A 288,358-nucleotide genomic window follows, 5' to 3' on the forward strand; every position below is an offset into this window, starting at 1 on the left:
TAGAGGGATCTATTTATATATATTATATAGAGTCATTACACACAGAGGGATATATTCCTATATATTATATAGAATCAATACACACAGAGGGATCTATTTCTATATATTATAGAGAGTCATTACACACAGAGAGATCTATTCCTATATATTATATAGAGGCATTACACACAGAGGGATCTATTCCCATATATTATATATAGTCATTACACACTGAGGGAGCTATTCCTATATATTATATAGAGTCCTTACACACAGAGGATCTATGTCCCATATATTATATAGAGTCATTACACACAGAGTGATCTATTCCTATATATTATATAGTCATTACACACAGAGGGATATATTCCTATATATTATATAGAATCATTACACACAGAGGGATCTATTCCTATATATTATATAGAGTCATTACACACAGAGAGATCTATTCCTATATATTATATAGAGGCATTACACACAGAGGGAGCTATTTCTATATATTATATAGAGTCCTTACACACAGAGGATCTATGTCCCATATATTATAGTCATTACACACAGAGTGATCTATTCCTATATATTATATAGAGTCATTACACACAGAGAGATCTATTCCTATATATTATATAGAGGCATTACACACAAAGGGATCTATTCCCATATATTATATAGAGTCATTACACACAGAGTGATCTATTCCTATATATTATATAGAGTCATTACACACAGAGGGATCTATTCATATATATTATATAGAGTCATTACACACAGAGGAATCTATTCCTGTATATTATATAGAGTCATTACACACAGAGTGATCTATTCCTATATATTATATAGAGTCATTGCACACAGAGTAATCTATTCCTATATATTATATAGAGTCATTACACACAGAGGGATCTATTCATATATATTATATAGAGTCCTTACACACAGAGGGATCTATTCCTATATATTATATAGAGTCATTGCACACAGAGTAATATATTCTTATATATTATATAGAGTCATTACACACAGAGGGATCTATTCATATATATTATATAGAGTCATTACACACAGAGGGATCTATTCTTATATATTATATAGAGTCATTACACACAGAGGGATCTATTTCAAGTGTTTATTTCTGTTAATGTTGATAATTATGGCTTACAGCCAATGAAAACCCAAAAGTCATTATCTCAGAAAATTAGACTATTATATAAGACCAACAGAAAAAATTATTTTAAACTCAAATGTTGGCTCCTACTGAAAAGTCTGTACAGTAAATGCACTCAATACTTGGTCAGGGCGCCTTTTGCATGAATTACTGCATCAATATGTTATGAAGGCGATCAGCCTGTGGCACTGCTGAGGTGTTATGGAAGCCCAGGTTGGTTTGATAGCAGCCTTCAGCTCGTCTGCATTGTTGGGTCTGGTGTCTCATCTTCCTCTTGACAATACCCCATAGATTCTCTATGAGGTTTAGGTCAGGCGAGTTTGCTGGCAAATCAATCATAGTGATACTGTGGTTAGTAAACCAAGTGATACTGTGGTTAGTAAACCAGGTATTGGTACTTTTGGCAGTGTGGACAGGTGCCAAGTCCTGCTGGAAAATGAAATTTCCGTCTCCAAAAAGCTTGTCGGCAGAAGGAAGCATGAAGTGCTCTAAAATTTCCTGGTAGACGGCTGCGCTGACTTTGGTCTTGATAAAACACGGTGGAGCTACACCAGCAGATGACATGACTCCCCAAACCATCACTGATTGTGGAGACTTCACACTAGACCTCAAGCAGCTTGGATTGTGGCCTCTCCTCTCTTCCTCCAGACTCTGGGACCGCGATTTCCAAATGAAATGAAACATTTACTTTCATCTGAAAACAACACCTTGGACACTGAGCAACGTCCAGTTCTTTTTCTCCTTGGCCCAGGTGAGACGCTTCTGGCGTTGTCTATTGGTCATCAGCGGCTTGACACAAGGAATGTGACACTTGTAGCCCATGTCCTGGATACATCTGTGTGTGGTGGCTCTTGAAGCACAGACTCCAGCAGCGTCCACTCCTTGTGAATCTCCCCCAAATTTTTGAATGGCCTTTTCTTAACAATCCTATCAAGGCTGCGGTTATCCCAGTTGCTTGTGCACCTATTTCTACCACACGTTTTCCAGAAATATGCTTGGACACAGTACTTTGTGAACAGCCAGCTTCTTTAGATGACCTTTTGTGGCTTACCCTCCTTGTGGAGTGTGTCAATGACTGCCTTCTGGACATCTGTCAAGTCAGCAGTCTTCCCAATGATTGTGTAGTCTACTGAACCAAACTAAGGGACCGTTTTAAATGCTTAGGAAGCCTTTGCAGGTGTTTTGGTAATTATTCTAATGTTCTGAGATAATGACTTTTGGGTTTTCATTGGCTGTAAGACATAATCATCAACATTAACAGAAATAAACACTTGAAATAGATCCCTCTGTGTGTAATGACTCTATATAATATATATAAATAGATCCTTCTGTGTGTAATGACTCTATATAATATATAGAAATAGATCCCTCTGTGTGTAATGACTCTATATAACATATAGGAATAGATCCCTCTGTGTGTAATGACTCTATATAATATATAGAAATAGATCCCTCTGTGTGTAATGACTCTATATAATATATAGGACTAGATCAGTCTGTGTGTAATGACTCTATATAATATGTGTTTCCCTTTTTGTTTTGAATTACTGAAATAAATGAACATTTTTAATTTATTGTGGTGCACTTGTATTAAAAAAAATAAAATTTGGTGTAATAATAAAAAAATCGCAGTGCCATAATTTTTTGGGGGGTGGGTTTCTTTTCTATGGTAAACATGTCCTGAACATGGTTCTGCAGCACACATATAGGTTTTTTTTTTTTTTTTTTTATTAAGTTTTGCTTTTGCTACATTTAAAAATGAAAAACTTTAAAACATTTTAGCTTGTGTCACCACTTTCTCATATTCTAACTTTTTTAGTTTTAGATCGACAGTGCTGTATAGGGCATTGTTCTTTTAGTGTGGTAGTTTGTATGGATACCATTTTGGGATACATATGACTTTTGAAGCACTTTTTGTTCCATTTCTTCAGGGGAGCTGCGGCAACAAAAAATTAAAAAATTCTCGTGTTTTTATTATTTCTTTTATGTTTTTATTCCCTATACAGGAGAAGTAATTTTTGACTACAAAATATCACACTTTTATTAATGCCGAATATGCTTTTTTCAATTTATTTTTTTAATTTTTGGAATGAAAATTTTGTGGGTGATATGAAATTTAGTGTTTTTTAAAAAAATATCTAAATTGTTGATGACGTACAGGGGGTATTCGGCCTTAGTGTACAAATCTGCAGTCAGTTTATGTATTTTCGGTACCGATGTTGGGAGAGGCCTGCACATGACTTCAAGTATTGCCTATATGCGGTCACATGTTGACTAGACGTGCACGGTCTCACTTAATGCAAGTGAATTGAGCGAGGCCGGATTTGTCTAGTCAGATTGTGGCCGAAGTATGAAAATTGCTAACTTGTTGCCACGAGACTGCGTGATTTACTAATCTACAGGGTCAAAAATGTGATTAAAATGCAAGTAAAAAAAATTTTGGGGGCTGGTATTATCAGGCTGGGAAGACACATGGTTATTAGGCCCTTCCCAGCCTACATATAGCAGCCCACAGCTGCCCAAGAAGTGCAGCATCCATAGGATGAACCAATTCTGTTGCTTTGCTTGGCTGTTCCCGATTACCCTGATGCTGTGGCAATCTGGGTAATACTTGTGGAGTTGATGTCAGCTGTGAATTTACTGCTAGCAACAATCCCAGGGGTTAGTAATGGAAAGGTATCTATCAGACAGCCTCATTACTAACCCGGCAAGTGTAGAGATTAAAAACACACACACACACACACAGACAAGGGCAAAAAAGTTTATTTTTATGAAGACTTTCCCACACTCCCTTTTTCACCAATTTATTACTTCTAAATAAATCTTGGAAGTTCTGTTGTAATTTCCCACAATGCCCATCGGTTCCTATGGAGCTTCATTCTGAGAAACTTCTCAGAACAAGCCTCCATAAGTCACTGCCGGTCATGCTTGGAAGAAATTCCAGGTCTGCGGCTGACTAGCAGTGACCTTTGGAGCCTCGTTCTCAGAAAGTTCTCAAAATGAAGCTCAATAGGAATCAAAGGGCATTGTGGGAAATTATATCAGAACAGGATTTATTTTAAAGTCATAAATTGGTGAGTGAGGGAGTATGGGAGAGTTTTCATAAAAATAAACTTTTTTTTTGTCCATGTGTGTGTGTTTTTTTAATGCTATACTTGCCAGGTTAGTAATAGGGCTGTCTGATAGACATCTCTATTACGAATCCATGGGCTTGATGGCAGCTGTCAATTCACAGCTGAGAGCAATCCTACAAGTATTACCCTGATTGCCACTGCACCAGGGCAATCGGGAAGAGCCAGGTAAAGCGTCAGTATTGGCGCTTCTAATGGATGCATCACCTCTGGGTGGCTGGGGGCTGTCATTTTCAGGCTGGGAAGGGAACAATAACCATGGGCCTTCCCTGGCTGATAATACCAGCCCCCAGCTGTCTGTTGTACCTTGGCTGATTATCAAAAAAAGGGAAGACCCCACACCATTTAAAAAAAAAAAAAAAAAAAGTTATTTAGATACATTATTTTAAAAAACTGCATGGGATCCCCTCTATTTTTGATAACTAACCAAGGTAAAGCTGACAGCAGTGGTTGTAGCCCTCAGCTGTCTGTTTTATATATGCTGGTTGTCAAAAATAAGCAGGACCCCACGCCATTTTTAAAAAAATCTATACTGTTCACAGCTCTGAGTCTGAGCCCTGGACACTCGGTGTCCGTTATGAACATTGATCTTTACTGTTCAGGTTCGCTCATACCTAGTGTTCATACATTGTGGCATTGTTGTTAATTTTTTAAAATTGCGGCAAAAATTCTGTGGTTCCAATGTGATTGTGGCAAAAAAAAAAAGCAATGTGTCTGCAATGTATGAGCGCTTACTTGACCATCTGTCTGCCACCGATGGCATTTAGTGAACTCATTCGAGTTACTTAGTTTTTTAGCTGATAATATCCCTTTAAGGATATCATCGTACTGGAAATGTTACTTAAACCCGACAAGTGCAAATCTATGGATTGTGAAAATGACCAGTTCAGAAACTTCACAAAGATCTAAGAAAAATGTCTCCGTCTCCTGAATCCTTTTCTGCTGCTGGAGGAAGATGGTAATTTAAGACGCCGGAGCAATTAGCGCGTTTTAATTAAATCTGCGGTCCGGGTTTCAGTTTAAATATATTTATGAAAGGAAAAAGAGAGCAGCGTGGACGGAATAATTCCCACATCAACGCTCACATCAGAACAGCAAAGTGCTGCAAGAAGAGCAATATTGTCTGCTGAGCTGTGCATCTAATCCTGTCAAGTGTGATACTGTGCTGCTGAGCTGTGCATCTAATCCTGTCATGTGTGATACCGTCTGTTGATCTGTGCATCTAATCCTATCATGTGTGATACTGTCTGCTGAGCTGTGTATCTAATACTATGACATGATACTATCTGCTGAGCTGTGTATCTAATCCTATTCTGTGTGATACCGTCTGCTGAATTGTGTATCTAATCCTTTCATGTGTGATATAGTCGGCTGAGCTACGCATCTAATCCTATCATGTGTAATACAGTCTGCTGAGCTTTGTATCTGTGGTGAAGGGCATGGGGCAGGTAGTGGTAGTAGTCGTGGCTGCAGGGGTCAACAGGCCGCAGCGCAGCAGTTCGTTAACCCCTCACCTCCCTTTCGCTGCTCCACATACATTTTGACATAGTCGACAAGATGGACTCTCATGCCTTGTCCCTGCCTGCCCGTGGGTGAGAAGATGTATTATCCATGTCCGTGGATGGCTGAGAGGATCTAAGTTGGCGGCGGTCATCAGAGAAGAGCGACGAGCCCAGCATGGGTGGAGCAACGGTGCAACAGTGTGAATCTGTGGCCCACCCCCTGTACAGTGACTGTCGGTCAACCCAGGAGGTTGAGTCCTGAGAGTAAATCCCACTCGCAGCTACACAGCAGAATGTGGCGGTTGGGACGGAAAAGAAGCCGGGTTCGGCCAAAGAAGCAAACCACACCTCCACAGGAGCGGCCAGGTAGAGTGGAATTTCAGTTTGTTCCCTGGAAACCCGTGTGTGAAGAAAAGTTGCCAGACAGAGAGAAGATGACGCATAGACCAGATCAAGCCTTCAATCATGATATGAAGTGGATGGCCCAGAAGAAGCAGGGCAGTGGTCAGCACGCCTGCGAGGCCGAGTATGGCTAGAAGAGCGACTCGGGTCTCGGAGACCTGAAAGATTGGCGAGTAAGCTGTCGAGAGACAAATTAATGGAGAGTCCCCCAGTAGGAGTTGTGAATAGAAGCCCTTTAAAGATGCGGCCCCAAGGGTCACCCCTGCGGCCGTGACGCACGGGATCCATTCCAGATTGGTTAACTGCATACCCAAGAAGAGGGGTTTAGTCTGACGGACGGGGGTCTGACGTCCGTATTATCTGGCATGCAATACTCAACGATTTCCTCAACTTACTGAAGGTCAGTGCGCCCTCAAGGAGTAGGGTATGGCTGAATCCTGGCCTGGGCATGGATGGGAAAGAACTATAGGTTGCGGTCCTTCGTATGTGTTAGCGTCCCCTGTTGGTGGGGTGAAGTGACCCAACAGACTTAATGAACAGGTCGTGCCAGCGTGAAGTGGAGTGGAGGAATGAGAGGCCTAGAGGTGTCAGATAGAACCCAGGGGCCTGGAATATGTACAGCTGCTAAATTGTATATGACACATAGGAGTAGAAGGAACTCCTATGGGATGTGTACCGGTACCTGCGGAATGCGGGCCAGATTAATGAAGAAGTAGAAGAACAATAAAGTTTATGCATTAAAGGGAACCTGTCACCACTTTTTTGGACTATAAGCTGCGGCCACCACCACCGGGCTCTTATATACAGCATTCTAACATGCTGTAAATAAGAGCCCAGGCCGCTGTGACATATAAAAAACACTTTATAATACTTACCTAACTGTTGCTCTGCGGTGGAATAGGGCCTAATGGGCGTCTCCGTTGCCCGGTGCCAGCGCCACCCCTTTCAGCCATCTTCGTCCTCTTTCTGAAACCTGTGTGCATGACGCGGCTACGTCATACACACTCGCCGGTCCTGCGCAGGCGCACTACAATACTTTGATTTGCCCTACTCAGGGCAGATCAAAGTGTGCCTGCTCAGGACCGGAATGCCGGCGAGTGTGGTTGACGTCGGACCTGTCATGCACCGTGGCTAGAGAAGAAGGAGAACAAAGATGGCCGAAAGAGGCGGCTCCGGCACCGGACAACGGGGACGCTCATTAGGCCCTATTCCACTGCAGCGCGACCGTTAGGTAAGTATTATAAAGTGTTTTTTATGTTGTCACAGCGGCCTAGGCTCTTATATACAGCATGTTAGAATGCTGTATATAAAAGTCCGGTGGTGGTGGCCAAAGCTTATAGCCAAAAAAAGTGGTGACAGGTTCCCTTTAAGAAGAAAAGCTGCTTGGACTTTATTTGTTGAGGGAGAGAAAATGGTATCGCCTTTAATGGTTGTGGAGTCCTCCTGTGTGTGGAGTGGCGATGGGGAGACAAGGGGTTAACGAGCGGCTGCGCTGCGGCCTGTTGACCCCTGCATGCCCCGTGCCTGCCGCTACCACATTTTGGCGTAGTCGGCAGGATTGTCACTCTCATCTGGTTTAGCATCTGGAGCTTTTTACTGGATCATTCTCCTTAACTTCAAACGCCTCAAAGTCGGCAAGCAGTATTGGTTAGGATGACCCCTTTGTGCAGACCTCCCCCTCCAGGGTGGGGCTTCCCTTGGTTCATCTGTCCTTTTCTTCACAGCTTCTGCCCATTCTCCAGCAATATTCGTAGGTGGGCGGCCATTGCCTTCCTGGCGCACCCGCCATGGGTGGACACCGTCTTTTGCGGACTTTTGGCTTCTTCCCGCCTTGCCAACTGTCAGGGCCAATTTTCGCGCCCTTTTCTTCACCTCTGATAGAACGGGCCAAGGAGCATCCCCTTTTTGGGAGCAGTTTACTCACAGTTCTTAGTTGATTTGTCCTCAAGGTCGCGAGTTGCGGCCTCTTCTTCACCCCTGAATAAACATACCCGGCATGGTTCTCGGCGAATATGTTCCTCCCGGATTTGCGAGCCTTCTGGACAATTTTTCTTACTTTCTTCCTGTAGAAGCTCTGACTCGTGTCCGCCATGTCTGTCACTATAGTAATGTTCCTGAGTCATAGAGTTGTTCTTCCAGGTGTCGTCCCCGCGATCCGTCTTGACCGTTGGTACAAGGGACAAACCTACTCGCAGCACCACTTGAAGTGGGAACGCTATCCCAGCTGAGGATCACCGGATCCCCTGCTCCTGCAATTGTGTGTTTCTGTGTCTTGCACCCGATAGGATGTGCAACACTTACAACAATGTCCACAGTGTTCTTCATCTCGGATTCCGATCCTCGTCGCTGGCGTGGAATGTGACACAATCACACACAAGTCCTTGTTATGAACAATTCAGGAACCGACTTTATTGTGGTACACCAGGTCTTTCTTACTTCGGACAGACAGGCGTTCTCGTGCTGCGCCGCTCTCTCGGGGGTATCTGACTTCCTAGCCTTGCTCTGGGTTTCTGCTTCTGGTGGTTGTTTTTAACATTGGTTTCCTTCTCGTATTCATTCCTGGTGGTTACCATGCCTCACTCAGACCCTCGGACAAAGTTCTAGCCCCTGGCCGGTTCAAGGTACTGTCAGGAGTCTCCATACCCCGACGTCCCACCGGCCAGATCTACTCTAGCCACCCGCAGGGAGAGGTCTTGGCACTAGGGAGCGCACCTCCCGTCCTCTCAGTAGGACATCTGCAGCTTCACTCACTAACATCTTCCTGACTCTTCTTGCTAAACTCCTTGCTCCACCCACCTTAGCTCCATCTCTCTGCCAACCACTGAACCGTCTGCACCTGGCCTACACTAATCTAAGCAACTTGCTAACTACTCCCATCATCCACTCCAGCACATTTGTTTCCCTAGATGCCTACAATAAACATCCTATCTAAAACCCTTATTATTATTATTATTATTTATTTATAGAGCACCATTGATTCCATGGTGCTGCACATGAGAAGGGGGTTACATATACAGAACACATATACAAGTTACAATAGACACACTAGTACAGAGGGAAGAGGGCCCTGCCCTTGCGGGCTTACATTCTAAAGGATTTTGGGGAGGAGACAGTAGGTGGGGTGGGGGGGGGTCGGGCGGTAGCTCCGCACGGTGGTCGGGCAGCAGCTCCGCACGGTGGTCGGGCGGCAGCTCCGCACGGTGGTGAAGCAGTGATGTCATTGAAGGTTATAGGCATTTCTGAACAGATGAGTCTTTGGGTTCCGTTTGAAGTTTGCAAGTGTAGTAGATAGTCTGACGTGTTGAGGCAGCGAGTTCCAGAAGACTGGGGATGTTCGGGAGAAGTCTTGGAGGCGGTTGCATGAGGAGCGAATGAGAGAGGAGGAGAGAAGGAGATCTTGGGAGGACCGGAGATTACGTTTTGGAGTGTAGGGAGAGATTAGTTCAGAGATATATGGAGGAGACAATTTGTGGATGGCTTTGTAAGTCAGTATTAGTAGTTTGAATTGGATACAATGGAAGATTGGGAGCCAGTGAAGGGACATGCAGAGAGGAGAAGCAGGGTGGTAGTGAGGCGAGAGGTAGATCAGTCGGGCAGCAGAATTAAGGATGGACTGGAGAGGGGCGAGCGTGTTAGCAGGGAGACCACAGAGGAGGATGTTGCAGTAGTCGAGGCGGGAGATTATGAGAGCATGCACTAGCATTTTTGTAGATTGAGGATTGAGGAAGGGACGGATTCTGGAAATATTTTTGAGTTGAAGACGACAGGAGGTGGTGAGGGATTGAATGTGTGGTATGAAGGACAAGGCAGAGTCAAAGGTCACTCCGAGGCACCGAACTTTGGGTGCTGGGGAGAGCGTGATGTTATTTATTGTAATAGATAGATCAGGTAGAGAGTGTAGGTGAGATGGAGGAAAGATGATCAGTTCAGTTTTGGCCACATTGAGCTTTAGGAAGCGAGAGGAGAAGAAGGAAGATATAGCAGATAGGCACTCTGGGATTCTGGACAGCAGAGATGTGACATCTGGGCCAGAGAGGTAGATCTGAGTGTCATCGGCATATAAGTGGTACTGGAAACCATGGGACTTTATGAGTTGTCCCAGGCCAAATGTATAGATAGAAAAAAGTAAGGGTCCTAGGACAGAGCCTTGAGGGACACCAACAGAGAGAGGACGGGATGAAGAGGTTGTGTGGGAGTGGGAGACACTAAAAGTGCAGTTGGAGAGGTATGAAGAGATCCAAGAGAGGGCGAGGTCTCGGACACCAAGGGAAGAGAGGATCTGTAGTAGGAGGGAGTGGTCAACAGTGTCAAAAGCTGAGGATAGGTCTAGAAGTAGGAGTATAGAGAAGTGGTTGTTAGCTTTGGCAGTAAGTAAGTTATTTGTGATTTTAGTCAGGGCAGTTTCAGTGGAATGATGTGGTCGGAAGCCGGACTGTAGGTTGTCAAAGTTAGAGTTAGAGGAGAGGTGGGAGGAAAGTTCAGCGTGGACATGCTGTTCCAGGAGTTTTGAGGCGAATGGGAGTAGCGATATGGGGCGATAGCTGGCAGCAGAGGTTGGGTCGAGGGAATGTTTCTTTAGGATGGGTGTGACTGTTGCATGTTTAAAGGCAGAAGGGAAGGTACCAGTTGTTAAAGATAGGTTGAAGAGATGGGTTAACGCTGGAATTAGGATAGTGGTGAGGTTGGGGAGGAGGTGGGTTGGGATGGGATCACGTGCACAGGTGGTGAGGTGCGCTTTTGAGAGAAGATGTGCAAGCTCTTCTTTGGTGATAGTGGAGAGGAAGTTTATGGGGGAGGAGCAGTGGTTTGTTATATGAAGGGGTTGTGGTGGTTGAGCAGAAAAGACTTGTCTGGTTTGGTCGATCTTTTCTTTGAAATATGTGGCAAATTCTTCTGCGGAGATGAGGGAGGTTGGAGGGGGCAGTGGTGGGCGGAGGAGGGAGTTGAAAGTATTGAATAACTGTTTGGGGTTGTGTGTTAAAGAGGATATGAGGTTTCTGAAGTATTCCTGTTTAGCCGAGGTAAGGGCCAAGCGAAATGTGTGAATTGCATTTTTGAATGTGGTGAAGTCTTCCTGGGAGTGCGTTTTCTTCCAGCGCCGCTCTGCAGCCCTAGACACTTGCCGTAGTTTTTTAGTGAGGCTGTTGTGCCAGGGCTGTCTATTGATTTGTCTCACTCTGCCATGCACAAGAGGAGCAACTGAATCAATAGCTGATGTGAGAGTGGCGTTGTAGAAAGTGGTGGCACTGTTTGTGTCGTGGACTGAAGATATGGAGGACAGTGGTAGGATAGAGTCAGAAAGGGTGTGTATGTTGACGTGTGCGAGGTTTCTGCGAAGGTGTGATACGTGCTGGACAGGAGGGGCAGGTGAGAAGGACAGAGCAGAGAAGGTCAATAGATGGTGGTCAGATAAGGGGAGAGGGGAGGTAGTGAGGTTAGATAGAGAGCAGAGACGGGTGAAGATAAGGTCTAATGTGTGTCCATCTTTATGGGTGGCAGAGGTGGACCACTGAGATAGACCAAAAGATGAAGCAAGGGAGAGTAGTTTGGAGGCTGCTGACTGGCGGGTGTCAGTGGGGATGTTGAAGTCACCCATGATGATAGTGGGAATGTCAGCAGAGAGAAAGTGTAGAAGCCAGGCAGAGAACTGGTCGATAAAGGAAGTGGTAGGGCCTGGGGGTCTGTATATGATGGCCACTTGGAGGTTGGAAGGAGAATAGATACGGACAGAGTGCACTTCAAAGGAAGGCAGGACAAGGGAGGGTAGAGGTGGGATTGGATTAAAGCTGCAGTTGTTAGAAAGAAGGAGGCCCACTCCTCCACCTTGTCTATTGCCAGGGCGAGGAGTGTGGGTGAAGTGAAGGCCACCGTAGCATAGTGCAGCAGGGGAGGCAGTGTTGGATGGTGTCAGCCATGTTTCAGTGATGCCCAGAAAGGATAGGTTGCTAGATGTAAAGAGGTCGTGAATGATGTGCAGTTTGTTGCAGACCGAATGGGCATTCCACAGCGCTCCAGAGAGAGTGGGCGGCGGAGTGGGTGAGAGGGGAATGGGTTTTATATTGGAGAGGTTGCGGTAGTTACTAGTAAGTGTGGAGCGATAGGGGGGTGGTAGAGAGGAGTGTCCCATCTGGGGGGGGTCCAGGATTGGGAGATATGTCACCAGCAGTGAGGAGGAGTAGAGAAAGGGAGAGCAGGTGGGAGAAGGAGAGTGGACGGCATGGTCTGCGTGTTATTAAGAGAGACCTGAGATTTAGGAGCAGGTCAGCAGATGAGGACAGGTGGGGAGGTAAAAGGGAGGGGGAGATAAGTATTTGTTTGGAGAGTGCAGGGGTATGGGGATAGCGAAGGAGAGTGAGGAGGAGTGGAGCAAAGACTGTGAGGGCATAGGTGAACATGGTGAGGATAAGGTTTACATATGGTGTAACGGGGTGCCAGGGGTGCCTCGGGGCTTGTAGTCGTGGCCCCCTTTTCTCTCAGGCCAACCCCCGGCTCCGCCGTCACTACTGGGACAGGGGATTGTTCTGTGGGGCAGAGTGTGGTGTAAAAGAGCATACTTTCAGCCGCAGGAAGACTCTTCAGGCAGGGATCAGATAAACCAGACGACATCTTTATTGCACAGAGTTTCACAGACAGCTCAATGCACGGATTTTGTAGCGCACGGTTACAATTCCTGTCCGGGGAAATCTTTCCTTGTTGTCTCCTCTAGTGGGGATGTGCCCGGCTACTCCACTTCACCTAGGCTCTCACTCCGGCTATCACAGACTGGACCCACACCAATTCTGCTTCACCCTTGAGGACACTTCTTCTCTTCTTTCTTTCTTTCTTTCTGCCCACTCAGCTCCACACTCTGCCCCTGGCTGTTCCTTCTCCCCCGCTCGGAATCAACTGACTTCAACTCACACACACTTCTCTCTCTAAGCTGCCGGCTCCTCCTCTCTCCTGCCCGGTTTCTATGGGGACAGCCGTCCCACCCGGGCTCTAGGGGAAAACCCACTGCACAGTAAAAACATGTTTATTAATAACATCAACAGTAACTACCCCAGAGTGAGGTATCTTCAGGGGGAAACTGCACCTCCTTGTAAGGGGTCTGCCCACCCCTTACATTCCTCCCCTCTTTAAGCCTAAGCCTCCCGGCAAGGCTCGAACCTGTAAAACACAATTTAGCAGCAAGGCAAACTTTGGATAAAACTTTAAAACCTTCATAAACAAAGTCAACCACTGAGCGCCCAAGTTCTGCGCCCGGAGTCCCTCCTGGGAGCTCCCGGTCTTTGTAGGCAGTGTGCCCGGAGGCCTTCAGCAGGCACTCCCGGTCTTTGCTGGTCTTCTGCCCGGAGGCTTTTACAGCACTCCCGGTCTTAGTAGATAGGAGGACAAACAATAAAGTCTTCCTTAACATCACGGAGGGAGCCCCTGGCTCAGTCCAGCATCAGGCTCCTTCCGGGCTCGGTAACTTAAACATGGTTGCAAACTGTGGAACTTTTCCGGCTCTTTAACAACACCGGTCTTCAATACAAACATGTCCATCACCTCCGGTCGTTACGGGTCACTCGGGATGGTAAGCGCGCTGCCATTCGGCCTGCTGAGCCCTCACATAATCGGAAAGGGACTGACCTGGCAAGCGGCGCAGCCTCCGGAACGGTTCATAGTTGACTGGTGGTTCTGGTGCCTCTGTCTCCGGTTTTGCCTCTTCAACCCCCGACGGGGGTGACGGGGTCGCTGAACGGGACGGACGGGGACTACCCACGACGATCACCGGGTGTGTGACCATACTCTGGTGGATCGCTAACACCGCCGGTGTCCCCTTGTCTGGGTCAGCACTCAGTCCTGTCATGACTTCTGGCGACACCGCCAGCGTGTTTCTCGGCCGGGAAATCTCAGCCAGCACCGGTCTCTGCTGTGTACGTCTCCGGTACTGACACTCTTCCCATCCGATCTCTTGCAGACCTTCCTGTAATGGCGCCGGGAACGGTGGAGATGCTGGGGAAGGTGGAGGCGGGCTTTCTTTTCCCGCTCTTGTATACGCTCCACCCCCAGTCTCACACATTAAATCGACCCAGCATAGGCGACTCTTCTTTTTCTCTGTACTGCCACCCTCTCCACATGTTTTCAGTAACATCTTAGGGCCAGCACCTCCCCTGTTTGGACGGCGTACTCTGTACTTCTTTTTCTTCGCCGGCCAACTCAGGGTCTTTCGTTTGGCGCCAATTCTTCGCGCGCGCGCTGTACTCGTGAAGACGGCGGCCATCTTACCGCCGTCTTGTGCCTGGTCCAACGCCTTAGGCACCACTTGGTCTCCATCTTCTTGGATCAGGACCCCTTGCATATAATCCGGATCCTGCCGACTACGCCACATGTAACGGGGTGCCAGGGGTGCCTCGGGGCTTGTAGTCGTGGCCCCCTTTTCTCTCAGGCCAACCCCCGGCTCCGCCGTCACTACTGGGACAGGGGATTGTTCTGTGGGGCAGAGTGTGGTGTAAAAGAGCATACTTTCAGCCGCAGGAAGACTCTTCAGGCAGGGATCAGATAAACCAGACGACATCTTTATTGCACAGAGTTTCACAGACAGCTCAATGCACGGATTTTGTAGCGCACGGTTACAATTCCTGTCCGGGGAAATATTTCCTTGTTGTCTCCTCTAGTGGGGATGTGCCCGGCTACTCCACTTCACCTAGGCTCTCACTCTGGCTATCACAGACTGGACCCACACCAATTCTGCTTCACCCTTGAGGACACTTCTTCTCTTCTTCCCTTCTTTCTTTCTTTCTTTCTGCCCACTCAGCTCCACACTCTGCCCCTGGCTGTTCCTTCTCCCCCGCCTGGAATCAACTGACTCTTCAACTCACACACACTTCTCTCTCTAAGCTGCCGGCTCCTCCTCTCTCCTGCCCGGTTTCTATGGGGACAGCCATCCCACCCGGGCTCTAGGGGAAAACCCACTGCACAGTAAAAACATGTTTATTAATAACATCAACAGTAACTACCCCAGAGTGAGGTATCTTCAGGGGGAAACTGCACCTCCTTGTAAGGGGTCTGCCCACCCCTTACATATGGGAATATGAATAAGTTTGTAGGAAACAAATGCAGGTGACAGACACACAGTAAGGCCTCTGCCACACTTACGTGACAAAACGTACCATTTTTGTCACGTACGTGTTAAAGGGGTGGTTTGATCCGTGTGTGCCGTGTTTGTGGCACGCACGTGTTCTCCGTGTGTTATACGTAATAACACACGGAGAACGGAAAGCCCCGACTTACCTACTTCTTCCGGTGCTGTCTGCGGTGCTGAATGTCAGTCTCCGCCCCAGGCCATGCCCCGCTGACGCTACTTCCGGCCCCCAGTGAAGGAGAAGCGCTGTTCAAATTCACTGGGGGACGGATGCAGGGGACAGCCGCGGCAGAGACAGCAGGACTCGTGGAGGTGAGTATGTGTTTATTTAATTTTTAACATGTCATGTGACTTTCTCCGGCGCGTGTCACACTGACCCGCATCCACACTACATCCGAGTGGTACGGGTGCGGGCCGTGTGACACCCGTGGTCCCGGAAAAAAACTGACATGCTGCCGTTTTGAAAAAATGGACACACGTAAGTACGGAACGGACACACGTTCCGTTCCGAAATACTTACGTGTGTCCTAATCATTATGATTACCTAGGTCCCCGTGTGCACGTGTCTCCGGTACGTGGAAAAAAAGGCACACACGTTCCAGAGACACGTGAGTGTGGCAGAGGCCTAATAGAGGTAATGGTCACCTTCTGGTCACTTCTGGGTCATTTCTGGTATATTTCTGACACTTATGAGGCACTTATCCAGAGGCACGCACACAGACCTTACCTAATTCTTACTAACTGCAGTTCTATCATATTAATACTCTATCTCTTACCTATTAGTCCTTATCTCTAATGCTCCTGTGGGGCATATCAGTAACATTAAGCTGGATGCACCCTGACTGTGGAGCCCGGTCTGAAGGGGTTAATTCCTCCTTCCCATGCCCGAACCGTCCGCCCCCTTGTCCGTGTCCAATCCCAGTGTTTTCTCCTCCTCCTGTTTCCCATATAAAATCCCCCTTATTTCCTGGTTCGGTGTCTCCTCATCCGTGAGACCTGGAAGCTGCTGTGCTGCTGGTTACCCAGACACAGCAGTAATTCTGGTGAGAGATGGCCGACGCGCTTGTCGCTGCGATCAGGGACAGGATCGGGAGGGAAGGGGACGCATGGCTTACCTCCATCCTAGCTGAGATGCGTCCTCTCCCTCCTGAGGCTCGGGCGGTTATCTCCGGCGGCAGGCGGTCCGCTCGGCGTACACGCCCGCCGGAGCGCCTGAATCCATCCACAATGACGTCACGGGGCATGCGCACTCGTGCGCGCGCCTCGCGACAAGCTCCGCCCACTTCCTCCCAGCTCCCGACCGCGGCTGCCGCACGCCGACTCTGTCCCTCCGGTAACGCGGACCCGCGGTCGGCAGCTGTTAACCCCTGCCACCCTGAACCACCACTATTCCACTTGCCACCAACTATGGGAGGACATCAGAGCTGCAGCTCCTCATCCATAGAGGAGGCTCCAGACGCTGTGCCCCCACTGCCTCCTCCCCCTCCCACCCAGCCTTCACAAGCAGCACAAACACATATTCAAAGCCAACCTGCTTTATGTGCTGGGGCAGTAATAAGCCCTTCAGCACACATTAACCCCCAGATGCTGGTCTTGCCACCCATGATGCAGGGATCTGCAGGTGTGCAGCCAGCTGTGTCTGCCCACCCCCCATCTGATCTGTTCCCACTAGTTCCCACTTCACAGGCCCCCATGATTGCTCTGGAACAGATGAATGCTGAAGCTCTGTCCCGCGGTCGTAGCCGCCGCGGCCGCCGTGAACGCTCAGCAACACATTCATCTGCTTCATCGCACACCCCCGAGCGATACGAGCGCCCTGCTAGGTCGCATGGAACACATAGCCATTCCCGCCGTTCCAGGTCCTCTCGGAGGAGCCGCCGCTCTCGCTCATCGAGGTGGCGCTCTCCTTCCGCCTCATCAGATTCTTCTGACGCCTCCGTCGTGCCTCATGGGCATCATCGCCGACGTCACCATCACCCGCAGAGGGAGTCGGGTCCTCCCACAGCGCGTTCGCAGCCCATGGAATTCGTTGATCCACCACTGGAGCCTTATGTCGCCCCTATTCCAGATGCTGGTGAGTACCACTACTCTGGGGCATGGGGGGATGGTGCGGGTATGTCAGCAGCCCTTAAAGCACTTTTAGCGAATTTACAGCCTGCGGCGGGGGGAAAAATACTAGTTAACCCTTCATTTAATACTCAAATTTCTAAACAACCTGGGGTCAGAAGCACCCCGAGCGCTGTTCCGAGATGTTTATTTATCTCGACACCATATACAATTCTTACAAGTCGCACGGGGGATCTGCCTGGTGGCGTTACGACGAAGATTTTCGTCGTCGTTTAGCCCTCCAACCCCAGCTAGGCTGGGGGGTCAAAGCCACGGACACATGGCTGCGCCTGATGCTGGCCCAGAAGGCTTATCAGCCCTTTCATTCAGCGGCCCCTAGCACCACCGCCGGCTCCGGCTCAGTGGCCGTTCGTAGACCCGGCACGTGCTAGTCATTCAATGAAGGCCACTGTCGTTTCTTTGGCCTCTGTAAATTCAAGCATGAGTGCTCTGCCTGCGGCGGACCTCATTCGGCAGCCAAGTGTACCCGTCCATCCGCGAAATTGCCTGCAAAAACATCCAGCATGCCGGATAAGGACGCCAGTGAGCGTCCTCGCGATGGGGCCGTGGCTCGACCAGTACCCCAATAAAGAGGCGGCGGCCCAGCTGCGTTTCGGTTTTACCTTCGGTTTTTTCATCCCTTTTAATTTTTGTAGGGACCCCTCGTTTGCTCAGAACCTAAAATCGGCTACTGAATTTCATCATGTGTTGCTACAGAAGTTGGAAAGCGAATTGTCAGAAGACAGGATTCGAGGCCCATTTTCTTCACCCCCCTTTTTCAACTTGAGGGTTTCTCCTTTGGGTGTTGTTCCCAAAAAGGAACCGGGCAAATTTCGCCTGATTCAACATTTGTCCTACCCCAAAGGATGATCAGTAAATGATGGCATATCTGAAGCGGATGCCACCGTGACTTACGTGTCTTTTGATACAGCAGTTGCGCTAGTTCGCCAGGCCGGAAGGGGCGCGTTGATGGCAAAATCTGACATTGAGTCGGCTTTTCGCCTCCTCCCCATTCACCCCGACTGTCACCATTTACTGGGCTGGTTCGTTGATGGCTCTTATTATTACGATACGTGCTTGCCCATGGGCTGTTCGATTTCCTGCTATTATTTTGAACTTTTCAGTTCATTTTTGGAGTGGGTGGTGAGATGGGAGACTGGCTCCCATTCCATCACTCATTACTTGGATGATTTTTTTTTTGTAGGACCAGGTGATTCCTCACACTGTCAATTTTTGTTGGATAATTTCTGTCGGCTCATGGCAAAATTTGGTGTCGCGGGCGGAGGAGGGGACGCCGCGCTCTCCCACTGCTGCTCGGGTCCGGCTGCCGCGGCTGCTGCGGCCTGCCGCTGCTCGGTGGCTCGAGCGATGGGCCGGATCCCGGGGACTCTAGCGGCGCTCCTCGCCCGTGAGTGAAAGGGGGTTTTGGGTGTGGGGATTGGTTATTGTCAGTGACGCCACCCACGGTTGTGGTGATTTGTTGACACCACCGCTGCTCTGTATGGGGATCCCGGGAGTGGTGGTATGGAGCAGCTAGTTGTTGTGTTGCCCCTCCGTGGGTAGGGGTTGGTGATCCCGGGGCCCAGTGATGAGGTGGGTAATGCAGGGCTTGGTGGGCGCAGGGACGCGGGGGCAGCGCTGTGGCTTGCGGCACTGTGGTACTCACTCAGCCTGAGACGTTGACACAGTTTTTCGGTAAAACACACGGCTGGAAAGACGGTTCCCACGGACGGCTGCACTTGCTTTTCCCCAGTAGGTGACGGTGATGTCCCTTTTCCTGCACCTAATGTTTCTGTGTTGGTAGCGATGGGTTCCCACCGGTAACCCGCTCCCCGGCTTGGATATGGGCCGGAGGAGCCCCACTTTGCCCGCAGGCGCTGGCCCTGAGAAACTGGTGCCCTGGCGGTGGCGGTGTCTCTCCGTTACGGTTGGACTGTTGCCTTCAATCGGGACTTGGTTGTTTGGAGACAGACGTCCCCTTCACTGACGGATTTGGCAAATTATGGCGACTCCTAGCCTTGCCGGGATCCGAGAGGCCCCTGCCCTGGTGCTGACTGTTCTTCGTAAACTGCTCCAGACCGCCGGGCCACTACCCGTCCGCGGTCCCTCCAGCAACCTCCGAGCAGTCCCCCTCCAGACAATCACCGCCATCTGCTGACCCTGCTGTCACTGTCCTGGCACACAGCCGGACCAACTTCAGGCTTTACTACTGTCACTTCAGCTCTTCTCTTTAGCTTTCCTACCACTTTCTTCCACTTCACTTCACTTAACTCTACTGTTTACTCCTTCACTTCCCTAACTCAACTCTGTTCCTCACTCAAGCTCTGCCTGAGCTAAACTTCACCTACTTCTACTTCCTCCTCCTAAACTCATCTGCCTGCTTCTTCCCGCCTCCAGGGCTGTGAACGCCTCAGTGGGCGGAGCCAACCGCCTGGCCCACCCCCTGGTGTGAACATCAGCCCCTGGAGGAAGGCAACAAGGATTTTGGTAGCCTTGATGTTCCTAACTGGGGTGTAGGGTGTGGTGGTGTGATGACCTGTGACCCCTGGCTTGCCCAGGGCGTCACATTGGCGTCCCCTTATCACAGGAAAAAACGGTTGGTCCGGTTTCAACACTATCCTTATTGGGGATTGAAATCGATTCTGATGCCATGATTTTTCGCCTCCCATCTGACAAAGTTTCTGCATTGCTCTCATTGCTCAAGGGTTTTCGTTCAGTTCGTAGCGTTACTTTACGCCAAATGCAATCTTTACTGGGCCTTCTGGTGTTTGCATGCCGTGTCATGCCTATGGGACGTATTTTTTTCTCGTCGCCTGGCCCTCGCCACCAGGGGTGTCAGGCTCCCCCACCACCGGATTCGGATCTCGGCACCGCTGCGCGCTGATTTGATTGTTTGGACTGAGTTTATCTCTCAGTACAAAGGTCATACATGCTTTCAGGAGGAGGAAATAACTAATGAGGAGCTATCCCTTTTCTCTGATGCCTCTGGGTCACTTGGTTTTGGAGTGATTTTTGATGACCAGTGGTGTGCTGAACGATTGCCAGATTCTTGGCATGCCTTAGGCTGGGTTTCCAACTTAACCTTGCTTGAGCTTTTTCCCATAGTGGCGGCTGTCGCTATTTGGGGAACTGTTCTACAGAATAAGCGCATCTTGTTTTGGACTGACAATATGAGTGTAGTTCATGCAATTAATCATTTGTCTTCCTCGTCCCCCCCGGTCATAAAATTACTCAGGTCATTAGTCCTTAGATGTTTGGAACTTAACATCTGGTTTCGTGCCCATCATGTCCCTGGTTTTCGCAATTCCGCTGCTGATGCTCTTTCTCGTTTTCATTTACAAAAATTCCGAGAGCTTTACCCTCGCGCTCAGCTGGACAGCTTGCCCTGCCCTGTCAGTATGTGGAACCTCCTTCTCAGCAACTGATTCCGTTGGTGAGAGCTTCCGTGGCTCCTGCGACGTGGCAAGCTTATGGTAAGGCATGGTCGGAATGGCTGAATTTTGCGGGGCACCCCCCGATTGACAGTTCAGAATCTGCCCGTTTGGCAGATACAGTTCGGTACTTGATCCATTTGCGTGATTCTGGTTTTTCTGGGTCCGTTGCCCGGAATCGTTCAACTGGCATCGCCTTCCATTTCAAGCTTCACGGCTGGTCGGACGTCACAAAATCTTTTCTTATCAGTCGGGCCGTTCGTGGTTGGTGTCGGTTGACCCCCCGCTGGGAGCATAGACGGCCTATTTCTTTTGCACTGTTGGCTCGCCTCATTGGGGCCGTCCGTAATTTCTGCTCATCCCCCTTTGAATCCGCCCTTTTCGCGGTTTCCTTTGGATTGGCCTTTTTTGGCGCTTTGCGAATTGGTGAGCTTTTGTCCTTCTCGAGGCACCGTCCTGGTGGCCTCCGGCACAATGATGTTACAGTTTGCAATGGGGGTTTGCGTATTCGCATCTGTAAGTCCAAAACGGACCCGTCTGGCAGGGGCTCTTGGATCCCCTTATTCTCTATCCCTGGCCCTGTCTGCCCCATTGTTTTGGTAAACAACTATTTAGCTGTGCGTCGCTCTGGTGTGTCCTTCTTATCTCACGAGGATGGTTCACCACTCACAAAGTTCCAGTTTTTGGCCCTCTTTCGTAAATGCCTGCGATCGTTTGGCTTGACTCCTACTGAATTTGGTACACACTCCTTTCGGATAGGTGCTGCTACCGAGGCCGCAAGAGCTGGTTTGTCCAATTCTGAGATTCAGCGCATTTGTAGATGGCGTTCTTCTTGCTTTGCGCGCTACGTTAGACCTGATTTATTGCTTTACTAATTCTGTTTCTCTCCGTAGGCGGTGCACGGCCGGCGGTGTGGCTGTTGGGCCACTCTTATATTTTTTGGGCTGGCCAGAGAGCGGCGTATCGTCCGGGTGGAAGGCATCTCGGCTTTCGTGGCCTCGACGTGCATTGGAGGGGTATCAGAGGCCTGATGTGGCCGCAGGTTCTCCCGGAGGTAGTCGGCATCGCTCAAATTGCTGCGTCCCCGGTGATTCTTCTCATACATGCCGGGGGCAATGATCTTTGTTCCTACCGGCTTGCAGAGCTCCTGACTACTATGAGGTCTGACGTGGATAAGTTCCACGGTTTCTTTCCCGAGCTGGTCCTCATTTGGTCAGAAGTAATCCCCCGCGTTGCATGGCAGGGGGCTCGCGACGCGGCAGCGGTTGAGCGGTCACGCCGTACTTTGAACGCAAGAATGTCCCGTTTCATCCGTTTTAAGGGTGGTGTAGTCGTCAGACATAGGCAGCTGGAAGGGGACAACTCCAGCCTTATGTTGCCGGATGGCGTCCATTTGTCGGACATTGGCATCGATATTTTTTTATCAGGCCTTCAAGATGGCATTGAGCAGGCACTTCTTTTACTGGGTGGGGGTCGGAGCGCTGTCTAGGGACTTTGCTCCTCCGTGGCGGTCAGTTCTGGAATTGTGGTGTTCAAGCGAAGGCTGATTGTGCCGGGTGACCGGCCTGGCATTACGCCTCGTCTTGACAGCAGTATAAGTTGGTTGGATATTTGCACAAATTAATGTTGAAGCTGTGACCGACCTCAACCCAGCAAAAGATGAGAGTTTTATATGTTTGCACTTGATTATCTCTCCAATAAAGTTTACTTGTTTTATTACAAACGTGTGTTTTGTTCGGGCATGGGGGGTTGGTTTGGTTGTGGGTCTCAACAGTCTGGCTGACACAGCACAAGAGGCTAATCCCTATTTCCTATTTACATTACACATTGTTTACATTATAATATACACATAACATACATGCATGCACATGGGGAATACACCTACATATTGGAGGTGTATGTTCTCTGTAATAATACCATGTAATAAAACATAAATACACAAACACTAGAGGGCGGCGGCTGATGCTGCTATCCAGCTCTGCTACATCGCTGCCACCTCCTACATATCTAATCCTATCATGTGTGATACTGTCTGCTGGTTCTTGATAAAGGGATATTATAGCCTATAACTGGATATGTTATACATTTGTGATGCCTTGACACTGTGGTAGTCACACATAGGCCCCCGCATAACACCTTCCCTCACCTAGGTTACACACAGCCAACCAGAAAACCCTAGTCACCTCCCCCAGGGAAAGACAGGCACACCAGTGGGCGGGACCAGATGGAAGGAAATGCCCACCTAGGGGTCTGGAGAGACCGGGGCAGGAAAAGTGAGTCAGTGAGGAGTGAGGAGTGAGCAGTTGAGTGGAGTGAGTCCAAGCCTCTGCTTTAGGCCTGAGGCTGAACTGACAGGTGTCAGGGTCGGAGCCCGGACACATTGACTAGGTGGCAGACGGTGGGCCCATAGCTAGCAGGAGACAGGAAGACGGCTCGGCAGATCAGAGGTGGACCGGGACAGGGTTGGAGCCCGCCGGTACCGACACCGGAGACCCGACCGGAAACCGTGCACAGAGGGGCTACTCGGACCCTGAAGCCAGGACCGGAACCAACGGCCTAGCTAATCAACCGATTGAGGGCAGGATTATAGGTCCTGTCCCAACCTAAGTCCCGAAAAGAGACAACCACCCACAGAGAGGGATAGGGCATCCGTCAGAGCCTGTAGATCCCCCCGGGTCAGCGTCAGAAGGCACGGCTCCCAACAGTATTGCCGGGAGCGGACTCCTGAGTTCCAGACCGGGAAGTCCACAACACTACAGCACAGTGCAGAGGGAAGAGATACGGACCACCAGCCCGGGTGGGGGACCAGAATACACCCGGCCGCGGCGGCCGTCCACCATCACCTTGGTTAACCAATGGACTTGTCTGACTTCTTTAATCATGAGTAAGCTGAGACTCCCTTGTCTGACCAGGCGCACCAGTCCCTGCTATCACCGTCCCCTGCACCAAGGCATCGGGTCCCGGGGCCACCATCCCTACCCACAGAGGGGTTAACAACAAGCTGCCATCCCATCGCCCCGGGTGTCCCACAACAGCAGCGGTGGTGCCACATCTCACCACACACCATAGGTGGCATCACAGACAGTTTACTACCATCCCCGTACAAATAAGTCCCCTTTTCGTCGGAGTGTCCGCGCGACCCCTGGGTCCGGCAGAACCCCTCGAGCCACATCGCAGATCCGGATCCGAGCAGAGCCGGCTGCTGGCACGGGGACGGCACACATTACTGATGGGTTCTGACCCCAATAAGTAAGGAGCCTCAGAAGGGAAGTATCTTGTCAGCCTCGTACACATGTGAGATCACCTGCAGGATAGCAGTGGAGGATAAGAAAGAGCAGCAGCACACGATATGGGCACTGCAGCTCCTATGCCCTAAATATGGTAAGGGGGCTCAGCGCCCTTTTTCCCACCCATGACACCTCTTCTCATGACTATAAAGGTGCACTTTTAACTTGTCACAACGCCTCTTCACTTTGCCAAAAAAAAACATTTATGGGCATAATATATTTCCGGCACCTATAAATAAGATGTAAGACCCCAAATGTCCAGCAGGGAGATACGTCCTAGTCTCCCTCCTCCCATACAGTGCACAGCGCTAACGCCTCCTCCCCTCACATTATGATTTGTGGTTTATGCAGATTTTATGTCCGCAGAATCTCAAAATAAATATTATTCCGACCTAAGTGATTAGTAAAGGAAGGAGCAGACGCCGGGCTGTGTATTCAAATCAGACGCCTGCTTCCTATGCAAACGAAAGCAAATGTTATTTACATAGACATGTAACCTGCCGGAGCTGTCAGAGCGGAGATCACATATCCAGAGATGGGAATATTTAATAGCACCCGACACTAAAGTATCCACCTCTGATAGTAATGTATTATAGCAGTTATATTCTTGTACATAGGAGCATTATTATAGTAGTTATATTCTTGTACATAGGGGCAGTATTATAGTAGTTATATTCTTGTACATAGGGAGCAGTATTATAGTAGTTATAATCGTATACATAGGGAGCAGTATTATAGTAGTTATATTCTTGTACATAGGGAGCATTATTATAGTAGTTATAATCTTATACATAGGGAGCAGTATTATAGTAGTTATATTCTTGTACATAGGAGCAGTATTATAGTAGTTATATTCTTGTATATAGGAGCAGTATTATAGTAATTATATTCTTGTACATAGGGGGCAGTATTATAGTAGTTATATTCTTGTAGATAGGAGCAGTATTATAGTAGTTATATTCTTGTACATGGGGCAGTATTATAGTAGTTATATTCTTGTACATAGGGGCAGTATTATAGTAGTTATATTCTTGTACATAGGGGCAGTATTATAGTAGTTATATTCTTCTACATAGGGGCAGTATTATAGTAATTACATTATTGTAAATAGGAGCAGTATTATAGTAGTTATATACTTGTACATAGGTGCAGTATTATAGTAGTTATATTCTTGTATATAGGGGCAGTATTATAGTAATTATATTCTTGTACATATGAGCAGTATTATAGTAGTTATATTCTTGTATATAGGAGCAGTATTATACTAGTTATATTCTTGTACATAGGGGCAGTATTATAGTAGTTATATTCTTGTACATAGGAGCAGTATTATAGTAATTACATTATTGTAAATAGGAGCAGTATTATAGTAGTTATATACTTGTACATAGGTGCAGTATTATAGTAGTTATATTCTTGTATATAGGGGCAGTATTATAGTAATTATATTCTTGTACATATGAGCAGTATTATAGTAGTTATATTCTTGTATATAGGGGCAGTATTATACTAGTTATATTCTTGTACATAGGGGCAGTATTATAGTAGTTATATTCTTGTACATAGGAGCAGTATTATAGTAGTTATATTCTTGTACATAGGGGCAGTATTATAGTAGTTATATTCTTGTACATAGGAGCAGTATTATAGTAGTTATAGTCTTGTATATAGGAGCAGTATTATAGTAGTTATATTCTTGTATATAGGGGCAGTATTATAGTAGTTATATTCTTGTATATAGGGGCAGTATTATAGTAATTATATTCTTGTAAATAGGAGCAGTATTATAGTAGTTATATTCTTGTATATAGAGGCAGTATTATAGTAGTTATATTCTTGTACATAGGAGTAGTATTATAGTAGTTATATTCTTGTATATAGGGGCAGTATTATAGTAGTTATATTCTTGTATATAGGGGCAGTATTATAGTAGTTATATTCTTGTATATAGGGGCAGTATTATAGTAATTATATTCTTGTACATAGGAGCAGTATTATAGTAGTTATATTCTTGCACATAGGGGCAGTATTATAGTAGTTATATTCTTGTACATAGGGGCAGTATTATACTAGTTATATTCTTGTACATAGGGGGCAGTATTATAGTAATTATATTCTTGTACATAGGAGCAGTATTATAGTAGTTATATTCTTGTATATAGAGGCAGTATTATAGTAGTTATATTCTTGTACATAGGGGCAGTATTATAGTAGTTATATTCTTGTATATAGAGGCAGTATTATAGTAGTTATATTCCTGTACATATTGTGCAGTATTATAGTAGTTATATTCCTGTACATATTGTGCAGTATTATAGTAGTTATATTCTTGTACAGTACACTTTTTGCTGTACTGTTTGACACTGATGTTTGTGCTTGTGAATCATTGCTAGTAGCAGCATGTTTATACCATTGGTTGTATAATGGTGCCTATAGAGTCTATAGTATAGAGAGTACCTGTCTTCATACTGTATGTGCAGCGCTGTGTACGGGGCGGATGACACCTCTGCCATCAGGAGAACGGACAGAGGGTGTGTCAGTTGAGTCACGCCCCTCCCTCCGCTGATTGGCCATGACGCGTTCCATTCATGTCAGTGCCGGTTTCCTATTGGTCGCTGCGCTGCTCTGTGATGTCAGTGAGAAGTTTTGTGTCCTGGTCCCCACGTGCGTGCGGCAGTGACAGATAGAGGTGTGTGCACACTGCTCTGTGCGCAGGAGCGGCTTTGGCACAGGGACAGGCAGAAATTGCTGCAGCTTCTCTGTGTAATAATGATGCTGATGAGGATGCTAATAATGCTGAGGATAATACCGGCTGTACACAGGAGGGACATCACACAAGCTAAATGGAAGCAATAATGGCAATTGGGTGGAGTTCAAAACTCATCTGCTGACTGTGAAGTGCTGGATGGCATCAGAAGGCTCGGGGGAAATCTGCATTACCATAGAGCGGAGCATGCCTGCAGTGTGTGGATGGGGGCTGCAGCGTGCTGACCCGCAGAGCTTGCACTCAGCCCTGCACGGGGGGGAGGGGGCCCTCACTGACTGCTGGGATGCCATGGCACCCTGCTCCAGCATCACCTAACATGGCACCCCCCACTGCCTGCCCTGACACATTGTTCCGGAAGTTTGTTGTGATCCTCTGCTCCCTGCTCATGTCCCTCTATGTCCTCTACTGCCTGACTGACCGGTGCCAGCGCCTGCCAGGGCCCATCATTGGGGCCACCGAGGAGGAGGAAGCTGGCTACCTGGACCCTGCCCTGGCCATCTGGCGCACAGTGAAGAGGAAACAACTGAATGGGCGCCAGGGGGCGCTGTGGAGTCGGCTCTTCCCCAAAGTTGGGGTCCAGGACTCTATGCAGCAAGCCCATGGGGGCTTTACCCTCCCTCCACTGGGGGAAGGGAGCAAGAAGCTGCCACAGTCCATCATCATCGGGGTGAAGAAAGGGGGCACCCGGGCCCTGCTGGAGTTCCTGAGGGTCCACCCTGACATCAGGGCTGTGGGGGCTGAGCCCCACTTCTTCGATAGGAACTATGAGAAGGGACTGGACTGGTACAGGTGAGTGATGCTGCAGCAGGGGGATCACTACTGGAAATGCTGATTCTCTACTGCCCCACACTGGCCAGTACTGGGAATGCAGTCTCTTCTGGATGCATTGTATACGCTGTGAGATTTAGTAGGGATTTATTTATTCTTACCCTTTTTTTATCTATTCACATCCTGCTCCTGAGAATTGTGCGTCATGTGACTCCTCAGCTGTGATGTAAAGGTGTGGATGGGGAGCTGAGGTGTTCTGGAACTTGTAGTTCCCCAGTAGCCGCAGAATCCCATTCTACAATGCTTCCCCCACTGTGGATGAGGAGCTGAGCTCTTCTGGAACTTGTAGTTCCCCAAGCAGCCGCAGAATCCCAGTCTACAATGCCTCCCCCACTCTGGATGGGGAGCTGAGGTCTTCTGGAACTTGTAGTTCCCCAGCAGCCGCAGAATCCCAGTCTACAATGCCTCCCCCACTGTGGATGGGGAGCTGAGGTCTTCTGGAACTTGTAGTTCCCCAGCAGCTGCAGAATCCCAGTCTACAATGCCTCCCCCACTGTGGAAGGGGAGCTGAGGTCTTCTGGAACTTGTAGTTCCCCAGCAGCCGCAGAATCCCAGTCTACAATGCCTCCCCCACTGTGGATGAGGAGCTGAGCTCTTCTGGAACTTGTAGTTCCCCAAGCAGCCGCAGAATCCCAGTCTACAATGCCTCCCCCACTGTGGATGGGGAGCTGAGGTCTTCTGGAACTTGTAGTTCCCCAGCAGCCGCAGAATCCCAGTCTACAATGCCTCCCCCACTGTGGATGGGGAGCTGAGGTCTTCTGGAACTTGTAGTTCCCCAGCAGCTGCAGAATCCCAGTCTACAATGCCTCTCCCACTGTGGATGGGGAGCTGAGGTCTTCTGGAACTTGTAGTTCCCCAGCAGCCGCAGAATCCCAGTCTACAATGCCTCCCCCACTGTGGATGAGGAGCTGAGCTCTTCTGGAACTTGTAGTTCCCCAAGCAGCCGCAGAATCCCAGTCTACAATGCCTCCCCCACTGTGGATGGGGAGCTGAGGTCTTCTGGAACTTGTAGTTCCCTGTGCAGCTGCAGAATCCCAGTCTACAATGCCTCCCCCACTGTGGATGAGGAGCTGAGCTCTTCTGGAACTTGTAGTTCCCCAGCAGCTGCAGAATCCCAGTTTACAATGTCTCCCCCACTGTGGATGGGTAGCTGAGGTCTTCTGGAACTTGTAGTTCCCAGAGCAGTTGCAAAATTCCCGTTAACTGTACAATGCCTCCCCTTTGACCTCTGTACTATAAAATATGGAAGCTTTGTAATTCATCTGCTGAGACCCTGGCGGTAAAAACTGACCCACCACTGATGAGATTCGAATCCAGATCACTGATGATACTCGGACCCTTTTTTGGCGTATGGCCTCATTCACACCTCAGTTTTTCTCCCTTGCGTTTTTGCCCGCTAGTGCCCCCAGTGACAATAGTCTTTTTGCGGACAGAGGGATCCGCACAGAATCGCGGAGATATGGCCGATATTGATTCTATGGTCTGTGAAAACGCCAAATTCACACGTATGTGGACTGATCCTCACGGACTGTTCGGATAAGGGCTCCGCCACACATCCGTGAAACACGTGCGTGTTTGGTCCGTTTCCGTGTATACTGGAGACACGGCCAAACGTGCACCAATGTTACTATATCTCAGCGGTTACAAATGCGTTTTTGGTTATGTCCGTTAGTCCGTCTCCGTCATGCGTTTTGTGGGCCGTGTCTCACGCCAGCATGTCCGTTTTATTCACGCAACACGCAGCACGGACCCAATGAAAGTCAATGGGTCTGTGCGCACGTCCGAGTGACACGGACGCATCTCTGTTTGTTCCCTGTATGTTTTGTGTTTTTTTCATGTGATGTCAGTCTTTTTTCTTTTTCTGTTTCGTTCTCTCCCTCAGTCCGTCGGTCGGTCTCTATGTCTGTCTGTCCCTCTAGCTGTCTGTCGGTCAGTCCCCCCCCCCTCTCTCATACTTACCGTTCCCCGATCTCCGGCGCGGCGCTGCACGGCTGTTATAAAAACTCCGGCGGCTTTTCCTCTTTTGAAAAAGCCGGCCGCCCATTAATCAATCTCGTATTCCCTGCTTTCCCCGCCCACCGGCGCCTGTGATTGGTTGCAGTTACACACGCCCACCACACTGAGTGACAGCTGTCTAACTGTACCCAATCACAGCAGCCGGTGGGCGTGTCTATACTGTGCAGTGAAATAAATAAATAAATAATTAAAAAAAAATGGCGTGCGGTCCCCCCCAATTTTAATGCCAGCCAGATAAAGCCATACGGCTGAAGGCTGGTATTCTCAGGATGGGGAGCTCCACGTTATGGGGAGCCCCCCACCCTAACAATATCAGTCAGCAGCCGCCCAGAATTGCCGCATACATTATATGCGACAGTTCTGGGACTGTACCCGGCTCTTCCCGATTTACCCTGGTGCTTTGGCAAATCGGGGTAATAAGGAGTTATTGGCAGCCCATAGCTGCCAATAAGTCCTAGATTAATCATGTCAGGCGTCTATGAGACACCTTCCATGATTAATCTGTAAATTACAGTAAATAAACACACACACACCAGAAAAAATCCTTTATTAGAAATAAAAACACACACATATACCCTGGTTCACCACTTTAATCAGCCCCGAAAAAGCCCTCCATGTCCGGCGTACTCCAGGATGGTCCAGCGTCGCATCCAGCGCTGCTGCATGGAGGTGACAGGAGCTGCAGCAGACACCGCCGCTCCGATCACCTCCACGCAGCTAATGAAGACAGCCGTGCGATCAGCTGAGCTGTCACTGAGGTTACCCGCGGCCACCGCTGGATCCAGTGACAGCGGGTAACCTCAGTGACAACTCAGCTGATCGCACGGCTGTCTTCATTAGCTGCGTGGAGGTGATCGGAGCGGCGGATGTTATTTTGTTTTTCGGCCCTTTCTTTTACTGCTGATTTTGATGTTGCTTGTGCCTGTATTGTCCTGAGGAAGGGAGCGGATGCTCCTGAAACGCGTAGACCTGAACATGGAATAAAGTCACGTTAAATTCATCTCCTGCATCAGTGGTCTTTGGCGCGGTGTTCAAACACCCATCTCCTTACTAGAATTTTACTTCATCCCAGGGGTGACTGCTGCCGCTGACCCAGTATATATGCCTGCATAGTGGTTGTGACTTTTCACAACTACACTTGGTGAGTAACCTCCGTGAATCATACCCTATTTGTTTGTAGGGTAAGACCCTATTGCGCTCTCTTTCCACAGTGTTTTCACGTTTTGTGTTTATTTACTGTAATTTACAGATTAATCATGGAGGGTGTCTCATAGACGCCTGACATGATTAATCTAGGACTTATTGGCAGCTATGGGCTGCCAATAACTCCTTATTACCCCGATTTGCCAACGCACCAGGGTAAATCGGGAAGAGCCGGGTACAGCCCCAGAACTGTCGCATATAATGTATGCGGCAATTCTGGGCGGCTGCTGACTGATATTGTTAGGGTGGGGGGCTCCCCATAACGTGGAGCTCCCCATCCTGAGAATACCAGCCTTCAGCCGTATGGCTTTATCTGGCTGGCATTAAAATTGGGGGGGACCGCACGCCATTTTTTTTTAATTATTTATTTATTTATTTTACTGCACAGTATAGACACACCCACCGGCTGCTGTGATTGGGTGCAGTGTGACACCTGTCACTCAGCGTGGGGGCGTGTCTCACTGCAACCAATCATAGGCGCCGGTGGGCGGGGAAAGCAGGGAATAGGAGATTGTTTAATGAGCGGCCGGCTTTTTCAAAATAGTAAAAGCCGCCGCAGCAGTGTGAATGCCGTGCAGGGCCGCGCCGGGGATCGAGGAACGGTGAGTATGAGAGAGGGGGGGGGAAACTTCAGTCACTCGGGGGATTAGCGGTCACCGGTGAATCCTTCACAGGTGACCGCTAATCAGTACTCGGCACAGACAGAGCCGCGGTATGAGGATGAAGTCGGGTGAAGTTCACCCGAGTTCATTCTCATCGCGCAACTCTGTCTGCTGTCAGCCGACGTTTATAAACGACATTGTGCATCACACACACGGACATTACACACGGACATTACACGTACACATACACGTTAATTCCACACGCACACACGGTCGTTCTGCACACAAACACGGCTAGCATACGCAATTCACACAGGTGCCACACGGACCATAAAAACGGACACAAAAACGGGACACGGACCCGAAAAACGGCCCGTAACACACGTGCGTGTTTTTCACGGACGTGTGAAGGGGGCCTTAGAAGAAGGTGGGGACGTTTTTAATTTTTTTTTGTTTCTCATCTGTGAAAATTTTTTGAAACTTTGAACAAACTCTGATGGTAAAACCAGACACAATGACCAAACGCTGATGGATTTTTTTCGTTTGCGAAAATCACTGATGTGTGAATGAAGCCCAACGTTAACCCCTTAGTAATCAGTATGTTGGAATTTTAGGGCTCCCTCTATCTGTGACCTGCGTAATTAACTCTCTAGCTCCCAGTGTGCTGTCTTCTCTATACTCGGGTCCTCTTTCCATTTTACGGAGCGGCAATGAGGCTCCTATAGAAGTCACCAGGGCCGCAGTGATCCTGCTGATGCCTCCGCCTGCCCGTCATTCATTTTACATGGTGTATAGTGATATTGATTTGTGGATTTGACTTTTAAGACAGCATTTGGTGAGTTTTTGATGCTGTGTTAACCCAAAAACGCAGCGTTATGGTAAAACCAAAGAGATGGGATTTATAGAAAACTGTGCTTTTTTTTTTTTTACACATAGTAAACTGATCTGCGGTACAATTTTTAAAAAATTAGCAAAATGCCAATTTTTCTCGTGGTAAATTTGCGTTTAATTTTTTGGAATTTTCCCATAGACTTGAATGAGATGAGGAAATTTTGCAGGTAAAAAAAACCCCGCATGTAATATACACATGACTGAATTAATAGGGTTTAACCAAAGCCAAATAGAAGAACAAATGCCCCCAAAAAAAAACCACAGCGGGAAAAAAATGAGATAGAAACAAGCAAAAAAATCCGCCAATGCATCGTAAAGGTGCAAATAACTGAGTCGGCGAATAGGTGCAGAAAATCTGCTTACAAAACTCACTAAATACTCATTGTGGGTACACAGCCTTAGGCCACATGCACACGTAGGGTATTTGGAGAGTTTTTTACCTCAGTTTTTGTAGCCAAAATGAGGAGAGCAAAAATCAGAGGAAAAGTATAAGGCTATGTGCGCACTGAGCGTTTTTCGCAGCATTTTTGCACGTTTTTCTGGTGCGTTTTTGGGCTCAAAACTGCGTGATTTTGCTTCCCCAGCAAAGTCTATGACTTTTCATTTTTGCTGTCCGCACACAACTTTTTTTTTGGCTGCGTTTTTGAGCTAAAAAAAAGAAAAATGGACATGTCAATTCTTTTCATCATTTTACTGCGTTTTTCACCAATGCAATGCATTGAAAAAACGCAGCGAAACGCGGTAAAAACGCATTCGTTTTTTTATTGATGTGCTTTTGCCGCAAGTGTGTTTTTTGCGTTTTATGCGTTTTTTGCGGCCAAAAACGCAGCATCAAAAAAACGCTGTGTGCGCGCATAGCCTTATAGATACAAAGGCACCACTTCTGTATTTATCACTCATTCCTGGTTTAGGCTACAAATAAAGTGGTAAAAAACACTCACCAAATACTCATCGTAGGCACACAGCCTTAGGGCGGCTTTGCACACTACGACATCGCAGGTGCGATGTCGGTGGGGTCAAATCGAAAGTGACGCACATCCGGTGTCACTTGCGATGTCGTAGTGTGTAAATCCTAGATGATACGATGAACGAGCGCAAAAGCGTCGTTATCGTATCATCGGTGCAGGCTCCGACATTTCCATAATGGCGGTGCCGCGACAGGTACGATGTTGTTCCTCGTTCCTGCGGAAGCACACATCGCTGTGTGTGAACCTATAGGAGCGAGGAACATCACCTTACCTGCCGCCGGCGGCTATACGGAAGGAAGTAGGTGGGTGGGATGTTTACATCCTGCTCATCTCCGCCCCTCCGCCGCCATTGGCCGCCTGCCGTGTGAAGTCGCTGTGACGCCGCACGACCCGCCCCCTTAGGAAGGAGGCGGGTCGCCGGCCAGAGCGACGGTTGCAGGGCAGGTGAGTGCATGTGAAGCTGGCGTAGCGATAATTATCGCTACGCCAGCTATCACAAGATATCGTACCTGCGACTGGGGCGGGGACTATCGCGTGCGACATCGCAGCATCGGCTTGCGATGTCGCAACGTGCAAAGCCCGCCTTAGGCCATGTTCACACATAGAGTATTTGGTAAGGTTTTTACCTCAGTATTTGTAGCCAAAACGAAGAGTGGAACAATCAGAGAGAAAGTATAATAGAAACACAGGCACCACATCTGTATTTATCACTCACTCCTGGTTTTGGCTGGGAAATACTGAGGTAACAAAATCTCCAAATACTCAATGTGTGTACATCGTCTAAGGGGTACTTTACACGTTGCGACATCGCTACCGATATATCGTCGGGGTCACGTCGTTAGTGACACACATCCGGCGCCGGTACCGACATCGCAATGTGTAAATCCTAGGTGCGACGATGAACGAGCACAGAAGCGTACAATATCGCTGATCTGTGTAACGTCGTTCATTTCCATAATGTCGCTTCGCCCGCAGGTACGATGTTGTTTGTCGCTCCTGCAGCTCCACACATCGCTGTGTGTAAACCCGCTGTGTGTAAACCTGCATCCCGCCGGTAATCCGGAAGGAAGAAGGTGGGCGGGATGTTATGTCCCGCTCCTGTCCGCCCCTCCGCTTCTATTGGCCGGCCGATTAGTGACGTCACTGTGACGCCGAACGCACCTCCCCCTTGAAGGAGGGATAGTTTGGCGGTCACCGCGACGTCGCCGACCAGGTATGTGCGTGTGAAGCTGCCGTAGCGATAATGTTCTCTACGGCAGCAATCACTAGATATCGCATGTGCAACGGGGGCGGGTGCTATCGCGCTGGAAATCACTTGCAATTGCTAGCGATGTCGCAATGTGTAAAGCCCGCCTAAGGCTGTGTGCCAACAATGAGTATTTGGTGAGTTTTTACCTCAGTATTTGTAGCCAAAACCAGGAGTGGGACAATTAGGAAAAGTATAATAAACACACGAGCACCACTTCTGTATTTATCACCCACTCCTGGATTTGGCTGCAAATACTGAGGTAAAAACTCACCAAATACTCATCGTGGGTACACAGCCTTAGGCCATGTTCACACAAAGTATTTAGTGAGATTTTTACCTCAGTATTTGTAAGACAAAACCAGTAAACGTATAATAGAAATATGTCACCAATTCTATGTTTTTCACCCACTCCTGGTTTTGGCTTACAATATATGAGGTAAAAAACTCACCAAATACTCAATATGTGAACATGGTCTAAAGGCCCACAATGAATATTTGGTGAGTTTTTTACCTCAGTATTTGTAGCCAAAACCAGGAGTGGGTAATAAATACAGAAATGGTGCTCGTGTTTCTATTCTACTTTTCCTCTGATTGTTCCTCTCCTGGTTTTGGCTACATATACTAAAGTAAAAAAACCCTCACCTAATACTCAAGGTGTGAACGTGGACTTGGAGGGTAAAGTAGAAAAGTTTTAGTCTCCATCTGCTCTATATGTGAAGACGGAGGAAGTGATTTATGGATTCTGTCACAGACAGGATACGTTTCGGCATTGACAAATTTAGCGCATTTTGCACACTGGTGACACAATTCTGGTGCACTCGCCCGCCAGTCAGTAACAGACAGTACAGGCTACAAGACTCAGCCAGACACTTGACTTCACCCTATTTTTTGCCACACAACTGCTGATATATAATTTTCATCTGGTTGCAGAGAAGGGGGCTCAGCATAAAAGCATATGGGCCATCCACCATACCACAGAGCGGAGTACAGACCCATAAAGTTTCCATTGAACCTGGACGACCTTCTCTGTAGGATTTCCGCAGTTCAGAGCCGTGTTTTCTGTGATCAGACCCACACTGATCGGGAAGAACTTTGTAGACTTGTATAATATTTAAATAATTTTTTCAATTGCTAATTACCCTTTTAGAGACTGGGCTGGGGTCTGAAATACATTTTGGATCTCAGACATGACCTCTGAATATAGTTAGGGGTCTGATTTGGGGTCTAAATATATATTTTGGCCTATCCAGTGGTCTGAATATATTGAGGGGCCTTACCTTGGGTCTCAATACATTTAGGGGGTTGTCCTGGATTCTGAATATATTTAAGGGCCTGCCCAGGGGTCTGAATATATTTAGGAGTCTGATCTGGGGTCTGAATATATTTAGGGGTCTGAATATATTTACTAGTCTAGTCTAGAGTCTGGATATATATAGGGGTCTAGTCTGGGGTCTGAATATATTTAAGGGCCTGCCCTGGGGTCTGAATATATTTAGTAGGCTGTTCTGGGGTCTGAATATATTTAGGAGTCTAATCTGGGGTCTGAATATATTTTGGGGTCTTAATATATTTACTAGTCTAGTCTAGGGTCTGGATATATTTATTGGTCTGGTCTGGGGTCTGAATATATTTAGGGGTCTGGTCTAGAGCCTGAATATAGTTACGGGCCAGTCCTGGGGTCTGAATATATTTAGAGGTCTGGTTTGTGGTCTCAATATATTTAGGGGTCTGGTCAGGAGCCTAAATACATTTAGGGGTCTGGTTGCGATCCTAAATATATATAGGGGTCTGGTCGGGAGCCTGATTATATTTAGGGGGCTGGTCTGCAGTCAGGATATTTTTAGGGGGCTGGTCTAGAGTCTGGATATATTTAAGGGACTGGTCTGTGGTCTGAATATCTCTAGGGGATGGTCTGGAGTCTGAATATGTTTAGGGGGCTGGTCTGGGGTCTGAATATATTTAGGGGGCTGGTTTGGAATCTGAATAAATCCAGTGGACTGGTCTGGGGTCTGAATATCTCTAGGGGATGGTCTGGAGTCTGAATATGTTTAGGGGGCTGGTCTGGGGTCTGAATATATTTAGGGGGCTGGTTTGGAGTCTGAATAAATCCAGGGGACTGGTCTGGGGTCTGAATATATTTAGGGGTCTGGTCTGGAGTCTAAATATATTTAGGAGACTAGTTCTGGGGTCTGAATATATTTAGGGGACTGGTCTGGAGCCTGAATATATTTAGGGGGCTGGTTTGGAGTCTGAATAAATCTAGGAGACTGGTCTGTGGTCTGAATATATTTAGGGGAGTAGTTCTGGGGTCTTTCTGGGGTCTGAATATATTTAGGGGACTGGTCTGGAGCCTGAATATATTTTGGGGTCTGTTCAGGGGTATTAATATATTTAGGAGGCTGGTCTGGGATCTGAATATATTTAGGGGTCTGGTCTAGGGTCTGGATATATTTAGTGGCTGGTCTGGGATCTAAATATAGTTAGGGGGCTGGTCTGGGGTCTGAATATATTTAGGGGCTGGTCTGAAGCCTAAATATCTTTAGGGGTCTGGTCTGGAGCCTGACTATATTTAGGGGTCTGTTTTGGGGTGTGACTATATTTAGCTGTCTGAATATATTTATGGGTCTAATTTGGAGTCTAAATATATTTGGGGGTCTGGTTTGGGGTCCGAATATATTTAGGTGTCTGGTCTGGAGTCACAATAAGTGTTGCTATTCAATTTTAAATTAATTTAGGGGTGTGGGTTTGGCATCTGATATTAATTTGGAGTCTGAAATTCATCTAAGGTTCTGATCTGGGGTCTGACTATAATGAATGTGCTACTCTGGGGTCTAAGATTTAGGGGATCAGAGGTGTGAATATATTTAAGTGTCTGGTGTGGTGTTTGAATATATTTATGGGTCTGAAATTAATTCTGAGGTCTAAATGTATTCAGAAGGTTTGGTTTTGGGGTCAAGTCTAATGGAAATTTGCAACAGATGTTCTGAGTTTATCCTACATAAATGTGAACTGAGCCTGAGAACAGAGAACTAAGGGCAAGAGAAATAAAACATTTACAATTCTGGAGAACCTGGGTGACAACCATTGTGGGACCAATCATGGTGGCTACACTGGTTGTCACCCAACTTTTCTAGGAACAGATGAAAGTTTTGTCTAGATCCCTAGCAATTTTTGATTATTGGGCTGCATCTTTTATAGATTTTAACCCTAACATATGCAGAGTGGTGCGGGGCGACAGTCATTGGCGAGGGATTGACTGCGGATGCCACAGCACGCTACTTGAAATACCTGGTCCTGGATTGGTGTGTGGACTTCAGCCGTATAGGCTGGGAACCACTGTAGTCCGCATTCTGCTACTGGTGTCAGCTGTCCAGGACCAGATGATGACTCAAATGCAAAAGACCAACTGCTCACTTTAAACCACAACTCTTTACTGGACAGTTCATTCTGTCACAACTTCACACTCCAGATAGCGGGTGTGACGCCCTGGGCAAGCCAGGGGTCACAGGTCACAACATCACATGCACCCCACATTCCCGGCAGGTACATCAAGCTAACCTAAAATCCTTGTTGCCTTCCTCCAGGGGCTGATGTCCACACCAGGGGGTGGTGTGGCGCCCCTGAGGCTTCCGTCGCCACAGGTCATTGCACCCCATCCAGCGGTGTGATGCCCCATTCTGGGAGAGGAAGAGAGTGAACTCCGGTCCCCTGGTAAATCCACACTACACCCATTGCTAGGAACACACTGGGACCAGGGAAAGTGGCAGACAACCCTCCCATGCTGCATGCTGGGAGGGGTCGTAAGACCCATCCCTGCTCCTATAGGGTAGAACAGGGCAACTGGGGAGGTGGGAGGAGCCACAAGAGAGCAGACACAGAGAGGAAGGTCAAGTTTAGGTAGTCTACCTCAGAGAGTGAGAGAGTGAGGAGCCAGCATGTAGTTGAAGAAAGAGAACGAGAGAGAGTGGGGAAGGAGGAGGAGGCCTGCTGGAGGCACGCAAGGAGGAGAAGAAAAAGGAAAGAAAGCTCCAAGTCAGTCAGGAGCTGAAAGGAAAGAAAGAGACGCTTCCTGGTGAAGATCCTGGGACTCAGAGGGTCCAGGTGACACCACGCAGAGAACAGAAGGGGTCCCAGGGCCACGGGCAGTCCTAGAGGTACCATGGGTAGTTGTAGAGCTGCGGTGGCCTGCTCCACAGGAACATCGGTGGAGGGATCAAGCCGCAACAGGGGACGGTCCCTAGAAACCGGAGGAGTGCAAAATCATCTCCAGACAGTAAAAACCGAGGCCCAGGGAATGTTGTAAACTCCCCGGGCCACAGCCCAGAGCAGTACCTCTAGAAAAGGGATAATCAGCCGACAGGTGACTCCCCAGCCTGGAGGCTGTTGTGGAGGCCAAGCCAGATTCAACCTACCAAGGCAAGGCTAAGGAAGACAGCTGAAGGCAGAGACACTTAAGAGAAGGGTACCGGCTTTCACTCTCAGAATCACCCAGAAAAGGCGGAGGTCCCTGACAGTGGTCCCAGCAGTCCAAGGGTCCCTGCAGGACTGTGACAAGAATTGTGAGTAAAGAACTTGAAACTGTACCCTTGAAGTTGCCTCTGTTATTCCATCTGCATAGACACTCACAAGCACCAACTGTGCCCCGGGGCATTGCTCCACCTGTGGGGAGTAGTACCACCATTGCTGCCATATCATCCCCCGGAGGCCTCATACAGCAGCGGCGGCCTATTAGCCGCCTACCACAGGTGGCGTCACGAACACAAACTTTAATTCAAGCCACATATTTTACTGACACCCACCAGGGCCACGGAGCCGGGCCCAGCCACCACTGACTACCACCGGACTAGTCCGGCCCGGCACCGGGTGTCCCATAGCCCTGGGGTGGGCGAGTCAGTGGGCCAGGCGGTTGGCTCCGCCCACCGAGGAGTTCACAGCCCTGGAGGCGGGAGAACCAGGCAGAACAGCTAGGGTAGTGAAGGAGTAAACAGTGAAGTGGTAAAGGAGGACAGTAAGAGTGGCGACAGAAAAGGAACAGTTTGTAAAGCCTGAAGTTGGTCCGGGTGTGGGCCCCGGACTGAGACAGCAAGGTCAGCAGACGGCGGTGATAGTCTGCAGGGGGACTGTTTGGAGGTTGCTGGAAGGACCGCGGACGGGTGGTGACCCGGCGGTACTGGAGCAGTATACGAATTACAGTCAGCACCAGGGCAGGGGCCTTTCGGATCCCGGCAAGGCTAGGAGTCGCCATAATTTGCCAAATCCGTCAGTGAAGGGGACCTCTGTCTCCTAACAACCAAGTCCCGATTGAAGGCAACCGCCCGACCATGAAGGGGAGACACCGCCACCGCCAGGGCACCAGTTTCCCAGGGCCAGCGCCTGTGGGCAAAGTAGGGCTCCTTCGGCCCAGATTGAAGCCGAGGAGTGGGTAACCGGTGGGGACCCATCGCTACCAAGAGACTTTACATAGGTGCAGGGAAGAGACCGTCACCGCTAACTGCAGGGAACCGCAGCACCGTAACCGTCCGAGGGACCCGTCCAACCAGCCGTTTGTTTACCGAGAACTGTGTCGTGTTTACTGGCTGAGTGAGTACCTCCGTGCCGTGCGGCACAGCGCTGCCCCTGCGCCCCTGCACCTCCACAGGCCCCATACCCGCCTGTCCACCATACCAACCCCATTACTGGGCCCCGGGAGCACCAAAACCCCTACCCACGGAGGGGCAAATCAACAACTGGCTGCTCCATACCATCACTCCCAGGCTCCCCAGACAGAGCAGCGGTGGTGTCCACTTAATCACCACAACCGTGGGTGGCGTCACGGACAATAAACTATCCCAAATCCCAATCCCCTTTCACTCACGGGCGAGGAGCGCCGCTCGAGTCCCCGGGATCCGGCCCATCGCTCGAGCCACCGAGCAGCGGCAGCAGCAGGCCGCAGCAGCCGCAGCGGCAGCCGGACCCGAGCAGTGGGAGAGCGCGGCGTCCCCTCCTCCGCCCGCGACAACGGCACATATCTTTCAGCACTTTACTGTTTTGCCCATCAGTATTAGACACAGATCAACTTTCCCTCTGGGTTGTGTCCGATCTAACTGGGCCAGTGAGTCACAGTACAACCCAGTCCAGTGTTACAGCACACATCATGACAGTCACCTTCCCTTCCTGCAGTCCCATGTCCGGTCTCCTCAGGGGTCCCATAATGACCGGAGTAAAGTTTTGCACACCTGGATGTCTAACAGAAAACTAATAGGTTGGTTGACTATGTTATACGCCAATAGAGGCCCTGGCCACCAGAGTCCTGCACCATTAGACATCACCCAGTATCTTGATGGTTAAGGGCCCTGGCCACTAGAGTCCTGCACCTGTAGACGTCACCTAGTACCTTGAAGGTTAAGGAGCCTGGCTGTTAAGGTTCCATCCTCCAGCTCCTACAGCCTGGAGCCACTCTGTTGGAAGATCGACATCTAAAAGCAACGTTGTGTCTTTGGGCTCTTTTGAGATTCACGCTATCTCTCTTTCTGTCTCCTTTGCTATGTTGCCACAAACCTCCCACTGCATGCAACCTTCTCGACTGACCAACTATCACGTTCGCTCACCAGCCCTACACTGACTCTTTTTAGAATGAGCAGTCCTTACTGTGTCAGCTGGCCCCTCGCAGGTTGGGCTAGTCCCAACACTTAGCTATTTCTGTTCTTGCAGTCTGCTGCTGGGCAGAACTTCCTTACAAAACATTTTAATATATATAATATACCTTACACATTATACATTATACTATTATACATTACATTATACAGGAACATCACAATAGCATACAATTCACATAAGACACAAAGACATTATTCACACTACACAACATTAATGAGCTTGGTGTCTTCAGGAGTAGGAACGCGACCAGAATTGTCCACCACTCTTAAGGCCACTTTACACAGCGACATCGCTAGCGATGTCGCTGCCGATTGCACCCTCCCCCATCGTTTGTGCGTCACAGGCAAATCGCTGCCCGTGGCGCACAATATCGTTAGTCCCCGTCACACGGACTTACCTGCCTAGCGACGTCGCCGTGGCCGGCGAACCGCCTCCTTTCTAAGGGGGTGGTTCATTCGGTGTCACAGCGGTGTCACTAAGCGGCCACCCAATGGAAGCAGAGCGGCGGAGATGAGCGGGCCGAACATCTCGCCCACCTTCTTCCTTCTTTCCTCATTGCAGGTGGCCGCAGGTAAGGTGATGTTCCTCGTTCCTGCGGTGCCACACGTAGTGATGTGTGCTGCCGCAGGAACGACGAACAACCTGCTTCCACAACTAGCAAAGATAATCGGGAAAGGAACGACGCATCAACGATCAACGATTAGGTAAGTAATTTTGATCGGTAACGGTCGTTCGTGCGTTTCACACGCAACAACGTTGCTATCGAGGCCGGATGTGCGTCACGAATTCCGTGAGCCCAACGACATCTCGTTAACGATGTAGTTGCGTGTAAAGCGGCCTTTACACATGACTAGGTATGTATAATTATATAATACAAAAAACCTTGATAGAGAAAACTAAAAAGTTGCTCATTTGAGACTTTTGTAATAATAATTCCCAATAGATGAGAAGTCGATAATTTCAGCAATCAGTATCCCAGCCCATAAATTGGAAGTGCGGGGACACATAAGTCCCTTCGGGAGAGCAATCATGGCGGCTTCGTGAAAGCAGATCCGTCTTTGTAATGTCACAGCAGCTTTGTATCTGCAGTAAAAAGCCAAGTGCTCGTTATTCCGAGTAACTCATCATCCTCCTGTTTAACAACCTTATTTTATTTCTCCTCTTCGAGGATTGTCACAAAATTCAATCAGGCCGGGATTTCATCTATCTGACAGCTTTCAGCCAAAATTGCCGTAATTGTCTTGGGAGAGAATATAAAAAAAAAATCAGCATTTCGAGGGGAACCTTCCTCAGTGCGGAAACTCATCTTAAATCCGTTGTTTTATAATGTAGCGTGTAATTACGGGCAAAGGGAGCTTTCTGAAATATTGCCCTAAGTTTCCTGGGCGTAATGACATTTGGTAAAAGGGCCGCCTCCTCCACCCACCTCGATCTCCTTTATTTTTCCACCTGATTAGCTGAAAACAAGAAAATCCATTCTGGGGAATCTTAGAAGCTTTTATGTTGTATTAAGCTACAATCATTATAAAAGATTATTTTAGCTACCCGGCAGTGATGTGTTTCTGACAGATACCTACTGTTAACCGTATACTGTGACTTGATGTAAGTGACGGATTAATAGTGGGCCACAGAAACCCCCCATATAGAGCGGGGGAAATAAGTATTGCACACGTCACTGATTTTCTAAGTAAATATACCGTATTTCCATAGGTGCTATTGATATGAATTTCTCACCAGATGTCAGTAACAACCCATCCAATCTACCACACAGGCTAAGAAATCAAACCATAGCTGTCTATAAATTAAGTTGTGTGTAATAAGGAGAAATGACTCGAGAAAAGTATTACACACTTACTGAAAATTAAATAATACTTCATACAAAAGCTTTTGTTGGTGCTGACAGCTTCAAGACGCCTGCTGTGTGGACAAAGTAGTGACATCCATTGCTCAGGTGTCATTTTGGCCCATTCCTCCACACAAACACTCTCCAAATCCTGAAGGCTCTGTGGGCTCTATGAACTCTGAGCTTTAGTTCCTTCTATAAATTTTCTCTGAAACCAATTGAGAGTTTCCTTGGCTGTGTGTTTGGTATCGTTGTCTTGCTGAAATGTCAACCCTTGTTTCTTCTTCATCATCCTGGTAGGTGGCAGCAGATGTTTATCAAGAATATCTTGGTAGATATGTCTATTCATTCTTCCTTTTATGACGTTTGCCAGCGCTGTATGCTGAAAAACAGGCCCACGCCATGATGTTCCGACCTCCAAACTTCACTGTCGGTATGGTGTTTTGCCTTTTAGCCTCCCAACATGGTGTGTAATATGGCATCCAAAGAGTTCAATTTTGGTCTCATCTGATCAGACTATATTCTCCCGATATGTCACAGCCTTGTCTAAATGTTTTTAACCAAGATTTAAACACGCTTGAACATGCTTTTTGTTCAGCAATAGAGTCTTGCGTGGTGAGCGTGCATACAGGCCATGGAGGTTGAGTGCATTACTTATTGTTTTCTTTGAAACAATTGTACCTGCTGACTCCAGGGCTTTCTGAAGCTCTCCAATTCTTCTGATAATTATTTTCACTATTTTGCCTCAAATCTTCAAATAATGCTGGATTATGGCCCCAACAGTGCTCACTGGTAGCTTCAATAGTTTAGACATTTTTCTGTAACCAATGCCATCAGTATGTTTTGCAACAATAAGGTTGTGAAGGTTTTGAGACAGCTTACTGGTTTTACACATCCTGAGATGTTTCTTGTGTAGCAACTTGGCATTGAGACACCTTTTTTATAGGCCATCAGTTGAACCAACTGGTATTATTTTTCACTAAGTGGCAGGATTGCTTTCTAATTACTGAGAGATTTCAGCTGGTGTCATGATTTTCCATGGCTTTTTCCACCTCTCTTTCGTCATGTGTTCAATACTTTTTCCCTGTATCATTTCTCATTATTACACATCACTAAATTTATGGACATCTATGGTGTGATTTCTTTGCCACTGTGGATTGGATGGGTTGGTACCGAGATTTGGTGAGAATTTAATGTCAATAGCACCTTTAGAAATACACAGTAACAAGCAAAAAGGTAACAATGTGTTGAACTTTTGACTTTCAGGCTTAATATCTCACCATCCACGACAGCTTTTAGCATGAGACTACCTTCATTTTATAGACAATCATCTTGGCTGTCTCATACATAAATTTTACTTGCAACTATTTAGCATATGATTAGTTTTGCAGATTCTTGTCATGTCATGGCATTGTTACTGGTTTGCTCTTAAAAAAACTTTATTATTCATTGTCACAATAGAGGGAAGGTTGGGCGACAGCAGTGAGATCTAACAATACGATGGATACACACAGCCTCGACCGTCTGTGATACAAAGTCAATGCTTTGACCAGTGAAGGCTAGGACACCCTGTTGCCGTTGCTGTTGCCAATTTGCAACGCCCCTAAAGTTTCTTTATGGAGAGGTAGTACATAGCTGAAGTTGCAGGTTACCCGAAACTTTAATATATACTTTTATAAATTGTTATTGTGTATACCAGCTCCCTTTTTGCACAGCCCATCAACCGCTTATCTCCGTGACGCAACTTTTGGAAAAAGAGCACGCCAAGTCAAGGAAAACATTCTACCTTGCAGAAGATTGTGCAGCACACAGGGATAGCTGACAGTCATTTGGCCTCCAGTTGCATATTCTGACCTCCCCCGTTATTGTGTATACCAGCTCCCTTTTTGCACAGCACATCTACCGGTTATCTCCGTGACGCGACTTTTGGAAAAAGAGCACGTCAATTCAAGGAAAACATTCTACCTTGCAGAAGATTGTGCAGCACACAGGGATAGCTGACAGTCATTTGGCCTCCAGTTGTATATTCTGACCTCCCCCATTCACATTCGCGCTCAAGTGACACATTAAATGGTCGGACCATCCTTCTGAATTCAGCATCCTAATAACAACACAATAACACCATCTGGTTGTAAAATATCAGTCTTTATTTTTCTTACATTTAAAATGTACAGGTAAGTCAGGGAGTGTGCAGAGGGCAGCCCGACTACTGCTGTTTTACGTGTGAACACACTTCTACAGGTCTATAACATTTCCCACAAATTCAGGTTAACAAGAATCCAAATTTATTTGGTCTTCATTTTGCGTGAATTTAGCCAATCACTATTTTACTAAGTTCTTTATAAGTTTAGGAAGGGGATTAAAAATAATAAAAGATAGTTCCTGCTCCGCCCTTCACTCTCTTTGGAGCGGTTTTTGGATAAAACGTCTCTTCAGTCTTAGGATCAATCTTTGGTCTTGATTTCTTGGTCCTAGCTAAGCTTTAAGTGGTCAACGAGGGCACAGCACCTGACAGTGATGTGCATTGCACCTCAAGGAACATCTTGCGGTCTAGTCAGATTAGAGAGATGTGATCCGAAGACCAATCTGAAGACTGCTCCACAGCGAGCGGTGGACTGGATGGAGAGCTTTAGAAGTTGGACAGGTAAGAGGCAGGCCTAAGCCAGATAAATATTGTATTTTATTATAGCCTAAAGCCACTGTTGCTCCTCAAATTTAGAAACCATCTCTGGCCTTCATCCTCTGGTGCTCCCTCTATATACAAGCCAACTCTGGCCCAAAGCCACTATTGCACCCCCGATATACAAGTCAACTTTGACCTCCAGCAAGTGGTGCTACCTCAATATACAAGCCAATTCTGGCCCACAGCCACTGGTGCTCCTCCAATATACAAGTCAGCTGTGGTCTCCAGTCACTATTGCACCCTCAATATACAAGTCAACTCTGACCTCCAGCAACTGGTGTTCCCTCCCTACATTACTAAATATAGCGAAAGACAATTACAAAAATATAAATATAACATAACAATATCGAGTATAACAAGACAGACAATGGCCCATTGGCTGAGATTTGGTTGCCAGAAAGCATTCCTAATTCCGTGCGAGAGACATCGCTTCTGGTACAGAATTTATCTAGGTGGGTAAGGAGAAATTTGGAGGCGATTAAGCTAACCACTATCCCTGGTCTGCTCACTCCACTTTGCAGAAACCCGGGGTTTCCAGAAGATGCATCTGGCCAATCCATATTGCACAAGAAGAAAGAAGATCATCCCATGGTCAAAGACTACATAGACAACTCAGAGGTTAGATCTCTATCATCTCTTTTCCCAGAAGCACTGGTTCCTCCGAGGGCTTGGTTTTTATACGAGCAGGTGAAAAGCTATATTAGGTCTTTAACCCCAAGCGACAATATTTTTAGACCTCCTACTGCTTTTGAACAGCTTTGCTTGGATGGGTACCCTCCTGCCCATCCGGTCTCATTGCTGTACAACCTGTTTCTGGACACGGTGACTACTAGAGGTTCACAACTTCTTTGCTTCACCAAATGGGATGAGGATCTGGGGAGACGCCTTTCTGAGGGTGACCGTGCTAAGATTCTACTGTTCACTAAGCACTTTTCTATTTGTGCTCTGACGCAGGAGAGAATCTACAAGATCTTGATACGTTGGTATAGATGCCCGACAACAACTAAAGCTACAGTATGTTACCTGGTTCATCGTACACCTGATGGAGATGTCTGAGAGAAAGAGGCTTGTACATACATATTTGGTGGCAATGCCCTTCTATTAGGACATTCTGGAGAGACGTATTCGTTCTATTTAACAAAGTTTCTGGAATGGGGATTCGGCCTACCCCTGAGCTTGCCCTTTTGTCTCTAAGTGAACTCTCCATTGCTAAATACAAGAAGAGCATCCTTAGGCATTTTCTGGCAGCCGCCAGGAGGCTGATCCCCAGATGGTGGAAACAGGTAGTGACACCTTCTAAATCTGATCTGGTTTCAGAACTCAATGAGATTTTTAGGATGGAGGAACTTATAGGACAGGCAACAGACACTTCAGAAAGGGTGCTGAAGGTGTAGACCCCCTGGATTATGTACAGAGAATCTGTGGAATTCGGACTGTGGATTGAAAGTTAGTGAACCATGTCTAGTATGGGGTGACAGAGAGAAGTGAGGCTTGAACCTCTAATGCAGGGCTCTGTTTTCTTTTTCCCTTTTTCCTCTTACTTAAGGTTTCTATTCTATTCTATTTCTTTTTCTTCTTTTCGCTATTCCTACTAGCTCTTCGATAATGCTTTAATTTAAAATAAATATAACATAACAAATCAGCAAATAACATGGACATATTTGGTGTCCCTAACATCATAACAACCCGAACAACACAGTGATCAGATTATTTACAATGATCAGTAAATGGTGTAAAAAGCAAAAGGTGTGATTGTTTTTTTTTCTCTGTAAATCCATAAAACGTGATCAAACTGTAGCACATAGTGTTACTATTGGATTTTTCCTGCTGCTTTTTAGCTAGACTTTTTTGTTTTTATTGCATTTCTTCCCTTTTAATTTTATGTATTTTTGGTGCAGATTTGAAGCAGAGTTTTTAATGGTTTTTTTTATAGCACAGAAAATCTTTGATACTTTGCTTATGGATGCAACAGTGTTGGTGTCAATATCCTGTACCCCAAGTGTCAGTGTCATTATCCTGTACCCCAAGTGTCAGCGTCATTATCCTGTACCCCAAGTGTCAGGGTCATTATTCAGTACCCCAAGTGTCAGTGTCATTATCCTATACCCTGAGTTTCAGCGTCATTATCCTTTAGCCCGAGTGTCAGTGTCATTATCCTGTACCCCAAGTGTCAGTGTCATTATCCTGTACCCCAAGTGTCAGTGTCATTATCCTGTACCCCAAGTGTCAGCGTCATTATCCTGTAGCCCGAGTGTCAGGGTCATTATTCTGTACCCTGAGTGTTGGTGTCATCATCCTGTACCCCAAATGTCAGTGTCATTATCCTGTACCCCCAGTGTCAGTGTCATTATCCTGTACCCCGAGTGTCAGCGTCATTATCCTGTACCCTGAGTGTTGCTGTCATCATCCTGTACCCTGTCAGTGTCCTGTATATCGAGTGAGTAGTCGCTGCGTTCGTAGAGGTTGTAATTTGCCTTCCATTGAGGTGACACATCTAAGTTGAATAAGAATAGTTTCATCCTGATGGATGGATATCTCTGTTTCCAACTCTATAACCTAAGCAAGTAAGCAAAGGAACCAAAGATTGGTGTTCCTTCCAGGACAAGGGCTCACAATTTGTTAGGGAATAGCACCAGTGAGATAATATTAAAATTTAACCTTTATTTTATTCCTTAAAACACACAAAAAGCAATATTAAAAACCGAAGATTTGACCATGCAGGTCACAAATCACACACTGCCCAGAGCTGTATATAAAGCTCAAAAGGGCCACAAATACGTCCCTTAGGCAAGATAGACAATGGGACAACTAAATCATGTGTTGAGAGCTGGTTAGTACTATCAGTGGATAGCACATAGTCATAACGACAATAGTTCCATTATGCTCAGGTCAGAGTCATAAAATAACACAGGCAAAAGGATATATATTTTTCCTTCACTGAAGGTACGAAAAATACATATAAACACCTATTGGCTGCCTTTGGGAGGCATGTGGGGCTGTTTTGAACAAGGACAACAATAGGTTCAGTTGTGGACCGTCCTTGTTAGGACGGGAGTCAATGGGGTTTAGGGTGAGTTACATCAACCTGGAATCCAAGCCCCATTTTGGCCCTGTCAGCAAGAGATGCTGTGATAAGCAACAGAAGATCATCTGAATGGGTGAGATCTTCCCTGTTTTTTTGCCTAATTTGTGTGTTGATTACAGCCAATAGGTGTTTATATGTATTTTTCGTACCTTCAGTGAAGGAAAAATATATATCCTTTTGCCTGTGTTATTTTATGACTCTGACCTGAGCATAATGGAACTATTGTCGTTATGACTATGTGCTATCCACTGATAGTACTAACCAGCTCTCAACACATGATTTAGTTGTCCCATTGTCTATCTTGCCTAAGGGACGTATTTGTGGCCCTTTTGAGCTTTATATACAGCTCTGGGCAGTGTGTGATTTGTGACCTGCATGGTCAAATCTTCGGTTTTTAATATTGCTTTTTGTGTGTTTTAAGGAATAAAATAAAGGTTAAATTTTAATATTATCTCACTGGTGCTATTCCCCAACTCTATAACCTATGTAACCATAGAACTTGTTGCATTCTCCCAAGATAAAATGACTTGAAGCTTCTTTGGGGAAAGTTTTCGGCATGCATGTTTGTTCATCCTGTCTGTGACAACCTTTCAGTTTGGCCTTCATATTCAAAATGTCTGCATGAACACAAAATATGGCACCGAGGACTGTGACATGGACACTGGTGAAAGGTCAGGAGGCTGTTGTCAGCTCACAAGCCTCATCTACATTCCTTGTAGCAGCTGTGTCCGGCTGTGCGTCTGACTCCCACCAGCCTTTCCCACCATCAACGTGGCTAAAACCCGCTTTATTTCACAGAAGGTATGAAAAGAAATATGAGAACTCGTGGAGATGCCAGATTTTGTCACTTGTGCATGCTCAGATGTTCTACAAAAATCCACCATGGAACCAAAGCTCCACCAACGTCATGGAAGCTTTTCAGATTCCGACCAGCCTATCGGTGCCCTATGTACTATGAAATAGTTAGCACCTTCTGTGTATTGTACCATGACAGGAATAAAATATCTAGCTGGTATCATGTTCTCCTGAAACGTGTGATTCAGCCTTGGCTGACCGAGACCATATTTTAATCCCATTTTGATTGTTTGCAGGTGGATTAGCAGAGATCCGACAGTCAGTCATCTGTGTGCAATCATTATTGTGCTTAAAATTGACATGGATATAGGGTTTAAATATGGAGCAGATAACTCCTATACTCCCAAATACACCAGGAACAAAAGGACAAGGTACATTGTCATTAAAACGTCGTCAAAGCGCCTGCACCCCAAATTTGAAGAAAACACCTCAAGATAAAATTTCCAAATATATAGCATCTCTTACATTTGTCTCTAATGTAATGGTGGTGCAATAGTTATGGTTGACTGGAGGTTTTAGATGGTTGAAAAAGCCAGCTCAGTTTAATGTCCACTATAGCTACTGTACCGCCCCGCGGGCTCGGCTGCGACCGCCGAGCCGCTCGGATCCGTGTTCGTACGGTGGGTGGTGGCTCGAGCTCCTCACGGACCCGGGGGTCACGTCGCTCTGCAAGGGGGGTTGGCGCTACACGCAGGGACTTGACGGGGACTGCGGTGGTTTGGTTTGGGATGTAAGTTCGTGACGCCACCCATGGGTTGTGGTGAATAGATGGACACCACCGCTGCCGTTAACTAGGCCTCCCGGGGACGGTGTTGCGCAGCTTGGTGTTGTAGGGGAGTGATGGGCCCAGGGGTAGGTGTTGAGGCGTGGGAGCGGGTGCGGGCGTATGCTGGTGCGGTGCGGCGCGGCACACGGCCCGAAGGCACTGGTGTACTCACTATGACACAATACACTGGAGTCTCTGGTAAACCAAATGGGATGATGAACGGGGCTCGCAGCCGGCTGCAGCTTCTCCCTGAACGGGTTGGTGGTTTCCGCCTTTCTCCTGCACCTTGTTATATGAATGTTTGACTCCTATGCCTAAGCAACGGTAGTCCGCTCCCCGGCTTGCTGATTGTCGGAAGAGCCCTGTTTGCCCACAGACGCTGGCCCTTTGGGTCTCTATGCTTTGGCGGTGGCTTTACCCTGTATGGTTGGGCTGTTGTCTTCTAACGGGTCTTGTGTGAGATAGGTCCTTAAGTCCAGTCCTCAATCAGTTGATTTGACTCGGCCCTGTCGGTTCAGGGCTTTGTACTGCGTCTGAGTACTCCCTCTGGTGCTCCGGTTTCCAATCGGTTCTCCGGTTCGGTACCGGCGGGTCACCGCCTGACCCCGGACCCTACGGTTCTACCGGCTGTAATCCCAGCTCCTGCAGGCGGCCACCACCGTCTTCCTCCTTGCCAAAGGTGACTGGGCTCCGACTCAGCCACCTGAGTAGACTGTTGGCAGGCCTGGTCACGGGTCTGCCCGTGAACTCGACCTCCCTCCTTCACTGTCAAGGCTACTCTCTACACTGCTCTAGAACTTGTGTCTTTTTCCCGCCTCCAGGCCTGTGAACTCCTCGGTGGGTGGAGCCAACCACCTAGCTCTACCCCCTGGTGTGGACATCAAACCTGGAGGGTGATGACAAGGGTTTCTTGGTTGGCTGCTGTCACCTACTCGGGAAGGGGGGGGGGTGACTACCTGGGATGACCTGACTAGTCCAGGGCGTCACACTACTTTTCATTTTAGATACTAACCAATGGTAAATACTAAAGATCAGCGGATGAGTTTCCTGAAATTTGTGGTATCACTTGAATTCAGTTTGAGATTCATTTCACTGTTCGCAAAAAAAAACCTTGTCTGACACCATTTCAAACACTGCTGAGGCATCAAATGAGCATGCAAATGTATTTTTGCATGGCACACGGGCCTCCCCATAATGCACTGTAGCCATGGCATCTAGCGGATTATCACACCTTGTACAGTGGGGGTCAGTACCTGGGACATCACAAATCGCAGCGGTTCCCAGCGGAGCACAGATTGTACATAAGAGTCATTTTCCATCTCCAGAATCACTGGGGAGGTCTCTCTCCTGTAGAGTGTAAGATCTTATCGGCAGCGGGGTCTTCTGTTGCTACTATAAAGAGTAAGCTCTTATGGTCAGTGGGGTCATCTAAATCTCTCTAGCTTCTGTAGATTGTAAGTTCAAATTATATCAGCAGTGTCCTCTATGTCCTGTAGAGTGTAAGCTCTTATGGTCAGTGGGGTCCCTCTCTACTGTAGAGTGTAAGCTCTTATATTCAGTGGGGTCCTCTCTCTCCTATAGAGTATAAGCTCTTATGGTCAACGGGGTCCTCTAGCTCTCCTGTAGAGTGTAAGTTCTTATGGTCAGCAAGGTCCTCTCTCTCCTGTAGAGTGTAAGCTCTTATGGTCAGTGAGGTCCTTTCTCTTTCCTGTAGAGTGTCAGCTCTTATAGTCAGCGAGGCCCTCTCCTTTTCCTGTACAGTGTAAGCTTTTATGGTCAGCAGGGTTTTCTCTCTCCGGTAGAGTGTAAGCTCTTATGGTCAGCAGGGTGCGCTTTCTTTCCTGTAGAATGTAAGCTCGTATGTTCAATGGGGTCCTCTCTCACTCTCTGTCTTCTTTGGAATCTAAGCTCTTTTGGTCAGCGTGGTCTTCTTCCCTCTTTCCTGTAGAGTATAAGCTGTTATGGTCAACGCGGTCCTCTACAGGAGAGAGAGAGTGTAAACTCTTATGGTCAGCAGGGTCCTCTCTCTTCTGTACAGTGTATGCGCTTATAGTCAGCGGGGTCCTCTCTCTCTTCTGTAGTGTAAGATCTTATGGTCAGAGTGATCCTCTCTCTCTCTCCTGTAGAGTGTAAGCTTTTATGGTCAGTGGGGTCCTGTCTCTCCTGTAGAGTGTAAGCTCTTATGGTCAGTTGGGCCTTCTCTCTCTCTCTCTCTCCTGTAGAGTGTAAGCTCTTATAGTCAGCGAGGTCCTCTCCCTTTCCTGTACAGTGTAAGCTCTTATGGTCAGCAGGGTAATCTTTCTTTCCTGTAGAATGTAAGCTCATATGTTCAGTGGGGTCCTCTCTCACTCTCTGTCTTCTTTGGAATGCAAGCGCTTATGGTCAGTGTGGTCTTCCCTCTTTCCTGTAGAGTATAAGCTCTTATGATCAATGGGGTCCTCTCTCTCTCCTGTAGAGTGTCATCTCTTATGGTCAGCAGGGTCCTCTCTCTCTTCTCTAGTGGAAGCTCTTATGGTCAGAGTATTCCTCTCTCTCCTGTAGAGTGTAAGCTTTTATGGTCAGTGGGGTCTTGTCTCTCCTGTAGAGTCTAAGCTCTTATGGTCAGTTGGGCCTTCTTTCTCTCTCTCTTTCTCCTGTAAAGTGTAATCTCTTATGGTGAGTGGGGCCCTCTCTCTCTTGTAGAGTGTAAGCTTTTGTAATCAGTGGGGTCCTCTATACCTCTCCTGTAAAGTGTAAGCTTTTATGCTCAGTTGGATTCTATCTCTTTTTTTCTCCCCATGTGTATTTTCCAAGCAAATATAAGCTTTCCAGTATTGATCTTCAGACAAGTTTTATTCTCTGCGAATCAGATTTTTGGGAAACATTCTACAAAGCTGTCAAATGCTAATTTCAAAAGATCTCATCTCTAGTAAATATCTATGAAAAATATGCGTGTGTATCTGTTGAATATTTTTGCCATACTGGTGGATGCTACAGTTTTAAAGTCTTTCATCATTCTTGATGACAAAGCCACAGATCACAATAAATGATCAACCCCTCCGTTTATCTGAATTATCCAAGACAAAAACCTTTACAGGCCAATCATGAACAAGTCAACCACATAGTGGCCATTTTAAAATTTTAATCTACGGCCAGCTTTTGCCTTTAAGGTTTACAACAGCTATTGGTTCCAGTCTAAAAATCTATCACCATCTTCATTGACTTCATGATGCACACTAGTGACCCTAGTATCATGTGTGAAGTAGATACATTGTCTGATGCTAGAACTATATGCTATACCTATCTCAGCTACACATTCATATATGATGGAATTATCTTGATATTGTCCATTGATTTAACTTCTACCAAACTATCTGAACATTCCATTGATACCATGTTGGGATACTAGAACAACTGGTGGATTGTTCTTTCTGTTGCTGATGGTGAAACTTTTGGTGTCTAGATGTCTCAGATTTACTGGGTGGAGAAGGATATAAATGACAAGAGAAATATTTTTTGTAAAGTGGTGAAGGATACATCGATGATGTCTCTTCCGTCAACAATGTTCAAAATTGTCAAAACGTAATTAAATGGGGCAAAAAACTTACACTTCTCACCAATTTTTTTTAATAGTTAGAACCATGTAATTGAGTTTGATTTCTTTTTTGAGTTATGATTGTTCTAGAGGTTGGCTAAAAACAATGCCACCTGCCAGTAACCTCTCCCAGGACTAGTTTTCTTAGTCTACATATGTCCGTCCTTGCTCTCTTGGTTTGGAAATTAATCAAAGTAACTGACTAGATGCCTCAGGCATTGCTACAGAATTCTTAACTCAATAAAGTGGCTGTCCTTCCAAGTCATCAGCGTGTGCAATGTCTTCTCCGCTTGGCTGGTTGATGCCGACCGCCTTTGAGAACATTCTCCATTGTCTTCGCCATGTTAATGAAGTCTGGCAGAAAACCATACATCTTAGCTAAAGACAGAAGTGTTGTGATCTATGTAAATATAACAGGGCCTGAATAAAACAAATGTGTGTCTGTTGCATCAAGATTGAAGCAGTTGATGACATCTGGACGCAACCCAAATGCAGTGCAGATGGTCCGTGTACCACCAGTAAGTAGAGCGGAGAAATATTAACTACAGCTCGGAATAAAATGAACATAACAAAGAGGTCAATCTCCCAGAGGAAATAAGAGTTGGACACTGTTTCGTCTGTCAGTCACACTGCATCATTCTGATAAGATAGGGTCGTTGAGAATTCATGATTTCGAAGACGCTTGAAGGATCTTCAGCCAGGTGTGCAGCACTCAGCTGATAATGGCTGTAATAACCACTGGTTGTCTTAGGAAATATTTTTGATTGCCAGGATTTACTATTATAATATAGATATGTTAGGTGAAGCTCCTTATATACAATTTGTACATAGATTTAGAATATTACCTCCTCACATGAGTATATTTATGTCAGTACACCCATAGAGAGGTAGATTCCTCAGCAGTGTGTCCTCAAGCATCTGCCCATCCATAAATAGGTCAATGTACCACATCTGGAAAGCATGAATAGAACTGCTATAATACTGTCTTGATGTACAATAATATAACTACTATAATACTGTCCCCTATGTACAAGAATATAACTACTATAATACTACCCCTATGAAAAAGAATATAACTACTATAATACTGCCCCTATGTACAAGAATATAACTACTATAATAGTGCTCCTATGTACAAGAATATGACTACTATTATACAACACCCTATGTACAAGAATATACTATAATACTGTCTCGATGTACAAGAGTATAACTACTATAATACTGCCTCCTATGTACAAACATACAACTAGTATAATATTGTCCCCTATGTACAAGAATATAACTACTGTAATACTGCCCCTATGTACAAAAATACAACTACTATAATATTGTCCCTATGCATAAGAATATAACTACTATAATATTGCCACTTTATAGAAGAATATAACTACTATAATACTGTACCTATGAACAAGAATATAACTACTATAATAGTGCCACTATGTACAAGAACATACAGTAACTACTATAATATTGCTCCTATGTACAAGAATATAACTACTATAATACTGCCCCCATGTACAAAAATACAACTACTATAATATTGTCCCTATGTATAAGAATATAACTACTATAATATTGCCACTTTATAGAAGAATATAACTACTATAATACTGTACTTATGAACAAGAATATAACTACTATAATAGTGCTCCTATGTACAAGAATATACAGTAACTACTATAATATTGCTCCTATGTACAAGAATATAACTACTATAATAGTGCCCCCTATGTACAAAAATACAACTACTATAATATTGTCCCCTATGTACAAGAATATAACTACTATAATACTGCCCCCTATGTACAAAAATACAACTACTATAATATTGTCCCCTATGTACAAGAATATACAGTAACTACTGTAATACTGCCCCCTATGTACAAAAATACAACTACTATAATATTGCCACATTTTAGAAGAATATAACTACTATAATACTGCCCCTATGTACAAGAATATAACTACTATAATACTGCCTCTATGTACAAGAATATAACTACTATAATAGTGTGCCTATGTACAGGAATATAACTACTATAATACTGCCCCTATGTACAGTCATGGCCAAATGTTTTGAGAATGCTACATATATTAATTTTTACAAAGTCTACTGCTTAAGTTTTTCTAATGGCAATTTGCATATACTCCAGAATGTCATAAAGAGTGATCAGCTTAACAGCAATTACTTGCAAAGTCAATATTGGCTAAGAAAATGAGCTTCAACCCCCAAAACACATTTCAACATCATTGCATACTGCCTTAAAAGGAGCAGCTAACATTGTTTTAGTGATTGTTCCATTAACACAGGTGTGGGTGTTGATGAGGACAGGGCTGGCGATCAATCAGTCATGATTAAGTAAGAATGACACCACTGGACACTTTAAAAGGAGGCTGGTGCTTGGTATCATTGTTTCTCTTCAGTTAACCATGGTTATCTCTAAAGAAACACGTGCAGCCATCATTGCTCTGCATAAAAATGGCCTAACAGGGAAGAGTATCGCAGCAACAAAGATTGCACCTCAGTCAACAATCTATCGCATCATCAAGAACTTCAAGGAGAGAGCTTCCATTGTTGCCAAAAAGGCTCCAGGGCGCCCAAGAAGAACCAGCAAACGCCAGGACCGTATCTTTAAACTGTTTCAGCTGCGGGATCGGACTACCAGCAGTGCCGAGCTAGCTCAGCAATGGCAGCAGGCTGGTGTGAGTGCTTCTGCACGCACTGTGAGGCGGAGACTGCTTGAGCAAGGCCTGGTTTCAAGGAGGGCAGCAAAGAAGCCACTTCTCTCCAGAAAAAACATCAGGGACCGACTGATATTCTGCAAAAGGTACAGGGAGTGGACTGCTGAGGACTGGGGGAAAGTCATTTTCTCAGATGAATCCCCTTTTCGATTGTTTGGGACATCTGGAAAACAACTTATTAGGAGAAGAAGAGGTGAGCGCTACCACCAGTCTGGTCTCACGCCAACTGTTAAGCATCCTGAAACGATTCATGTGTGGGGTTGCTTCTCAGCCAAGGGAATCGCACCACTCACAGTCTTGCCTAAAAACACAGCCATGAATAAAGAATGGTACCAGAATGTCCTCCAAGAGCAACTTCTCCCAACTGTCCAAGAGCAGTTTGGCGCCCAACAATGCCTTTTCCAGCATGATGGAGCACCTTGCCATAAAGCAAAGGTGATCACTAAATGACTCATGGAACAAAACATAGAGATTTTGGGTCCATGGCCTGGAAACTCCCCAGATCTTAATCCCATTGAGAACTTGTGAGCAATCATCAAGAGACGGGTGGACAAACAAAAACCAACAAATTCTGGCAAAATGCAAGCATTGCTTATGCAAGAATGGACAGCTATCAGTCAGGATTTGCTCCAGAAGTTGATTGAGAGCATGCCAGGGAGAATTGCTGAGGTCCTGAAGAAGGGTCAACACTGCAAATATTGACTTGCTGCATTAACTCATTCTAACTGTCAATATAACCTTTTGGTCTCATAATATGATTGCAATTATATTTCTGTATGTGATGTAAACATCAGACAAACACAATTAAAAACCAGAGGGCAACAGATGATGTGAAAATATAATTTTGGTGTCATGCTCAAAACTTTTGGCCATGACTGTACAAGAATATAACTACTATAATACTGCCCCTATGTGCAAGAATATAACTACTATAATACTGCCCCTATGTACAAGAATATATCTACTATAATACTGCCCCCTATGTACAAGAATATAACTACTATAATACTGACCATATTTATAAGAATATAACTAGTATAATACTGCTCCTATGTACAAGAATATAACTACTATAATACTGACCATATTTATAAGAATATAACTACTATAATACTGCCCCCTATGTACAAGAATATGACTACTATAATACTGCTCCTATGTACAAGAATATAACTACTATAATACTGCTCCTATGTACAAGAATATAACTACTATAATACTGCCCCTTTGTACAAGAATATAACTCCTCTAATACTGTCCCTATCTACAAGAATATAACTACTATAATACTGCCCCCTATGTGCAAGAATATAACTACTATAATACTGCCACCTATGTACAAGAATATAACTACTATAATACTGCCTCCTTTGTACAAGAATATAACTGCTATAATACTGCCCCCCCTATATACAAGAATATAACTACTATAATACTGCCCCTATTTATAAGAATATAACTACTATAATATTGCTCCTATGTACAAGAATATAACTACTATAATACTGCTTCTATATACATATACAAAAATATACAGTAACTACTATAATATTGCTCCTATGTACAAGAATATAACTACTATAATACTGCCCCTATGTACAAGAATATAACTACTATAATACTGCCTCTATGTACAAGAATATAACTACTATAATAGTGCCCCTATGTACAAGAATATAATTACTATAATACTGCCCCTATGTACAAGAATATAGCTATTATAATACTGCCTCCTATGTACAAGAATATAACTACTATAATACTACCCCTATTTATAAGAATATAACTACTATAATACTGCCCCTATGTACAAGAATATAACTACTATAATACTGCCCCCTATGTACAAGAATATAACTACTATAATACTGCCCCCTATGTACAAGAATATAACTACTATAATACTGCCTCCTTTGTACAAGAATATAACTACTATAATACTGCCTCTATGTACAAGAATATAACTACTATAATACTGCCCCTATTTATAAGAATATAACTACTACAATATTGCTCCTATGTACAAGAATATAACTACTATAATACTGCTTCTATATACAAAAATATACAGTAACTACTATAATATTGCTCCTATGTACAAGAATATAACTACTATAATACTGCCCCTATGTACAAGAATATAACTACTATAATACTGCCTCTATGTACAAGAATATAACTACTATAATAGTGCCCCTATGTAAAAGAATATAATTACTATAATACTGCCCTTTATGTACAAGAATATAACTACTATAATACTGCCCCTATGTACAAGAATATAACTACTATAATACTACCCCTATTTATAAGAATATAACTACTATAATACTGCCCCTATGTACAAGAATATAACTACTATAATACTGCCCCCTATGTACAAGAATATAACTACTATAATACTGCCTCCTATGTACAAGAATATAACTGCTATAATACTGCCCCCCTATATACAAGAATATAACTACTATAATACTGCCCCTATTTATAAGAATATAACTACAATAATATTGCTCCTATGTACAAGAATATAACTACTATAATACTGCCCCTATATTCAAAAATATAACTAGTATAATACTGCTCCTATGTACAAGAATATAACTACTATAATACTGACCCTATTTATAAGAGTATAACTAGTATAATACTGCTCCTATGTACAAGAATATAACTACTATAATACTGCCCCTATGTACAAGAATATAACTACTATAATACTGCTCCTATGTACAAGAATATAACTACTATAATACTGCCCCTATTTATAAGAATATAACTACTATAATATTGCTCCTATGTACAAAAATATAACTACTATAATATTGCTTCTATATACAAGAATATACAGTAACTACTATAATATTGCTCCTATGTACAAGAATATAACTACTATAATACTGCCCCTATGTACAAGAATATAACTACTATAATACTGCCTCTATGTACAAGAATATAACTACTATAATACTGTCCCTATGTACAAGAATATAACTACTATAATACTGACCCTATTTATAAGAGTATAACTAGTATAATACTGCTCCTATGTACAAGAATATAACTACTATAATACTGCCCCTATGTACAAGAATATAACTACTATAATACTGCTCCTATGTACAAGAATATAACTACTATAATACTGCCCCTATTTATAAGAATATAACTACTATAATATTGCTCCTATGTACAAAAATATAACTACTATAATATTGCTTCTATATACAAGAATATACAGTAACTACTATAATATTGCTCCTATGTACAAGAATATAACTACTATAATACTGCCCCTATGTACAAGAATATAACTACTATAATACGGCCTCTATGTACAAGAATATAACTACTATAATAGTGCCCCTATGTAGAAGAATATAATTACTATAATACTGCCCCTATGTACAAGAATATAACTACTATAATACTACCCCTATTTATAAGAATATGACTACTATAATACTGCTCCTATGTACAAGAATATAACTACTATAATACTGCTCCTATGTACAAGAATATAACTACTATAATACTGCTCCTATGTACAAGAATATAACTACTATAATACTGCTCCTATGTACAAGAATATAACTACTGTAAAACTGCCCCCTATGTACAAGAATATAACTACTATATTACTGCCTCTATGTACAAGAATATAACTACTATAATACTGCCCCTATGTACAAGAATATAACTACTATAATACTGCCCCTATGTACAAGAATAAAACTACTATAACACTGCCACTATGCACAAGAATATAACTGCTATATTACTGCCCCTATGTACAAGAATATAACTACTATAATACTGCCTCTATGTATAAGAATATAACTACTATAATACTGCCCCTATGTATAAGCATTTAACTACTATAATACTGCTCCTATGTATAAGAATATAACTACTATAATACTGCTCCTATGTACAAGAATATAACTACTATAATACTGCTCCTATGTACAAGAATATAACTACTATAATACTGCCCCTATGTATAAGAATATAACTACTATAATACTGCTCCTATGTATAAGAATATAACTACTACAATACTGCTCCTATGTACAAGAATATAACTACTATAATACTGCTCCTATGTACAAGAATATAACTACTATAATACTGCTCCTATGTACAAGAATATAACTACTATAATACTGCTTCTATGTACAAGAATATAACTACTATAATACTGCCCCTATGTACAAGAATATAACTACTATAATACTGCTTCTATGTACAGAATATAACTACTATAATACTGCCCCTATGTACAAGAATATAACTACTATAATACTGCCCCTATGTACAAGAATATAACTACTATAATACTGCCCCCTATGTACAAGAATATAACTACTATAATACTGCCTCCTATGTAAAAGAATATAACTACTATAATACTGCCCCCTATGTAAAAGAATATAACTACTATAATACTGCCCCCTATGTATAAGAATATAACCACTATAATACTTCCCCTATTTATAAGAATATAAGTAGTATAGTACTGTAGTTCTTTTAACTGTCCCTTTTGGCCCCTTCTCATTACCGTTTATAAGTCAGAGGGACCTTTATCCGCCTCTGTACTAGTTGTGCTTGGCCTAATATGGCCATTTATGATAATCAATTGCGCAAACTAATTTTTCTTGCTGGAAACCAGCGTTATCGACCATCTCATGAGTTTTTCATGGAGCTCTTCCAAAATTCATTAAAAAGTTATTTTTACAGAGGAAAGTTACAGAGATAGCCATTAAGTTAACGCAGATTAGGACATTGATGAACGAGCTGCCTGCATCATGCTGTAATAATCCTGGGTGGGAGGGATGTCCTTCTCATCATCGGCCCACATGGAACAGCGAGACGTAGAAATCCATTCCATCTCCACTGACATCCACCAGGTTTCTCTGTATTAATGTTCCCGCCCCCGGGTTTCCTGAATCATTAGATGGTATTTTTACCCTCTCTATGGGAAATCTTTTATCTGCTGTGCCAACTCTCAGAACATTAAATGAGCGTTACACACTAGAGTTGTAGTGGAGGGCGAAGGGCGATACCCGACGTGTGGCTAATGATGGAATCCTTTATAATATAATATGATATATTAACTCCTGCCTCTATAGAACAGACATTTATCCTGTGGGTAGTCGGCATGTCAGGCAGCGAGGATTTCTTCAGAGAAGAAAACAGTTTGTATTAGAAAAACTTCCTTGAGGTACTGGTAAATATCCAGAAAGAAAAAAAAACCATAAAATAATAACTGATTTATTAAAAACCACAAATGTCTCTAAATAAATCATATTCATTGCATAATAAAAAGTTTTGTAAATCTCTAATATAGTTTTTGGCCAATTATTTTTTTTTTTTTTAGTGACGAGACTAGAAAAAAATAATTTTGCCTTTTTTCCTCTTTATTTTTTGACAATTCACATTTCGAACTAAATAACTTGTTGAACTAATTTGTCAGATTATTACAATCATGTTGATGCCAAGCATGTTTTATGTAATTTTGTTAGATTTTTTCTTTTGTATTTTTTCACATTTGTGTTTGCATCTTTTATATTTTAGAGTGATTTATATTTAATAGCTAAAGCGTACGTATGTTTGTAAGTATGTGTGTGCGTGTGTATATATATGTGTGTGCGTGTGTATATATATGTGTGTGTGTGTGTGTATGTATGTGTGTAAGTGTGACGCCCCTGACCTTATCAGGGTGTCTCAGGGAACTGCACTCCTTTCTCTTATAGTGCAGAACTCATCCTCCATGGTTCTGGGATCCTAACTATTGGTATTGCTTCCATCAGCATTCAAATCCTAGTCACACCTCACACCACACCCTGTCAGGCACACCAGTGGGTGGATAGCTTGAAAAGGGCCACCCATCTAGGGGACAGGCAGACTGGTGGGAGGGACATAGTCAGTTTATTAGTAGCTCCCAAAGAGTGAGGAGCTGGAGGGAGTTGTAGCTCCCTGGGAGACTTTGGTTAGGTTGCAGACGGTGATCTTGGACCAGAGGAGTCAGAGACCTGGTCGCAGGGTATTGGAGAAGGGTGACCAGACTTAGTTTTGGAGAACGGTCGGCATTGTAAAGTCCACTAACCGGACCGGTACTGAGCACGGCAGGGTACAGGACCCTAGATCAGGGAATAGCTTCACGTCACGCAACCTGGTAATTTACCTGTGGAGGATAGTCTCTTTATGAACTTTCTCCAAAAGCTCAGAGATCGAAGGCACCAACACAAGGAGGGCGATAGGGCTTTACAGCTTATGCGGCATACAGAAATCCCAAGTGTCAGCCATTGAGAGCACAGCATCCCTATTTAAATATAGGGAGCGGGACCCTGACAGCTTCAGGCCGAAGGGTCACTTAGGAACTTCTAGAATTGTGCATGGAGGCAGGCTCCGGACCACTAACAATACCAGTGGGGACAGATTCCCAGACGGGCTCCCCAGAGTGGCAGCGGCACCCAGAGACTTGGTTTACTTCTGTAGCAGAGTCTGCTTAATAGTTGCGCCAACATCCATACAGTCTGAGTGAGTACACTGCTCTCTCTGCGTCCTGTCTGCCCACACAGTCCGCACCACGCCATCCTCCAGAGTCCCGGGGTCTCCCCTACCTGTGGAGGGAACATCATCTGGCTGCCCCGCTCCATCTCCCGCAGGTACTCCCATCGGCAGAGGCGGTACTCCCCTTACTGTGAACCAGGGGTGGCGTCATGAACTCTCCCTTGTAAGTATTCTCCCCCTGTACACTTCGAAGTGGCCGCAAGCCCCCGGGTCCGGAGACCCTGGAGCCACAGCGACCCCGGATCCGAGCAGTTCAACTGCTGCAGGAGCGGAACATAAGTATGTGTGTGTCTGTGTGTGTGTGTGTGTGTGTGTGTGTGTGTGTGTATCTTTGCCCACTAAAGGAATCTGCACCATCGCATTTACAATCACAACATTTTCCACAGCCTCCTCATTTGACTCAGGGAACGTCATATACTATGTTTTGAGGGGAAATTTTAACCCCGAAATTTACAGTTATTTGACAAAAAAAACCCACTTACTTACTGTTTTGATGTGTTAGATAATATATTGGCTGTTTTGACAGTTAGCCTGAATATTTATCAGGTGGTCTATAACAACCAATCACAGCTCTGCTTCTATTTTGCTACTGGTCATTAATAGCAGCTCTGATTGGTTGCTATAGGCAACAAAGGACATTCTTAGTATAAGGCTGGGGCCACACGGGGACTACTGCGATCCACTTGCATGACACTCGGCTCGTGCTGGCAGTACAGCAGAGCCGAGTGTCATGCGTGTGTCCTTGCAACTGAGGTCCGTTCGTGCGAGCAGACCTCAGCTGCGGGGGGCGGGCCGGCACTCAGGAGGGGAGGGAGGGATTTCTCTCCCTCTCTCCTGCGTAGCCGGCTATTGCCATTCTCGCACTGCACTAGCGGTACACCGGTGTACCGCGAGTGCAGTGCGATTTTTCTCTCGCCCCATTCACTTGAATGGGTGCAAGAGAAAGAGTCTCAGATTACAATCGCAGCATGCTGCGATTGTTTTCTCGGCCGATTAGGGCTGAGAAAATAATCGCTCATGTGTGCTGACACACAGGCTAGAATTGGTCCGAGGGGAATGCGATGTTTTATCGCACTCCACTCGCACTGTTTTTTTCGCTGTGTGGCTTAGGCCTAAGACCGGAGTCACAATTTGAGTGACTGACATCGCATCAAACTGCACGGCCTGCCGCTCTCCGGACAAGAGCGTCTCAGCTACATAGAAATACATATAGCTTATCCGCTCCTGTCCGTATAGTGGCAGGCCGTGCCGGGTAATGCTATGTGAGACTTGAGAGAGTCACTCGCAAGTGTGACTCAGGCCTAAGACAGCTTATGTGTCAGTTAATATGATTTTGGTGATGAGGGGGAGTGGGAGAGACGGAGAATGGGGGAGAGACAGAGAGAACGAAAGATACACTGAGGGAGAGAGGGAGAGAGAAAGTTGGAGAGACAGAGAGATAGAAAGGGAGAATGGGAGAGACAGAGAGAACGAGAGAGACACTGAAGGAGAGAGGGAGAGACAGAGATAGAGAGGGAGAATTGGAGAGAGGTAGAGTGGGAGAGTGACAGAGAGAGAGACTTTGTTACTATCCCGGGCAACGCCGGGTACTACAGCTAATTTGTTATTTAAATGATCATTGGAATACAATATATTTTTTTATTATCGTGTAGCTTTTCTGAGGCATCTATAGGAGCCCCAATTACAGATAAAATGGCTCCCTGCCATAGCAGATCTCATTGGCAGAGCTGATCGGGATCTACTAAAATCCTGCAGCTCCGCTGTGTCCGGCAGAGACTCAGCAATCACGTAATCACCAGGACAGATACCTGCTGACGATTCTTTTCAATACACAGAGTGTATGTAGCAAAAAGAAGACAGAAACAGTGATAAACTGCTTCTGTCTTCTCCTCACTGTACGCACTGTTTCTAACAGCCAGGGTCCTGATCTAGTCCTTTTGAGCCACGTGCACTTGTTGAGTATTTGGTGAATTTTTTACCTCAGTATTTGTAGCCAAAACAAGGAGTGGAACAATGAGAGGAAAAGTATAATAGAAACATGGGCACCACTTCTGTACTTTTTAACCACTCCTGGTTTTGGCTTACAAATACTGAGTTAAAAATAACTCACCAAATACTCAACGTGTGCACGTACGTGGCTTTAGATTATATGAGTGTTAATACAGAAATGACATAAAAGGTACCGTCACACATAACGAGATCGCTAGCGAGATCGCAGGTGAGTCACGGTTTTTGTGACGCAGTAGCAGTCCAGTTAGCGATCTCGTTATGTGTGACATCTACCAGCGATCAGGCCCCCGCTGTGAGATCTCTAGTCGTTGCAGAATGGTCCAGGCCATTTTCTTCAAAGGCGATGTCCTGCTGGGCAGGACACATCGCTGTGTTTGACACTGTGTGACAGGGTCACAGTGACTGCTGAGATCGTTATACAGGTCGCTACTGCGACCTGTATTGTTCCTGCATCGCTGGTAAGGTCTGACTGTGACATCTCACCTGCGACCTCCCAGCGACTTACCTGCGATCCCTATCATGTCGCATCGTTTTCGGGATCACTGGTAAGTCGTTGTGTGTGACTGGGCCTAAAGTTCTTGGTTGGGAAGGAAAGAGTTTCCTTCAAGTTTTTCACTTTCCTATCTTAACTCCCCAACCCTCCAATGATGAGATGAGATGACTTTGATAGTCTTGTCCCAATCTATACAGTAAAAGCGACATATAAGCTACAGAAAGCATGGAATTTCAACTTATTATCATTGCTATATTTGCCACTGTGAGAAAGGAAATATTTCAAGTGTGTAGTCAGATAAAAAATACTACTGAAAACAAAAATTATTTTATAATTATTGATGAGCAATACCCGATCAATTATTAGGGTGCTCAATTTCCGAGCCCGCATACTCTCCCTCATTTTTCCGTAAGGAGAAAGAGAGTAATCTCGTTCCTGGCCGTTCTGTTAGGGGCTTTCAGAAAAATGCCTGAGTTCTCCTCTTTGACTTTTAGGATTGCTACTTCCAATAGGTGGCGCTAGAGTTTATCTCCTTCCTCCCTGAAGAGACAATTTGAATATTACCCAGAGGAGCATTGCAGCTATAAGACTCCTCACCACTGACAGCCAGATTGGTTTGTCAGTCTCTGCAAGGAGAAAAGTTTTCCCCTTAGACTCCAGTAGAGCTTCTCGTTCAGCCAGATCAGATCTCATACTTTGCACTGACGAGGGACAATCAACCCGAAACACCATGTCTATAAATTGAGGTTCTGATCTGGCATAAATTCTAAGTCATATAAAAAGGTTTGTTAAAAGGCCACTTTTGACTACTATTGGATTGCTACATCTAATAGGTGGCACTAGAGTTTTTCTCCGTCTTCCCATAAGAGACAATTTGAGTTCTCCATTGACTTTCATTAGGCTCGCTACTCAAGTCGAGTCCATCTGAGGGTCCAATCTGTTCGATTTGTGAAGTGAGCACTGGCCCATTTTACTCCTCTCTCATCACTATTTATAATTAAAAATATGAATTGAATTTTCTGATATATTTTGTCTTCTGGTGTATTGTGGTTTAGATTTCTGCGTATTAGCCTATGTAATGACTTATTCTGTCTGTTCTTTAATTCCTCCATGAAATCTGTTCTACATCTAGAGCCCATTCAATACACTTTAGCTCCCAGCTATGTTATACAGCCAGCACCTGACTCTGACAGCAGTGATTTGAGCTTGCTCTGATCCCTGCTGGTTAGCCAATTAACCATATATTGGAGGGAATGTTAGATGGATTACTATGTAAGTAAGGAGCTTGCTGGAAGTCCTCTTTAGCTGCAATCTAAAGGCCCCGTCACACGCAACGACGTATCTAACGATATATCGCCGGGGTCACGGATTTGATGACGCACATCCGGCATCGTTAGCGACGTCATTGCTTGTGACACCAACGAGCGACTGTTGACGATGGAAAATACTCACCAAATTGTCCATCGTTGACACGTCGTTCATTTTCCAAAAATCGTTGATTGTTGAGGACGCAGGTTGTTCGTCGTTCCCGAGGCAGCATACATCGCTACGTGTAACACCTCGGGAACGACGAACTACAGCTTACCTGCGACCGCTGGCAATGAGGAAGGAAGGAGGTGGGCGGGATGTTACGGCTGCTTATCTCCACCCCTCCGCTTCTATTGGGTGGCCGCATAGTGACGCCACTGTGACGCTGCACGAACCGCCCCCTTAGAAAGGAGGTGGTTCGCCGGCCACAGCGATGTCGCTAGGCAGGTATGTCCGTGTGATAGCTCCTAACGATATTGTGTGCCACGGGCAACGATTTGCCCGTGAAGCACAAACGACGGGGGCAGGTACGCTCGCTAGCAATATCGCTACGTGTGACGGGGCCTTAAGTGCTTCATAGACTGTCCTTCATAGAGACCAGTAAATTGACAATAAATTGCTATACTGAAGTATTACAGTGCGTAATATAAGTGATTAATCAATCGCAAACCGAAGAACATTTTAAAGAAGGGGCTAAAACAATGTGAAAAATATTTCAGTACATTATATGGTATCGTTCAAAACATGTCATATGGCTATGTTGATGGGGGGGCAAAAAACTAAGGGTCACTTCATCAGGCTACATAAGGGGACCTTTGAAAGAAGGGGAGAAAACAATGAAAGGGCAAAAAGGCCTAGTCACGTTGGGGATTATATCTAACGAAGCCATCGCCATAATGTAACTGTGCCGCCCCGGTGCACAGCACAGACAGTGAGTGGGTTATTTAGGGAGACAATCCTGCAGAGGTGTTTGCTGGTTTCAGCTCCCTGCCGGGCACATCTCCTGTGACTGTGCAGGCAGCGGAGGTGATAATTCACCTTTTTTCGATCTTCTTTCCAAGTGTTATTCCTGGTGTCTGTGCTGCTAACATATGTTGAGAGGTCACATTCTTACAAACGCAACACATCCAGGTTGACTTCTTTACAAGTTTGTCTATTTCATCCAAAGTGCTTGCTGGCACAGATTAACCCTTCAATCGAGTCTATACCTGGATGCTATCACCACCTGGAACAATCATAGCCGTAGACCCGGATTCGACTCCTTCCATCTTTTTCCTGTACACCCCCTTTTCGCTACACCTGCTTATCAAGCAAGTGTCAAAACAACACATGAGAAATGTAGTGCACATCATGTATCACATAATTATTGGGCTAAAATCGAGACAGATTTCTGGTACATTTAGCTTGGTATATCCCCTTCGACTGCGCTGTAAGATTGCGCTATAAGAAGTGGCAAAACTAGAGTCCGATGGGCCCCAATGCAAATTTGGCCACCACATGTTGATCAGATGTATGGGTCCTTGTGGTGTTCTAAATCCTATACAGACATACAAGTTACAGCCATGCAGACCAATGTGATGCACTATGCGGTGTATGGTCTGAGCACTGACAGGGGGACCCCTCACCCCTGTAACCTCCGCAGCAATGCTGGCAGCTCTCATACATCTATGTTGAAAAGACAACCTCTGGATGTGACGCTAAGCATGGCACTGAACTTCTTTGGTTGATCATGGCGAGGCCTGTGAGTGGAATCTGTCTTGCTAAACCGCTGTATGGTCTTGGCCACCATGCTGCAGCTCAGTGTCAGGCTGTTGGCAATCTTCTTATAGCCTCGGCCATCTTTATGTAGCGCAACAATTCTTTTTCTCAGATTTTCAGTGACTTCTCTGCCATGAGGCGCCATATTGAACTTCCAGAGACCAGTATGAGAGAGTGTGTGAGCGATAACACCAAATGTAACACCCCTGCTCCCCATTCACACCTGAGACCTTGTAACAATAATGAGTCACATGACACCGGGGAGGGAAAAATGGCTAATTGGTCACAATTTGGCCATTTTCACTTAGGAGTGCACTCACTTTTGTTGCCAGTGGTTTAGACATTGATGTATGTTAAGTTATTTAGAGGACACCATATTTACACTGTTATACAAGCTGTACACTAACTACAGTGGAACCTTGGTTTACAAGGACAATCTGTTCTGTGAGTGTGCTTGTAAACCAAGTTACTCGTCTAGCAAAGCAAAATTTCCCATAGGAAATAATGGAAGATCAGACAATTCGTAACACAATTTGTGCAATGTCCCATCCTAGTCCCCTATTGTGCCATTCCACACACGCACAAACACACACAAACACACACACACACACACACACATATTATTCTCACCTTACCTTCCATTCCCTCACCGGTTTTCTGGTTCTTGTAGTCTGCAGGTATGTGTATTCATCCAGTAACCATCGCGACCGATGTCGGAGCTTCCCCAATCAGCGCATCAGCAGCAGACATCATAAGCAGGAGCCAATTGCCTCTTATTGGCCATCGCGCTGACATCAAAGACATGAGCCGCTTGCTTGGTCAGCGCGCTGCCTTTGAGAAGCGCTGACAGCGGAAGTTCCTCCATCGTCGCGATGGTTACCGGATACACATACTGTACCTGCGGACTACAAGAACCAGGAGACTGTCAAAGGAATGGAAGGTAAGGTGAGCATAATTTGTGTGTGTGCGTGTTTGTTTGTTTGTGTGTGTTTGTGTGTGTTTGTGCGGACTGCAAGAGCGGGTCAGAGCACGGTGAAAGTATGGAACCGGAAGTGTGTGCGGTGAGTATTTGCTCATACAGCAAAGATTGCTCGTAAACTGAGTTATAAATTTACGCAAGCTTTGCTCGTATAGCGAAATACTCGCACACCAAGTTATTCGTAAACCGAGGTTCCACTGTACTTTACATTGTATCAGTGTGAGATCTTCAGTGTTGTCCAATATTTTATCATAAATTTTAAAAAAATGTCAGGGGTGTACTCACTTTTGTGATATACTTTATGTCTCCATCTTTGTATATATGTCCTTATCCTGGGAACCCTTCCTGGTATATATAATTACCGTTCTGTCTCTTAACACATAAAAAAAAATCTTCTCACCTTCCCCTACTCTCAAGTTGCGTGGTATCCTCCTTGGTAGCTGACGCATTGGCCAGCAGCTAATATTGGCGTGCCTGCTGTGACGATGCATGACGTCACTGTCATGCATCCCCAGTCACGGTACTGCCGTCGTCAGCTGGCGGTCACTGCTTTGGCTGGCAACGTATATTGCACTGGACCTGACGGGTCTCTGTGCTGCAATACATTTCAGCTGGATGTACATCCTAGGAGGCAGATGCAGCTGAAGTAGGTGCTGGGTTCGGCAGGCCCCCTCCACCAATGGGCCCGGTGGCGGCCTCTGCGACCGTGATTGTTACGTTTGTGGCTATAAGTTGTTGATGAGATTTCTTTATTCTGATCCCATTGTATCTCAGGGTGGAGAGCAGATTTTCTATTCTGTTACTCTAGGATCCATTCTCCTGCTGAGTTGTGCAATGTGAATGAGCCACCAATGGGAGCAGGAAACTGACAACTTCCCCAACCATATTTCCAGAAGCAGAAAAGTGCTTGTCTCATAATTGGTCCCTTGGTATTTTTAGACAACTTGTTCTTCATTTGATTGATGATGTGATAAAAAAAACAAATCTGCAAATCACTTTAGATAAAAAATTGTTGCCGCACTTCCCAAAAAATTCCTATGAAGTGCTGCCAGCTAGGTGTGCCTTTTTCCTTAACTTGTTGTCTCCTATCATTAATTTGACTGCAAGTATAATCTGTCTGTAGCAGCAAAAATAGATTACAAGAAGTGAGGACAGGTCTTTATCTGTATACAGGAAGTGGGACGGGTCTTTAGTGCGCCACAGCAAGTAGGGGTGGGTCTTTAGTGCTCCACAGGATGTAGGGGTGGGTCTTTAGTGCTCCACAGCAAGTAGGGGTGGGTCTTTAGTGCTCCACAGCAAGTAGGGGCGGGTCTTTAGTGCTCCACAGGACCTAGGGGTGGGTCTTTAGTGTTCCACAGGAAGTAGGGGTCGGTCTTTAGAGCTTCAAAGAAAGTAGAGGTGGGTCTTTAGTGCGCCACAGCAAGTAGGGGTGGGTCTTTAGCGCTCCACAGGAAGTAGGGGTGGATCTTTAGTGCGCCACAAGAAGTAGAGGTGGGTCTTTAGCGCTCCACAGGAAGTAGAGGTGGGTGTCTTTAATGCTCCACAGGAAGTAGGGGTGGGTCTTTAGTGTTTAACAGGAAATAGGGGTGGGTCTTTAGCACTTCACAGGAAGTAGAGGTGGGTCTTTAATGCTCCACAGAAAGTAGAGGTGGGTCTTTAGCACTCTACAGGAAGTAGGGGTGGGGCTTTAGCACTCCACAGGAAGTAGGGGCCGGTCTTTAGCACTCCAAAAGAAGTAGGGGTGGGGCTTTAGCACTCCACAGGAAGTAGGGGCAGGTGTTATGATTCAGGGCCTGAGGAAGATCAAAAAATGCGGAATCCCAAAAAGGTAACAGAGTGGCTGGAAACTTAACGGACTGCAGACCTAATCCTGACACACAACGAGCAGTAGCCGTGGGGCGTGCCTACGATGACATGGACGCCTCGACAAAGCCAAAGAACTAAATAATCTCACAGATAGAAATATAAGAAAGCTAATCTGCCTCGGAGTAGTCCCCAAAGATAGATAGCCCCCCACATGTAAAGGCTACCGTGATATAGAAAAATACAATACAAAGCCAGAAAAAACAGGTTCAGCAAAGGTGAGGCCCAAACTATCTTTATAGCAAAGGATAGGAAAGAGCAACTGTCTGCAGACGTAAAAACCCTAATATATACCAGCACTACTGATATGGAAAAATCCTGAGCTCATACAACCTTTCCCCCACTGTACCAGCACTCAGATGTTACTGGGATCCAAAAACACTAATACAGATGAGGGACTGAATTAATACCAAGCATGACAAACACAAGCCTTGCATAATCATGGAGCTAAGTATACACTCCCAGCAGGGAATGATCTCATTCCACCACAAACTCCACACGGGCAAAATAGGAATCATACATTAGTATCAAGGCAGAAAAAGCAACAAGAAAGTGGAAAACAAACAGCAGAGGTACAAAGACCACTTATCTGAGAGTAGTTATGTAAGAGAGCAGAGCTGGTTACAGAATGTCCTTAACATACAGCAGCAATTGACCATCGGCAAGTAACAAGAGAAAGCTACTAAGTTAAATAGCCCAATCTGACCCTGATTGCCAGTCCTCTGCAGGTGTGTCGCTTTCATTCCACACATCAACTGCACCACCAGCACTGACCACAAGAGGGAGCCCCAAACTGGAAAATGTATTCACAACAGGCAGGTCTTTAGCACTACACAGGACGTAGGGGCAGGTCTTTAGCACTCCACAGGAAGTACGGGTGGGTCTTTAGAACTCCACAGGAAATATGGGCGGGTCTTTATCACTCCACAGGAAGCAGGGTCTTTCTGCTTTGGCAGTAAATGAAGACCAGTCTTCCTCTGCAGGAATTGGGAGCGGGTTTTTGCAAAGCAAAGCACTCATTAATGTATAGTATTCTCAGCCGTATCAATCCAGAGATTCAGTCAACCTGTCAGCTATTGTTAATTCTAACTCTAAGAATATATACGATTGGTACCTCTGATAAGATAAATATTCAGTTTATTAAATTTCCATTAAATAAAGTCTATGACTACAGGAAGTGGGGACAAGTCTTTGTATTGCTAAGGTAAGGAAGGTTGGGTCTTTCTTTTTGGTAAGTGGCAGCAGGTCTCCCTGTAGGAAGTGGGGAGGATCTTTGTCTCTTTACAGAAAGTTAAGGTGGATCTTTGCTTCTCTGCAGGAAGTTGGGGCAATTTTTTCTACAGAAGGTTGGTTTGGAGTTTTTACTTTCTATGGAAAGTGGGGGTAGGTCATTGTCTCTATAGGAAGTGGGGGCAGGTCTCTGTTTCTACAGGAGGTGGGGACAGGGCATTTCCTCTCTATAGGAAGTGGGGGTAGGTCTCTGTTTCTACAGGAGGTGGGGACGGGGCATTTCCTCTCTATAGGAAGTGGGGGCAGGTCTCTGTTTCTACAGAAGGTGGGGGCGGGGTATTTCCTCTCTATAGGAAGTGGGGGCAGGTCTCTGTTTCTACAGAAGGTGGGGACGGGGCATTTCCTCTTTATAGGAAGTGGAGGCAGGTCTCTGTTTCTACAGGAGGTGGGGACGGGGCATTTCCTCTCTATAGGAAGTGGGGGCAGGTCTCTGTTTCTACAGAAGGTGGGGGCGGGGCATTTCCTCTCTTTAGGAAGTGGGGGCAGGTCTCTGTTTATACAGAAGGTGGGGATGGGGCATTTCCTCTCTTTAGGAAGTGGGGGAAGGTCTTTGTCTCTATAGGAGGTGAGGCTAGACATTTCCTCTGTATAGGAAGTGGGGGCAGGTCTCTGTTTCTACAGGAGGTGGGGATGGGGCATTTCCTCTCTATAGGAAGTGGGGGCAGGTCTCTGTTTCTACAGAAGGTGGGGATGTGGCATTTCCTCTCTTTAGGAAGTTGGGGAAGGTCTTTGTCTCTATAGGAGGAGGGTCTAGACTTTTCCTCTGTATAGGAAGTGGGGGCAGGTCTCTGTTTCTACAGGAGGTGGGGATGGGGCATTTCCTCTCTACAGGAAGTGGGGGCAGGTCTCTGTTTCTACAGAAGGTGGGGATGGGGCATTTCCTCTCTTTAGGAAGTGGGGGAAGGTCTTTGTCTCTATAGGAGGTGGGGCTAGGCGTTTCCTCTGTATAGGAAGTGGGGGCAGGTCTCTGTTTCTACAGGAGGTGGGAATGGGGCATTTTCTTTCTATAGGAAGTGGGGGCAGGTCTCTGTTTCTACAGAAGGTGGGGACAGGGCATTTCCTCTCTATAGGAAGTGGGGGCAGGTCTCTGTTTCTACAGAAGGTGGGGACGGGGCATTTCCTCTCTATAGGAAGTGGGGGAAGGTCTTTGTCTCTATAGGAGGTGAGGGCTAGGCTTTTCCTCTTTATAGGAAGTGGGGGGTGGGTCTTTCTATAGGAGGTGGGGGCTGGTTTTTGTCTCTATAGGAGGTGGGTGCTAGGCTTTTTCTCTCTATACGAATTGGGGGCAGGACTTTGTCTTTACATGAGTTGGGGTGGGGCTTTTCTTCTCTATAAAAAGTGGGACAGGTCTTTGTCTCTTTACAGAAGATGAGATGAAGATTTTCCTCTCTATAGGAGGTGGGAGCAGTCTTTGTCTCTCTACTGGAAATGGAGGCGCAGCTGTTACTTTATAGGAATGGCGGCATGGCTATATTGCTCCAGGAATTTGGACAGGGCTTTGGCCCTACAGGCAGTGATGGCTAGTATTTGCTAATGGTCTCCTGTCTGCCAAACTTTATGCAGGAATAACATAGAGGTGGTCTTTCAATTAAGGGCAGGCAAGCCACTGGTAATTGAAAGAAGCCATGCTGGTAAGGGAAAGGAAGTTGCAGCACCTATAGTGCTGGTAGAATGCTGATGTAGAGGAACAACTCACACAAGAAGAGTGAATGGCAAGTTACAGAGCAAAAGGATTGAGATTTTTCCAGGACAAATTAGACTGGTCTGTGTGGCATAAGCAGCTTTTCCTTATTGTGGACGACGAGGGTAAGAGGACAATGCTTTTTTTTACAGTTTTAGGACAGGCATATCTTATTTGCTTCTGAGTTGAGCAGCAATATATTGCTAAATAATTTAATTTACTGATTTCTGTTTTCCTCAGGTACATGATTTAGTCCATTCTTCATGTGACTCTGACTTACCTGACAAGTTATAAGAACCAGGTGAAATGATAATCAAAAGCATGAGACAGATAGAGCAGCTCTAAGCCTTCATGAATAGCGGGTGAGTAACATCGGGCTGAGCTCCTTTGTGGGACACCTCGGTCATCTCCGGTAACGTGTCATTATCGGCCTCTGTTCCCTCTAATCTCATTGTCCTCATGTCAGGGACATGAACCAGATTACCGCCTGTAAAAGGATAAGGAAGCCATAGGCATCCAGGATCAGAGCGGGTTTACAGAGAGATCTCCACCTGTGACTTGTGCAACGGGAGAATTTCACATGACGACAATGGCCCCTCACCAACCGTACACAATGGACGTTCCATCATCTATCTTCTGTGTATCAGGCCATCGTGTTTGTAGCCGATATCGGGGGTATGTTGGACCCCGGCAAAAGAAAGTGACTGAGTCAAACACACATGGTTATGGAGAGATCAACTGAGATAGCTGCTGGCCCAACACTGACTAGTGATGTGACAGGTAGCCACACCCTGTAATGACATCATCTCTAACCTTTAGTGATGTCACCATTGCTTGTCTCAGCAAGCCACACCCCAAGATATTGTATTGAAGAGGACTGAACAAGAGAGTGCTGAAAGGTAGCCAAACCCTATAATGATAAGCCTCACCCTATGATGATGAGCCACACCCTATAATGATGAATCACACCCTATAATGATGAGCCACACCCCAAGATATTGTATTGGAGAGTGCTGAGAAAGCACTGAAAGTTAGCCAAACTCTATAATGATGAGCCACACCTTATGATGATGAGCCACATGCTATAATAATGAGCCACACTCTATAATGATGAGCCACACCCCAAGCAAGATATTGTTTGGGAGCGAGCTGTACAAGAGAGCACTGAAAAGTAGCCAAACCCTATAATTATGAGCCACACCATATGATGAAGAGCCACATCCTATAATGGTAAGCCACACCCTATCATGATGAGCCACAGCATATAATGATAAGCCACAACCTATAATAATGAGCCACACCCTATAATTATGAGCCACATCTTATAATGATTTGACATATCCTATAAATGATGAGCCACACTCTATAATGATGAGCCACACCCAATAATGATGAGCCACATCTGATAATGCTGAGCCACACCCTATAAATGATGAGTTACACGGTATAAATGATGAGACACAGCTTATAATGATGAGCCACACCCTATACTGATGAGCCACACCCTATAAATGATGAGCCACACCCTATAATGATGAGCCACATCCTGTAATGATGAGCCACACCCAATAATGATTAGCCACACCCAATAATGATGAGCCACACCCTATACATGATGAGCCACAGTCTATAAATGATGAGACACAGCCTATAATGATGAGCCACAACCCATAATAATGAGCCACAAGCTATAATAATGAGCCACACTCTATAATGATGAGCCACACTCTATAATGATGAGCCACACCCAATAATGATGAGCCACATCTGATAATGATGAGCCACACCCTATAAATGATGAATCAGAGCCTATAATGATGAGCCACACTCTATATTGATGAGCTACACCCTATAATGATGAGCCACACCCTATAAATGATGAGTTACACCGTATAAATGATGAGACACAGCTTATAATGATGAGCCACACCTTATATTGATGAGTCACACCCTATAAATGATGAGCCACACCCTAGAATGATTAGCCACACCCAATAATGATGAGCCACACCCTATAAATGATGAGCCACACCCTAAGTGATGAGCCACACCCTATAATGATGAGCCACAACCCATAATAATGAGCCACAACCTATAATAATGAGCCACACCCTATAATTATGAGCCACATCTTATAATGATTTGACATATCCTATAAATAAATGATGAGCCACACTCTATAATGATATGCCACACCCAATAATGATGAGCCACATCTGATAATGCTGAGCCACACCCTATAAATGATGAATCAGAGCCTATAATGATGAGCCACACTCTATATTGATGAGCTACACCCTATAATGATGAGCCACACACTATAAATGATGAGTTACACCGTATAAATGATGAGACACAGCTTATGATGAGCCACACCCTATATTGATGAGCCACACCCTATAATGATGAGCCAAACCGAATAATAATTAGCCACACCCAATAATGAGCCACACCCTATAAATGATGAGCCACACCCAATAATAATTAGCCACACCCAATAATGAGCCACACCCTATAAATGATGAGCCACACCCTATAATGATGAGCCACACCCAATAATGATTAGCCACACCCAATAATGCTGAGCCACACCCTATAAATGATGAGCCACAGTCTATAAATGATGAGACACAGCCTACAATGATGAGCCACACCCTATATTGATGAGCCACACCCTGTAAATGACGAGCCACACCCAATAATGATGAGCCACTCCCAATAATGAGTCACACCCTGTAATGATGAGCCACACCCTATAATGATGAGCCACATTCTATAATGATGTCACAACGCATCCCCAGTGATATCCCCCAGTGTTCTAAAGACTGGCTGAGAGTAAGATATATTTTCCTGCCCGTTCTCCAGCTTCTCTATTGCACTGTGGATTATGCGCATCAATCACTTCAGACTTCGGATTTCATCAGAAATTTAGCACACCTTGTCTTCCATAGTCTCTGTGTTACTGGCTGGAAAATAAATTAGCTGAGAATTCGTCACTCACCCCACTATAATAGTCTCCTTTATCTATCATTGTCTGATCTTTTCTCAGATGATTTATGACCACATCAAAGTTGAATTTGCCAGAAAAAAACAAAACGGTGCTACATTTTTAATAGAACCTAATTACAAAAATTATTTTTCCTTCCAAATACTTGCATTTAAAGGGACTTTCCAGTACTCTATATTAATGGTCTTTTCTTTTGAATAGGGGTGGGATCTACAGAACCCCACTGCGACCACTATACAGTTGATGGCGCTGTGTAGTTTCACTCTGCAACTGAGGACATCTGACCGAGAACAGCTAATCGATGGGGGTACCAGGGGTCGCACCCTCGCAATTTGATATTGATGATCTCACCTAAGGACTCGTGCACAAGACAATAAAAATTAGTTTTGTGCTATCCCATTGTTCCATGCTATTCAATGAGGCATTGTAGCTGAATGTTTTTTTTCTTTGCATACCAAATTGGCATGAGAAAATAACCGCAGCATGCTGTGATTTGTCTCTGAAATCGGATAAGACTTGCCCATTCAAGTCTATCGGTGCGAAAAGTAAATTTGAATGCCCTAGTGTACCGCCCCGGTGTTAGTCGGGCTGGTCGGATCCGGGATTGTGGTGGCTCGAGGGGCCCGGACCCGGGTTGGCGGACACTTTGATCCGTGTAAAGGGGATTATTTACAGGGGAGAAGTTCGTGACGCCACCTGTGGGTTGCAGTAATGGGAGTACCGCCGCTGCTGTTAGGAGTACCGGGGCAGATGGAGTTAAATAGCCTGATGTTAGTTCCTCCACAGGTAGGGAAAGCCCCGGGCTCAGGGTGTTTGGTGATTGTTTGGGAGAGCGGGGTGCAGGGGACCAGGGTACTCACTGCAGAAGTCGTGGTGCTGGATGAGGTTTATAAAGTAGACACTCACACTGCAGGTAAACCAAAGTCTCGGTGTATCACTGTCACTGCGGGGAGCCCATCCAGGTATCCACTCCCACCAGTGTCACTTGGTAATCCGGAGACACCTCCGTGCACAATTTAGTTCTCTGTGTGGCCCCTTGGCGTGAAGCTGTTGGGGCCTCGCTCACTATATTTGTAGTGTAGCTGTGCTCTTGATGGCTGGCACTTGGGATTTCAGTGTGTTGCTTTACTGGAAAACCCTATCCCCCGCGTTGTGCTGATGCCTTCAATCTCTGAGCTCTTAGGGACGTTCGTGAAGATTCTCTCCCTCCCAGGTTAATTATCAGGACGTTGAATCGGTTCCTGACCTAGGGTCCTGTACCCCGTCTTGCTCGGTACTGGTCAGTTCTTTTGGGCTTGCTGGTGCCAACAGTCCTCCTAGACTATGTCTGTCGCACCATTTTCCAATGTCACTGCCCCCAGTCCCCGACTCTTCTGATCCCGGACCACTGTCTGCAACCCAACCTCGGTCTAGCTCCCCGGGAGCTACCTCTCCAGCTCTTCACTCTTTGAAGACTCTCACTGCTCTCTCCACTTCCTGCCTCCCACCAGTCTGCCTCACCCCTAGGTGGGTGGCCCTATTCCAGCTTGACCAACCCACTGGTGTGCCTAACAGGCCATGATGTGAGGTGTTGATTGGGATTTTTGGTGCTGATTGAGGTGACACCGGTCTCTGGGAACCTGGAACCATGGGGAGTAAGTCCTGCACCCTGGGTGAAAGGATGCAGTTCCCTGTGGCACCCTGATATATTCAGGGGTGCCACACCAGTATGGCATCCGATTTTTATGGGTAAATTGCAATTCTGTATCATTGAAAACTGTAAAATTGTCCTGTAAATGGTTAACAGCTGCTGAGTAAAAAAACAGATTGTATATGGATGACAATTGAGAAAAAATCATATCACTTTTCTGGATGAGAATAGGATTTTATATACTGTTGTGACCCCTAAACTAAGGGTAGGCCCTATATATATATAAAGTACCACACAACCCTTTTAAGTAAAAAGAATTGTCCCCATAGATGGGCAGCATGTCACAGGTGTGTCACGTGTGACAGACAGTCATGTGGTTTCTGACCATAGAAGGTCACAGCATCTGGCTGCGCAGAATGCTCCCTGACTTTCCATTCTTCCTGCTGTCAGTATTCATTGGTATAGGTAGCTTTCCTGCTAGATTCATCTCTCTCCCTTTCGGACCCAGCAGCAGCTCGCCTTCCACCCAGCTGCTGATTATCAGTATTCCCTTGGTGTTTAAATACCCCTTCCTTCCTTTGGACCGTGCTGGTGATATTTACAATTCCTTCAAGACAAGTTTGCAAGCAGGTGGCTTGTACTCCTGTGTAGTTTTGTTGCTGAAAACTCTGCTGAAATTCTACCCCAGCCATCCAATGATAAGTAGTTCATGCTTTTCCCACTGTGAACCCCTTGTGTCATCTATAGTGTTTAGTGGGGTTAACGAAGAGCTCATCTCATCCGTTACCTACTTAGGGTTCAGCACTAGGGACACCTAGAGTCAGGTATCCAGCTCGGCGCATAGGCGCGGAACCTATATAAAGGGGTGAGGGACCCTAGAGACCAGCAGTAAGTGCGATCAGGGGTCACCATCTTCCCCCTCCCTAGCAACAGGATTTCCCGTTCCTTCCCTTTCACCGTGCGCTTGGTACTTCACCATACCTGGCGTTACACAACCCGTTTTAAGACCTTTACTTATCGCTCTATGCCCAAACAATACGATCTTTGCTCCTATGTCTGTGTTTTGGTCTTGACCCAACGTTTTGCTGACCATGTCTTTTGCCTGCCCTGAGATTTGCCTATCTACTGCTGTCCTGACTCCTGACCCATGCTGGTTATGTGACTTGGTGCTTGGGTCTTGCGTCGAACAAACAGATATTTAGCCATTTCTAATCTTCATGTAGCAACCTGGGGAAACTCTGGGAACACGTCCATACTCTTCAAGCAGGAGTGAAGAGATGACTGGTCATCAGGTCCACATTTTCCTCTTATGTTTCCGGTGTTTTTATTTAGTACTAATTTGTATGGTCTTGACCATACAGGTAAAGTAATGGACAACCAGTTTAAAGAAGGCCAAATCCGCGCCTGATGCCCCCCATCCAGCTCTTCCTATTGCCAATTTGGGGGATTGACAGGTCTTTTCCTACATATACACAAGGGAGAGACTTGTCAATCATCTCTAGCAGAACTGAGAAGAGCCAGCCGTGGGTGGAGCGGAAGTGGACTCGTCTTGTTTCCAGCTTTAGTCCCCAGACGAATCTTTAAAGTATATTTTCTCCGAATTGCTGGAGCATTTCAGGGAAAAATATACCTGGCTGCATTCTTACAGCCGAGCTCTGATTCATTTTGGCCTGATTTTATTACAGAAAATCCTGTGACTGAATATCTGTTCCGTTCACCTGAATGGAGCTGGTTGAGATGGATGAAACAGTTTCAGAACTTTCCACATCAATATCAGTACCGAATACACGACGGGTGAACCGGACCTTGGAATCCTGATGAAGAACATAACCAACACAGCTATTATAACTCCCAGGCACCGAATCTACCAGTGTCCTGCTGGTTCCTCATTCCCGTGGGCCTCGTTACAACCAAGGAGGCCTACAAAAATATGAGTAACTTAAAAACATAAATTGCAGAGTCTGCAGACCCCAAAGCCATATCTGATACCCTTGAACACAGGATTTATGGCTCGGTAAATGTAGTACCATGAAATAATGGAAATCCGAGCCAAAGATGGCGCCCACGTGAAGACTCGGCAGTCCCTGCGTGAGCTCTGAGCTCCTGGATTTATGGGTCAGATCAGTGTAGGTTTTCTTCATAAGCAATGGATGGAAATATTAACTCCTAGTATCAGGTATCGACATCTCTGAAATGAGAAAGTCCTTGGGTGGTGGCTAATATTTACCAGGGGGCTGCTCAATGTAGCAAAAAATAGGAAATAAGATGATGTGGTGGCATATAGCGCCCCCCACTGAGCAGGGAGAAGTTTTACTACTTTAAGAAGTGCAGAAATATGCATAAAAATGTCTCAAAAGTTGCATCTAATCCTGTTATGTGTGATACTGTCTCCTGAGGTATGTATCTAATCCTATAATGTGGGATATTGTCTGATGAGCTGTGTATCTAATTCTATCATGTGGGATACCGTCTGCTGAGTTGTGTATCTAAGCAGATCATAAAGGAAACTATCTTTTGAGCTGTGTAACTAATTCTATCGTGTGATACAGTCCGCTAAGCTGGGTATCTAATACTGTAGTGTAAGATAAGGTCTGCTGATTTGGTGTATCTAATCCTATCATAAGCGATGACGTCTGTACAAGACCAAACCAGCTGACCCCAATGCATATAATGGATCCAGATCCCTGGCACAGTGCACGTGATACGTGAAGTTGGTAACAAACAGTATACAAAGCAGCATCTGGGACGCATTTCGATCCAAAAATTATGTCAATGCCAAAATTAAGATTATATTTTGATCGAAATGCTTTGTGTTTTATTCCTCTAAGGATTATTACCACGGACAACAAGCTGCCGTGGCTCCATGGTTGTCTGCTGAGCTGTATATCTAACTCTATCATGTGTGATGCTGTTTGCTGAGTTGGGTATCTAAGCTTATCATATCTGTGCTGGAGGTGCAGTAGGATGCTGTGCAGTTTTTGTGGTAAGCTGACGGGCATTATGGCGGGGTGTGTTGGGCGCCATGAATTCTGTCATGTGACTGATTCAGGCGATGTCGTCAATCAACAGCTTTGAGCATCGTAACTAACCAGAGGCTGTGATTGTGCCTGGGGACAGGCGGGGACACATGTAGACGTAATGTCTGAGGTTTTCTGACTTTCCCCTATCCCCCTTTAACTCTCCTTGTCAATCGCTTCCATAAACTTTCTTCAGATCGCTCTTTTCTGAGTAATTACATTCCTCTGCGTGAAGGAATCCGGAGTTTTTCTGAATGTGATCGGAGCTGATATCGCGCCGTCCTGCTGCTCTCATTCCTCCATCTCCCGGACCTTCCAAGCTCTCGCTCTTCGTGAGCTAACTCGAAAAATACACACTGGCGGGGTCGGGGGGATTTTCGGTGTAAGCTAATCAGTGTTATATTCCTAATCCTCGGATTTAAGCTAAACTGGCATTTAATCTCTGGGGGATCGCCGGAGTTATTTTATCTAACTGGATCGGCATCTCCGTGTAATGAATCTATTATTCCCGGGAGATGAGGTTTTGGAAAGTGGAAAGTTATAATAGTCACAGGGCTTATTAGGTAAAATAAAAGCTGCTTTAATGAACTGTGGTGAGGTGGGGTGAGTGGCGACACTACTAAAGGGGAGTGCTGGTTCGCATATTCATATAGATAGTTTCGCAAACAAATTTTATTGCTCTTAATGTGTAATGATGCAACTTTGATCATAGTCTTGGATAAAAAAAACTAATACTATCTTGCATACACAGGTTCTATGCAGAGCTATGTGTCTCCAGCATTACAGACTATAAACAAACCCTGTGTGTACCTGATCCTGCAGTCATGTATTATTCTACTTTATTTGCCCCTATATAAGCAGCATAATGAAGGGGGAGAAAGTTGGCAGCAAAGGAGGGCAAAGGAAACCAAGCACTTCTTCAGGGACAACCTTTCCTACAGAAGGAGGGAGACGTTGTGATGGTGTGATATTGTGGGTTGTGTATCATTTTGTGTAGGTTTGTATTTTAGGAGCCTTGCTCCATTCATTATGTGTACTGCTTGTCTTGTCTGCAGGTTAATTAGCTCAGCTCAGTTACCATTTGCTTGCCTTGTGTGGACATTGGCCTGTTTGCAGGTTAATCACCCACTGCCGGGTTTCTGTCCCTAAGTCTGGGAGAGGGGGGCCTGGAATCCATCCAACCTCTCTGTTTACCTGGGGAATTATTCAGTCTGTCTGAGAACTTCAAGAGAGAAGCAGGAAGATTCATCCTCTGGGGGAGAAGCTGCAGCTACAGGCAGCACACCAGAGAGTGTTGAGAAGTCCCGATTTCCTTGAAAAAGTCCTGCTGGAGGATTTTGACTGATCCCCAGGACATTTATTGCATTACTGGACTACTTTACCCTCTGTGTCATGGATTATTTTATGGACCTTCTGATTTGCTTGGAATAAAGGATCTTTGGATTGCTCACTCATCTCTCGCTCTGTTGATTGTGTGATATCGGACAAGGACTCTGTGACACAGCCCCCTTTAAAAGGGGTATTCTCAAGTTGTCACTTGAGCAGCTCAAAGCTTTGCAGTCTCTTTACTTCCTGGTTTCTGGCAAGGCTGACACTCCTCCTCCTTGAGTGCCAATTCTGGTCAGCAGAAAAAATTCATCTATATATATATATATATATATATATATAATAGCTGTAGTACTCGCGTTGCCCGGGATAGTAACTGTCTATCTCTCACTCTCTCCCTCTTTGTCTGTCTCCCTCTGTCTCTCTCTGTGTCTCTCTATCCATCTCTCTATCTGTCTCTCTATCTATCCGTCCGTCTCTGTCTGTCTGTCTCTCTGTCTGTCTCTCTCTCTCTGTCTTTTTCTATCCGTCTCTCTCTCTATCCATCTCTCTGTCTCTCTATCCATCTCTCTGTGTCTCTCTATCCATCTCTCTAACTGTCTCTCTATCTATCCGTCCGTCTCTGTCTCTCTCTGTCTGTCTGTCTCTCTGTCTGTCTCTCTGTCTCTGTCTCTTTCTATCCGTCTCTCTCTATCCATCTCTCTGTCTCTCTATCCATCTCTCTGTTTCTCTCTCTGTCTCTTTGTTTAGCTCTGTCTGTCTCTCTGTCTGTCTCTCTATCCGTCTCGCCACCGAAATCATATTAATTGACACATAAGCTATTTTATACTAAGTACTAAGAATGTCCTTCATTGCCTATAGCAACCAATCAGAGCTCTTATTAATGACCTGTAGCTCCCAGCTTCGTTGACCTTAATGTAAGCAGGTTTTTTGTCGAATAACTGTAAAGCGCAGGGTTGAATTTTCCCCTCATAACATAGTCTATGACATTCCTGGAGTCAAATAAGGTGGGTACGCAAAATTTCATGACTGTAAATGGGACGGTGCGGATTCCTTTAGCATACACGCATACACCCACACACATGCATACTCACACACCCACACACACATACACTCAGCTTTATATATTATATATATTAATATATATATATATATATATATATATATATATATATATATATACAGTATATATATATATATATATATATATATATATATAGTAATAAGGCGACCGGCTACATTCTTAATAGCCAGTATGTACTTTGAACCTGGAAGTCCGTACTTGCAGTGCCACATGTTTTAATTTTAGTATTCCTAGATATTTATAGATATTCATAGACCTTCATGGATGGCTGGAGAGGTGGGTGGGACTGGCCATCCACATACCCTTCCCATGGGTGTGTCTGAGGTGTTACATGATACAGGTAAAATGGAGTCTGTGGATATTTCACATGTGGAGAGTCTGAATCCAGTATGAGAAGTTCTGGGCTACGGGACGTAACCTCTGGGAGAGGTCCTGCGTAGACACTGGCAGGAGTCAGTGTCTGGAGGCTGCCATACCTCTGGTGCGGGCATACCGTGGACCTGTTGGACCAGAAATCCGTGTGAGGAGTAGCCTCTGGGAGAGGAAAGGAGGCTGCTGGACTCGGGATAGAGCCCCCTAAGAGAGAGAGGGGTTGCTTCAGCTGACCGGGGTCATTAGGATATTCCTGGGGAAAAAAGTATCCAAATCTGAGCGAGCGTACTGCAAGAGTAACGATTTGAAAGCCGTGTGTGTGTATTCCTTTAAGCCAGAAGAGGCTCTGTTTTATGTTACCTGCAGTGCAGTTTATGGGACATAATAAACCTGCTGAACTTGTAAATGGAAGTGCGTTCCTGTATTACCTTGAAGACCAGCAAACGAGTGCATATCCCCCATTATACAGTGTGCAAACTGTGGGAAATGTCACAATGTCGCGCTGTACAAAGGGCTGGTGAAAAAAAAGTACAGCGTATTTCCTACTAGGTGGCAGCAGTGTAGTGAAGGAGAGTCAAAGTAGCACAGTAACAGAAGGAAGGCTGAAGTACAACAGAGTAACTTCAGCAGGCAGTTCACAGCCGAACCACCAGGGGGCAATAGAGTAGTCAAGCAGTCAGGGTCTAGCCGGGAAGTCAAGTCAATGCAGAGGGAGTATTAATAGCAGGTCAGAAAACAGAACTGAGGTCAGATGCCGGGAGATCAGGCATGCAGAGGAAAACACAAAGGGCACAGGGAACAGATGACAAGACTGGAGGGTGAGAAGACACAAGCATGGGAAGAGGATGAATCAGGATGGGTAAACAACTGACAGGAGGCTGAAGTCAGGGACTGGGACAGATATACCAATGGGGAAGGATACAGGTCAGGGCATGGTAACTTGGAGTCAGATCAAACAGGAAATCTCACCAGAGCCAGTCACAGGCTGCAGAGCAAAACTATAACCAGCACTGGAATGCAAGTGCAGCGACCAGATATAGTGTCTCCTGAAACCGGAAAGAGGCCGATGGGAGGTAACCCCTGACATGACCAGGGCGGGTCTGGGAAACACTGTGATCCCTGTATTTACACATAGATATAACAGGGTGTAAACTAAATTTTAGGGACTTGTAACTAACATTTTAAGTGACCTTTGACAAAATGATCAATGCTATGTGGTTTTGTATATATATTCCCATACGTTGTTACATACACGATAATTTACCTGCAATTCTACATTTCTATTGTCACCTCTGAATGTATTTTTACGTTGTGTAACGAACAAGGCTACGTTGCCGCATTGTATCCTATCTTCCACGTAATCACAGTCCTCCGGGGCCCCAACTTTTTGCAAGGGTGCAAAGATTTAATGGCAGGAGCTGTGAAAATCAGCAGGTGGCTTGACAAAAATGAGAATAAGAAAAAGACTACACTTGCAAACCTGCATTAAACAGCTGCGCAGAAGGAAGCGCCTGGAAGCCGATCGGCGGTGTCATCCTATGATCGGTGTGTTCATTAAATCCCTCCAGCCAGGCCTCATTACTTGCTGCCTATCTGGCACCATTAAGATATCATGTCCGTTTCGTAACATTCATACTGGCAGTTCAATTATTGTCTGGGTGCCACTCTTTTATTCATTGGCCTATCTCTCCGAGGCTTGTCACACATATCTCCTTATAAAACCTTATTGCTCCGTGGTGGTAAAATATGAAGGCCCCAGCCGGGCTCGGCCTGACGAATCTGTAGACCTGTTAATAACCCAGTGATCATTCCAATCCATTAACGCCTCATACATCAAAGGCGTTCAGAGGATATTATTACTTCCATATATCTTTTCATAAACAATTATCTGACGGGATCCGGGGGGCGGGGTGGTGGGAATTAATGTTGGAGACTGTGACCAACGTGTCTGGAAACATTTTAAGGGGTGATGGAAACCATAGCTGGCGTGTTAACCCTTTACATAAATGGTAAGTTGATGAAAATTTTTTATATCTATATGAAGAAGGCACAGATAGTACTGCCTCCTTGTTTCTTCCCACATTTCATCCAGGTAGAGGTAGTACTTTCTTCTTTGATTCACCTTGGAAATAAAGTAGCTGAGTGACTGCAGCCTTGAGAGCTTGCCCAGTCTCCAGACCACAGTGTAATGTACCATACCAATGATGCTTTTCTATCTACACTTTATCACACACATGTTTGTAGATAATGTATGCACAGATAGTTCTGCCTGCTCATTTCTTTGTGAACTATATGAAAACACAGATAGTATTTTCTACCTTTCTTGTCCCATTTTTCACCTTGTAAATGATGCTGACAATTCTGCTTCTTTATTTCTCCCTGTAGATGATACAGGCACAGGTAGTACTTTATACCTATCTCACCCTAACTACACTTATGTAAACTTCAGTGGATAGTATTTATACCTCTAACTCAATGCATATATCGGCAGTACATTCTACCTGTTTCGCCTTGCATATTTTATTGGTATAGACAGTATGACCTCTTTATTCTCATCCTATAAATGCCAATGACACAGATAGTACTTTTTACTTTCCCTCTTTGTATTTTTTTTCAAGCAATCAATAGAGGATGAGTGGAGCAGAAGTGCTTATGCACGGCCCCTTCTATATTCAGATGGGGTACCATAGAGCCCTGTTCCCTAGATAGCTGGGATTCTTAACAGTCAGACCCCCAATGAAAAGAAAGTTATCCACTATACTATTGATAGAGGATAAATTAAAGACTTGATACAACTTCTTAAGTAGTACTTTGTAGTCCTTTATCTTCTCACTGAATTTAATTGTACATACAGTATTGTCACTTTGTCTCATCCTATAAATGATAAAAGGCACAGATAGTACTTTCTCCTTGTCCCATCTTGTACATTTTATTGGTACAGACAGTGTTGCTTCCTTGCATCCCCCTGTTAAGGATGTAGACTTGGAAGTATGCCATAGCTGAAACTTGCTTAGAGGGCTTGTCCACAGGGTTATATGTCATTTACCATGCATGTATAAGAAAAAATTCCAGCAACAAGTCCATGGAAAAATCTTCATTAAAAATTCATATTTATTTATCAAACTTATAAAAACAGTCCATGTTAAATTGCCCCAACAGAGGACGCGTTTCGAACGACCAAGTTCTTAATCTGTCTCTGTTAGAGACGGATTAAGAACTTGGTCGTTCGAAACGCGTCCTCTGTTGGGGCAATTTAACATGGACTGTTTTTATAAGTTTGATAAATAAATATGAATTTTTAATGAAGATTTTTCCATGGACTTGTTGCTGGAATTTTTTCTTATACATGAAATGAGTTCTGCTACCTTCCATTCCGTGCACGGTCCTGGATAAGCGGTCTCCGGCAAATAGCAGGTGAGCTGGACTAAGTAAAATTGTTTGTGTTTTGGAGTCATTTACCATGCAGTATCTTTTATTACTACTGTTTATCTTACAAACCTTTGTAGGCAGTACACAATGTAGGCACAGATAGTACTGCATCACCATCTCTTCCTGTACTTGATGCAAGTGCACTGGTAGTATGTTCTCCTTGTCTTGTACTATACAGTTGAAACCAAAAGTTTTCATGCACTCATCTAAACAGATCTGACATTAAATCAGACTAAACCTTTCCCGTTTTAGGTCAATTAGGAACCAAAATTATTTATATTTGCCAAATGCCAGAATAATCAGAGAGAGGAGAACGTTTTAAGGCATTTTTATTACTTTTTGCAAAGTAAAAAGTTTACATACACTAAAAGTACTATGTCTTTAAACGATATGGGACAACCCATATGATGATGTCATGTCTTTGGAAGCTTCTGATAGGTTTATTGACATCTGAGTTAATTAGAGTTAATTAGAGACACACCTGTGGATGTACAGTTAGGTCCAGAAATATTTGGACAGTGACACAATTTTCGCGAGTTGGGCTCTGCATGCCACCACATTGGATTTGAAATGAAACCTCTACAACAGAATTCAAGTGCAGATTGTAACTTTTAATTTGAAGGTTTGAACAAAAATATCTGATAGAAATTGTAGGAATTGTACACATTTCTTTACAAACACACCACATTTTAGGAGGTCAAAAGTAATTGGACAAATAAACCAAACCCAAACAAAATATTTTTATTTTCAATATTTTGTTGCGAATCCTTTGCAGGCAATCACTGCCTTAAGTCTGGAACCCATGGACATCACCAAACGCTGGGTTTCCTCCTTCTTAATGCTTTGCCAGGCCTTTACAGCTGCAGCCTTCAGGTCTTGCTTGTTTGTGGGTCTTTCCGTCTTAAGTCTGGATTTGAGCAAGTGAAATGCATGCTCAATTGGGTTAAGATCTGGTGATTGACTTGGCCATTGCAGAATGTTCCACTTTTTTGCACTCATGAACTCCTGGGTAGCTTTGGCTGTATGCTTGGGGTCATTGTGCATCTGTACTATGAAGCGCCGTCCGATCAACTTTGCGGCATTTGGCTGAATCTGGGCTGAAAGTATATCCCAGTACACTTCAGAATTAATACGGCTACTCTTGTCTGCTGTTATGTCATCAATAAACACAAGTGACCCAGTGCCGTTGAAAGCCATGCATGCCCATGCCATCACGTTGCCTCCACCATGTTTTACAGAGGATGTGGTGTGCCTTGGATCATGTGCCGTTCCCTTTCTTCTCCAAACTTTTTTCTTCCCATCATTCTGGTACAGGTTGATCTTGGTCTCATCTGTCCATAGAATACTTTTCCAGAACTGAGCTGGCTTCATGAGGTGTTTTTCAGCAAATTTAACTCTGGCCTGTCTATTTTTGGAATTGATGAATGGTTTGCATCTAGATGTGAACCCTTTGTATTTAATTTCATGAAGTCTTCTCTTTACAGTTGACTTAGAGACAGATACACCTACTTCACTGAGACTTCAGTTGATGTTGTGAACGGGTTCTTCTTCACCAAAGAAATTATGCGGCGATCATCCACCACTGTTGTCATCCGTGGAGGCCCAGGCCTTTTTGAGTTCCCAAGCTCACCAGTCAATTCCTTTTTTCTCAGAATGTACCCGACTGTTGATTTTGCTACTCCAAGCATGTCTGCTATCTCTCTGATGAATTTTTTTTTTTTTTTTCAGCCTCAGGATGTTCTGCTTCCCCTCAATTGAGAGTTCATTAGACTGCATGTTGTCTGGTCACAGCAACAGCTTCCAAATGCAAAACCACACACCTGTAATCAACCCCAGACCTTTTAACTACTTCATTGATTACAGGTTAACGAGGGAGACGCCTTCAGAGTTAATTGCAGCCCTTAGAGTCCCTTGTCCAATTACTTTTGGTCCCTTGAAAAAGAGGAGGCTATGCATTACAGAGCTATGATTCCTAAACCCTGTCTCCGATTTGGATGTGAAAACTCTCATATTGCAGCTGGGAGTGTGCACTTTCAGCCCATATTATGTATATAATTGTATTTCTGAACATGTTTTTGTAAACAGCTAAAATAACAAAACTTGTGTCACTGTCCAAATATTTCTGGACCTAACTGTATTTTAATGCACATCGAAAACACACTACTTCTTTGTGTAGCATCATGGAAAAGTCAAAAGAAATCAGCCAAGATCTTAGGAAGAGAATTGTGGACTGGTCTGGTTCATCCTTTGGTGCAATTTCCAGATACTTGAAGGTGCCTCGTTCATCTGTACAAACAATCATACACAAGTACAAACAAGCTGGGAATGTCCAGCCATCATACCACTCAGGAAGAAAACAAGTTATATGTATCAGAGTTGAACATGTTTTGGTCAGACATGTGCATATCAACGAAAGAACAAACACAAAAGACCTTGTGAAGATGCTGGCGAAAGCTGGTAAGATTGTGTCATTATCCACAGTGAAATAAGTACTGTATCAACATGAGCTGAAAGGCCACTCTGCCAGGAAGAAGCCATTACTCCAAAAGAAACATAAAAAAGCCAGATTAATGTTTGCAAATACACACAGGAACAAAGACTTTAATTTTTGGAGACATGTCCTGTGATCTGTGGTCCTAATGATGGGCCAACAATGTAAAAGTAGTGACAACCTCTTTGATAGAAAGCATCAACATGGAGGACATTATGCAGAAGGACTGAGCAGTGTATGTGAATCCAGCTCTTGGGTGAAATAAACACTTACTAGAAAGCTGCAGCTGGTCTGAGTGTTTTCTGCCTCTCACACAGTTTGTCCCTTCTCTCTATGGAGTTCAGTAGGCAGCGGCAATCTGATCCTCTCAGTGTGACGGAAGTTCGTTTTCAGTTGATGGCTTTTACCTGGTTTTCAGAATGGCAGAGGAGAAGAATTGGCTCATAAGTGGAGAGAGAACCATATTTTTCTGATAAGTTGGATTACAAATTTTCATATATTTATAATATTAAAATTATAAAAAGTTTGTTAAAACAACATTGACCACTTAAAGGCGTTGTCTGACCTAAAAAAAAAAAGCTTAAGAAATAGTAAAGAAGGGAATTTTGTTTACTTACCGTAAATTCCTTTTCTTCTAGCTCCTATTGGGAGACCCAGACAATTGGGTGTATAGCTTATGCCTCCGGAGGTCACACAAAGCATTACACTTAAAAGTGTAAACCCCTCCCCTCTGCCTATACACCCCCCCCGTGCATCACGGGCTCCTCAGTTTTGGTGCAAAAGCAGGAAGGAGGAAACTTATAAATTGGTCTAAGGTAAATTCAATCCGAAGGATGTTCGGAGAACTTAAACCATGAACCAAAGAACAATTCAACATGAACAACATGTGTACACAAAAGAACAACAGCCCGAAGGGAACAGAGGCGGGTGCTGGGTCTCCCAATAGGAGCTAGAAGAAAAGGAATTTACGGTAAGTAAACAAAATTCCCTTCTTCTTTGTCGCTCCATTGGGAGACCCAGACAATTGGGACGTCCAAAAGCAGTCCCTGGGTGGGTAAAAGAATACCCCGGTAATAGAGCCGAAAGACGGCCCCTTCCTACAGGTGGGCAACCGCCGCCTGGAGGACTCGCCTACCTAAGCTGGCATCTGCCGAAGCGTAGGTATGCACCTGATAGTGCTTCGTGAAAGTGTGCAGACTCGACCAGGTAGCCGCCTGACACACCTGCTGACCCGTAGCCTGGTGCCGCAATGCCCAGGACGCACCCACGGCTCTGGTAGAATGGGCTTTCAGTCCTGAAGGAACCGGAAGGCCAGAAGAACGGTAGGCTTCAAGAATTGGTTCCTTGATCCACCGTGCCAAGGTTGACTTGGAAGCCTGCGACCCTTTACGCTGGCCAGCGACAAGGACAAAGAGCGCATCCGAGCGGCGCAGAGGCGCCGTACGAGAAATGTAGAGCCGGAGTGCTCTCACAAGATCTAACAAGTGCAAATCCTTTTCACATTGGTGAACTGGATGAGGACAAAAAGAAGGTAAGGAGATATCCTGATTGAGATGAAAAGGGGATACCACCTTAGGGAGAAATTCCGGAACCGGACGCAGAACCACCTTGTCCTGGTGAAACACCAGGAAGGGGGCTTTGCATGACAGTGCAGCTATCTCAGACACTCTGCGAAGTGATGTGACTGCCACTAGGAAGACCACCTTCTGCGAGAGGCGAGAAAGAGAAATATCTCTCATTGGCTCGAAAGGTGGTTTCTGAAGAACCATTAGCACCCTGTTCAGATCCCAGGGTTCTAGCGGGCGCTTGTAAGGGGGGACTATGTGGCAAACCCCCTGCAGGAACGTGCGTACTTGCGGAAGCCTTGCTAGACGCTTTTGAAAAAATACAGAGAGCGCTGAGACTTGTCCCTTAAGAGAGCCGAGAGACAGCCCCTTTTCCATTCCGGATTGAAGGAAAGACAGAAAAGTGGGCAAGGCAAATGGCCAGGGAATAAAACCCTGATCAGAGCACCAGGATAAGAAGATCCTCCACGTCCTGTGGTAGATCTTGGCTGACGTTGGTTTCCTGGCCTGTCTCATAGTGGCAATGACCTCTTGAGATAACCCTGAAGACGCTAGGATCCAGGACTCAATGGCCACACAGTCTTGTTGAGGGCCGCAGAATTCAGATGGAAAAATGGCCCTTGAGACAGCAAGTCTGGTCGGTCTGGTAGTGCCCACGGTTGACCCACCGTGAGATGCCACAGATCCGGGTACCACGACCTCCTCGGCCAGTCTGGGGCGACGAGGATGGCGCGGCGGCAGTCGGACCTGATCTTGCGTAACACTCTGGGCAGCAGTGCCAGAGGAGGAAAGACATAAGGCAGTCGAAACTGTGACCAATCCTGAACTAAGGCGTCTGCCGCCAGAGCTCTGTGATCTTGAGACCGTGCCATGAATGCCGGGACCTTGTTGTTGTGCCGGGACGCCATTAGGTCGACGTCCGGCTTCCCCCAGCGGCAACAGATCTCTTGAAACACGTCCGGGTGAAGAGACCATTCCCCTGCGTCCATGCCCTGGCGACTGAGAAAGTCCGCTTCCCAGTTTTCCACGCCCGGGATGTGTACTGCGGAGATGGTGGAGGCTGTGGCTTCCACCCACAGCAGAATCCGCCGAACTTCCTGGAAGGCTTGCCGACTGCGCGTGCCGCCTTGGTGGTTGATGTATGCCACCGCCGTGGCGTTGTCCGACTGAATTCGGATCTGCCTGCCTTCCAGCCACGGCTGGAACGCCTTCAGGGCTAGATACACTGCCCTTATCTCCAGAACATTGATCTGAAGGGAGGACTCTGGCTGAGTCCAGGTACCCTGAGCCCTGTGGTGGAGGAAGACCGCTCCCCACCCTGACAGACTCGCGTCCGTCGTGACCACAGCCCAGGATGGGGGCAGGAAGGATTTCCCCTTTGACAAAGAAGTGGGAAGAAGCCACCACTGAAGGGAGGCCTTGGCTGCCCGAGAAAGGGAGACGTTCCTGTCGAGGGACGTCAATTTCCTGTCCCATTTGCGGAGAATGTCCCATTGAAGAGGACGCAGATGAAACTGTGCAAATGGAACTGCCTCCATTGCTGCCACCATCTTCCCTAGGAAGTGCATGAGGCGTCTCAAGGGGTGCGACTGGGCTCGGAGGAGAGATTGCACCCCTGTCTGTAGTGATCGCTGTTTGTCCAGCGGAAGTTTCACTATTGCTGGGAGAGTATGAAACTCCATCCCGAGATATGTCAGCGATTGTGTCGGTGTCAGTTTTGACTTTGGGAAATTGATGATCCACCCGAACCTCTGGAGAGTCTCCAGAGCAATGTTCAGGCTGTGTTGGCATGCCACCCGAGAGGGGGCCTTGACAAGAAGATCGTCCAAGTAAGGGATCACTGAGTGTCCCTGAGAGTGTAGGACTGCAACCACTGTTGCCATGACCTTGGTGAAGACCCGTGGGGCTGTTGCCAGGCCGAAAGGCAGTGCCACGAACTGAAGGAGTTCGTCCCCGATGGCGAAACGCAGGAAGCGCTGATGCTCTGGTGCAATCGGCACGTGGAGATAAGCATCCCTGATGTCGATTGAGGCTAGGAAGTCTCCTTGGGACATCGAGGCGATGACGGAGCGGAGAGATTCCATCCGGAATCGTCTGGTTTTCACGTGTTTGTTGAGCAGTTTGAGGTCCAGGACGGGACGGAAAGATCCGTCCTTTTTTGGTACGACAAACAAGTTGGAGTAAAAACCGTGACCCCATTGCTGAAGGGGAATGGGGATAACTACTCCTTCTGCCTTCAGAGTGTTCACCGCCTGAAGGAGAGCATCGGCTCGCTCGGGGGGCGGAGATGTTCTGAAGAAACGAATCGGAGGACGAGAATTGAACTCTATCCTGTAACCGTGAGACAGAATGTCTCTCACCCATCGGTCTTGGACATGTGGGCACCAGGCGTCGCAAAAGCGGGAGAGCCTGCCACCGACCGAGGATGCGGTTTAATTGAACTCTATCCTTGCCTCCTTCCACAAAGCAATAAAACTGAGGAGCCCGTGATGCACGGGGGGGTGTATAGGCAGAGGGGAGGGGTTTACACTTTTAAGTGTAATGCTTTATGTGACCTCCGGAGGCATAAGCTATACACCCAATTGTCTGGGTCTCCCAATGGAGCGACAAAGAAATAAGAAATACATACAGGCCTGTTTACTAAGTTTCTCCAGCAAAGGCCACACTGGTGCTTAGTGAATATCATCCCTAACTATAAGGCCTGTCATTACACAGCCAAGGATTTATTTTTCCAGTCCTGATAATGGCTGGCTGCATGTAGACGGAAACCCGAACTGTCCAATATGTGTCTTCCAAATAAGTTTGGGTCAAGTCCGGGTCCAGAGCAGAACTTTATCTAACCCACAGAACCCGAACTTACCTGGCTCCATTCATCTCTAGTGCTGAAGCAATTAAGGATAGAGCTGATGACTATAGCTTTGTTTATTATTTCATAATATTGTTTTTATAATTTGGAAAACCCCTTTAAATATATTTATCTGTTTAAAATTCCCCTTTTCATTAAAGGGAATCTGTCACCACGTTTTTGCCACCTAATCTGAGAGCAGCATAATGTAGTGGCAGAGATCCTGATTCCAGAGATGTGTCACTTACTGCGCTGCTTAGTGTAGTTTTGATATAATCACTGATTAATCAGTAGTAGATTATCATTAGAGGACTACTGGGCATGTGCAGTCCAGCATATTCATGAGCTCTGTATAAACTGCTAGATCTGCAGCAGAGAAAACATGGATTTTATCAAAATGACAGCAAACAGCTCAGTAAGTGACACATCGCTGGAATCAGGGTCTCTGTCTCTACATTATGCTGTTCTCAGATGGGGGAGCAAAAATCTGGTGACAGATTCCCTTTAAAATGTTGGCTGAGCCATTGGCACCCAGTGTAATTAGGGCAGCATAAGCATAGGGTTGGTATGTTCCTCCCATAGTTTTACATCATGTCTCCAGTACATGAGTATCTCCACACTCTCCCAAAAATCCTCTTTGGCAAATATTTGCCGGAGGAAGTGATATTACACAATGAGCCGTTCCGGTGTAAATATATTCCACCTATGCCTCAGCACCATATAAAATAATGAATGATATAAAGAGATTTCTGCATTAAATCCAATCCGTGTAGAAAAGATTTTTATTCCGATCTTGCGACTGCGAAGACGAGAAGTGATGTTCTCGGTGTAGCACGCGCGTGAGCAAAAAAAACCTTTGAAAAATGACCTCGTAATCCCCAGCACATTTTGTTTGATAAATCACTCGACATAACCATGCGGGAAGCCATATATTTTACTGCTCAGCCCGGGGTGAAAAACTCCTCTTTATCACACAAGCGGAGAGGTGAGAAATATTGCCATATAAAGAGAAATCACTTTTCCTGTACAATCCGAGACACAACCTTCCCCTTGCTCTGAAAGCTTTCCATCAGAGAGATAAGAAAGACTGGTAGTAGCCGGGTCCAACACCTTATCTCTACAGAAGGGTCCGGGGCGCAACCTCTAGATTTCCCATTACTCAGAGGAGTCAATATTCAGAAGTTCACAGGTGACCGGTGTTTCTTGAAGGCCAAAGTCAAAGTTGAAGATCCAACGAACCTTGGCCAAGAACAAAGATATATTTTTCCTGTAGCAAAATGGAAGATACCATAGTGTTCTGCTTCTTCATGGAACTAAAGACACTTCTGAAATGTTAATATACATTTTTCTTGATAAAATTTGAAGACCAGCCAACAACAAACAATGTATGTTTCGATGCGAAACTCTGCAACATTATGTGGGAGATCAGAATCCATTTTGTTCTTATAGTGTCCATCTTGTCTTATAACTAATGATGTTGTGTCGCCCAGGGATAGGGGGTACTCAGATCCGGGCCAAGGGGTCACTTCTGTAGGTATCACGGTGGCGTGACCCGGTCTGTGATCCCAGGCTTCACAACAAAAAGGGGATTAGGTAAGGGAGATTGTCCGTGACGCCACCCGTGGGTTGCGGTGATGAGATGGTGGCACAGCCGCTGCCTCTGGGGACCGTGCCCGGGACTGGTGGTGTGGGGCAGCAAGGTGGAATCCCCTCCACGGGTAGTGTAGGTGTAGTCCCGGGGCCCAGTGGGGAGTTGTGGTTGTGGCAGGGATTGCAGAGAGCAGGGAACTCACAGTTCGGTTGTCTTGGTGTTGGATGAAGCTAGGCTGATGTGTGTGGTCAGAAAACACAGAGTCCTCTGTAAACCAACTTGCCGGTGACCGGGAGCCTTTGGAAGGGGTGTGCTGGTCCCACACACGGTGCAATGAGCAAGAGCCCTCTTTTGTTGCACTGCACCTTGTAGCCTGCTTAGCTCCTCTGGTTGGAACGGGGGGAAGTCCACTTCCCTTCACTATTCTGGGTTCCGGATGCCGGCGGGCCACTACCCTGCCCCGGTCCACTTTGGGTCCCCTCCTAGTGTCTGACCTGTTCCCGCAGTCCAGGGGCTCCAACCCCTGACCGCTCTGCAACTTTCCCTGCAGCCCAGGAGACACACTCCTGACTGCTCTGCTGCTCTCCTCCAACTAACTGAATTCCTCCCCTGCTGCTCTTTTCAGCTCCTAACTGGGGGGGAGGGGCGGCTGCTCATATGCACCATGTGGGGGTGTAATCCCAAGGAGGAAGCGATTCCTGTACCCTTGATGGAGGGTACAGTCATCTGTGACTACCTGGTTTTGCCAGGGCATCACATTGTCATAGAGGTCAGCTAACACTGGTGGGCGGGAAGGTTCACATTTATATACATGTGCCGCCCCTGCAGCGGTCGAACCGCTCGGGTCCGGGGTTGCTGTGGCTCGAGGGTTTCCGTACCCGGGGGCTTGCGGCCACTCAAATGTAAAGGGGACTATTTACAGGGGATAAATGTTCGTGATGCCACCCGTGGTTTGTGGTAAAGGGGAGTACCGCCGCTGCTGATGGGAGTACCCGGAGGAGATGGCGTGGGGCAGCCAGATGACGTTCCCTCCACGGGTAGGGCAGGCCCCGGGACTCTGGATAGTTGGAGGTGCAGGGATGCAGGGTGCAGGCCGTGCAGCAGTCAGGATGCAGGGGGATGCAGCGTACTCACCCAGACCGTGTGGGTGTTGGTGCGACCATCAAACAGACTCTGACACATAAGTAAACCAAGTCTCTGAGTGCCGCTGCCTCTCTGGGGGAGCTCGTCTGGGAATCCACTCCCTTTGATGTTGCTAGTGGTCCTGACCTGCCTCCTTGTACTTAATTGTAGATGGTTCTGAGTGACCCCTCGGCTTGAAGCTTTCGGGGTCCCGCTCCCTATACTCGGATAGGGGAGCTGTGCTCTCAATGGCTGACACTTGGGATTTCAGTGGGCCGCATGGGTTAGAAAGCCCTATCCCCCTCGTTGTGTTGGTGCCTTCGATCTCTGAGCTCTTGGGGACAGTTCATAAAGAGACTATCCTCCACAGGTTAGTTATCAGGTTGGGTGAAGCTACTCCCTGATCTAGGGTCGAGTACCCCGCCGTGCTCGGTACCAGTCTGGTTACTAGATATTCTGGTGCCGACCGCTCCCCAAAACTAAGTCTGGCTCCTTTCTCCAATACCCTGTGACTGAGTCTCTGACTGCTCTGATCCCAGACCACCATCTGCGACCTAGCAATGTCTACCAGGGAGCTCCAACTCCCCTAGCTCCTCACTCTCTGAGGGCTACTACTCAACCCCTCTCCCAGCTCCCCAGGAGCTTCCACTTCAGCTCCTCTCTCACTGAAAGCTGACACTGAACTGACCTAAGTCCCTCCCACCAGCCTGCCTGACCTCTAGGCGGCTGGCCCTATTCCAGCTAGACCACCCACTGGTGTGCCTGACAGGGTGTGGTATAAGGTGACTAGGATTTGAATGCTGATAGAAACAACACCAAAGGTTAGGATCCCAGAACCATGGAGGGTGGGTTCTGCACTATAAGGACAGGAGTGCAGTTCCCTGTGACACCCTGACTAGTCCAGGGCGTCACATACACACCCCTGTGGCTCTTATTGGTGCATAGTTCAGAGGGAACTTATCCTTCATCTGTGACCCTATATAAACTGGTCACATGTACTAATAATGGAGAATGTTTTGAGTACGTGTGTGCTGTATTGATTTCACAAGCACTCGTAAAACAAATCTTATTAATTTGGAGTTCAAAAGGCTTAGAAAAGTGTATTTCGCACACAATTGCAAAGAAAACATAGGTAGAAAAGCCGACTTTGCTGTTTAAAAAAAAACAAAAAAACAAATCAGTGTTTTATCAGCCGAAGATTATCACTACAGGACTAAGGGCGGCTTTGCACACTACGACATCGCAGGTGCGATGTCGGTGAGGTCAAATCGAAAGTGACGCACATCCGGCGTCACTTGCGATGTCGTAGTGTGTAAATCCTAGATGATATGATTAACGAGCGCAAAAGCGTCGTTATCATATCATCGGTGCAGGCTCCGACATTTCCATAACGCCGGTGCAGAGACAGGTACGATGTAGTTCCTCGTTCCTGCGGCAGCACACATCGCTGTGTGTAAAGCCGCAGGAGCGAGGAACTTCTCCTACCTGCCTCCCGGCTGCAATGAGAAGGAAGGAGGTGGGCGGGATGTTTATATCCTGCTCATCTCCGCCCCTCCGCTTTGATTGGCCGCCTGCCGTGTGACGTTGCTATGACGCCGAATGACCCGCCCCCTTAGGAAGGAGGCGGGTCGCCGGCCAGAGCGACGGTCGCAGGGCAGGTAAGCGCATGTGAAGCTGGCGAGCTATCACAAGATATCACATGTGCGACGGGGGCGGGGACTATCGCACTCGACATCGCAGCATCGGCTTGCGATGTCGTAATGTGCAAAGCCCGCCTAAGTGTCTAATGCCTCCTGGTCCAATTTCACCTCTTGATTAGCAGCTTTCTGTCCATATACACTGACGAGCTAAAGGGTAACAATGTTTTGGACGTTTGACTTTCGGGCTCCATATCTCACCATCCATTACAGTTTTAACCTTCATTTTATAGGCAATAATCTTTGCTATCTCATACATATATTTGAGTTGTAAAAATTTATCAACTGATTAGTTATGCAGATTCTTGTCATGTCACTGCTTTGTTACTGTTTTGCTCCTAGTGGTGTAAAAATCTTTTTCTTCCTGTATACTAGAAATTACAACCTGTTCTCACATTCCCCAATAGCTCAGAGTGTTATTAGTTTGATTCCGAAATGAAAGGTCACTGGTTTGAATCGAGGAGCAGCAATAAAGATTTTCCTAGAAAACAGAAACAGCATCATCCAGCTCATCGATAGCGGTCTCATGGCAAAGAAAACTGCATCATGTGAGTGCCATGACAGTTGAAAGAATGCGAAATGAGATCCAAGAGGTGGACGTCCAATCAGTGGTGTGGGCGGGGTTCTACAGGGCTCAGCACTCTGAGTTCTGCTAGATCTGCAGCAGAAAAAAACTGTTATTTTGTCACATCTACTGCACCTAGTAAACTAAGTAATACATCCCTGGAATCAGGGTCTCTGCCTCTACATTATGCTGCTGTCAGATTACATAGCAGAAGTCTGCTGACAGATTCCCTATAATGCAGAATAGTAATATTATAAAGAATTTAGTGAACTTGTGCCCAGTTATTCAGTTTAAAAAGACATCTTGTTAGATTAGATAATTTCCAAGCAACTTCTTCATCATCGCCACTAGGTATATTCACCCTGAAGTGCACCCCCAAGCTCTGGAATATGATAATATTGTGGACTGTGTTGACTAAAGCATGAGAATTTTGGGACATGGTGATCTCGGGTATATATAAGCGTGGTAGACTGTTCCTGTCTTGTTCCTACTGTGACGCCCTGGCCTATCAGGTCGTCACAGGGTATTGTGCAATCTGCCCTTATGCACAGTATCCACCCTCCTTGCTTATGGATCCTGGTCCTTTGGTGTTGCTAATAGCTTGGCCAATCAAAATCCTAGGAACAATTCCTACTTGAACTACAAGACACACCATTGGGGGGCCTGAAGGGAATAGGGCCGCCCACATGGGGGGTTGGTGAGGAGAAAGTGAGGACAGTGACAGTTGAGAGTTGAGAGTGAAGGAGAGAGGAGGTGAAGTGGCTCTCGTGAGGAGAGGCCACGGAGGAGAGCTCCTGTGTACTAGGTGGCAGACATTGGTTTGGCCTGGTAGGAGCTGGAACCCCGGTCGCAGGGAACAGTGTCAAGGGGCACGGACTGCCGAGGAGGGTAGCCGGCGGCCTTGAGCTATCACCGGGCAGGGACCAGGGCATGACGGTGTACATGGACCCCAGGCCGGAAAGTAGCTTCACGTGTTTCGGTAATTTACCCGACGGGGGTGAAGACTTCAAGTGTCATCCCCAACCCACTCCAAAATCGGGGTACTAGCGCACCGATGGGATAGGACTTTCCCACTACAGTCCAAAGAAATCCTACGCGTGAACCCTGAGAGCAAGCTCACTCCATTAGCAATACGGGTGAGCGGGACCCGGAGAGTTTCATACCAACGGGTCCAATAGAGACCAAGGTGCCAGGGACAGGGCCACAGATCAACAACAACACCAAGGGCACAGATCCAGGCATGCTCCCCGCAGGCTGCAGTGGTGCTCAGAATTCTGCTTTACAAGCTGTCGGTGTGGTTATTCTGGGACTAAGTGAGTGCATTGGAAACCCCTGTTCCTATCCCCCCATGGCACCCAAACACCATCCTAACCATCAATGGGCCCCCCGGGACACAAAACCCCTACCCACGGAGGGGTTAAACATCAGGCTGCTGCACCATCGTCTCCGGGCTCTACAACAGCAGCGGTGGTCCCTCACATTACCACGCACCGTGGGTGGCGTCACGAACTTTCCAAAAAAAACCCTGTACATATCTCCCCCCCCTTCTTTTAATCGAGTGGAAGCGTGACCCCCGGGTCCCGGACACCCCTCGAGCCACCGCGGATCCGGACCCAAGCGGCAGCAGCCCGGCTGCTTGCACGGGGGCGACACACTACCCCTTAAGACTCCAATCGCGTTGTCTAGTGTAATGTGAATAATGCCTTGTGTCCTTTGTACATATTGTATTATGTGGATTCTAATGTAAGGGGATGTATTGCAATGTGTTCTCATGTAATGTATAGTGAAGTCTTTGATTTGTAGTGCTGATCATGTGATAAATAATGTTTAATGTATAGCAAATTTACACATGATTGCTGGACTGTAGGGCATTAAGTAGTTGAGTATTGGGGCTGGCTCACAATGGGAGGGGTTAGTTGGTAGGGAAAGTGATGGTTCTTTCTAGAAAAGTTAGTGAAAACCCAGTGTCTGACAGATACAGACATATAGACTATAGTTAGAGATGGGCGAATAGTGAAATATTCGGGTTTTGATTATGCTATCCGAATAAAGAGTAATATTCCAGTATTCATCACAAATAACAAACCTAATGCAAGTAAATGGGGAACCTGAGCCTTTTTCATGGAGATTTCCCTGAAAAAATGCTCCAGTTTACTATTGACTTGCATTAGGTTCGTTACACATGATGAATATTGGAATAGTACTGTTTATTTGGATTATATACTCCAAACCCGAATATTTCACTATTCGCCCATCTCTAACTAAAGGTCATCAAGGCCATATGCAGTATGGGTGACTTGGGGTAAAAGGGGAACCAGACCGGAACTGAGATAGCTTAATTCCTGAGTGTTGACCAAGACCCAAAGCGAGAACAACGTTGAGGTTACAGATCGACCCTCAAATGGAGAGGCCCCAGACAATGGGAGCCGGAGGACAGGGCTCTAGTGGTCAAAGTTCTAACCGTAAAGGTAACAGGTTAATGCTAACTGGCATGTGAATGACGTTGGCTTACCCTGGTGGATTATCCCCAAGCATTAGAGAGCACACAATACTGCTCTGGCACAAGTGACTACCCCATACCACCCTCCTTTATGAGGAGTACAGACGTGAATACAGAAACGTCTTTAAGCGCAAAACTCTACTTTGGCCATGGTGACCGAACCCTTGAAACGCTTGTTTACTAGGAGATTGGGTGTGGAGCCACTAGAAGGGAAAGTGACCTTCACGAGTTGGACGGTAGCATTAGGCTTGGTTTTGTTGGAACTCACAGGACCAGTAAGCCCGGAAACAACCTTTTGGGAACTAAGAATGTGTCTTGATGTGCCTTGTACAATTGAAACATTCTGGCAGATATGTGCCAGCTATCTGGTGTATGGAGTTGTTGGTAAAAATGAACTGAAAGTAAAGTATCATAGTTTGAAACAGACTGGTGGTCTCCTTGCGGAAATGAGTAGTCATTTGGTCCTGGCCAGCCAAAGTCAGCAGCACTGGTAACCATTTTCTGGTCTCAAACTATCTCCATTGTGATGCCAGCCCTGGAGATTGTATCTCTGAAGCTATAAGAGTGAAGGATTTACTGCCGGGATCTATGTTTTCTCCGATCCTGGCAGCTGTGTATTACACATGTCCTTCATCTGGTGATACCGGTTTGGCAGAGTTTAGGTAACATGATTAAATAGGGATTCAAGGTGCCTCAAAAACCTTAGACCCTTAATGGACTTTTAGGTCAGGGGCCAGGCAAAATTGAATGCCTCGGTTGTGTCTATGAGGGAACATTATTCGAGTAGAATTATCACCATATAGTCAAGAACGGAGTTTCCAGGAGGGATTATACCCTTAAAGGATGTCAGACTTTACAAAATGGGTTAAAATACTCGAAAAGCTAGATCCAATGTCCCATCTGCACTTAAGAGATTAAACGCCCCGATTACGGAGGAAGAAAACGTCTCTTAAAGGAGATAAATTCATATTTCTCCAAGCAGACAAGAGTTAGCAAAGGGGGACACGCTAATAGGAATTTGATGTTGATGGATCCATCTTACTGAAAATTTATGAGGATAGATCTTTAGCTGACGCACGGTCGGTGTAGGAACATTGGCTTCTGGGGTTGTAGCCAAGTAATGAAATGTATGTTGTTGTTAGATGATATAAGGCTGCATTGTGTCTTGGGATTTTTGAAAAAGAAAAAAAAACGCCATTTGTGAAATAGATTCCATATGACATTGGTCAAAGAACTCTTTGTGCAGATTGCAAATAAGTGAACACACTTTCCTGTTGCGGGACTAGTCAGACGACAATAAAATCTTAGCAATACAATACTGGGATATTGATATAGATACGAGGGGCTGCTGATAAGTCTTTGGCTTTTTGATTTTTTTTGTTTCTATGGTAACGAATGTTACATCACGTGAAATGTTTGACAACTGATCAGAGAAGCAAACAAGTGAAAATTTCCCGGTCTATTTGTCAGTGTTTCCGGACTGATAAGAACTTCCTGGATCGACTGGTCACTATGGATGAGACCTAGATTTATTTGTATGATCCTGAAAACAAGGATTAGCTAAATGAGTGGAGGCACAGTGATTCTCCTCGTCCATAGAAGTTCAGGGTGCAAACATCAGGCACTATGGTGATGGTGTCTGTATTATGGGATGAGGAGGGTGTGCTGCTAGTGGACTACCTTCAAAAGAGTTCCACCATCAATGCAAGGTATTACATTGAACTTTTGGACCAATTGAAGGCAGCTCTAAAGGCCAAAAGGCGCGGCAAGCAGTCAAAAGGAATCTTGTTCCTGCAAGACAACGCCTCCGCTCACACTGCACAAGCAACCAAAACTGGCAGAGCTGGGCTTCCAGCTGGTTGACCACCCACCTTATTTGCCAGATCTAGCTCCCTCCGAATATCATCTGTTTTCAAGCCTCAAGAAACACCTTGAGTACCAAATTTCACACCATTTCTAGTGCAATGGCTGCTACGGAAGCCTGGTTTGAGGCACAACCGAAATCCTTCTTTTTGCTAGGCTTACAGAACTTGGAATACCGATGTAAGAAGTGTGAAGACATCAGTGGAGAGTATGTGGAATAAATGTAAAGTTTCATCATTTTATCTCGTTTCTTTCTGGGTAAAGCTAAAGACTAAAGCCTGCTTTACACGTTGCAATTTCGCATACGATATCGTATGCGATTTGCAACGCCCCCATCGTATGTGTGGCACGTTCAATTTTGTTGAACGTGCCGCACAAACGATTAACCCCCGTCACACATACTTAGCTTCCATACGACCTCGATGTGGGCGGCGAACGTCCACTTCCTGGAGTGGGAGGGACGTTCGGCATCACATCGACGTCACGCGGCAGCCGGCCAATAGAAGCGGAGGGGCGGAGCTGAGCAGGACGTGAACATCCCGCTTACCTTCTTCCTTCCACATTACCGGCCGGGAGCAGCAGGACGTAGGGAAGATCTGTTCATCGTTCCCGGGGTGTCACACACTACAATGTGTGCTACCCCGGGTACGATGAACTATCTGACGTACAATTCATGAGGAATGAACGACGTGCGTGCGATGAACGTTTTACCGTTCAATCGCAATCGCACGTAGCAGTTACCCACTACAATGTACCTTACGATGCCGGATGTGCGTCACTTATGACGTGACCCCACTGACACATTGTAAGATACATTGCAGCGTGTAAAGCGGTCTTTATCAGCAGCCCCTCGTATCATATTGTAAGTGGGATAGGTAGAAGGCGAGACACGTGTATGAGAACCACAGGACTACATAATCATCCATCCGACATCCATGGCCCAGCATCATTCCTGTGTGTCCTACAGTTCCTGTGGCTTGTAGTCACATGTGCAGATGTGTCCACTCTTACCACTCCTACAATCTCATTATGATACCCAATTTTGCGCAAATTTTTAAAAGACTCATAAAGAAATATTCAGCATGAACATCACCCAACAGAATATCTCAAATCATGGGGAGTTTGTTTTCATAATTGGTCATCTTGCAACACACACCTCAGGTTATGTTCAGTTAAGAGAAAAGTTAAAGGGTTTATTGGTGTCTGGTACTGGCACCACCACTTGCCTCTTATTGTATTTATTCTAATGTTTCGGGGGCCAAAAACCTTAAAGGGAACCTGTCATCAGAAATTTCGCCCAAAAGCTAAAAGATTCCCCCTCTGCAGCTCCTGGGCTGCATTCTAGGAAGGTCCCTGTTATTATTGTGCCCCATGTGAGACCAAAATAAAGCCTTTATAAAGTTCTACCTTTTTGTATGCAGCTTCTGTAAATCCGTCACGGGGGCGGGCTCTCTGCCGTCCGTTATTCTGCCCCCTGGTCCTGTATGCCGCCCCCATCGCTCCTTTCCATATCTGATGCACCGCCCACTGCTCCAGCCATCCCCGCGCATGCCCAGTGCCAGTCTCACGGGACTGAGCAGTGTGACCGCTGGTGACGTGTGCGCAGGCAAGTGATTATGGACGGGACTGTGACTGTTATCAGCAAGCACCCGGCCATAATCTCTTGAGCGCGCAAACCTCTCCAGCGGTCACACTGAGCTCAGTGTAGATGCTAGACTGTATGGGCTGCTTCCAGGAATGACGTCCCTTTGTCACGTGATAGTATTTCGAACACGCCCCTATCACATGACAAAGGGACGTCATCCCTGGAAGCAGCCCATACAGTCTAGCATCTACACTGAGCTCAGTGTGACCGCTGGAGAGGTTTGCGCGCTCAAGAGATTATGGCCGGGTACTTGCTGATAACAGTCACAGTCCCGTCCATAATCACTTGCCTGCGCAAACGTCACCAGCGGTCACACTGCTCAGTCCCGTGAGACTGGCACTGGGCATGCGCGGGGATGGCTGGAGCAGTGGGCGGTGCATCAGATATGGAAAGGAGCGATGGGGGCGGCATACAGGACCAGGGGGCAGAATAACGGACGGCAGAGAGCCCGCCCCCGTGACGGATTTACAGAAGCTGCATACAAAAAGGTAGAACTTTATAAAGGCTTTATTTTGGTCTCACATGGGGCACAATAATAACAGGGACCTTCCTAGAATGCAGCCCAGGAGCTGCAGAGGGGGAAGCTTTTAGGTTTTGGGCGAAATTTCTGATGACAGGTTCCCTTTAATTCTGGCATTTTGAGTTTCCCACTCCCAATATGTTGTTTATCGATCTGATTAATTTAGTTTATGTTTGGAAAGATCAGACGTTTCTCTATGCAGCAATACCATATACAAGTGCATCTCAATAAATTAGAATATCATCAAAAAGTTAATCTATTTCAGTAATTCAGTCATTACACACAGAGGGATCTATTCCTATAAATTATACAGAGTCATTCATTACACACAGAGGGATCTATTCCTATATATTATACAGAGTCATTCATTACACACAAAGGGATCTATTTCAAAACAACTGCAAAGGCTTCTTAAAGGGAACCAACCATCAGGATTTTCGTGTATAAGCTGCAGCCAGTGCAGTACTGGCACTATCATGCACAGTGTGTACATACCATCAGGGGGCAGCTCGGGTGTTTAGGCAGTGAAATACAACTTTATAAAGTTTGAAATTTCGTGCACTTTTTGATTGACGTGTGCACCTCTGCAGATAATGTCCGGGCGGGTTATGCAGGAGTTCCCCGCCCCCCCACCAGCCTGTTCCTCCCTCTCTCCTGATGTCCGGACGGGTTATGCAGGAGTTCCCCTCCCCCCCACCAGCCTGTTCCTCCCTCTCTCCTGATGTCCGGGCGGGTTATGCACGTGTTCCCCGCCCCCCCACGCTGCCTGTTCCTCCCTCCCTCCGGCTGTATGTAAATATCTAATCTTCAGAAACATGGCGCCGGAGTGGGCCTCTGCGCACAGCGCTTATCTCCGGCGCCATGTTTCTGAAGCCCCCGCATTACACAACTTGGTGTCTGAGAGGGCGGCACCACAGCGATGTCACACCGACTGGTGTGTTGGCCCGGTGTCCTGGGGCGGCACGATACAGGAGCAGCAGGTAATCGCGTCCTCCGATCAGCTGTTCTGCAGTCCTGTTGTGATCGCGCTCGCTCCTGCGGTCACAACGGGATCTGAAGGAGCGAGGGCGCATGCGCCGCCCTCTAACACCAAGCTGTGTGATGCGGGCTTCAGAAACATGGCGCCGGAGATAAGCGCTGTGCGCAGAGGCCCACTCCGGCGCCATGTTTCTGAAGATTAGATATTTACATACAGCCAGAGGAAGGGAGGGAGGAACAGGCGGCGCGGGGGGGGGTGGGGAACGCGTGCATAACCCGCCCGGACATCAGGAGAGAGGGAGGAACAGGCTGGTGGGTGGGCGGGGAACTCCTGCATAACCCGCCCGGACATTATCTGCAGAGGTGCACACGTCAATCAAAAAGTGCACGAAATTTCAAACTTTATAAAGATGAATTTCACTGCCTAAACACCCAAGCTGCACCCCAATGGTATGTACACACTGTGCCTGATAGTGCCAGTGCTGCACTGGCTGCAGCTTATACACGAAAATCCTGATGATTGTTTCCCTTTAAGCATTTCAAACGGTCCCTTAGTCTGGTTCAGTAGGCTACACAATCATGGGGAAGACTGCTGACTTAACAGATATCCAGAAGGCAGTCATTGACACACTCTACAAGGAGGGTAAGCCACAAAAGGTCATTGCTAAAGAAGCTGACTGTTCACAGAGGGCTGTATCCAAGCATATTAATGGAAAGTTTAGTGGAAGGTAAAAGTGTAATAGCAAAAGGTGCACAAGCAACTGGGATAACCGCAGTCTTGATAGGATTGTCAAGAAATGGCCATTCAAAAATTTGGGGGAGATTCACAAGGAGTAGCCTGCTGCTGGAGTCAGTGCTTCAAGAGCCACCACACACAGACGTATCCAGGACATGGGCTACAACTGTCGCATTCCTTGTGTCAAGCCGCTGATGACCAATAGACAACGCCAGAAGCGTCTTACCTGGGCCAAGGAGAAAAAGAACTGGACGTTGCTCAGTGTCCAAGATGTTGTTTTCAGATGAAAGTAAATTTTGCATTTCATTTGGAAATCGCGGTCCCAGAGTCTGGAGGATGAGTGGAGAGGCCACAATCCAAGCTGCTTGAGGTCTAGTGTGACGTTTCCACAATCAGTGATGGTTTGGGGAGCCACGTCATCTGCTGGTGTAGCTCCACTGTGTTTTATCAAGACCAAATTGAGCGCAGCCGTCTACCAGGAATTTTTAGAGCACTTCATGCTTCCCTCTGCCGACAAGCTTTTTGGAGATGGAGATGTAATTTTCCAGCAGGACTTGGCACCTGTCCACACTGCCAAAAGTACCAATACCTGGTGTAATAACCACAGTATCACTGTGCTTGATTGGCCAGCAAATTCACCTGACCTAAACCCCATAGAGAATCTATGAGAGAAACCAGAGCCAACAATGCAGACGAGCTGATGGCTGCTATCAAGGCAACCTGGGCTTCCATAACACCTCAGCAGTGCTACACGCTGATCGCCTCCATGCCACGCCACATTGATGCAGTAATTCATGCAAAAGGAACCCCGACCAAGTATTGAGGCATTTACTGTACAGACTTTTCAGTAGGTGCCAACATTTCTGAGTGTAAAATCATTTTTTCAGTTGGTCTTCTATAATATTCTACTTTTCTGAGATAATAACTTTAGGGTTTTCATTGGCTTAACAGAAATAAACACTTAGAATAGATCACTCTGTGTGTAATGACTCTATGTAATATATAGAAATAGATCACTCTGTGTAATGTCTCTATATATGTCAGGGCCAGGCGGTCGGGCAGACCCAGGAGGTGGATCCACTGGGCCGAACTCTAAGATGGTGGTAAGGAGTCCGGTAGCTGAAGCACTATGGGCAGTAGAACAGTCCGTGCCAGTGAGTGTAACGAAGAAGTCCCTGGGACCACGGAGTCACAGATGGTAGTCCGGGTGACGTAGCTCAGGTTCGGAAGCCGAGGTGATGTCAGGCGGGGTCCGGAACCTTTGGAGCGAGATGACGGGTCACCGCAGGGATCCGAGATGGTACGGACTGTCAGATGGCAGACGGACAGCGTGCGGGGTTCGGGATTCAGCAGGACCGGATGGTGAGGCAGGATCAGCTCTAGAAGAGAGATACGTGAGTATGGCACGAAGACACAAGGAGACCTGACTCCTAGCTTGGAAAACACGAAGATCAGGCCCCGCCCTCTTGGACAATACACCCCTTTATACCCTGTACCTGTTTAGCCTCATTTCCTGTTAATGGACGCTGGCCCTTTAAGAAAGGGTCAGTGACCGCGCGCGCGCCCTAATGCGCATGCGCGCAGCCCGGGTGCCAGAAGCCAGGGAAGGAGGCTGAGAAGAGGACGCAGGGGAGCCGGCCAGGGCCTGGGAAGCCGTCGGGCGCCGCGATCGGAGACCAGGGGGCCTGGGAAGGACGGGCACCAGAGCCAAGGACCCGGGGAGCGTGGCAGGTGAGCCGGGGAGCGGGGCTGAGGACCCGGGGAGCGGAGCAGAGGACCCGGGGAGGGGAGCCAAGGACCCGGGGAGCGTGACAGTACCCCCCCCCCCCCACGCCCCCCTCCCCGCAACCGGGACATGAAGGCACGGATCAGAGGAGTGCCCACGTTCTCCCTGGGCTCCCAGGACCTATCCTCAGGACCATACCCCTCCCAGTCCACCAGGAAGAACTGTCGGCCTCGAACAGTCTTCATGGCCACGATATCCCTTACCGCATAGATGTCGTCATCGGCAATAGGTGGAGGAGCCGGACTGGCAGCAGCGGAGAAGGGACCAAGGACAACCGGCTTGAGCAGGGAGACGTGGAATGAGTTGGGTATCCTCATCGTGGCCGGGAGCTGTAGCTTGTAGGAGACCTCATTGATCTTGCAGAGGACCTTAAACGGCCCGATGTAGCGAGGGCCCAGCTTGTAGGAAGGTATCTTCAATCGGATGTACTGGGAAGCAAGCCAGACCAGGTCACCAGGAGAGAAACACGGAGGGTCCAGACGCCTCTTGTCAGCGTGTTTCTTCATCCGCTGGGAAGCGCGTCCAAGGGACGCCTTGACAGAGTCCCAAATGGTAGCGAAGTCACGGGCTACAGTATCAGCCGCAGGGACATCCGAAGAAGGGGATATAGGCAATGGAACGGAGGGCTGAAGTCCGTAAACGACATGGAAGGGAGATTTGGAGGACGACTCACTGATGTGGTGGTTATGTGAGAATTCAGCCCAAGGCAGAAGCGTGGACCAGTCGTCGTGATGGGTGTTGACATAGTGACGTAAGAAGGATGTCAAGATTTGATTGACCCTCTCCACTTGGCCATTAGACTGAGGATGGTATGCGGAAGAAAAGTCCAGAGTTACTCCCAGATGTTTGCAGAGCGCCCTCCAGAAGCGGGAGGTGAACTGAGTTCCTCTGTCGGACACGATGTGGGACGGAAAGCCATGCAAGCGGAAGATGTGATGGATATAGGCTTCCGCGAGTTCCTGAGCAGAGGGCAGTCCAGCCATGGGGATGAAGTGAGCCATTTTGGAGAACCGGTCCACCACGACCCATATGACTGTGTGTCCAGAGGATAATGGCAAGTCCGTAATAAAATCCATCGCTATGTGTTGCCACGGAACTGAGGGTATAGGCAGAGGCAGAAGACGGCCATAGGGCAGGTGTTTGGGCGTCTTGTTTCTGGCACAAGAGGAGCAGGCAGAGACAAAAGCAGCGACGTCCGTGCGAAGGGATGGCCACCAGTAATGGCGTACAATCGCACCCCATGTTCTCTTCTGGCCTGCATGACCGGCTGTTTTTGAGGCATGACCCCAGTGTAACACTTTTTGCCTGTCAGTCTCAGAGACATAGGTCTTTCCGGGCGGTATCTGGGCCAGGGTGACAGGGGCCACCGAAATGATCTTGCTAGGAGAGATGATGGGTTGGGTAGTCTCTTCCTCCTGCTCCATGGGCATGAAAGACCTAGACAAGGCATCAGCGCGTACGTTCTTGTCCGCGGGTCGGAAATGGAGCTGGAAGTCAAACCTGGCAAAGAATAGGGACCACCTGGCTTGCCGTGGGTTCAGTCGCTGAGCGGACCGCAGGTATTCCAGGTTCTTGTGGTCCGTGTAGATAATCACGGGGTACACTGCTCCTTCCAGGAGGTAGCGCCACTCCTCCAGAGCCAGTTTGACCGCCAATAGTTCTCGGTCACCGATGGTGTAATTACGTTCAGGCGCTGAGAAGCTCTTGGAGAAGAAACCGCACGTCACCATCTTGCCGGAGGAGGACTTCTGCATGAGCACTGCTCCGGCTCCCGAGGAGGAGGCATCCACCTCCAAGGTGAACTGGCGGTTTAACTCCGGACGGTGGAGTACAGGAGCGGAGGCAAATGCTTGCTTCAGTGAGCAAAACGCGGCGTCGGCCGCAGGTGACCAGTCCTTTGGATTAGCCTCCTTCTTGGTCAAAGCGGAGAGAGGAGCAGTCAGGGCAGAGAAGTGAGGGATAAACTGGCGGTAGTAGTTGGCGAATCCCAGGAACCGTTGGATTGCCTTCAGTCCAGAAGGGGGAGGCCAGTTGAGTATGGAGGAGACCTTCTTTGGATCCATCTGCAGTCCAGTGCCCGAGATGATGTATCCCAGGAAAGGGAGAGAAGACTGCTCAAAGACACACTTCTCATATTTGGCGTAGAGACGATTCTCTCTCAGTCTTTGTAAAACCAGCTGTACGTTCTCTCTGTGGGTCTGGAGGTCCGGAGAGAAGATAAGGATGTCATCCAGATAAACTACTACACAGATGTAGAGGAGGTCCCGGAATATGTCGTTCACCAATTCTTGGAAGACTGCTGGTGCGTTACACAGGCCGAAGGGCATCACGCAGTATTCATAATGCCCATCGCGAGTATTAAACGCGGTCTTCCATTCGTCCCCAGAGCGGATACGAACTAGGTTGTAGGCACCCCGAAGATCCAGCTTGGTGAACACACGGGCTCCTCTGAGCCGGTCGAACAATTCGGGGATGAGCGGCAGAGGGTACTTGTTTTTTACGGTGATCTGATTCAGACCCCGGTAGTCGATGCATGGGCGTAGGTCACCCTCTTTCTTCTTAACGAAGAAGAAGCCTGCTCCCGCAGGAGAGGAGGATCTCCGGATGAATCCCTTTGCCAGGCTTTCTGTGATGTAGGTGGACATGGCCCTGGTTTCGGCTGGAGACAACGGATATATCCGTCCTCGAGGCGGTGTTGTTCCTGGGAGCAGGTCGATGGCACAATCGTAGGGACGGTGTGGCGGAAGTACCTCAGACTCCTTCTTGTCAAAAACGTCTGCGAAGGACCAATAGGCCGAAGGCAGTTCCGGCAGGTTCTCTGGAACCGGAGGTCGTCGGATGGGTTGTATGGACTTCAGACACTTCTCATGACAAGCAGGACCCCATCGGGTGATTTCGCCAGTACCCCAGCTGACTGATGGTTCGTGTGTCCGCAACCAGGGAAGTCCCAGCAGGATTTGATGGGACATGTGTGGAAGGACGTAGAGAGCGATGTTCTCGGTGTGCAGGGCACCGATACGCAGTTCGACCGGACTGGTGACCCAGGAGATGGTATCAGAGAGGGGTCTCCCATCCACAGAGGCAATCACTAGGGGCTTCTCGAGTGGAGTAACAGGCAGCTGGTACTTGTCCACCGTGGCCTGCTGGATGAAATTGCCTGCTGCTCCAGAGTCGAGGTATGCCTCAGCCGTGAAGCGCGTCTCTCCCGTTGACACTTGCACAGTCCACATAACCGGGTCTGAGAGAGTCCCAGCACCTAGGGTGGCCTCTCCTACCAACCCTAGGCTTTGGAGTTTCCCGGCCTTTCCGGACAGGAGCGTAGGAGGTGTGTGTCCTCTCCGCAGTAAAAGCAGAGACCCTTGGCGAGCCGCTCTGCTCGACGTTGTTCAGACTGTCGTACTCGGTCGATCTGCATGGGCTCGTGGACGGGAATCCCAGCTGTTGATGACTGAGATATGGAGGGCTTCTGTGGAGGAGAGGAATGCCGTACCGGACGTCTCTCACGAGACAGCTCTTTGGAGCGCTCCTGAAAACGAATGTCCACTCGAGTTGCTAGGGCAATCAGGGCATCTAGGGTGGAGGGCACGTCACGACCCGCCAACTCATCTTTGATGCGACTCGAGAGTCCTTCCCAGAAGGCGGCTGTTAGGGCCTCATTATTCCACCCGAGTTCTGAAGCCAAAGTGCGGAAACGGATGGCGTATTGGCCCACCGTCAGTGTTCCTTGACGTAAGCGGAGGAGGGATGAAGCAGACGCAGAGGCGCGTCCCGGCTCGTCAAAGGTGCTGCGAAAGGCCTGCAGGAACTCTTGAAGATCCTTGGTCATAGGGTCCTCCTTCTCCCACAACGGGTTCATCCACGCCAGTGCCTCGCCCTCCAGGTGAGACATGATGAAGGCGACCTTGGCTTGGTCGGAGGCAAACAGATGTGGCAGCTGCGTGAAATGGAGGGAGCATTGGTTTATAAACCCCCTGCAGGACTTGGGATCTCCGGTGTACCGGGGTGGTGAGGCCAAACGCAGTCTGGAAGCATCCGAAGAAGCAGCCACGGGAGCGGGGGACGTGGCTTGACTAGTGGCGGCTTGGGATGTCGAAGACGTGACTGCCGCTTGTAGCGTGGTCAGGCGGGTGTCCACGGAAGTCATAAAGTTCAGCATGCGGGTCTGGACTTCACGCTGGCGTTGGAGTTCCTCTTGCAAGGCTGCTAGTGCTGCAGCGGGATCCATGGCCTGATCTTACTGTCAGGGCCAGGCGGTCGGGCAGACCCAGGAGGTGGATCCACTGGGCCGAACTCTAAGATGGTGGTAAGGAGTCCGGTAGCTGAAGCACTATGGGCAGTAGAACAGTCCGTGCCAGTGAGTGTAACGAAGAAGTCCCTGGGACCACGGAGTCACAGATGGTAGTCCGGGTGACGTAGCTCAGGTTCGGAAGCCGAGGTGATGTCAGGCGGGGTCCGGAACCTTTGGAGCGAGATGACGGGTCACCGCAGGGATCCGAGATGGTACGGACTGTCAGATGGCAGACGGACAGCGTGCGGGGTTTGGGATTCAGCAGGACCGGATGGTGAGGCAGGATCAGCTCTAGAAGAGAGATACGTGAGTATGGCACGAAGACACAAGGAGACCTGACTCCTAGCTTGGAAAACACGAAGATCAGGCCCCGCCCTCTTGGACAATACACCCCTTTATACCCTGTACCTGTTTAGCCTCATTTCCTGTTAATGGACGCTGGCCCTTTAAGAAAGGGTCAGTGACCGCGCGCGCGACCTAATGCGCATGCGCGCAGCCCGGGTGCCAGAAGCCAGGGAAGGAGGCTGAGAAGAGGACGCAGGGGAGCCGGCCAGGGCCTGGGAAGCCGTCGGGCGCCGCGATCGGAGACCAGGGGGCCTGGGAAGGACGGGCACCGGAGCCAAGGACCCGGGGAGCGTGGCAGGTGAGCCGGGGAGCGGGGCTGAGGACCCGGGGAGCGGAGCAGAGGACCCGGGGAGGGGAGCCAAGGACCCGGGGTGCGTGACAATATAATATATAGAAATAGATCCCTCTGTGTGTAATGACTCTGTATAATATATAGGAATAGATCCCTCTGTGTGTAATGACTCTATATAATATATATGAATAGATCCCTCTGTTTGTAATGACTCTATATAATATATATAAATAGAATACTCTGTGTGTAATGACTCTATATAATATATAGAAATAGATCACTCTGTGTGTAATGACTCTATATAATATATAGGAATAGATAACTCTGTGTGTAATGACTCTATATAATATATAGGAATAGATTCCTCTGTGTGTAATGACTATATAATATATAGGAACAGATCACTCTGTGTGTAATGACTCTATATAATATATGGGAATAGATACCTCTATGTGTAATGACTCTATATAATATATAGAAATAGATCTCTCTGTGTGTCATAGGCTATGTTTTGAGGGGAAATTTTAACCCCGCGCTTTACAGTTATTCACCAAAAAACCTGCCTCCATTAAAGCGAATGGAGCTGGGAACCACAGTGCAGCCAGAACTTCAGAAGAATGCGCAGCCACGCCCTTATATGGAATGTTGGCGTGTCACAATGCAGCCAGGGAAAGAGACAGACGCAGCCAGGGAAAGAGGCAGACACAGACAGGGTAAGAAACAGACATAGACAGGGTAAGAGACAGACACAAAGAGACAAAGACAGACTGACAGGGAAAGAGAGGGAAAGAGAGACAGGAGGTAAAGAGACAGACAAAGAGACAGACACAGGGAAACAGACAGATAGGGAAAGAGAGGGAAAGAGACAGACAGGGTAAGAGACAGACAAAGACAGGTAAAGAGACAGACAAAGAGACAGACACAGGGAAAGAGACAGAGGGAAAGAGACAGAGAGGGAAAGAGAGGGAAAGAAACAGACAGGGAAAGAGACAGCCAGGGAAAGTGACAGAGATAGATAGACAGACAGGGAAAGAGATAGATAGACAGACAGGGAAAGAGATTGAGACAGACAGAGAAAGAGACAGAGACAGTCAGAGACAGACAGGGAAAGAGACAGACAGACAAAGAGATAGAAAGAGACAGAGAGATATATACAGAGGGGGAGACAGACAGAGAATGGGAGAGAAACAGAGAGACAGTTACTATCCCGGGCGTTAATACATTCTATTTATACATTCTATCCCGGGAATGTTAATACATTCTATTTTGTTAACAACAGTTATTAACCCGGGCGAAGCCGGGTAGTACAGCTAGTATCTATATATAGGAATAGATCTCTCTGTGTGTAATGACTCTATATAATATATAGGAATAGATCCCTCTGTGTGTAATGACGCTATATAATATTTGCGTCTCCTTTTTATGTTGAATTTCTGAAATAAATTATCTTTTTGATGATATTCTAATTTATTGAGATGCACATGTATGTGCATTTTTTTTTGTTTTATTGTCAATGACAACAAATGTGGTTGATTTGAACTTTTGTGGTTTTTTTTATTTCTTTCAAATTTTTAAAAACTTTTTTTTTCTCACTTTTTATTGTATTTTCTAGTCTCCATAGGACTTGAAGCTGTGATCGTCCGATCACTTCTGTTGCATAGAGCAGAATCAGCATCAGCATTGCTCTGTACAGGAGAAATCATCATCTCCTATGAATGGTGATCGCAGTCGGCGTTCACAACAAGAGCATTATGACAGCGACAGGTGTCGTCAGCTGTCATGACAATCCACCTCACCCGGTGCTCAATTCATAGGGCTGCTGATGGAAGTGGGGCAAGGCGCTCTCCTATCCAGCGTGGGTTAAATCACAATGTCTAAGATTGATAGCGGGATTTAACTAGTTAACAGTTAGAGGCACGTTGCTGTTAGAGACAAATGACAGCTTATTAGAACAGCCTTCATGTGTGGGGAAAGATGCGGGCTTGAAGTGAGAGCCCGCATCAAAGGCAGGGACACAACGTTAGACGAACCAATACGTCCAAGGTCGTGAAGGAGCCAAAATAATAAACATCACAAATCAGCAAATAATATGGACGTTTTTGTTGTCCCTCTAATTATAACAACTCACACAGCACAGCGATCAGATTATGGTGAATGGTACATGGTTAATAAAATGGCTGAAATAAAATTATTTTTTATACTCACCTGACTCCAGCGCTGTTGTCTTCGGCGCTGCTGTCAATTGCTTCTGGGTTCACTCATTATGCTCATGAATATGCACTGCACCACAGTCCTGAAAGCAGCAGCGCCAGAGACAGCAGTGCCGGGGACAGGTGAGTAAAAAGTTCCTGCTTTCCGTGTGCTATCACGGATAGCACACAGAGAATACACGTGTGCCAAAATCAAGGCAAACCGATGGCTATACGCACCTTCAACACGGTCCATGCAAAAGGTCAGTGTTTTGTACTGATGTGTGAACACAACCTTATGTGACGCCCTGGACTAGCCAGGTAGTCACATACATACCAACATACACCCCCCACACCCTAGACAGTTATATCAGTCAAGAAACTAAGCATAGACACAAGGCACTACCAAAATTCTTGATGCTGTGATTTTATTTAACAGTGGATGTGCATAAATAACGTTTTCGGTCACAGAAGACCTTCATCAGTTGCACATGGGGAAACTGGATGGTGCTCGTGTCACAGCGCGGTATCCACCGCTGCATGGGGGTAGTAGCCCCCATGCAGCGGTAGATACCGCGCTGTGACACGAGCACCATCCAGTTTCCCCATGTGCAACTGATGAAGGTCTTCTGTGACTGAAAACGTTATTTATGCACATCCACTGTTAAATAAAATCACAGCATCAAGAATTTTGGGAGTGCCTTGTGTCTATACTAGTTTCTTGGCTTTGGAACCTACTAAGTGCACCCCTTTCCATCTACACAATATTCTCCATTTCAAGGAAGTGCCATTTGTTATATCAGTCAGACAAAAACCCTTGTTGCCTCCCTCCAGGGCCTGATGTCCACACCAGGTGGGGCGAAGCCAGGCGGTTGGCCCCACCCACCGAGGAGTTCACAGGCCTGGAGGCGGGAAAAGGAGACAGATAAGTTTTGGAGGTGAAAGTGAGAGGAGTAAAACGTCTGCGTGTGCCTAGGTAGGAGCCCAGGCACTGACAGCAAGGTTTGCAGACGGTGGTGGCCGTCTGCAGGAGTTGGTGGAACTCTGCAAAGCCGTAAGGACCGGGGCTGGGCGGTGGCCCACCGGTACCGAGCCGGGGAGCGGAGTGAAGCTAAGCACACAGGCAGGGCGATCGGACCCCGACCAGGCTTGGAGCCGCCGTCAATAGTCAAATCCGAGTGTGACAGGAACCCCAGGGGTTCCCCAACAACCAAGTCCCGACAGAAGGCAACAGTCCACACCGTGAGGATATACAGCCACCGCCACAGGCGAGAGATCCAAAGGCCAGCGCCTGCGAGCAAAACGGGCTCCTACGGCACCTATACGCCGGGGAGCGGACTACCGGTGGGCAACCACAGGAGTCAGAACACTTCTAACAGGTGCAGGGAAAGACAGCCACCATCAGCCGTCCGGGGAGAACACAACAACACTGCAGCCGGCTGCGGGACCCGTCCATCCGGCCGTTTTGGTTTACCTACGACTCTGTCAGTGATTGTCTGAGTGAGTACACCAGTGCCGTCCGGCACCGCGCCGCGCTGTCCCTGCAACCCTGCACCCCAGCCATCCAGCCTCCCCGTTACACCACCGGGCCCCGGGATCACCAACCCCCTACCCACGGAGGGGACAACATCCTAGCTGCTCCCTACCATCTCTCCCGGGATCCCCGTTACCAGCAGCGGTGGTGCCATCATCACCACGTCCCGTGGGTGGCATCACGAACAATCTCCCCCACCCAAACCATCCCTGTTCACTCACGAGTGAGGAGCGCTGCTCGAGTCCCCGGGTCCAGCCCACCGCTCGAGCCACCAAGCAGCAGCAGCAGAGGCCCCGGACCCGAGCGTGGCGAGCGCGTCCCCTCCGCCCGCGACACCTTTCAGACTCAAAAAAAAGCAACATGTCATATAGTGAAGATACATAAAGATGAAGAAGTTCTGGGGCATCTGCCAAATGGGTGTGTCTAGGGGCATGGTCAAAATTTGCCGGTGCCACATGGTTTGTCCCTCCTTCTGATCTTCAAAAGTTGGGAGTTTTGGAATACCTTGCTGCCGAGACTGGAACTTGTACCTTATGATCCTCACCCCTTTCTTAATACAAGCATTGCAGTAAGTTGTACATATTTCTATTTTAAACAATCAAATAGATCTTTTCCCATCTGGACAGCGCCTTTAACTCTCCTTTATGCCTCGTCCCTTCCCGCAATGATAAAACGCTGCAAACATACACTCCATCAGTATCATTGGCTGATATGTTTCGCCTGTCCGCCATCGTATAACCCCATAGAAGTAATAGTGGCGCCTTCACTTAGAATTAAAGTGGGTCGCACAAAGAAAGCAGCAGCGCTCCATCCATTTTATGGACACAACGGCACATAAAAAAAGACAACAAAGTATCATTACCTTGATGGATAATTTACTAGTAAATAACATGAAAGTAGAAGATGGATCTAGTCGGGTGAGCGGTTGACAGCCAATCTTCAGATAACAGCAGGGGGGATTTAAATGGTGATGGGCTTTCTCAAGCTGAGAGTGTCTGGTCCTCTAAGACATCAGTCACACCCCGAGTCCTGAGCACCGAGTCGAATTGTCAGGACCACAAAATGCCTTTATTCACTGGCCGGAGATTTATTCTGTTGTGTGTTTTCTTGTCTATTGTGTTTGTGTCTCGGTCTCTGGGTCTGGAGGACATTGACGCATTGTCTCTCTCGGGTTCGGGAGCCATGTTTACATGACGGATGACTCCTGCTGGCTCCAAGCTCCATCTTTTTTTTTTTTTTTACTGCGTTGGATTGTTACCAAATGTTATTTTTTAGCGTCAGTTTTGAAGATAGCAAAAAAGAAAAGAAGTCGGATCAAGATGGAAATTTAAAGAAGGGTTCGAGAAATTTGGCCTGTTTGCCAAAATGTGGTGAAACAATACATGGGCTAATAATAATCGGGTAGTTATAGCTTATATATGAGCCTGGAATGAGCTGGAGCACAGTCCGCCCGCTCCCAACCCCCCACAACCGGGATTTTGCATTTTATAAGCTCCACTAGTCAGGGACACCTTCCAAATGGTGATTGGAAATGATGCAACATGGCACTTAATGGAATACCTTAGCCAAAAACGTCTAACTGGTGCTCACTTAATGGAGTATCTCAGCCTAAAACACCTCACTGGTGATCACTTAATGGAGTATCTCAACCCAAAACACCTCACTGGTGATCACTTAATGGAGTATCTCAACCCAAAACACCTCACTGGTGATCACTTAATGGAGTATATCAGCCCAAAACACCTCACTACTGATCACTTAATGGAGTATCAGCCCAAAACACCTAATTAGTGATCACTTAATGGAGTATCTCAGTCCAAAACACCTCACTGGTGATCACTTAATGGAGTATCTCAGGCCAAAACACCTAATTCGTGATATTTTAATGGAGTATCTCAGCCCAAAACACCTCACTGGTGACCACCTAATGGACTATCTTAGCCAAAAAAATGTCAATGTTGATCACTTAATGCAGTATCTCAGCCAGAAACACCTCACTGGGGATCACTTAATGGAGTATCTCAGCCCAAAATACCTCACTGGGGATCACTTAATCGAGGATCTCAGCCCAAGACACCTCACTGGTGATCACTTAATGGAGTATATCAGCCCAAAACACCTCACTACTGATCACTTAATGGAGTATCAGCCCAAAACACCTAATTAGTGATCACTTAATGGAGTATCTCAGGCCAAAACACCTAATTGGTGATCATTTAATGGAGTATGAGCCAAAAACACCTAATTAGTGATCACTTAATGGAGTATCTCAGCCCAAAACACCTCACTGGTGACCACCTAATGGACTATCTTAGCCAAAAAAATGTCAATGTTGATCACTTAATGGAGTATCTCATCCCAAAACACCTCAGTGGTGACCACTTAATGGAGTATCTCAGACCAAAACACCTCACTGGAGATCACTTAATGGAGTATCTCGACCCAAAACATCTCACTGGTGATCATGCTTCCTCCGTGCAAACCATGGGACTGATGGACCCTGATTCTGTCACTGGCACAGAGCTCCCATGGAGAGTCAGTCCCCAAACTAGGCCATCCCTCTGTCTGTTTAAACTCATCCTTAGCATGGTTATATGGTTAGAGCAAACATGGCCCCCATTCTACAAAATAATGGTCCACTTTTCACTGATCTAACATTAGGATGGATAATTGTTTTTCTCCCCCATCTGAGAGCAGCATAATGTAGAGACAGAGACCCTGATTCTAGCGATGTGTCACTTACTGAGCTGTTTGCTGTCACTTTGATAAAATCCCTGTTCTCTCTGCTACAGATCTAACAGTGCTCAGGATGTTGAGCCCTGTATAACCCCGCCCACACCACTGATTGGTAGCTTTTTGTACATAGGCATAGTGGGTTTATCCACAATACAGCATTCAGAGAACTGCCAGATCTGCAGCAGAGAAAAAAGTGATTTTATCAAAGCTACCGCAAGCAGTCCAGTAAGTGACATGTCGCTGGATATCAGGCTCTCAGCCTCTACATTATGCTACTCTAACATTACACTAAAATGCTTGAATGCTCGTTACTCCGTTCCAACTGGTTAGATGCTCGGACGAGCTTGACGCGAATGACGAGCATTATGGAAAGTCAATGATTGGCCTGTTTGGGTGTACGCCCATACACAATCAGCCATAAACAGAGCATTTCCGTTGGGAAGGAGGGCGGGTTTTGTTTTTTGGTCACACTACGCCCTAGAATGCTGTTTTACCCCCCGAGAGAGCCATTCAGAGACTGCGGATGGAACTCCTCGGGGTGCCAGCACTCATCATGCAGTAAAGCGAGCCTGTGCGTAGTGGTCGTTGTTTCACGAACTAAATATCCGAACACTTGCAATACTTGGCCGACCTTGCAAGTACCCAAGCACCCTGATGTTCGATCGACTAACGAGCAGTGCCGAGCACCCTCGCGCATCGTTACTGGTGACAGAATCCCATTAAAGAGGTCCTACAATTACAACTTGTTACCTATCCACCGAATAGGCGATACATTTTATCACAGAGGATCCCTCCTCTGGACCCCTGACCAATCACGAGAACAGGATCCTATGTTCTCCTTCTGAATGTAATGGTACGGATGATGCTGCCCCATCATTGACTATGGAACTGATGAAGATAACCAAGTACTGTACTCAACCATCTCCATAACTTCGACAGCCAATAAATAAAGTGGCAGCGCGTGTGTGCGATCATTACTCCATTCAAATTGGGGATTTGGAATCCCTCTTCATATGATTGGTGGTGGCCCAGTTTGTAGGATCTCCATCCATTGATTGTGGGACTGATGAAGGTCGTGTTCTGGAGTCAACCATCTCCACCAGTGCAATAGACAGCGAATGGAGTACCGATGCTCATGTACAACTGCGGCTCTGCTCGAATGGCGGACTTGGGAGACCTGATTTTGTATTTAGTGGGGGTCTTGTGAATAGGTGATAATTTGTAATTGAGGGACTTAGATACTTAGAACTTAGTTTATAATTTTTTTTCATTAGTCTTCCTTGTAAGATTATAGGATCGGAGGGCAGTATGAGAAAGTACAGGCATTGTCACAACAGTATAAGGCTAGGTTCACACACTGCGTTTTTTTGACGCTGCGTTTGTGTGCGTTTTTTGCGGCAAAAAACGCACCTGCATCAAAAAAACGCGACCATAAACGCACGCGTTTTTGCCGCGATTTGTTGCGTTTTTTGCTGCGCTTTGCTGCGTTTTTGCTCACTGCGTCTTTATGCTTTTTTTATCAGTGAACAAAAAGAAAAGGTCTGATGTCATTTCCTTCTTCAATATGTTCTTCATTCTCCACTAGTGTATGCAGGAGAGCAGACAGCTGCAGAACTACAAGGCTCAGCATACTCCATCCAATAGTGTATGCAAGAGAGCAGACAGCAGCTGCAGAACTACAAGGCTCAGCATGCTCCATCCAGGACTGTATGCTGTAGGGAGAGTCAGAGGGAGCAGACCTACAAGGCTCAGCATCCTCCATCCAATAGTGTATGCAGGAGAGCAGACAGCAGCTGTCGAACTACAAGGCTCAGCATCCTCCATCCAATAGTGTATGCAGGAGAGCAGACAGCAGCTGTCGAACTACAAGGCTCAGCATCCTCCTTCCAGGACTGTATGCAGGATTTCTTTGCCCCCCCAAACAAAAAAAATGACGTAGGCTTCGCCATATTTTTGTATGCTAGCCGGGTACAGCAGGCAGGTACGGGCTGCCCCCAACGCCCAGCTGCCTATTTGTACCCGGCTGGGAACCAAAAATATAGAGAAGCCCTTTTTTTTTAATTATTTCATGAATTTCATGAAATAATTAAAAAAAAAAATGACGTGAACTTCGCCTAATTTTTGTGTCCAGCCGACTAGGCAGCTGGGGATTGGAATCCACAGTGCAGGGTGCCCATGCTTTCTGGGCACCCCCGCTGCGAATTGCAGTCCGCAGCCACCCCAGAAAATGGCGCTTTCATAGAAGCGCCATCTTCTGGCGCTGTATCCAACTCTTCCAGCTGCCCTGATGCCGGGTGGCTCACTGGGTAATAATGGGGTTAGGGCTAGCTGTATATTATCAGCTGGCCCTAAGCCCGAAATTCATGGTGTTACGCCAATATTAGACATGGCCACCATGAATTTCTAGTAAAGATAAAAAAAACACAACACAGAAGAATATTTTTATTAGAAATAAAACACAACACAATTAGTGACTCCATCTTTATTGAAATAAAGCACCCCCCTCCGCAGTAATCCTGGGTCAAGGGTCCCGCGCCGTCCAATCCGGATCCAATATCATCTGATCGGTTTGCTGGAAGGCAAAGCGATCAGATGATGTGTCAGGTTCAAGGGCCTGAATCACATCACACATCAGCTGATTGTATAAAAGCCGTTTATACAATTAACAGATGCATCGGTGCAAAAAAAAAAAATAATACTCACTTATGTGCTGATTACCGGCAGCTCCTAGAGCGATTGGAGGAGTCTGATCTCGTCCGATCGCTGCAGCAGCTGCCGGTAATCAGGGATGAAGTCTCCTGACGCATCCGCTGATAGGTTAAACCGGCCGGCCACTGGCGTCAGCCCGAGACTTACGATCAGCTGACGCGTCAGGTGACTGCATCAGGTGATCCATTGCCAGGTCCTGCATCCTGCAGGCATACGTACCTGGGGAGACTACACACACCCGGAGCGGCGGTACCGGGAGCGGACATGGCACCGGGAGTCTGCAGATAGGTGAGTATGACTTTTTTTTTTTCTACTGTTCACTTTTGATTTCGCAGTTGCCTCCACCTCCCGCCCAGACATGGCGCCGCACGGGAGCTGACATGCACAGGACGGGAGGTGGAAGCGGCGGTGACGGTACCGGGAGGATTCACGCTTCTGTGTTTACTGACAGAAGGAATCCTTTTCCTGTACATGTCACTTTACTACCCACCTCCTGCGTTTATAGCTGTGCTTTTGGTCTTAGAAACGCACCAAAATGCACCTATTTGCATTTCTCATTGCGTCTTTCAACATCCCATTGCACTCAATGGAAGAAAAGCGCAGTGAAAAACGCGGGAATAATTGACATGCTGCATTTTTGTGGCACCACAAAAACGCAGCTGAAAAAAAACGCTGTGTGCAGACAGCAAAAATTAAAACTCATAGACTTTGCTGGGGAAGCAAAGTCATGCAGTTTTCTGAGCAAAAATGCACCCGAAAACTGCGCAAAAACGCCGCGAAAAACGCACTGTGGGAACTTACCCTAACTGTTAAAACCAAGTACCATGGTGTGGCCAAACATTTAAAGGGGTCTTCCCACAAACAAAGTCAATTTTAATCAGTAGATCTTGGAATAATAATAATTCCCACAATTCGATGTGATTAAAAATAATGTTCCTGTGCTGAGATAATCTTATATATGTATCCCTGCTATGTACTGTGTAATGGCCGTGTCTGACCGTACAGGGACATGGTCTGATCATACCACATCTCCTGGGCCAGGGAGGAAGCAAAAGACAGTATACAGATATTACAATAATGGTCGATTTCAAAGGGTGTGAACACTAATTCTTCCAGTTCTTTTCTATTCCTCCATTGCATCAAAAATAAAAAATAAGCAGCTTTGCAAATAGACTCGATATCCCGTTTTGTGTACACAGCTCCTCCGCATGACATTTTTGTGTATTTGCAGTAAATTGCGCCAAAAATATTGCAAATCTTTGCATTTGCCAAAGTTTTTCAAACTAATGTCATATGGTTGTGGTTACAATGAATTGGACATAGTGACCACATTTCAGACGGACTTATTAAAGGGAACCTGTCACCACTTTTTTGGCCTATAAGCTACGGCCACCACCGCCGGGCTCTTATATACAGCATTCTAACTTGCTGTATATAAGAGCCCATGCCGGGGTATAACATAAAAAACACTTTATAATACTTACCTAACCGTCGCGCGGTGAGCCTTATGGGCATCTCCGTTGTCCAGTGCCGGCGCCTCCTCTTTCGGCCATCTTTGTCCTCTTTCTGAAGCCTGGGTGCATGATGTGGCTACGTCATACACACTCGCCGATCCCACGCAGGCGCACTACAATACTTTGATCTGCCCTGCTCAGAACCTGAATGCCGGCGAGTGTGGATGACGTCGGACCCGTCATGCACCGCGGCTAGAGAAGAAGGAGGACGAAGATGGCCAAAAGAGGTGGCGCCAGCATCGGACAACGGAGACGCCCATAAGGCCCACCACGCGACCATTAGGTAAGTATTATAAAGTGGTTTTTATGTTATACCCCCGGCCTGGGCTCTTATATACAGCATGTTAGAATGCTGTATATAAGAGCCCGGTGGTGGTGGCCGCAGGTTATGGGCCAAAAAAGTGGTGACAGGTTCCCTTTAAGACTAAAGCCTGAAAATGGAGCACTTTTGGGGCCAAATTATGCGATTTCATTTTCGGGTTTTCAGGAGTGCGTTTGGATGCATTTGGTCCAATGCAATTTTTTTTTTTTTTTTTTTTTTCATGAAGCGCCAGTCATGGTAAACTTGCCCCTATATGTCTACTTTATGATGAACCCTTTATAGTCGGAGCTTGCGGTGGTCCTCCATCTGCACGAGACCCTCAGGACGCGCTCTCCTCACTGATCTATGTTATCAGCGTGAACATTCTGAAACGGTTTCCACTCAATAATACAATGTCTAAACAATTATCAACAAAGCGAGGACGCCGATGGTGTTTAGAGCTTCAGAGATTGTACAAACCAAGGAGATTTTCTTGTTAAAGTGAGAAAATCAATAGAAGCCTCCGCTAATGGTATGGAAGGTCTCCTGCTAGTCGATAGCACTTAGGGACTGACAGTATCCGTGACAAGAGAAGACACGATTCCCGTTAACATCCCGCTTTTCATTAAGCCTGTTTTCCATTTTCTTGTTCCTCTGCAGGGATTGGGAAGAATCTTGCTTAAAATGTCCATTTTCATACCCCGTGCACTACACGTCTGCAGCTTACGACAACGTTGCCTGCCTTAGTCTATGCCCTGTTTGACTAATTTTTGCCAAAGTACCGGGACTTGGGAACTTCAGCCCATCAATGCGCCATTCTTTACTATCAGAGATGATTCTTTGTGGCAAAATCCCTATGTCCCAAAATCCTATGCGGAGGTTAAAGAGAACCTGTCACCAATTTTTTTAGTCTATGAGCTAATCCCCCCACCTTCCTTAGTACCGATGCTGTATTCTAAAACATGGTATCTTATGCCCTGACCAGTGGTGAAACGTTTGAGCCTGGGCCCCCCACATGTTGATCAGATGTATGGGCGGTTGTAGCTTTATAAATCCTATAAAGACATACAAGTTGCCCCCCTCCCCCTTCATTGTGTAGTACTAATCCCCATTAGTGTACTAATGTCCCCCTTCCTGGGCCAGTCCTTGGTAAAGGGAAATACTAAAAAGAATGATGAAAAGGAATAAATAAAAAGAATGAGGGTAATAACTTATTAGGTGTATATTATGTAGATGTATAAAAGGTTTCTTAGGCAAGTTAGACATGGAATGATCATAAAATATATGTAGATAATAGGAAAATGAATGCATATGGCATATAACCAGGTGTATATTATGTTACCTGAGCATTATAGGTGTGGAATGATTATGAAATATCTGTAGATAATAGGAAAATGAACGCATATGGCATATAACCAGGTGTATATTGTCACGCTCCCCGGGTCCTTGGCTCCCCTCCCCGGGTCCTCCGCTCCGCTCCCCGGGTCCTCAGCCCCGCTCCCCGGCTCACCTGCCACGCTCCCCGGGTCCTTGGCTCCGGTGCCCGTCCTTCCCAGGCCCCCTGGTCTCCGATCGCGGCGCCCGACGGCCTCCCAGGCCCTGGCCGGCTCCCCTGCGTCCTCTTCTCAGCCTCCTTCCCTGGCTTCTGGCACCCGGGCTGCGCGCATGCGCATTAGGGCGCGCACGCGGTCACTGACCCTTTCTTAAAGGGCCAGCGTCCATTAACAGGAAATGAGGCTGAACAGGTACAGGGTATATAGGGGTGTATTGTCCAAGAGGGCGGGGCCTGATCTTCGTGTTTTCCAAGCTAGGAGTCAGGTCTCCTTGTGTCGTCTTGCCATACTCACGTATCTCTCTTCTAGAGCTGATCCTGCCTCGCCATCCGGTCCTGCTGAATCCCGAACCCCGCACGCTGTCCGTCTGCCATCTGACAGTCCGTACCATCTCGGATCCCTGCGGTGACCCGTCATCTCGCTCCAAAGGTTCCGGACCCCGCCTGACATCACCTCGGCTCCCGAACCTGAGCTACGTCACCCGGACTACCATCTGTGACTCCGTAGTCCCAGGGACTTCTCCGTTATACTCCTGTGCACGGACTGTTCCACTGCCCATAGTGCTTCAGCTACCGGACTCCTTACCACCATCTTAGAGTTCGGCCCAGTGGATCCACCTCCTGGGTCTGCCCGACCGCCTGGCCCTGACATATATTATGTTACCTGAGCATTATAGGTGTGGAATGATTATGAAATATCTGTAGATAATAGGAAAATGAACGCATATGGCATATAACCAGGTGTATATTATGTTACCAGAGCATTATAGGTGTGGAATGATTATGAAGTATATGTAGATAATAGGAAAATGAACGCATATGGCATATAACCAGGTGTATATTATGTTACCTGAGCATTATAGGTGTGGAATGATCATAAAATATATGTAGATAATAGGAGAATGAATGCATATGGCATATAACCAGGTGTATATTATGTTACCTGAGCATTATAGGTGTGGAATGATCATGAAATGTCTGTAGATAATAGGAAAATGAACGCATATGGCATATAACCAGGTGTATATTATGTTACCTGAGCATTATAGGTGTGGAATGATCATGAAATATCTGTAGATTACAGGAGAATGAATGCATATGACTTATAACCAGGTGTATATTATGTTACCTGAGCATTATAGGTGTGGAATGATTATGAAATATATGTGGATAATAGGAAAATGAACGCATATGGCATATAACCAGGTGTATATTATGTTACCTGAGCATTCTAGGTGTGGAATGATCATAAAATATATGTAGATAATAGGAGAATGAATGCATATGGCATATAACCAGGTGTATATTATGTTACCTGAGCATTATAGGTGTGGAATGATTATGAAATATCTGTAGATAATAGGAGAATGAATGCATATGACTTATAACCAGGTGTATATTATGTTACCTGAGCATTATAGGTGTGGAATGATTATGAAATATCTGTAGATAATAGGAAAATGAACGCATATGTCATATAACCAGGTGTATATTATGTTACCTGAGCATTATAGGTGTGGAATGATCATGAAATATCTGTAGATAATAGGAGAATGAATGCATATGACTTATAACCAGGTGTATATTATGTTACCTGAGCATTATAGGTGTGGAATGATTATGAAATATCTGTAGATAATAGGAAAATGAACGCATATGTCATATAACCAGGTGTATATTATGTTACCTGAGCATTATAGGTGTGGAATGATCATGAAATATCTGTAGATAATAGGAAAATGAACGCATATGCCATATAACCAGGTGTATATTATGTTACCTGAGCATTCTAGGTGTGGAATGATCATAAAATATATGTAGATAATAGGAGAATGAATGCATATGGCATATAACCAGGTGTATATTATGTTACCTGAGCATTATAGGTGTGGAATGATCATGAAATATCTGTAGATTACAGGAGAATGAATGCATATGACTTATAACCAGGTGTATATTATGTTACCTGAGCATTATAGGTGTGGAATGATTATGAAATATCTGTAGATAATAGGAAAATGAACGCATATGGCATATAACCAGGTGTATATTATGTTACCTGAGCATTATAGGTGTGGAATGATCATGAAATATCTGTAGATTACAGGAGAATGAATGCATATGACTTATAACCAGGTGTATATTATGTTACCTGAGCATTATAGGTGTGGAATGATTATGAAATATATGTGGATAATAGGAAAATGAACGCATATGGCATATAACCAGGTGTATATTATGTTACCTGAGCATTCTAGGTGTGGAATGATCATAAAATATATGTAGATAATAGGAGAATGAATGCATATGGCATATAACCAGGTGTATATTATGTTACCTGAGCATTATAGGTGTGGAATGATTATGAAATATCTGTAGATAATAGGAAAATGAACGCATATGGCATATAACCAGGTGTATATTATGTTACCTGAGCATTATAGGTGTGGAATGATCATGAAATATCTGTAGATAATAGAAGAATGAATGCATATGACTTATAACCAGGTGTATATTATGTTACCAGAGCATTATAGGTGTGGAATGATTATGAAGTATATGTAGATAATAGGAAAATGAACGCATATGGCATATAATCAGGTGTATATTATGTTACCTGAGCATTCTAGGTGTGGAATGATCATAAAATATATGTAGATAATAGGAGAATGAATGCATATGGCATATAACCAGGTGTATATTATGTTACCTGAGCATTATAGGTGTGGAATGATCATGAAATATCTGTAGATAATAGGAGAATGAACGCATATGCCATATAACCAGGTGTATATTATGTTACCTGAGCATTATAGGTGTGGAATGATCATGAAATGTCTGTAGATAATAGGAAAATGAATGCATATGGCATATAACCAGGTGTATATTATGTTACCTGAGCATGATAGGTGTGGAATGATCTCGAAATATATGTAAATAATAGGAAAATGAACGCATATGGCATATAACCAGGTGTATATTATGTTACCTGAGCATTATAGGTGTGGAATGATCATGAAATATCTGTAGATTACAGGAGAATGAATGCATATGACTTATAACCAGGTGTATATTATGTTACCTGAGCATTATAGGTGTGGAATGATTATGAAATATCTGTAGATAATAGGAAAATGAACGCATATGGCATATAACCAGGTGTATATTATGTTACCTGAGCATGATAGGTGTGGAATGATCTCGAAATATATGTAAATAATAGGAAAATGAACGCATATGGCATATAACCAGGTGTATATTATGTTACCTGAGCATTATAGGTGTGGAATGATCATGAAATATCTGTAGATTACAGGAGAATGAATGCATATGGCATATAACCAGGTGTATATTATGTTACCTGAGCATTATAGGTGTGGAATGATTATGAAATATCTGTAGATAATAGGAAAATGAACGCATATGGCATATAACCAGGTGTATATTATGTTACCTGAGCATTATAGGTGTGGAATGATTATGAAATATCTGTAGATAATAGGAAAATGAACGCATATGGCATATAACCAGGTGTATATTATGTTACCAGAGCATTATAGGTGTGGAATGATTATGAAGTATATGTAGATGTGACGGGAGTGTACAACAGAGCAAAGGATGGACGAGGCCGAGGGACGATCCAACAGGTTTATTCACAAGGACACTGGAACAGCACACGATAAGTCCACGTAAAACAGATTCGGGGGCCCTTCCCGACAATCCTCGGACCGGATAACAAAGTAATCGTCCTTACAGTAGTCCAAAGAGTTCCACGCAATCCCACGGGCCACTGATCTCCAGTCTGTAACTGTCCATACACCGGCTATAGGATGCAGCCTCTGCTATTCCCTCCCAGAGGATCAATCTTCTTTCTTCAAGTTTCACACAGACTGCCAGAATCTCCCAGGTAAGCAGAGTTTACACTAGTTGGGCTCTAGGCCCACCTCCCCTTACTCCCAGGGATGGAAGTGCCTCAAGAGGATATAACCTTGCATTTTAGGGGGTGATTACCTACAACAATAGAAATGTACACAGAAGTAGTTCAAATAAGACAATGAACCCAGCTTGAAATAGGAATCTGTACAGCAAGATACACCTCCCCCATAGCCCACCATCACAACCTGTCCCCCCTTTTTCATAAGTGAGTATGCCACGAGGTCTACACAGACCTCTGGCCATCTCACTTACGTCCATGTTGCTCAGCTGTGAATAGTCTATGGTTCTTCTGGCTGGGACAGTCCATCAGCATTCTGGTGTTGGCTTCCACACTTGTATTGGATGGAAAAGGTGTAGGTAATCCCCTGTAGAGCGATAGGGTTGGAAGGACAAGGTTCCTTTTGTGTATTCCCTCACTCAAACTCTGCTTTCTGCACCCACAAATCGGCATTGTATATCTCCCACATCATTGCCTAGGAGAACAGCTGCAGGCAGACCACCCATCACCCCAACCACACATCGCCTGACCCCAAAACCAAAGTTCAGATCCACAGTGGCTGTGGGAATAGTCCTCCATTGTCCACCAGCCAGTTCAATAACAATCCCAGGTCCTCTATGGATTGCCTCAGGCCGAACCACTCGGGGATCAGCCAGTGTGAGGAAAGCACCCGAGTCACAAAATCCAACAAGTCTCTGTCCATCTAGCACAACCTCCTGCAAGTGCTTACCTCGATGAGCAGAAGTCGTCATAACTGCGGGTCGCACCCCGTAAACTCCTGGTGGTGCAACATGGGGGGCTGAGTCACTAGGCCAGTCCTCACATAACGGTGCCACATCTTCCTCCATGGCACTGGGCTGTAAATAATTAACAATCCGATTGGGTGCAGGATCAGTCCTCATTTGAACAGCTGGGCAGGAGACTTGCCGATGCCCTGGCTGTCCACATTGATAGCATCTGAGCTGGGTCTCCCTCCATCCAAGGCGTCCTCTTGGGTAAGGGGTAGGGGAACATGGAGGCCGGCTCCCACCTGAAGGTGCTGTAGGGGTTTGAGGATGATTCCTCCATGGCCTGGCTGGGCATGAGGCCTGCAAATGCCCGGGATGCCTACAAACATAACACCTGCACTCTGTTACTTCCTCTCCCCGGCGTATTCCAGAAAGTGCAGTAGAAGCAACTGGAGGCACATTATCACGGGTATCAACATGTGGTGGCTTAGAGGAACGGGGAACAATGGGGACAGAATAACTGGGGGCATCCGGTGTTGTGGAGCTGTTAGGCGTCTCTCCATCCTCCAACAGAACCCTCCACTGAGGCTTGATGGTGAGAGCCTCATCAGCGAGAGCAGCAGCTTCCTCCACTGTCGCTGGTTTTCTCTCACGCACCCATTCCCGGATCTCAGCGGGGCACTGGGCAAAGAATTGTTCTTTTAGGATGACCTGCAGGAAGGTCTCCCAAGATAAGGCCTCCTCTGCCTCCAGCCAGCGATTACATATTTGTTTGAGTCTATGAGCATATATCTTAAAAGACACTTCCCCATCACAGGCTAAAGCACGGAACTGAGTCCTGTAAGTGTCTGGGGTCACAGCATAATGTTCTAGAATAGTCTGTTTAATATCCGCATACTCACAGTTCCACCGAGGGTCCATAGCTCTATAGGCTTCAGCAGCTCCCCCCTCTAGGAGCCCAACCAGATGCCGGACACGCTCCCTGTCCGGGACTTCCATTAATCGACACTGATGCTCAAAGTCCTGAAAGAAGCCCTCAATATCACCTGCAGCTTCATTAAATGGCTTAAAGTCCTTGCGGGACACTCTGGAGAATTCCCTCATAGTTGGTGCTGTGGTTAAAGTTTGTTTGGAGCCTCTAGCTGCTTCCACAGCAAACCTCCTCTCCAGCAATGCCCTCTCTTGAGCTCTGCGAATGGCATCCATCTTATATTCAATGGTGACCTCATCTCCAAGGAGTGCCATCTCCTCCTCATACCACACAACCCATTGACTTTTTTGGGTATTCACCTCCGGCTGCCGTCTTTCTTCCGTTTGCTGTGAGGATCCTTCCTCCACGTCATTTTGCGAACAGACTCCTTCTAGCGCCTCAATCAGCTGCTCCTTGGAGAGTCCTTTGAAACGAACTCCTACTTCACGGGCCTTTGATTGCAGGCTCCCCAAAGTCCAGGTCTTGTACTCTGCAGTGCTGGTTCCTGATGTTGAGCCATTGTCCTCCATTCCTTCTGCTCTGATCCCAGCGCTGCCAACCAGTTTGTGACGGGAGTGTACAACAGAGCAAAGGATGGACGAGGCCGAGGGACGATCCAACAGGTTTATTCACAAGGACACTGGAACAGCACACGATAAGTCCACGTAAAACAGATTCGGGGGCCCTTCCCGACAATCCTCGGACCGGATAACAAAGTAATCGTCCTTACAGTAGTCCAAAGAGTTCCACGCAATCCCACGGGCCACTGATCTCCAGTCTGTAACTGTCCATACACCGGCTATAGGATGCAGCCTCTGCTATTCCCTCCCAGAGGATCAATCTTCTTTCTTCAAGTTTCACACAGACTGCCAGAATCTCCCAGGTAAGCAGAGTTTACACTAGTTGGGCTCTAGGCCCACCTCCCCTTACTCCCAGAGATGGAAGTGCCTCAAGAGGATATAACCTTGCATTTTAGGGGGTGATTACCTACAACAATAGAAATGTACACAGAAGTAGTTCAAATAAGACAATGAACCCAGCTTGAAATAGGAATCTGTACAGCAAGATACACCTCCCCCATAGCCCACCATCACAGTAGATAATAGGAAAATGAACGCATATGGCATATAACCAGGTGTATATTATGTTACCTGAGCATTCTAGGTGTGGAATGATCATAAAATATATGTAGATAATAGGAGAATGAATGCATATGGCATATAACCAGGTGTATATTATGTTACCTGAGCATTATAGGTGTGGAATGATCATGAAATATCTGTAGATAATAGGAGAATGAACGCATATGCCATATAACCAGGTGTATATTATGTTACCTGAGCATTATAGGTGTGGAATGATCATGAAATGTCTGTAGATAATAGGAAAATGAACGCATATGGCATTAACCAGGTGTATATTATGTTACCTGAGCATTATAGGTGTGGAATGATCATGAAATATCTGTAGATTACAGGAGAATGAATGCATATGACTTATAACCAGGTGTATATTATGTTACCTGAGCATTATAGGTGTGGAATGATTATGAAATATCTGTAGATAATAGGAAAATGAACGCATATGTCATATAACCAGGTGTATATTATGTTACCTGAGCATTATAGGTGTGGAATGATCATGAAATATCTGTAGATAATAGGAAAATGAACGCATATGCCATATAACCAGGTGTATATTATGTTACCTGAGCATTATAGGTGTGGAATGATCATGAAATATCTGTAGATAATAGGAGAATGAATGGATATGGCATATAACCAGGTGTATATTACGTTACCTGAGCATTATAGGTGTGGAATGATCATGAAATATATGTACATTACAGGAGAATGAATGCATATGACTTATAACCATTTGTATATTATGTTACCTGAGCATTATAGGTGTGGAATGATTATGAAATATCTGTAGATAATAGGAAAATGAACGCATATGGCATATAACCAGGTGTATATTATGTTACCTGAGCATGATAGGTGTGGAATGATCATGAAATATCTGTAGATAATAGGAGAATGAATGCATATGGCATATAACCAGGTGTATATTATGTTACCTGAGCATTATAGGTGTGGAATGATCATGAAATATCTGTAGATTACAGGAGAATGAATGCATATGACTTATAACCAGGTGTATATTATGTTACCTGAGCATTATAGGTGTGGAATGATTATGAAATATCTGTAGATAATAGGAGAATGAATGCATATGGCATATAACCAGGTGTATATTATGTTACCAGAGCATTATAGGTGTGGAATGATCATGAAATATATGTAGATTACAGGAGAATGAATGCATATGACATATAACCAGGTGTATATTATGTTACCTGAGCATTATAGGTGTGGAATGATTATGAAATATCTGTAGATAATAGGAAAATGAACGCATATGGCATATAACCAGGTGTATATTATGTTACCTGAGCATTCTAGGTGTGGAATGATCATAAAATATATGTAGATAATAGGAGAATGAATGCATATGGCATATAACCAGGTGTATATTATGTTACCTGAGCATTATAGGTGTGGAATGATCATGAAATATCTGTAGATAATAGGAGAATGAACGCATATGCCATATAACCAGGTGTATATTATGTTACCTGAGCATTATAGGTGTGGAATGATCATGAAATGTCTGTAGATAATAGGAGAATGAATGCATATGACTTATAACCAGGTGTATATTATGTTACCTGAGCATTATAGGTGTGGAATGATCATGAAATATCTGTAGATTACAGGAGAATGAATGCATATGACTTATAACCAGGTGTATATTATGTTACCTGAGCATTATAGGTGTGGAATGATTATGAAATATCTGTAGATAATAGGAAAATGAACGCATATGTCATATAACCAGGTGTATATTATGTTACCTGAGCATTATAGGTGTGGAATGATCATGAAATATCTGTAGATAATAGGAAAATGAACGCATATGCCATATAACCAGGTGTATATTATGTTACCTGAGCATTATAGGTGTGGAATGATCATGAAATATCTGTAGATAATAGGAGAATGAATGGATATGGCATATAACCAGGTGTATATTACGTTACCTGAGCATTATAGGTGTGGAATGATCATGAAATATATGTAGATTACAGGAGAATGAATGCATATGACTTATAACCATTTGTATATTATGTTACCTGAGCATTATAGGTGTGGAATGATTATGAAATATCTGTAGATAATAGGAGAATGAACGTATATGGCATATAACCAGGTGTATATTATGTTACCTGAGCATTATAGGTGTGGAATGATCATGAAATATCTGTAGATTACAGGAGAATGAATGCATATGACTTATAACCAGGTGTATATTATGTTACCAGAGCATTATAGGTGTGGAATGATTATGAAATATCTGTAGATAATAGGAAAATGAACGCATATGGCATATAATCAGGTGTATATTATGTTACCTGAGCATTCTAGGTGTGGAATGATCATAAAATATATGTAGATAATAGGAGAATGAATGCATATGGCATATAACCAGGTGTATATTATGTTACCTGAGCATTATAGGTGTGGAATGATCATGAAATATCTGTAGATTACAGGAGAATGAATGCATATGACTTATAACCAGGTGTATATTATGTTACCTGAGCATTATAGGTGTGGAATGATCATGAAATATCTGTAGATTACAGGAGAATGAATGCATATGACTTATAACCAGGTGTATATTATGTTACCTGAGCATTATAGGTGTGGAATGATTATGAAATATCTGTAGATAATAGGAAAATGAACGCATATGGCATATAACCAGGTGTATATTATGTTACCTGAGCATTATAGGTGTGGAATGATTATGAAATATCTGTAGATAATAGGAGAATGAATGCATATGGCATATAACCAGGTGTGTATTATGTTACCTGAGCATTATAGGTGTGGAATGATTATGAAATATCTGTAGATAATAGGAGAATGAATGCATATGGCATATAACCAGGTGTATATTACGTTACCTGAGCATTATAGGTGTGGAATGATTATGAAATATCTGTAGATAATAGGAGAATGAATGCATATGGCATATAACCAGGTGTATATTATGTTACCTGAGCATTATAGGTGTGGAATGATCATGAAATATCTGTAGATTACAGGAGAATGAATGCATATGACTTATAACCAGGTGTATATTATGTTACCTGAGCATTATAGGTGTGGAATGATTATGAAATATATGTGGATAATAGGAAAATGAACGCATATGGCATATAACCAGGTGTATATTATGTTACCTGAGCATTCTAGGTGTGGAATGATCATAAAATATATGTAGATAATAGGAGAATGAACGCATATGCCATATAACCAGGTGTATATTATGTTACCTGAGCATTATAGGTGTGGAATGATCATGAAATGTCTGTAGATAATAGGAAAATGAATGCATATGGCATATAACCAGGTGTATATTATGTTACCTGAGCATGATAGGTGTGGAATGATCTCGAAATATATGTAAATAATAGGAAAATGAACGCATATGGCATATAACCAGGTGTATATTATGTTACCTGAGCATTATAGGTGTGGAATGATCATGAAATATCTGTAGATTACAGGAGAATAAACGCATATGGCATATAACCAGGTGTATATTATGTTACCTAAGCATTATAGGTGTGGAATGATCATGAAATATCTGTAGATAATAGGAGATTGAATGCATATGGCATATAACCAGGTGTATATTATGTTACCTGAGCATTATAGGTGTGGAATGATCATCAAATATCTGTAGATAATAGGAGAATGAATGGATATGGCATATAACCAGGTGTATATTATGTTACCTGAGCATTATAGGTGTGGAATGATCATGAAATATCTGTAGATAATAGGAGAATGAACCGGCTACGGAGGAGAGGGGGAGAGAAATCCCACCTTCTCCTCCTCCGTGCTGTTAGGGCCAGGTGGACGGGCAGACCCAGGAGGTGGATCCACTGGGCTGAACACCTCACCGAGGGCAAGGTGCCCGGTAGCCGGAGCACTACGGGTAGCAGGACAGTCCGTTCAGAGGAGTGGAGTGTAGAAGTCCCTGGGACCACGGAGTCTCGGAAGGTAGTCCGGGTGACGGAGCTCAGGTTCGGAGGCCGAGATGACGTCAGGCAGAGTCCGGAACCAACGGAGCGAGAAGATGGGTCACCACAGGGATCGGAGATGGTATGAACTGACGGGATGGCAGACCGTCACCGTTCGGGGTTCGGGTATCGTCAGGACCGGTTGGCGAGGCAGGAGCGGCTCTACGAGAGAGATAGGTAAGTATACCACAAGACACAAGGAGACCTGACTCCTAGCTTAGCAAAACACGAAGAACAGGCCCCGCCCACTTGGAAAGGATCCCCCTATATACCCTGTACCTGATTCTTCAATATCATGTTGGAGGACACTAGCCCTTTAAGAGAGGGTCAATGACCGCGCGCGCGCCCTAATGCGCATGCGCGAGGTTCGGGTGCCAGAAGCCAGAGCAGGGAGCGGTGAACAGGAGGCAGGAGTGCCGGGCTGGAGCAAAGTTGCCGACGGGCGCCGGGAGCGGGGACCGGGCTGCCTGGGGACCGCAGGTGATGGGGCATGGAGGCTGTGGAGCGGGGGACGCCTGGCAGAGGAGCCGGGGAGCGTGGTAGGGGAGCCGGGGAGCGTGGCAGGGGAGCCGGAGAGCGTGGCAGGGGAGCCGGGGAGCGTGACAGGGGAGCCGGGGAGCGTGACACGTGCCAGCCCGCCCCTCCTGAGAGCCTGCCCGCCCCCTGCAGCTGTGGTCTGCTGGCACAGTCGGACCTCAGATGCAGGCACACTAGCATGATACTCGGCTCCTGCTGTGCTGCCAGTGCGAGCCGAGTGTCATGCGAGCATCCCAGTAGTGCCCAGTGTGGCTCCAGCCTCTCTCTCTCACACTCACACTCACTGACTCATTCACTCACTCTCACCCACTCACCGATCACCGGCGCTGCGCTGCACGGCTGTCACATTGCTGGCGGCTTCTCCTGATTTGAAAATGCCGGCCGCCCATTATTCAATCTCGTATTCCCTGCTTTCCCCGCCCACCGGCGCCTATTATTGGTTGCAGTCAGACACGCCCCCACGCTGAGTGACAGCTGTCTCACTGCAACCAAATCACAGCCGCCGGTGGGTCTATATCTTGCAGTAAAATAAATAAATAATTAAAAAAAAACTGCATGCGGTCCCCCCCAATTTTAATACCAGCCAGATAAAGCCATACGGCTGAAGGCTGGTATTCTCAGGATGGGGAGCTCCACGTTATGGGGAGCCCCCCACCCTAACAATATCAGCCAACAGCCGCCCAGAATTGCCGCATACATTATATGCGACAGTTCTGGGACTGTACCCGGCTCTTCCCGATTTGCCCTGGTGCGTTGGCAAATCGGGGTAATAAGGAGTTATTGGCAGCCCATAGCTGCCAATAAGTCCTAGATTAATCATGTCAGGCGTCTATGAGACACCTTCCATGATTAATCTGTAAATTACAGTAAATAAACACATGCCCGAAAAAATCCTTTATTAGAAATAAAAAACACAAACACATTCCCTCATTACCAATTTATTAACCCCGACAAACCCTCCATGTCCGGCGTAATCCACGGACTCCAGCGTCGCTTCCAGCATGCAGGTGACAGGAGCTGCAGAAGACACCGCCGCTCCGGTCACCTCCAAGCAGCAACTGAGGTGAGTAGCGCGATCTGCTGAGGTGTCACTGAGGTTACCCGCTGTCACCGCTGGATCCAGTGACAGCGGGTAACCTCAGTGACAGCTCAGCAGATCGCGCTACTCACCTCAGTTGCTGCTTGGAGGTGACCGGAGCGGCGGTGTCTTCTGCAGCTCCTGTCACCTGCATGCTGGAAGCGACGCTGGAGTCCGTGGATTACGCCGGACATGGAGGGTTTGTCGGGGTTAATAAATTGGTAATGAGGGAATGTGTTTGTGTTTTTTATTTCTAATAAAGGATTTTTTCGGGCGTGTGTGTTTATTTACTGTAACTTACAGATTAATCATGGAGGGTGTCTCATAGACGCCTGACATGATTAATCTAGGACTTATTGGCAGCTATGGGCTGCCAATAACTCCTTATTACCCCGATTTGCCAACGCACCAGAGCAAATCGGGAAGAGCCGGGTACAGTCCCAGAACTGTCGCATATAATGTATGCGGCAATTCTGGGCGGCTGTTGGCTGATATTGTTAGGGTGGGGGGCTCCCCATAACGTGGAGCTCCCCATCCTGAGAATACCAGCCTTCAGCCGTATGGCTTTATCTGGCTGGTATTAAAATTGGGGGGGACCGCACGCCATTTTTTTTAATTATTTATTTATTTCACTGCACAGTATAGACCCGCCCACCGGCTGCTGTGATTGGGTGCAGTGTGACACCTGTCACTCAGAGTGGGGGCGTGTCTCACTGTAACCAATCATAGGCGCTGGTGGGCGGGGAAAGCAGGGAATACGAAATTGTTTAATGGGCGGCCGGCTTTTTCAAAACAGTAAAAGCCGCCGGAGCAGTGAGAATGCCGTGCAGCGCCGGGGATCGGGGATTGGTGAGTATATGAGAGAGGGCTGCTAACTTCAGTTACTCAGGAGATTAGCGGTCACCGGTGAGTCTTCACTGGTGACCGCTAATCAGGGCGCGACACAGACAGAGCCGCAGCATGACAATGAAGTCGGGTGAAGTTCACCCGAGTTCATTCTGACAGTGCGGCTCTGTCTGTGTCTGCTGTCATCTGCCATTCAGCTCTGCTACATGGCTGTCTGTGTCTGCTGTCAGCGGCCATGTAGCAGCGCTGAATGGCAGATGACATAGTAAAAAATACGCATTACACACGCATTACACACGCATTACACACGCTAGTAAAATCTCAGAAATAGCATCGCACTTGCGTTGCACTCGCACCTAACGTGAACTAAAATCAGCCGAGTTTTTTTCAGCCCAGTCGGACCGATTTTACTCGCATAGATGTGTTTCCACCCTAAGGCTGGTTTCACATCACAATTTTTTCCTGTCTGTGGGGATGCTATTTTTTGCAGGGCCCCATGGACAGGAAAGGACACCATCAGATGTGACCTCCAGATGCCATTTCTGTATCCGTGTTCGTGATTTTCTCGGATCGGGACACAGAAAGGCCAAGCCTACAAAGCGCAGGCAAGCGGGGCACTTTCACTCCTGCAATGTACATACATACACTATATACATACATTATATACATACATTGCAGGAGTGAAGCAAGTGATAAAAATAAAAAAAAGAAATCCTCACCTCTTCGGCGTGTGTCCCGCGATGCGCTACATCTATTCCGAGCTTAAGGACCTGGCGGGGCTACCCAATCAGCTGATCGGTCACATGAACGCATTTTGTAATCATTCCACACCTATAATAGTATCATAGTATCATAGATTTAAGGTTGAAGGGGGACTCTAAGGGCGGCTTTGCACGTTGCGATATCGCAGGTGCGATGTCAGTGGGGTCAAATCGAAAGTGACGCACATCCGGCGTCACTTTCGACATCGTAGTGTGTAAATGCTAGATGATACGATGAACGAGCGCAAAAGCGTCGTTATCGTATCATTGGTGCAGGGTCCGACATTTCCATAATGCCGGTGCCGCGACAGGTACCATGTAGTTCCTCGTTCCTGTGGCAGCACACATCGCTGTGTATGAAGCCGCAGGAGCGAGGAACATCTCCATACCTGCCGCCGGCGGCTATGCGGAAGGAAGGAGGTGGTTGGGATGTTTACATCCTGCTCATCTCCGCCCCTCTGCCGCTATTGGCCGCCTGCCGTGTGACGTCGCTATGACGCCGCACGACCCGCCCCCTTAGGAAGGAGGCGGGTCGCCGGCCAGAGCGACGGTCGCAGGGCAGGTGAGTGCATGTGAAGCTGGCGTAGCGATAATGTTCGCTACACCAGCTATCACAAGATACCGCACCTGCGATGGGGGCGGGGACTATCGCGTGCGACATCGCAGCATCGGCTTGCGATGTCGCAACGTGGAAAGCCCGCCTAAGGCGGGCTTTGCATGCGACATCGGTAACAATGTGTTATATCTAGTGATAGCTGCCGTAGTGAATATTATCGCTACGGCAGCGTCACATGCACTCACCTGCCCTGCGACTTCGCTCTGGCCGGCGACCCGCCTCCTTCCTAAGGGGGCGGGTCGTGCGGCGTCACAGCGACGTCACACGGTAGGCGACCAATAGAAGCGGAAGGGCGGAGATGAGCAGGATGTAAACATCCCGCCCACCTCCGTCCTTCTGCATTGCAGCCGGGACGCAGGTAGGAGATGTTCCTCGCTCCTGCGACGTCATACACAGCGATGTGTGCTGCTGCAGGAACGAGGAACAACATCGTACCTGTCGCTGCACCGGCATTATGGAAATGTCAGACACTGCACCGATGATACGATAACGATGCTTTTGCGCTCGTTAATCGTATCCAAAAGGATTTGCACACTGTGATATCGACTGCGATGCCGGATGTGCGTCACTTTCGATTTGACCCCATCGACATCGCACCTGCGATATCGTAACGTGTAAAGCCGCCCTAAGTCCATCTAGTTCAACCCGTAGCCTAACATATTGATCCAGAGGAAGGCAAAATAAACCCAATGTGGCAAACAAGCTCCAATGGGGAAAAAAATTCCTTCCTGACTCCACATCCGGCAATCAGACTAGTTCCCTGGATCAACACCCTGTCATAAAATCTAATATACATAACTGGTAATATTACATTACAAGAAAGGCGTCCAGGCTCTGCTCAAATGTTAGTAGTGAATCATTCATTACAACATCATGCGGCAGAGAGTTCCATAGTCTCACTGCTCGTACAGTAAAGAATCCTCGTCTGTGATTATGATTAAACCTTCTTTCCTCAAGACGTAGCGGATGCCCCCGTGTTCCAGTCGCAGGCCTAGGTGTAAAAAGATCTTTGGAAAGGTCTCTGTACTGTCCCCTCATATATTTATACATTGTGATTAGATCCCCCCCTAAGCCTTCGTTTTTCCAAACTAAATAACCCCCAGTTTAATAACCTGTCTTGGTATTGCAGCCCACCCATTCCTCTAATAATCTTGGTGGCTCTTCTCGGCACCCTCTCCAGTTGAGCTTCCTATATATTCCTATATATGTCCTTCTTATATATCAGTGACCAGAATTGTACACAGTATTCTAAGTGCGGTCGCACTAGTGACTTGTACAGGGGTAGAAGTATATTTTTTTCATGAACACATACCTATTTTAATACATCCCATTATTTTATTAGCCCTGGCAGCAGCTGCCTGACACTGTCCACTAAAGTGAAGTTTACCATCCACCCATACACCCAAGTCTTTTTCTGTCTGTTTTACCCAGTGTTCTACAATTAAGTACATAATTCTAAATTATATTTCCTCTACAAAGTGCATGACCTTACATTTATCTACATTAAACTTCAATTGCCACTTCTCAGCCCAATCCTCCAATTTACATAAATTTCCCTGTAATATCAAATTATCCTCCTCTGTATTGATTACCCTGCAGAGTTTAGTATCATCTGCAAATATTGAGATTCTACTCTGCATGCCCCCAACAAGGTCATTAATAAGTATGTTGAAAAGAAGTGGGCCCAATACTGACCCCTGTGGTACCCCACTATGAACTGAGACCCAGTCCGAGTACGTACCATTAATAACCACCCTTTATTTCCTATCACTGAGCCAGTTTTTAACCCAGTTACACATATTTTCCACTATCCCCATTATTCTCATTTTATGTACCAACCTTTTGTGTGGCACCGCATCAAAAGCTTTTGAAAAGTCCATATACACAACATCCACTGCATTTCCCTGGTCCAGGCTTGAACTTACCTCTTCATAGAAGCTGATCAAATTAGTTTGACAGAATCGATCCCTCATAAACCCATGTTGATACTCTGTCATAAGGTTATTTTTCTTCAGATACTCCAGTATAGCATCTCTCAAGAAACCCTCAAGGATTTTACCAACCGTAGAGGTTAAACTTACCAGCATATAGTTTCCCGGCTCAGTTTTTGTCCCCTTTTTGAATATTGGCACATTTGCTATGCGCCAGTCCTGCGGTACCGACCCTGTTATTAAGGAATCTGGGAAGATTAAAAATAATGGTCTATCTATCACAGAACTCAATTCCTGTAGTACTCTGGGGTGTATGCCATCCAGGCCCGGAGATTTGTCACCCTTAGTGATTTCGAGGCGGCGGCGTACTTCCTGCTGGGTTAAGCAGGTAATATTCAAGGGTGAATTTATGGCATCACTGGTCATGTCATCTGCCATGGCATTTTCTTGTATAAAAACCGTAGAAAAAAGTCATTCAGCAGGTTGGCTTTACCCTCATCCCCTTCCACCATTTCACCAATACTATTTTTAAGGGGGCCAACACTATCGCTTTTCAGTTTTTTAATGCTCAGGTAACCTAATATACACATGGTTATATGCCATATGTGTTCATTTTCCTACTATCTACAGATATTTCATGATTATTCCACACCTATAATGCTCAGGTAACATAATATACACCTGGTTATATGCCATATGTATTCATTTTCCTATTGTCTACAGATATTTCATGATCATTCCACACCTATAATGCTCAAGTAACATAATATACACCTGGTTATATGCCATATGCATTCATTCTCCTATTATCTACAGATATTTCATGATCATTCCACACCTATAATGCTCAGGTAACATAATATACACCTGGTTATATACCATATGCATTCATTCTCCTATTATCTACAGATATTTCATGATCATTCCACACCTATAATGCTCAGGTAACATAATATACACCTGGTTATATGCCATATGTGTTCATTCTCCTATTATCTACAGACATTTCATGATCATTCCACACCTATAATGCTCAGGTAACATAATATACACCTGGTTATATGCCATGTGTTCATTCTCCTATTATCTACAGATATTTCATGATCATTCCACACCTATAATGCTCAGGTAACGTAATATACACCTGGTTATATGCCATATGCGTTCATTCTCCTATTATCTACAGATATTTCATGATCATTCCACACCTATAATGCTCAGGTAACATAATATACACCTGGTTATATGCCATATGCATTCATTCTCCTATTATCTACAGATATTTCATGATCATTCCACACCTAAAATGCTCAGGTAACATAATATACACCTGGTTATATGCCATATGTGTTCATTTTCCTACTATCTACAGATATTTCATGATTATTCCACACCTATAATGCTCAGGTAACATAATATACACCTGGTTATATGCCATATGTATTCATTTTCCTATTGTCTACAGATATTTCATGATCATTCCACACCTATAATGCTCAGGTAACATAATATACACCTGGTTATATGCCATATGCATTCATTCTCCTATTATCTACAGATATTTCATGATCATTCCACACCTATAATGCTCAGGTAACATAATATACACCTGGTTATATGGCATATGTGTTCATTCTCCTATTATCTACAGATATTTCATGATCATTCCACACCTATAATGCTCAGGTAACATAATATACACCTGGTTATATGCCATATGCGTTCATTCTCCTATTATCTACAGGCATTTCATGATCATTCCATACCTATAATGCTCAGGTAACATAATATACACCTGGTTATATACCATATGCATTCATTCTCCTATTATCTACAGATATTTCATAATCATTCCACACCTATAATGCTCAGGTAACATAATATACACCTGGTTATATGGCATATGCGTTCATTCTCCTATTATCTACAGATATTTCATGATCATTCCACACCTATAATGCTCAGGTAACATAATATACACCTGGTTATATGCCATATGTGTTCATTCTCCTATTATCTACAGACATTTCATGATCATTCCACACCTATAATGCTCAGGTAACATAATATACACCTGGTTATATGCCATGTGTTCATTCTCCTATTATCTACAGATATTTCATGATCATTCCACACCTATAATGCTCAGGTAACGTAATATACACCTGGTTATATGCCATATGCGTTCATTCTCCTATTATCTACAGATATTTCATGATCATTCCACACCTATAATGCTCAGGTAACATAATATACACCTGGTTATATGCCATATGCATTCATTCTCCTATTATCTACAGATATTTCATGATCATTCCACACCTAAAATGCTCAGGTAACATAATATACACCTGGTTATATGCCATATGTGTTCATTTTCCTACTATCTACAGATATTTCATGATTATTCCACACCTATAATGCTCAGGTAACATAATATACACCTGGTTATATGCCATATGTATTCATTTTCCTATTGTCTACAGATATTTCATGATCATTCCACACCTATAATGCTCAGGTAACATAATATACACCTGGTTATATGCCATATGCATTCATTCTCCTATTATCTACAGATATTTCATGATCATTCCACACCTATAATGCTCAGGTAACATAATATACACCTGGTTATATGGCATATGTGTTCATTCTCCTATTATCTACAGATATTTCATGATCATTCCACACCTATAATGCTCAGGTAACATAATATACACCTGGTTATATGCCATATGCGTTCATTCTCCTATTATCTACAGGCATTTCATGATCATTCCATACCTATAATGCTCAGGTAACATAATATACACCTGGTTATATACCATATGCATTCATTCTCCTATTATCTACAGATATTTCATAATCATTCCACACCTATAATGCTCAGGTAACATAATATACACCTGGTTATATGCCATATGTGTTCATTTTCCTACTATCTACAGATATTTCATGATTATTCCACACCTATAATGCTCAGGTAACATAATATACACCTGGTTATATGCCATATGTATTCATTTTCCTATTGTCTACAGATATTTCATGATCATTCCACACCTATAATGCTCAGGTAACATAATATACACCTGGTTATATGCCATATGCATTCATTCTCCTATTATCTACAGATATTTCATGATCATTCCACACCTATAATGCTCAGGTAACATAATATACACCTGGTTATATGCCATATGCGTTCATTCTCCTATTATCTACAGATATTTCATGATCATTCCACACCTATAATGCTCAGGTAACATAATATACACCTGGTTATATGCCATATGCGTTCATTCTCCTATTATCTACAGGCATTTCATGATCATTCCATACCTATAATGCTCAGGTAACATAATATACACCTGGTTATATACCATATGCATTCATTCTCCTATTATCTACAGATATTTCATAATCATTCCACACCTATAATGCTCAGGTAACATAATATACACCTGGTTATATGGCATATGCGTTCATTCTCCTATTATCTACAGATATTTCATGATCATTCCACACCTATAATGCTCAGGTAACATAATATACACCTGGTTTTATGCCATATGCATTCATTCTCCTATTATCTACAGATATTTCATAATCATTCCACACCTATAATGCTCAGGTAACATAATATACACCTGGTTATATGGCATATGCGTTCATTCTCCTATTATCTACAGATATTTCATGATCATTCCACACCTATAATGCTCAGGTAACATAATATACACCTGGTTATATGCCATATGCATTCATTCTCCTATTATCTACAGATATTTCATAATCATTCCACACCTATAATGCTCAGGTAACATAATATACACCTGGTTTTATGCCATATGCATTCATTCTCCTATTATCTACAGATATTTCATAATCATTCCACACCTATAATGCTCAGGTAACATAATATACACCTGGTTATATGGCATATGCGTTCATTCTCCTATTATCTACAGATATTTCATGATCATTCCACACCTATAATGCTCAGGTAACATAATATACACCTGGTTTTATGCCATATGCATTCATTCTCCTATTATCTACAGATATTTCATAATCATTCCACACCTATAATGCTCAGGTAACATAATATACACCTGGTTATATGGCATATGCGTTCATTCTCCTATTATCTACAGATATTTCATGATCATTCCACACCTATAATGCTCAGGTAACATAATATACACCTGGTTTTATGCCATATGCATTCATTCTCCTATTATCTACAGATATTTCATGATCATTCCACACCTATAATGCTCAGGTAACATAATATACACCTGGTTATATGCCATATCCATTCATTTTCCTATTATCTACAGATATTTCATAATCATTCCACACCTATAATGCTCAGGTAACATAATATACACCTGGTTATATGCCATATGCATTCATTCTCCTATTATCTACAGATATTTCGTGATCATTGCACACCTATAATGCTCATATATAATGTTCATTCCATGTCTAACTTGCCAAAGAAACCTTTTATACATCTACATAATATACACCTAATAAGTTATTACCCTCATTCTTTTTATTTATTCCTTTTCATCATTCTTTTTAGTATGTCCCCTTGGTAAATATGTCCACTATCTTTGTGTATGAACTCATAATGTTTATATCCTGGAATATATGACCCGATCCTTTTATATATGTCCCCATCATGGCCCCATCCTGGTACAGATGTCCCCATAATGGCCCCATCCTAATATATATGTCCCCAGAATGGCTTCATCCTGGTATAGATGTTTCTACAATGGCCTCATCCTGGTATATAGGTCCCCATAATGATGGTCCCATCCTGGTCATGACCCCACAATGGCCCCAGCCTGGTTTATGTCTCCTTCCTGGCCGCATCCTGGTACATATGATACCCTAGGCGCCGCACACAGTAATAAAAATAAACAATTATACTCACCTTCCCCCCCGCTTCCCCAGTGTCCTCCTCCAAAGATATGGCATGCCATATCTGGCCAGCGTGCAAGCAGCGCAGCGCATGACGTCACTGTCATGCACAGCGCGCCCACTTTCAGCGCGATCGGCTGCCAGGTGCTGGCATATTCTCTGCTCCTCTTCCCCTGGATTATGGGCATGGATATCAGTGAATATTTATAGTCTTAAGGCCGCTTTACATGCTGCGATCTCGCTAGCGAGATCGCTAGTGACTCGCGCACCCCAGGGCTATGGGACACCCGGTGCCGGGCCGGACTAGTCCGGGGATCGTCAGTGGTGGCTGGGCCCGACTCCGTATCCTGGTGGGGTCAATTAATATGGCTGCAGTATTGGGGGTGAATAAAGTTTATGGTTGTCGTGACGCCACCTGTGGTTTGCGGCTATTAAGCCGCCGCTGCTGTATGAGGCCTCCGGGGTGATGGAATGGCAGCAATGGTGGTACTGCTCCCCACAGGTGGAGCGGTGCCCCGGGGACACTGTTGGTGCTCGTAAGTGTCTATGCAGATAAATAAGTGAGGCAACACCAGGGGTGCAGTTTTAAGGTCTTTACTCACAGTTCTTGTCAAGGCCTGCAGGAGCCTTTGGACTGCTGGGACCACCGTCAGGGACCTCCGCCGATCCCGCGTAGATCTGGGGGTAGATGCCAGTGCACCCCTCTAATTGTGTCCTTTCTCAGCTGACTTCACTAGCCTTGCCTTTTGTGGCTGAACCTGGCTCGGCCTCCACTGCAGCCTCCGGGCTGGGAGCTCGCCTGTCGGTATTTGCCCCTTTTCCAGAGATTCTTGCTGTGGGCTTTGGTCCGGGGAGCATGCAGCTTTCCCTGAACCTCGGTCTTTTAACCTTTGGAGATGACTTCTCCTCCTCCAATGACTAGGGACCGTCCCCTGCTGCAGCTTGATCCCTCCACCGATGTTCCTGTGGAACAGGCCACCAGCTCTGAAGCTATCTGTGGCCCTGGAATCCCTTCGTTCCCTGCTTGGTGTCACCTGGACCCTCTGAGTCCCAGGGTCTTCACCAGGAAGCGTCACTTTCTTCTTTCTTTAGCTCCTGCCTGACTAGAGCTCTTTTTCTACTCTCTGTTTCTCTCCTTCTCTGTTGCTTTCTTTCTCTGTTGCGGATACTCTGAACTCACAGAGCTCCTTTCTCTTTCACAGCTACATGCTCTGTCTCCTCACTCTCTCACTCTCTGAGGTAAACTGAAACTCTGACCTTCCTCTCTGCTCTACACTCGGCTGGCTCTTCCCACCCCCCCGGTTGCTAAGCTACCACCCTATGGGAGGACCCCTCCCAGCATGCAGCATGGGAAGGTTGCTGCCACTGTCCCTGGTCCCAGTGTGTGCCTAGCAAATAGCAATGGGTGTAGTGCAGTTTTACCTGTGAACTGGCATGTACCCCTTTCCTTACCCAGGATGGGACATCACACCTCCGACTGGGGTGCAATGTCCCTGTGGCGACGGAAGCCTCAGGGGCGCCACACTAGCGTGCGTACCTGCCCCCATTGTTTGTGCGTCACGGGCAAATCGCTGCCCGTGGCACACAAAATCGCTCGGACCCATCACACATACTTACCTGCCTAGTGACGTCGCTGTGACCGGCGAACCGCCTCCTTTCTAAGGGGGCAGTTCGTTCGGCGTCATAGCGACGTCACTTAGCGGCCGCCCAATAGAAGCGGAGGGGCGGAGATGAGCGGGATGTAACATCCTGCCCACCTCCTTCCTTCCTCATTGCCGGCGGCCGCAGATAAGGTGAGGTTCCTCGTTCCTGCGGTGTCACACATAGCGATGTGTGCTGCCGCAGGAACGACGACCAACATCGTACCTGCAGCAGCAACGATAATTGAGAATAGGGGAGCATGTCAACGATTAACGATTTTGAACGATTTTGCGACCTTTTTCAATCGCACGTAAGTGTCACACGCAATGACATCGCTAAAGCGGCCGGATGTGCGTCACGAATTCCGTGACCCCAACGACATTGCTTTAGCGATGTCGCTGCGTGTACAGCGGCCTTTAAGGGTGCTTTACACGCTGCGACATCGCTACCGATATATCGTCGGGGTCACGACGTTAGTGACTCACATCCGGCGCCGGTAGCGACATCGCAGCGTGTGACACCAAGGAGCGACGATCAACGATTGCAAAATCGTTCAAAAACTGTGATCGTTGACACGTCGCTCCTTTCCTTAATATCACTGCTGCCACCGGTACGATGTTGTTCGTCGTTCCTGCGGCATCACACATCGCTATGTGTGACACCGCAGGAACGACGAACATCTCCTTACCTGCGTCCACCGGCAATGCGGAAGGAAGGAGGTGGGCGGGATGTTACGTCCCGCTCTTCTACGCCCCTCCACTTCTATTGGCCGGCCGTTTAGTGACACCGCAGTGACGTCGCTATGACGCCGAATGCCCCTCTCCCTTGAAGGAGGGATTGTTCGGCGGTCATAGCGATGTCGCTGTCAAGGTATGTGCGTGTGACGCTGCTGTAGCGATAATGTTCGCTACGGCAGTGATCACCAAATGTCACACATACGACGGGGGCGGGTGCTATCGCGCTCGACATCGCTAGCAATCGCTAGCGATGTCGCAGCGTGTAAAGCACCCTTTAATCTGCGGCAGGCACATCGCAGCGCAGGGACCCGACGGGTCTCTATGCTGTGGTATATTTCAGCTGGATGCGTGCTCTCGGATGCACATCCAGCTGAAACAGGAGCTCAGGCCAGCTGGCCCCCTGTGCCCCTGGGCCCAGTCGTGGTCGCGATATATGCGACCACGATTGTTACACCCCTGGCCCGGACCCCCTACATATCCCGAAAAAACCTTTTTGAATAACTCCCCATATGCAAATGCAATCGGTCCGGTCCGATGGGTGTCACTGTCTTTGCCACGACTTCTGTCCCTCCTCCCGCTGGTAATCACAGTCCTCCCAATGTGATTGATGTGGATGACGCACTCTGTGTCATCCACATAGCTGAACAAAATCTCGTACCTGTATATCGCGGTTTGCGCAGGTACACTTTGTGCTACACTGCTGTGGGCTGCTTTCAATGCATGCGCAGGTAAGTTTCAGGTGCTGCTTACAGCAGGGCAAAGTAAAATGCGCCTGCGCAAACCGCGATCTCCCTGCACATGCGCAAGATTTTCTTTGGCTATCTAGATGAGACAGGGCGCATCATCCACATCAATCACATCGTGAGAATGTCGATTACCAGTAGGGAGGAGGGACAGGAGCCGCGGCAAAGACACCTATCGGACCGGACCGGTTGCATTTGCATACAGTGTGGGAGATATTCAAAAGGGTTTTTTGGGGATATACAGGGGGTCAGGGCATAACATAACACTTTTTAGAATGCTGGAAGGTAGTAGGATAAGCTGATCACTAAAAAACTGGTGTCAGGTTCCCTTTACAAAAAATGTCTGCTATTCTAATAAAAGTCTGCAGTCCCTCTAGATGTGCGGTGCGCATGCTGTCAGGATTCACCGTTATTGCCTGTAATAGCGGGCAGTTACGTAACTGCAAATATGCGTTTGTCTAAATATGCTCAGCTGCTCTAAATTCACTTGTATTGAGCGAGGCCGAACACATCTAGTCACAATATGGTTGGAAGAAAGCAGTCACGTGACTGCCCGCTTTCACTGATACCAGTGAATCCTGACAGTGTGCTTAACTGCCCGCTGATACAGTGCAAAAGTCTGAAGTCACTTTTATCAGAAGACTGGACAAACCCTTTAAAGTGATTGTGTCGGCTATCACAGGATAGGCAATAACTTTTTGATTGCTTGGAGTCCGACCTCTAAGGGGTACTTTGCACACTACGACATCGCAAGCCGATAGTACCCGCCCCCGTCGCAGCAGCGATATCTTGTGATAGCTGCCGTAGCGAAGATTATCGCTACGGCAGCTTCACATGCACTCACCTGCCCTGCGACGTCGCTCTGGCTGGCGACCCGCCTCCTTCCTAAGGGGGCGGGTTGTGCGGCGTCACAGCGACGTCACACGGCAGGCAGCCAATAGAAGCGGAGGGGCGGAGATGAGCGGGACGTAAACATCCCGCCCACCTCTTTCCTTCCTCATTGTCGGCATGAGCCACGGTGATGCAGGTAGGAGATGTTCATCGCTCCTGCGGCTTCTCACACAGCGATGTCTGCTGCCGCAGGGGAACGAGGAACAACATCGTACCGTCGCTGCAGCTACATTATAGAAATTTCGGACACTACACCGATGATACGATTACGACGCTTTTGCGCTCGTTAATCGTATCATTAAGGATTTACACACTACGATATCGACAGCGACGCCGGATGTGTGTCACTTTTGATTTGACCCCACCGACATCGCAGCTGCGATATCGTAGTGTGCAAAGTACCCCTTAAACTCGCACTGATCTTGAAAAAAGGGCAACACAATGACCTATTAGAATGAGGAGGATGTGGTGAAAGTGCAACAGCTCTATTCACTGTCTGTGGGAGATAGCCGGAGATCGCCAGTAATCCCATCAACAACTTGTACCGATGCTGCTCAATTTTAATAGGGCATTTCAGAGCCCGTTTCTTGACGGACAAAGACTTTTTAGCCCAACGTGAAATCTGTTAGCCACCCAGTTGATCCACATCTCCTATTTGCATTTTTTCCCTTTTTAGATCTTTCTATCAAGAAAAAAGGGTTCTAGGTGGACATACCATTTAAGAAATGACCGTGAGATTCAATAAGAAGCCATTTTGGTACTGGCTCGATGCAATGTCAGTGCCACAGTGCCATACGAGGCTACTAATCATCATGGGAAAAATATGGTAAATGTTCCCAGGTAAAACTAGACAAAAGCCAGAGGTCACAGAATCCTTATTGGCAATTATAAGTCCTGGCACCCGATTAGTGTGAATAGATGCTTCCTTCTATCGGAGCTCGAGGTACGTGACCCATTACGGGTATCCTTAGAATAATAATGCTTCATTTTATCCCGGTAGAATCCATTTCATCAGATTTATAAGCAGCGGCGTTCGGGATGTGCGGGACGGGATGAGATTTAATTATGTTAATAATGCAAAACTGCGGAGACAGAAGCTTACGATGCCTGAAAAAGGCCGAGAGAGAACAGAAAGGGCAGAGATTGGGGCTTTTAGAAACCGCAGACGGAGAGCAGGGAGCCCGGGAGTTTATAGGTCTTGTCAGCAGCAATCTCACCGAGTATTTATGACGGCCGCGGGGAGGTTGGATATTGTTCTGGAACTTTATATCAAACAGTTTTGGATATATAGAAGTCACATTGTATCCTCTGAGGTCGTCACTGGAATCTATGAGCCAGAACTTGCCGCATATGAAGGATGTATACATTACGGGCATGTTCACCTATGGCGGTTCTTTGCGACTGTATCACACTTTTAGGCTCAGCAGACAATGTCATGAATGATACGTTTAAATAAATCAGCTTAGACAGCATTTCAAATAATAGGCTTAGATACAGCAGCCTAGCAGATAATATTGTACATGAAAGGCTTAGATACACGAGCCTAGCACATATTATAAATGGAAGACTTGAGAACACAGCTCAGGAGAAAGGATCACATACTAGGATGTCTATGATTGTCCTTGAAGCATTCGGATAATACAGGAGTTTTCAATCTGTTCCAATGTCCTAGGAATTCAGAGTTTTGTCCTAATTTCAGCTGTATCTGTGTCTTAGGATACTGATGCTGATACTTTATCATCCAGATTGATCATTGTCTTATGAGTTATCTGGGGGAAAGCACTGGAGGTGTAGTGACATCACTAGAAAGTTCCTACTGTGCCAACCCACATACAGTTTAGAGCATCGCAGGTCTTCTCTGCCTATCTTTGAGCAAATACTGTGAGGGTCACTGTGGGGGAATAATACTGTGAGAAGCACTATGGGGACATCATACTGTGAGGGACACTGTGGGGGCATCATACTGTGAGGGGTCATACTGTGAGGGACACTGTGTGGGCATCATACTATGAGGGTCACTGTGGAGGCATCATACTGTGAAGTACACTGTGGAGACATCATGCTGTGAGGAGCTCTGTGGAGGCATCATACTGTGAGAGACACTATGGGGGCATCATCATATTGTGAGGGTCATTGTGGAGGCATCATACTGTGAGGGACGCTGTAGGGGCATCATACGGTGAGGTGCACTATGGAGGCATCATACTGAGAGGCACACTGTGGGGGGTATCATACTGTGAGGGACTCTGTGGGGTCATCATACTGTGAGGGACACTGTGAAGGCATCATACTGTGAGGGACACTGGGGTCATCAAACTCTGAGAGGCACAGTGGAGGCATCATACATCATACTACGAGGGACACTGTGGGGACATCATACTGTGAGAGACACTGTGGGGGCATCATACTGTGAGGGACACTGGGGCGGCATCATACTGAGAGGGACACTGTGGCGGTATCATACAACAAGAAAAAACTGTGCGGACATCATACTGTGAAGTGCTCTGTGGGGGCATCATACTGGGCACATTTAGAGGAACTATGGAAGTATTATACTGTGTGGGGTACTGTGCATCATATTGTGAGGAGCATTGTGGTGACATCATAATGTGTGAAGGGACATTGGAGGAATCCTGTATAGGGAATCTCTGTGAGGGTCACAATTTATATGTACAGACAAAGAAGGCATCATAATGTATGAAGGTCACTGTGAGGGCATCATAATGTGATGGGTAATGTGGGAGCCTCATAATGTGTGAGAAGACTCTGGAGAAATCCTAAGGTGTGAGGAAGTTCTGTGAGGTCATAATTTATATGGGGAGACACAGGAGGCATTAAAGTGTAAGAAGGGCAATGTGGAAGCATCATAAGATGTGGTGGGACCCTGAAGGCATCATAATGTGCAAAGGGCACTTTGGGGGCCATATATCGTGGGGACATCATAATATGTTGGAGAAAAAGGTGGCATCAGAATGTATGATGGGCAATGTAGGGTCATTATAAAGTTGTGTCTCTCTGGGCATAATTCTGTGTGTGGCTGACACTGTTGGGGCATCATACTGTGTGGGGAGCAATTTAGGAGCATCAAACTGGATGGACATGTCGGCATCCTGCTTGAGAAGGTATTGGAGTGGGAAAGGGGTATTGCTATGGATGGTAACACTGAGGGCGTTCAATAGAGACAGTGCCAGTACTTAAAGGTTGGTTTAGGGATGTGATCAGTGACCAAAACATTTGCACACCAAAGTAGATGTGCCTCTTTCTTAAGTTGGGTTGCTCCGTGGAGACCACTGATGAGTGGAGGTTGGCTTCGTTCCTGATGATTTAATTAAGTCCCATTTGGTGGAGACTTTCTAGGCACTTAACAAAGATCTCTGCAGAATGCTGACGGTGCGGGATCGTCGCGGTGTGACAGGCAGGGCCGTGATCCTGCGCCGCTGTTACTCTGTCATAGGACGGAGGAAGATAAAGACTGTTCCATTAATAAAAAAAAATCTCCCCCTCCAGGTAATGAAATAAGTCTAATTAAATGGACTGATGGATCCGAGGTTGTAGGACCAGGCATAAATAGTAGTGTCGCTGCCACCACTGATTGCCAGGTCTATAAAGTATGGACACATTGTCACTCGCCATTAACCCTTGTGACACCACACTAATGGAAGTTATTAAAGTCGTATCTTAATTACAATATATAGAGGAAACTGATGTAAAAATCTTCAGTTACTCTAAACCCTTGAGGAGTTGTTTTGTCCGTTACTGTCTTCCACCTTAACCCTTATATTGCTGCTCCTCGGGGGCGGCCCCAGTATTGTTCCATAACTATGCAGATAAATCGGTCTCGGACAGCAATAAAAAGAAGACATTAAAAATATATATTTGTATTAAAAAGATTATATGTGAATATAACTTATTTATATACTTTTATATATAACATTTATGTGACATTGAAAAACAAATGGTCTCATCCTACCAATCAAGCCCCGTATAGAGAATTAATTTAATCTGATCTAAATCTGAGATGGAGCCGATTCTAAGGATAATTCCAAGTGAAGTGAGAGAAGAGACCCCAGCACAGTGCACATAACCAACACCTGACACTGGGTGTACCTACCAACTGGATACATGATCATTGTTAGATGGGTGGTATGGTCCATAACATGAGTCCCCAAACCCACAATGATCTAACAGTTATCACATATGTTCTATTACAATTCCCCAATCACAAAAATATTACTACTAATATACCGATGTCTCTAAAAGAGCAAAACTACTATAATACTGCCCCTACATACAAGAATATAACTACTATAATACTGCCCTTATGTACAAGAATATAACCACAATAATACTGACCCCTCTGTACAAGAATATAACTACTGTAATACTGACCCTATGTACAAGAATATAACTACTATAATACTGCTCCTATGTACAAGAATATAACTACTGTAATACTGACCCTATGTACAAGAATATAACTACTATAATACTGCTTCCTATGTAAAAGAATATAACTACTGTAATACTACTCCTATGTACAAGAATATAACTACTATAATACTGCCCCTATGTACAAGAATATAACTACTATAATACTGCTCCTATGTACAAGAATATAACTACTATAATACTGCCCCTATGTACAAGAATATAACTACTATAATACTGCCCCTATGTACAAGAATATAACTACTATAATACTGCTCCTTTATACAAGAATATAACTACTATAATACTGCCCCTATGTACAAGAATATAACTACTATAATACTGCCCCCTATGTACAAGAATATAACTACTATAATACTGCCCACTATGTACAAGAATATAACTACTATAATACTGCCCCCTATGTACAAGAATATAACTACTATAATACTGCTCCTATGTACAAGAATATAACTACTATAATACTGCCCCTATGTACAAGAATATAACTACTATAATACTGCTCCTATGTACAAGAATATAACTACTATATTACTGCCCCTATGTACGATAATATAACTACTATAATACTGCCCCCTATGTACAAGAATATAACTACTATAATACTGCCCCCATGGACAAGAATATAACTACTATAATACTGCTCCTATGTACAAGAATATAACTACTATAATACTGCCCCTATGTACAAGAATATAACTACTATAATACTGCTCCTATATACAAGAATATAACTACTATAATACTGCCCCTATGTATGATAATATAACTACTATAATACTGACCCCTCTGTACAAGAATATAATAACTAGAATACTGCTCTTATGTATAAGAATATAACTACTATAATACTTCTCCTCTGTACAAGAATATAACTACTATAATACTGCCCCCTATGTACAAGAATATAACTACTATAATATTGCCCCTATGTACAAGAATATAACTACTATAATACTGTTCCTATGTACAAGAATATAACTACTATAATACTGCTCCTATGTACAAGAATATAACTACTATAATACTGCCCCTATGTATGATAATATAACTACTATAATACTGACCCCTATGTACAAGAATATAACTACTATAATATTGCCCCTATGTACAAGAATATAACTACTATAATACTGTTCCTATGTACAAGAATATAATTACTATAATACTGCTCCTATATATAAGAATATAACTACTATAATACTGCTCCTCTGTACAAGAATATAACTACTATAATACTGCCACCTATGTACAAGAATATAACTACTATAATACTGCCCCTATGTACAAGAATATAACTACTATAATACTGCCCCCTATGTACAAGAATATAACTACTATAATACTGCCCCCTATGTACAAGAATATAACTACTATAATACTGCTCCCTATGTACAAGAATATAACTACTATAATACTGCCCCCTGTGTACAAGAATATAACTACTATAATACTGCCCCTATATACAAGAATATAACTACTATAATACTGCCCCTATGTACAAGAATATAACTACTATAATACTGCCCCCTATGTACAAGAATATAACTACTATAATACTGCCCCTATGTACAAGAATATAACTACTATAATACTGCCCCTATGTACAAGAATATAACTACTATAATACTGCCCCTATGTACAAGAATATAACTACTATAATACTGCCCCCTATGTACAAGAATATAACTACTATAATACTGTCCCTATGTACAAGAATATAACTACTATAATACTGCTCCTATGTACAAGAATATAACTACTATAATACTGCCCCCTGTGTACAAGAATATAACTACTATAATACTGCCCCTATATACAAGAATATAAATACTATAATACTGCCCCTATGTACAAGAATATAACTACTATAATACTGCCCCCTATGTACAAGAATATAACTACTATAATACTGCCCACTATGTACAAGAATATAACTACTATAATACTGCCCCCTATGTACAAGAATATAACTACCATAATACTGCTCCTATGTACAAGAATATAACTACTATAATACTGCCCCTATGTACAAGAATATAACTACTATAATACTGCTCCTATGTACAAGAATATAACTACTATATTACTGCCCCTATGTACGATAATATAACTACTATAATACTGCCCCCTATGTACAAGAATATAACTACTATAATACTGCCCCCATGGACAAGAATATAACTACTATAATACTGCTCCTATGTACAAGAATATAACTACTGTAATACTGACCCTATGTACAAGAATATAACTACTATAATACTGCTTCCTATGTAAAAGAATATAACTACTGTAATACTACTCCTATGTACAAGAATATAACTACTATAATACTGCCCCTATGTACAAGAATATAACTACTATAATACTGCTCCTATGTACAAGAATATAACTACTATAATACTGCCCCTATGTACAAGAATATAACTACTATAATACTGCCCCTATGTACAAGAATATAACTACTATAATACTGCTCCTTTATACAAGAATATAACTACTATAATACTGCCCCTATGTACAAGAATATAACTACTATAATACTGCCCCCTATGTACAAGAATATAACTACTATAATACTGCCCACTATGTACAAGAATATAACTACTATAATACTGCCCCCTATGTACAAGAATATAACTACTATAATACTGCTCCTATGTACAAGAATATAACTACTATAATACTGCCCCTATGTACAAGAATATAACTACTATAATACTGCTCCTATGTACAAGAATATAACTACTATATTACTGCCCCTATGTACGATAATATAACTACTATAATACTGCCCCCTATGTACAAGGATATAACTACTATAATACTGCCCCCATGGACAAGAATATAACTACTATAATACTGCTCCTATGTACAAGAATATAACTACTATAATACTGCCCCTATGTACAAGAATATAACTACTATAATACTGCTCCTATATACAAGAATATAACTACTATAATACTGCCCCTATGTATGATAATATAACTACTATAATACTGACCCCTCTGTACAAGAATATAATAACTAGAATACTGCTCTTATGTATAAGAATATAACTACTATAATACTTCTCCTCTGTACAAGAATATAACTACTATAATACTGCCCCCTATGTACAAGAATATAACTACTATAATATTGCCCCTATGTACAAGAATATAACTACTATAATACTGTTCCTATGTACAAGAATATAACTACTATAATACTGCTCCTATGTACAAGAATATAACTACTATAATACTGCCCCTATGTATGATAATATAACTACTATAATACTGACCCCTATGTACAAGAATATAACTACTATAATATTGCCCCTATGTACAAGAATATAACTACTATAATACTGTTCCTATGTACAAGAATATAATTACTATAATACTGCTCCTATATATAAGAATATAACTACTATAATACTGCTCCTCTGTACAAGAATATAACTACTATAATACTGCCACCTATGTACAAGAATATAACTACTATAATACTGCCCCTATGTACAAGAATATAACTACTATAATACTGCCCCCTATGTACAAGAATATAACTACTATAATACTGCCCCCTATGTACAAGAATATAACTACTATAATACTGCTCCCTATGTACAAGAATATAACTACTATAATACTGCCCCCTGTGTACAAGAATATAACTACTATAATACTGCCCCTATATACAAGAATATAACTACTATAATACTGCCCCTATGTACAAGAATATAACTACTATAATACTGCCCCCTATGTACAAGAATATAACTACTATAATACTGCCCCTATGTACAAGAATATAACTACTATAATACTGCCCCTATGTACAAGAATATAACTACTATAATACTGCCCCTATGTACAAGAATATAACTACTATAATACTGCCCCCTATGTACAAGAATATAACTACTATAATACTGTCCCTATGTACAAGAATATAACTACTATAATACTGCTCCTATGTACAAGAATATAACTACTATAATACTGCCCCCTGTGTACAAGAATATAACTACTATAATACTGCCCCCATATACAAGAATATAAATACTATAATACTGCCCCTATGTACAAGAATATAACTACTATAATACTGCCCCCTATGTACAAGAATATAACTACTATAATACTGCCCACTATGTACAAGAATATAACTACTATAATACTGCCCCCTATGTACAAGAATATAACTACCATAATACTGCTCCTATGTACAAGAATATAACTACTATAATACTGCCCCTATGTACAAGAATATAACTACTATAATACTGCTCCTATGTACAAGAATATAACTACTATATTACTGCCCCTATGTACGATAATATAACTACTATAATACTGCCCCCTATGTACAAGAATATAACTACTATAATACTGCCCCCATGGACAAGAATATAACTACTATAATACTGCTCATATGTACAAGAATATAACTACTATAATACTGCCCCTATGTACAAGAATATAACTACTATAATACTGCTCCTATATACAAGAATATAACTACTATAATACTGCCCCTATGTATGATAATATAACTACTATAATACTGACCCCTATGTACAAGAATATAATTACTAGAATACTGCTCTTATGTATAAGAATATAACTACTATAATACTTCTCCTCTGTACAAGAATATAACTACTATAATACTGCCCCCTATGTACAAGAATATAACTACTATAATATTGCCCCTATGTACAAGAATATAACTACTATAATACTGTTCCTATGTACAAGAATATAACTACTATAATACTGCTCCTATGTACAAGAATATAACTACTATAATACTGCCCCTATGTATGATAATATAACTACTATAATACTGACCCCTATGTACAAGAATATAACTACTATAATATTGCCCCTATGTACAAGAATATAACTACTATAATACTGCCCCTATGTATGATAATATAACTACTATAATACTGACCCCTATGTACAAGAATATAACTACTATAATATTGCCCCTATGTACAAGAATATAACTACTATAATACTGCCCCCTATGTACAAGAATATAACTACTATAATATTGCCCCTATGTACAAGAATATAACTACTATAATACTGTTCCTATGTACAAGAATATAATTACTATAATACTGCTCCTATGTATAAGAATATAACTACTATAATACTGCTCCTCTGTACAAGAATATAACTACTATAATACTGCCCCTATGTACAAGAATATAACTACTATAATACTGCCCCCTATGTACAAGAATATAACTACTATAATACTGCCCCCTATGTACAAGAATATAACTACTATAATACTGCTCCCTATGTACAAGAATATAACTACTATAATACTGCCCCCTGTGTACAAGAATATAACTACTATAATACTGCCCCTATATACAAGAATATAACTACTATAATACTGCCCCTATGTACAAGAATATAACTACTATAATACTGTCCCCTATGTACAAGAATATAACTACTATAATACTGCCCCTATGTACAAGAATATAACTACTATAATACTGCCCCTATGTACAAGAATATAACTACTATAATACTGCCCCCTATGTACAAGAATATAACTACTATAATACTGTCCCTATGTACAAGAATATAACTACTATAATACTGCCCCTATGTACAAGAATATAACTACTATAATACTGCCCCTATGTACAAGAACATAACTACTATAATACTGCCCCTATGTATAAGACTATAACTACTATAATACTGCGATATATAGAAAAGAAAATGAAAATATACAGATGACTGAGTTGAATAATGTAACTGCTAGTTGCCGGGTACTTTTAGCTCTGGCTATTCGTTCCCAGTGGTTTTTGGAAGCCGCTTGCCCTTCAGCCTCCTGTTATCCCTTTGAACCTTAATATGGAGACATGAGTGCAACTAGAATTGATTTCATGTTTCAGCAGAAACTGAGTGAGTTACAAATTGATATTGGTGTGTAACCGTTCCCTTCAGTCCAGGATATCATCATCAGTTCTGCACCGAGGAGCTAATGATACGAGGGAGGCATTAGGCGATACCTTGGCTCGTTGGTGCATTGAAACAGTGTAATGCGCTGCCATCTTTATTCCATTTTGATGAGTCATTATCATTTTCAATGCAAGGGAGGCGGAAAATGCTGAAATGGCAGTAGCTCTTTCCAATAAGAGGAACGGCTCATTATCATCATCATCATCAGCGCCACACGTCCTGCTATTAGGTAAATGTCAGCATTTTTATACTTTATTTAAAGAGAATCCGGGGTACCAAGTGCCATGTTGTACTGGATTAGAAAAACATTTCTGCTTTCAAAATGCGTCATACCGTGTCTATCGGCCGTGTTTAATATTGCAGCTGGATCTCCATTGCACAATTTTCGGAATAATGACATGGACAGTTTAGCATTTTGCTGCCGCCCCACCACCGCGCGGAGCTGCCGCCCGACCACCGTGCGGAGCTGCCGCCTCACCACCGTGCGGAGCTGCCGCCTCACCACCGTGCGGAGCTGCCGCCCGACCACCGTGCGGAGCTGCCGCCGCACCACCGTGCGGAGCTGCCGCCGCACCACCGCGCGGAGCTGCCGCCCGACCACCGTGCGGAGCTGCCGCCTCACCACCGTGCGGAGCTGCCGCCCGACCACCGTGCGGAGCTGCCGCCTCACCACCGTGCGGAGCTGCCGCCGCACCACCGCGCGGAGCTGCCGCCCGACCACCGTGCGGAGCTGCCGCCTCACCACCGTGCGGAGCTGCCGCCTCACCACCGTGCGGAGCTGCCGCCCCACCACCTTGTGGAGCTGCCGCTCGACCACCGTGCGGAGCTGCCGCCCCACCACCGTGCGGAGCTGCCGCCTCACCACCGTGCGGAGCTGCCGCCTCACCACCGTGCGGAGCTGCTGCCCGTCCCCCCACCCCACCTACTGTCTTCTCCCCAAAACCCTTTAGAATGTAAGCCCGCAAGGGCAGGGCCCTCTTCCCTCTGTACTAGTCTGTCTATTGAAACTTGTATATGTATTCTGTATGTAACCCCCTTCTCATGTACAGCACCATGGAATCAATGGTGCTCTATAAATAATAATAATAATAATTTTGTTGTGAATTGCAATGTTGCACTTCACGTTGTGACCACTAGGTGGCCTATGGCTGGCAGCTGCTGCTATATCTGGCAATTGCAGCTTATGTATATATTTATAGATTTCTATAATAGGCCATATATCGTGCACCTAATATATTGTTACTGCATTATCACCAGTAATGAGGACGTGATGGCTGCATTTGTATTTCCCGTTTAACCATTGTAGGGCACCTCCAGCTGCCTAAGCCTGGCGGACTGTCAGGATGGAGCACTTCAGGAGTAAGAGGAGCTCTTGAGACGTCATCTCATGGCTCTTAATATCTAACATGTCCTAAGTAAGTGCCATTGTCAGGGAATTCGTGGCAGACTGCTTGTACTTGTGACATTCAGCAAATAGATGCGTTGTTATTAGTGCTATCGAGTGAATAATGAATATTCCCAAGTAACAAATACAGGAATATCAGCACAAGACATTGATAGACTTGTGTGTGCGGTGGTCTTGGGAGCACGCAGTGGCCTTGGGAGGTCAACCTTTGGATGATGATGATGTCACAGACTGAGCTCAGTGAGGTCATACTGGTTATGTGGTAGGGCAACCTTTGGATGATATCACAGACTGTACTCAGTGAGGTCATACTGGTTATGTGGTAGGTCAACCTTTGGATGATGATATCACAGACTGTACTCAGTGAGGTCATACTGGTTATGTGGTAGGGCAACCTTTGGATGATGATGTCACAGACTGTTACGGGGGGACCGGAAGATTAGGGCCAGGGGGTATATATCCCAATCGCCAGTCGGGGCCCACCGTGCTCCAGATGGTAATGGAGCTGCTGGCACCCTGTGGGTTAGGCGGAGACTAAAGAGCTGATGACTCAGAGATAACCCAGGAAACCTGGGAACCGGTCACGTGTGCAAGGACACGTCAGACCGGACGACAACCCAGTTAGCGTTTCGGTGGAGCGGGCGCTACTCCGACCACGTGTGAAGGGAACACGTCAGGCCGGGTGGTGACCTGGTAGCGCTGACCGAGAAGACCGCTGCGACAGTGCCCTGTCGGCCGCGTGTGTAAGACACATCATGCCGAGCGGTCCTCCGATTAGCGTTTCTGGTCTCGACTGGCCACGTAAGAGAAGGACACGTCAGACCAGGTAGTCACACCAGTAGCATTTGACTGGGAAGCCGTGGAGTGAAATAGGGTTCACACACCCAATCCAGGAACACCCTGTTAACTCCACAGGCGTCCTGGAATACGATGTCTGTGCGCGTAGAGGGCACTCTTGGACAGGTGACGCAGCAGGTATGCTGTCCGTGTGCGTAGGAGGCACAAATGGACAAGTAACGCAGCAACCGCAGTCCAGTTAACGCCACTGGACTGCTATAGCACTACTGGAACGGCAGCAAGGAAGCACGGCGCCTGACCCTGATGTGCTGAGCCACGAATCTTGGCGTGACAGGCACCGTTCGCCTAGTCCTACCTACCGCTTCCAACAAAGCTTATGCCACCATGAACTCTAAGTGAAGACTGGGCGCCTCCATGTTGTCTCCAGCCCCTTTTATAACCTGGGTCCGCTCCAAATCCAGGGTGGAACCACCAAGGTCCAATAGCAGAGTGCCATATCATCAGTGACGTCACCAGCGGCCTATCCTGAACCGCCATGTCATTGATGACCTCATGGCAGCCACACCCCAAACACTTCACCAATCATCGTCTGACGACCAATGGTGATTTGCCAGATCATAGGGGCAGGCCTCTGCGAGCCAGTCCGGAGTGGCCACTTCATCAGGACACCTGACACCCTCTGCCCTATGAGGACTTGCCACCTCACGGACATGCTCAGTGAGGTCCTTACCGGACCTAACCTCTAATGCACTAAGTGCCTGAGCATGCTCAGTAGGCACAACACAGGACTTAGACACGGCACGATGTCCAAGTACCTGTGCAAAGAGGCTTTTCGCACTAAGTGTAGGAGCATGCTCAGTAGCCTGAACCAAGGACTCAGCCTCAGGAATGGCACAGTCAGGCTGAGCATGCTCACTAGGCGAAACACTGGACTTAGACTCTGGCTGGGGTAAATCGGGGCGCGCATGCGCACTAGCCGCCTCTCCACACTTAGACGTGGAGAAAGAAGCAGCCAGCTGGACGACCCAAGGCACGGCCAAAAACGGCAGCCGGCGCCTGGGCGCAACAGGATCCGCAGCAGGCTGCTTGCGGCTATGGCGGCACCGATTCGTAACACAGACTTAGCTTAGGCTACTTTCACACATCCGGTTTTTGCTCTGTGGCACAATACGGCGTTCTGCAGAAAAACCGCAACCGTTTTTTTTTTATGCCGGTTGCGGCTTTTTTTGCATAGACTTACATTAGTGCCATATTGTGCTGCATGGGCTTGCGTTCGGTCCGGTTTTTGCCGCGTGCGGCAGATTTAGCCGATGCCGCGGCTGGATGGAACGTTCCCTGGAACGTTTTTTGCTCCGGCAAAAAAAAACCATCGCGCCGCATCCGGCCGCTGCGGCGCATTTTTCAATGCATGCCTATGGACGCCGGATGCGGCGCGATGCGGAAAAACGCATCCGGCCGCCGCATGCTGTTTCTTCCACTGCGCATGCTCAGTAGCGTGCCGCAACCGGAAGAAAACGGACGGACCGCATGTAAAAACTTATGCAAAGGATGCGGTGTTTTCGCCGCATCCGTTGCATAGGTTTCACAGCCGGATTGAGCTGCACTTCTCCAACCGGATGTGTGAAAGTAGCCTTAGTGAAGTCATACTGTTTATATGGTAGGGCACCCTTTGGATGATGATATCACAGACTGTACTCAGTGAGGTCATACTGGTTATGTGGTAGGTCAACCTTTGGATAAAGATGTCACAGACTGAGCTCAGTGTAGTCATACTGTCTGTGTGGTAGTCAACCTTTGGATGATGATGTCATAGTCTGAGCTCAGTGTGGTCATACTGTGTATGTGCTAGGTCAACCTTTGGATGATGATATCACAGACTCAGCTCAGTATATACATACTGTGTTCTAGGTCAACCTTTGACGATGTCACAGACTGAGCTCAATCTATATGAAGTGAAAGCTGCACACCAAATTAAGAGAAATATGAACAAGCATAACTGCTTTATAATACATAAAGAATAAAAAATACAATTAGCCATATGAAAAATTGAAAAAATTGAAATGTGACATTGCATAACTGATGAGGATTATTTGAAAAAAAGAGATATTTAGCTAAGGTATTGATCAATTCAATACTGCCCCATTACCACTTCACGGTAATTTCTTATTTATGGGGTCCCTAACCAAATGTTACCTCTATATGCGGTTAAAACCTGCTTGTGTGTATGGGTACCAAACCAAATGTTACCTTTATGTGTGGTTGAAACCTGCTTGTGTATGGGAAGCCAGGGAACTGGCTATATAGGAAATTGAATAAACATGGCTAAAGGGCAGGACTGGCTAGCACCCTGTACACATTTACAATGGTGTTCCAGCACTCTTTTTGATTGTTATGCAGTTTTTTCTGTCTGAGGATCCAGTCCCGCCCTTTAGCCATCTTTATTCAATTTCCTATATAGCCAGATGCCTGGCTTCCCATACACAAGCATGTTTCAGCCGCACATAGAGGTAACATTTCGTTAGGTACCCATACACACAAGCAGGTTTTAACCGCATATAGAGGTAACATTTGGTTAGGGACCCCATAAATAAGAGATTACCGTGAAGTGGTTATGGGGCAGTAATGAATTGATCAATACATTAGCTAAATATCTCTTTTTTCAAATAATCCTCATCAGATATGCAATGTCACATTTCAATTTTTTCAGTTTTTCATATGGCTAATTGTGTTTTTCATTCCTTATGTATTATAAAGCAGTTATGCTTGTTCATATTTCTCTGAATATGGTGTGCAGATTTCACTTCATATAGATTGTGTATATTTTAGCTAGCACCCTGTTAACATTTACAGACTGAGCTCAGTGAGGTCATATTGTTTATATAGTAGGTCAACCTTTGGATAAAGATGACACAGACTGAGCTCAGTGTAGTCATACTGGCTGTGTGGTAGGTCAACCTTTGGATGATGATGTGATAGTCTGAGCTCAGTGCGGTCATACTGTGTATGTGCTAGGTCAACCTTTTCGATGATGATATCACAGACTGAACTCAGTGAGGTCACACTGGTTATGTGGTAGGTCAACCTTTGCCTGATGATATCACAGGCCAAGCTCAAAAAGGTCATAATATTTATGTGGTAGGTTGGCTTTTGGATGATGATGTCAAAGACCGGTCTCATTAAGGTCATACTGTCTATGTGGTAGGTCAACCTTTGTATGACTAAGCTGAGTGAGGTCATACTGATTATGTGGTAGGTCAGCCTTTAGATGATGATGTCACAGAGTGAGCTCAGTGAGGTCATACTGCTCATGTGCCAGGTCAACCTTTAGATGATTGAGCTCAGTGAGGTCATACTGATTATGTGGTAGGTCAGCCTTTAGATGATGATGTCACAGAGTGAGCTCAGTGAGGTCATACTGCTCATGTGCTAGGTCAACCTTTAGATGATTGAGCTGAGTGAGGTCTTACTGATTATGTGGTAGGTCAGCCTTTAGATGATGATGTCACAGAGTGAGCTCAGTGAGGTCATACTACTCATGTGCTAGGTCAACCTTTGTATGGCTAAGCTGAGTGAGGTCTTACTGATTATGTGGTAGGTCAGCCTTTGGATGATGATGTCACAGAGTGAGCTCAGTGAGGTCATACTGCTCATGTGCTAGGTCAACCTTTAGATGATTGAGCTTAGTGATGTCTTACTGATTATGTGGTAGGTCGGCCTTTAGATGATGATGTCACAGAGTGAGCTCAGTGAGGTCATACTGCTCATGTGCTAGGTCAACCTTTGTATGACTAAGCTGAGTGAGGTCTTACTGATTATGTGGTAGGTCAGCCTTTGGATGATGATGTCACAGAGTGAGCTCAGTGAGGTCATACTGCTCATGTGCTAGGTCAACCTTTAGATGATTGAGCTCAGTGAGGTCATACTGATTATGTGGTAGGTCAGCCTTTAGATGATGATGTCACAGAGTGAGCTCAGTGAGGTCATACTGCTCATGTGCTAGGTCAACCTTTAGATGATTGAGCTGAGTGAGGTCTTACTGATTATGTGGTAGGTCAGCCTTTAGATGATGATGTCACAGAGTGAGCTCAGTGAGGTCATACTGCTCATGTGCTAGGTCAACCTTTAGATGATTGAGCTCAGTGAGGTCATACTGATTATGTGGTAGGTCAGCCTTTAGATGATGATGTCACAGAGTGAGCTCAGTGAGGTCATACTGCTCATGTGCTAGGTCAACCTTTGTATGACTAAGCTGAGTGAGGTCTTACTGATTATGTGGTAGGTCAGCCTTTGGATGATGATGTCACAGAGTGAGCTCAGTGAGGTCATACTGCTCATGTGCTAGGTCAGCCTTTAGATGATTGAGCTCAGTGAGGTCATACTGATTATGTGGTAGGTCAGCCTTTAGATGATGATGTCACAGAGTGAGCTCAGTGAGGTCATACTGCTCATGTGCTAGGTCAACCTTTGTATGGCTAAGCTGAGTGAGGTCTTACTGATTATATCGTAGGTCAGCCTTTAGATGATGATGTCACAGAGTGAGCTCAGTGAGGTCATACTGCTCATGTGCTAGGTCAACCTTTGTATGACTAAGCTGATGAGGTCTTACTGATTATGTGGTAGGTCAGCCTTTGGATGATGATGTCACAGAGTGAGCTCAGTGAGGTCATACTGCTCATGTGCTAGGTCAACCTTTAGATGATTGAGCTCAGTGAGGTCATACTGATTATGTGGTAGGTCAGCCTTTAGATGATTGAGCTGAGTGAGGTCTTACTGATTATGTGGTAGGTCAGCCTTTAGATTATGATGTCACAGAGTGAGCTCAGTGAGGTCATACTGCTCATGTGCTAGGTCAACTTTTGTATGACTAAGCTGAGTGAGGTCTTACTGATTATGTGGTAGGTCAGCCTTTGGATGATGATGTCACAGAGTGAGCTCAGTGAGGTCATACTGCTCATGTGCTAGGTCAACGTTTAGATGATTGAGCTGAGTGAGGTCTTACTGATTATATGGTAGGTCAGCCTTTAGATGATGATGTCACAGAGTGAGCTCAGTGAGGTCATACTGCTCATGTGCTAGGTCAACCTTTAGATGATTGAGCTGAGTGAGGTCTTACTGATTATGTGGTAGGTCAGCCTTTAGATGATGATGTCACAGAGTGAGCTCAGTGAGGTCATACTGCTCATGTGCTAGGTCAACCTTTAGATGATTGAGCTCAGTGAGGTCATACTGATTATGTGGTAGGTCAGCCTTTAGATGATGATGTCACAGAGTGAGCTCAGTGAGGTCATACTGCTCATGTGCTAGGTCAACCTTTGTATGACTAAGCTGAGTGAGGTCTTACTGATTATGTGGTAGGTCAGCCTTTGGATGATGATGTCACAGAGTGAGCTCAGTGAGGTCATACTGCTCATGTGCTAGGTCAACCTTTAGATGATTGAGCTCAATGAGGTCATACTGATTATGTGGTAGGTCAGCCTTTAGATGATTGAGCTGAGTGAGGTCTTACTGATTATGTGGTAGGTCAGCCTTTAGATTATGATGTCACAGAGTGAGCTCAGTGAGGTCATACTGCTCATGTGCTAGGTCAACCTTTGTATGACTAAGCTGAGTGAGGTCTTACTGATTATGTGGTAGGTCAGCCTTTGGATGATGATGTCACAGAGTGAGCTCAGTGAGGTCATACTGCTCATGTGCTAGGTCAACGTTTAGATGATTGAGCTGAGTGAGGTCTTACTGATTATATGGTAGGTCAGCCTTTAGATGATGATGTCACAGAGTGAGCTCAGTGAGGTCATACTGCTCATGTGCTAGGTCAACCTTTAGATGATTGAGCTGAGTGAGGTCTTACTGATTATGTGGTAGGTCAGCCTTTAGATGATGATGTCACAGAGTGAGCTCAGTGAGGTCATACTGCTCATGTGCTAGGTCAACCTTTAGATGATTGAGCTGAGTGAGGTCATACTGATTATGTGGTAGGTCAGCCTTTGGATGATGATGTCACAGAGTGAGCTCAGTGAGGTCATACTGCTCATGTGCTAGGTCAACGTTTAGATGATTGAGCTGAGTGAGGTCTTACTGATTATATGGTAGGTCAGCCTTTAGATGATGATGTCACAGAGTGAGCTCAGTGAGGTCATACTGCTCATGTGCTAGGTCAACCTTTAGATGATTGAGCTGAGTGAGGTCTTACTGATTATGTGGTAGGTCAGCCTTTGGATGATGATGTCACTGACTGAATACAGTGAATTCACAAAGCAATAAAAAATTCTTTCAAGCATAATCCATTATAATACATTGAAATATTTCTCTAATTAGGATACGTCACTATTGGCATAGAATGACCTTCCGGGGCCACACAACACAACCCTTCGATCTCATTATCAATTAATACTTTCTAAATGAAAACACATTAAAACAATACAATTGTTACAATATGTGAAAACACCAAAGTGATAAAAGCAAATAAAGAAAAAATAAAAAAGCACAGAAGTAAGAAAATCTAATTAAACATATGTCTAGGATTTAAGCAGCGAAGCAGCATTGAAAGAAATCGTTTCAGTAATTTAAGGTCAGGGAAAACTCCGGCTTAAGACTTTACAACATCTCAATTACTGACACTAAATATCCCATTCTGCGCTGTTAGAGCAGTTTAGTAACATTCAGAGGCGTCCCAGGATGGCAATAAAATAGCGGAAGTATAATCTCTTTATATTGGTTATATTAAGTATGGAACTGGATTCTGTTCACGATTTAGCAAAGCACGATGCCGTCATTATACAGCGGCGGTGCCGCCTGGTTATCTCACCGCAGGAAGCAGCGGGTGATTTACATCCGGGAGGATAGACATCAGGTAATAGACGGCACTAGACGCTCCCCTGGCACTGGGTTGTTCAAGGCAAATAAACTGGATATTAAACCAACATGATTTCATTTTAATTTGGGCAATAATTCTATATCGAAGCCCTAAAAAAGAATTTATCTACTCCCCCTAATTGTTTCTTGTACATTATGGCTGACTTCTATGGTCAGATTGGGACACAGGAAATAAGCTGTGCTACAAAATCATTTCTAGTGTGGTGCCAAGCCGGCGTATCTAATCAAATGTGATACTGTGCCGCCCCTGCAGCGGATCAAACTGCTCGGACCTGGGGGTGGTGATAGTTCGTGGCTCAAGGGTCTCCGGACCCGGGTGCTTAGGGGCCACACTCAAATGGAAAGGGGGTATTTACAGGGGATTTGGTATAGTTCGTGACGCCACCTGTGGTGTACGGTAATTGGGAGTACATCCGCTGCCGTTGGGAGTACCCGGGGCGATGGAGTGGGGCAGCTAGGTGACGTTGCCCTCCATGGGTCGGAGTAGGCCCCGGGACTCTGGTGATGCGGGAACGCAGTGCAGGGGTCAGTCGGGTACTCACTCAGCAACGAAGCAGACACTGACAACAGGGTAAACCAAGTCTCTGAACATCGCTGCCTCTCGAGGAGTGCTCGTCCGGGTCCCGTCCCCTACAGTACTGCCGGTGGTCCGTAACCTGCTTCCTGGCACTAAGTTTTAGATTGTCCGTTGTGGCCCAGTAGCTTGGAGCTGTCCAGGCCCCAATCCCCACTGTGGCTAAGTGGAGGAGCCTGCTCTCAGGGGCTCACGCTTGGGATTTCAGTGGGCTGCTTGCTAGGAAGGCCCTATCCTCCTTGTTGCGCTAGTGCCCCCGATCTCTGAGTTGGTAGGAACAGTCCATAAAGGCCCCGTTCTCCCCAGGTTAATTGCCAGGTCGCCTGAAGCTTCTCCCTGACCTAGGGTCCATGTACCCCGTCGTGCCTTCGGTCCCGGACCGGTGATAGAACCAGGCTGCTGACTGTCCTCCTTGACGGGTCCCAGGCACCTAGCCTCAATCCCCTGCGACCGGGGGTCCGACTCCTCTAGGTCCAGACCACTGTCTGCGACCTAGTTTACTTCTCTCCTGTGAGCTCCAACTCCCAGCTTCCTCAGAGCTCCTCACAGCTTGAGGGCTACCACTCAACTGACTTGACACCTCCCACCTCCCTGTCTGACCCCTAGGTGAGCGGCCCTATTCCTGCTTAAGCAGCCCACTGGTTTGCCTGACAGGTGTGGTGCAAAGTGTATCTAGGATTTGCGAATGCTGGTGGAGGCAACACTATAGGATAGAGACCCAGAACCATGGGGGGTTGAATACTGCACGAGGAGGGCCGTTTGTGCAGTACCCTGTGACGACCTGAATAGTCCAGGGGCGTCACAATACTGTGGTGTGATCATCCAATGTTTGTCATGTGATACTGTCTGTTTTGTAATTTATATCTAATTCGATCTACATCTTATGGGATCGCCATCCTCCTGCCCAGCCCCATGTGCGTAACGCGTCCTGCATCATGCACAGAGAGGCCTCCTTTGCGCTCCTGCGCAGGCGCACTCTGATCTGCCCGGCTAAGGATAGAGCAAAATAATGTAATGCGCAGGCGCGAGAAAAGGTCAAAGACCGCCCGCGCATGCGTACTACAGTATTTTGATTGGCCCTCAGCCGGGCATAGAAAAGTGCAGCTGCGCAGGAGCGCAATTCACCTCTCTGTGAATGGTGCAGGATGCGCCTAATACACAGGACTAGGCAGGAGGACGGCAATTGCACAAGATGGAGGAAGCGCCAGACGGAGACCAATGACACCCATCGGACCGCACCCTGCCCTAGGTGAGTCTTATAAAGTTGTTTTTTATGTTATACAGAGGGGCCTGGGCTCTTATATACTGTATTCTAGAATGCTATATATAATAGCTCACTGGTGTTGGCCACAGCTCATAAAGGAAAATCCTGGTGACAGGTTCCCATGAAGGTGTGACAGAATCTGTAGTGTAGGCTCCAATGCAGGTGTGAACTGAACCTAAACTTGACCATGCACTTAAAGGGGTTTTCTTTCTGTGAGGTAGAACATTTTCTAAAAAAAAAAACAACCAGGAAGGGAAATATTTTACCTCACAAAAAGAATCAGCTATGATCCCATGCTGTAATGTTTTTATACTATTTTGTGTCCTCCCCTGCCCAGGAGATGTGGTATGATCAGACCATCTTCCTGTACGGTCACACACACCGCCATTACACAGTATATAGCAGGGCCACATATACTGTATAAGATTATCTCAGCACAGTAACATTTTTTTTAAACACATCCAATTGTTGAACTTATTATTATTCCAAGATTTATTGACTAAAATGAGCTTTAAAATTAATTAATTTAAAATTAAGTTTGTTCGTGGGAAAACCCTTTAAGTCTGTTAATTTTAAGCACCATTTTCAATATATTCGAATTTAAAAGTTGTAAAGAAACGCTTTTAACAGATCATTGAGATAAAATCTATATTATGGGGATATAATAGTCCCATTTTTTCCCTTGGCGAAAATATTGTTTTTACCTTCCTCGTATATTTTATGTGACTATCTTCGATCTCCATCGTTTTCTTTCCCTTGGATTTTTCCACTAATGTCCCTAAGAAACTGCCGCTCGGATCCCAGGGAGCGAGCGCGACTTGTGGGTGTGAGAACTGATGTTATCGTATATTTAAAGAGCGTGATTATGCCAAATATTTTGAAAGGGAGATATGTTACATCGACGATACGGGGCCCCCTCTCTCGGGTAATGAGGACCTTAATGAATTTGTCTTTGAGTCAGTTAATGGATTATCGGAAGGTAACATTACTCCTGCGCTGCGCCAAAAACATAGGTCAAATGTGTAACAGGAGAAAAAAAAGGAGTCAGATAAAATCCTTTCCTGTTAAGGTTTGGAGGTTTATCGCCACGGACTGAGAAATAAAGTATCTTTTGTGTTTTGTTGTTGAGTCGGTTCACGGAGATGTCTGCCAATTCTTACATTCAACTCCATCTCCTCGCACACGGTCACTGCGCGCTACTTGGAAGAGAAATTGAGAAGCTTTTGAAGTTCCTTAAGGGTACAGTAAAGGCAGCTATTCAGCGCGCTTCCCACCCACCAAGATTCTTGGAAGCCGATCTTACCCGGCCGTAGCTACACTGCTTTACACATCTAACAGATCAACAGCAGAACCGCCAACGTGTCGATGCCTTGAAAGGGACTTTAGCCGAACATTTTCCCCTCCAAAGTGCTGATCTTACACTTACTGAAATCTTCAAAGATCTCTTTAAAGGGAACCGGTCACGAGATTTTGGCCTTCTAAACAAAAACTAGCACCATAAGCAGCGTCTGTGCTGCATACTAGAAAGGTGCATGTTACCCCCTGACCCCCCTTGTAGACCACACAAATACCTTTATAAAATCTTCCGCCCTGTATGTAACTTGTCCGGTGCATTAGGCGTCCTAATCTACACCTCCTGTCCCTCCTTTCCCTGTCCTCTTGTGCTGATTGATATGGATGACGTCTCGGGCGCTATAAAATGTAGGCAGGCAAAATGTCACGCCTGCGCAGATGTGACGCCCTGGACTAGCCAGGTAGTCACAGATAGCGTCCCGCACAACACCAGTCCCACACAAGGTAACACCAGCCAAACCACATAAACCCTAGTCACCTCCCTCAGAGCTTAATGGACACACCAGGGGGGCAGAGCCAGGCGGTTGGCCACGCCCACCGAGGAGTTCAGAGGGCCTGAGGCAGGAAGCGCAAGTCAGTCAAGTTCAGTAGTCAAGACAGATTAGTGACAGGAGTGAAGGAGAGTTGAAGCAGGCCTGTGTAGCAGGTCTGCAGCAGTCTGACACGTGCCGGGGTCGGAGCCCTGGTACCTTGGCTAGGAGGCAGACGGTGGCCTAGCCTGCAGGAGCCGGGAAGACGGCTCGGTGGAACCATGGTGGACCAGGACAGGGTAGTGGCCCGCCGGTACCGTCCCGGGGAACCGACTGGAAACCGGAGCACACAGGGGGGGTACTCAGACCCTGAGACGAGGTCCAGAATCCACTGGACTGAGTAAATTTACTGATTGCGGTCTGGACTATAGGTCCTTTCCCACCCAAGTCCTGACTGAAGACAACAGCCCACCAAGGGGGATAGAAAGCCACCGCACAGGCAGAGAGATCCCACGGGCCAGCGTCTGCAGGCAAACGGGCTTTTCCCGACACACATACCGCCGGGGAGCGGACTCCCGTCGCTGAAGCACAGGCAGTCTACACATACACTACACAGTGCAGGAGAAAGGCAAAGACCACCGAACCGGGTGGGGGACCAGACGCAGCCGGCTGCGGGCACCAACCACCATCAACTTTGTTTACCAGAGACTTGTGTGTGTCAATAACAGTGAGTACAACAGTGGCATCCGGCCGCGCACCGCCCTGCACCGCCCAGCTCTCCCCAACGGGTCCCGGGGCCATCATCCCCTCCGTGGGTTAACATCTTGTTGCAAAACCATCTCCCCCAGGTGCCCCGTAACTGCAGCGGTGGTGTCTACACCTTCACCACATCCCGTGGGTGGCGTTACGAACTCAAAAACGGCTCCGGCCATACACCTACCCACCAACCCCCCTACGTAGCGCCAGCATCCTTTCAGAGCGAAGTGACCCCGTGTCCGGAGAAGCTCGAGCCACTCACCAATGAGCCCGGATCCGAGCGGCTCGGCTGCAGCCGAGCACGGGGCGGTACACAGACATATTCCAAACTTGAGCTTATTCCCTGTTGCGGACAGAGCCGAAAACATAGGTGCACCTGCGCGAACCGATGAGTTTTCTGCATAGGCGCGAAATTTTGCCCGGCAATGTCGGTGACGTTACCCACTTCATCGACATCGCCGGGCAAAATCTTGCGCCTGCACAGAAAATCTGCCGGTTCGTGTAGACACATCTACTGTATGCTTTCGACTCTGCCCGTAATACAGCAGAGTCAAGTGTGCCTACGTGAGCCAGGAATAGTTCTGCGCAGGCGCGAAATTTTGCCCACCTATGTGGATGGCGCCTGACGCATCATCCACGCCCATCAGCACAGGAGGACGGCGAAAGGAGAGACAGGAGCTGCAAATTATGAAGCCGTTTGGACCCGACCGCACAATTTACATACACAGCAGGAGATTTTATAAGGGTATTTGTGGGGGTCTACAGAAAGGGGTCAGGGGGTAACATGCACCTTTATAGAATGCAGCACATGCACTGCTTAAGGTGCTAGTTTTAGTATAGAAGGACAAAATCTGGTGACAGGTTCCCTTTAATAGCCCCCAGATAATACAAAAATGTTTAATGTAATGTATGCTTATTACTTCCGTCAAGGAGGTAGCAACCTGCCCGCACCATGGTTGATATCAGGAGTTTCTAATAACAAGTGTAGCACCCCTGCGGTACCAGGTGCCACAAATGTAACCCGTGGAAACCCAAACCCCAGAATATCTGTGCCAGTAAGTACACCAGCACCTTCAGGCCACATACACAACCCCGACACTAACCTGGGAGACTGCCAAGTAACAGGTAAAAGGGAGGGCACTAATGGGGAGGGGCCAGTGGTCAGTTGGGAAGCTGGCAGGAGGTGTGTGTTTAGTCAATCAGTCAGGAGAAGTGTGTGAGGAGAGTAGAGAGTCTGTCAGAGGAAGTGAAGGAAAGAGTAAAGTACAGAAAAGGGACTGTAGAGACAAATGGAGATATGTAACAAGGAGTGAGAACTGTGGAGTACGGAACGGGACTCCAGGCACCGTGGGTTACTTGTGGAAGCAGCAGGCTCCAGGAACCACGGAGGGCCTGTGGAAGTTCGGAACCAAGGGTCACGGGACTCAGCACAAGGCGGGGTGCAGACCCTAGGACAGTAGGACACTTTATGGTCAGCTGTTAACTCTGCCGGGCGAGAAGACCTCCAGGGTCCATCGCCAACCTAAGAAAGCCTGAAGTACAAGCAGCAAAGAGGGGACCGGGGACTGAACCCCTTAAATAGTCCAGGCTGCCTGCATGAGGGCCCAGACTGAAGAGAAGGAACTTCCAAGTAGCTCCAGGCCACGGGAGTCCAATCACAACAAGTGTGCACGAAGGAGAGCCATCCCAGGTCCAGCTGGCACGGAGAACAAGGGGAGCGGGTACACCTGGAACCAGCACCCGTGGTTCCAGTACCAAAAGTAAACAAGGCAAGTTAAACTGCAACTCTGGTGTAGACTGTTTCCTTGACGACGTGCACTCACATAGACTGTTCCCTACTACCACCACCATCATTCACTGCTGGGGCCTGTCCCTGCTTGCGGAGGGCTCTAACCATCCATGCTGCATCACTCCATCAGCCCCAGCAGAAACCTGCAGCAGCGGCACTAAATAACCTGGCCGTACACCGCAAGTGGCGTAGTCGACAAACACTTTTATTATTTTCTTTTATTTTTACCAAAAACCCCTTTTTCTTTCCTGAGGGGCGGAACCCCAAGGGCCATGGTACCGGGCTACGACCACGACCACGACTAACCCCACCGAGCACTACAGAGCCCGGGACCGAGTACTCCACATCCCTGGGGCGTCACACAAGGTTTTTTTGTTCTATGGGACATGAATCGAGCCATGCAGTTAAGATATCAGATGTGGACAGCTCGACTTGACTCGGTAGCATTTTTACTTCCAAGACTTATTAGAGCTAATTATTAACATATGGGTATTAAACTTAATTTTTAGGAAAATAACTCCAACTGAGATTATTAAGGACACCGTTAGGGACTACAGGAGGAGAAGTATCAGATAGTGGTGGAAATAACCTTCTCACATGTTCCCGTTAATACTGCACATGTTGTAGGGTATGTTAACATCTAAAAGAATATAATTTAAGGGGATTTCTGGGCAAAATAATGTAGTATAAATATGAGGTTGAGCCATACTAAACTGTTGCTTCCCTGATGGATCCAGCGCAGGATGCTTTGTGGTCTGTGACGGCACCGGAAGTGATCGCCGTCCTTCTGTTATTGGTTGCAATACTGAGGTGAATACAATGACCAGGCCAGGTCAAGAGAGCTCCAGCCGACACCGGGTCTACGAGGGTGACAGCAGGTGAGTATGGCTCAGCTTCATCTTACAAGTTTTTATTTAGCCCAGTAAACCCATTAAAGGATGTTCCCAATCTCCATCCCCAACACTGTTCTCTCACAATTCTGGGGGAGGGCTTGAGTTTGGCAAAGTCTTTTACCTATTCATTAAATTATGATGCAGTCTACATTGAACTGTCTTTATGGGTTATTTCATAAAAATGTTTGCTCAATTTCTTCTTATAAGATCACAGCCATATCCAAACATTTGAGACTACCTAGGTCTCTTCATCAGGCATGGTAGGTACCATGCCTGATGAAGAGACGTGAGTAGTCTCGAAAGCTTGCTATTTATTATCATCTTTTCAGTTAGCCATTAAAAGGTATCAACCACTAATGACTCTCAGTTCTTTTAAACAATGTATTTTCTACCTACTGTCTAACATGGTAGATAGATATATTTTACTAGCCATACCCAATCATAGGACACAACAGCTAAAAAAAAAAAAGTATAGCACAAAAAAGGGTGCCACGTCAATACCAAAAATGAACATACTTGAAATCATACTCTCAAGTTGGAAACAAAGTCAATGATTGTGTCCCATAAAAGAAGCCAAATGTTCTAGAAAAAGGATGCTGGTTTTCCTCATCATAAATGGTTCCTCATAAACACTACTGACAAGGTCATAAAGTCACAATCCATCCGGGTGGAAGAGGTTAAATAATGGTAGTTGTAAGCAACCAAAAGTTGACCTTAAGGCCTCATTCAGATATCCGTGACTTTTCTTCTTGTATAAAAACATAGACCAATGTTTATCAGAGTTTCTCCAGTATTTAGTCAGTATTTCAGCTTCTAAAATCAGAGTTTTATCAAAGCTTCACCTATCCATAACATTGTTAATCATGGGCAACACATAGACTGCATACTAATACCATCCGTGTGCTGTCCTTGATTTTCACTGACCCATGGGTAATTTTGATCTGTGACTCAAATCGAACAAGTTTCTGTAATTTTTTTGTTGTTCGATACACGGTCCACAAAAAGAACCACATGAATAACACTATGGAATATAAAGAGTCCATGATCTATTTGTGAAAAAACATAGATAGAAGATGTATGTGAAAAAGGGATTTCTAAATGAGGTCTTATCCTGTTATACAAATAACCTCATGTGACATTATTGTATAACTGTGTGCAATAGGTAGCTCCAGGATCGCTAAGGTTGCTGAAGAGGACAAGGGGAAAAGTGATGGCGATGGCCTTTGGCGCCGAGGCATGGGGCGGCGGCTCCGGTAATAAGAGTCTGAGTCAGATGCTGCAGTTACAGGTGTCTTTACTCACTTTGTGCCGCTTGCCCAGGTAGTACCGGTCATTCACTGTGATGGGCCCCGTCGAACCCAGATTCCTTTTGATGTCAGTCCGGTGTGATGCTCGGTGGGCCCCTTCCTTCTAGCGCCCTGTGTGTTGGATCCCCGTGGCTTAAAGCTACTTGGGGACCCCGTCCGTCTCGAGTAGTACTCTTGTCCCTACTTGCAGGTACTGCGGCTCCGCAATGGGGCCTGGTGCTGTTTAAGGCCCCGGATCCTATCTGGCACTGTGCTTTCGGGCTCTTTCTTGCCAGGGAAGCTTGAAATCTCCCCGTCCCAGCAGATTCTGGAACAACAACTTGAAGTGTGATCTTCTCTAGCGTCCTGCACCCTGCGTGGCTCCGGTTCCCAGGGAACGACTAAGCTCACACCTCGGCAACCGCAAGGACAACTCCTGTGTCCCACCGGAGCACCGGTAAGACACATCTGCTCCTTTCCTCTATTGCTGGAGAACTCCTAACTGTTGTGTTGGTTCCTGACACCCCCTGATGGCTGCTCCTCCCCCAGGTCCCTGTCACTAGTGGGTGGTGCCCCCCATGTTTGAAGGCAACCTTAAGACCCTACCCTAGCCCGGTCCCCATTGGTGTATTTGAGTGTGTAAGTGGTAAAACTGGTACCGACCTCCTCTGGATCCGGATTAAGCACTACACCTTAAATCAGGTACAGTACTCTGTGGCTGACGACTGATGCCTCAGGGGAACCACAGAAGGCCACAATGTTTGGCTGCACAAACTGCTCCCTGACATTCTATTATTCCTGCTGTGGTGTAAATGGTATCCTATGTATCTTTTCTGCTTGGGGTTAATACCTTGCCTTTTAGGGCCCTGCGGATATCCTTACTTTTCTGATGTTAATCATCATCACTTCCACTTGTGTCCTTAAATACCCACATTTCCCTTTGATGTTTGCTGGTGATAGAGTTAAATTCCTAAGCAGCTTAGAAACATTGTTGCATGTTTCTGCTCCTCTCCCTGACTCTTCTTGGAGATAAGTTCTTCATTCACTTCCCCTTGTTTGTGCTCCCTGTGTCTTCTTTAGAGCTTAGTGGGATTGACTTAGGGGTGCTTCACACACAGCGAGCTCGCTGCCGAGATCGCTGCTGAGTCACGCTTTTTGTGACACAGCAGTGACCTCATTAGCGATCTCGCTGTGTGTGACACTGAGCAGCGATCTGGCCCCTGCTGCGAGATCGCTGCTCGTTACACACAGCCCTGGTTTGTTTTCTTCAAAGGCGCTCTCCCACTGTGACACACAGATCGCTGTGTGTGACAGCGAGAGAGCGACAAATGAAGCGAGCAGGGAGCAGGAGCCGGCATCTGGCAGCTGCGGTAAGCTGTAACCAAGATAAACATCGGGTAACCAAGGTGGTTACCCGATATTTACCTTAGTTACCAGCCTCCGCCGCTCTCACGCTGCCTGTCCTGCCGGCTCCGGCTCTCTGCACATGTAGCTGCTGTACACATCGGATTAATTAACCCGATGTGTACTGTAGCTAGGAGAGCAAGGAGCCAGCGCTAAGCAGTGTGCGCGGCTCCCTGCTCTCTGCACATGTAGCTGCATTACACATCGGGTTAATTAACCCGATGTGTACTGTAGCTAGGAGAGCAAGGAGCCAGCGCTCAGTGTGCGCGGCTCCCTGCTCCCTGCACACACAGCTAAGCGGTGTGCGCTGGTAACTAATGTAAACATCGGGTAACCATACCCGATGTTTACCTTAGTTACCAGCGTCCGCAGCTTCCAAACGCCGGCTCCGTGCAAGCGCAGCGTCGCTTGCACGTCACTGCTGGCTGGGGGCTGGTCACTGGTCGCTGGTGAGATCTGCCTGTTTGACAGCTCACCAGCGACCATGTAGCGATGCAGCAGTGATCCTGACCAGGTCAGATCGCTGGTCGGATCGCTGCTGCATCGCTAAAGTGTGAAGGTACCCTAAGTGTTCATCCTATCCATTCCTTACCTAAGGACCAGTTCAGAGTCAGTCAAGGTCAGGTATCCTGCTTGGTTCAAAGATGCAGAACCTACCTATCTAGGGTGGTCGGGTGGTCAGGGAAGCCAGGGGCCTGTGGAAGCTTGAATCAGGGCACCATCTCTTCCTTTCCTAGACACAGGGTTTCCTTCTTCCCTTCCCTCCCTTTTTGATGTTCACTTGCTACTTCCTCATACCTAACATGACACTTATGGCTGCTTAACACGTATTAATTTATCGTGCGTTCGCATGTGCGATCGTACCCGCCCCCGTCGTTTGTGCGATACGGGCAATTTGTTGCCCGTGTCGCACAAACTCGGTAACCCCCATCGCATGTACTTACCTCCCGAACAACCTCCCTGTGGGCGGCAAACATCCTCTTCCTGAAGGGGGCGGTTCGTTCGGCGTCACAGCGACGTCACACAGCGGCCACCCAATAGAAGCGGAGGGGCGGAGATGAGCGGGACGTAAACATCCCGCCCACCTCCTTCCTTCCGCATTGCCGCAGGTAAGCTTTAGTTCATCGTTCTCGGGGTGTCACATGGTGCGATGTGTGCTGCCTTGAAAACGATGAAAAACCGGAGCACAGAAGGACGTTCGATTTTTTGAAAATGAGCAACGTGTCAACGAGCAACGATAAGGTGAGTATTTTTGCTCGTTCACAGTCGCTCATTTGTGTTACACGCTACGATATGTCAAACGAGGCCAGATGTGCGTCACTAACGACGTGACCTTGACGACATATCGTTAGATATATCGTAGCGTGTAAAGCGGCCTTAACTCCTCCTACTGTGGGCTAGTCCCAACACTTAACTATTTGTTACCCTACAGTCTGTCAACCACTTATAATACTGGTATGCAATGTACATAAAAACATTATAACACATATCACAGTTCACAGAGCACCTTATTTACAATGAAGCAAGACATAATACACACTACATAATGCGACTGGTGTCTTTAGGGAAAGGAACGCGACAGGAACCAGTCCACTTCCTTACAGGCCAGTAAGAGCCAAACTGCCAGTCAGCTTTCGGGAGTCTTAGCTAAGTGGAAACATGAAATGGTACCATATCAACCGGGTGCCGAATGCAGCACTGGACCCTCGAATACAGAAGCATCAATAAAATGTATTATCACAGCCTGGTCTCCGCTCCAATCCTTGCAACATCCACGTTGCTGTTAGAGTCCAGAATTTTATCTTATGAGCACAAAATAGTTGGTGTCACAAGAATTACCAGGTAATGTTTTCTCTCGAGTCATTTTGATTGGAAATCCTCGGTTTATAAGTGGATGAGATTTGAATAGTTGGAAATTTAAAAGTGATTTATCATTCACACATCTCATCAAAGTCCTTCCTCATTGTAGAAATTGAGTTCAAAGTTCCTTTTCATATCATACTGCAATAAATGGTGAGGAAGCGGGAGGGAAAAAGGATGAATAAAAGTACCTTGCTTAAATTGGTAACAGTGAGGATTGTCCCACCCCCCATGTCGAAACTGGAACGCTTCACTGTTTCTTTCTGGTTAAAAAAGAGAGACCCCAAAACAGTGACCCGACAGATTAAAATTACCAGATGTAACGCTGGCATCCCTGTACTCCACCATGTCCCTTCTGTAGGGACGCGCTCTCACTCTCTCTCTCGAAGCGGCCAGCTCTCTCCCCACCGCCCAGCTTCTCCCTGCTTTCCCGTCCCGGGGCCTGTGCGTGCGTCACAGGACCTCCAGGAGTGCTCCTCTTAAAGGGCAAGCATGTTACTCCTAGGAAGTGTCTCTCAGCCTATCGTTGAGAGCCACTGGGTACTTAAGGCATGCTCCCACTAGGGGAGGTGCCTGTTCAACACTCTCAGTTCTCTTAGTCAGTTTTATTTTGCCTAGCTAATTGTCAAGTCACCTGCCTGTCCTGTCCCGCTTGTACCTGCCTGTCCAGTCCTTTCCTGCCCATACCAGGTCCCAGGCGGTCCTACCCTGCTGGCATCTGGTTCCAGTCCTGTTCCTGCCCGTACCTGGTGTCTGCCCATCCTGCCCTGTTGGCATCTGGTTCCAGCCCCATTCTGCCTGTACCTGGTCCCTGCCTGTCTCATTCTGTTGGCATCTGGTTCCAGTCCCGTTCTGCCTGTACCTAGTCCCAGCCCGTCCTGGCCTGTTGGCACCTGGTTCCAGTCCTGTCCTGCCTGTACATTCTACTAGTCTGTCCTGCCTTGTTGGTACTGTTGACTGTGTCCGCCTTGGTCGTGCCATCGGCCTTACTAGTGCCGCTACCTGCTTTGTTGGTACTAGTGACTTTGCCTGTCCATCCTGCCCTGTTGGTGCTAGAGACTCCGCCTGTTCATCCTCCCCTGTTGGTGCTAGAGACTCTGCCTGTCCGTCCTGCCTGTGCTGTCTGCTCCTGTGTGTGTCCGCTCCTGCCCTGGGGGTCAGATGCCACAGTCACAGTCTTTACCCCACTAAAGGGTAGGTCCAGCGTCTCCCTGTGGTCTAGGCAGTACACTTTTGCTCGCCTAAAGCACCATCTCTGGCGGCGAGCGTTACACCGGGATTCACCGACACAGTTGTGTTCTGTAGTGTGACAAATCTGCTAAACAACTGAATTCTGTTTTTCTTCTCTTACAGACTAGGATTTTTCCGGTGACACCTCCTTGTACAATTACCAATATAAAAGATTATCGGTTAGGGTTCTCCAATACTCCACTCCACTACATACTTATTTTTCTCTAAATTAATAAAATGGCTTGTCAGGGCATAAAGTACAGCCAAAGAAATGAGAATCAAGAAAGAATCACATTTTACAAGGTGATGGTTTCATAAGCAGCATTAAAACAATATTCTGCTGTTTTTATGCCGCTCTTGATCAGTGGTGAGAAATAAATCCACCAGAAAGAGTGGTTCTTTACTAGATTAGGGTTTAAAGAATCCTGTCACCTCCCCAACCCCTCCTGAACCGTCATCATACCTTTCTATAAACCTATTCCTGGATTATAAGAAGGTTCTTTATGAGCCACACACTTCTGTGTTTGAAGAATCAAGTTAAAAACTTGTCTTGAAATATGTAAATTAGCCAGGATGAGTCTGGTGGAACATTGATTCCTCTGGAATAGTCTTCCTTCAGATCTTGGAGGAAGAACGTGATTGATATCCATCTTGCAGGCGACATCACCATCATGCCCATGAGCGCGATGTATGCTTGTTGGGTTCATCAGTATGATGTGTATACCCTGGGTGGCAATAATGACGTGAATCCTGTTTTCTCTGCTGTTGGCTACAAAGCTAGACTGGTCACTAATGACCGCCTGGGCATGCACAGCGTGACGATGAAGCCAGGAAGCATAAACCTGGCCTCACTACGCATGACCAGCAAGACAGAACGTCACACTCTGATGGTGACATCGGGTGTGTGATGGAAGTCAATCAAGCCCTTGTGGGCATGGTTGTTATGCACAGACTTGGGGAAGGCCCAGCACATGGCAAAACACACAACAAACCGGGGTTTCACCACAAAAAACAAGGGGTACACTAGGGACACTTAATGGTGAGCCCTGGTGGTAGGGAGAGGGATGATGGGAAACTTCCTGCACTCTGCTGCACCCTGCACTCCTAGCTAGTCCCTATACAGGTTCCACACCTGTCGCCGAGCAGGATACCTCAAGCCCTGAGAGACCCTGGAATAACCTGACTAGTGAGCTGGCAGGTGAGGATCACTAGTCCCACCGCCACCGCTGCACTAATACAACAAGAAGGGAAGCTACAACAGGCAGGTAAAACAACAAAGGATAAAGCCCAACTGCACGGCTGCAGTCAGACACCGGGACTGCAGCCTACACTGCTTCACTGCAACAAGGGCTCCAGCAGCTCCTTCCACTTCGAGGCCTAGCTTCAAAATGAATAAGAATAACTGGAACCCTCTACTAGGAGATGGGACCATATTTAGGGGAAGGGAGTGATCACCAACTGGAAGCACCTGAGGCCAAGAGTCAAAAGCTGCTGCAAAGCAGAACTGACATTAACCCTTTCAACATCAAAGGAAAGGGAATACATTTATTGTGAAGAGTCTCAGATGGCAAAGATCGACTTTGGGCCAGATTCTGTCACAAGTCTCTAGTAACAAAGAGACGGCTGTGACAATGGTTTGGGGGAATCAGAATACTGCTGGACTAGTCCTGGCTAATCTGCATTCTGTGAGTTAGAGTTCTAGCCTAATTTTCAAGCACAGAAATAAGTCTATCGCACATGAAGGATCTTCTTATTACTCAGGAATAGGCTTATATAAAGTTATGGTGGAACTTTATGATGGGTTTCATGATATACTGGCATTACGTAGCAGCGTCATATGCTATTGTTTATAATTTCTCATGAACATGTATCTATTATTAACCAGTCATTGGAATATATCTCCTATATGTATTATGTATGTGTTTGTCCCACAAATGTATAATGGTTTTCATTTACATCCTGATTACGCATCGAGAATGCAAAGATATTGTAGAATATATCATTTCCTTTTCATTTCTGTTTCTCTTTAGGTCTTAAAAAAAGATCTGTACATTCTTCTATGCATTTTATACTTACATTTTATTTTTATTTTCATGCTTCTTTTGGCTCTGATGAAGGCCAAATTGGCTGAAACATCAATTAGTGTAAATAATCTAATTGCAGTATCATTTGCAATATCATTGGAGTGCCAAGTTCTTATTTACATATTTGTGGAGTGGAATCCTACTTGAGCACCCGATATTTGAGGAGTGTCACGTATCCCTTCAGTTTCTAACAGAAGAGACACGGAGGGGGGAAACAAAAAAATGGGGGTGGGTCTGTGTCTCTCTGTAGGAAAGGGGGAGGGTTTTATTTTTCTAAATGAAGTGGGGTGGGTCTTTGTTACTCTACATGAAGTTGTGGTGGAATTTTCATCCTCTAAAGGAAGTGGGGGGCGGTTTTTAACCTTTCTAAAGATAATGGAGACAGGATTTTGATACTCTACAGGAAGTAGGGGCTGGTCTTTGTTACGCTACAGGAAGCAAGTTAGGGGCTTGTTACTCTACAGCACATTGGGGGTGGGTCATTGTTACTCTACGGGAACTGGGTGGGGGTCTGTTACTCAGTAGGAAGTGGGGGGGTGTCTTTGTTCCTCTAAAGATGAGGTGGCCCTTTGTTACTCTACAGGAAGTGGGGGTGGTTCTTCGTTACTCTACAGGAAGTGGCAGGGATTCTTTGGTACTCAAAAGGAAGTGGCGGTGGTCCTTTGGTACTCAAGAGGAAGTGAGGGCAGGCCTTTGTTACTCTACAGGAAGTGGGGATTGTTCTTTGTTACGCCAGAGGAAGTGAGAGCAGCTCTGTTACTCAACAGAAAGTGGGGGTGGGTCTGTTACTCTACAGAAAGTGAGGGGGTATTTGTTACTCTACAGGAAATGGGGTGGGTCTTCATTGCTCAACAGGAACTAGGGTGAGTCATCGTTACTTTAGAGTAATTGGCAATCGTTCTTTGATACTCAAGAGAAAGTGGTGGTGGTTCTTTGGTACTCAAGAGGAAGTGGGTGCAGGCCTTTGTTACTCTAGATAAAATGGTAGTGGTTCTTGGTACTCAAGAGGAAGTGGGAGCAGGTCTGTTACTCTACAGGATGTGGGGGTGGGTCTATTAGTCTACAGAAAGTGGGGTCATCTCTTAGTTACTCTACATTGGGATCATGTCTTTGTTACTCCAGAGGAAGTGGGAGCAGGTCTGTTACTCTACAGAAAGTGGGGGTGGGTCTGTTACTCTACAGGAAGTGGGATCATGTCTTTGTTACTCTACAGTGGGATCATGTCTTTATTACTCCAGAGGAAGTGGGAGTAGGTCAATTACTCTACAGGAAGGGAGGGTGGGTCTTTGTTAGTCTACAGGAAATGGGGTGGGTCTTCGTTACTCTACAGAAAGTGGTAGTAGTTCTTTGTTACTCCAGAGGAAGTTGGATTCAGGTCTTTTTTACTCTACAGTAAGTTGGGATGGGTCTTTTACTCTACCGGGAGTGACTTTAGAATTTTGTTAATCTACAGGAAGTGGGGTCAGGTCTTCATTACTCTACAGGAAGTGGCAGTGGGTCTTTGTTATTCTACAGATAGTTGGGGCAGGTATTTTTTATTCGACAGGAAGTGAGGGTGGGTTTCTTACTCTACCGGGAGTGAGATCATGTGTTTGTTACTCTACCGGGAGTGAGGTCATGTGTTTGTTACTCTACCGGGAGTGAGGTCATGTGTTTGTTACTCTACCGGGAGTGAGGTCATGTGTTTGTTACTCTACCGGGAGTGAGGTCATGTGTTTGTTACTCTACCGGGAGTGAAGTCATGTGTTTGTTACTCTACCGGAAGTGAGGTCAGGTCTTTGTTTCTCTACTAGAAGGGGCAAGTCTTTTTTTCTCTGTTGCTCCCCTGGCTTTCATACTGCATACAAGCTTAACAGAGGAACAGGCTTTCAGTTCAGGGCAGACAAGCCATTGGATAATGGCACAATGCATGCTGGGAAGTGAAAGAAAGTTACAGCTCCTATAATGCTGACAGAGTGCTGATAAAAAGGATCATGCACTCAAAGTATGAGAATCCGGACAATGTCCGATATGTGCACCAAAATCAGTTATAACTTTGTTCTGGGGATGAGGGCATGCTTTTCGTTCAGGATTGTGTTGAATGACAGGTATCTTTTAGGCCACACTTTCCTCTAGAAATCTTTTATGGTCCTGTTTGACAATTCCATTCGTTAGCCAGATACGAGCCGTCTACACTTATGCCTTGATACAGATGCTTTGCAGAGGTAATAAGGACTTATGAAATGCAACATTATCCCATTGTATTAGTAGTGAGAATAAATCACATTAATAATTTCTCGGTGTTGTCGCTACCCTTCCCCCGCCGCCCTCTATATTAATATGCTGCATCTGCTGGGGCTATGTAAAACACATTTGTGTTATCTGAGTCACTCACATATGCAAAGGCCAGATAATTCCGAATTAAAAAAGGCATCATTTTTAACCTCCAATCATCCACAGCGAGTGCAGGAGACACGGGATGTCAGGGAACTTAATGTTATGTGTGATTAGATCATTTATAAGGTCTGCATCAGAAGAATGATGAAGATGATAATGTTATTTACATATGTGACTTTCTCTCTTGTTTATTTACTGAGTAGGCTTAAGGCCCCATACACATTCCATGTGAAAAGAGACGAAAGGCACTCACCAGATATGCGGTAAAAAAAGCTTTTTTATTCGACCATCAGGTCAGGGGGAAAGGCGTGAGGATGTGGGTACACACAATCCATCGGACGACGGCCGTTTCGCGTCGGATTGTGTGTACCCACCTCCCTCACGCCTTTCCCCCTGACCTCATGGTCGAATAAAACAGCTTTTTTTTACTGCATATCTGGTGAGTGCCTTCCGTCTCTTTTCACATGGACTGTGTGGATTGTTGTCTTTTGGAATGAGCACCGTGGCCAGAATGCAAAGAAATTTACAAGCCATATAGTGCGTGTATAAACCTGAAATAGGAAGATTGAGCGGTTAGCTCGCTGAATGGTGCCAGTGTTTCCTCCTTTCTTTGTTTTGGCCCCATACACATTAGATTCCCAGAATCTGCGTACAGTATAATGTTTATGTAAGTCTCCAACTCTTCCGCGACACGTAGGATTTTCGATGATCTTCAGATAAGCCTCCTCTAGTGGAGTCTAGAAGTGTATGGGGGACTCGGGACAGATTTATTTTATTTCTTTATTTTACTCCCTTCTAATATAGCGCTATTAATTCATCACTGTCCCCATTGGGCCTCACCATCTAAAGTCCCTATCAGTATGTCTTTGGAGTGTGGGAGGAAACCCATGCAAACATGGGGAAAACATTCAAACTCCTCCTCTGTACAAGAATATAACTACTATAATACTGCCCCCATATACAATACTATAACTACTATACGGTAATACTGCCCCTATGTACAAAAATATAATTACTATAATACTGCCCCTATGTACAAGAATATAACTACTATAATACTGCCCCTATGTACAAGAATATAACTACTATAATACTGCCCCCATATACAATACTATAACTACTATAATACTGCCCCCATATACAATACTATAACTACTATACGGTAATACTGCCCCTATGTACAAAAAATAACTACTATAATACTGCCCCTATGTACAAGAATATAACTACTATAATACTGCCCCTATGTACAGAAATATAACTACTATAATACTGCTGCTATGTACAAGAATATAACTACTATAATACTGCTCCTATGTACAGAAATATAACTACTATAATACTGCCCCCTATGTACAAGAATATAACTACTATAATACTGCCCATATGTACAAGAATATAACTACTATAATACTGCCCCTGTGTACAGAAATATAACTACTATAATACTGCTCCTATGTACAAGAATATAACTACTATAATACTGCTCCCATATACAAGAATATAACTACTATAATACTGCTCCTATGTACAAGAATATAACTACTATAATACTGCTCCTATGTACAAGAATATAACTACTATAATACTGACTCCTATGTACAAGAATATAACTAGTATAATACAGCCCCCTATGGACAAGACTATAACTACTATAATACTGCCGCCCCCTATGAACAAGAATATAACTACAATAATACTGCCCCTATGTACAAGAATATAACTACTATAATACTGCCCCTATGTACAAGAATAGAACTATTATAATACTGTTCCTTATGTACAAGATTATAATTACTATAATACTGCTTCCTATGTACAAGAATATAACTACTATAATATTGCTCCTATGTACAAGAATATAACTACTATAATACTACTCCTATATACAAGGATATAACTACTATAATACTGCTCCTATGTACAAGCATATAACTACTATAATACTGCCCCTATGTACAAGAATATAACTACTATAATACTGCCCCCTGTTTACAAGAATATAACTACTATAATACTACCCCCCATGTACAAGAATATAACTACTATAAGACTGCCCTTATGTACAAGAATATAACTACTATAATACTGCTCCTATGTACAGAAATATAACTACTATAATACTGCCCCCTATGTACAAAAAATAACTACTATAATACTGCCCCTATGTACAAGAATATAACTACTATAATACTGCTCCTATGTACAAGAATATAACTACTATAATACTGCTCCCATATACAAGAATATAACTACTATAATACTGCTCCTATGTACAAGAATATAACTACTATAATACTGCTCCTATGTACAAGAATATAACTACTATAATACTGACTCCTATGTACAAGAATATAACTTCTATAATACAGCCCCCTATGGACAAGACTATAACTACTATAATACTGCCCCCTATGAACAAGAATATAACTACAATAATACTGCCCCTATGTACAAGAATATAACTACTATAATACTGCCCCTATGTACAAGAATAGAACTATTATAATACTGCTCCCTATGTACAAGATTATAATTACTATAATACTGCTTCCTATGTACAAGAATATAACTACTATAATATTGCTCCTATGTACAAGAATATAACGACTATAATACTGCCTCCTATGTACAAGAATATAACTACTATAAGGGTATGTGCGCACGTTGCTTTTTACCTGCTTTTTACCTGCTTTTTTGCTGCTTTTTCTTCTGCGCTGTTTAATGCCAAAATGGATGTGTTCTTCTATTCAAGCAAAGTCTATGGGAATTTGGGTTTCTTGTTCACACTATGTTGTTCAAAATGCTGCCTTTTTGTGGCAGAACTTTGGTCAAAAACTCAGCTTTTCAAAGAAGCAACATGTCAATTGTTTTTGCCATTTGGGTTTTGCACTGCAAAGCTGAGTTTTTGACCAAAGTTCTGCCACAAAAAGGCAGCATTTTGAACAACATAGTGTGAACAAGAAACCCAAATTCCCATAGACTTTGCTTGAATAGAAGAACACATCCATTTTGGCATTAAACAGCGCAGAAGAAAAAGCAGCAAAAAAGCAGGTAAAAAGCAGGTAAAAAGCAACGTGCGCACATACCCTTATACTACTCCTATATACAAGGATATAACTACTATAATACTGCTCCTATGTACAAGCATATAACTACTATAATACTGCCCCTATGTACAAGAATATAACTACTATAATACTGCCCCCTGTTTACAAGAATATAACTACTATAATACTACCCCCCATGTACAAGAATATAACTACTATAAGACTGCCCCTATGTACAAGAATATAACTACTATAATACTGCCTCTTATGTACAAGACTATAACTACTATAATACTGCCCCTATATACAAGAACATAAATACTATAATACTGCAATAATGGCTAGAAATATAACTAATATAATTCTGCTCCTATGTATTAATTTATAATGTATAGTAGATGTAAGAATAAGGGGTTGTACAAGGTCTTATAGGCTCCTAGACCCTTAAAATTTTCATAGTGAAGAGAATTGCTTCCTAACAATGGATTTATTGGCATCATAGGAGACAAAGGGGGAAATTGAGGGAATAGGAAACAATCACTGAAAATGATTAACGCATCAGCCAGCAAATAGCCAAACAAGACTAATACCGGCCTGGCATCAGTGGAGACATCTGTATCTCCGTACACATATTATTGTAATGAAAGCGGGCCAGCGGATGTGTGTATCGCAGTCTTACACAAACTCACAATGACATCCAGATTCCATAAATCAAGTAAAATTGCTAGAGAGAAAAATGAAGGATACGTTCTTTTTACAAGCGGAGGTCAGTTCATAGGGAACACATTATACAATTATGGCTGACAAATATTTGTTAAAACTTAGTTATTGTGTCTCAGTGAACTATAATAATATATGTTTAGAGCGTTTCCGCCCAAATACTATTTACCGACTGAACAGATTTTAATTTAAGTAGGAAACTTTGAAGTTATTTATTGCCTGTAATTGCAAAATAATGTTTTATGTACCTTGCATAGAGTATCTTATATGTATATATAAATACAGGGAAAGGCATGTATGTCACAAGTGTGTCACGGCCTTATGTGATCTCAGTGGAATCTGGGATCAGAAGATCACAGCATATTGTGGCTCGCAGATCCGATTTGGTGCCTTCATGCTGTTTACCCTGAGTTTGAACATATTTAATTCCATCTGGTATTGAAGGGGTTAAGGTTCATTGTTATCCTGAAGTGATCTAACAAATAGTTGTAACCTTAGCTGCAGCCACTCCCTTCTGCTATAAATATCTGCTCCTCACTCCTACTTATGCTGGCTATAGCTCATACCTATGCTGACCATGTGGAAAAAGCTCATGGTTGCATAGCTGTGGTGTTGTTTCTATTGCAGCTGCGAAGTTTTCTATTGAAGAAACCAAGGAGTGTTTTTCATTTTGTCTTTTCCCACCTGTTTGTCTTACCTTCCTCGTATTGTCTTATTGTAGTCTCGCTGTCATGGTAGGGGCGAGAGGCTAAGGCTGCTTTCACACCTCCGGTTTTTCCTGTATGGCACAATCCGGCACTTTGCAGAAAAAACGCAACCGTTTTTTTTTGCTGTTAATTGCGTTATTTTTGCATAGACTAACATTAGTGCCGCATTGTGCTGCATGGGCTTGCGTTCCGTCCGTTTTTTGCCGCATGCGGCAGATTTAGCCGATGCGGCGGCCGGATGGAACGTTGCATGTCATGTTTTTTTGTGCGGCAAAAAAAAACACATCGCGCTGCATCCGGCCGATGCGGCGCATTTTCCTATGCATGCCTATGGACGCCGGATGTGGCGCGATGCGGAAAAAAAAACACATCCGGCCGCCGCATGCGGTTTTTGCCACTGCGCATTCTCAGTAGCCTGCCGCAGGCGGCAAAAACCGGACGGGCCGCTTGTAAAAAACTTATGCAAAGGATGCTGTGTTTTCGCCGCATCCGTTGCATAGGTTTCACAGCCGGATTGAGCCGCACTGCTCAAACCGGATGTGTGAAAGCAGCCTAAGGCAGCCGTTTAAGACAATACACAGGAAGGGGAAATTAATGCCTTATAGCTATGGAAAGGGGGGATGTGATTACCCCTGACAACAACCTGCAGCTCACCCTCACTGTCCTTGTGGCGCCCTGGACAAGCCAGGTCGTCACAGAACAACACCAACACACCCCACACCCCGGTTAGGCACACCAAAGCCAAAACACAAAATCCTTGTTGCCTTCCTCCAGGGGCTGAGGTCCACACCAGGGGGTGGGCCAGGCGGTTCGTCCCGCCCACCAAGGAGTTCACAGTCCTGGTGGTGGGAAAAGGAAGAGAGTTTTAGTTTGAGAGTTTGAAGTGGAAGGAAGGAAAGTGGGAGTGGAGCAACTGTCTGACGGCGTCCGGGTGTGTGGCCCGGACGGTACAGCAAGGTTGTCAGACGGTGGTGACCGTCTGCAGGAGAGGCCGATTGGAGTGAGCCGTAAGGACCGTGGACGGGCGATGGCCCGGCGGTACCGGACCGGTGAACAAAGAGAAGCCAGCACCATCCGGCAGGGCTTACGGACCCCGGCAAGGCTAGGAGTCACCGTTGAAATTGTCAAATCCGTTAGCGAAGGGAACCTCCTGGGTTTCCCAGCAGTCAAGTCCCGATAGAAGGCGACAGCTCAAACCGTGAAAGGAAACACAGTCACCGCCAAGGCTAAAGTTCCCAGGGCCAGAGCCTGCGGGCAAAAGGGGCTCCTTCAGCACCCATCCAAGCTGGGGAGCGGGTCACCAGTGGGAACCCATTGGAACCGTACACACTACACAGGTGCAGGGAAAGGCAGTCACCATCAACCTGCCGGGAGGAGAAACACCGCAGCCGTCTGTGGGACCCGTCCATCCAGCCGTTTGTTTTACCGGAGACTCTGTATTCATTACTGGCTGAGTGAGTACCACCGTGCCGTGCGGCACTGCGCTGCCCCCGTGACCCTGCACCCCACCAGGCCCCGTAGCCCGCCTGCCAAACATCCCTACCCCTCACCGGGCCCCGGGACAACCAATCCCCCTACCCATGGAGGGGAGAAAACAACATCCAAGCTTCTCCCTGTCATCGCTCCCGGGATCCCCGTCCAGAGCAGCGGTGGTGTCACCAATATCACCACAACTGTGGGTGGCGTCACGGACAATCAATCCCCCAAACCAATCCCCTTTTCACTCACGGGCGAGGAACGCCGCTTGAGTCCCCGGGATCCGGCCCACCGCTCGAGCCACCACCGAGCAGTAGGAGCAGCAGCCGGATCCGAGCAGTGGGAGAGCGCAGCATCCCCTCCTCCGCCCGCGACATCCTCACCAACCCTATAGAGGTTCCGCACCTGTCGCCAGGCAGGAATACCTGGGGCCCTATTATACCCTGGCAAATGGGCCCTAAGTAAGGATGGAGGCTATGAGCTTTAAGTCAACACCACTAACACTTAATGAAGACACAAGGAAACAATAGAGGGGAAACACAACTGCAATCACCAGAGCCCTGATAGATAGCAAAAGACAAACACTTATCTGAGCTGTAGTAACCACAGGAAATTGGAGCAACAGAAGACGAGTTCTCCACAGCTCAGTCAGGAACAAACTATAAACTGCACCCAAATATCCCCAGGGTGAGATTTATAAAGGAAGTCAGAGGCTGGCAAATGAGAGGAAAAACTGATAGTGTCCCAGGGTCCTAGAGTCCACAGCTGCAGAAACAGGGAACTGTCAGATAACAACACATGCTGCCAATCTCTGGAATTTTCTAATACTCACTGCCACTGGATTGTCAGCCGGCCATGAGACCGCCATAAAAGGCAATGATATATCCATGACACTCACTGGCCTACACTAGTTAGAGTGAGTTTAGGGCCAGTGATGGCGTAGGCACATAATGGCGCAGAACAGAAGAACCCATCTAGGGAGTGCAGGGTTTAGGTGAGTGTTAAGAGGTCACCCCACTCCCCTCTCCCTAGCACAAGGACCAACCAATGTATTGTGTACCCTTTGCATTGCGTTGTTCACCAGGAGTCTTCTCATCCCTGGCATGGCACTTGAAGTCATTTATTCACAAGTGCATTTTTTTCTTTCTCTGTCATGCTGCTCAAATTGTATTATTAGTAACAATCAAACCTCAAATTAAATTGTAATTGGGCGCCCTTCTTTCTTGAGCACCATTGGTTTTGGAGATATATTAATATGATAGCCATCTGACCTATTTCTTTCCTTTAATTTTTTCAGTACTTTTTATAGTTACAAAATTTTTAAGGTGGGAAAACAACACTGATAATTTAGTTGTTGTTCTTGTGTCATAGGACAGTCTGTTAAACATGGTGCACAGTTGTATAAATCACCCCAACAACTTTTGCTACTTTTGTGGCGAAGTGACTTTAAAATCACAGAGAAGAAGCATAACGCCGTTGGTGAAGAAAAGTTATTTCCTGTATTTTCAGTGCAAACTTGGAAATCAAAGACAAACTTCCCACAAGTTGGCTCAATAGTAAACTACGGCACATGGCGTTTGCTGTTCCAAGTGTATGGAGGAAGCCAAGAGACCATTCTACAGATTGCTATTTCTGTATGAAAAAGATTGCTGGAATTCGGTGAGATATCCAAACATTCCTTCAGCAATTACGCCGGTCTCACATGGCTCCATCAACATCTTAGACCTTGGATCTGGAAGAAGATTCAGATGCTGATTTGGTTCAAGAAGAAGCTGATCGAGAACGTCCTGATATTCTAGGCCAGTGATGGCGAACCTATGGCACGCGTGCCACCAGGGGCACGCTGAGCCCATTCTGCTGGCACGCGTGCTGTCGCCCGATCCTGCAGCTTTGGTCTGCTAGTGCAGTCGCGCCGGCAGATCAAATCTGTGTTTGGAGCGGAGGAGACATTTCTCCTCTGCTCTGACACTCCTCCTCCCCCAGGCTGCAGGTGTGTTGCCTAGGAGACGGAGGAGCGTCAGAGAGCAGCGTCGGCGTCGTCTGCTGGCTGCGTGGGAACTAAGGACCCAGCAGCGTGCAGCGGGGGAGCGTGTGCAGGTAAGTTGTGTGTTGCTTTTTTTTTTTTTTTTTTATAACTCGTGTGCGGCTGTGCCAAGGTGGGGATTGGGGGGGCAGCACCAGCATGGGATGGGGTTGGGGGTGGGGTGGGGGAACGCACATGCCAGCATGCGGTGGGAGAACGCACATGCCAGCGGGGGGTGGGGGAACGCACATGCCAGCAGGGGGGTGGGGGAACGCACATGCCAGCAGGGGGTGGGGGAGGGGGAATGCACATGCCAGCAGGGGGTGGGGGAGGGGGAACGCACATGCTAGCATGGGGTGGGGGAGGGGGAACGCACATGCCAGCATGGGGTGGGGGAGGGGGAACGCACATGCCAGCATGGGGTGGGGGAGGGGGAACGCACATGCCAGCATGGGGTGGGGGAGGGGGAACGCACATGCCAGCATGGGGTGGGGGAGGGGGAACGCACATGCAAGCATGGGTTGGGGGAGGGGGAACATACATGCCAGCATGGGGGGGAGAACACGCATGCCAGCATGGGGGGAGAACATGCATGCCAGCATGGGGGGGAAACATGCATGCCAGCATGGGGGAGGGAGAACACGCATGCCAGCATGGGGGGGTGGCATGCATGCCAGCATGGGGGGGATGACATGCTTGCCAGCATGGGGGGGGGATGACATGCTTGCCAGCATGGGTGGGGATGACATGCTTGCCAGCATGGGGGGGATGACATGCTTACCAGCATGGGGGGGGGACATGCATGCCAGGATGGGGGAAACATGCATGCCAGGACGAGGAAACATGCATGCCAGGATGGGGAAAATATGTATGCCAGGATGGAGGAAACATGCATGCCAGGATGGAGGAAACATGCATGCCAGGATGGAGGAAACATGCATCCCAGGATGGAGGAAACATGCATCCCAGGATGGAAGAAACATGCATGCCAGGATGGAGGAAACATGCATGCCAGGATGGAGGAAAAATGCATGCCAGGATGGAGGAAACATGCATGCCAGGATGGAGGAAACATGCATGCCAGGATGGAGGAAACATGCATCCCAGGATGGAAGAAACATGCATGCCAGGATGGAGGAAACATGCATGCCAGGATGGAGGAAAAATGCATGCCAGGATGGAGGAAACATGCATGCCAGGATGGAGGAAACATGCCACGATAGGGTACATTTACCAGGAAGGGGTACATTTACCTGGATGGGGGTAAATTAACCAGGATTGGGAACATTTACCAGGATGGGGGACATTTACCAGGATGGGGCCGTGATGGGGACAAATATACCAGAATGTAGGAAATATATATCAGGATGGGGAATATGTTTACCAGGAAGTGGCCGAGGAAGGGGACATAACTACACAATGATGGGGAGGGGAGCAACTCCTACGTCTTTATGGGATTTCAAGATGTTCAGACTTTGAAATGTAGATGTGGATTACAGGGTGACATCTCATTGCATTCCAGGTTAAAATCTCTGTCTAATCTGCTGCAATTTTTTCCAGAAAGATCAATCCAACTGCTGTGTCTGGAAAGGGCAGGGGCTCAGCTTCAATGTGTGGTAAGCATGCATGAGCGTGATGCCCCTGCTGAAGAGAAGAGAAGACCGCAAAGGTAAGATTAAAATCAATTCTTTATATAATAGGATTGGTTGGCACTTCGGAAAAAAAATTGGGTTTAGGGCTACAGTTTGGGCACTCGGCCTGTAAAAGGTTCGCCATGACTGTTCTAGGCCATGAGTCTGAGGAGACTCACAAAGTAAACTAGGTGGATCTAAATGAGTTAGTTTGTGATCTGAATCTATCAAAAAGTCAGGTGGAGCTTTTGGCTTTGAGGCTCTTAGGCGGGCTTTGCACGCTGCGACATCAGTAACAATGTGTTACCGATGCTGCAGCGATAGTCCCGCCCCCGTCGCACGTGCGATATATAGTGAAAGCTGCCGTAGCGATTATTATCGCTACGGCAGCTTTACACACACATACCTGCCGTGCGACGTCCCTCTGGACGGCGACCCGCCTCCTTCCTTAGGGGGCGGGTCGTGCGGAGTCACAGTGACGTCACACGGCAGGCGGCCAATTGAAGCGGAGGGGCGGAGATGAGCAGGATGTAAACATCCCGCCCACCTCCGTCCTTCTCATTGCAGCCGGCGGCAGGTAAGGTGAAGTTCCTCGCTCCTGCGGCTTCATACACAGCGATGTGTGCTGCCACAGGAGCGAGGAACAACATCGCACCTGTCGCTGCACCGGCATTATGGAAATGTCGGAGGCTGCAGCGATGATACGATAACGACGCTTTTGCGCTCGTTCATCGTATCAAAAAGGATTTGCACGTTGCGATATCGACTGCGACGCCGGATGTGCGTCACTTTCGATTTGACCCCACCGACATCGCACGTGCAATGTCGCAACGTGCAAAGCCCGCCTTAGGCTGGCACTTGCTGGAGTTGAGGACCAAAGTATGTTCTTTCTGCCATGGGCAGCAGGAGCTTGAACACTTATTTTCAATGGAAGGGAACCTTGTTTACTGCAATGATGCGAACTCTCTGCTAGACGCGACGGGACAAGAGCACAGACTCCAAGAATGGGGGCTTTTTATAGACTCTTCAAAAAAAGTTTAAAAGCATAATGGCACCGAAAATCCATCTGTTCCTCTTGCTTATGCAGCAAGTCTGCAAGAAACATGAAGTTATGAGCCTTCTGTTGTCTAAAATCCGTTACAAAAATTACGATTGGAAAATTTGGGGTGATCCGAAGGTAACAACCTTGGGTGCTTTGGTTGCAGTTCAGCCATACAACGTTTTCTTATTTTCTTGGGACAGGAGTGTGACGGGGGTGTACAACAGAGCAAAGGATGGACGAGGCCGAGGGACGATCCAACAGGTTTATTAACAGGAATGCAAGAACAGCACACGATAAGTCCACGTAAAACAGATTCGGGGGCCCTTCCCGACAATCCTCGGACCGGATTACAAAGCAATCGTCCTTACAGTAGTCCAAAGAGTTCCACACAATCCCACGGGCCGCCACACAGGCCTAGCTCCATCCGTGTCCACAGCCACACAGGCTGGAGCTCCTGCTCCCTTCAAGTTTCAGCTCACTCTGCCTGAATCTCCCAGGTAAGCAGAGTTTACACTAGTTGGACTCTAGGCCCACCTCCCCCTACTCCCAGGGATGGAAGTGCCTCAAGAGGATATAACCTTGCATTTTAGGGGGGTGATTACCTACAACAATAGAAATGTACACAGAAGTAGTTCAAATAAGACAATGAACCCAGCTTGAAATAGGAATCTGTACAGCATATACAGTGAGAGGGTAAATTACATCTTCACAATCCCTCCCCCTCCCAACTTGTGTACGTACTAGGGACCTCTACAGGTCACTGGTTAAGTACACACAGGCAGAGCGTTACTTACATGTGGCTTCATGCAGCCACGAATTGGCATCGTAGCTCTCCCACATCATTGCCCAGGAGAACAGCTGCAGGCAGACCACCCATCACCCCAACCACACATCGCCTGACCCCAAAACCAAAGCTCAGATCCACAGTGGCTGTGGGAATAGTCCTCCATTGTCCACCAGCCAGTTCAATGACAATCCCAGGTCCTCTATGGATTGCCTCAGGCCGAACCACTCGGGGATCAGCCAGTGTGAGGAAAGCACCCGAGTCACAAAATCCAACAAGTCTCTGTCCATCCAGCACAACCTCCTGCAAGTGCTTACCTCGATGAGCATAAGTCGTCATAACTGCAGGTCGCACCCCGTAAACTCCTGGTGGTGCAACATGGGCTGAGTCACTAGGCCAGTCCTCACATAGCGGTGCCACATCTTCCTCCATGGCGCTGGGCTGTAAATAATTAACAATCTGATTGGGCGCAGGATCAGTCCTCATTTGAACAGCTGGGCAGGAGACTTGCCGATGCCCTGGCTGTCCACATTGATAGCATCTGAGCTGGGTCTCCCTCCATCCAAGGCGTCCTCTTGGGTAAGGGGTAGGGGAACTTGGAGGCCGGCTCCCACCTGAAGGTGCTGTAGGGGTTTGAGGATGATTCCTCCATGGCCTGGCTGGGCATGAGGCCTGCAAATGCCCGGGATGCCTACAAACATAACACCTGCGCTCTGTTACTTCCTCTCCCCGGCGTATTCCAGAAAGTGCAGTAGAAGCAACTGGAGGCACATTAACACGGGTATCAACATGTGGTGGCTTAGAGGAACGGGGAACAATGGGGACAGAATAACTGGGGGCATCCGGTGTTGTGGAGCTGTTAGGCGTCTCTCCATCCTCCAACAGAACCCTCCACTGAGGCTTGATGGTGAGCACCTCATCAGCTAGAGCAGCAGCTTCCTCCACTGTCGCTGGTTTTCTCTCACGCACCCATTCCCGGATCTCAGCGGGGCACTTGAAGTAAAACTGCTCTTTTAGGAGGACCTGGAGGACGGTCTCCAAGGTTAAGGCCTCCTCTGCCTCCAACCAACGATGCCACAGATGTTTGAGTTTGTGGGCATACATCTTGAAGGACACTTCCTCATCACATGCTAGAGTACGGAACTGAGTCCTGTAAGTGTCTGGCGTTACAGCATAATGTTCTAGAATAGTCTGTTTAATATCCGCATACTCACAGTTCCACCGAGGGTCCATAGCTCTATAGGCTGCAGCAGCTCCACCCTCTAAGAGCCCAACCAGATGCCGGACGCGCTCCCTTTCTGGGACTTCCATTAATCGACACTGATGCTCAAAGTCCTGGAAGAAGCCCTCAATGTCACCAGCAGCCTCATTAAACTGCTTGAAGTCTTTGCGGGACACTCTGGGAAGTTCCCTCATGATGGGTGCTGGGGTTACAGTCTGTCTGGAACCTCTCGCGGCTTCCACAGTGAGCTGCTTATCCAGCAATGCCATCTCCTCCATCCTGCGCTCCTTCTCTTCAGCTCCACGCATGGCCTCCCTCTTATCTTCTATGGTGGCCTCATCTCCAAGCAGTGCCATCTTTTCCTTGTACCACACAACCCATTGACTTTTTTGGGTATTCACCTCCGGCTCCCGTCTTTGCTCCCCTTGCTGTGGAAATTGTTCCTCGGTGCCATCTTGCAGGCAAGCGTGTTCCAATGCCTCAATTAGTTGCTCCTTAGAGAGTCCTTTGTAGCCGACACCTAATTCACGGGCCTTTGTTTGTAGACTCGCCACAGTCCAGTTCCTGTATCCTGAGGTTCTGGTTTCAGACGTCGATTGGCTGTTGTCCTCCATTTCTTCTGCTCTGATCCCACCGCTGCCACCAGTTTGTGACGGGGGTGTACAACAGAGCAAAGGATGGACGAGGCCGAGGGACGATCCAACAGGTTTATTAACAGGAATGCAAGAACAGCACACGATAAGTCCACGTAAAACAGATTCGGGGGCCCTTCCCGACAATCCTCGGACCGGATTACAAAGCAATCGTCCTTACAGTAGTCCAAAGAGTTCCACACAATCCCACGGGCCGCCACACAGGCCTAGCTCCGTCCGTGTCCACAGCCACACAGGCTGGAGCTCCTGCTCCCTTCAAGTTTCAGCTCACTCTGCCTGAATCTCCCAGGTAAGCAGAGTTTACACTAGTTGGACTCTAGGCCCACCTCCCCCTACTCCCAGGGATGGAAGTGCCTCAAGAGGATATAACCTTGCATTTTAGGGGGGTGATTACCTACAACAATAGAAATGTACACAGAAGTAGTTCAAATAAGACAATGAACCCAGCTTGAAATAGGAATCTGTACAGCATATACAGTGAGAGGGTAAATTACATCTTCACAAGGAGATACCACAAAAACAATTTCACAAAAAAAACAGTCCCCACCAAGAAACAGTTCGACTCTTGGAAGAAAGAATGTCCTTCATCATTCTCTGGTATCTTCAGAAAAAGTTTTCCTTCCACCAATCCACTTAAAACTTGGTACATTTACTTACATTTCTTGGACTCCCATTTAGATTTTTTCCGCAATAACCTTAAAGATATCAGTGACTAGCATGTGACTAGCATGGAGGGGCATTTTAAATCCAAGTCCCCTGACACCAGTGTTATACTTACCCTCCGTGATGCCTTCTTGTAATTAGCCAGAAGTCAGAAGTTATGTCACAAGCTCTCAATGCAAATCTATGAGAGCCAGATAGAGGCCAGAATGAGGCTCACATAGAGTTGTATTGAGTTGTGACCTCTATTGTACTCTATGAAACACTGGAGCAGCCGGCAGATCACAAACTGCCTGACATCAATATGAACGGCAGTGATAGAAGATGAAGCCGCCGGAAGGTGAGTATATGACAGGCATCAGGGGACTTAGATTTAAAGCACTACTCCCACGGTGCAATGAAAAAGTTGAAGTGGTGCTTTAAATAATAAAGCATTATTCCATACGTGCCTCCTTTTAGACATTCTCCTCATGGAGAATTGGTTGTGTAGATGGATGCCAGGGATGAGTGTGATGACCCAGTATATCGGAGCTATGCGCAGTAAATGTTTTGGCTGCTTCCTGGGAGGCTACTGCAGTGTCTCGAGTTTTGTTGTGGGAGTCCAAAAGATCTGCCCATTTAACAGAAACTCCCTGATCTTGCCTGTCGAATGTGTTTGGGGGTTATAGCATAGCCCCATTCAGGATCATTCAAAACACCATGCATCCGAGTGGCATTGCTTTCTAACCTCTTTAGTTTTACTGGTGGTCTACACTTGTGGTCTACAGTTTGTACCTAGACCTCAGGATGTAGACCGCAAGGCAATTTGTAGTTAACCACCTGTAACTAGACATTTTAAGGACTTACAGATATTGTAATATATTTAATCTGATTAACACCACCACTTCTGAAATGCCTTACCAGAGTAGGCGGAGAACCCCCGTTACCAGACCTGAGCCCTTCACTGCGCAGCATGAAAGAAATTACCCAAAGGGGCTGTCCTGTGGGATGACTCTCACAGGGTGCTAATACCAACATAAGTTCACATTTTGGGTATTACTCGGTTTTTTGAGAGGCATTCCTTGGCGATAATGGTCAAAGGGCTTAAATGTGTTGATAATGAGCATGAAAATATTGATAAGTATGTAAAAGGTTGAAACTTGGCTTTTAGGGTAGCTACCTCCACGAGCCAGGGCTAGGAAGACAGGCTTCTTTTGGAGGAGAGTTTCTTTGCATGTCTTATTTTCCAAGGGAATGTTGCTTAGTCTATAAGACGTCACGGTGTGTCAAGTGTGACAGACAGTCATGTGGTTTCAGGCCATAGAAGGTCACAGTGTTTGGCTGAGCAGAATGCTCCCTGACTTTCCATTGTTCCTGCTGTCAGTATTCATTGGTATAGGTAGCTTTCCTGCTGGATTCATCTCTCTCCCTTTTGGACCCAGTAGGAACGTGACTTCCACCCAGCTGCTGATTGTCAGTATTCTCTTGATATTTATATACCCCTTCCTTTCTTTGGACTGATGCTGGTGATATTTTTCAGTTCCTTCAATCCTTGGTTGAAAGCAGGTGGCTTTTACTCCACTGTGGTATCATTGCTGAAAACTCTGCTGAACCTCTACCTGAGTCATCTCATAAATAGTTCATGCTTTTCCCACTGTGTGCCCCCCTTGTGTCGTCTATAGTGTTTAGTGGGGTTGAAGAAGAGCTCATCCCATCCGTTCACTATTTAGCGCCCAGCACTAGGGATACCTAGCGTCAGGTATCTGCCTCGACGCATAGGTGTGGAACCAATCTAGGGTGGTGAGGGACCCCAGAACCAGTGGTAGGTTCAGTAAGAAGTCACCATCTTCCCTTTCCCTAGACACAGGGTTTCCCTTCCCTTTTGCCATTCGCTTGGTACTTCCCCATACCTAGTGGGACATAAGATCCCTTAAGTGAGGTTATGGTCTCCGCAAGGAGAAACAGTACCACCCTAGACTTATACAGAACCCTGTGAAGGACACACTTTACTGTCGTTTGGTGCTTTGAGCTATCACCTCTTTTGGTGGAACAAGTTACTTGTTGCAGGTACAGTAAGGCCAGATAGAAATCTACATCTTGGAGGTTGCATGCATTCTTCCTAGTGATTTTTTTTCCACAAGCCTAATGTTACATCTTTCATGTTTTTTTTATTTTTTCATATTGCGATCAATATATTCAGATTGCAAAATAATTTGTATTCTACGTCCATCCACCAATCCAGGCCTTTTGTTTTTCTAAAGTAACTTTACGTAAATGCAATTTGCACAATCTCTCAGCGTTGCTCTGGTAGAGTATCGTTCATATAGAAAGACACCATTGTAATGGTAGCCCGCCCCTCTCCGTGCTCTGCTGTCATTTACGGAAGGTTAATGTGTGGAGCTGGCTCTGCGCCGTAGGCAGAAGATCCCATAATCCTAACAAGTGTCACATACTGTAATTGATTGATCAGATCTAAGCTTTGCTAATGCTTTAAACACCCCATCTGTTTTCAGAGACCTGAGCAGAGGAACGCACCGGCGTCTTACGCCTTCCAATTAGCTGGAGCAATTTCACAATTAGACAATTGATTTAACGATGGATTATGTCAGGCTGGAGAAGATAAGCACTTCTCATGTCTAGAAAAAAAATACTCGTTAATGGGTAATGACGCCATACCTTGGCTGGTGTAGTAACTCCCTCTGGTGCTCTCTGTGGTTGAACCCCAAAATTGTGGTTTGGTTATGGCTTTTTTTGTTCTTTTTTTCTAATTTAAATGCGATGATACAAAAGCAATTTAATAAGATGTTAATTATTGGCTGAGGTCTGGTCACTGGGAACCACATTGTTCCCAGGGAATTGGCATCTTTTGTCATCTCATGTTGCCCTTATAAACCAATATTATCCAAATCTACCATATTATGTCTTAATTAGTGTCTATCCTCCTTTCTTGTGTTTTTTCTAAACCTCAAAATACCTCTGTATAACATCCTTGTTTCTTTCCTATGTCTGAACGTCACTTGTCATACTCAATGCCTTCTCGTAAAACCCCATCTCTGGCCCTTTGATTGACAATTTTTTGCCTTCCATTAGTTCTGTCACAAATCCCGCTCATGCACACGATCCATTTTTCTTCTATCACGGCTCCATTTCGTATACCTTCTCACCACGACCTCACTCACCATGTTCTCCGTAAAGCATCTCCTCATGTCAGGTCGTCCCGTTGAGGTGCTGGTTGCAGCACTCCTTCCACTGTTGCTTCCATTTTTCTGCTTGGCCAGTCTCTGTAGGAATCTACCTGTGCCGTGTCCGTCAGAGATTAGTTTCCCTGACCTATGCCATGTGAACAGGGTCTATTTCAGGCAGCTTCTCCCACCCCTCTCTGCCCAATCGTGGTTGCTAGTCAGATTGTCTGTCAGTGTCCTTTCCATGCGTTCCTCTGTTGTGATTCTCAAATTTTTAACTTGACTCGTACACCCATCCAGTCTGACCTCTCCGCTCCTGACCTCTGCTTTGTAGTCTGAACCTGTGCCCCAACTTTGGACCATCTGACAACACCTTTGTCTTGCACTCCTGCATTTCTGACCCTCCAGTCAGCTGCTGCAGACCTGGGAACTGCTCCAGAGTGGTACTTGGTGTCTACCAGCAGCTCAAGCCATCCTCACCATCAGTGGTACTAGTGAAGATCCAGTAGAGATTTAGATACGCCCCTCAAGTGTAAGCCCGACCCGTGGCGCAGTGGGTTCACACCCGCCAGCGTGAGATACACCCATCTGCGTTACATTTTCTCAGTTGTTAGTAGAATGTGCCTATATCATGAGGTTCCCACTTCATAGCAACTGCATGATCTGTCCTTATGGTATGGATACCAACCTTTTTCAAGTCACAGGCCACTTTTATTTACGACAGTTGTGTTGAGCACAAAAAAATATATGATGAATTGTTCTTATCAACTAGTGTGATACAGTTTAATCTCTGGTGCTGAGTGTCACTAAAGGCATGACCTCCTTGGTGGAACTAGAAGCCATATTGTGGTCCTTAGAGCTCCCAAAATACTGGTTGGGTAACTGCCATATAATGTGGAAACATTGCACCCTATAGAAATACATATTGCGTGGAAACTGGAAATACTCCTTAGTTTTTTATGTCTTCTCTAGATCGTCTACAAGAAACAGCTGGAGTCTTTGAGTCTTTTTATGAAGGAATCCCTTGTTTTGCATCGCGCGAGGTCATATAACGACACCATGCAATATAATATTTTCATAAGGCCTCTCAAATTTAGCCACAGGGAGATGAAAAGCGTCCAGCGTCAGCAGGAATATCCCTCCTCCGTTACTGTTGTCACCAAGCCGGCCGATATTCCACTGGCCACGGTTCTGCTTGATCTGGACGCCGCTTTCCCTCTGGCTCTCCTCTATTTTGGCTTCATCTATATTATTGCTTTATTCAAACATCAATAATCTGGCAAAATTGACAGTTATTATTATCCAGCAGCCAGTAATAAGATTTTGATAATGTGTCTTTCCTGTGCAATAACCTTCCTGAATCGCTTCTTGCCAAATCCTCATTTAGTATTTGTTTGCCTAATTCACTCAGCTGCTGCGATGCGTCCCCCGGACGGCTGCGCACCCCCAGCTGCGATATAATGAAATAATCCCTGTGTAGAAAGACGTCAGGTTGAGTGGACTTGTCAAAACCCGATACAAACCTTCGCCTTTATTTACCCTGACTGGCAGTCAAAGGGCGAACAGATTATTGAGGTCTCTCCTATCATATTGCAGGCGGCTCAGCAATCTCTAGATTATAAGTGATGGCATGTGGCAGATTGTGTGCACAAGTGTAAAGTAATGATTTCAAGACGTAAGGGTGGGTGGCGGAGCTTGGGTGGGTTAATGGAGCTTTCGGAGGCCCCCTACTTTCTATGTTATGTACTGTATATAGAACAACTTTTTATTATTCAGAAAAAAAGGTAACTAAAACAAAATGATGGATTAACAGATTATAAAACAGATTGACAAATAGATATTAGATAGACAAAAAAGAAGAAGAAACTGTTTAATGAGCCGAACAATTACTGCTTGTGGCTAAAAATTAGTCAGTTTGGCTACATTTTCACCATTCTGGAGTGCTATCTTCTATTTTTACAATAGGATACAATGGTAAAGAAAGAGAAAAGGAAAGCAGGAAAGAGAACAGAAAAGAAAGATGAAAGAGAAAAGGAAACAAGGAAAGAGAAGAGAAAAGGAAAGAGGAAAGAGAAGAGAAAAGGAAAGCAGAAGAGAGAAAAGAAAAGGAAAGAAGGAAAGAGAAGAGAAAAGGAAAGAAAGAAAGAGAAAAGGAAAGAGGAGAAAAGGAAAGCAGAAGAGAGAAGAGAAGGGAAAAGGAAAGGAAAGAAAGAAAAAAGAAAGAAAAGGAAAGTAGTAACAAAAAAGAAGGAAAGAAGTAACGAAAGAAGGAAGAAAAGAAAGAATGCAAAGAAAGAAATTAGATTACTGGATAGATGTCTGGATTGATGGATAGGTAGATAGATATAGCTCGGGGCAGTAGTCATGGGCGAGGTGTTGCTTCCTGACGCCCCAGCACACTACATGAAAAACAGTCATGGCTAGAGATGTGGACTTGTGTAGTATGGGCCGTAGGCCTGTGTAGTCTGGATTTTGGGAATTGTATGGCTGACCTTTTCAACTCTATGCACGAGATAGTGGGCACACAACTTCCAGCACATTTCAGTTACACCAAGAAAATTCAGACACAGTTTCATCGTCGTTATTCCTGTTCTTACTGGTCCTGTTAGTTCCAGCACATCCCACTCTAGCACCACAGTCCAATTCATGGCAGTCACTTTCCCTTTCTGCGGCTCCATGTCTCTCCTCCTCGTAGAGAAGAGAGTCAAGGGACTTGCTAGTGTGGCCTGAGTAGAGCCTTTAGATCTCAGACACTTTGGGGGACTGAGCCCGAGAATGTCAACTCAGTTCACAAACTGGCTTGTCTTCGTCCGTTGCTTTTGAGCTGTAAGCTATATTGGGGCCTTGCTAGAGTTATGTCCTCCGAACCCTTCTGTCTGAGCGCCACTGCATTGGAAGGTCGGTCTCTAGACTTCACGTAGTCCTGTGTTCTGTGTCTCAGTCAACACTTCAGGATCACAGTATCTCGGCTCTGGTATCCATTCTCCTTCTTTTGTCACAGGTCACCCACTGCATGCCCCCTTGATGACCTTCATTCTATTTGTCCGTTCCTATCATACACTGGGTCCCAACTCTTTTGCTAGAACAAAACCGTCTTTCTCTATGATCTAACTCCTCTCATTGTGGGCTAGTCCCAACACTTAACTGTTTCTTACCCTACAGTCTAGTACCCACCTATAAAGTCTTTCTGTACATTACACATTAGATCACAATTCACATATCATATAATTTACAAAGACGCAGGACACAATTCACATGACAGCACAAGTACGCGATTGGTGTCTTCAGGGAAAGGAACAAGACAGCAAGAGTCTACCTCCTTTGAAATAGACAGCTCAGTCTCAGAAGCAAAGTAGCCCCTTCGGACAGTTGATCAGCGGGGGTGCTGAGCGTTGTGTTCTTTCTGATATAATATTGGTGACTTAGACTAAAGGGTGTTTTACACGCTGCGACATATCATCGGGGTCATGTCGGGGTCACGTCGTTAGTGACGGATATCCGGCGCTGTTAGCGACATCGCAGCGCGTGACACCAAGGAGCGACGATCAACGAGCGCAAAAACGTGAAAAATCGTTGCTCGTTGACACGTCGCTCCTTTTCCAAATATCGTTGCTGCTGCAGGTATGATGTTGTTCGTCGTTCTGGCGGCACCATACATCGCTATGTGTGACGCCGCAGGAACAACGAATATCTACTTACCTGCGTCCACCGGCAATGAGGAAGGAAGGAGGTGGGCGGCATGTTCCGGCCGCTCATCTCCGCCCCTCCTCTGCTATTGGGCGGCCGCTTAGTGAAGCTGCAGTGACGTCGCTATGACGCCGAACGCACCTCCCCCTTGAAGGAGGGATTTGTCGGCGGTCACAGCGACGTCGCTGAACAGGTATGTGCGTGTGAAGCTGCCGTAGCGATAATGTTCGCTACGGCAGCGATCACCAAATGTCGCACGAACGACAGGGGCGGGTGCTAACGCGCACGACATCGCTAGCAATTGCTAGCGATGTCGCAGCGTGTAAAGCACCCTTAAGGATTTCGATCAATTTTAAAGACCTGGAAAACCCAGTCTTGCCTCTTTGGGTAGCAAAGGGATTTGAGGTTATTTTTATTAATTTTTGATAATTGCAGATATGATTTTTTTTATAATTATAACATTCAATTATTTTTTACATTTGAACCACATGTTCCTGGTTTTCTGGTAGGGGTCGCAAGGCTGCAGCATATTTTTGTGATCGTCATCAGCCGGTAATATTTCACTGAGATCCCGAGAGAGGTGATTGTTTCAAAGATAAATTAGAGCTTTGTAGCATTAGCAAATTGGTCTAATTATCTTAGGTGCCCTGGGCTCCCGGTGTCAGCTTCAGTTTGGCTGCGTTGCATGGAGTGCTAATTGTCTTTTTAAAGTAACAAGAGGGGGGTTAAAACTTTTACAACTTGGAGCCAAATGTCTCTGCTCCTTTCACCATATCCACAATTTAGGGGGAGATGTTACTTCTTATTCTTGAAGGAACTCGCTTTTTTTTAAATTTCGGGTTTGGAATACTTTTGATGGAAATCACCTAATGTTTAGAGAATTCCATTAAGGCAATGATCCAAGAGAAACAAATATGAAAATTAGCCCTTCTACAGACGGAAGAGAACTATGGGACATCAACCAAACCAGAAATCTCTCTGAAGACATTCGTTTCAGCATTCTTGTCCCTCATCAGGATAGACTAGCTGGCTGGTTGGCCTTTGATGCAGCCTAAGTACTACTAGTTCTCACTGAAGACTCCAAACTAATGTATGGAGACTTGCAAGCAATACTCCAAGTATGAAAATCAGTTCTCCTCTAGAAGGAAGATGGATCATATCACTAAACTAGGGATTTCACCGAAAGTGAAAGGGCCAAGATTCCCAAAACAGCTGTTTACCAATAGATGTCTCTTCCTGCTGAGTCTTTGGTTTAGAGTCCCTGTTGTGAAAATTTTCCTCCTCCTGGAACACTGTACATAATATCTTTTCTTACCAGCACATATGGTACACCATAAAAGTGACCAGTATTTCTTATCTTGCTGTAAGACATAGGACCACAAGTTGTCATGTTGGCTCATGTTAAAGGGCCATAATGGATATTGTACTTTCCTCAAAGAATGTTACCAATTTTGGGAGAACGAGCTAACCATCTAGTATGTATGGGCAGGGCCGCCATCAGGGCATTACTGCCCTTACTGATGTATAGGGCCCGGTGAAGAGGGGGGTACTTAGTTCACTTTATTTATCCCTGGGCCGGGCCCTAGTCACAGCCACAGCCTACAGAAAATATGGCCGCAGCGGACAGGGGCGACTGTGTCACTTAGGCCACTTTAACTGAGTGACACATGGCTAATTTGCATGTACAGCGCTTCAAGCACATCACATGCAAATTAGCCATGTGGTAAAGCTAGGGGCAGTGGGGAAAAGCAGGGTGTGTTATCCCGCAGCCCACGCTGTGATCTCATCACATTGCTGTGGGCAACGCAGAGCCGCGGAGGTAGCGAAGACTTGAAGGGGAATGGTAAGCGCTCCATGGAGGAGCGGAAGACAGGGGCGGTATGATTGCAGTCGGTGTTGGTAGTGGGGCGGCCCGCTGATGCCAGCCCCTGCTTCAGCTGGATGTATGTCCGAAGGCGCACATCCAGCTAAAATACATTGTGGCACAGAGAGGACGCCACACAACATGGGAATTAGGGAGACTGGCTGTAGTACCCAGCGTTGCCCAGGATAGTAACTAAATCTGCTCTTACCCACTCTCCCTCTCTCCCACTCTCCCACTTCCCTCTCATCACTGAAATCATATATACTGACACATAAGCTTGTTATACTAAGAATGTCCATTGTTGCCTGAAACAACCAATCACAGCTCCTATTAATGACCTGTAGCAAAATAGAAGCAGAGCTGTGATTGGTTGCTACAGGCCACCTGATAAATATCCAGGCTACCTGTCAAAACAGCAAATATATTACCTCACACATCTAAACAGTAAATAAGAGCTTTTTTTTGGAGAATAACTGTAAAGCGTGGGGTTAAAATTTCCCCTCAAAACATACAAATTGTCTCTCCAGGAAAGGAGACAAACTCTAGCGCAGCGCCACCTATTGGAAGTAGCGATCCTAAAAGTCAAATGTGGATTTTTAACAATCCTTTGCATATGACTTAGGATATACAGTATATGTCAGATCAGAATCCCAATTTGCAGACACGGCGTTTCGGGGTGCTTGCCCCTCGTCAGTGCAAAGTATGGGCTGTCTGATCTGGCTCATGAGAAGCTTTGTGGGGACCCTCAAAACATAGTCTATGACATTCCCCGAGTCAAATGGGGTAGCTATGCAAAATTTCGGGATTGTAAATGCGACGGTGCGGATTCCTTTAGTGGACACACACACACACACACACACACACACACACACACACATACATACACACATTCAGCTTTATATATGAGATTTTCAGCCAGCAGATGGTGTTTAATGAGAACTGTTGATGTGCGATTGGGGAGAACATGGTGCAGAAGTGGAGTTTTTCCAAGAGCAATGGTGGGACTGTGGAAGGTTTGAGGAGTGGCTGCAGAGCTGGGGTGGAGCCTGGGTGGAGTCTAAAGAGGGCTCCAAAATTTTGCCAGTATGGGGCCCTGAAATTTCTGGTGTCAGCCCTGTGTATGGCGTGCTATGACTTTCTCCTGGATGGTAGACAAATCAATCAGTTAGATTTCTGTGTCCATTCCTTTTTCTTCTCAGAGGAGTTAATCTGCCATCAGAGGTGTCTGGCTGCAGCTTTCCCTCCTCAATTCAAGCACATGCACCCTCGTCCCTGTGAGAAACTTTCTGCATGGCGGAGTCAGGAGGGATAATTGTCAGCTATCTGAATTGTATGATCAGCTTTAGAATTGTAATTGTATTTTCAAGGGAATGATGTTTTTTCATATTATGTTTGGATTGTTGCCATGAGCTAATTGTATGCCATTATGTCTTGTATTGGGTTCTGTTTGCTAATTTACTGTATTATTTTTATGTAGGGAGATGATGCCGAGGACGTTAGATGGTCAGATCACCATGGAGAAGACCCCCAGTTACTTTGTGACCAAGGAGGCTCCAGCTCGGCTCTCTGCCATGTCGAAGGATGCTAAGCTAATTGTGGTGGTGAGGGACCCGGTAACTCGCGTCATATCGGATTATACCCAGACGTTGTCCAAGAGGCCGGACATCCCCACATTTGAGAGTTTGACCTTTAAAAACAGGACTACGGGTCTTATCGACATCTCATGGAGTGCCATCCAGATCGGCATCTACGCCAAGCACTTGGAGAACTGGCTCCAGTATTTCCCTATGAGCCAGATCCTCTTTTTGAGCGGGGAGAGACTGATCACGGATCCTGCTGGAGAACTGGGACGTGTCCAGGATTTCCTGGGACTTAAGCGAATCATCACAGACAAGCATTTTTATTTCAATAAGACTAAGGGTTTTCCATGTCTCAAAAAGGCAGAAACGAGCAGCAAACCGCACTGTCTGGGCAAAACCAAGGGCAGGACTCACCCCAATATAAAGCCAGAAATCGTCCAGAGATTGCGCGAGTTCTACCGGCCGTTCAATATGAAGTTCTACCAAATGACCGGCCAGGATTTTGGCTGGGACAGCTGACACATAAAGGATATATAATATATACAATATATTTTTTTAACATGGAAAAGTAAATAGTGTCATATCTTCTTACATATAAGACAGAACATATATTTTCTGTTATATAACCGCTTTAATTTCACTTAATGTATTTAAAGTCTTATTTAATGACATCTTTGTCTTCACTACTTAGTTGAAGCCTTTTAGTTGTTTCTATGTTTTCTTATATATTCTTTATATTTACAGGAACTTAAAAACAATGTTATACAAAGTACCAAATAATTCCCCTGCATGTGGTTGGATAATGTGTGCCCATGGGGCTTCGCTCCAAATACATATTTTGGATACAAATTCTAATTAGTCACCTCTATGTTGATATTGAACCCATTTTGTATCTCCAGAATTGAACGTTTTCCTCATCTATAGTATAGAGGATACCTTACTGATCGCTGGAGGCTCGACTGTGGCAACCCCAAATAATTCCGAGAATGCGGCTCATTATGAGTGTGCATAGTCGATCCATATTCATTGTCTATAGGACTGCCAGAGAAAGCTGATTACTGTGGTCGGACCTTTCAGTTCTGGGAATTCCCTTGTAAGCACTGCTATCATCCATGTGAACATGTGCACCATTTATGCTCTACAATTTCACTTAAACCACAGTGAAGGGTTGCCATATATGCAATTTTATGTAAAAAGTACTTTAGGCCATAGATTTCCTACAGTTATTACCGTAATTTTCATTTTGTAGGACGCACCGGATTATAAGACGCACCCCAATTTAGAGGAAAAAAGGTAAAAACATAATATAGGGTCCATTTTATAATGCGGTGGTTTGTTATCGAGGGGGATGGCAGCGGTGGTGAAGTGGGGTCACAGGAGGCAGGGTCGGTGGTGGAGTAGGGTGATGTGGCGGGTGTCCCGGATGCTCGCTGCAGGCGCTGTGAGGCAGGAACATCTAGAAACTGTCGGCGGTGCGAGCTTCAAAGAAATTGAGCCCGGAGTCGGCGCGTGTGCAGATTGAGCTATCAGCTCAATGACGAGCTGAGATTTCATCTGCGTACGCGCCACCTCCAGGCACCATTTTCCTTAAGTCAGCTGCTGGGAGATCAGTGAGCTTTAGGTGGTGCGTACGAGAACTCCATCCGCGCATGCGCCGACACACAAAGCCATTATTTGAAGCCCTCACCGCTGACATTTTCAGGATGGCCCCTATCTCACCGCCCACAGCGAGTATCAACAACGGCCTCCTGTGACCATTCTCTACCACCGCATACTAAGCTACATTTGGCTTATAAGACGCACCCCTCATTTTCCTCCCAAATTTTTGGGAGGAAAAGTGTATCTTATAATCCGAAAAATATGGTGAATATTCAACAAGGTGTTTAGCTTTGTATGCTTTTTTTTGCCTCTTTTCCAAGAATGAAAGTGAATTTTATAAATCACACTCTAGTTTCATTTATAGGTTTGGGCTTTATAATACATTTTTTTTGCATAATTTCAGACATTAATGTTTTAAACAACAGAGACAGACATTTTGTAACCTTAAAGGGGTTTTGTCAAAAAGGCCAGGGATATCCATACAGTGACATGTAAAAGTTTGGGCACCCCTGGTCAAAATGACTGTTATTGTGAACAGTTAAGCAAGTTGAAAATGAAATGATCTCTAAAAGGCAGAAAGTTAAAGATGACACATTTCCTTTGTTCTTTAGAAAAAAAAAGAAATAAAAAATAAATATAAATATATATATATATATATATATATATATATATATATATATATATATATATATATATTCATCATTTACATTTTAAAAAATTACAAAAAGGAAACTAGGTGTCAATGCAAATGTTTGGACACCATTGGAGATCTATGCACTCAAATAGCTTTGACCAAGGTTTCAGACCTTAATTATCCTGTTAGGGTTATGGCTTGTTCATGATCATCGTTAGGAAAGGTCAGGTGATGCAATTTTCACAGCTTTGTAAAAACCCAACCTCCTCTAACCTTGTGCCAAAAACAAGCATACATAGGTTCTTCTAAGCAGCTGCCTAGCACTCTGAAAATGAAAATAGTAGAGGCCCACAAAGCAGGAGAAGGCAATAAGAAGACAGCAAGGCGTTTTCAAGTTGCCATTTCCTCAGTTCAAAATGTAATTATGAAATGGCAGATAACAGGAACAGTGGAGATAAAGATAAGGTCTGGAAGACCAGCAAAATTTCTGTGAAAGCTGCTCATAGGATTGCTATAGAATTCTTGCGGACTGCAAAAGACCTTCAGGAATATTTTGCAGACTTTGGAATTGTGGTACATTGTTCTACTGACCAGAGACACCTGCACATATATGGCCTTCATGGAAGAGTCATCAGAAGAAAATGTCTCCTGCATCCTTAGCATTATATTCAGCATTAGAAGTATGCAAAAGAACATCTAAACAAGCCTGCTGGACCAATGAGGTTAAAATAGAACTATTGGTCACAATGATCAAAGGTATGTGGGGTGGATAAATCATGCTTTTGGGTTATCTTGCAGCGAATGGCACAGGAGCATTTCATGGGTAGAGGAAACAATGGATTCAGTGAAATTTCAACAAATTCTTGATGCAAACATAAATAACACCATCTGTAAAAAAGCTAAAGTTGAAAAGAGGAGAAAAGAGGATGGCTTCTTCAAATGGATAAGGGTTCTAAACACTCATCAAAATCCACAATAGATTACCTCAAAAGGCGCAAGCTGAAGGTTTTAAAATGGCCCTCACAGTCCCCTGATCCAAACATCATTAAAAATCTGTGGCTAGACCTCAAAAGAGCAGTGCATGCAAGACGAACCAGGAATCTCACAGAACTGGACGATATCTCCAAGGAAGAGCAGTGCATGCAAGACGAGCCAGGAATTTCACAGAACTGGAAGACTTTTCCAAGGAAGAGCAGTGGATGCAAGGCGAGCCAGGAATCTCACATAACTGGAAGACTTTTCCAAGGAAGAATCAATGAAAATCCCTCAAACAAGAATTGAAAGACTCTTGACTGCTTCAAAAAGCGTTTACAAGTGGTGATGCTTACAAAGGAGGTGTTACTAAGTACTAACCATGCAGGGTGCCCAAACTTTTGTATCTGCCCATTTTCCTTTTATTGTTAAATTAAAATTTAAAAGATAAAACATATTTTTTTGCCTAAAATACAAAGGAAATATGTTAATGTCACTGTTCCGCCTCCCCATCCACATGGCTAGGGCACGGAGCCTTCTCCTGAGCCTTACTTCTGGAGATTGGATGCTTTAAAAACTGACATCTCTAGTGAACCAGCGCCGGCTATAAGCTTAGCGCTGCTTTGCCTGTGATTGCTGGTCCTGTGTTATCCTCATCTGACTGTGCCTGTGCCCCCGTACCCTGTCTGAGTTCCGTCCCCTAGTCGTTCCCCCATTTCTCTGTCCCTTCTCCTACCTCCCCACTTGGTTGCTTTCTCTGGTACTGACCTCGACTCCGCTTCTGCTCTTTCCTCCGGTCCTCCTTCTGCCCGTACTGTCTTTGACCCAGCCTGCCTGATCATTCCTCGCACGCCCCGCAGCTCTGCTCCCCAGCTGTGCTGTGAGGCAGTGTACAAGCACACACTGTGTATCTACTTCCTGGTTCTTGTTTCTCTGAGTAGTGTCTTCTGCTGCAGAGCTCCGGCTCCCCCTGGTGGCAGCTTGACAGTTAACTTTAACTTTATGCCTTTTAGCAATCATTTCATCTTCAACTTGCCTAGCTATTCACAACAATAACAGTAATTTTGACCAGTGGTGCCCAAACTTTTGCATGACACTGTATGCACTATTAGGGCATGATGTGGATATTATAGAACAGGGTTGAGACCCCCCTTTACTTTCCAGAATACAGAGCTGCTCTACAGGAGAGGCACACATTCTGGCTTAGTTGGGCCAGTCTTCTAATGCATCGATGACCATTCATGGACAATACCAAGGAAATGCCTGTCTACTGGCTGTTTGCTGGAAAGGCTGGGAGCAGGACCTGGGGCACACAGCATATGGGCAGATTTTGAAAGAAGTTGTTCTTAATAATAAAACATATTAGGGCTCATGAACACTGCTGTATTACAGCACCAAAAATCAGCCTAAGGGTCTAGAGATGGGTGAATGTTCAAAAATTTGTTTTGGGCAGATTCGATTCAGTCCTTGGACGTTCGGTCTGAAAGGCCTTAATTTTCTTGACGAAAAGTTCCTTAAGATTCTGCAGATCTCAAAACTTAACCTTTTCCTATCCAATAAATTTCCTGTTCTGCCCATTGATATCCTAATAGCACTATGCACGAAGTCCTGCCTGCTATGCTTAGAAAAGGGACCTTCCACTCAGTGGCCCGCTAGAAGGGACTTAGGACAGTAAAATGCGTATGATGATGTCCACTGCCAGCGGACAAAGGAGCGTAACGAAATTTTTGGAATGTCCCCACCGGGGGGACTCAGGATAGGAAAAGGTTAAAGGGGTTGTCCACTACGTGGACAGCCCCTTCTCATTCCCCTTGTTCGCCTCTGTAAAAATAAATAAGCCTATATTCACCTCCGGTGCCAGCTCGGTTCCAGCGATGTCTGAAGCTGCATCCCTGGGGCCTACGTGAAATTATTATCACACGTGGGCCCCGAGACCAATCAGTGCCTGGCATCTGTCTCCGAGCCTTCGAACATTCAGCTCAGGATGTGAGCGTTCAATGAGAAGGGTTGTCCAAGTAGTGGACAACCTCTTTAATAAAGACAAAAATGTGTATTTGCCTGTCCCAGGCCACAACTCTTTGGCCAATCCTACTCTCTCCTCCTCCATTCTTTGGATTTTCAAGGGCTGATGAGGTCTCCTGCAATCGAGTGGGGCGTGTGACATGTCATTAACGTCATTGACGAGGATCGCTCCCCGTAGGGACTGCGTGAGGCCTAATCAGTATAGGAGGATCCATAGACAGGAGGAAGCATGCCGAGGACTGGGTGGGTATGGTGGTAGGAAATGTGAGGGGTGGGTAGGAGAGGCTAGAAAAAAAATTATTTATCAAAAGAATGAATTGGTTGTGAATTGATTCACTGATCTCTATAAGGGCCCATTCTGTACCTCTCTAAATTCATATGGAATCCAACATAGAAAAAATTCCCAAACGCTAAATTCCCTTAGTAATATTGTTTCTAAAAGAGATTATAAATGTGGACTTTGTTACCTTTCCTTTTGGCTCGTTATATCCCAAAATGGGATGACCAGCTTTGAAAAACAAGACAAAATATGCTTTTGTGATACTCTGTCAGAAGATGTCTATACACTGTTTGTGTCTGTGTTCCTCCAGTGGTTGTGATGTGAATTACAGCTGTTTAGAGTTTTGCTATCATGTCTCTATAATGTATTAAAGGGAACCTATCACCAGATTTGGTGACTAGAAATTGCGGCCACCACCACTGACCTCTTATATACAGTATCCTAGAATACTGTATATAAGAGCCCAGGCCACTCTGTATAACATAAAAACACTTTTATAATACTCACCTAAGGAGCGGTCCGATCTAGTGGGTGTTGCAGCTCTCCGGTCTGGCGCCTCCTATCTGCAGCGATCACAGTCATCCTTCTACTCAGCCCAGTATGGATGACGTGTCCTACGTAATCCACACAGGAGGGCAGATCAAAGTACTGTAATGTGAAGGCGTGAGGAAAGGTTACAGACTGCCCACACATGCGCGCTACAATACTTTGATCTGCCCTCAGCAGGGCAAATCAAAGTGCGCCTGCACAGGACCAAATCCTGGCTAGTGTGGATGACGTAGGATGCGTCATGCACACGGGCCTCAGAAGAAGGAGGGCGGCGATCGCCTCAGAGAGGAGGTGCCAGACTGGAGAGCAGTGACACCTATCGGACCAGACCGCCCCTTAGGTGAGTATTGTAAAGGTGTTTTTTATGTTCTGCAGAGCGGCCTGGGCTCTTATATACAGTATTCTAGAATGCTATATATATAAGTGGTGGCCAAGACTTATGCGGGCGTCACACGGTACGATCTATCGTGCGATCGTACGAGCGATCGTACCCGCCCCCGTCATTTGTGCGTCATGGGCAAATCGCTGCCCGTGTCGCACAAAGTCATTAAACCGCCGTTACATGTACTTACCTGCAGAGCGACCTCGCTGTGGGCGGCGAACATCCTCTTCCTGAACGGGGAAGGACGTTCGGCGTCACAGCGACGTCACACAGCCGCCGGCCAATAGAAGTGGAGGGGCGTAGATGAGCGGGACGTAAACATCCCGCCCACCTCCTTCCAGCCGCATAGCCGGTGGGTGCCACGGGACGCAGGTAAGCTGAGTTAATCGTTCCCGGGGTGTCACACGGAGTGACGTGTGCTACCCCGGGTACGATGAACAACCGGCGCCATGAAAAATAAACAATTTTTTAAAAATAAGCGACGTGTACATGACTCACGATTTGTGACCGATTCTGCGTCGCTCGGAGGTGTCACACGAGACGACGTCGTGAACGATGCCGGATGTGCGTCACAAAAACCGTGACCCCGACGATGCATCACATGATAGATCGTCTCGTGTGATGCCCGCATTATAGTCACCAAATCTGGTGAAAGGTTCCCTTTAAATATCCAAGCTGGAGTCCTTAGTGGAATTTGCTGAAAAGTACAGCAAGGGTGCACACAACTGTACCTTCATAAGCACCATACATACTGAGGTACATAAAATGTCTACATCTCCATAGTTCCAAGCCGAAGATATCCCTTGTTCTTCTGTATAGACTCGATACATACAGGTCCGTTGTGTGCATGAGTCCATAGGCACAATGATATCACTGAGGCTCACAGTACCTCCCGCCTCCTGAACAACATGGCTGCTTTCTGCCTATACAGGAGATGCTAACATTTCAAAAAAGTTTCTAGAAATCTTAGTAAAAAAAAGTTATCAGTAATTTCAGAATCTGTTTTTACAGCTTTGAGGCATTTCCGTCAGGTTTTAGAATTGTACCTTTCAAACGTATCATTTAGGTGCATTTGTTTTACAATTAACACGTCTGATTATTCTGCTAAATTGCCCACAAATAATTGTGTTTTCTCATTCCCGCAGTTTGTTTTTATGATTACTTTATTTCAGTAACACGTGTGGTAATCGGCTCCATTTATCTCACCGGAGAATTCTGTCTTTTTCTCTCTTTTAATTGTTGCCTCCCGCATTGCTATGGTTTACTCACAGTATTAACGAAGGATTTAAAGGGGAATACCCCCATCATTTTCCTATTGACTATTTTATCTTCCAAGTCACCAAATCCCTAAGTTTAATGTCTATTAAAAATTGCCTTATGTAAATACTAAGAAAATTAATACTACATATCTTAATAAAGGAGTTATGTACAAAATCTGGAGGTCTTCATTTAGCCGATCACTGAACTTTCAGAACTTGATTTTATTTGATAGATTACAGGATATATAAAATATATAATATATATATATATATATATATATTTATATTTACTAGCTGTACTACCTGGCTTCGCCCGGGTTAATAACTGCTGTTAAAATAGAATGTATTAACAAAAATGTATTCTGCACACAAAAACCACAAAACAAATAGAAATGTAATTATTAAAAGGCAAAAACTAAGCTAATAGAAGCATTTCACAACATATATTTCAACACCACAGATATTCCACACAGATTTAACATCCTATGACCTCACACATACTGAGAATGTCCTTTGTTGCCTATATTAACCAATCAGAGCTCAGATTAATTAACTGTAGCAAAATAGAAGCTGAGCTGTGATTGGTTGCTATTGGCAGCCTGATACATCTCCAGGCAACAGAAAGCCCTCCCCCTGACATTATATATTAGCTCACACATACACCTATAGACAGGTCATGTGACTGACAGCTGCCGTATTTCCTATATGGTACATTTGTTGTTCTTGTAGTTTGGCTGCTTATTAATCAGATTTTTATTTTTGAAGGATAATACCAGACTTGTGTGTGTTTAGGGCGATTATGTGGCGAGGTTGGTGTATGTGTGGTGAGATGTGTGCTGAGGGTGGTATATGTGTTCAAGCACATGGTAGTGTGTGGCGCATTTTGTGTGTGTTCATATCCTCGAGTGTTGTGCGTATCCCATGTCGGGGCACACCTTAGCAACTGTACAGTATATACTCTTTGGCGCCATCGCTCTCATTCTTTAAGTGCCCCTTGTTCACATCTGGCAGCTGTCAATTTGCCCCCAACACGTTTCATTTCACTTTTTCCCCATTATGTAGATAGGGGCAAAATTGATTGGTAAATTGGAACGCGCGGGGTTAAAATTTCGCCTCACAACGTAGCACCCGGCGCTGCCCAGGATAGTAACTGTCTCTCTGTTTCTCTCCCATTCTCTGTCTGTCTCCCCCTCTGTATATATCTCTCTGTCTCTCTGTTTCACCGTCTGTCTCAATCTCTTTCCCTGTCTGTCACTTTCCCTGTCTGTCACTTTCCCTCTCTTTCCCTGTCTGTCACTTTCCCTGTCTGTCTCTTTCCCTCTCTTTCCCTGTCTGTCACTTTCCCTCTCAGTCTGTCTCTTTGTCTGTGTCTGTCTCTTTGTGTCTGTCTCTTACCCTGTCTATGTCTGTTTTTTACTCTGTCTGTGTCTTCCTCTTTCCCTGTCTGTGTCTGTCTCTTTCCCTGGCTGCATTGTGACATGCCAACATTCCATTTAAGGGCGTGTCTGCGCATTCTTCTGAAGTTCTGGCTGCACTGTGGCTCCCAGTTCCATTCGCTTTAGTGGAGGCAGGTTTCTTGGCGAATAACTGTAAAGCGCAGGGTTAAAATTTCCCCTTGAAACATAGCCTATGACGCTCTCGGGGTCCAGACGTGTGAGTGTGCAAAATTTTGTGGCTGTAGCTGCGACGGTGCGGATGCCAATCCCGGACATCACACACACATACACACATACACACACATTCAGCTTTATATATTAGATATATATATATATATATATTTTTTTATATTTATATATATATATATATATATTATATGTATATATATATACATATATATATATATAATTGCCTTATTCTGCCTGTCTGTCTGTCTGTCTTGCTCCAAAATTGTGTCCTGACAGTGACAACCATCGGATTGGCCGCTGGGCTCGGCCTGGCCCCACCCCCCCCACGGATTGGCCGCTCGGCTCGGCCAGGCCCCGCCCCCCGCATGGATTAACCGTTTGGCCAGGCCCGCCCGCCGCACGCGATGCCCGCTAGGCCACGCCCCCCGCACGCGACGCCCCCCGCACACGATGCCCGCTAGGCCACGCCTCCCGCACGCGATGCCTGCTAGGCCACGCCCCCCACACGCGATGCCCGCTAGGCCACGCCTCCCGCACGCGATGCCTGCTAGGCCACGCCCCCACACACGATGCCCGCTAGGCCACGCCCCCGCACGCGATGCCCGCTAGGTCACGCCCCCCGCACGTGATGCCCATTCGGCCACGCCCCCTCACACGATGCCCATTCAGAATGGGGGATGAAACACGATGGGGGGTGTGCAGCATGGGGGATGGAGCACGATGGGGGATGCAGCATGGGGGATGGAGCACGATAGGGGGTGCACAGCATGGGGGATGGAGCACGATGGGGGGGTGCAGCATGGGGGATGGAGCACGATGGGGGGTGCAGCGTGGGGGATGGAACACGATGGGGGGTGCCCAGAATGGGGGGATGAAACACGATGGGGGGTGCGCAGCATGGGGGATGGAGCACGATGGGGAGTGCGCAGCATGGGGGATGGAGCACGATGGGGGGTGCGCAGCATGGGGAATGGAGCACGATGGGGGGTGCGCAGCATGGGGGATGGAGCATGATGGGGGTGCGCAGCATGGGATATGGAGCACGATGGGGGGTGCAGCATGGGGGGTGGACCACGATGGGGGGTGCACACCACCCCCCAAAACACACACACACCGCCACACACGCACCGCACAACACACCACACACACACTGGGAACGACAAACACTGCCCTACACAGACACCCACACACACACAAACAACGCCGCACACACACAACACCCAACACACAAACACCGCGGCACACACAAATATACGCACATACCGCACAACACACACATTGCACAAAACATACCTCTCCCCAAAACACACACACACGCACCCCACAGCCACACCCACACAAACCACGCAACACACACATCACCACACACACACAACGCTACAGACACACAGCGCTCCACAAACAATACAACACACAACGCAACACACAAACAACACCGCTCTCACACCCCCACACCCCCCGCACACCCAGATAACACCCAGAACATGTACAGCGCCCTACACAAACACTTGGCAACTACATACAACAACATCTATATATATAACAAAAATCATACATTAACTACACAATACATAAATTCTAGAATACCCGATGCGTAGAATCGGGCCACCTTCTAGTATATATATATATATATATATACATATCATAGGATATTAGGATATTAGAGTTGGAATGGACCTCCTGGGTCATCTAGTCCAACCCCCTGCTCAAAGCAGGATTCACTAAATCATCCCAGACAGATGTCCATCCAACCTGTTTTTAAAGACTTCCATTGAAGGAGAACTCACAACCTCTTGTGGCATCCTGTTCCACTCATTGATCACTGTCAAAAAGTTTTTTCTAATATCTAATCTGTGTCTCCTCCCCATCAGTTTCATCCCATTGCTTCTAGTCTTTCCTTGTGAAAATGAGAATAAAACTGATCCCTCTACAGTGTGACAGCATTTAAGATATTTGTAGACAGCTATTAGGTCTTCTCTCAGTCTTCTCTTTTGCAAGCTAAACAATCCTAAATCCTGTAACCGTTCCTCATAGGACATGGTTTGCAGACCCGTCACCATTCTGGTCACTCTTCTCTGAACTTGCTCCAGTTTGTTGATGTCTTTTTTAAAATGTGGTACCTAGAACTGGAGACAATATTCCAGATGAGGTCTGAAAAATATAAAAATATAAAAGGAGATATATGTATATATACAGTACAGACGAATGTTTGGACACATCTTCTTATTCAAAGAGTTTTCTTTATTTTCATGACTCTGAAAATTGTAGATTCACATTGAAGGCATCAAAACTATGAATTAACACAAGTGGAATGAAATACTTGATAATAATGAAAATGAAGAAAAAAGCAGTTAAGTAAAGAAAAACGAGTGGCCATCATTACTTTAAGAAATTAAGCTCAGTCAGTCCGAAAAATTGGGAAAACTTTGAAAGTGTCCCCAAGTTCAGTGCAAAAACCATAAAACGCTACGAAGAAACTGGCTCACATGAGGACCACCCCAGGAAAGGAAGACCAAGAGTCACCTCTGCTGCGGAGGATAAGTTTATCCGAGTCACCAGGCTCAGAAATCGCAGGTTAACAGCAGCTCAGATTAGAGACCAGGTCAATGCCACACAGAGTTCTTGCAGCAGACACATCTCTAAAACAACTGTTAAGAGTAGACTTTGTGCAGCAGGCCTTCATGGTAAAATAGCTGCTAGGAAACCATTGCTAAGGACAGGCAACAAGCAGAAGAGACTTGTTTGGGCTAAAGAACACAAGGAATGGACATTAGACCAGTGGAAATCTGTGCTTTGGTCTGATAAGTCCAAATTTGAGATCTTTGTATCCAACCACCATGTCTTTGTGCAATGCAGAAAAGGTAAATGGATGGACTCTACATGCCTGGTTCCCACTGTGAAGCATGAAGGAGGAGGTGTGATGGTGTGGGGGTGCTTTGCTGGTGACACTGTTGGGGATTTATTCAAAATTGAAGTCACACTGAACCAGCATGGCTACTACAGCATCTCGCAGCGGCATGCTATTCCATCCGGTTTGCGTTAAGTTGGACCATCATTTATTTTTCAACAGGACAATGACCCCAAACACACCTCCAGGCTGTGTAAGGGCTATTTGACTAAAAAGGAGAGTGATGAGGTACTACGCCAGATGACCTGGCCTCCACAGTCACCAGACCTGAACCCAATCGAGATGGTTTGGGGTGAGCTGGACCACAGAGTGAAGGCAAAAGGGCCAACAAGTGCTAAGCATCTCTGGGAACTCCTTCAAGACTGTTGGAAGACCATTTCCGGTGACTACCTCTTGAAGCTCATCAAGAGAATGCCAAGAGTGCGCAAATGAGTAATCAAAGCAAAAGGTGGCTACTTTGAAGAAACTAGAATATCAGACATATTTTCAGTTGTTTCACACGTTTTTGTTAAGTATTTCATTCCACATGTGTTAATTCATAGTTTTGATGCCTTCAATGTGAATCTACAATTTTCAGAGTCATGAAAATAAAGAAAACTCTTTGAATAAGATGTGTCCAAACATTCGTCTGTACTGTATATATATATATATATATATATATATATATATATATATATAGGGAAAATAAATATTTGATACACTGCCGATTTTGCCAGTTTTCCCACCTACAAAGAATGGGGTGGTCTGTAATTTTTATCGTAGGCACACTTCAGCTGTGACGGACAGGATAAAAAAAAATCCAGAAAATCACATTGTTTGATTTTTTAATCATCTGAGGTGGGGTCTGTTGGTACTTTTGCCGAAAGGGGACGTTATTCCCAATTGGGATTTCGTATTGGATGGCCCTGGTGCAGCCGAAGTCGTCATCACGGTGAGCAAACACCTCCTCATACTATCTCAGCAGCTGTTCGACCTCCCTCAGTTGTTGGGGAGAGAACTCTGTCACATTTGCTTCCATCTGCTCCAAGATGTTCTGGTTGAATCTCATCTTGCACGGATCCTCTTTTACTGGAGTCAGTTGTATTAGCATCCGAACAGGTGAGGTCTTCTGGCATTACGTAAACTTAGGCCACTTCTTTTTTAGGTATTAGCTGCAGGCTTTGTCCATTCAGGTTCAGGAACCTCACCAGCACTTGTCCTTAAGGCTCAGTGGTCAACGTGCAGGCAACCAAGAGTCCGGATATCTCTTGTCCTCTGTCTAGGGGCTCGACTTGTACCTCCACTCCTTTCAACGGTACCTGGGCTTGGACATAGTGAGTACGGTCTGCCTCAGGGGAAGCTTCAACCTGGAATTGGGGATATCACCATTTTTCCTAGAGGTTTGGAGGCAGTGGGTAACTTTTAGATCTGGCTGACCAGGTAAGCTGCTGGAACATTTTTCTACTTGAGTAATGCCATGCCACTAGAAGCTGACTATGACCTTGTCATCTGTGTGCCAGAAACTTCCCCATCTCTCTCAAAACATTCACCCCAGAGTCACAATAGGTCCACCTCCACAGGAGCTTTTTAATAACATGTTTCCTTTTCATTCAAAATTCTTCCCACAGATATATCTTAATCCACACCACCCCCGTAATGGGGAAAGGCAACTGATTATCAGCCATCAGCAATATGGTTGGTTCTTTTCTGAAATGAGCAACCTCTGGAAAATGTCGTCAGGAATACTCTCCAGGCATGGTAATCACAGGGAATCTGGAGCCTGTTTCCATCAAACACCGGATTCACGGTCCATTAAATTTCTCCCATGTCATGGGAATTTCAGAAATTATAACTTTGCAGGCTTCATTCATCTCCCCAGGTGTGTCGAACCCCATGGTGTGCTCCTCGACCGTAGGGTGCATTTGTAGCGCCCCACAGGGCCTAAGGGGTTACAGTTGCAGTGGAAACAGGTATCTCGGCCTCCTCCGCCTCAGCCGATCCCCTTTCTCCTCTGCGCTTGTAATGCAGTGTGGATCCCTGTGGCATGAAGCGACTTGGGGACTCCAGTTCCACGTTGTGTGCCATAACACATGGGGTTAGCCCGGGGCCTTCCTAGTCCACCCGCCAGCCCTGCAGAATCTGATGAAGCAAACTGAAGTATGGTCCATCCTAGGACTTTACAACATGTCTGCACTGGTCCCAAGGGAGGGATTCAGCTTCCCCTCAGCTGCCATGTCCTCCTCTTGTCTTACAGGCTCACCCGGTGGTCTCCAGTTACTCCCAGTCTACCCAGTTCCGATACCTGGTTTCCTGATTGTGTAACTTGATATGAACACAGGATGTTATGCAAGTGTAAAGCTCCAAACACAAGCAGTTAGTTCCCTCTTACCTGGATAGGTACAGCATCCTAAATCAGATGCAGTACTCTGTGGCGACTTAGGCCTCAGGGGCGACACATTCCCCCACGGCAAATGGCAGCACTCCTAGGCTGCAACCAAACAAAATTAGTACACCACATTTGTCATTATGCATAAAACAGGTAACAAACAACTGTCTTCACTTTATGGGAGTCAGGTCCATTCAAACATAACATATAAGGTCAGCAGTATAGTCATAGGCAATATACGATCAGCAGTTGCATAAGAAAAGAGAAAGAAACCAAAAACATTCACTATTTCTTGACCGCTGGCTCCCGTGGCCGACTCCTGCCCTCAGGCACTGTCAATTTGTGAGACATCCTCAATCACAATGCCCCACTCGGTCAGAGCAACAGCGAATCTTTTGGCAAACATTTGCAGTTCTCCGTCCGGGGGTACACCGGGAACAAAGTGTACAGTCTCTTGTTAAAGTCAGGATTCCTTGGTGAATACGTTTTTGCCTCCCTCCCTTTCTTGGAGGTATGGGTTTTCTGCCAGCCTCCAGCAGTGAGGCTGACTTTCACGTCTATCCGGGCTCAGCCCACGAAGGCACGTCTCCTCCTTTTTTGCCGCTCTGGACAGACAATGGCGGCCATCGTTTTTAACCAAACAGTCCATAAATCACATAACAAAATCCGATTCGTGCCGCCAGGTGTTACAGTTGCTGCGAGCACTGGAGACTATGTCCAGATTTCTTGCTACTGCACATGTGCGAGCGCTGGAGACTAAGTCCAGATTTCTTGCTACTGCACATGTGCGAGCGCTGGAGACTAAGTCCTATCTTGGAGCCATTGCACATGTGCGGGTGACATCATCGCTGACACGAGGTCATATGTCTCTGACACCTTCAATGCCGATTGGTCGCTGGTCATGTGCTTGTGACGCCTTGCTCGGTGATAGGTCAGCATGATGTCACTCCTGTCGTTCTGGCAGCGGATTGGCTCTGGTGTCCTCCATCTTGGATGAGGCACAGAGTCTATATAAGACCCTGACACACGCCGCATGGCGCTCAATCCTCTTGGTTCATGCATAAGAGTAGACGCTCTGTGCGCGTTCCTCTAGGCATTCCTCTGTCTATGCTAGGTGAGCGCTACCGGCAGGGTAGCGTTCTTATACCTTACAGCTTCAACTGCTGTCCGTATTCTTACCTCTTAGGGGAGCGGACATAGGCAGGTGCCTGAGGCACATGGTCTGGCTGGGCCTTGTGATTCGACTCGTAGGTGGACATTGCCGCTAGGGTAACATTCCTTATACTGTGTCTGGCAGTTGTACGTATCCTCGCACACTAGGGGAGCGAACAGAGGTAGGAGCTTTGTGCGGCTTACGCTGCTGTTCGTCTCTTTTGCACCACTAGAAAAGCGGACCTAGGCAGGTGCCATATCTAGTGGTTCGTGTCCTCGCACACTAGTGGAGCGAACGCAGGTAGGAGCTTTGTGCGGCTTACGCTGCTGTTCGTCTTTTTTGCACCACTAGAAGAGCGGACCTAGGTAGGTGCCATTTCGCACACATTGCCTTTGTCTCTGTGATTATTAACAGAGATCATTCCACACACCCTCCAAGTAAGGGAGGAATTGCTTTACTTACTTATTATATCCTTCTGTGAGTTAACAGAGGTATTGCACTCTGCCATAGTCTGCAGCAGAGTCTTTGCACGGTGGACCCTGACTGTCTGATACTCCTTTAGGTTATTATCAGACATCCCCCCGTAACACCAGGTGAAAAGTTTTAAAGGCATGCAGCACCCACGTGTGCAGGTACGAGACCCTGCTCGCAGTCCCAAATGTAGCGCCCCACGGGACCTAAGGGGTTACTCATTACTGGGCCAGTGGTTTTGTGGGGTTGCTGCTGTGACTGGTCCGACCCGGCTCCATGGCCCCGTCGGCTACATGTAAAACAACGGGTGCAAGATGTCCGGCGTAAAGGGGGATGGAAGGAGGGTGAAGGGTCCCTGGGAAGCATGTCACCAGTTGCAGTGGCGAGAGGGATCTCGGCCTCCTCTGCCACTGACCCTTCCTGCAACTTTTCCTCTCCCAGGAGCGGTGTTGGATTGGATGGAGGATGCTTTGCAACGCCACCTGTGGTGCGCGACCAGGGATTAGCCGCTACTGTGAGATGTTGCTCTCCTCCGGGGCTGGTGTTGAAGCAGCTCAGGTAGTCCAGCTCCCAACAGGTAGTGCGAGCCCAGGGGTGGACGGTCGTGACTGGAAAATGGGGCCGTTTGCGCCGAAGCGCGAGGCGACGGTAATAACATGCTGAGGCAGTGGCTGCGGGTCCATGTCTTTTACTGACAGTTCATTAGAAGGCTGCCCTCGGGGTACCAGTCACCGCTGTGCTGGGCCCCAGCCGATCCCAGATAAGCAATAAGCAATCACCGGTGTCCGTGAACATGTAAGACCTATCTCCTCTGTGTTTGTAAGCATTGTGGATCCCTGTGGCATGAAGCGACTTGGGGATTCCAGTTCCACATTGTGTCCCATTCCAAATGAGGTTAGCCCAGGGACTACCTAGTCCACCCGCCGACCCTGCAGAATCTGATGAAGCAACCTGAAGTATGGTCCATCCTAGGGCTCTGCAACCTGTCTGCACCAGCCCCAAGGGAGCGATTCAGCTTTCACTCAGCTGCCGTGTCCTCCTTAGTCTCACAGGCTCACCTGGTGGTCTCCAGTTACTCCCAGTCAATCCAGTTCCCTCCAGTCTGCCCAGTTCTACGAGTCCATGGTGTACTGGTACTCTCTCTCCTTTCCCCTGGAATAGCTCTCAAGCACTCATTCCAGTCAGCCCCTCTGAGGGGAGCCATCCGGCACGCCCCTCAGTGAGCTGCCTCCTTCTGTGTCTCAGATTGATCTCCCGTGATTTCCTGTCTGCTCTTTCTCCTCACTCCTAGTGCTGTTCTTCTGACCTGTTGTCCTATCTCTTGCAGCGATGCAAGAAGCTGTAGTAACTGGAACACCGCCCCCTCATGACATCATGTTCTACAAGGTGTGTAAAATGATGCGGGGAGTGAGTGCAGCTCCAGCCTCCTGTGATATCACAGGAAACACAGAAATGAAATGAAACACATTTAACCCCTCACGATAGAGGACATAATGGTACGTCCTAAATCATGAAGGTGTGATCACCACCGGCTGCTGCGGTGAGCTGGTGGTGATCCCCGCACATGTCTGCTGATTTGAACAGCAGATGTGTGCCTCGCTCTTAAATCATGCTGTCAAAATGTGATAGCGTGATTTAAATGCCCACAGCGGGTAACGCACACTTACCCACTACCATCGGATGCCCAATGACGTGATCACGGGGAGCCGATGGTTGCCATGGTAGCACAGGGTCATGTGATGACTCCTATCACTATCATGACTCACTTCCTGTTACAGCCGGCAGAGCACTGGCTGTAACAAGAATGGAGTATTTCTGCTGGTCTGAGCTGTGCAGCTCTAATCAGGAGAAATGCATGAGCGATTAGACTGCTGATCCTTATAGTACCCTAGTACTAAAAAAGTAAAAAAAGTTTTCAAATATTTAAAAACTAAAAAACCTAAAATGTCAAATCACCACACATTCGTCCCATTAAAAATTAAAGGGTTAAAAAAAATATACACACAATTGGTATCTCCACATTCAGAAATGCCCGATCTATCAAAATATAATATCAATTAATCTGATCGGTAAACGGCGTAGCGGCAAAAAATTCCAAACGACAAATTTACATTTTTGGTCATTGCAAATTTTGCGTAAAATGCAATAACAGGCGATCAAACATTTGCGCAAAGATGGTATAATTAAAAACATCAGTTCATGATGCAAAAAATAAGCTGTCAATGAGCCCCACATCCAAAATAATGAGAACGCTACCGATCGCGGAAAATAGCGCAAAAACTGTGCTAGGGTTTTTTTGGAGAAACTTCGGAATTTTTTTTAACCCCTTAAATAAGAGTAAACCTATACATGTGTGGTGTCTACGAACTCATACCGACCTCAGGTATCACACTAATACATCAGTTTTACCATATAATGAACATGGTGAATAGAATATCTCAAAAACAATCATGCAATTGCACTTTTTTTGCAATTTTTCCACACTTGGAATTTTGTGGCCGTTTTCCAGTACACTATATGGTAAAACTTATGGTTTCATTTAAAATCACAACTCATCCCGCAAGAAACAAGCTTTCATAAGAAAAGATTGGCAGAAAAATAAAAAAGTTACGTCTCTCGGAAGAAGGGGAGCAAAAAACAAAAACAGAAAATTGCCCGGTCATGAAGGGGTTAATATCTTAATGAGCCTCGAGATTCCCATGATTTTTCTCATATGTAAAAAAAAACCTATTTCAGTGTTTGCTTAGTGTCAATCTCTACCATCTTTCACTTATGAAAGAACAGAATAAAAAACAAAACTGCACAGCTTCTCCTATCCATTACAATGTTAGTGCTAATCATGGACAGCATATGGACCTTACAATAATGCCATCCATGTGTGGTCCGTGATTTTTGCAGACTTATTGACTTATACGAGGGGCTGCTGATAAGTCTTTGGCTTTGTGATTTTTTTTGTTTCTATGGCAACAAATGTTACATCACATGAAAGCCTTATGTGTCTAATATATGTTTTCAAAATTTTGTGTTTGTTGCTTATGGGCAACAGTGTTCTACGCATGCGGGAAAAGTAAAAAAAAGTCTAATACAATATTCACAGCAACTGAGAGCAGAGAATGATAAAATTCTTGCTTCTGCAAGGAAAGTCCGTGAAGGATATTCATGGTGATAAGTCGCAGACATTGGGGGATCAATGACCTTCATATTCCACACTTAAGAACTGTGTTGCCAAATTTAAAATGGGCCACTTCAGCACCAATGATGAGGAACACCCTGGACGACTAAAGGCTGCTTTACATGGTACGACCGATTGTGCGATTTCACAATCGATCGTACCCGCCCCCCGTCCTTTTTGCGTCACGGGCAAATCGCTGCCCGTGGCGCACAAAGTCGGTAACCCCCGTCACACATACTTACTTCTCGTGCGACCACGCTGTGGGCGGCGAATGTCCACTTCCTGGAGTGGGAGGGACGTTCGGCGTCACAGCGACGTCACACGGCCACCGGCCAATAGAAGCGGAGGGGCGGAGATGAGCAGGATGTAAACATCCCGCCCACCTCCTTCCTTCCACATAGAGCCGGCGGCTGACGCGGGAGGCAGGTACGCGATGTTCATCGCTCCCGTGGTGTCACACGGAGCGACGTGTGATGCCACGGGAACGATGAACAACCGGCGCCCGATTTCAGAACCGATATTATGGAACCTAGCGACCAGTACACGACTCACGATTTGTGAGCGATACTGCATCGCTAGAAGGTGTCACACAGGCCGGCATCGCCAGCGATGCCGGATGTGCGTCACAAAAACCGTGACCCCGACGATCTATCGTACGATAGATTGTCTGGTGTAAAGCAGCCTTAAGAGTGGTTGTTGTTCCGGAGATTGTCGATGCTGTGCACAACCTCATACTGGAGAATCGACGAATTTCAGCTAAAGCAATAGCAGACATCATGGGGATTTCCCGTGAACGTGTTTGTGTCATTATCCATGAATATTTGGACATGAGGAAGCGATCTGCAAAGTGGGTCCCCAAATGTTTGACAACAGATCAGAAAAGCATGGAGTGAAAAAATCCATTTGTCAGCATTTACGGACTGATAAGAGCTTCCTGGATCAACTGGTCACTATGGATGAGACCTGGATTTATTTGTATGACCCTGAAAACAAGGATCAGTCAAAAGAGTGGAGGCACAGTGGTCCTCCTCATCCAAAGAAGTTCAGGGTGCAAAAATCAGCCACTAAGGTGATGGCGTCTGTGTTCTGGGATAAAGAGGGTGTGCTGCTAGTGGACTACCTTCAAAAGGATTCCACTATTAATGCAAGGTATTACACTAAACCTTTGGACCAATTGAAGGCAGCTCTGAGGGCCAAAAGGCGCGGCAAGCTGTCTAAAGGAATCTTGTTCCTGCAAGACAATGCCTCCGCTCACACTGTACAAGTGACCACAGCAAAACTGGCAGAGCTGAGCTTCCAGCTGGTTGACCACCCACCTTATTCACCAGATCTAGCTCCCTCCGAGCATCATTTGTTTCTAAACCTGAAGAAACACCTTAAGGCTACCAAATTTCACACCATTTCTGATGCCATGGCTGCTACGGATGCCTGGTTTGAGGCACAACCGAAATCCTTCTTTTTGCTTGGCCTACAGAACTTGGAATACCGATGTAAGAAATGTGTTGACATCAGTGGAGAGTATGTGGAATAAATGAAGTTTCATCATCCTATCTTGTTTCTTTCTGGGTAAAGCCAAAGACTTATCAGCAGCTACTCGTATGTGTAATTTTGATTTAGTTCTCTCAGCCAAATAAATATTCAGAACCCTTTTCCACTTCCATTTTTCAGTGAAGTGCCATACCGGGTGTAGCGAGGAGGTCTTTCCTTTTACACGTAGTCGTTTAGGCACACGGAGGGTTAAACCGCGCGGCATTCTGGGTCACAGCGATGCAGTATTTGACAATAACAACAGTTTAGTGCAGAACAGAACGCGATATAATAGGGATCCATTAGTCTGCCGATCACATTGCTGCCGGTAAATTGTTTTAATGTGCAAAAATTGTCAGTGTCTTATTTCGGGAGGAACTGATGGGATTTGCTTTTAGCGAAGTGAAGTCCTTGGCGAATCCATACAGAGTAGGACAAAGCGAAACCCACAGGTATTAAGACGCTGGTACAACGATCATCTTGTACACAAATAAATTGCTTTTTAGTATAAAAAAAAGGAAAAAAATAGAATATAGAGGATTTTCTGAAAGTCGGAAAGTTTTCAGCGGCTTTTACTGATAATCGCTTGGAGGAAAGTTTAATGATAATCATGAAGAGGGATAAAAAAATCTGCAATTGTGTCACTTTGTGTATTGTAAATAATAGCCTTTTTTCATGTTTTTATATTTTTTATGGTAAACTGGAGATACAATCAGCAGCCTTTGTGTTCAGTGGGAAAGTCGATCTTAGCTATAAAAAGGCAAACTGAGCCAGAAAAAAAGTAATATTTGGCCTGTATTGTATATAGACACTGATCTAGCTTTCTGCCTTGGTGCATACATTTCTTTTTTAGTAGGAGATAAAAATGGCAGTGAGGGTTTGTCACCTCCTAAAAAATAGTGATATGTTGTCACAGCCCTGCCCCCATAACAGATGACAATGCATGCTCAATGGTACAACTTTTATAGCCAAATAATGTGATCCTAAATAGCATATACAATTGGTGCTCGCCACTTTAGTATACAATTTAAAGGGATTAATAGGGACTTAAGACTTTTAATCTATTGAAGTAACAACCCGAAAATAAGACCTACTCCGAAAATAAGCCCTAGTAGTATTTTCAGGGTTTTTTTTTAGTATGCTTAAAATATAAGCCCTACTCCAAAAATAAGCCCTATCTGCGGTTCCATAAGAAAGTGTCCAAGCTCCTAAAAAAGTAAAAAAATAATGCAGCAGGACTATTCATCAAAAAAAGCAGACATCCCCCAAAGAATGAAGACATCCTCAAAAGAATGCAGGTATCCCCCAAAGAATGAAGACATCCCCAAAAGAATGCAGACATAAACAAAAGAATGAAGACATCCCCAAAAGAATGCAGACATCCCCAAAAGAATAAAGACATCCCCAAAAGAATGAAGACATCCCAAAAGAATGCAGACATCCCCAAAAGAATGAAGACATCCCCAAAAGAATGAAGACATCCCCAAAAGAATGCAGACATCCCCAAAAGAATGCAGACATCCCCAAAAGAATGCAGATATCCCCAAAAGAATGAAGACATCCCCAAAAGAATGAAGGCATCCTTAAGAATGAAGATGTCGCGGGCGGAGGAGGGGACGCTGCGCTCTCCCACTGCTCGGGTCCGGCCGCTGCTGCTGCTGCGGCTGCTGCTGCTCGGTGGTGGCTCGAGCGGTGGGCCAGATCCCGGGGACTCGAGCGGCATTCCTCGCCCGTGAGTGAAAAGGGGATGGTTTGGTTTTAAGGGTATTGTCCGTGACGCCACCCACGGTTGTGGTGAAGTTGGTGACACCACCGCTGCTCTGGACGGGGATCCCGGGAGCGGTGACAGGGAGCAGCTTTGATGTTAGTTCTCCCCTCCGTGGGTAGGGGGTTGATTGTCCCGGGGTCCGGTGATGGGGTAGGGATGGATGGCAGGCGGGTTACGAGGCCTGGTGAGGTGCAGGGTCGCGGGGGCAGCGCTGTGCCGCACGGCACGGTGGTACTCACTCAGCCAATGATGAGGACACAGTTCTCGGTAAAACACATGGCTGGATGGACGGGTCCCACAGACGGCTGCGGTGTTGTTTCTCCCGGCAGGTTAATGGTGACTGCCTTTCCCTGCACCTGTGTACTGTAAACGGTTCCAATGGGTTCCCACCGGTAACCCGCTCCCCAGCTTGGATAGGTGCTGGAGGAGCCCCTTTTGCCCGCAGGCTCTGGCCCTGGGAACTTTAGCCTTGGCGGTGACTGTGTTTCCCTCTCTCGGTTGGACTGTTGCCTTCTGACGGGACTTGGCTGCTGGGAAACCCAGGAGGTTCCCTTCGCTAACGGATTTGGCAAATTCACGGCGACTCCTAGCCTTGCCGGGGTCCGTAAGCCCCTGCCGGATGGTGCTGGCTTCTCTTTGCGTACCGGTCCGGTACCGCCGGGCCACCGCCCGTCCACGGTCCTTACGGTTAGCTCCAATAGGCCACTCCTGCAGACGGTCACCACCGTCTGCCAACCTTGCTGATCCGTCCGGGCCACACACCCGGACCAACTTCAGCCTTCTCCACTACTACTTTCCTCCTTCCACTTGTACTTCCAAAACTAATCTCTCTGCTTTTCCCACCTCCAGGACTGTGAACTCCTCGGTGGGCGGGGCCAACCGCCTGGCCCACCCCTCTGGTGTGAACATCAGCCCCTGGAGGAAGGCAACAAGGGTTTGTGTCTGACTTCGGTGTGCCTGACCGGGAGTGTGGGGTGTGTAGGTGTTGTTCTCTGTGGCCCCTGGCTTATCCAGGGCGCCACAAAGACATCCCCAAAAGAATGAAGACATCCCAAAAGAATGCAGACATCCTCAAAAGAATGAAGGCATCCCCAAAAGGATGAAGAGATCCCTAAAGAATGAAGACTTCCCCAAAAGAATGCAGACATCCCAAAAGAATGCAGACATCCCCAAAAGAATGCAGACATCCCTAAAAGAATGCAGGCATCCCCAAAAGAATGCATACATCCCCAAAAGAATGAAGACATCCCCAAAAGAAAGCAAACACAACTAAAATAAAGCAGACACCTCGCCACCCACCAAAAAAAAAAATCACACGCACCAGACCACCAAGAATCAGAGTTGGCAAGTGCTGATGGTGGATGGGCTCTCACACAGAGATCTGCTATCAGGTCTCTCTCTGTTCCAGCTGTAATTGCACTGCAGTTCTCACAAAAAGATCAGGTACCAGTATCACTCTTCGTGAGTGATACTGCTTCCAGTCACCAAGCGGAGCCAACCGCTGTAAAAAGCAGGGGGACCTGACAGTGACACAGATTTGCATGTGAGAGCCCATTCACTTGCCAACACTATTTGTTTGGCATCTGGTAAGTGCGATTCTTTTAGGGAGTATCTGCTTTATTTTGGGGGTAAAAATAGCAGTACAGAAGGAATAATACATTTAAACAGGTAATTTAAACCTTTGTAAATATGGTATGTACCCACCACTATAGGACTGATTCTGCACGAAAATAGCAGATAACAAGAAAATATGCATCTGAACCAGTAATAGGACTAACACAAAATGTTGATCTTCCAGAAGGTGATGACATGAATATATTTGAGTAAATGTTTATTTTTTGTTCAAGAGTAAATATGGATTGTAGTTCATGGGAAAATATAAGACATCCCCAGAATTAAATCCCTAGCACATCTTTTGGAGCAAAATAATAATATAAGATCCTGTCTTATTTTTGGGGAAACATGGTAGTTGCTAACTACTTGCCTGTTTTAACCTGTAACAATCTGTTCCAGTACAGAGAGGTCATAGACCGCTCCTGCTTTCCTTCTCATGGACAGCGCTAACTCATGGGTCATTCGCGAATGAACCGAGACAGAGAACCAACATCGTAGTGAGAGCCACTAAATTCTTTTAATGGCTCTCACTGGCCATAAAATTGTTGTTTTCAGTGGAGGAAACTCAATTTGAGTTTAGGCTACGGGCAGGCAGGGTTTCGGCTTCATTACCTGGGGTGAACACATATTTTATGGGAATCCAATTAAGATCCCAAAGGAGACAACTCTTTTTGGTGAATGAAGCCAAGTGAGCCAGATCACCAAAAAGAGCTGGATTGCCCATCGTTAACAGAGCAGCTCCTTCTCTTCTGCTCTGTCAATGGGCCGTCTACGATGATTTTATGATGATTAACAACCAGCTCCCTGCTGCCTCACTGCGCCAAGTCATCTGCCAATCAGCATGACATTTGTAGGGATGCCCCATCAACCGAACAAAGCAGAAGAGGATGAACTGCTCTGCTGACATGAGGTCAAAAGAAGCAGGAGAGTCACCAACTGCCACACGGAGATTTTCACAACAAAATTCGCCGACTGTCATGGCAGCGTCAGGCTCTGTTCAAATTATAGATTCTGACAATCCCCCTGATTCTCTAGTGTCTGGGATCAATGCAGGCAGACTGGGGCGTCGATCTCCTGTGTGCTGATTTATAGGCAGGCTAGCAAGAGTTCATCTCTGCTAGTCTGCTTGGGAATTTTCTTCGATCACCTGTTGTGATCCCATCTGCTCCCCTCCTCTATATACTGGCTGGGTCCTTCCACCTATGCCAGCTATAGTTTATCTTAGTGGGACTGGTGTGGTGTCTTAGACACTTGGTGCTTGTAGTACTTATCGCTTTGTGCAGTTGTGGAGTTTACCCCAGTTGTCTCTTCTTGCTACCTTCCTGCTCTTATTTTCCTCCTGAAATCTCTTATTGTCTAATGCTGTGTGTGTGTGTGTGTGTGTGTGTGTGTGTGTGTGTGTGTGTGTGCGTGCGTGTGTGTGTGTGTGTGCAGTGTGTCAGAGTTTCGGTTTTCTCTTGTCTGTCTTTATCTGGGGTTAACATTACACTCCTGCCCCATCCTTCCCTGGTGGGGGGGAATCAGATTAGGTCTAGTTAGGAGTAGGGCCAAGAATGGGACTCAGACGTCTCCACCATTAGGAGTATCACTGAGAGTAGGGATAGCACAGGTCTCCCTAGCATGAGTGACAACAGTGAGGCCCCTCTCCCTCATTATCCAACAGTCACGCCATTACACCAACTGAGCTGGCAGAGATAATCTGGCAGAACAGGCAGGAAATTAACAACTACCTGTCTGTACGTTTTAGCCTCATTGGTAAAAATAACTAAAGTCCCACATAAACCCTTTAACTCTCCTCTGGTAGGATGTCACTTGCTTCTCAAGTGTCAACCATAAGTAGCTACCCTGAAAGTCAATATCCAGGGTAAGGCCAGAGTTACATTTGTGTATGACTCACGCAGGTCTCGCATCGTATCACTCCAGCATGGCTGCACACTCTCCGGACACGAGCATCTCAGCTGCATAGAAATACATGCAGCTGAGCCGCTGCTGTCAGGAGAATGTGTGGCCGTGCCGAATGATGCGATATGAGACTCGCGCGAGTCATACGCAAGTGGAACTCCGACCTAATAAGGAGCCTTGAATCCTGACTAGGTATTTAGCCACACTAGAGTCTTCTCCAAGAATATGGTGTACTCATCTGTAGACAGCTGTTTTGGCTTCTTGCCCCTTATTAGCATGGCACTTATTGGCTGGGTACGTTCTCCTCCAGTTAGTGTTGGGAGTCTTTGCATAGTGGAAAAGGCTCCCTGAGAAAAGAATGGCATGCAAATTAGGTCTCCTATGGGAGTAACAAAGATGTCTCAGAGGACACATACAGTTAGGTCCAGAAATATTTGGACAGTGACACAATTTTCGCGAGTTGGGCTCTGCATGCCACCACATTGGATTTGAAATGAAACCTCTACAACAGAATTCAAGTGCAGATTGTAACGTTTAATTTGAAGGTTTGAACAAAAATATCTGATAGAAATTGTAGGAATTGTACACATTTCTTTACAAACACTCCACATTTTAGGAGGTCAAAAGTAATTGGACAGATAAACCAAACCCAAACAAAATATTTTTAATTTCAATATTTTGTTGCGAATCCTTTGGAGGCAATCACTGCCTTAAGTCTGGAACCCATGGACATCACCAAACGCTGGGTTTCCTCCTTCTTATGCTTTGCCAGGCCTTTACAGCCGCAGCCTTCAGGTCTTGCTTGTTTGTGGGTCTTTCCGTCTTAAGTCTGGATTTGAGCAAGTGAAATGCATGCTCAATTGGGTTAAGATCTGGTGATTGACTTGGCCATTGCAGAATGTTCCACTTTTTTGCACTCATGAACTCCTGGGTAGCTTTGGCTGTATGTTTGGGGTCATTGTCCATCTGTACTATGAAGCGCCGTCCGATCAACTTTGCGGCATTTGGCTGAATCTGGGCTGAAAGTATATCCTGGTACACTTCAGAATTCATCCGGCTACTATTGTCTGCTGGTATGTCATCAATAAACACAAGTGACCCAGTGCCATTGAAAGCCATGCATGCCCATGCAATCACGTTGCCTCCACCATGTTTTACGGAGGATGTGGTGTGCCTTGGATTATGTGCCGTTCCCTTTCTTCTCCAAACTTTTTTCTTCCCATCATTCTGGTACAGGTTGATCTTTGTCTCATCTGTCCATAGAATACTTTTCCAGAACTGAGCTGGCTTCATGAGGTGTTTTTCAGCAAATTTAACTCTGGCCTGTCTATTTTTGGAATTGATGAATGGTTTGCATCTAGATGTGAACCCTTTGTATTTACTTTCATGGAGTCTTCTCTTTACTGTTGACTTAAAGACAGATACACCTACTTCACTGAGAGTGTTCTGAACTTCAGTTGATGTTGTGAATGGGTTCTTCTTCACCAAAGAAAGTATGCGGCGATCATTCACCACTGTTGTCATCCGTGGACGCCCAGGCCTTTTTGAGTTCCCAAGCTCACCAGTCAATTCCTTTTTTCTCAGAATGTACCCGACTGTTGATTTTGCTACTCCAAGCATGTCTGCTATCTCTCTGATGGATTTTTTCTTTTTTTTCAGCCTCAGGATGTTCTGCTTCACCTCAATTGAGAGTTCCTTAGACCGCATGTTGTCTGGTCACAGCAACAGCTTCCAAATGCAAAACCACACACCTGTAATCAATCCCAGACCTTTTAACTACTTCATTGATTACAGGTTAACGAGGGAGACGCCTTCAGAGTTAATTGCAGCCCTTAGAGTCCCTTGTCCAATTACTTTTGGTCCCTTGAAAAAGAGGAGGCTATGCATTACAGAGCTATGATTCCTAAACCCTTTCTCCGATTTGGATGTGAAAACTCTCATATTGCAGCTGGGAGTGTGCACTTTCAGCCCATATTATATATATAATTGTATTTCTGAACATGTTTTTGTAAACAGCTAAAATAACAAAACTTGTGTCACTGTCCAAATATTTCTGGACCTAACTGTATGTGGCACCCCTGAGGCTTCAGTTGCCACAGGGTACTGCGCCTCACTTAAGGTGCAGTATTCATTTCGGGTAAGGAGGAGTTTGATTGCCGGTGTAATCACATTTCATCCATACACACAGCTTAGTAGCCAACCACTGGGGCTGGGCTAGGGTAGATGTTGGGGGTGGCCATCATGGGAGCGGGACTTTCCACTCATTAGCTAGCACCTGGGGGGTTGGAGCTACACAGGGGGGGAAGAAGGAGCAACATTCACAGATAGTCCACTTAGGAGAGGCAAGGAGTCAAGTCGGGACCTCGGTCCAGGCAACATCACACCGCTGAGGAATGAAGCTAACCGGGGTGCAGGCAGCTTGCAGCTGGAAACTCAGTCCGAGCCTTCTAAACCTGGGGTGGAGGAAACTCTGGGAGAAAGGCTCATCCTTCACTACACCGGCGGTGACCTCCGAATTATCTGGGATCGACTGGGGCCCATCATGGTGGAAACCGACACTCCAAAGGTGACGATATTACAGTGACATCGGCTACTTCTCCTACTATCATCCTCCCTGGGGCCGAGCTCTGCCTGTGGAGAGCTGCAACATCTGAGCTGCATTACCATCCACCCCAGAAGAGAGAGACGTTCTGCAGTGGCGGCTCCTCTCATAGTCGCATACCACAGGTGGCGTCACGAGACAACTACTCTCATCATCCCCAACCCCTCCATCTTCTTTATTGATACCGACGGGGTCACGGAACCGAGTCAGGCCGCCGTGACAAGCCCAAACATCACCGGCCTGGTGACGAGTAGTGAACTCAGGGACCCCGTGGGTGCATCACATACAAATAGTGACCATGAAAGATAAAGGTCTGGAGGATGATGCATTTGTATATTCTTTTTTTCTTCTCAGAGTTCCTTGTAGGATAGCTGATTTACATAGTTTTTTATTACCAGTGAGCATAGATTGGCTTCTAAAGGGTACTTTACACAGTACCGATATCGCTAGCGAGCGTACCCGCCCCCGTCAGTTGTGCGACACGGGCAAATCGCTGCCCGTGGCGCACAACATTGCTAACACCCGTCACACGGACTTACCTTCCCTGCGACGTCGCTCTGGCCAGCGATCCGCCTCCTTTCTAAGGGGGCGGTTCGTGCGGCGTCACAGCAACATCACACGGCAGCGTCCAATAGCAGAGGAGGGGCGGAGATGAGCGGCCGGAACATGCCGCCCACCTCCTTCCTTCCTCATTGCCGGTGGATGCAGGTAAGGAGATGTTCATCGTTCCTGCGGTGTCACACATAGCGATGTGTGATGCCGCAGAAACGACGAACAACATTGTACCTGCAGCAGCAACGATATTAAGGAAATGAACGACGTGTCAACGAGCAACGATTTTTCAAGTTTTTGCGCTTGTAGATCGTCGCTCATTGGTGTCACACGCTGCGATGTCGCTAACGGCGCTGGATGTGCGTCACTAACGACGTGACCCCGACGATATATCGTTATCGATGTCGCAGCGTGTAAAGCACCCTTTAAGGCCTCGTCTCACTAAGCGACATCGGTAGCGTCATCGCTGCTGAGTCACGGTTTTTGTGACGCAACAGCGATCTTTCTAGCGATGTCGCTGTGTGTGACATCCAGCAACGACCTGGCCCCTGCTGTGAGGTTGCCGGTCGTTGCTGAATGTCCGGGACCATTTTTTGGTTGTTGCTCTACCGCTGTGAAGCACACATCGCTGTGTTTGACAGCGAGAGGGCAACGATCTGAATTTGCAGGGAGCCGGCTTCTGTGGACGCTGGTAACCAAGGTACACATCGGGTAACCAAGCAAAGCGCTTTGCTTGGTTACCCGATATTTACCATGGTTACCAGCGTCCGCAGCTTCTAGAAGCGGCTCCCTGCTCCCTGCACACGTAGCCAAGGTACACATCGGGTAACTATAAGCAAAGTGCTTTGCTTAGTAACCCGACATGTACTATGGTCACCAAGCACAGCGTCGTTACATGGGTCGCTGGTGGCTGATCTCTGATCGCTGTGGAGATCTGCCTGATTGACAGCTCACCAGCGACCATCTAGGGACGCTCCAGTGAACCCTGCCAGGTCAGATCGCTGGTGGGATCGCTGGAGTGTGACAGTACCTTAAAACTCCCTTAGGCCTGCGCCACACATCCGTGCCTCCGGCACGTGTTTGTCATTTTTTACACGTACCGGCGGCACGGAGACATGTACAGCAATGCTACCCTATGGTAGCAGGCACACACACGTAAAACCACACGGAACGTGTGTCCGTGTGCGTTTGTACGTGTGTGCGATTTTCAAAGCGCTGACATGTCAGTGTTTTCTCCGGCAGCACGGGTGTTACACGGCCCGCACCCATACCACACGGGTGTAGTGTGGATGCGGTCCCGTGTGACACGCGCCGGAGTAAACACATGTCAGGGAAAAAAATAAAAAACATTAACTCACCTTCTCCAGCCCTCCTGTCTCTGCCGCTGCTGCCTCTTGCTGCCGACCGCCGCTCATTATTCTCATTGAATATTCACTTCACTGCCTGGCAGCAGCAGCAGCGGTGAGACAGGAGGGCTGGAGACCGAGGATCAGCACCACGGACAGCAGCGCGGACATCAGGAAGGACCAGGTGAGTATAATAATTACCGGTTCTACGTGTGCTATCGCGGATAGCACACGTAGAACACACGTGTCACGCACGTACCAGAGACACGTACTTACCTGCACGCAACACGCAGGGGAAATACGTGTCTCTCGGCACGTGCGTGAAATTCACGTGAGTGTGGCAGAGGCCTTAAGCAGATAGTGGTCTCCACAAGGATAAATGAAGAAAGATAGTTGACTGCATAGCATGATTCTTGGGGTTCCAGAGCCCAGATTTAGGGATAGCGAAGACCTAAGCTAACTGGTCAAAGCCCGAAAGATCCGCAACTTATTCCTATTTTTGGAAATAACCCTTTAAGTAGCTGCTGATTCAAGAACATTCTCGTCTTCTTTCCATAGCCTTGTGCAGGAGTCAATGGAGGTAACTAATTTTTTTGAAATGTCTCAATTTCACCTAAACCACTTTATGTCTTTCAGTCCAGCTTCTGTAGACGCCGACCATGCTCAGAGGACGCAAGAAAAAAAGATTATTTCCCTGTCAGGAATGAACAAACTGTCAGCAGGAAAGATCAGAGTACGTTTTAATGAGCTTTGCAAAAGAAGAAAATAAAGTGATAGAAGCTTTTCACCCTCGACGTGGGCTTAAAATAAATACATCCTACCACAGCTGATTATCAGAGGAATAGGAAAGAGCGGAAAGGAGAAGCCTAATACACAAGTAACCCAGTTCTTCATAATCTTATTGGAAAAAAAGGCCCATATTTTTTCATGTTCTCCAATCTTTAAAAAGTATCTCGTTTCATCCTTAGAAAAATAAGACATTGGGTGTTCCTGCACCTACTGAATTTGAGAAGTCAAAACAGCTCCTTCCAGTGAGGCATCAAGTCCTTTGCAGCAGATTGTTTAAAGAGAACCCGTAATGAGGATTTTATACCTCCAACTAATGGCATTTATGTACAGTCACTTACATACCTTTATTTTAGGAATCTGTATTTGTAGTTTTTGAGAAATCTAGTGTTGAAATTGTATGAAACCGCTGCAAGTGCTTCAGGGTGGGACACTGCACTTGCAGTTCTCCTATGGCTCATTTGACAATTTCAAGGCTGGATTTCTCAGTAAGTACAAAACGGATTTCTACAATCAAGGTATGGATTTTATCAGCATTAAAGTGCCTGTACATAAATGCCATGTCATGTTCCTTAGACCATTCCTGACTGATCATTATCCTGCTGAAAAAGGCACAGTAATTAGGAAATCCAACTGCCATGAAGAGGGCTACCATACTTTATTAATGTAGGTTATACAGTGCCTACAAGTAGTATTCAACCCCCTGCAGATTTAGCAGGTTTACACATTCGGAATTAACTTGGCATTATGACATTTGGACTGTAGATCAGCCTGGAAGTGTGAAATGCACTGCAGCAAAAAAGAATGTTATTTCTTTTTTATTTTTTTTTTAAAATTGAGAAAAGTTTATTCAGAGGGTCATTTATTATTCAACCCCTCAAACCACCAGAATTCTGTTTGGTTCCCCTAAAGTATTAAGAAGTATTTCAGGCACAAAGAAGAATGAGCTTCACATGTTTGGATTAATTATCTCTTTTTCCAGCCTTTTCTGACTAATTAAGACCCTCCCCAAACTTGTGAACAGCACTCATACATGGTCAACATGGGAAAGACAAAGGAGCATTCCAAGGCCATCAGAGACAAGATCGTGGAGGGTCACAAGGCTGGCAAGGGGTACAAAACCCTTTCCAAGGAGTTGGGCCTACCTGTCTCCACTGTTGGGAGCATCATCCGGAAGTGGAAGGCTTATGGAACTACTGTTAGCCTTCCACGGCCTGGACAGCCTTTGAAAGTTTCCTCTCGTACCGAGGCCAGGCTTGTCCGAAGAGTCAAGGCTAACCCAAGGACAACAAGGAAGGAGCTCTGGGAAGATCTCATGGCAGTGGGGACATTGGTTTCATTCAATACCATAAGTAACGTACTCCACCGCAATGGTCTCCGTTCCAGACAAGCCCGTAAGGTACCTTTACTTTCAAAGCGTCATGTCAAGGCTCGTCTACAGTTTGCTCATGATCACTTGGAGGACTCTGAGACAGACTGGTTCAAGGTTCTCTGGTCTGATGAGACCAAGATCGAGATCATTGGTGCCAACCACACACGTGACGTTTGGAGACTGGATGGCACTGCATACGACCCCAAGAATACCATCCCTACAGTCAAGCATGGTGGTGGCAGCATCATGCTGTGGGGCTGTTTCTCAGCCAAGGGGTCTGGCCATCTGGTCCGCATCCATGGGAAGATGGATAGCATGGCCTACCTGGAGATTTTGGCCAAGAACCTCCGCTCCTCCATCAAGGATCTTAAGATGGGTCATCATTTCATCTTCCAACAAGACAACGATCCAAAGCACACAGCCAAGAAAACCAAGGCCTGGTTCAAGAGGGAAAAAATCAAGGTGTTGCAGTGACCTAGTCAGTCTCCTGACCTTAACCCAATTAAAAACTTGTGGAAGGAGCTCAAGATTAAAGTCCACATGAGACACCCAAAGAACCTAGATAACTTGGAGAAGATCTGCATGGAGGAGTGGGCCAAGATAACTCCAGAGACCTGTGCCGGCCTGATCAGGTCTTATAAAAGACGATTATTAGCTGTAATTGCAAACAAGGGTTATTCCACAAAATATTAAACCTAGGGGTTGAATAATAATTGACCCACACTTTTATGTTGAAAATTTATTAAAATTTAACTGAGCAACATAACTTGTTGGTTTGTAAGATTTATGCATCTGTTAATAAATCCTGCTCTTGTTTGAAGTTTGCAGGCTCTAACTTATTTGCATCTTATCAAACCTGCTAAATCTGCAGGAGGTTGAATACTACTTGTAGGCACTGTATGTGCCATATCCACATGATGCCAGAACACAAGGTTTCCATCAGAAAATAGCTCCACCACACCGTCTCCGCTGACTTGTTTTCTTCCCATACCACATTCTGGTGCAATCTCCTACCCAGGCAAGTGACGCATAAGCACTTGGCCATCCACAAGGTGGAAAACATCATTCACCAACCAAGCCACCTTTCTTCTTTGCTCCATGGTCCAGTTCTGAGGCTCCAGTGCCCACTAGGCACTATCTAAGGCGGACACGGGTCAGCATGGGCTTGCAACTTATTGCCATGTGACTTTTTTAATCAGTTTGTACTTTAGTGATTTTTTGAGGGATCAAACTAGATGGGTTATTTTTCATGTCCCATGCATGTCAACTAGTCTAGGCCAGAAGTTTCCTGTCACTGGTCCACTGGTTTTCGTTCAATTTATCACTTTTCAAAGAAATTAAGTTCCCCTTAGCAGGAATACCACCCAAAATCTGTGGTATATCGGAATGTCCCAAAAGACCTGCTGTATTCTAGGAATAAACCTCAAGACCTGCTGTATACTGGAAACACTAAACAAGACATGTTGTATGCACTGAAAACCCCATAATAGCTGTCATATACCAGGAATACCACACAAGAGCTGCTGTATAATTGTAACACACCACAAGACCTGCCATATATCAGGAACACCCCACAATTCCTGCTGTATATCGGGAACACCCTACAAGACCTGCCATATACCATGAACAACCCACAAGAGCTGCCATATACTGGGAACACCCTACAAGACCTGCTATATACCAGGAACACCCCACAAGACCTACTGTACACAGGGAACATCTCACAAGACCTGCCAAGTACAGGTAACATCCTACAAGACCTCCCATATACAGGGAACGCTTCACAAGACCAGAAATATACTGGGAACACCCTCCAAGACCTGCCTTATACCGGAAACACATGACAAGACATGCCGTATACTGGGAACACCCCACGAGACCTGCCATATACCGGGTATACTTCACAAGACCTGCCGTATATAGTGAACACCCCACAATCAGGATACCTGAAACCATGAGAGACCCAGTAATAGCCCTGGCTAATCAGTTGGCAGGTAAGGATCACTAGTCCCACCGCTGCACTAATACAACGTGAAGGGAAGGAATGACAGACAGGGGAGACAACAAAAGGATAAAGCCCAGGTTCATGGCTGCAGTCAGACACCAGGACTGCAGTCTACACCTTCACAGCAGCAAGGGCTCCAGCAGCTCCATCCACCTCGAGGCCTAGCTACAGAATGGATTCAGAAAAACGGCACCCTCTACTGGGAGATGTGACCATATATAGGGGAAGGGAGTTGTTACCAACCAGAAGCACATGAGGCCAGGAGTCAGAAGCTGCTGGAAAGCAAAACCGACATTAATCCTTTCAGCACGAAAGGAAAAGGAATACGTTTAATGTGAGGAGTCTCAAAAGGCAAAGAAAGACTCTTGCTCAGATCGTGTCACAAGTCTCTATAAACAGAGAGATGGCGTAACAAAACTACAGCAAAACCAAAGAAATGAGCTGGGTTGGTACCGTATTTTTCGGTTTATATGACGCACCGATTATAAGACGCACCCCAAATTTAGAGAGACAAAGGTAAAAAAGGGGGGACTGTCTTACAATCCAGTGGTCTCTTACCGGGGCGAAATGGCAGCGGTGGTGGAGTGGGGTCACAGAAAGCAGGGGTGATGGTGGTGAGGTCGATGCTGCGGGTGGTGTGGCCGGCGGGTGTCCCAGATACTATGAGGTAGGCAACTGCCAGAAACTGTCGGCGGTGCAGGCCTCAAAGAAATGGTGCCCGGAGTCAGTGTGTGTTCAGATTGAGCTATCGGCTCAACGACAAGCCGAGATATCATCTGCACACACGCTACCTCCAAGTGCCATTTTCCTTAAGTCCGCTGCTGGGAGATCAATGGGCCGGAGGCGGCGCATGCGCAGATGAGATCTTGAGATGAGAGCTCCATCTGTGTATGTACCTCCTCTGGGCGCCATTATTTGAAATTCGCACCATTGACATTTTCAGGATGCCCCTGCCTCACCTCTCGCAGCACAGCAGCACAGTGCCGCGCAAGCCCCAGCACAGCGCCCTACGAACCCTCTCCATCACGTCCTGGTAAGGTGCATTTGGATTATAAGACGCACCCCTTATTTTCCTCCCAAATATTGTGACATTGTAACCACATGTATTATCCACCTCCATTGAAGCAATTCTAGAAGGGAATGAGAAATCCTACTTTGATTTCTCTATGAGCGCTCATCCCTTGTACAAGCCTAGCTGCAATTTTCAGCATATGAAAGACCTTGTTATAATTAATTCAATTATGGCCCTATTAATACCATACTAGGACTCATAGTCATAATGAAATGCCAATGTAAATTGCACATACGATAAAACGTATAACACAAAAACATGTGAAAATAGCGTGAAATAGTTAAATGAGCGTCCCCATTTGTCTCATTTTCTCCCTTTGTTCCTACTTTTACGTGATTATCTCTCTGATCGCTGTTGCCTTTCTTGGCATTAGTCACCCCGCTCGCGTATAACAACCATATGCGGTACATATGTCCGCCGTCTACAGGCTGAGATGTTTATCGCGTTGCCAGAGGAATGAATTATAGAAAGCAAATTCGAAGACAAACTCCAATGTGGTTTCAATTCCAATGCCGTAAAACAGGTATCTTTAGCCGCATGAAAAAAATCATACATAACGTAAAGAAATACAGAAAGTCTGATGTGTAATGACTCCATAATGGAGCAATATAATAATATCCTTTCAATTCTAATAACTATTGTTCTCTGTCTGGTAGGACATATCGTGCTTGTATCCCGTTCCATATGGTGCTGAGTGGGGAGCGTGATGGATCTGTATAAAAGGCCGTGATTAGGAGCTTATGAAAGTATATTACACGCTGCACTGTCCCCACCGCTAAATTAACAACTGATGAATTTCGAGGGCTGAATCAGTAGCCTTGGGGCTGGAAAGGAAAAAACATTTTGCAGCTTAACTTTTCTGGCTTAAATTGTTTAACCGACATCAGATCATATCATGGGAGTATTAAAGGAAGAAAGCCAGAAAGTGTTGAATATTAAAGGATTTCAATAGTAAATTCTGAGCATTTTTACAGACTGTCATGCTGGGAAGTTGGAGGATTGGTCATGTTACTAGGCAAAGTAGTTGTGGTCTTGCTGTAGGGGGCAAAGGGGAATAGACATATTGCTCCCTACATAAAAAGCAATTCTGAAATTTATTACCCAAAGAAATAATAAACAAGTGTGTTAGAAAGCAGTATTATATATTCTTCGACACTTTCCACTCCCTCCTGAGCCCTAAGGCCTCCTTTACACGTCCGTGAAAATCACGCGTGTGTTTCACGGACGTGTCAAAGGTGCGTATTGCCCTCGGTGTGCTGTGTGCATGGCCTATGTGTGTTCTCCGTGTGTTATCCATGATAACACACAGAGAACGGGAACTTTCTACTCACCTGTCCCTGAGTCGCTGTCCGTGGTGCTGATCTTCGGTCTCCCATCCTGCTGACTCCCCGCTACTGCTGTTCCGGCCGCAGTGAAGTGAATATTCAATGAGCATAATGAGCGGCGGGCGGCATCAAGTGACAGCAGCGGCAGAGACAGGAGGGCTGGAGTAGGTGAGTAATGTTTTGGTTTTTTTCTCACAGACACATGTCTTTTCTCCGGTGCGTGTCACAGGGAACACATCCGTGTGGTCCGTGTGTGTTACGTGTGACCCGATTGCGTTCCGCGTGACACCCGTGATGCCGGAGATAAAACGGACATGTCGGTGTGAGAAACATACGGACACACATATGTATGGAACGGACACACGTTCCGTAGGAAAATACATACGTGTGTCCGACACCATAGGAAGACATAGGTCTATGTGTGTACGTGTCTCCGGTACGTGAGGAAATGGATCATACACGTTCCGGAGGCACGTACGTGTGAAAGATGCCTAAAGCACAGACCCCTATCACCATCCTCAGAATTGACGATCTGGCCACTTGTTTCCTAGAAAAAAATCAACCATATCCGTCAGCACATTTTTGCACAATCACCTCATTGCCTGGATCCTCTTCCGTCCCGCACCTCAAGCTCATGTTTCACCTTTAAACCTGTTAAAGAAGAAGTTACCAGACTCTTCGCCTCTTCTCGCCCTACAACCTGCACCAACGACCCAATCCCTAACATCTCCTTCAGTCTCACTCCCCGATTTTCATGACCTGCCTAAAATTTAACCTCTCTCTTTCTCTTCCAGTATCTTTCCCTCTTCATTCAAACAAGCCATCATAACCACTTGACTAAAAAATAAAAAAAAAACCCTACCAGAACTGCACTGCTAACTACAACCTTGTCTCTAAGGCCTCTTTCACACATCAGTTTTTTGCCATCAGTCGCAATCCGTCATTTTGTGAAAAAAAAACAGATCCAGCGCTGGATCAGTTTTTTTCTCATTGACTTGTATTAGCGATGGATTGCGACGGATGGCCTCATTATTCATCTGTCATGTGACGGATCCGTCATAAAATGTTTGTTCCGGCCAACAGAGCCAACGTCTACATGAACGTTTTTGGTCTGAGTCGAAAAAACGGACAGCAACAGATCAGTCGGCGTCTGTAGTTTGTTATAATTGAAGCCAATGGGCGCAATCCGTCGCAATTCGTCAAATGACGGATTCCAGCAACGGATCCGTTTTTTTTACCCGAGCATGCTCAGATGAGATGTAAATTCATTTCTGGTCAGAGAAAAAGTGAAAAAAGTGATGCGACGGATCCGTTTTTTACAGGATCTGTCACATCAGTTTTACCACAATCTGCGACGGATCCGTTGCATCAGTCACAAAACGGATTGTAGAAAAAACAAAAAGCCAGCACCAAATGTGCACTTCAGCACTAAACATTCCAAACTGTATTTACTATAAAAATTTTGAGATTTTTGGCAAAAAATTGCAATTTCTTGAGCTGCCTCGCCACGCCACATCTCATTAGAGGCAGTCCTACACTAAAATATTTTTATAAAATGTGCCATACCGCCTCATATATGAATAGTAGAACTGCTCTTAGCAGCACTCACCTGGTCTATTTCAATCCCGTACCCATGACTGAGTCATGGCTGTGGGCGGGACAGGTCCAAGCAAATGCTGCATGAAGTAAATAGCCTGTGGACAAAGCCTGATGACTTAATGTGAACAGTCACCAACCGCCAAAATCTAGACAGATGGAATACATCCCAAATTGGGGTGCATAGCAAGGTGGAGGTCAACCACCGACCAATTCAATGAAGAAAAAACAAAAAGCCAGCACCAAATGTGCACTTCAGCACTAAACATTCCAAACTGTATTTACTATAAAAATTTTGAGATTTTTGGCAAAAAATTGCAATTTCTTGAGCTGCCTCGCCACGTCACGGCAAATCTCATTAGAGGCAGTCCTACACTAAAATATTTTATAAAATGTGCCATACGGCCTCATATATGAATAGTAGAACTGCTCTTAGCAGCACTCACCTGGTCTATTTCAATCCCGTACCCATGACTGAGTCATGGCTGTGGGCGGGACAGGTCCAAGCAAATGCTGCATGAAGTAAATAGCCTGTGGACAAAGCCTGATGACTTAATGTGAACAGTCACCAACCGCCAAAATCTAGACAGATGGAATACATCCCAAATTGGGGTGCATAGCAAGGTGGAGGTCAACCACCGACCAATTCAATGAAGAAAAAACAAAAAGCCAGCACCAAATGTGCACTTCAGCACTAAACATTCCAAACTGTATTTATTATAAAAATTTTGATTTGGCGGTTGGTGACTGTTCACATTAAGTCATCAGGCTTTGTCCACAGGCTATTTACTTCATGCAGCATTTGCTTGGACCTGTCCCGCCCACAGCCATGACTCAGTCATGGGTACGGGATTGCAATAGACCAGGTGAGTGCTGCTAAGAGCAGTTCTACTATTCATATATGAGGCCGTATGGCACATTTTATAAAAATATTTTAGTGTAGGACTACCTCTAATGAGATTTGCCGTGACGTGGCGAGGTAGCTCAAGAAATTGCAATTTTTTGCCAAAAATCTCAAAATTTTTATAATAAGTACAGTTTGGAATGTTTAGTGCTGAAGTGCACATTTGGTGCTGGCTTTTTGTTTTTTCTTCACAAAACAGATTGTGCCTGATGGCAAAAAACTGATGTGTGAAAGAGGCCTAATCTTCTCTTCATCTGGAATGCTTGGTCCACTCCCATCTAATCTACTATCTCTCCTTGACCGTTTACAATCCGGATTCCGCTCCTTACACTCTACTGAAATTTCTCTTACTAGAGACTCTAATGATCTACTAACAGCTAAATCTAATGGTTGGTCACTGCTCTCTGCTGATTCTCCTGGATCTCTCTGCTGCTTTCGACACTGTGGATCACCAGCTCCTCCTCACCATGCTTCACTCTGTCAGCCTCAAGTATAGTGGTCCCTCTAGGCTCTCCTCCCACTCTGATTGCTCCTTTACTAAATCTTTTACCGGTTCCTCTTCCTCTTACTGTCAGGGTTCCTCAGGGTTCAGTCATCGGCCCCATGTCATCACTCTATATACCGCCCATATTGGTCAATCAATAGCAGGTTTGGTTTTCCAGTACCATCTACTGTATATGCTGATGACACCCAATTATACATCCCTTCTTTTGACATCACCCCCGCTTTAATAGAAAATACCAGGGACTGTCTTTTTGCACAACTAGAAACCTACCAAGACATGGCCGTCCACCTAAACTGGTATCCCAAGCAGGGAGAACACTAAATAATCAGCCATGAGGCCCATGGTCAGTCTGGACGAACCGCAGAAATCCACAACTCGAGTAGAAGAGGAGGTGAACTTGTCATGCCTGTGAGCATGTTTTAAATGGATTTCCAATGAAGAATATTGTGGATACCTTATCTTCTTTACTATGTTTTTTGCTTATGCATTGCTGCTGGGTTGCAGGTGAGGTGGGATCCACGAAGCACAGAGGAATTACTAATAGTCTGATACTAAGTGGTGAGTTCACAAACGTTTTCTATATTAGTCGTATACTCCACATATCTGGCCTTTATGGAAGAGTGGCAAGAAGAAAGATATTTTTGAAAGCAAGCCATTAAAAATCCTGGTTGCAGTTGGCAAAAAGTCAGGTAGAGAAGACAGGTAACATGTGGAAGATGGTGCTCTGGTCACGAGACCAAAGTTAACTTTTTTCGGCTAAATGCAAAATGCTATGAGGGGTGGAAAACTAACACTGCACTTCAACCTGAAAACACCATCCCCACCATCACACATGGTGGAGGCAGCACTCTGGGAGGTTTTTCTTCAGCAGGGGCAGGGAAGCTGGTCAGAGTTGATGGGAAGATGGATGAAACTAAATACAGGGAAATCCTGAAGGAAAACCTGTTAGAGGCTGGAAAAGATTTGAGACTGAAGCGTAGGTTTATCTTCCACCACAATCACCCTAAATATACTACCAGTGTTACAATGGATGGTTTAGATCAAAGCATATTCATGTGTGTGAATGGCCCAGTCAGACCAAAATCTCATTGAGAATCTGTGACAAGACTTGAAAATTGGTCACAGATGTCTCCATCCCCAAAAAAAAGGTAAAAATTTCAGCCTATAGATGAGCAAAGCTGCGAGATACATCCCCAAAAAGACTTGAGCCAGTAATTACAGCTAAAGGTGGCCCTACAAAATATTGACTCTGAATACAAATACATCACAATTTTCAGATTTATTTAGAAAACCTTGTATCGTTTACTTTACACTTCCAAATAATTGCTACTTAGTGGTGGTATAGCAAATATATTCCCAATAAAATACATTTACCGGATCTTCCGGATTATAAGAAGCACTTTTTTTCCTTAAGAACTGGGAGTAAAATGAGGGTGCGTCTTATAATCCGGATATGGCTTACTGGAGCGGCAGTCGTGGAGCGGGTTCACAGGAGGCAGGGTTGGCGATACTGAGGGCTCGGAGGAGGGCATGTCGCTGCAGTAGAGTGGCTCAGCAGGGTCACCGAACAGATGCTTGGCAATGCAGCGGGCGGCTTTGATCTGATAACAGGTTGTTGGCCCCATTGAATCGCAAGTGGTTGACGCGATGGAGATCAAGAAAATGGCAGTGGAGGCCTATCTGCACATATACGGCCTCAGTGGCCATTTTCTTCAAGTCAATCTTGCCAACAGTGGTCGATTCAATGGAGCCTGCAGTCCGCCGGCAGACAAATTGTGCTTGCCACTGCGACACCCCCGAGCCCGCAGTGTCGATGACCCTCCGTCCAGTGACCCTCTTAAACCGTGACACCCCCACCTCTGACCCCGCAGCATTGTCGACCCTACCTCCTGTGACCTTCCTGAGCCGTTCCACCACCACCGCTTCCCCCGGTGAGATATTATAAGACACACTAGAATTGTAAGACGGACCCTTATTTTAACATTAAAAATTATTTTTTCCTATTTTATTCCTCTAAACTTGGGGTGCGTCTTATAATCCAGTGCGTCTTATAAAACGAAAAATATGGTAAGTTTGTGGCGGCAACGTGAAAAATGTGAAAAAAGTTCATGAGGTAGGATACTTTTGCAAGGCACTGTAAGTTAGTATAAATAGTTATATACTTTTATATAGTGGTAATTACATTTTCTGTGTCCTGAGGCGTTTTGGGTCGTTGGGAAAACCTATTTTCCAAATGTCTCTACAATTTACCTTTATATAGTGTAATATACAATTCGTGCTTTTACATTTCTGTACCTTTAAATTCTAAAATAATTTTAATATTTCAGGACATTGATAATAGGCTGAAAAAAACCCCACTTCTACATTCGACTAAAGAAGTTGCCAAGTCAAAGACGCTCTAAAATGAACATGTCAGGAGGTCCGATCAAATATTTTCCTGGATGATGAAATATTGAGAGTAATAAGATATAAAGCTCCAAACATCTGTGTGCTGGATGCGGTAAAAAGGACGTTTAGGTGTCTTCAATCCCCTGACAAGCTGCCGGAGCCGAGAACCTGTCAGTTTTTGCAGATGGCAAAATAAAAATTGATTGCCAATGAAGCTGCTGGGTCTGATTAGCAGCCTGGAAAGGGGACTGGAAATATCAGCAATTATAGTAAGCTGGATTTTACCTGGACTGTATAGTAATGATGGAAGCAGAGCCATCAATGATAATGCTTTCTTCTACCGACTGCAGCGCAGTGCCTGAGCATGCGAAGCAAAGACCTGGTCTCCGACAACAGCACAGAGTATTCCAGAAGAGGATTGTTTTTGTGTAATAATAATCAATGACCTGTTTTCTCTAATGATAAAGCAGTGTCATCATGTGTGATTGGAAGAAGGTGGCATCAGACGCTGTTCACATTACAGATGCTGACAGTTCACCCTATGTTTTCTCTGGTACTTCTCAGCTACACAGGCAGGTATGGGCGTTGACCAGCTGTGGGCTCATTCATGATCAGGGTAGCAAGAGTTAACCTCTGCTAGCCTGCTGGTTACTTCTGGGATAATATGTTGTTGGAAACATATCACATTGGCTCCCTTCCTATTTAAGAGGGTGGAATCTGTTCTCTCATGCCGACTATAGCTTATTGCTGTGTTGGTCTCTAAGTTGTTGTGTCCCAGTCCTGTTGGTGACTGCATTTCTTTGTGCTTGGAGTTGTTGTGGAGTTTTTTCATTGTTTCATTGTTTCCTCCCTGCTCCTATTTTCCTCCTAAGCTCTTATTGTCTTATATGTTTGAGTGTGTGTGTGCCTGCTAGTTACTTCTAGGATCACATGTTGTTGCAAGAATATCACATTGGTTCCCTTCCTATTTAAGATGGTGGAGTCTGTCCTCTCATGTCGACTATAGTTTATTGCTGTGTTGGTCTGTGTGCTGTTGTGTCCCAGTCCTGCTGGTAACTGCATTGCTTTGTGCTTGGAGTTGTGGAGTTTTTCCATTGTTTGCTCCCTGCTCTTATTTTCCTCCAGAACTCTTACTGTCTTATACGTGTGTGCCTGCTAGCCTGCTTGTTTTTTTTTTTTTTTTTAAACTCGTTTTATTGAAAGTTAAGTAAAACATTACATAAAAGAATAAATCAGCAAATTGTTCAGTGAGACAGTGTACATGTAAACTGGTTGGTCATCAGGATAATAAAAGAACAACAATCAAATCAGCGTCCATTATTTACAGCATATCCAAAGAGCATCAAACATAGCAAGGTGTTAGCTTGCGAGACACATCCAACTTAAGGCAAAAGAACTCATATCGTCAAGGAGATTGCAACCCAAGCTTCGGGGAACTCGTGGTATCCCTAATATAGTGTATCCCGGATCACATGTGTCTCCTTTCTGCCTACCGGGGCACTACTGGCTATTATTACGAAAATACCGATTGTAGGTTATCAGCAAGAGAACCAGGAGATCCGCCAGTCAAGGGCGACCTCATCCATCTACCCCAGATTTTGTCAAATTTAGTTGAAGAGCCTCTTGTCTTGTAAACAAATTGTTCTGACGGGATTATTGCACTTACCAATGCAATCCAAGAGGCTCTAGTTGGGGAATGATTGCTCATCCAATTTAGTATAATGCCCTTCCGGGCCAGAAAAAGGACCTTCTTTATTAATAGATTCTCATCTTGGGACCAGGAGTGTACATCTACCACCCCAAATAGACACAGGACTGGGCACATAGCAACCGCTTTTTGAAATATGGCGGAAAGAGTCGTTACAATCTCACTCCAATAGGAGAGAATGACTCGGCAATCCCATATCATGTGCCAGAAATCAGCACCGTCTCTCCCGCATCTCGGACAGCCCATCCCCACCGAATTGTTCAGCTTTTTCATTTTGTTCAATCTCTGGGGAGTAATATAACTTTGGTGTATTATATATGTGACGCCCTGGACAAGCCAGGGGTCACAGGTCACAACAACACACACACACCCCACATTCCCTGCAGGTACACCAGCTAACCTACAAATCCTTGTTGCCTTCCTCCAGAGGCTGGTGTCCACACCAGGGGGTGGAGCCAGGCGGTTGGTGTCCGCCCACCTAGGAGGTCACAGCTCTGGAGGCAGGAAGTACCAGGCAGATTAGCCCAGGGCGAGCTTGTGTAACGGAGGTTAGCCCAGGTAGGGCAAGTGAAAGGAGAAAACAACAGTGTAGCTCAGGAGGGAGCTAGAGTGAAGTGAAACAGCAGTGAAGTGACAGAAAGCCTGAAGTTGGTCTGTGGCTGTGTGCTCAGACGGAGCCAGCAAGGTCAGCAGACGGCGGTGAAGGTCTGCAGTGGGACTGTCTGGAGGTTACTGGAAGGACCCCGTTGGCTGTGTGCCCGGTGGTCTGGAGCAGATACAAAGGGCAGTCAGCACCAGAGCAGGGGCTTTTCGGATCCCAGCAAGGCTTGGAGTCGCTGTAAATTGCTAAATCCGTTAGTGAAGGGGACGTAGATCTCCCAACAAGCAAGTCCTGATTGACGGCAAAGGTCCAACCACAACGGGGAAACACCGCCACCGCCAAGGCACCAGTTTCCCAGGGCCGGCGCCTGCGGGCAAAGTGTGGAGCTCCTCCGGCCCAGATTGCAGTCGGGGAGCGGGTAACCGGTGGGAATCCATCGCTACCAAACAAACATTTCAAAGGTGCAGGGAAGAGACCGTCACCGCTAACTGCAGGGAACCGCAGCACCGTGAACCATCCGAGGGACCCGTCCAACCAGCCGTTTGTTTACCGAGAACTGTGTCGTGTTTACTGGCTGAGTGAGTACCTTCGTGCCGCAAGGCACAGCGCTGCCCCTGCGCCCCTGCACCTCACTGGGCCCCGGGATCACCAACCCCTACCCACGGAGGGACAACGCAACAACTGGCTGCTCCGCCTCACCATCCCCGGGACCTCCACATAGAGCAGCGGTGGTGTACACTCAATCACCACAACCGTGGGTGGCATCACGGACATTATCCCAACACCCCAAACACCCCTTTCACTCACGGGCGAGGAGTGCCGCTCGAGAAACCCCCGGGATCCGGCCCACGGCTCGAGCCACCACTGAGCAGCCGCCGGACCCGAGCAGAAGGGGTGAGCGCGGTGTGCTGACACCCTCCTCCCCGCCCGCGACAACTTGGCGTCACGAACAGGATCCTACCGCTCTGCCGTTTGGTAGAGGTGCGCCTTGTTACCGCCGGAGGTATCCGGCAGAAAAATTGCAGAAGCCGCCATCTTTGGCGCGAAAAGTTCCCGCTCGAGCGTCTTCTCGAGCAGTAGAGGCGCGAAGGCCAAAACCCCGCCCCGAGAGAGGAGGGGCCGGAAAGAGCTAAGGGGGACGCGATGGCGGCTGGACGCATGTAGCTGCGGCTATAAAAGCAGGGACGCCAGGACTCTGCAGCGATATTGGGTTCCTGGAAAAACCTCGTTACCAAGATGCAAGATCCTACCCGCAACGAGGAAGCCCCCGCGCCCGGCACGGCGACGTGGTTGAGGGACTGGACCGTCCCGCTGAGTAACCGTCTGCAGGCCCATATGCAACTCCTCCTGGAGGAGTGGGAGACCGACATGGCGGACGTAGTGGCTGCTATGTGGAGACGCGAGGCAGAAGAGGATTTGGAGGAGCGGGTAAGCGACCCACGCCCCTGTATTCCTGAAGGATCGGCCGCTGCGGCTGAGGGGCCCGGCCGGCTTCCGCTCACCCTGCCTCTCTCCCCGCTATCCGTAATAGCTGCTGCCGCCCCGCCATTAGGCCCGCTACCTGCCCAACCGGTAGCGATACCCTGCCCGGCCGCTCCGGCGGACCAGCCGGCTGCAGACGTCCAGGACGGCCCTGAAATGCACCAAGGGGAACCGCTAGAACCACGGCCCCTTAACAGCGTGGTGCCTGAAGTCCCAGTAGAGACTGTGCCAGACCCTGAGCCCGGGACTGTGGCTTGGATGAAGGCCCGGGTGATACAATTCCACCAACGCCAGCAGGATCAGATCTTTCGGATGCTGGAGCAGTGGACCAACGAGGTGGAGGAGCTGATTACAACTGCCCCGATGGGCGAAAGGGGAATAGATGTAGCAGAACCGACTGGTGACCCACGTCCCTATGTCCTACCTGGACCGGCCGCTGCGGCTGAGGGGCCCGGCCTAGTCTCGGCCTATGCATCGCCCTTGCCGTCACTGATGGGGCGCCTCAACATAAGCTCGCCTACTCTGCTGCTCCATGTTACTGCAGATGGGGATGAAGTGGTGGATGCTGGAGGCCAGGAGGCTGCGGCAGCTGGCGGCAACCCGCCTGACGCAGGAACAAGAAATGACGACTCCTGCCCCAGCTCCGGGCCCGCTGTTGCGGCTGAAGGAGCAATTGAGCGTTCCTGCTATGTGGGGGACCCTGTGGTTTATCATACTCCGCGTACCGGTGGAAATGGGTACCGGGTACCTCTGTCGCAGCAGGCATGTCAGTGCATGTTTGATGTGTTGGTGGCAGAGGATGGGTCCGCCTTAGCAGAGGAACCGGAGTAGGAAAATGGATGCCCGCAGCACCGTCCCCGTTGGGACCATCTGCTTGTTTGTGTGAAGAAGTTTGAAAATGTTTAAAAGTTTTGGAAAGAATGATAAGGAAAAATGAAAATTACCGAAGAAGTCACCTGATTTGTTTGTTGATTTGCAACCGGCTGGAGCCGGCACCGTTGTCCCCGTGGGGACCGTTTAAAATGCATGGGAACTATCTATGGACAAGCCCGTGAACTTGCAGGGCAACCACAAACGTTAGTGGCTTGTAAATATGTTGTTTACCGTTACCGTTTTCCGCAGGCCGCCTCCGGAGAGGCAGGTTGGAGGGAGGGCCCTGAGCAGAGCAGGCTAGGGCCCAGCCACCAAAGGAACCGGTGGCTACCCTCTGGAGGGCAAGGACAGATCCCGCTCGGGAACCGTGTGCTGGACTGTGGGTCAAGGGGTGCTGCCTGGGCTTTAGGGGCAGCATCAGGGCCAGGTTACTTGGGTGGGAGAGAGCGGAAACCGTAACCGTACACCGTTGCAACGTTAAAGTGATGTGCCTCCCGTTTTGGGAAGAGTTATTATTAAAAATGTATTCTGCCGTATTATGTTATACCTTTTACTTTACAGAAAACAAAAAGGAAAATAAAACCGGTGTTGGACGGGCAGCCCGAGGACGGTCTGCGTTTTGCTAAGGGGGAATGTGACGCCCTGGACAAGCCAGGGGTCACAGGTCACAACAACACACACACACACCCCACATTCCCTGCAGGTACACCAGCTAACCTACAAATCCTTGTTGCCTTCCTCCAGAGGCTGGTGTCCACACCAGGGGGTGGAGCCAGGCGGTTGGTGTCCGCCCACCTAGGAGGTCACAGCTCTGGAGGCAGGAAGTACCAGGCAGATTAGCCCAGGGCGAGCTTGTGTAACGGAGGTTAGCCCAGGTAGGGCAAGTGAAAGGAGAAAACAACAGTGTAGCTCAGGAGGGAGCTAGAGTGAAGTGAAACAGCAGTGAAGTGACAGAAAGCCTGAAGTTGGTCTGTGGCTGTGTGCCCAGACGGAGCCAGCAAGGTCAGCAGACGGCGGTGAAGGTCTGCAGTGGGACTGTCTGGAGGTTACTGGAAGGACCCCGTTGGCTGTGTGCCCGGTGGTCTGGAGCAGATACAAAGGGCAGTCAGCACCAGAGCAGGGGCTTTTCGGATCCCAGCAAGGCTTGGAGTCGCTGTAAATTGCTAAATCCGTTAGTGAAGGGGACGTAGATCTCCCAACAAGCAAGTCCTGATTGACGGCAAAGGTCCAACCACAACGGGGAAACACCGCCACCGCCAAGGCACCAGTTTCCCAGGGCCGGGCGCCTGCGGGCAAAGTGTGGAGCTCCTCCGGCCCAGATTGCAGTCGGGGAGCGGGTAACCGGTGGGAATCCATCGCTACCAAACAAACATTTCAAAGGTGCAGGGAAGAGACCGTCACCGCTAACTGCAGGGAACTGCAGCACCGTGAACCGTCCGAGGGACCCGTCCAACCAGCCGTTTGTTTACCGAGAACTGTGTCGTGTTTACTGGCTGAGTGAGTACCTTCGTGCCGCAAGGCACAGCGCTGCCCCTGCGCCCCTGCACCTCACTGGGCCCCGGGATCACCAACCCCTACCCACGGAGGGACAACGCAACAACTGGCTGCTCCGCCTCACCATCCCCGGGACCTCCACATAGAGCAGCGGTGGTGTACACTCAATCACCACAACCGTGGGTGGCGTCACGGACATTATCCCAACACCCCAAACACCCCTTTCACTCACGGGCGAGGAGTGCCGCTCGAGAAACCCCCGGGATCCGGCCCACGGCTCGAGCCACCACTGAGCAGCCGCCGGACCCGAGCAGAAGGGGTGAGCGCGGTGTGCTGACACCCTCCTCCCCGCCCGCGACATATATAATTGGATCAGTCTATTGTTAACAGCAGGAGAGACCAATGTGTGCGATTCGACAATGTCGTCCCACACTACATCATCAATTTCAGGGATCCTGGCACTCCACTTCTCACGGACAGAAAGAGGATTATTCATGGCCTTGGCCCGAATGAGGGAGGAGAATAGTTTAGAAATAAGACCGCCAGGGCCCTGTGATCTAATAATTCCAATGACTGGGAAGGAAGAGAATCTAACCCCACGACCAGAGAACTGAGCTCGAAAGGCGTGCCTAATCTGGAGATACTGAAACCCATGAGATTCCGGCAAGTCGAATTCTGTCCGCAGTTGTGCAAAGGGGCGGAGTTCACCATCCCGGACCAGTGATCCCAGGGAGATTATTCCGCGATTCCTCCATTCACCAAACCCCGGCAACCCACAAAAATGTGGGAGGTCCAAGTTATCCCATAAGGGCGTCTCAGTTGGTACATCATGAAATCCAAATACGGCTTTAGCCTCTTTCCAGATCCTGGCCCCCAATTTGTGTATCGGGAGGACACGACCCTCAGGGGACCTCCTGTGATCCGTCAGTAACGGCCACAGGAGATCCACACCTGTGAACTCTGCCAGGAGCCCCTCCGGAGAACCCCCAACTCGGGGAAGTGTCCATGGACCCAAATATTTCAATTGTCCGGCCAGATAGTAAATATAAAGATCAGGAAGGGCCATACCCCCCATATCCTTGGGTCTTTGTAATTTGGCCAATTGGACCCTTGATCTGGACGAGCCCCAGACAAAGGTAATCATTAGAGATTCCAGGGACCAGAAGAAAGAGCGAGTAATCTGCACGAATACATGCTAGGTAATATAGAGACACTTTGGTTGCACTATCATTTTAAGGAGGTTAATCCTTCCCGCCACTGACAGTGGGAGTTGGCTCCATCTATTAAATTTCTCCCCAAAGTACGCTAGTAAGGGGGCTATATTTCTCGCTATCATCTCCGCAGGGCTTCCCACCAGTATAATTCCGAGATATTTGAAATGATCCACCACCGGAACCCTGCATATGTGATCGTACACCAGATCCTCTCTGTTCCGAGACAGAAAGAGGAGGTACGATTTTGACCAGTTTATTGACAGACCTGAGAACTCCCCAAATCGATCAATCAATTGCACAGCTCTGGGAATGGAGGAATCCGGATCAGATGCAAACGCTAGCCTGCTTGTTACTTCAAGGATCACATGTTGTTACAAGCCTATCACATTGGTTCCCTTCCTATTTAAGATGGTGGAGTCTGTCCTCTCATGTCGACTATAGTTTATTGCTGTGTTGGTCTGTGTGCTGTTGTGTCCCAGTCCTGCTGGTAACTGCATTGCTTTGTGCTTGGAGTTGTGGAGTTTTTCCATTGTTTGCTCCCTGCTCTTATTTTCCTCCTGAACTCTTACTGTCTTATACGTCTGTGCCTGCTAGCCTGCTTGTTACTTCAAGGATCACATGTTGTTGGAAGCCTATCACATTGGCTCCCTTTCTATTTAAGATGGTGGAATCTGTCCTCTCATGTCGACTATAGTTTATTGTTGTGTTGGTCTGTGTGCTGTTGTGTCCCAGTCCTGCTGGTACATTGATTTGTGTTTGGAGTTGTTGAGGAGTTCTTCCGTTGTTTACCCCCTGCTCTTATTTTCCTGCTAAGCTCTTATTGTGTTATACTTCTGTGTGTGTGCCTGCTTGTTACTTCTGGGATAATATGTTATTGGAAGCCTATCACATAGACTCCCTTCCTATTTAAGGTGGTGAAATCTGTCCTCTCACACCGACTATAGTTTATTGCTGTGTTAATCTGTGTGCTGTTGTGTCCCATTCCTGCTGGTGATTGCACTGCTTTGTGCTTGGAGTTGTTGTAGAGTTCTTCCATTATTTCGTTGTTTCCTTCCTGCTCTTATTTTCCTTCTAAGGTCTTATACTTTTGTGTGTGTGTGTGTGTGTGTGTGTGTGTGTGTGTGTGTGCTGAGAGATAGAGTTTCCCCTGTCTGTTTGTTTATGTCTGTTGGCTTTATCACTCCAATCCCAGCTCTCCCCATGAGTTGGGGGTATAAGATCAGGGCTGGTTAGGAGCAAAGCCAGGAAGGTGGCTCAGATATCCTCACCTTCAGAGGTAACTCTGAGATCAATGACTGCTAGGGTCACCTAGCCTGAGGTCCAGTCTAGGATCCCCTGTCCACTGCTTTCTCCCCATTCATTGTGACAAAACCAAGGTGAATTTAAATATTATGGATTTAGTCAGTCCTTGATATAAAACAAAGTTATATAATGTCATATAGTAATGGATACTGTGTGGATATTTTCCAGGTTTCTATGAAAAAATGAAGCGAGAGAAGTGCTGCGGTAAAAAATTAGACCACGTACTTAAACACACTTCAGCATTTCATTCTCTCCTGGCCAGAAAAGTGATGAATGAATGCTATAAAACAAAACAATACAGTACCCCCCCCCACCCCCAACCAAAATAAAAGTCGGTATTTCAGCATTTTTATTCAAAATTTCATCCCACTTGGAATTTGAACGCATTTAGACGGAATGTGAACGCAAGTATGCAAATCTCATCATTTTACTACCCGCTCACATCGGCACTAGCGGGGAATCATACCAGTGTGCCCATTGCACAATGTCATGATTCAGCATTCTGTAGTCACATAGAGTGACTGCAGACTTTGCCCCAAGTCTGCATAACACCTTTAACAAATAGGTACATTTCTAAGAAACAAAACCCTATTTTTTCTATTATTTTGGGATGGCGGCTCTTTATTTTTATACTCCACTATATATATATATATATATATATATATATATATATATATATATACTGTATATATGTTGTAAAATATAAAAGTACATACAACATACCTACAATACAGCATGCCATACATACTGTACAACATGTCTCCCAACCATCCTGGACAGTTCCGAATTGCAGTAAATGTCAATTATGTCACGACTATGTCCCGAATTTACCTGCAGCACGTCGATGTGTTCTCAGCGCAGGCTCAGACACTGCTGTGATTGTTCAGTGCCTCCCCCCAAGAACACTATATCCCAGGAAGAACTGCTGTACGTATACACAGGCAAATAAATCAAGATAGAAATGTCCATAAATTAAGTTATGTGTGATAATGAGAAATGACACAGAGAAAAAGTGATGAACACATGAAGGAAGAGAGGTGCAAAAAGCTACAGAAAGTCATGGCATTAGCTGACATTTATCAATAAGGCAATCCTGCCACTTAATGAAAATTAATATGAGCTGGTTCAACTGATGGCCTATAAAAAATGATCTCTTTATCAAGGTGCTGACACGCCCAGGGTCGTGGGGCACTCAGAACCGGGCGGGTTCTGTTTCGGGGAGGAGATGTCACGGCGGCAGGGCCCAACTGAGTCGTGAAACCACCCGTGGTTTGTGGCAAGTTATGTGCCGCTGCTGCTATTCAGTTTCCCGTTGGGTCGATGGTAATGCAGCTGAGTTGGTATAGCTCTCCACAGGTAGAGCTAAGCCCCAGGGCTGAAGATGGATGATAGAGTCTATAGTGTTGAGCATACCTCCCAACCGTCCTGGATACAGCGGGACTGTACCGGATTTCAGCGGGTGTCCCGGTGTCACGATCGTGAGGCTTTTTGTCCCGCCCGTGGCTCCGTCCACCCGCTCTCTCCCCATCTGACTTTCTCCCCCTCCTAAGGCTAAGTTCACATTTCCGCTAAAATCTATCAGTCACAATCCGCTGCTCTTGTAAACAGCGGAATCCGTTTAGCGGATTCCGCTGCTCCCATAGACTTGTATGAGCAGCGGATTGTGACTGATGATGCTGCGTTGCACCCTCCGCCCGACTGATCAGTCGTGGAACGACTGACCGCCGGGCGGGAGGAACGCAGCATGTAACGTTTTTTGAGCAGCGAGATCCGTCGGATTTCGCTGCGCATGCTCTCTGGCTCCCTGCACACGTCACCAGCTTTGGTTGGTTACCCGATATTTACCCTGGTTACGGTGCAAGGAGCCAGCGCTAAGCGGTGTAGGCCCGTAACCAAGGTAAATATCGGGTAACCAAGGTAAACATCGGGTGCTTTGCTGTTACCCGATATTTAGGCTGGTTACGTGTGCAGGGAGGCCGACACTTCCCCGCTCGGCCCCGCCCCCTCCCGCACTCCGCACATGTATGTACACACACACACACACGTCCCCAGCCATGCAGACAAGCACTGCCACTGACACCCTCGTCTGGCCCCGCCCCCTGCTCGGCTCCGCCCCCTCCCGCACTTTGCATGTGCACATACATACATACATACATACATGCACATACACACACTCACTCACAGATACACTCACCTGTCCCCAGCCATGCAGACCGCAGCACTTCCACTGACATCCTCAGCGCCTGGCCCCGCCCCCCGCTCGGCTCCGCCCCCTCCCGCACTTTGCATGTGCACATACATACATACATACATACATGCACATACACACACTCACTCACTCACAGATACACTCACCTGTCCCCAGCCATGCAGACCGCAGCACTTCCACTGACATCCTCAGCGCCTGGCCCCACCCCCCGCTCGGCTCTGCCCCAGAACTCCGCCCCCCGCACACAACGGAATCCGACAAAGAATTCTGTTCTTTGTCATCCGTTGTACAGCGTTGAACAGCGCATCAGTCACATGCGTCAAGCGACGCATGTGACTGATACAAATCAACGGAAATGTGAACTTAGCCTTATGCACATGAGCATAGCAGAGCCGAGCGCTGCTTCACTGCTTGGCTCTGTGCTGCCGCTGCTATGGGTGGGTGGGTAAATCTGCAGCTCAGCGTGCACTCACTGCTCACTGCTCACTGCTGGGCTGTTTGTGTACGGAAGTGCATCTGTGGGCGGAGCTACCGAGCAACATGCTGAGCTCTGTCCACAGATAAAGAGACTGCAGGAAGAGGAGCTGAACACCTAGGAACGATGTATGTGACCCCCCCCCCCACCTACCCAGAGCTGTATGCCCCAACCCCCTCCTCACCAGAGCTATATGCCTCCAGTCACCCCCCTCACCACATCTGTATGGCCCCCTCACCAAATTTGTATACCCCCCCCACCAGATCTATATGCCCCCCAGCACACCCCAGCTCTGTATGCCTCCAGCCCCCTCCCACCAGATATGTATGCCCCAGCAGCCCTCTCCTCACCATAGCTATATGCCTCCAGCCACCCCCCTCACCAGATTTGTATCTCCCCCAGCCCCCACACCAGATTTGTATACCCCCCAGCCACCCCACCAGATCTATATGCCCCCCAGCACCCCCCAGCTCTGTATGCCTCCAGCCCCCTCCCACCAGATATGTATCCCAGCCCCCCTCACCAGATATGTATGCCCCAGCAGCCCTCTCCTCACCAGAGCTATATGCCCCCCAGCTCTGTATGCCTCCAGCCCCCTCCCACCAGATATTATATCCCAGCCCCCCCCTCACCAGATAAGAAAGCCATGGAACCCATAGGGTGGAGGGGCGACATGACTAGAGGGAAGGGAAGGAGTGATGGGGTTAATGGAAACAGGAATGGTTTGTTTATAAGGCAGAATAGAGGGATTGGTGGGTAGGAGGAGTTCCCTGGAGGAAGAGGTGGGACAGTTGAGGGGTGTAAGTAAATGACCTTGACTTACCCCCCTCTCTCTTGACTTCCGGATATGGAACGATCTGACTGGAGAGGTTCCTATAAGGTGTCAGGACGTCACCTTCTATTTCTCCATGGAGGAGTGGGAGTATTTAGAAGGACACAAAGATCTGTACAAGGACGTCATGATGGAGGTTCCCCAGCCCCTCACATCACCAGACTTCCGGATATGGAACGATCCGGACGTGCGACAGGATGGCTGCTATCCGGGACCAGGGGATTCATCATGGCAGTGCACGGGCCCCTGGCAGCGCGGTCCCACGTCTTGGCTGCTGGGGGTTAACCCGTTGGCACTTTCCCCTCGCTCCCCTGTCAGCTGCGGGCGGCGTCCCCCCCCCCCCTCCCTCATCTCTCAGGTACTGGCCGTGTGCGGGGGGAGCGAGGAGGAGATGCGAGAGCCCCTTCGGGGACCCTCCGCGGTAGTGACGTGGGGCAGGGCAGTACTTAGCTGCTGCTCCGGCCGCGGGAGGAATCTCCGTCCGGGCCGCGGCAACCGGGAAGGGGGCGTGGCTAGTCTGCGGCCTACTTCCGGTCCGAGCCGCGGCCTGGATTGCTGGATGCGGCGGCTCCCGGACGGGGAGAGCGCCCGGCTGTGACAGAGGCCAGCTTTACCCCTCGCGGACGGCGGGGGGGGGCCGCGGAGCTGCAGCCAGTGGTGGGTCCGGCACCAGGGCAGGCGGGCCTGGAGCGACGGGTGCCCAGGAGGCGGCGGTGAGTGGGGTGACAGCAGGGGCCCTGCAGTTTCTGCTTGGTCACCCAGATCAGGGTGCAGCTCCCGGCCGCGGCGGTCTCCCCCAGGAGGGGGAGGGCCCAGCGGACAGAGGCTTTCACGGGCCCAGGAGGGCAGGATGCGGCGGCTCCTGGCCAGGAGAGCGCCCGGCGAGGACAGAGGCCAGCGTTATCTCCCCCCCCCCCCCGCGGGTGGAGGGGGGGGGGGCCGGGGGGCTGCAGCTAGCAGGGGGTCCGGCACCAGGGCAGGCGAGCCTGGTGCGACGGATGCCCGGGAGGCATCGGTACGTGGGGGTGACGGCGGGGGCCCTGCGGTCCCTGCCTGGTCACCCAGAGCAGGCGTGCAGCTCCCGGCAGCGGCGGTCTCCCCCAGGGGGGGGAGGGCCCGGCGGACGGATGCCTTCTGGGCCCAGGAGGGCAGAAGGCTGGCGGCTCTGGATGGGAGTCTGCTGGCAGCGGGTCGGGCCACAGGTACCCCCCCGTCCTTGCAGGCAGCGGGGGGGGGGGGGGGTCGGGCCAGAAGATGAGGCCCGCGGTGGCAGCCCGTGGGACGGGACGGTTTCCGGGGTTGTCGCCGCGGGACAGAAGATGGAGCTTGGAGGATGGTGCCCACGCGGCGTACCAGGAGGACGGCCGTGGTGGTGGCAGCGCTTCGGCGGCGTCTGCGTTACATGAGCCAGAGGCGGTTGGCTCCAGCGAGGAGGAGGAGGAAGCAGCGACGGAAGAATCAGATGTCCGGATGGCGTGACTTTTATTCCAGGATACGCCGGGTCGCGGTCGGGTGAGACGGCCGTGGATTCGGCAGGGTTGGGGCGCAGTTGGTGGGGGGGAGGCTGCGGACACGGCAGCGCCGAGTGGGTTTTTGTGTTTTGATCAGGCATGGGGTATTTTACTGCAGTGGTATATACGGTTGTGGAGAGTGCGCATGCACCGCCGGGGGCATGGACGGGATCGGTGGTTAGTGGGCGCAGGTGCGGCAAGCAGAGTGAGGGCGCATGAGGCGGCAGGGGAGCATTTTCGGGCAGAGGCGGCAAGGGCTGTGACAGAGTGAGTGGTGAGGAAAGAAGAGGGGGTGAGGTGGTGCGTCTGGATGACAGTGGCCAAGTGTGAGAGGTATGGGTACTTCGAAGGCCCGTTGGGGGGGGGGCTCACCTGCTGGAGGATGTGAGGGATAAGATTTGAATGGGGGAAAGTGTAGAAATAATTTCGCTGCTCCCCCTGGAACAGTGGCACCTGGATTAGGTTAAGCCAAGTGATTCCGGGAAGGATAAGTAGAGGGGGATGGGGAGCGCCGGTGGAGGCTCACCCCTCGTACATTTGCAACGTGGCTGCGGGCATTTGCGTTTTTGGCAAGGGTATCAGGGGAAGGAATTGGGTAATTGGTTCGGCATGGTTTGGTTATATGGATCCATTTGGGGTGGCGTGTTAGGTCATATGGCGGTTTCGTCTGGCTTCAGTACGCCGAGTAATTTCAGCAAGGGAAGGTTGCGTGCCGGTATGCGGTAGGATCATACGGGCACATCCTTAGGGCTGCAGTGGATGGCGGCTCCTAGTCAGCCCCTTTTGGGGGGCAGTTGGCGGTTCGGGGCTTGGAACCCCGGCGACACGGACAATGAGGGTTGTTTGGGGGGCATAGAATGATGGGTGGTGCAGATTTGGCGCGGACGGTTGTCTTAAGCATAAGTGTTGGGTGGTGGTAAAGATCATAGTAATGCTGTGTCTTTCTATTTGTATTGGTGGATCTTCGCCTCCTTATTGGAAGTTTGCGCTGGGCTAGGGGACGCCTGGTGGTTGTCGGTGGAAATAGGGGTCAGGAAGTGGCTTTGGGCAGGATGGGTGGGCCATTCGGGGCCCTCCTTGTCATGATTGGGTTTCTCTATTGGGGGGGCAGTGCCGGAAAGGAGCCGTATATGTGTGATATATATATATATATATATATATATATATGTATATATATGTATGTATTTCGGCTTGTTCAAAACGTATCTTATCTGGAGGAGTCATCGGTGTATGCCTGCTTGGCTCCAGAATTGTCGGCGGTTTATTATGTGTCGTTTGACAGAGGGTGGGATTTGGTAAAGGCGGTGAGTCGTGGAGCATTGATGGCAAAGGCGGTTTTGGAGGCGGCATTAGGTTGTTACTGGTCTACCCTGCTAGCTAGCAGTTCGGGTGCTGCGGGGGGGAGGGGAGTTATTATTATGTTGATCGGTGGGGGCTAATGGGTTTTGTCCCATTTTATGTTCCTTTGGAGGCGGTTATTCCTTGGTGGAGTGTTTGGTGCGTGGTGTGTCCAAGCTTACACCTCTCATTCATTATAGGTTGATTCTCTTTCCATCGGGTTGGCGGGTTGATGATTCGTTTGGGTTGATTGTTTCAGTGCAGATGGTGGTGGATACTCTTTTTTTTTTTTTGGGCCGGTTGGCGCAGGCGAAGACTGAGGGTCCAACGCCAGTGATACGGTTTGTGGGGGATAAAGTTTGATGTTATGGTCAGAGAGGTAGGCTTCGTGGGTAATGGGGTGGTCCTATGGGCTGTGATAGAGGCAGTTAGGCCAGCTAAGACGGTGTGGTTTCAGGCGGTGCAGTCTTTGCTGGGGCGGTCGAACCACGGGTGCAGAGTTACGCCGCTGGGGCGAGTGTCTGCTGGACGGCTGGCGATGGCTGCGCCAAGGGTGCAGCCATCGGATCATTTGTGTGGGTCACGAGGGAGATCAATGATGATCTGATGGTGTAGGAGGTTTTTTGTTTTTCTTACGGCGATTTAGTGGCCGCGGATTCTGGCTGGGTAAGGTGGTACCTGATGGAACGTGGCTGCGGTACTCGGTTGCAGCGGGTCCAGTTGTTTTCGGGTTGGGCATCGTGGGTAGCACTTCCAATCGGTGGTAGGGGTCGAGTTGTGGAGGTTGGCAGTTTTTTCCGAGAGGAAGGTGTGCTGTCATTCTGACTATCAGTTGGTGGAGAATTAGATTAATAGTTGGTTTGCTAATCCTGGAGCCAAGGGTGGCGTACTTGTGGCAGTTGGTTTCTCAATTGTATGCGTTTTTAAAAAAAAAAAAAAAAAAAATTTATGCGTGGCGCAACCAGTACTGGGGGTTCGCCAAGGGTATAGCAGCTGCTTTGTTTCCTTCCAGTTCTGCAGGTTTCGGGAGTTGAGGCCGGGTAGCAGACGAGGTGGGCACGGTGTGTCCGGAGGGCTTGTGGAGTCTGGCGTGGCTGTGTTGGGGAGCGGCTCGGAGCTCAGTGACTGAGGTTATTTGGTGCTGATATCCAGAAGTGTGGGTGGCGCGGATAACGTTGTTTGGGGCCATGTGTGAGGAAAGCCTGGTGGAGTATTTGGTGGCGGCGTTGGCAGTGGTGAGTAACGGTTTTCAGGTTGCTAGGCCGGCGTCGGCAGTGGAGCAGAGGGTGGCGGCTGTGGCTGTCTTGTTGAGGATTAGATGTGGAGAGATGTTTTCGCAGGACCTTAGTGCGCGGCAGGCCTTGAAGGGGTTTTGTCGTACGGGTGTGAGGGAGCGGGACACAAGGGTCCGTCTCCGTTGTTTTGTGGCAGCGTTTGGTGAGTGTTTTGTGGTTGCTATGTTCATCTGAGCACGAGCGGGTTTTGTTTCCTCTTGTCCACAATGGTTCGTGTTAGCCTTTTGGGGGGCTTTGAGATTGTGGGGTTGGTCAGCCCATCTACGGTTAAGAGCGGAGGTTGAATGTTGGAGGATGTGTCCGCGGTGGTGCAGTGGGTTGAGCGCCGGCTTCGTCGCTCACCGAATCAGGTTAGGCGGATGGTGAAGGTTGGTGTTGTTGTATGCGGTCCCGGGTGCGGAATTATGTTTTGAGGACGCCCAGGGTTATTGTTGTGTCACGTTAGTTAAGGTACCATTTTGTGGCAGTGCTGCAGACTTGATTGCAAGTGGCGGGGGTGGGCGCCCGGAATACTACGGGTCGTATTCCTTCTGGATTGGGCTGCCACGGAGGCCCCTCGGTGGTCTCAGAAAAAGGGTTGTGAAAAGTATTGGGAGGTGGGAGTCCTCTCGTTTGTCGGCGTTACGTTTGGCCTCAGTTGTTATTGGGTTAAGGCCAATGGGGGCGTTTGAGTAATTTTGGGAGTGGAATGGGTTGGTGTAACAGGTTGGTGTTATTTGTGGGTTTATAACCTCTGGGTTTTGTGGTGAGGGTGTGCCTCATTTGGATATTTGGGCATTCGTTGGTTCTCGGGGCCTCGGGGGTCTGAGGCTCGCCCGAATTTTGCCAGTTGGGTCTGGACGGGTCGATGGTACTGGTCCAGTAAGTGGGAGGCAGCGATTTGGTACCTCGAGAAGTTATTTATGAATGTTTAAAAAAAAAAAAAAATTGTTGTTGGTTTGTTGCATTGTGGAAGACATACCCGGGCTTAAGCGTGGGGTAGTTTTGATAGTGTGACCAGGTTGGAATGGCGTGGGGCTCGTGCGGTAGGCAGTATCAATCGAGCCTTATTGGGGGCGGCGCCAAAGTTGGTGACGCTGAACTGGTGGTTTTGGAGATGCGATGGGGGTGTATCTTAACGTTATTGGTGCTGTTTTGTGGACGCTGTGATTGCGTGGAGGTGTGGTACAAGCTTTTGGTGTGTGGCGGGTCCAGGCCACGTAAGGAGTCACGTGCCCTGTCCTGTGGCGGGGGGTAGGTCTGGTCCAGAGGCGGTTGAAGGCAATGGTAACTGGACAGAGAGACACCATCTTGGTATGGTGGCTCCAGGTTCCGGGATGTTGCAGGCACGGGGTTCTGCAAAGTTGGGGGGTTAATCCGTAGGTGATTAATACCTCATCTCTGGGTCGGTGTGTTGCGGCCAGGGATACTGGAGTGAGAAGTGGTTCCTGGACTGGGCCTACCCAGGGTTGTATATTTACTGTATTGGTTACTGTGTTACCTATTGTTATTTGTTGGGGTCGCCCGTTGGACGGCGCCCCCTTGTGTTAGTATGTAAATAATAGGTAATAAAGGCTGCTGTGGCCAATTTTAAACCAAGTCACATGCAGTTCGTGTATTATTTACAGATGGTATTGGTGGGTAACACACATACAGCACGACTGGAGAATCCTTCCTCAATGGTCATGTATGCCCCAGCAGCCCTCTCCTCACCAGAGCTATATGCCTCCAGCCACCCCCCCTCACCAGATCTGTGTGCCCCCCAGCCCCAACACCAGATTTGTATGCCCCCAGCCACCCCATCGGAGCTGTATGTGCCCCCAGATCTGTATAAGCCCCAACACCAGAGCTATATGCCCCTTAGGCTACTTTCACACATCCGGTTTTTGCTCTGCGGCACAATACGGCACTCTGCAGAAAAACCGCAACCGTTTTTTTTGCCGCCGGTTGCGTTTTTTTTTGCATAGACTTACATTGAGTGCCGTATTGTGCCGCATGGGCTTGCGTTCGGTCCGGTTTTTGCCGCATGCGGCAGATTTAGCCGATGCCGAGGCCGGATGGAACGTTGCCTGCAACGTTTTTTTGCTCCAGCAAAAAAAACCGCATCGCGCCGCATCCGGCCGCTGCGGCGCATTTTCAATGCATGCCTATGGACGCCGGATGCGGCGCGATGCGGAAAAAACGCATCCGGCCGCCGCATGCGGTTTCTTCCACTGCGCATGCTCAGTAGCGTGCCGCAACCGGAAAAAAACGGACCGGCCGCATGTAAAAACTTATGCAAAGGATGCGGTGTTTTCGCCGCATCCGTTGCATAGGTTTCACAGCCAGATTGAGCCGCACGGCTCAAACCAGATTTGTGAAAGTAGCCTTGGTAATATCTATGCTACCAGTAATTTGTATGCCCCACAGTAAAGTGTATTTCCCCCAGTAATGTGTATACCCCTTAGTAACGTGTATGCCCCTCAGTGAAAAACACAGACGTTCTTCACTGATGTGTTAAACACGCATATGTCCCTTCATACTCCGTGATTCACGGCACACAGTGGTTGTCCATGTGCAATCCATGATACGTGATCCATACTCCGTGATTGCACATGGACATATACTCACCTGCTCCCGCTCCTGCTCTCCGTGGTGCTGAAGAGTCCCGCGATTCAGCATCCAGCCACCGCTCTCTCACCTCTGCAGCTGCTTCCGGGTCGGCTCTGGCTGCATAAATGAATATGCATGCCATAATGAGCCAGGCAGGAAGAAGCAGAGGGCAGCTGCCGAACTCAGCATCGCTGGAGAAGGTGAGTTGAAAAAGATTTTTATTTTAAATGTCCGTGTTTTTCTGGTACATGTTCCACGGATCACACCCTAGTGTGGTCTGTGGGACATCAGTGATGCCAGAAAAAAAGCAGACATGTTTCTGTGCGGCAATCATGGATACGCATGTACGCCGCACGGAGACACGGTCAGTGAAAAATCACTGATGTGTGTGCAGACCCATTGATTATGATTGGTCTGCATAGGTCAGTGATTCTGGTACGTATAAAAAGTAGCACATACATACCAGAATCACTGACATCTGAAACAGGCCTAATATGTATGCCCCTCAAGTACTGTCTATGCCCCAAGACCCTCCTGTGCTGTATATACTGTAGCCCCAGCCCCTCCTGTGCTGTATATACTGTAGCCCCCAGCCCCTCCTGTGCTGCATATACTGTAGCCCCCAGCCCCTCCTGTGCTGTATATACTGTAGCCACCAGCGCCTCTTCTGCTGTATATACTGTAGCCCCCAGCCCCTCCTGTGCTGTATATACTGTAGCCCCCAGCCCCTCCTGTGCTGTATATACTGTAGCCCCCAGCCCCTCCTGTGCTGTATATACTGTAGCCCCCAGCCCCTCCTGTGCTGTATATACTGTAACCCCCAGCCCCTCCTGTGCTGTATATACTGTAGCCCCCAGCCCCTCCTGTGCTGTGCTGTATGTACTGTAGCCCCCAGCCCCTCCTGTGCTGTATATACTGTATATATACAGTGTGTGTGTATGTATGTATATATATATATATATATATATATATATATATATATATATATATATATATATATATATATATATATATTATAGTATATAAAACCCCCATCCTCCCTTGTGATACATACACAGCGGTGTCAGTGTGTACTGTGCGTGGCTAGGTCTGTTAAAGTGTTGCCAAGTGATCACATGCCGAGGAGGAGCTGGATAGAGACAAGCGGGGTAGGTGAGTGCGGCTGCTGTCGGCTTCCCCATATTATTACCTCCAATGTGTGTATATGTATGATGTATATATCTATGTATGTCAGTGCAGATGACTGTGTATAGATTTGTCTGTTTATATTTATTTTAGGGAATTTGTCTTCAAATATGTACCGTATATGTGCGTATGCCTGTGCCCACGATCAGGACTCGCTGTGCCCTGGAGGCAGCGCGTCCTGACCTGCGTGGCTGCACATCTCCTCCGCAGGAGACCACAGCTGCCTGTGCCCACGATCAGGACTCGCTGTATCCTGGAGGCAGCGCGTCCTGATCTGCGGGGCTGCACGTCTCCTCCGCAGGAGACCACAGCTGCCTGTGCCCACGATCAGGACTCACTGTATCCTGGAGGCAGCGCGTCCTGATCTGCGGGGCTGCACGTCTCCTCCGCAGGAGACCATAGCTGCCTGTGCCCACGATCAGGACTCGCTGTGTCCTGGAGGCAGCGGGTCCTGACCTGCGGGGCTGCACGTCTCCTCCGCAGGAGAACGCAGGAGACCACAGCTGCATGTGCCCATGATCAGGACTCGCTGTGTCCTGGAGGCAGCGGGTTCTGACCTGCGGGGCTGCACGTCTCCTCCGCAGGAGACCACAGCTGCCTGTGCCCATGATCAGGACTCGCTGTATGCTGGAGGCAGCGCGTCCTGATCTGCGGGGCTGCACGTCTCCTCCGCAGGAGACCACAGCTGCCTGTGCCCACGATCAGGACTCGCTGTATCCTGGAGGCAGCGCGTCCTGATCTGCGGGGCTGCACGTCTCCTCCGCAGGAGACCACAGCTGCCTGTGCCCACGATCAGGACTCGCTGTATCCTGGAGGCAGCGCGTCCTGATCTGCGGGGCTGCACGTCTCCTCCGCAGGAGACCACAGCTGCCTGTGCCCATGATCAGGACTCGCTGTATCCTGGAGGCAGTGCGTCCTGATCTGCGGGGCTGCACGTCTCCTCCGCAGGAGACCACAGCTGCCTGTGCCCACGATCAGGACTCGCTGTGTCCTGGAGGCAGCGGGTCCTGACCTGCGGGGCTGCACGTCTCCTCCGCAGGAGAACGCAGCTGCCTCTGCCCACGATCAGGGTTCAGTGCGCTGCGGTCTCTTGCTGTGTTCTCCCTACGGAGGACGCATGCAACTGCAGCAAACAATTGATATGCTGCCTCCGCAGGTCAGTGTTTGCTGCAGAAAAAACAAGCACAGTGGGCACGGGGTTTCTAGAAATCCCTCCACTGTGCTTGTACTGTACAATGCGGACACAGCAAAAACACGCTACATCCAAAATGCTGCAAATACTGATCGTGGGCACGCAGCCTTATACAATGTGATCAGCAGTGCTGAAAAGGATTGGATGTGGGCGTGACAAATTGCAAAATGGGTGTGGTTAGGGGCATGGCTTAAAATTGCCGCTTTGTCCCTCTTTCTCATCTTTGAATGTTGGGCGGTATGGTGTTGAGATGTAATGGCGGGGTGTAGGGCCGGAGGCACAGACAATAACTGGGCAACACAGGAATTCAGTCACAAGGTCTTTTACTCACAGTTAATAGTTCCAGGTTAGCACGACTAGTCAGATGCTGCCCTCGGAGTGCTGGGTCCTGCTGTGATGGGCCCCAGCCGATCCCCGGATAGTTCGGAGGCACAACCCAGTGCACCCTTCTGTGTTCCTTCCCTTTTCGTCTTCCTGCGCTGGCCTCTCCTGCCTGCCCCATGCCTCACACACAGTGCCCTGAGATGGTGTCTGCGGATCCTTTTGATGGGTGGCTTTTTTGCCTTGTCCCTTGGTCCTATGTGGTAACCTTTTCAGCGGGTTATGTGCGGTGGTGGCTTTGGTACTTGCAATAACCTCAGCCTCCGGTTTACTAGCTGAGCCTGGTTGTTCTCCACTAGTCTAGGGACCGGCTCCCCGTTGCGGTCAAGTCCCTCCACACGGGTATACCGGCTGTAGATGCGAGCCCACGGCAGGATGGCGCACTTCCCGTAGCTCTAAGACTCCTTCTCTCCTGATCCTGGGACAAGCTGCTCCAGCTCCAGACCCCAGGACCTCTCTCCTCCTCTCTTCCTGACTGACTAACGTTCTACAGTCTGCTTGTAGCACCCCAGGGTTGCCACAGTAACAACATAAAGGGTTAACTCCCCACACAACACTAGCACCTCCTGGCCAGAAGGGGGAGACCAAGCTGCTTCACTTTATATTCTGGTGTGGAGAGGAAGTGGTCAGTTTTGTTTAGTTCAGTCAGTTCAGTGCAGGGAGTACAGTTCAGTTCCTGGGAGGACTGAGGAAGAAGGATCTGCACGCTCAAGCTCACCACAGGATCCGCTGACCAATTCCAGGCCTAAGCCGAGGGTCTGAGGAAAGGAGACAGATAACACAGAGGAACATACCTGGGAGAAAGAGTATTGCTGAACTCACCCCAGTGGAGCACACAGTACGGATGCCGGATCCGAGGCTGTGCAGATTACACACCGCACAGTTAATACCGAAGAAGTGAAGATTCCAGATTCTTCACCTTTACCACAGACACAGCAACACCGCAGAGGTCAGGCACATACAAGTAAGGACTCGAGTTGCCTGTCAGGTCGGTACCCGGGAGGAGAACAGGGCTGGCTGCCTAGTTTACACAGCAGCAGAGCCACACACAGTGTAGATAAGGGAGCCAAAACGGCCCGGCTGGGTGGGAGAAACCCTGAACCCTTCACAGACTCCGTGGACAGTACTTTGCTGAATACTATCATCAGTAAAAGTCAAAGAAACTGCAAAACCGTGAGTCTGCTTGTTTATTGTGCTCGTGTCTTGCACTCCCCCATAGACTATCACACTGCCCCGGGGAGAAGGCTCTACCCTTGGGGAGCCGTCCCATCTCAAGCTGCCATCCATCACCCCCGGAGGTTCTGCAGCAGCGGTGGTCATCTCTGATCACATTCCACGGGTGGCGTCACGTACATAACCCCCTTTTTATTGTGGAACCAGGGATCACAGACCGGGTCACGACACCGTGATCCCCTTTCCAGAAGCGAGCCCTTGGCCCGGTTCTGGGTATCCCCTTAACCCCTGGCGACACATGCTCCTACTAACTAAACTCTCTCTCCAGACTGGCTTCGGGTCTGTGCTTTCCCTAAGGTGCAACTTGCGCTAACCATGGCCTAATGGCGTGTTGGTAAATTAAGAGTGTGTGTCAGTGTATGTGTACAATGACCTGTGGTCTCCTCCATATCCGGGAATGGGATACCACACCTCTGGATGAGGTGTAGTACCTCTGTGGTCACTGGACTCTCAGGGGCGCCACAGTGCCACACAAGAAACATCTCATGATGGGTAAAGCCAGTGAGCTGTCTCAGGACCTTTGCAACCTTTTGTAGAGCGTTTGTGTGGAAGAATGGACCAAAAATCAAACCTGAACAATGCAGGTCACTAGATTCTCGATACAGGATGTGTCTTGAATCTGTCATCACCAACAAAGGCTTTTTTAAGAAGTATTAAATACATTTCAGTAAGCGTATTCAATACTTTACTCTGTGCCATTTCTCATTATGACACATAACTTCATATATGGACATCTATATCCATCAGGCTGATCACCTCCATGCAACACCGCAGTAATTCATGCAAAAGGAGCCCCGACCAAGTATTGAGTGCATTTACTGCATAGACTTTTCAGTAGGCGCCAACATTAGAGTTTAAAATAATTTTTTTGTTGGTCTTACATAATATTCTGATTCTCTGAGATAATGACTTTTGGGTTTTCATTGGCTGTAAGCCATAATCATCAACATTAACAGAAATAAACACTTAAAATAGATCACTCTGTGTGTAATTACTCTATATAATAAATAGGAATATATCCCTCTGTGTGTAATGACTATATAATATATAGAAATAGATCACTGTGTGTAATGACTATATAATATATAGAAATAGATCACTGTGTGTAATGACTATATAATATATAGGAACAGATCCCTCTGTGTGTAATGACTCTATATAATATATAGGAATAGATCACTCTGTGTGTAATGACTCTATATAATATATATAGGAATATACCCCTCTGTGTGTATTGACTATATAATATATAGAAATAGATCCCTCTGTGTGTAATGACTATATATAATGTATAGAAATAGATCCCTCTGTGTGTAATGACTCTATATAATGTATAGAAATAGATCACTCTGTGTGTAATGACTCGATATAATATATAGAAATAAATCACTCTGCGTGTAATGACTCTATATAATATATAGAACTAGATCACTGTGTAATGACTCTAAATAATATATAGAACTAGATCACTCTGTGCGTAATGACTCATAATAATTTATTGAGATGCTCTTGTATGTACTGTGTAATGGCCATGTCTGACCGTACAGGGACATGGTCTGATCATATTATAGCTCTTGGGCTGGGGAGGACGCAAAAGAGTATAAAGACATTACAGCATGGGATTATAGCTGATTCTTTTTGTGAGGTAAAACATTTTCCCTACCTGTTTTTAAAAAATGTTTTACCTCAAAGAAAGAATCATTTGAGATCTCATGCTTTATTGTCTGTATATTGTTTTATTTCCTCCACAGCGTAGGAGCTGTGGTATGATCAGACCATGTCCCTGTACGGTCAGACACGGCCATTACACAGTACACAGCAGGGACACATATATAAGATTATCTACGTACAGGAACATTATTTTTAAATACATCCAATTGTGGAACTTATGATTATTGCAAGATCTACTGATTAAAATGAACTTTATGCCATGGGACATCCCCTTTAAGATTCTGGGGAACAAACAAGTATGACTTGTGTGTTCAGACTGACACGGGCGGCATTTATGTAGGATCTCGTACTGTATAAATGAGTCCATTCACGGACTCCTGACACATGGTGCATTTACTTTAATCATAAACATGAAGAGGGTCTGCCTCCCATCGAGGCCTTTTCCATCACCAGTAGCGGGGTCATTTAATGAGATTGCATCAAAGCCTATTTGTGTACACAGCAGACAGCGTAAATCGGCCATCTTTTCTTGATTTTTGTGACTGCTATGAAGCCACAAAAAAACATTTATGAACTAATTTGTTTCAGTAAACAAGACAGTGCCTATTACGTTCCGGCTGCTCCGGCCTGATTATAGCGCGGCAGTGTGTAGACGCAGATTAGCCGGGCTCTGCTCTACATACACAGATACAGAAGCCGCTCTGTTTGTGTTGTGCTGTTTGATTGCAGACCAATGCCACCATGGATGTGTGTTTAGGATCCCAGCTCTTGTCTCATGTGGTCACAATCGTTAGATCTTATGATATCCTAGATTTTACCAAGCATCTGCTTAGCATCAATGTACAGACTGAGCCTCTTGTCATCGTCACTTTGTCATCCATTCTCATTGATACAGTTTGATGTCTGAGGAATAAAAGTGTTGATTTTCCTGTCAACTGTGTTAGCGGGGGGGGGGGGGTGTGGGGGAGCGTACAGATAACACTGCGTAGGTGGCGTACAAAGAGAAGAGAGATTATAAGGTGAAAATAGCCGAGAAACTTTGGATGAGCTCCATCAGATTATATGTAATTACACGACTCTTAGGGGCACTTTGCACACTGCGACATCGCAGGTGCGATGTCGGTGGGGTCAAATTGAAAATGACGCACTTCCGGCATCGCATGCGACATCGCAGTGTGTAAAGGCTGGATGATACGATTAACGAGCGCAAAAGCGTCGTAATCGTATCATCGGTGCAGCGTCGGCGTAATCCATGATTACGCTGACGCAACGGTCCGATGTTGTTCCTCGCTCCTGCGGCATCACACATCGCTGTGTGTGAAGTCGCAGGAGCGAGGAACGTCTCCTACCGGCCTCACTGCGGCTTCCGTAGGATATGCGGAAGGAAGGAGGTGGGCAGGATGTTTACATCCTGCTCATCTCCGCCCCTCCGCTCTGATTGGCTGCCTGCCGTGTGACGTCGCAGTGACGCCGCACGACCCGCCCCCTTAACAAGGAGGCGGGTCGCCGGCCACAGGGACGTCGCACGGCAGGTGAGTGTGTGTGTGAAGCTGGCGTAGCGATAACTTTCGCTACGCCAGCTATCACCACATATCGCTGCTGCGACGGGGGCGGGCACTATCGCACTCGGCATCGCAGCATCGGGCTGCGATGTCGTAGTGTGCAAAGCCCGCCTTAGGCTACTTTCACACATCCGGTTTTTGCTCTGCGGCACAATACAGCGCTTTGCAAAAAAAACGCAACTGTTTTTTTTGCCGCCGGTTGCGGGTTTTTTTGCATATGTCGCAGGCGGAGGAGGGGACGCTGCGCTCTCCCACTGCTCGGGTCCGGCTGCTGCTGCCGCTGCTCGGTGGTGGCTCGAGCGGTGGGCCGGATCCCGGGGACTCGAGCGGCGTTCCTCGCCCGTGAGTGAAACGGGGATTTGATTGAGGGAATTGGATATTTTCCGTGACGCCACCCACGGTTGTGGTGAGATTGGTGACACCACCGCTGCTCTGGACGGGGATCCCGGGAGCGATGACAGGGAGCAGCCTGGATGTTAGTTCTCCCCTCCGTGGGTAGGGGGGTTGGTTGTCCCGGGGCCCGGTGATGGGGTAGGGATGGATGGCAGGCGGGTTACGGGGCCTGGCGAGGTGCAGGGTTGCGGGGGCAGCGCTGTGCTGCACGGCACGGTGGTACTCACTCAGCCAATGATGAGGACACAGTTCTCGGTAAAACACACGGCTGGATGGACGGGTCCCACAGACGGCTGCGGTGTTGTTTTCTCCCGGCAGGTTGATGGTGACTGCCTTTCCCTGCACCTGTGTACTGTAACGGTTCCAATGGGTTCCCACCGGTAACCCGCTCCCCGGCTTGGATGTGGGCCGGAGGAGCCCCTTTTGCCCGCAGGCTCTGGCCCTGGGAACGGTAGCCTTGGCGGTGGCTGTGTTTCCCTCTCACGGTTGGACTGTTGCCTTTTGTCGGGACTTGGCTGCTGGGAAACCCAGGAGGTTCCCTTCGCTGACGGATTTGGCAAATTCACGGCGACTCCTAGCCTTGCCGGGGTCCGTAAGCCCCTGCCAGATGGTGCTGACCTCTCTTTGCATACCGGTCCGGTACCGCCGGGCCACCACCCGTCCACGGTCCTTACGGTTAGCTCCAATAGGCCACTCCTGCAGACGGTCACCACCGTCTGCCAACCTTGCTGATCCATCCGGGGCACACACCCGGACCAACTTCAGGCTGCTTAACTGCCACTTTACTCCTCTCTCACCTCTACTCAAAACTAATCTGCCTTACTTTTCCCGCCTCCAGGACTGTGAACTCCTCGGTGGGTGGGGCCAACCGCCTGGCTCCACCCCCTGGTGTGGACATCAGCCCCTGGAGGAAGGCAACAAGGGTTTGTGTCTGACTTTGGTGTGCCTGACCGGGAGCGTGGGGTGTGTGGGTGTTGTTCTCTGTGGCCCCTGCCTTGCCCAGGGCGCCACACATAGACTTACATTAGTGCCGTATTGTGCCGCATGGGCTTGTGTTCGGTCTGGTTTTTGCCGCATGCGGCAGATTTAGCCGATGCCGCGGCCGGATGGAACGTTGCCTGCAACGTTTTTTGCTCCGGCAAAAAAAACGCATCCGGCCGCTGCGGCGCATTTTTCAATGCATGCGTATGGACGCCGGATGCGGCGCGATGCGGAAAAAAAGCATCCGGCCGCCGCATGCGGTTTCTTCCACTGCACATGCTCAGTAGCGTGCCGCAACCGGAAAAAAACGGACCGGCCGCAAACTTATGCAAAGGATGCGGTGTTTTCGCCGCATCCGTTGCATAGGTTTCACAGCCGGATTGAGCCGCACGGCTCAAACCAGATGTGTGAAAGTAGCCTTACCATATATATGAGTGCTAAGATTAAAGTATTACTTATCTGTACCCCGAGTGTCAGTGTCATTATCCTGTACCCCCAGTGTCAGTGTCATTATCCTGTACCTCAGTGTCATTGTCATTATCCTGTACCCCAAGTGTCAGTGTTATTGTCCTGTATCCCAAGTGTCAGTGTCATTATCCTGTACCCCAAGTGCCAGCGTCATTATCCTGTACCCCAGTGTCAGTGTCATTATCCTGTACCCCAAGTGTCAGTGTCATTATCCTGTACCCCAAGTGTCAGTGCCATTATCCTGTACCCCGAGTGTCAGTGTCATTATCCTGTACCCCGAGTGTCAGTGTCATTATCCTGTACCCCAAGTGTCAGTGTCATTATTCTGTACCCCCAGTGTCAGTGTCATTATCCTGTACTCCCAGTGTCAGTGTCATTATCCTGTACCCCCAGTGTCAGTGTCATTATCCTGTACCCCAAGTGTCAGTGTCATTATTCTGTACCCCCAGTGTCAGTGTCATTATCCTGTACTCCCAGTGTCAGTGTCATTATTCTGTACCCCCAGTGTCAGTGTCATTATCCTGTACTCCCAGTGTCAGCGTCATTATCCTGTACCCCAAGTGTCAGCACCATTATCCTGTACCCCGAGTGTAAGTGTCATTACCCTGTACCCCGAGTGTCAGTGTCATTATCCTGTACCTCAAGTGTCAGTGTCATTATCCTGTACCCCGAGTGTCAGTGTCATTATCCTGTACCCCAAGTGTCAGTGTCATTACCGTGTACCCCAAGTGCCAGCGTCATTATCCTGTACCTCATGTGTCAGCGTCATTATCCTGTTGCCCGAGTGTCAGCGTCATTATAGTGTACCCCAATCGTCAGTGACATTATCCTGTACTTCAAGTATCAGTGTCATAACCCTGTACCCCGAGTGGGTGTCATTAACCTGTACCCCAAGTGTCAGTGTCATTATCCTGTACCCCGAGTGCCAGTGTCATTACCCTGTACCATAAGTGTCATCCTGTACCCCAAGTGCCAGTGTCATTATCCTGTACCCCAAGTGTTAGTGTGGGGCCCCTGAGGCTTCGGTCGCCACAGAGTATTGCACTATATTTTAAGTGCGACATTCGCCTCGGGTAAGGAGGGGGTTAATCACCGGTATTTCACATTCACACACTTTCCATAAAGCTTAGGAGCCTTCTCCCAGGGGGAAGGTTCAAGGTAGGCAGGGGGGTGACTAATCATGAATCATGGGACTTACCGGTCACTGAAGCCGGCCACCTGGGGGCGGGTTCCACTTGGGGTAGAAATAGGAGTGTGGCGCCCTGGACAAGCCAGGGGTCACAGAGAACAACACCTACACACCCCACACTCCCGGTCAGGCACACCGAAGTCAGACACAAACCCTTGTTGCCTTCCTCCAGGGGCTAATGTCCACACCAGGGGGTGGAGCCAGGCGGTTAACCCCGCCCACCGAGGAGTTCACAGTCCTGGAGGCGGGAAAAGTAGGGCAGATTAGTGTTGGAAGTGGAGGCGTGAGGAGTAGAGTTGAGAGAGGAGTGAAGTGGCAGTTGAGCAGCCTGAAGTTGGTCCGGGTGTGTGGCCCGGACAGATCAGCAAGGTTGGCAGACGGTGGTGACCGTCTGCAGGAGTGGCCTATTGGAGCTAGCCGTATGGACCGTGGACGGGCGGTGGCCCGGCGGTACCGGACCGGTACACAAAGAGAAGCCAGCACCATCTGGCAGGGGCTTACGGACCCCGGCAAGGCTAGGAGTCGCCGTGAATTTGCCAAATCCGTTAGCGAAAAGAATCTCCTGGGTTTCCCAGCAGCCAAGTCCAATCAGAAGGCAACCGTCCAACCGAGAGAGGGAAACACAGTCACCGCCAAGGCTAAAGTTCCCAGGGCCAGAGCCTGCGGGCAAAAGGGGCTCCTTCGGCAACCATCCAAGCTGGGGAGCGGGTTACCGGTGGGAACCCATTGGAACCGTTACAGTACACAGGTGCAGGGAAAGGCAGTCACCATCAACCTGCCAGGAGAAAACAACACCGCAGCCGTCTGTGGGACCCGTCCATCCAGCCGTGTGTTTTACCGAGAACTGTGTCCTCATCATTAGCTGAGTGAGTACCACCGTGCCGTGCGGCACAGCGCTGCCCCCGCAACCCTGCACCTCGCCAGGCCCCGTAACCCGCCTGCCATCCTTTCCTACCCCATCACCGGGCCCCGGGACAACCAACCCCCTACCCACGGAGAGGAGAACCAACATCAAAGCTGCTCCCTGTCATCGCTCCCGGGATCCCCGTCCAGAGCAGCGGTGGTGTCACCAATATCACCACAACCGTGGGTGGCGTCACGGACAATATCCAATTCCCTCAATCAAATCCCCTTTTCACTCATGGACGAGGAACGCCGCTCGAGTCCCCGGGATCCGGCCCACCGCTCGAGCCACCACCGAGCAGCGACAGCAGCAGCCGGACCCGAGCAGTGGGAGAGCGCAGCGTCCCCTCCTCCGCCCGCAACAGGAGCGCACTCACACACTCACTAGTCAGTCTACCCGGGACACCAGTTCTGGGACACCATTGTGGCGCCCTGGACAAGCCAGGGGTCACAGGTAACAACACACACACACCCCCACCCCCAGCAGTTTCACAGCAGACATCCCCAGTGAAACTTGATTCCTTTCCTCGGGCTCAGACTGACACACCAGGTGGGCGGAGTCAGGAGATGGAGACGCCCACCCAGGAGTTAGCTAGCCTGAGGCAGGAAACAAGCCCAGTCAAGTTCAGGCGGAGGAGGAGAGAAGAGGTCTGCAGAGAGGCAGGTGCAGACTGGGGCCTAGGATTGGAGCCTAGGGCCCTTGTGCAGCAGAGAGTCAGGCAGACGGTAGTGGCCGTCTGCAGGGAGCCAGTTGGTGGAACCGTAGGTAGCCGGGGCTGGGCGGTGGCCCACCGGTACTGAATTGGGGAGCCAGCTGGAAGCCGGAGCGCAGGAGGAGTGTACGGAAGGTGCAGGAAAGGACTTACACCACCAAACTGGGTCAGGGGAAAACACCGCAGCGTCTGTGGGACCCGTCCATCCAGCCGAGTGTTTTACTAAGAACTGTGTCCTGATTTCTGGCTAAGTGAGTACCACCGTGCCGTGCGGCACAGCGCTGCCCCTGCGAC

At 46.5% G+C, this 288,358-nt stretch overlaps 1 protein-coding gene across 1 annotated transcript; it reads left to right on the forward strand.

Annotated features, from left to right (window-relative positions):
* Nucleotides 1-26,801: 26,801 nt before the first annotated feature.
* LOC142311918 (heparan sulfate glucosamine 3-O-sulfotransferase 3A1-like) lies at nt 26,802-216,731 on the forward strand. The gene is made up of 2 exons (XM_075350778.1): nt 26,802-27,668; nt 214,531-216,731. Exons 1-2 carry the CDS (start codon nt 27,163-27,165, stop codon nt 215,150-215,152), a joined length of 1,128 nt encoding a protein of 375 aa, XP_075206893.1. The 5' UTR covers nt 26,802-27,162; the 3' UTR covers nt 215,153-216,731.
* Nucleotides 216,732-288,358: the final 71,627 nt, after the last annotated feature.

This window comes from Anomaloglossus baeobatrachus, chromosome 5 (assembly GCF_048569485.1).
Source record: "Anomaloglossus baeobatrachus isolate aAnoBae1 chromosome 5, aAnoBae1.hap1, whole genome shotgun sequence".
NCBI classification, from domain to species: Eukaryota; Metazoa; Chordata; class Amphibia; order Anura; family Aromobatidae; genus Anomaloglossus; species Anomaloglossus baeobatrachus.

Bases quoted from the DNA above. Each gene is read 5' to 3' on its own strand.
- LOC142311918 (XM_075350778.1), top strand. From the start codon at position 27,163: ATGCCATGGCACCCTGCTCCAGCATCACCTAACATGGCACCCCCCACT. The intron at 27,669-214,530 runs GTGAGTGATGCT...ATTTTTATGTAG, and splicing joins AAGGGACTGGACTGGTACAG to GGAGATGATGCCGAGGACGT.